The 288358-nt window shown below is 40.3% G+C and overlaps 11 protein-coding genes across 27 annotated transcripts in view; 4 read left to right on the forward strand and 7 right to left on the reverse strand.

Moving 5' to 3' along the window:
* The window catches only part of dlg5a (discs, large homolog 5a (Drosophila)), a 48541-nt gene extending 39739 nt beyond the window's left edge, over positions 1–8802 (reverse strand). For all 3 annotated transcript variants that reach the window (XM_042501798.1, XM_042501799.1, XM_042501797.1), the window contains exon 1: positions 8092–8802. In XM_042501798.1, the coding sequence (XP_042357732.1) occupies positions 8092–8395 (304 nt within the window). In that variant the 5' untranslated portion in view covers positions 8396–8802. The remainder of the gene's footprint in view (positions 1–8091) is intronic.
* A 4446-nt stretch (positions 8803–13248) lies between these two features.
* On the reverse strand, positions 13249–26541 carry anxa11a (annexin A11a). 3 transcript variants are annotated; one of them, XM_042501948.1, is made up of 15 exons: positions 26454–26541; positions 23745–23993; positions 23186–23268; positions 21336–21560; positions 21076–21163; positions 19471–19565; positions 19038–19151; positions 18635–18725; positions 17114–17193; positions 16969–17025; positions 16755–16848; positions 16499–16594; positions 15115–15173; positions 14872–14994; positions 13249–13955 (listed from the first exon to the last, which is right to left on the reverse strand). In XM_042501948.1, the coding sequence occupies exons 2-15, from the start codon at positions 23989–23991 to the stop codon at positions 13896–13898; spliced, it is 1512 nt and encodes a 503-aa protein (XP_042357882.1). In that variant the 5' UTR covers positions 23992–23993; positions 26454–26541; the 3' UTR covers positions 13249–13895. The 3 variants fall into 3 exon arrangements, with proteins under 3 accessions (XP_042357882.1, XP_042357881.1, XP_042357880.1); XM_042501947.1 differs by having other exon boundaries at positions 21336–21707; XM_042501946.1 differs by lacking the exon at positions 26454–26541 and having other exon boundaries at positions 21336–21707; positions 23745–24003.
* Positions 26542–29423: 2882 nt separating this feature from the next.
* zcchc24 (zinc finger, CCHC domain containing 24) lies at positions 29424–71241 on the forward strand. Its single transcript, XM_042501723.1, has 4 exons — positions 29424–29911; positions 34666–34866; positions 66011–66175; positions 69266–71241. Exons 1-4 carry the CDS (start codon positions 29672–29674, stop codon positions 69377–69379), a joined length of 720 nt encoding a protein of 239 aa, XP_042357657.1. The 5' UTR covers positions 29424–29671; the 3' UTR covers positions 69380–71241.
* A 370-nt stretch (positions 71242–71611) lies between these two features.
* On the reverse strand, positions 71612–78979 carry ppifa (peptidylprolyl isomerase Fa). Its single transcript, XM_042501733.1, has 6 exons — positions 78778–78979; positions 78639–78669; positions 78410–78498; positions 78237–78333; positions 76936–77011; positions 71612–76823 (listed from the first exon to the last, which is right to left on the reverse strand). The coding sequence occupies exons 1-6, from the start codon at positions 78922–78924 to the stop codon at positions 76688–76690; spliced, it is 576 nt and encodes a 191-aa protein (XP_042357667.1). The 5' UTR covers positions 78925–78979; the 3' UTR covers positions 71612–76687.
* Positions 78980–80544: 1565 nt separating this feature from the next.
* Positions 80545–207567, reverse strand: zmiz1a (zinc finger, MIZ-type containing 1a). Of its 8 annotated transcripts, XM_042501724.1 has the most exons (25): positions 207443–207567; positions 178995–179111; positions 161735–161812; positions 122708–122819; positions 119356–119469; positions 113074–113179; positions 101606–101641; positions 93449–93584; positions 90970–91084; positions 90627–90847; positions 90338–90539; positions 89921–90202; positions 88341–88520; positions 88051–88119; positions 87791–87956; positions 87564–87705; positions 87131–87341; positions 86870–86975; positions 86552–86712; positions 86375–86442; positions 85866–85934; positions 85501–85778; positions 84963–85147; positions 83564–83866; positions 80545–83333 (listed from the first exon to the last, which is right to left on the reverse strand). In XM_042501724.1, the coding sequence occupies exons 4-25, from the start codon at positions 122774–122776 to the stop codon at positions 83226–83228; spliced, it is 3327 nt and encodes a 1108-aa protein (XP_042357658.1). In that variant the 5' UTR covers positions 122777–122819; positions 161735–161812; positions 178995–179111; positions 207443–207567; the 3' UTR covers positions 80545–83225. The 8 variants fall into 8 exon arrangements, with proteins under 8 accessions (XP_042357658.1, XP_042357659.1, XP_042357661.1 ...); XM_042501725.1 differs by lacking the exon at positions 178995–179111; XM_042501727.1 differs by lacking the exon at positions 101606–101641.
* Positions 207568–251102: 43535 nt separating this feature from the next.
* On the reverse strand, positions 251103–256275 carry rps24 (ribosomal protein S24). Of its 4 annotated transcripts, XM_042502599.1 has the most exons (7): positions 256189–256275; positions 255413–255478; positions 254125–254334; positions 253386–253499; positions 253120–253122; positions 251790–251810; positions 251103–251196 (listed from the first exon to the last, which is right to left on the reverse strand). In XM_042502599.1, exons 1-6 carry the CDS (start codon positions 256189–256191, stop codon positions 251805–251807), a joined length of 402 nt encoding a protein of 133 aa, XP_042358533.1. In that variant the 5' UTR covers positions 256192–256275; the 3' UTR covers positions 251103–251196; positions 251790–251804. The 4 variants fall into 4 exon arrangements, with proteins under 4 accessions (XP_042358533.1, XP_042358535.1, XP_042358536.1 ...); XM_042502601.1 differs by lacking the exon at positions 253120–253122; XM_042502602.1 differs by lacking the exons at positions 251790–251810; positions 253120–253122.
* Positions 256276–259586: 3311 nt separating this feature from the next.
* On the reverse strand, positions 259587–265812 carry eif4ebp2 (eukaryotic translation initiation factor 4E binding protein 2). Its single transcript, XM_042502144.1, has 3 exons — positions 265511–265812; positions 262270–262449; positions 259587–261042 (listed from the first exon to the last, which is right to left on the reverse strand). Exons 1-3 carry the CDS (start codon positions 265641–265643, stop codon positions 261011–261013), a joined length of 345 nt encoding a protein of 114 aa, XP_042358078.1. The 5' UTR covers positions 265644–265812; the 3' UTR covers positions 259587–261010.
* Positions 265813–267864: 2052 nt separating this feature from the next.
* ppa1b (inorganic pyrophosphatase 1b) lies at positions 267865–273429 on the forward strand. The gene is made up of 11 exons (XM_042502064.1): positions 267865–268002; positions 269418–269482; positions 269895–269948; positions 270858–270977; positions 271105–271191; positions 271338–271464; positions 271551–271678; positions 272539–272624; positions 272731–272806; positions 272918–272957; positions 273056–273429. Exons 1-11 carry the CDS (start codon positions 267942–267944, stop codon positions 273085–273087), a joined length of 876 nt encoding a protein of 291 aa, XP_042357998.1. The 5' UTR covers positions 267865–267941; the 3' UTR covers positions 273088–273429.
* Positions 273430–274196: 767 nt separating this feature from the next.
* sar1ab (secretion associated, Ras related GTPase 1Ab) lies at positions 274197–280118 on the forward strand. The gene is made up of 7 exons (XM_042502477.1): positions 274197–274270; positions 275413–275483; positions 276770–276889; positions 276981–277046; positions 277125–277228; positions 277313–277444; positions 278861–280118. Exons 2-7 carry the CDS (start codon positions 275426–275428, stop codon positions 278975–278977), a joined length of 597 nt encoding a protein of 198 aa, XP_042358411.1. The 5' UTR covers positions 274197–274270; positions 275413–275425; the 3' UTR covers positions 278978–280118.
* A 944-nt stretch (positions 280119–281062) lies between these two features.
* Positions 281063–285022, forward strand: tysnd1 (trypsin like peroxisomal matrix peptidase 1). The gene is made up of 4 exons (XM_042502476.1): positions 281063–282315; positions 283840–283970; positions 284089–284274; positions 284457–285022. Exons 1-4 carry the CDS (start codon positions 281243–281245, stop codon positions 284657–284659), a joined length of 1593 nt encoding a protein of 530 aa, XP_042358410.1. The 5' UTR covers positions 281063–281242; the 3' UTR covers positions 284660–285022.
* Positions 285023–287087: 2065 nt separating this feature from the next.
* The window catches only part of spock2 (SPARC (osteonectin), cwcv and kazal like domains proteoglycan 2), a 37936-nt gene continuing 36665 nt past the window's right edge, over positions 287088–288358 (reverse strand). For all 3 annotated transcript variants that reach the window (XM_042502339.1, XM_042502337.1, XM_042502338.1), the window contains one exon: positions 287088–288081. In XM_042502339.1, coding sequence (XP_042358273.1) covers positions 287936–288081 — 146 coding nt within the window. In that variant the 3' untranslated portion in view covers positions 287088–287935. The remainder of the gene's footprint in view (positions 288082–288358) is intronic.

Below are 288358 nucleotides of genomic sequence, written 5' to 3' on the forward strand. Positions count from 1 at the left end.
GAGAGTCTTATCAAAGAAAGATGCAAAGTCTGGCTTCCACCGTCGGGTGAGACTAAATTATTCATCACTTCCAGAAAATTCTCTTATCTGACGATGAGCGCGTCTCCCAAAACATAAAACACGTATGATTATCATCGCAATTGGACTGTGCTGCTGCTTCAAACTCCCTTTATCAGGAACATGTTGACAAGCCTTGAAACTATGGATTCCAAGCCGCCAAAGCGTCTGTTCTGTTCCCAGGAACATGAAAGATGCAATTTTCAGGCGCACTCAGTAAAAGAACAGCACTCCAAAAATAATATGGTGTGCTGTTCTTTATTTGCCGCTGTCAGCTCTTCTCAATGAGCAGCAGTAATTAAAAAAAAAAAAAGTCACACACCAAGTGGTGAGTGGCGCCTAAATAGCCTTTGTGGTCTTTCTCCTTTTGTGTCCTCAGCCATTAAACTACGGAAGCGCAAATAATAGCAACACTAATAATACGCTTGAAAACTACCCACTCATTTTACAGTGCGCTTAAGTGAGGCCGAGGCATGTGTCAGCAACAAGCCAGAGAGCAGAAAGCATCTCAGACCTCTAAATCCTGGCCATGGTTCTGCTCACAGTACAGAGGATGTAGTCTGAGTTAGTGATGCACACATCTCACCCTCTCTGTCTAAACCTGCACTAGGTGGGTTCACAGATGCTGGAGAGGTGACAGTGAATGAGGAAGAAAGTCATGCTTATGCTGCATTACTGATGTTATTTCAAAATTACACTGATATTTCGATATGAAATATTTCATCTTAGATTTTTGATACTGTAATGTCACAAATGTTGTCTTTTCTCAGTTATGTGATTTTCTGAACCTACCGGACTGTTCTCGCAACGTTCTTCTAAAAAGCTGCAACAATTAATTGATTCGTCAATTAGCTGTCAACTATGAAACTAATCACTCATTTGATAATAGGTTTGAACCATTTTTATAGAAAAACAAGTCAAAATTCTCTGATTACGCTCTGTTTTCATCATTAGTTTATAATCACCTGAAAATAAGAATAAGCCTTTTGTTTTTTTAACCTTATAATGAGCCGTTTATACCTACAAACAAAGCATGTCCTTTCCCACCATGTTGTTCTACAGTAGCCCAGAATAGACAAACCAGGCAATGGCTTTAGATAGGGGGATTTGCATTTTTCACATCGGTCGCTGTAGTACTCCTACATGCTTTGCACATGAGAAGTTTGAGTTCTGCGATATAACCAGTATATGTTACTACATCCTACACACTGGACCTTTAAGGCATCTTATTGGTCTGTAATATACATGAATGTTCATTTAGGGCCGATAGTGATATTTCATTTTATCTGCTGATACCAATGATGTGCCAATAATATCCTAAAATCATAGAAGTGTCCTAAAATCATAGATATATGTATGGGGCTGCTGCGACGTGCCCCTGGCCTCTTATCATTTTGCAAATGCGCCCAAATAAAGAAAGTTGAGTATCCCTGCTCCATAACAACACATCATATTCTCTTAACTCATCGTATACATATATATATATAGTATAGTAAAGTGCAGTAGTTCGTGCTGCCTGACCCTCATCACAAAATCTTTGTGAAGTTTAATTTATGGTCACTGCATCTACAAATCTGCAAAGAAACACAACATAAATTCCCTTGTCCAATTCACTCCCTGTAATCTGGGACTTCCAGTGAGCCGTGCAGTGGGCCTAACTTTTGGGGAGGCAATGACACCACAGTCCAAGATTCTGGGCAGCGCGCCAGTGAAGCCTTGCTGCCGGGGTAAAGGATTGATCATCTGATTTAAGGAGTCTACACCGCGCATAAACATGAAGACATCTAACATGATGACTCCATGAGGCAGGATTACTCCACCTCACGCACACCGCCTGACTCACAGCTCCATGTTCATCTGGGCCTATGGTCAAAACCCACCTACCTTTCTCACTCATAGGTCCAAGTCTGCCCTGTGGCATGTCTCAAAATAAGATCTGTTATACTGTTGATTGAAATGAAAGATGCAGTCAGAGCCGTTTAGTCATTTTTGATTTGTGTAATACTCCGAAGTGAAAAGCATGTGTAGAAGAACTACAAAAAAAGTCCTCAGCCTTCAGCCCAGCAGACCTTTCAGAACTGCTGAGCAGCGCCAAAGTCCAAAAAAAAAAAAAAAAAAACGCTCATGAGTGCAATCCAGCCCAGCCTATTATCAGCACGCCATAATGGGTTTTCTCTCTGCAAAGAGTCCTGCCTCAGCATAAATGAGACATAATTTTGTTTTTGAACAGCTTGCCTGTGCCAAGGGTTGGGTCAAAAACAAAAAGGTGAAAGATGTCTGCAACATGTCCTCCAAATGCTCTGCTACTTAACTGTATCTAGTACAAATATGAGCTAAAACACTGCCAAAAAATGGGCTGTCTGTGTGGAATAAACCCACTGCTGGAATTTGGGCAATCTTTGTGACATTCCTTTCATGTTTAATCACAGACAAGGCTAAGTTGATTCAGACAGCATTTTCATAGTACATTGAGATAATTCAGTGATTAAACTGAACTGTAATTTTTCAAAAGGTCACAGAGAGAGGGGAATCAAGCATAGAAGAAATGAACACATACTTATTAGTCAGTGCGGACACCATAGACGGGGCTTTTCTATTATTATGGGCAACACAAAAGTGTTGCGCTGTAGTGCCATACAGCCCACTGTGTAAAGCACATGATGTTAAAGCTTGGTGTCATCTGAATGGCTCTAGCTCTTTCATGCAAGCAAATAATTGCTAAGTTTTTTTAATGAAGCATGTGCGCTGTCTGAGAGGCCCCCTTGGCATTAATGTTTTCTTCATATTCCTGACAAATGAATCACCCAGATGCTCTGCAACAACCCAGCAGACAGGAACCAATCACCACAAATTCTAGTCTGTCTCATTCAGGATTTGGCTCACACTCGTGCCAATATCAAAAATATGAGCACTAATTGTCCTTCGGGCATTTTCGTCAAAAAAAGAGCTATTGGGGCTTATTTGTCATAACTTTTAACTCTCAAAACAGTTATCCCAAATCCTCTCTGTGACCTTTGTTGTGTGAAATCTCGACAAAAGGTCTGAAGGTACCGATCAGGCATCTTGTGCCAGAGATTGGAGGACAAATGACTGCAGGTGTAGATAGAACCGATAAAGAGGTAGAGAATTAAACAGATGGAGAGACGAGGCAAGCAGAGAGTGCTAGAGAAAGCTGGGACACCATGATGGGAGGAGAAAAGAGGAGGGATAGACAGAAAAGACAGCAGAACAAAGCATAATACATCAACAAAAAAAGAGGTCTGGTAGAGGTGGGGGGGGGTAAGGCGAGGAGGAAAACTGTTTATTTCCATGACTTCATAGCACTGGTAAACATTTAGATGCTGGCATTTCCCCTACCTTGTGGGGTAATTAGAAAGTGGAGGAACATGTGTAAAATGGTAATGAAGTCCTGTTCCACAGTACAGCCTCCTGGCTGTGGTTTCGCATATTCAGAGCGTAGATGAACCTGCCATCAGATATTAATGCTAAAGTGACAAAATATACAGATTTTGCACTAAAGAGCTGCTGTGTTTAGAGAACAACAAAACTACGATGGATCAACGACACCCAGTGAAAGTACTGAGGTCAACCTCTCATTGGCTACATCTCAGGCCTCGATTCGATGGATTTATTGAGCAACATTAGTGACGAGGAACCCTATACCATTAACATGGCTATTAGCATCTCAACTACAGCCTCCCACAACTGATGATTTCATTATCTAGATTCTTTTGTCAATTGCTTCATTAAAAGCTGCGGCGGTAAATCGAACTAATTTAATAATCGATAAATCCGTTTATGTATTTTTTTAAAGGAAAAAAAGGTCTCCAAGGACTCCAACTTCTTCAATGTAGGGCTAAAATTAACATCTTTTTCTGTTGATTAATCTGTAGATTATTTTCTGGATTAATAGATTAGTTGTTTGGTTTATAAAATGTCAGAAAATGGCAAAAATGTCAATCGGCATTTCTCAATGCCCAAATGATGTCGTCAAATGTTTTGTCCACCGCGCAAAAATATTCAGTTAACTATCATAAAAAAGTAAAGAAACCAGAAAATGTTAACACCTAAATAGGACTACACTTATAAATCACAAATCACTTACTCCTTAATGACAGAAAATTGAATACTTTTGGATTGTGGACAAAACAAGACATTTGAGGATAACATCTTGGGCTTTGGAAAACACTGATCTGCATTTTTCACCATTTTTGACATTTTAAAAATCAAACAACTATTTGATTAACTGAGAAAATAACGGACAGATCAATTAACAATGAAAGCAATGGTTAATTGCAGCCCTATAGTTCAAACTGCTTGTTTTGCCTCACTAACAGTCTTAAACACAAGTATATTCAATTGACAACGACTAAAAAAACAAAGAAAATCTGAAAAATGATTTTATTGAAAACTTCCTTAAATGAATTACTGTTGATCGGCTACTTCGCTAAACTATTGGCTTACTTAAATCACAAGATAACTTGGCCCATTTCCGCTGAGGCCTGCATTGCTGATTGTAAAGAGACACTGCGACGCAATAAACCTCACACCGGCAACACATGTAAAAAGTGATCTGCTCCACAGGCATCAATCACACCTGAGCAGAGGCATCAGTTAACAGCAGATGAATTGATGGCTACACACAAGAGCACAGCGAGGAGGGAATAACGTCAGACGAGAGGTACAAAGAGTGGCGAGGGGAAAGAGAGTGGGGCGATGAGGTGAGTGACAGTGTGCGTCACTGGGTGACGGACACTGACGCTGACTGAGAGAGAGAGAGAGAGAGGAAGAAAGTGAGGCCAGGTCCAGCCCATGGGAGATATTTAAGAGCAGCGGTCGTGACAAGAGCGTCAGGGTCATAACTCACTCTGTCTGTCCACTGTGGTTTATAGACTGGGACAGAAACTGGTTGACAGAAAGGAGAGCAACCCCCCTCCAACAACACACACACACACACACACACACACACACACACACACACACACACACACACACACACACACACACACACTGGCCTATGTCCTCGGCTGCTGTACACAGAGCAAGCTGCTGACTGGGCACTTTGGGCCTGCTCAACTTCTCAACAAAAGGCCTGTTGTCTCCCTCTCTCTTGCTCCCTCTTTCTATCACCCTCCTCTGTCTCTCTGGCGTGTCCCTCTGTTTAAGTGTGTGGAGAAACGAAACCACTCAGTGGGGGGAAAGAAATATAATGAGTCAGAGAAAAGAGAGGGAAAGTTAAAACGGACGGACGGTGAGTCAGAGAAAGAGACAATAAAGCACGGCAATGAGAAAGCAAGAGCATGAGAAAATAAAGCCAAACAGACAGCAGAAGAAGAAGATTGTGGACGCTGCATCCTGTCGGGGAGAGTTGTGTTGCCCTCCTCTTGGACTGACTTTAAATCACTGTAACAGGCCCTTGAATCTCAAAAGGGGAGAGGGGGGTGCAGGTACATCTCGTCAACTGCTCTACTCCTTCAGGTAGAATATTGTCCATGCAGCGCGGAGGGGGGATGAGCGCACAATCCGAGGCATGAAATCGGCTTGATTGCAGCCGCTTGGATTTATGAAATGAATTCAGTTTGGTTTGAGAACACACAAACGTGCTCTGCAACATCACTTCAGTCATACGCATTATTCTGACTGAATGATCTGCTCTGCAGTTTAATCAGAGAATTTGTTAGGGAGAAAAAAAAAAAGCCACAGTCGCATACTGATGCACAAAACAGGCTAAATAATGAATGATTTGTTTGCATATTCTCTACTGCAAATGTGTTGCCAGCAAAACACTAATAATTTACAGAGCCTGAGCTTTCAACAATTGAGCATCTGTACACTTTTCCTTTGGGGTGAGGATGTTTCTTTGGAGTTTGGATGATTTCATAATGTTTGCGTGTTCGAAGGCTCAGCTGGCAAAGGAGGCGCATCTGAAAACAAGAGCGGGCAGGCAGCATGAGAAGAGGATGACTTGAGAGAGCAGGTTGCTATCAGCAAGACTCATCATACACGCTCATATTCCCTTCTCTTCACACACCCCATGTAGTTCGCAGACACACCAGGGCTCTGAAGAGTTCATCCCTCTGAGCTGTGTCTAACAGCCTCTTGCCTGGAGGTACTCTGTGAGTGGCTTGTCTTCGGTCCCTCATAACTGTGGTTAAAACGTGGTAATCGCATCAGCCGAATCACTACACTAAAAGATAATAGCACATTTAAAAAAAGAAAAAAGAAAAACACAACACTTCAGTCAAAACAGAAGAAGCCAAGAGCGTGGCAGCTAATACAGAGAACTGCGGAGGCATGATAAAGCGTGTCTCACAGTGAGTTTACACCATGGAGAGGAGAGCAGGGCCTAATCCTCTGTTGAATAACCACAGGCTGACTTGCCAGACTCACTACTGGTACTCACTCTCTCCTAGTACAAGGCAGGTCAACTCCAAGGCCCGCTGGTGCTACAGTCTATAAAAGGTGTGTGGAGAAAAGCCCAAATCCGCATTGTCAAGTCTGAGCAAAGTCAAGGGGCTAACAGAGGGACCAATTTTGCAGGCGCTCGCAGGTAAACAACTGTCGGTGTGTTTCAGAGCATTTCAGGTTGTTATTCTGCAGTAGCAACACTGAATACAAGGAAGTAATAAAGCTTAAGGAAGCATTAGCGATCCAGTCAGCAGAGCAGCAAGACACCAACTCAGCATTACCTGCTAAGGTCGGCTTGACAGTACACACACCAGCTGTAAACTAAAACTCGCATTGTGTTTTTAAACACACCTGTGTTTGAAATAAAGCTTCAGCCATGTCGACATGAACTGCAAGATGGCCCGCATGGTTGTTTTACATGGGGAATATGTCAAAAAGAAGCATTACTCTGCATCTCCTCCCCACTTCGGGATCTCGAGGCTCATCCTGCATTCTGGCCCTCAGGGCATGACGCTGGTTGTGAGTAAGCCACTGGCTTCAGTCATTCACACAAAGCAAAACAGGCAAAACTAGACAAGGCTTTTATACTTGGTTGCCTTTTGTCCTAGCGCAACAACAACAACTAAAACCACTGAAGTGGAGGCAGTTGCTGCGAGGACACAGTGCAAATCAAATGAATAAACTAATTAAAAATGCAGCATTAATGCACCATGGAAGAAAAAATCGGGTTATATCTACTGTGGGTTTGTAGATTTTCTATCCAAATGGACTGATCCAAACCATGCTTTCGGTTTATATGCATGCATGGGCAGGCTGCACGCACACACCCATGCACAGGTCGATATGGACCAACATGTCAGTGGTACAACCGTTGTCATGGAAACAAGTCAGGCTACCTAAGTAGCATAACCATAACATGCCACTGATAACAAATTGGAGTTAGTGTTAAGTAAAAGTGACTTTTTATTGTTTTTTTCTCTTAACAATGCACAAAATTTGCCATGTATAGTCAAATCAACTCAACACAGTGAATCTGTGTATTGCAGTGAGTGGGAAAGAGCATTTTAGGGCAGCGTGGCTCAGGATAATGACAGAATAGTCCTTGGTTGACTTAACCACAAGCTGTGCTTTAAATCTGCAGGCCATAGTGAGGGTTTTTTGTATAATTAACTTCACTTGATTTCATGCTTTTTTTTACCATGGGGTTTTACTTACAAGCTCATTCTAACAAAAACACATTCACGATACCTTGATGTATTAGATAATATACAATATACTATCTTAGGATGTCGTTAGGCTAACATGAAAACACCATCACATCCATCAGACGATGAGTATTTAGTTTACGCAGGCTTGTGCATTGTGTTTTGTACGTTTAACAGAGCATACTGTCTTTTGATTACAAATGTGTAACCGTGTTGTAAGAAAGACTGCCCTTGCAACCTTCACAAGCACCTTTATTACCATTTATACAGATTTTGGTTAATAATAAATCAAGCTCCAAGCCTTGCTGTTGTGCAGCTACCCATACACTTGCGCCAGACCACCCAGATTGCACTCACGGTAAGGACTATTGTTTGACTCGTTTTTAGCCTGTTTGTGAGGAGTTGGTGTTGCAGCTCTTACCGGTGGAGTGGTCCACAGGTCCCCCGCCGTTGTTGCTGAACAGGGCAGTGTACAGGTCAGGGTATGCCTTCTCCAGGGCCACACACAGGTCGAGGAAATGGTCGCTCTCCTTGTTCATCAGCATCTTCAAAAGGTGGTCTACTTTCTCGGCGCTGGACGAACAGTTCTGGTCCAGTTCAAACCTATCCAACTGGCTCAAGGTACCAGAGACTATCAGCAGCTCTATGACTCGGTCGGCATCTGTTATGGACTCCAATAAGTTCTGGTGGCACTGGTCGAGCAACTCTTTGTGCTTTGGCTCCATGGCTATCCGCTGTAGTTCCGTAGCTTCCCAGCTAACCCCAGACGGCGATGTTAATATCCTTCCCGATCAAAAGTACCGAGCTACTATTGAACTTAACTCACCGCGGCTTGCAGAAGTTAGCCGGAGCCAACATGGCATTAGGTTGCACGGGAGATCAATTTTTATAGCATATTGAAAAAGGCACAAGAAGCCATATTTGTTGCCCAAGGCTGTTGACTGCACTAAACAGCGATACATTTTTCCATCTTACTCGTGTGTGGCAGTTCAGGTCGTTTTTTGCTTCCTCTCAGAGTACGCTCGAGCCGAAGACATTTTCCTCTTCTTGTGTATCATTTAAGGTGCCCTTTGACGACTCAACTGCTGGGAAAACTCACGTAACTCCGCCGATGATCCTCAGTTACACTGTATCCTCCGCCATGTCTGAGCAACTCAGCAGCTGCTGCCCGCTGTCAATCAACGTGCCGTTCAATGACCGTATAAGGAGAAAGGGGGCGTGGTTTAACAAAAACACACCCATTTCTTCAATGGGCGTACACATCACCCCGTAGTACGTCGAAAATCCCAGGCGGAAAAAATGAGAATGGAGAGAATTTGCATGAAAATCTGGAGATGTATTATAAATATCGACGTAGTGGTAAAGGTGGGTAAACAGTGAGCTCACCCTTAGAGTAAAGCAGCCATTTATATTTACAAAATGCAAAACATATTTCTGTTGCCTGCCATGGTGGAGTGTAACACACACATTTAATCAAGTCCACATTTGAGAGGCTTGTAGGGTGAATTCAGGTAATGTGGGACACTTTTTTGGTATATGCATCAAAAGACTTAAAGAAAAACGGTAAAAAAAAATTTAAAAAAAGAAAGAAAAAAGTGATGCTTCAATCATTTAGGCCTCGTTGACATTTTTTTTTATCTTGGAATGAAATGTATTTTTTTAAAAGCTACACACCTTCAAACATACCATGACCCCTCTCTCACTCAGGCCGCTTGTTCAGGTTATGTGGGACAGCTTGTTTGATAAAATGGGACAGTCATTTTTATATATAAAAACACAAGAAACAATCATGTAATTCAATCTAGAATAAGAAACTATTAATTCAAAAATGTTTTGGTGAAATGTACTAGGCCTACAGGATATCTCAATTTGAACAATGTAGTACAGTTACAACACAATGACTGTTAACAACAGCATGGGAATTACTAATGATAATGATTGTTGATCATCATTTCATTTCACTCCTGGTGAAATGTTAATTATGTAATATAATAATAATAGTAATATTAGCACGATCTGACTAGATCCTGCTAATAATTTTGATGTTGGACATATCAAATTATTAAAATGGTTATCTGTTGCGTTACCTGATGTATGTATTTTAAAAAAGTTTCACAGCATTTTTAACAGAGTAACTAATAATCTGTATCTTGTTACATTTAAAAAGCAACCTTCCCAACACTGCCTGTTATCTTTTTTTGTAAATTCTATAAGGGCGGTGCAACCCACTATATCACTTCAGTGCATAAGATGAATTTATGTCATAGAAATATTAAATACACTATGAACCAAGTAACACTGATCATTTCATCATAATCTTTTGATTTAACACGGACACATCACATCGGCAAAACCCTCACTGACTACATTAAGTATTTTTTTTTAGCAAAAATGGTAATGCAGATACAAAAATATGGCAGTTTTATTCAGTCCTTGCATAATACTGTTGCTAGCCACAGGCTTAAGCTCCGTGTTTCTATATCCAAAGCTGCATTGCAACCAGTGTCAGTGTGTATTGTCTTTGTGTGTGTCGGATGAGATAGAAGAGGGCAGCGAGCCATATGTAAACATATAAGCAATACGTGATGGTGACAAATGAAATGTGTATTTGAGTGGGATTTGTGAAATACAATATGATGATGATGATGGATGCACTCCAGTCTACGGCTGAATAAAGATTGTTGGCACAGAGGCGGACGTCTGCAGGCATACCTCTCAAACCGTGACCTTATTCATGCATGCACTGAATCTCATTGTGACATCTACTACTCTCTCTTGCCCTCCCTCCCTCTCTCTCTCTCTCTCTCTCTGCCATGCTGGCTCCACAGCTCGTGCAACCATGTGCTACCCCTTCAGATGAAAAATTAATTACAATTCATTCATATCAAAGGGAAGCAGGTCCCTACTGATGACACAGATTGGACGTTTGTCTCTGTACCCTACTTCTGAGAACATTTGAATAGAGAAGACAGCCTGATGCTTTTTATCTTGGGGGTATGAATGAGTTTATTATTTAGACATCAGGGGTTGTGTCTCTAGCTGTCTGATAATTTACTCAAATATTATTAAACAGATTTGTTTATCAGACACAGTGGATCAGGGCAGATAATGGCTCTATCTTTTATTGAAGAGGCTGTCAGCAAACATATCCGTCATTTATCCTGGTGACGATGTCTGAAACTGAAAACTTTATGTCATTTTATTGCCTGTATGACAGAGATCTAGCTAATGGGGAGCTGTCTGTGCTAAGGGTGGCAAAACAATTACTATTCATTCACTTTTAACATTTTTATCTTGTTACATCTACATAAGTCATTCTCAACAATGGTGCATTTTTTTAAAATCTGCATCCTGCAATGCACAAGAATGATGTGATTGATTGATTTCTTTATTCTGTGTCATGCACACAAGCCTGACGCCCAACCCTCATTGGTTTACAAGACACCATCACAACATCATTGCAGTGATCAATCCAAAATACATGTTATTTTATACTGCTTAGTCACCAAACATAATACATGTTTGACATTCTGACAAAAAAATGGTTTCCATTCTTAAACATAACTCAAATTTTTCATAGTTATCCATCAAAAAAACGGAATGGAGGTCATTTTACTGAAAAGTACATGTGTTATATCTTCTTCACATACGGGACAGTAAAACAAAAAATGAACCACATTTTCAGTCACATGAGTCTGTCATCCTCTGGTGTGGCATAAACCTACCAGTCTCTACGAGCTAATGGTAATGTTCCTGAGCATTACTGTGCACATAGGTGTCTTTGGTTTTTGTTTAAATGAGTGTTTGAATAAACAGTAAAAACTCAAATGTTTGGTGCCCTTAATCATCATACTTGCGATTTTTAAAATGTTTTAATGTAAAGCCATTATTTCCCCACAATACCTCAGACCCCAAGGGCCCATGAGAGGTTTCCCACATGATTAGATCAGCTATAACAGACATTAAATTAAGCAATTCGTGGTTTTTAATTAACAGTGAATTACACAGCCTTCAGCCACATGCCTGCAACAGATGGGATGTTTCTGATCATAATGATATCAACACTACAATGTTGGCAGAGACGTGCGGAAACACTTTAAAATTACCTTATAAAATCCACATAATGATGGCTAAATTATCCTCTCAAAACCGACCTAATTGCATCAAATCCGCATTAAAATCTAGTTATTGTAATCCCAACAGCTATCTAAAGTCCTCAAGCCTTTTCTGTCATTTCTGGTCAATTTTAACATGATGTGATCAAAAATGATTCTTCCAGCATGGCTGTTACCCAAGGGTCCCTCTGACTGCACTGCAGACATGCTAGACTTGTTTAATGTGGCCAAAGGCAGCTTTATGGATGCCACCACCCCCCCCCCCCCCCACACTTTAGAGTTATTGATCGTGGTGCAGGTCACTCACACACACTACTGTAGTCAGCCGAGCGCAGCAGAGCCATGTCTTGACATTAAAGTGCGTTCAAAAGCATTTGAAGTGAGGCCAACAGGACGTAATAAGGCATGGAAGGCTCCATGTGCAGCAACACATGCTGGCCTCACACCTATCAAGGAAAGAGAATTTATGTGTGTATTGATTGAGTAAAATACTGTCTATTTAGGAGTCACCAGACAGCCATCATATTAGGTGTTGGAGAATGAAGACTGGTTTATTATGTATATATGACTTTAAACAGAATTATGATCATGGGTATTGATCTACTTTTATCATCATATTCTATAGCATTTTTTGTATGGAACTGTGCTTGTAAAAATTCCCACCTTTAGTGTAGCCGCTGGGCTTGGATTAAGATTTTACTGCCCCCTACTGGCAAACAGAGTGTACTACCAGGTGCTCACAGTATCAGAGCAGAGAAGACAAGGTCATGACAGTTTTGGAGGATACTATAATTGGCAACATGGCATCTGATGAAAGCCATTTGTTTCGCACTTATGGATTAATTTGCATGTGAACCTGTGAAGGGATATGATAAAACCGCTTTGAATTTTAGAGGCACATCTGTATCTAAATAAGGCCTGTTCACATCAAGGTTGTATCTATGATGTCACCAGCCAAATTCCACTCATGCAACTACTGATATTTATTAGCAAAATATTATTTATTTCCACAAATACAGATCAAGCTCAAAATCATGTTTTGACATTTACATTACCTTTTCATGCATGTACCAGCTGAACTTAAGTTATTATTGGTGAGCTGTTTCAATATTAAGTTTGCCCATCAAGTAATGGGAACATTTTAGAATGCAAAGCTTGCGAGTGGAATATGCTCAGATTGTATGGGCAGCTCACCAGTTAATGCACAATAGCTTGTTAGTGACAGGAGATTATTGTAACATTGTGAGGAGATAACCATTTATAAAAGTATCCTTTTCACAAGACCATCACAATCGACAGTGATGTGGTATTTTTTCAAATCATTGTAATGGGGAGACATTTTGAACACATTTCAATATTGTGTTAAAAATCTATATTATACTGTCTTGATTCATAGGTTTGTTGTATTTTTAAAATAATTTCAATGTATGCATTTCATGTAATAAACCTCAAACACTTCCAGCTTGTGTTCTCAATATGTATTTTCTGAGAGTCATGAAAACAAAATCAGTTCACAAAATATGAAATGTGATGTCTAAGGTTAACATGCTACAATGACAAGTATATGATGTAAAACGGAAAGCATCTGATGCACCTACAGCACAACTACGACAGAAAAGATAGTGTAGACAAAATATAGAGATAATAGAATTGCAAACATTAAAGACAACTTTGGTACGTAGCTGCTTTGTTTTCTATGTCTCACTTTCTTCAGCATTGCTGAACATTACAGACTTAGCTGATAAACGTGACAGATATAATTAAATATCTGATCATAATGGAAAACTTGATATAAAATATCTTAAAAATATATAGCTCTTAAAAGTCAAATGTAATCTCTTTCAAATCAATTTTATGGCCATGTATATTCAACTCAAATATCCAGCAAAGATATCACAAGTGAAAAAATATAAAGCCTTTCTGTGCATACGATATATGGCAAAGAAACGCAGCAATATGTGTATACAAGGTTTTTAAAAGTAGGTAAACATTGCATTGAGAGTACTGGCATGGCATGCAGGTTTGCAGTGTGTGTATAGTGCATATAGATACGGCTGGAAAACTGATATTTATAGAACATTCCAATCATGTAGTAGTCACTGTTTCCTTTTCAGTCACTACCACCACAGAGCTTCAGTAGGAGTTTCTTGTAGTCTCCTGATGTGTCTCCCTGTCAATAAAACAAATGCGTCAGTAAATTATTTAGAGCTTTATCTCACGAAATTATGTGAACTTGTTGCTTTAAAATCATCCATGAGGCTGTGGGTTTATTTTAATTAAAGGGATAGGTCACCCCCAAATCAAAATCACATATTTTCCCTAAAACCTGTAGTGTTATTTAGTAATCTTAAATGTTTTGGTATGAGCTGCTGAGAGTTGGAGATATCGGCCATAAAATTTCTCCCTTTGCTCTAATATAATGGAACTAGATGGCACTCCGCTTGTGGTGCTCAAAGCGCCAAAAAAATACATTTGAAAAACTCAACAGCAATGTTTCTTTGCAGAAATCATGACCCAGTTACTCAAGATAATCCATAGACCTTGTTGAGAGCATTTTCATGCAGGAATCATTTTCTTTCTACCAAACAAAACCCAGAAACTGTATAGCAGTGCAGCAGAAAGCCTGTTCTACTGCTAGCTCACTTAGCACCACTGAGCTAGCTAACGTTACAGCTCAGCCGAGGAAGATGCCATTAATGTTTCCATCTGTCACAAGCACAAGCCTCTCGTCCATGAGTAGATGCACACTTCTGTTGGGTGATACTGTTGGAAGGTGTAATTCAGTAGAAAGAAAACTCAAAACGATATCTCTGGATTATCTTGAGTTATTCTGCAAAGAGACATTGTTGTCTGGTTTTTCAAATGTATTTCTTTGAAACTTTAAGCACCACAAGCCGAGTGCCATCTTGTTGCATTATATTGGAGAGAAGGCAGACATCTGTACGGCTGTTATCTCCCAACACTCAGCAGCTCACACTAAAATAATCTAGGTTGATGAATAACCTAACAGGTAAGACATACAGCATGTATTTTTGACTTTAGGGTGAGCTATGCCTTTTAGCACAATACATAACAAAGGTACTTACAGAAATGTGTGTGTACAGCGACTTGCCGTAGTTTTTGACATACTCCTGGCGGATATCGAGCATGTCAACCTCCGAACGGGACACCATGATCCGGATCAGGGTTGTGTCTTTAGTCCCAGCTCCCTGAACACATGCAGGTAGATACACACATATACAATGAGGGTGACATAAATTAAATTTTATGGTGTACCTATTTACGTTATGTATAGAAAATTAAATTCCAAACAAGACAAGGTTTCTCACCTTCATGGCCTTGTAAAGTCTCTCAGCAAAGTAGGCAGGTGTGTTCTTAATACACTTCACTGAAACAGAAAGTAATTATCACCTACACAAGCAGAGCACACTAACTAATTCATACTTTTTAAATAAACAAGATGACTTAATCAAAAGTGCACGGCAAAGAACACTCACTGCAAGGTGAGAATGAAGACAATATCAATACTTTACATCTAAAAAGTGAACTATTAAAAATCAAGCTGTGTATACAAACGTAAGAGTAGAATAGGATGGCAACAAGCAGATTTAAAGCTGCATTAATCAATATTTTTAGATTTAAGTATATTTCTATGTGGACTTTGGTGAGGGTGTCACATATAGTGACAAACCTATGGAGGTTTACCTGCAGCTCTACTGAGCTTTTAAGCCTGTTTGACCCCAGCACATTTACCGTCTGGTTGAGTCTGCCCATTTGCATCAACACAACAACCCCGCTGCCAGCAGCAAGCTGTTTTATGCAAACAAGCTCTAATGCATGCTACCTGTCCATGACCAAATGGCAGAGAGAAAACATTAGCTCAACTAGCTGATGGAGAGAGTTGAATATCTAGCAGAATTTTTTCTTGGCTGAGACTAAAATAGAGCTAAAAGGAGACAAAAGTACAAAATCAAAATTCACCAGGAGGCAGGAAACAATACAGCTATATAATGACAATGTTGCTCTGCGTCTGCTATGTTAGCCATTGCAACTTGGTGACATTAAAGGTCCAGTGTGTAGGAATTAGGGGCACCTACTGGCAGAATTGGTATGTAATACTCGTAACTGTTTTCATTACTTTATAATAACCTGGAAACAAGAATCGTACACACAGGACATTTAAGCCAGAGCTGTGTTTGTCAGCTTGTTTCTGGGACCTTCTGCCACCTAGTGGCCAAATATTATTTAATGCAGCTTTTATGCAAGTCACATTTTGAAAAAATGTACATGTAAAATCTGAAACAACACCATTGTCCATAAAAGTGAAATGAAACACAGCAAAACTGATGGCAAACATCCAACACTGCAAACCACCTCACAATGAAAATGTATAGACTGGATGTGCAAAACCAATGGAAGGATTCAAAGTAAACACATCTAAAAACAGGTTACTGTACCATAACCCTGAGAAATGTTGGCAAAAAAAGAGGGGGAAAAGAGATTATGCATGTAACAGCACAACTTCCTCCAGTTCTTCTTTATACGTGTATTAAAATAGCTGTTATACAAAGAGCATGGAATGTTTAGTGGTTGAATGTAGCTTCAAACAAGAACTGCAGACAGCCTGTAACCTCGTCATTGACTGATTATGTGGAGCAGATTCTGGGTCTGACCCATCGATGACTAGAGTTGAATAGTTGTGTGTATTCTTACCCACTGCCAACATGCCACTCTCAAGGTCTCCGGACATCTCCCTGCTGATGCTCTTCTCAATATCTCTGCCACACATCTGCTGGTACTGAAGAAACACTGCACACACAAACATGCATCCACATATGAACACACACCATCGGTAATACGGCTAACAGGGTCCTAGAGTTACATTTGAGGCCTGATTATCCTTTAATGTGTTTTAAATGTTGAACCTTATGTTACATTGTGCTTGTGAACATGACTCCAAAGAGAATACCTGCTCTGAGATGTGGTTTGCTCCTGGCACACAAAATAGCATTAAACTTGGACTCATCTGTTCCCAGCTTGTTTTCTCCAGCAGCATACAGGGCCTATAAGGGGGATAACATGTCTCTGCAATCAGTAGGTCCAGTAACTAATAAAATCAAAACTACCAAGTTGCGGACAAATCTTAAGACACGAATGAGTAATAAGAACAAAGCAGATTTTACCTGAGCATCTTGTTTAGCCAGAGAGATGTCAACATTCTCTCGCTCGTCACGATTACCCTGAAAAACAGAGGACAGCATATTCCTAATTAAATCTGAGCGTAGTTGCTAAGAGACAGATGGTTATTAGTTTATAATTTATCTGTACCTGGGCCAGAGAGATCAGCAGCCTGCGGAAGTGGCCTGAAGTATCCCCACTGATGGCATCCTCCAGTGACTTCTTGTATTCTGAAATGGCAAAAAATAATGGTACAAACAAGTATGTAAGTTACAGCAATAGACTTTTTAGGGTTGATTGTAAATATTTTTGGATTGAAGATGGTAAAAATCTGAGTATTTTCTTTTAACTGCATCTTTATTTTGACATGTAACATTTCACAACTGTTTCAAATCATAAGGTACTGAAATACTTTACTAGAAACAATGTTTTGCATCGACTGCACGTGTGGCAGCATGCAACAAATGGCCGTCAAAAATTGTGCAGCAATGCTAACTGACCCTTTGCTAAGCCCTGCCCCTTTGCCATGGTCCTTCAAGTTGTCGGAGCGAGCATGGAGCCAAAACTGTAACTAACTGCACTCCCGGAGGAAATATTATCAAATTACTTAAAAACGAAAAAGCAGTTTCAGAGAAAAGCAGAAAGAAGGGCCAACAATATGCGTTTAAAACTCATTCAGCAGTAAAAAAAGATTAGAAAGATAAGGATAGTTACAAGCTAACAGATAACAGCGTAAAAGTAACCACCACATTACTGGCATTTGAGCCAGAAGACAATGAAAATGAAGGCAAACGTTGTTGATTTTCAACCGCCTGTGTGTCATTGCATTTAGTGCAGATGAATGAGAGGCCAAACTCACATGCACACACTGTAGTGACACCCAACTGGTTGAATATCAGCTAAGTTTCCCTGTTTCCCTTCATTGATTCCGTAAAGTGTGGTAAGTCTTTATTCACTGTTATAATCATTTAAACGCAAAAGAAGCACGTGTATTCATTCAGCAGGCTATACCTTCAGTAGCTAGCTCGCTAACACCTCATTATTTTCAGGATTTGATTTTGGCTGTGTAGTTGGAGTTAGCTGATGCTATGCTATTATTGACCAGTCTGCATTTGAGGGGTAGAGGGGGTCAACTGACCACTGCTGTCCACTATGGCTATTTTTACGCTTGCTTTATCTAGCTTGCAACCCTGCTCCATTACCAGTGGTACTAGTCGGGTATCACAGAGAAGAATTTTATGCTTATTGTAAAGATAGTCTGCAAATATGTGCTGACACATTGTCGGATTAGACCAGCACAGTAGAAGTATGGTTAAAAGTATATTTACAGAGGAGTTGCACTTCACAAATAGGGGGTAAGGAGATTGACAACAACGTTAGTACAATGAGCCGCAACATCTTTAACAGGCACTCGACAAATAGGCAGTATTGGAAAAACTATTCAAATATTTTATATTTATGAGTAAAAAGTACTCTCTTAGTGTAGCTACAGTAATGAAACCTTGATTTTAATTTCTTTTTGTTGAATAAAAAGCTTTATACTAAATGTCTTTATGTGAAAGAGATTCCTTGCCAAAACAAAACTGCTTTTACAAATGTTGATGTGTTACCCAAACTTGGATAGACTGAGGTCATCCACTGATGTAAAAAAAGCATCCTGACGTATCTCACCTTGTTTGTAAATGCGGTTTATCTCCTTGATTTCAGCGTTGGAGCGAGAAGACAGGATCTCTATCAGACATGCTTCGTCGGTTCCTGCTCCCTGTTAGGAAGACAGAACATGACAACCTGACGGCCTCATCCTCTGGCCTTGTAGCAGCCAAATTGATTCCTATTTATTTTTGTTGAATGAATCTTCATTCAAACTTACAACTAATGCAATCCTTCACAACATTTCATGATTATGTAACATGTGCAGGCTTCTAAATCTAGGTACATTTTCATAAGTAAGAAGTAAACAAATGCTCCTTAAATGTAAAAAAAAAAAAAAACCCACACACAATTAGCTGGATTACAAATCATCTTATGTTGACGAAAAGAAAATAATCTCTTGCTTTTGTTCCTGAGTATTTACCTTTATGGCATTGTGGAGCTCAGAGGCATCAAACTCAGGTGGGCTCTTCAACGTGGCCATGACCAGCTTCCTGAAATCTCCAGACAGTTCGGAATGCAGGTCCTTAATCAGATCCTGAAAATGAAAACATGTTTGGCATAACTCAAAACCATCATTCACTGTGAAAAACTTACTGCAATATGATCTGTGGCATAGTTAGAATGAGCTCTGAGGACATACTGTCCTCTCTCCATTTTACTAGCAGCTCTAGCACCTGTTGTCTGCGTGTCCCCATTACCAGCGCTATGTAATGCACACTGAGCCACATATGATTCTATATTGAGAAATTGTTTTGTAAACTTGTTTTAAGTAAATACTCCCCAAATAGAAAATGGCATTAGGTGTTACACAAATAACATACAAACTTAATAAAGAGCATAAGCAGCACTGTTACCTTTCCATAGGAAGTTTTGTAGGCTCGGAGCATAGGCACACGCTGCTTGTTGGAACGACTCCCCAGTAAGTCAATGATGGCTTGCTCGTCAGTTCCTGTACAGACAAGCCCACAATGTCAAATAAGAATCAGGTCACAGATTTAAAAAAAAAACATGTCTAAATTTCCAGTTCAGAACATTCTGTACATACTTACATTTATGGCATACTTGAAAATGACAATTATACAACAGTTAGTTCCGACCAAGCAATTTGATTGGTCGAGAGGCATTTCATGACTGCTGATATAGGAGTACAACATCACTAGGACTGTTAACTTTTAACTCTGCATGTATCACTCCGCTTCACGGCTGTTCAAAATTCATTAATTAGTGTAAGTGAAAGTGGGATATGTTTATAGTATGGTGTAAGCACAGATTCAAACAGCTAGTTACCCAGGAGGGGGCAGCTGTGATGGGTTTTGGTAAACCTTCGTTCACTGGAGGTAAACCAGCTATTACAAATGTTGCAAGGATGTGCAGTGAGACAGGGACACACTCGTCTGACACTGTCCACAGCCTGAGAGACACCGACACACACGCACACGCTGTCTGATAGGGGACTTGAGGTGACGGCGATCACAGCAGTGAGTGGACACACACTGCAGCGATGAACTGTCTGATCAAACTAGCTCATCTGAATCACACAGGCCGCCAAAGTGTCTGTTAACAGACTCTGATTTCACTGAAAACACAGAGATAAATGTTTATGATATGAAGCAGCTGCTCTGTGCAGAACATGAAGACCGAGCTAACACAGATTAGCAAGCAGTGCGCAGGAAAATGTTTATTTGTCGCTAGGCAACAGCTGTTGCATCCAGCGGTTGCCGAACTATTTGTGTCTGCGGAGCCAAAAAAATCATTAAATAAACAAACAAATCATAATCTGTTGTCACTATTAACAAATAAAGGACGCTTGTAGAACTGTTGTATAAAAGAATGATTATGATTATGATTAATGATTATCTTCAGCACTTGGCCTGCGGCCTCATGCCTACGACCGAATCACAGCCGTGATGATATACGAGCACAACATCACTCCATCTGGTGTGATATTGCTTAAATATCTTTCTAAAGAGGAAAATAATGGCTGTCCTCCACCAAGGAAAGTCTTTGTCAGTTAACAGTCAGGATGTCTTTGGCTAATGTGTTTGACTGCATGTGGTGACTTCATTTTAAGTTCTGCCAAACTGATTCTCTACTATCTTCGTACCTTCACAGATCCGTAAATTAAGGCACAGTGATCTATAAGTATTAAGTGTTGAGTTGTGCTCATGAAAGAAATGTGACTACAATCGTTATAGATGTGACTGAAGTTTTCAAATGATCAGAAGTTACTTTTTAGCTAATATCCTTATTAAAAAAAAGACCATAAAAGACAGCAATCCTGATCAGCTAAACATTTCCTAGCTGACTATGACTCTTACAACCAAGTAGTCAACTTTAAAATTACGAAGGGGCGACCCAAAGGAATATACATTTAAACCACAACTCTCCAAATGGATATCATTGAGTAAATCACGTGCATCCAGGTCCAGAAATTACTTGTTCTCTGTCCGTACACTTACCGAAGCCTTTCATTGCCTTCCTCAGGACCTCCACATCTCTAAGTGGGTCAGCTCCAGGAAAGTCCTTGATTGTTCCTCTGAATCCTCTCTGAGATAACAACATGGCAATTTCCTCAGTGCAGCAAGCGTTATTTTAACAGAACGTTCAATCTGTTTTATGAGTTACATTATAAATGTATAGAAATATCTGAGTATTCAACACATAAAAATTATTTCTTTTAAACCATTGGGTAAAAAAAGGTATTTTGAGTGTTTCTTACATTAATGGGTGGGGCTATCGGCATAGCTCCTCCTCCTCCATAGGCTGGCATGGATGGATTTGGTGAAGGGACCTTTGGGTAAGTTGGCATAGGGGCTTGTGCTCCTCCATAACCCGGCATGGGTGGGTTGGGTGATGGTGCACGGGGGTACCCAGGCATTGGCTGGCCAGGCTGACCAGGGTAGCCCATCCCTGGGCCTTGGGAGTGTTGCATGCTCCCTCCTGGCTGTGGGTACAGGCCATATGACTGTTGGTTAGGGACGGGGGGACCATACCCACTAGGCTGAGTGGCAGGTGGGTAGCCCCCGGGGCCTTGGGCGTACATGGGTGGGTTTTGAGTAAAACCCGCCATGCCTGCAGGGATCTGGTTGGCCTGTGATTTAGACAGATTGGCATCTCATAATATGTGTACAGAGCACTGACGATAGTTTCATGCAAAGAACAGGTAGCTGGTCACACCTTTTTTGGATTTAATATAGATTTATTTGACGAATGTTCAAGTAATTGTCACTTATCCTGGATCTAACTTCAGTGTAGGGTTGTCAAAAAATACATAATGATTCTCAGATATTAATCGATAATGAAAATTAGTATTGGATACAATACTCATTTGCAACAGTATCAATACCAACAGTTCCTTCTTTGCCTCCTCTTTGGCATACAACTTATGCCAGGTCTTTGGGAGGAATTTCAAGAGGTTAGTAAATTTCCTGTTTCAACATCATTAAAGTATCATACCTGACCGGGGGCACAAATTAACGTTAGCTGTTTTATTATAATCCATTAGCAAACAGCCACATTAGCCGTCTTATGTTATAGTTGACCTAGCAGCTAACAGCTATCAGTCCTGCCCATCTGTAACATTCATTGGCAGCATTAATTTAACAAGATAACACAATTATTTGTTTTGAAAAGTGTTATGTTTCCCAAAAGTCCCAGACTGAAGCTGAGAAAAGTTGATCTGCAACTAAACAGAAACACTCGAAGCCTACTATAATAACAACTCTATTTGATCAGCAATCAAAATATGGTGCAAAGTCACCAGAAGCTCAAAAAAATAAACAGGCACATTAAGGGATATGCATTCATTACTGTTTTTTTTTTTTGGAAATACCTCAAACAACCTAAAGATATTGTTGTCACTGATATCTTACAGTAAACTCACAGGGTTTTTTTCCCACTACCTGGGGCAACTTCAAAATATTGTTGTCATCGATGTTTTTGTTTGTATTATTGTTATCTTCATTATTATTATTATTATTATTATTATTATTATTATTTTTATATATTTTTTTATGCCTCTTAATATTTTTTTTCACTTTACCCCTTGTGGTATCGAAAATGTATCATTCTGGGTGTCTGTATCGAGTTAGAAATCCTATTATTTCAATAATCCTACTTCAAAGGAGAAACTCAAACTCTTCCTGATGTTCTGAATTTCTGTCAGTGACTATGTAGAATTATCCAAATAAAGTGTGGCCATGCTATAAAAGAAGATGGAAATTCATATATCTGATGACAGATAATGAGAATACAACATAGACAAGACAATGACTAAAGGAAAAGAGGGTAAAAGAGGTTGCATTACATTGAAAGGTCTACGAAGCGTGAATAAGAATGACTTTTTCACATGCAAGAGACATAGAAAAAGGAGCTGAAAGAGAAAATGGTGATGCTAAAGATTTTGAGATGCCAATATTTGAAAAAGTCTTACCGCAAAGTGAACGGATGTGATATTCCATGAATGGCTGTGTAATTAATTCTAACAGGCATATTTAAACGCAATAATCTCATGTTGCATTAGACATATATTAAGTATTTTCTGAAGGTCATTTTTTAGACTAAACTTACCATGCCAGCATTGTATCCAGGGTTGGATAAGTTGTCAAGACCAATGGAGGGATATCCACCAACAGGGCCACCTCCCCAGCTGCCTGGAGCAGACAACAAAGACAAAGCTGTTGAGAAAGGCTGAGAACACGCTGTGCTACTACATGCATGAAAGAATTCTGAATATTAGACTGACACAGGAAGGATCGCTCTTACTGGAACTTCCTCTTTCCCACTTTCCCACAAGTTAACGGTAAGGTGAAAGAGAGCAAGGAAGAGAATGGGAGTACTGTGTGAAAGATGGACTGTGGGGCTCGCTTCTCTTAGCAGCAGCGGAGGTTCGTTTTTTCACTCTGTTAACTAAAAGTCTCATGATTCCTATTGCCTACAAACAAGACAACTAACCCTTTCTAAGATAGGCACCAGAATACCTTAACACTTACCTCACCTTTACTTTTCTGTACATTGAAATCATCTACTGGGATTATTGTGTTGCTCTAGATGAGAATGTTTTTTGCTAATATGTTTTTTTTTCTCAAACTTCAATCGTTTCATTTAGCAGTGTGCCATGATGGCTTACCTTGTGGTGGTGCCGGTGGGTAGCCACCAGCCTGTGGTGGATAGCCCCCCGCCTGTGGAGGGTAGCCACCAGCTTGTGGGGGATAGCCACCAGGTTGAGGAGGATAGCCGCTTGGCTGTGGAGGGTAACCTCCAGCTTGGGGGGGGTAAACTCCAGGCTGAGGTGGGTAGCCTCCGGCTTGTGGAGGGTAAGCCCCAGGCTGTGGTGGGTATCCACCTGCCTGAGGGGGGTATCCAGGGTAGCTCATGGCTGTAAGCATAAAACAGAGCTGTCAATCAAAGTGGTGCAAAAAATAACATATAAATATGATTTAAAGAATCATCTAATACCCACATTGTTATGATACAAAGCTGGTTGAAAATGGATGAAGTATCCCTTTGAAAGAACACTACACTAAGAAAAACACTGAGATAGCTACAGCAGAGCTGAAAAAACATCCTGCTTTAACCCCTATCCCTCCTCATCTTTAGGCTGGACAAACATTACTCATTGAACAAGATGTGAAGTTTTCAACAACTGGTGCACTTCTAGTGTATGTCTGCTTTGAAAAATGTAGGTCTAGCGTACAATAAGCATATCATTTGTTGTTATATTGGACATAAGAAATAAGTCTCCTTTATAGGTCAAGATCCTTGTTCAGTGTCGTGCTATTTAAATGCGCCTGCCTCTTTTTATATATTCTTTGCTTTTGAATGTTGCAATGTAAATGGCACTTTCAACGCAATCTAACGACTTACAAACTCATTCCAGGGCCACTGGGTCACAGACATTTTTAGCTAAGTGGTCGGGTGGTGGTGGGGAAACTTTCTTTTTGGTTAGTATGAAAAGCTTGTGCTCCAGTATGCCTACTTGTTCCATGGTAAGACTGACTTCAGTGGACTTAATGGAACAGTCCTCTCTTTTTTGCATTTTATGGACACAGAAAAAAAAAGTTGTTCTGTTTGGGATAAGCACACAGGGCAGCATGGCTATCCTATAGCATACAGATGTCAAATCCTATGAGATAATAGCATTTTATTCAGTAAATACAGCAGTTATCCTATAACATACTTTCAGATTTCTGTAGGTGAAAGTTATATCCATGGTCACACTCACAATGACTCGGGATCTAGCCTAACTGTGAAATAAATAATATAAACTTCCTGTACACTTCCTCCTTGTACCCTGCTGCTGCTGTCCAACACAGCAGCCCTGATACTCAAAGTGCCCCTGTGAAATACTCCATCAACAGTTAAAACAAATGTCTACTTCAGGGTTATATGCTTCAGGCTTAACCTTTTAACACCTGAATCAACATTAGTTTTCTTGTGCAGCATTCAGATGCCTTTCACAAACAGTTAAACCTCTGAAAATAGAGAAAAATGGTTTGATTTAATTCAAAAAAACACGGGAAATAACATGTTGCACAAACTGTAAAAATTAAGTAAAAGGTGACGAGGAAATGATCTGAACATTAGCTGGGGAGTGATTATGAGATATTATCAAAAAGGAAAAATGTCCAGAAAACTATATTTATAATTCTTTAAATCATATTTTTAAAATGATGTCACAGGAAAAAAAAAAAAAAAGAATAAAAATAAAACTTATTTAATATTTTGCACTTTCTTAATTTCCTTTTTTGTTTATATTCAGGTTAACTTCACCTTCTTTGTTGTTGTTGTCTGTTTGTTTTTACAAATGTATGCTTATTTTTGGACCATTTCTTGTAAAGTTGCTCCTCGTCCTCTTTTCGAGTTTTTGAAAGAAATTAAGGCATATAGCTCAGGTTCCCAGAGGTTAAAAACGTCGCATTTTATTGTTGTACTGGTGCAAACATATCACATCTAGCTGCTTTCACAATTCAAAATGTGAGAAAACTGTGACATGTGAAAACCACAATCCACAACTGCAAACTCTAACACACCAATGCAAGATAAATGTCTTTATTAGCACCCCAACTCCCTGTGCAAATATGGCATTTGCTTGAGGAGTTAGGGTGCTAAAAAGACATTTATCTTTTCAGGGTCAAGACAGTATGAAGTATTACAACCTCCTCGGGTGTTACAAGACAGTGACAGTTACTATTAGCTAATCTTAACATCCATTTTTGGTTCATTTTGTTCCATTTAGTGTAACACTGGGTGTGTCTGTCCACTCACGTTACAACTTTTGAAGATTGCTAGCTCGTCGAAACACAAGACTTTTTTTATGCAATGAAATTACTTGCACTGATCGCTCAACACCATGCAAAACAGATTATGTTAGTCAACGAAAAACAGACACTTAGCCATCTCTTCACACGGAGAAAAGTTGGGGTTTTTTTAACAGTTGGCAAGCTAGCAGGACGCTGCTTCAGGCCTGTACAAATCTCCAATGAAAACTAGCTGAGTTTCCTCCCAATCCAATTTACATAATAAGGCTAAATCAGCCGTGCCAACTGAGCCCTGCTCTGCCCGGGAGCTAGCTAGCTGGCTAATCACGAATAAACGAACAAAATCCCAGCTGCAAAGTTAAACTAGCACCTAACATGATTATTTTGTAGCCTAAAATGTTTGAGCTAACTTAAAGGTAATAATGTTGGCAGGCTAACGACAGCGTCGACAACAGCCGGAACAAAACGACTCCAAAAGCGGTTGCCACTTATCTAAATATAACTTCTAACGTTTGCTAATGTATCATTAGTTATTCTAGTTGTTCATGTTCACGTATTTGTTAGATTTCAGTACTTACTTTAGTTCGCCTGCAGTCTCTTCCTGGAGGACGTTTGTGTTAGACCAGCAGGAGCAGCTTAGACTGTACTTAAACTGGAATGGGTGGGACATACTTTTCCATTTAAGGAACCCACCCCATGTTTTTTTATCTACCCGACAGCGCAGTGACACACAGCCGTCCGCTCATCACATGACAACAATAAATGCGTGTGTTTACCATTACACATGCATGAATATTAATGACAGGACGGAAAATGTGACAAACCGACCTCACCTTGTATGTCACAATAGGTCTGCAACTTCACAGGTGTGCCTCTACCTTAATATATAACTAAGTCATACATTAAGTTAATGTTGTATCGTCATTTGTTGAGCAGTCCCTGACAGTACCTGGTTTCTTTTTGGTGGTTCTTTGTTTTCGCTACATTTGATTTAACATTAATGAATGAATTTACTTAACGTTATTTCTATATAATAAATAATAATAATAATAGAATAATAATTTCTATTGTATATATTTATGTATAATATATTAATGTATATTATATAGACTACTAAATTTAGCCAACTAATTTTATAGTAATCAGTTATAGAGATAAAATTACTGAAAAAAAATGTATTTACCACAGCATGGGGTCTGTCATTTCAATAAACTAATAGCATAATAATTTTATTATTATTATTATTATTATTATTAGTATTAGTATTATTAATTATCAATTTTGTGTTTGACACACATTTAATAATTATTAAAAACCTGATTATAAAGTGTATGAATTATATATTCCAATAACTAATTTAAATTGTATTACTGTATATTATAATAATTTTATAGTAATCAAAGTTAGATGTATAATTTAAATACCATTGTATTTAGTTACAATTTACAGTATATACTAATGGCTGTTGTATATATATATATATATATATATATATATATATATATATATATATATATATATATATATATATATGTATATTATGTATATTATGTAGACTACTAAATTTTAGCCTATTAATTTTATAGTAATCTTTTACAGAGATATTATTACTGAGAAAAAATATATGTGCATATGTGTATAAATATAATTTCTATTGTTTTTATTTACCATAGCATGGGGTCTGTCATTCCAATAAACTAATTGCATAATAATAATAATAATAATTTTAAAAAATGTATGTAAAACTTTTCTCAACAAGGTTGCAAAGTGCAGAAAAAAACAACCTGAGGAATCATAGATGTTTTTGTTTGTTTGTTTGTTTTGGGGGGGGCTAAAATGACTAGTCATTGTTTGTACTTTTCAAAAAAACAGTTACAAAGTGCTTTACAGAATAAGATAAAACTAGACAAAACAGAGTGTAATTTTAAAAAATAAAAGTGATAAAAGACGGATAGAAACTAGAACAATAGATTTACAGTAAAAAGGCTCTAAATTCTACAGGCATATGTGGTTATGAAGTCTTCATAATTTCCTACAGGTGATATTTTTACCTCCCTCCGCGTCACTGATCCTATTACTGCATTTAAGAAAGCCACACTCATTTTTTTCTATTACACAACTGTACCGTTTGTGTGTGAAAAAGGCATTTGCCACTAGAGGGAGCTGTTTTTAAACTTTTCTCCATATACCATGCAGGCCTGCCTGCCACCTGCAGGTTGGCTTGGAGACTGGGACACTGGGACAGAGGTCTGAGAAAGGCCTGGCGCTGGTGTTGAAGTGCTGATTCTATTGATGTATTAACAGATTTTTTTTTATTTTACTTTGGGGTCTTTTCTAATGGTGTTTATTCACCAATGCTCCAGATTTTTTTTATTGTTGCACATAAGAGGAAACATTTTTCAGATGACTTCTCAGCAGTAGTAACACAATTTGGAATCTAATTAAACATAAATTAAACTCTGTTGACTTGTTAGACCTTTTCTTATAGGAGGATTATGACACAATGGGCCCTGGGTTTGTATGCATAAAAGGGACCCTACAAGATGCTGCTGTCTCTCCAGAGTTCAAGTGCTCATATTGCACAGAGTACAGAGTGCATCCAAAGTCTTAAAAACTGAGGGGACAGAAACACACACTTCAAATGTATGATGGTAGTTTCTTTCTTGTAACACATTTAAAGTGAATGTAACAGCCATTTCCTCAGTATTATTACTGTTTATTATTGTTGTTTTGTGTAAATATTTGCTGTTGCTTTGTTTAAACTTTTGTCTGCGTCCTTTTTCTACCGTCTACCACTGAGAGGAGATGCACTGAAATTTTGTTATATATATTTATGCAATCACAACAAAGTATTTTGTTATATTATATTATATTCCCCTTTTAGGACTTTTGGATCTCTGTTATTGACATTATGATGACGCCCTTCAACAAGAAATGCAAAGTTAAAAAGAGCGATTTCACGCACAGTATCTGGCTTAGTGGGCCCCTGGGCCTGATAGGCCTGTTGTTTAGGACCCCCAAGGCTTCAGTCAGTTAGCATAAGTCACAGGGATACTGCAAAGATCCATCAGTTAGGTGCAATTACTCACCTATGTCCCTGAATAAACAAAACACATCCCTCTCTCTCTCCCTCTCTCTCTGTACAAATGCAAACTCTCTCTCTCTCTCTCTCTCTCTCTCACACACACACACACACACACACACACCTCAGTTCAACACTTAAACATAAACAGATATTTTTCAATCATACATGCAACAAGTAGGCCTAAGTGGCCAAATCAGGGCCTAAGATGATGTAATAAATATCATATGTGTTAGAGATGGGCCAGTCTGTTAAACTGGTTTGACTACTGAGGCATAATATTTATTAAAGTTGTGGTGAAGCTAAACTGAGATGAGAAGTTAGAATAGGCAGAAGAACCATTTGTCTCCTCAATTGAGCCATTAATGAATATTCAAGCTGCCAGACGCTGATTGGCCTGCGTCCTCGATGACGCAGAGCCGTCCTCATTAAATATTCAATGAGTCTCTCTCTGCCCCGCTGCAATAAAGGCAGATAGCGGACCATGGGGAGCAGGGGAAAACTTTTTATACTGACATGTTAGCGCAATGACTTTTGAGTAACATCTAACTGGGACGAGGCTCCCGGCGTGAGGAGGACAGGGCCCTTTTTACGGGAAGAAAAAAGGAGCACTTGCCATCTGCCGGGGAACGAAAAGCAAGACGGCTAAAAGAGAGTTGAGACCAGTCCAAGAATCAGCGGTGGAAAATCCAGTTTAGCCATTTGAATTGAAAGATGAGCTTGTTGTCTGCCATAGACACGAGTGCCTCCGTGTACCAGCCTGCGCAACTTCTCAACTGGGTCTATCTTTCCTTACAAGACCCCCACCAGACCAGCGCTTTTGACGCATTCAGACCCGAACCAAACTCTTCCCACCCGGATCTCAGTTTCAGCAAGACTCCCGCAGCGGCGGACTTGAGCTCTTCCCTGAACTCCAACTATCTCAACAACTTCTTTCAGCTGCAGCGGAATGAGGTGAAAGATGGCATGCCGCATGTACATGAGCTATCTGTTGGATTTCAGATTGTCAGATGGTGGTTGAAAGTCAGAAATTGAGCTGGTTGGATTTGTTGAGTGTTGCACGTCTGTGCAGCAAATGTTTTAGCATGTACAGCATGGGCTATTCTGGTAGGATATACATAACCGCCATGATATTTCTAATATGGACAATAACTTTAAATAGTCGAATTAAATCCACACTTTGGAGCATCAGCCTTTTGTATATTGTTGAGAAACCCTTAAAAGCAATAGACATTTAATAGGCCAAGTACTGTTATACTTAAATCTAAGAAGTAGAAAGGCTGCTGTAAATATTATAGCAAAACTGTAAGAAAGAAATACAGTAAAACAACAACAACAAAAAAAAATCCAACTTAAAGACATTAGTGTCCAGGCTGCCTTAAATTTTTTAAATTTTTCTAAATTTGAGAAGACAGCTTGGAATAATTGTATAATGATTCAAAACAAATAAACTTTTATGTTCAAATACACTTGAAAGGATTTTAGCAGAACTGAATTAAAATACAGATAGTTAATACATTTATTTTACTATAAATGTTCATTTGTTTTGAATAATTGCAACATTACCTAAACTTTTAAGGCAGCCAGGAAACTAACTTTTTTTTTTTTTTTTTTAATTTAACAAATAGTGTCTTTTTGAAGGAGCTGATTGTCACACTTGGAGTATAGTGTCACATTGTTACAATAAGCTCACTTATGAGTAACTGCAGGAATATTATCTGACTCTTTGGGGGAAATCTGGGTTAGGTTATTAAAACCTAATTAAGCAACTAACAACTTCCTCGACAGTTAATCACAACTAAGTTTCTCTGTATAGGCAATATGATTCCCTCTCTCTATAATGCTATTCAATAATTAAGTATAAATAAGTGAGTTTTCATCATGGTCATGAATGATCAGACAGTTAAAAAGGCACAGATTGAAATAGATTCCCCTGCACGCCTCAGTCTGGAGAGAGCGGGCCACTGCAGCCTCCTGCTGAGGTCTGCTGTCCCTCTGACTTCTTCAAATAACCCAGGTTGTGCAAACAAAATCAGTCCTTGTTTACATATTGTCTATTTTTGTCACTCGGTGTAATTTTAGGGACAAACATGCTGATAATGTATGCATGGGGCAAAACCTGATACTGCAGAGCATGCTGTGCAAAAAGGAGCCCACCACCACACCCACATATACACACAGAAAAATAATCACACATTTGGGCAAAATGGTAGTGTAAAGACTATACTGCAAGCTTCCCAGTGGGTTGATTACACTGCAGTTGAGTGTCTTAGATCTGTTACTGTAAGACTATGTGCTGGAAACTCAAAGAAAGTAGTGGATAGATGGTGCATTTGCCATCTAGAGCCCGTGTCCATTATTATGTTGGTAACCATAGAGGCCCTTTGAAGTCATTTAACATGAAACAGTCCTCTGAAAATTGGGTGTGCACATTATACATTACATGCAATTGTGTAATGCCATTCAATCCGCATGAGTATAAAGTGTTTCAAACTGAGGGAACGCATACAGTCTGGAAACGGTTTAAGAGGTGGGGGTTTCATTTTGCAACTTACTAGAGCAGTTAAGCCAAGTAAAATAAACCGCTGCAGAGATTTGATGATGAGATGAGTAATGCATAATGTGGTTGTTTTTGCAGTGAAGGTTCACACAATTTAAAGCGAATTAGTGATTAATGAATGAATTTGTTGGAGATTGAAAACTCGGTGTGGCACAAGCCAAGTATGCTCACCACAGTCTCATCTGCTGACTGCTTAGCTTAAATGTGTCATTTTTTCCCTTGTAACCTAGTACTGTACTATGAAGAGAAATGACTTTTTAACATTTGTGATTTTTCTGGGTTAATATACATTCTTAAGTTAAGTTAAGTAATCTTTCTTTAAGTTAAAAAACCCTTTTTGAAAGAAAGAGTTCTTTAAGGATTATTGAAAGCATGGGTGTTTACCTTCAAATATTCCAAAGTTTACCTATGTTTCAAATGGTATTTATGCATCTGCAATCCCATGAATCAATTCATTTTACTTGTGTGCTGCCATAGTTGATATCTTTACCATCATTTCATGGCATAAACTAGTTAACCCATACAGACACAAAGTAAATATGTTGATTGGTGGAGTTACTGTACACCCTACCACTGAGCATCCTGGCTGTAGTAGCAGTGTTTTCACAAAATCAGTGGTTTGTAAAAGCGTGATTGTGAACAATGAGTGTTTTGGGTTGTGCTGGAACACATTAGCCTCATGAGGTCCAAGGCTGCAGAATGAAGTTCCCCTGGACCTACACTATCTTGTCAACTAAAATCATGAATAGTGGAATATGAAAAGGTTCTTGGTAAAATCTACTGGGGCGTTCTTGTTAGCACCCTTAATAAATTGGTTCAGAACCCCAAAAAATGGATTCAAAATAGTTGGTTTTCTTTAACGAGAAGTGCGAACTGCGACAACACCAGTGGGTGTGTCATATTCTACAGGCTGGAAAGGGAGGATGGAGAAGGCAACAAAGAAGAAATCAATTGAGAAACCTTAAGAAAAAAGACTGTGTAGTGGACTCATTAATAGTTGGTTAATGCTTGTTTTTTGGACAAAAATAAATATCTGTAATAACAGACCTGAACTGAATAGTTCACAGGTAATCAATGAAATCCAAGTTTTTGCTTCTAATGTTTACTAATATTGGTCATTGCGAAGCGTCCTCTGTTGATAACATATCTTTTATTACAACTAGAAAGCACAAAGGTTACAAGAATCCTGAACAGAACTGGTTTAAGAACTGGAGCTACTTTGGTGGAAAAAGGGTGTCAAAGAGTTTCTACCAGGAAACAAAAAGGTTTTCCCACAATGACAAGTCAAAAACTTTGTATGGTTCTAGTTGGCACCTTTATCTCTAAGAGTGTATCTTCTATAGCAATTTCCTTTGAAACTTATTTTACCTAATCAAATTTAAAATTTCCACCAGACGCCACAGCCCTGGCTTTAACATGTGTCTGTGTGTGTGTGTGTGTGTGTGTGTGTGTGTGTGTGTGTGTGTGTGTGTGTGTGTGTGTGTGTGTGTGTGATTGACCCCTGCAGTGTCACACCTCATCCCTGGATCTGGGTAAAAAGCCACAAATCTGTTTCAGTTGTTGACCTCACTTTTCAATAGTAAATGATACCAGATTAGTCCTTATTGTGTTGGCCAACACATACATACACACATCTATCACCACATGAACATAGAATCTCCCGCTCACTCACTCACTCACTCACTCACTCACTCACACACTCACTCACTCACACACTCACTCTCACAGACACTAAACAAACAAACTCTCCCCACCATTAGCAGATGTGTGTGAAATCAGTTTCCTTTGGGCTGACAGTAGAAGGTTTCAGGCCAACTGAAGAAATGTGAGAAACATAAACTTAGCAAAGTTTCCTGTTTTATATTTGTTAAAATAACTCTACAGCCTGCTCTAAGACTTAAGTTTAGCAAATGCTCAAACTTGCACATTTCCACGATGAGAGGTAATACCCAACACTGATACGCAGAGCTAAAACACATGGCAGACGGAAAACTTGAGAAGCTACAGAGCCGTAACACTTGATTTATGACGACTACATGTAATATAAATGAACATGAGTCTTAAAGCTGGAGCTGGTTAGCACGACTATCTCACAGCCCGCAGATAAAGATTTGGCTTTTAGCCCTGGCTAGGTTGCCAAGTCTAAGGTTTCTGCTCTGTGCAACATTGAAACATCAACAGTAACATCATTTCCTGCGCCCCGAAAAAGAGACATGACCGTCAGTGGAGAAAGAAGAGTTCTGTGGATTTCATCATGCCTATGAACTCTGATGTTTTTACTTGAGGGTGGTGTCTCAAATGTTTGTCATTAGTGCGGTTAAACTATTAAATGTCAAGGCAGATGACAAGCTGAACTGTTTGTTTAGCAACTTGTCCACCAGGGTTAATTACCTGCCCATCTGAACATAAAAATGTCTGTGCTACAATCAACATAATTTCACCCTGAGGTCAATTCCTGCACGGTTTCTGGATTTGAAAAGAGGAAGACACAAATGAGAAGGGAAATAAGGAACTGCAGGCAATGCTTTCCCTGTTATTAATATTCAGAGGGCATCTCCTATGAATTCACTGGGCCCTGTGGCATGCAATGCCGCGCTCTGTGGCTCCGAGCAGACTACAAACACTGACCATGGCTAGTTTACCACCAACAGTGCATGGTGACATTGCTGATGTTCCACAGGCTGGTGAGGGAACATGCCTCCCATCTTGTTTACAATGAGTCATCCTCTGCAAAGTCCTGTCTTTCTCTGTGGACATGCTCAGTACTTTTCCAGCTCATGAGCACAGCTGGGCCTCTCGCCAGATGTTCTGTATTTAATGAGAGAAATGATCTTGGAGGGATTTTTTTTCTTCTTTATTTTTTGGCGCAAGAGAAAATAGGACAAGCCCTCAAAGGAAATTAGTGATTAATCTTGGTATTTTAACACTCCAAGACTACATACTATCTTGTGTGTGGTAATGTTGTCCAACATACTGTATGTCAGCAAGCCACACTTAATGAAACTGAGAGCTGGGGATTGAAGTCAGTGTGAAAGCACCCCAGGATTGCTGTTAACTTATTTACAATATGACAGTCTGAGACAAAGAAGAATTATTTGAAGAATGATGCCAAAATTAAACCATTTCTCATATTATTCTTATTTTCTAGGCCCTAAACAACAACGTGTATAAGAATGTGTCGCCTTATGGCTCCCTGAACAACATCGTGGATGGACTCAACTCCCTGACGGACCATTTCTCAGACCTATCCCTTTCTTCAGAGCCAAGAAAACCAAACAAAAGACCCCCACCCAACTACTTATGCCACCTGTGCTTCAACAAGGGCCATTACATCAAAGACTGCCCTCAGGTGAGACTCACATATTTCACAAATCCAGCCTTAAGATGACACTGAAATTCCAATAACTGCGTGACTTTAGACTTCTTCCGTGTCTTTTCATTTGGTTCATACAAGCCAATGATGGCACTAAAAGCTGTGCTTGCTCCAGCCAATGCCTGTCTCTCTTTCTTTCTCTCCTGCTCTCTTTCCCTCTCTCCCTCTTTGGCTCTGGTCTGACCTACTTGTTAAACAGGCTGCCCTCTGTCTTCTGTAGTCATGTGTGTGACTGTGTGTATATTTGTGCTTGTGTGCATCTTAACCGCCACCACATTTACACTCCAAGAAACTGTCCGTTATAACCATGATGAATAAACTTCTTGGGCCAGTTCAAGGGTCAAAGGTGAAACTGTGTCTTTGCATTGGATCATCAGTATGTTTGTAGGAATAAAAAAGAACATTTACAGATGCAGAAAATGCTCTTGCTGACATGTAGCTAAAAATATTATATATAATCTGCAAAATTACAGTTGCATTGCAGCTCCCCACTGATTACATCTGTTATGAAGCAGGGTTTTTTGTGTGAGGCACCATGGTAAATCCACTGTGAGGTCTAGCATGGAAGTTACAAGCACACTGATGCATGACAAATCAGCAGCTGTCAAATCTAAACTCATCTCGGGAAGCATCAGGAAAATGTTTTGAACGATCCCTGTCAATTCACTTTAAATGAAGTATGAGCAGAAATGTCTTTTTTAAGAATAAGATCCTGGTTGAGAGGCTGACTTGTTGCTACAGGTTGATGCAGGTGTGCAATCACTAAACGTCTACATGCGAATGAGTGAAAAGCTTATGTGCACAAACACTGTGAAAATGCAAAGTGATTTGATATTTTGTGGATTTTTGCAGTAGATTTTAAGGGAAGGGATGGACTATGAAATTGCTGTGGTGGATCTGTCATTGTGGTGTTATATAGTGCCTTGTAAAAGGCAAACTCCATGGCTGAGACTGCGGCCTGGAAGTGATCTGATTTCATAGGAGAGCACAATATCACTTTCCCTTGGAATTGGGGAATTTTTAGTTGTTTTTTTCTCTGGACTCACAGTACCTGATAATATCCTTTCTCTCTCCCTCTGTCTCTTTTTTGCCTCCCCTGTTTCTTCTCTTCCTTTCCTTGGGTGAGGTGCAATAGCCGAGGCCCAGCCCTGAGTTTCTTTTTGCATGGAATGGTAATGAGGAGCAGATGTGAGATTAAAATGCTTTGACTCGCTTTATGACATATGATGACTGGTCTCGGGAGGTCTGTAAATGACCTGTGTACTGATGAAATATCTCCTGGACAGCTCCAAGCTACAACGTAAGGGAATTAGATCATCTATTGACAACTCCAAGGGGAATTTTTGGTTGAAGTATATCATACAACATGTAACTTCTCCCTACGATTTTCCTTTATGTAATGCTATAGTTGAAGTGAGCATTCTTCAGATTGAAGTGAGGCTCAACATTGGAGCAGGTGTGCATTTAGTAATACATGATTTAATGTATTTATTACCTTTTCTAAAATACCATGCACATTCACACTAAAAAGGTTAAAACTTTGCTTTATTAAACAGAATCCCCCGTTCAGTAGAGGCTGTGAAATCAATCATGCTATGGATGTTAGCATTTAGGGCTGAACCTCAGAATCACACTCAGCCGTCTTCTGGTTTATATTTCAGCTGTTCGTTAAACTGCCAACAGTAACTCAAAAAGCAGCAAAGTCTCCAAACGGCCTCCGCACCTACACAGTTCAACACCATCTCAGTTATTTAGGTCTCTCCTGGGCTTCTTTTGTCCATAAATTTACCTTCCATTTGTGCTACATCACTTACACTATTGCCCAGTCACCTGTCATTACGTGCCTATTCTTACTTAACCAGCTAAGAGCCAAATAACAGATGTGACACACGTCTTGCAATTGAAACATTGTTTTTAATGGCAAAGAGTGTTCAGCTTACCTATTAGCCAAGACCTGCGTCATTTTCCAAGCAAAAGTTTCTTGTCCTACATTATCATTACTCACAATGTTCAGTTGTGTGCCTACAGAGTTTCTGGTATCTGCCTGTGCTGGAATGTATTTGAGGATGAATGTGTCCCCGCTAATAGTTTGTACTGTTCAGAGATGTTTTGCCAATGAAAACAGAAGCTCCTGCTTCACAGAGCGCTGCTAAGTATGTCATCGTGATCCAGCATAGAGAAACACATTCTGATGACATGTACAGTCTTCCTCCTCTACTTCACCTCAGCATGTTTTATTGTGTTGTTTTTTTCTGTGATTTTTATTGCCAAGTTGAGGTAAGGGTTACTTTTATAAATTAAAGCGGATTAATATGACATTTATTTACATATGCATTTATTTTAAAGAGTAATGTCAGTGATATGTATATGTTCTTTGGTTGTTTTTTTGTTGTTTTTTTTTTACAAATCAAATGAATAGAAACAGAAATAGCAGCATTCAATTAGAAATAAAAAGCACTGTCAGTGTATCCAAACCCTGATATATCAACATGTTTGACTCCAAACCATGTATGGCCCTACGCTTCAAATTATTACGCTCCATATACCAATTTACCTACATGTCAATTTTCTGCTCATTACATGCACAGTGTCTTTTCAAAATAAATGCGCGGTTAGCTTTATTTACCAAGGCTACTTGATAAATATAATATGATGGTTGGCTTAAAAGAATATTTGTACATCATGTAAGTTGAGTACATTTTGTAGGTCAACTGACAAACCTAAGTTCAAATAAATTTACACTGACTTTTGATTTTACACTTGACACAAACAACACTCTCTCTAGTAAAGTCCTGTGTTTGTTTGACTCATCGATCCACCCCAAGCTTCTACCCACATGGACTTTGTCGCTCTTCATATCTCTCTTCATGATTTCACATGCTGTTTGGGGGATTTTTATGGCCTAAGATGTCTTATTTCACAGCAACTTTTCTAAAAAAAAAATGCAGTGCATTTTACTGTCTTTTTAGGCATTTAAATATAATGAAATTGAAATGGTAATCATTTCTTGCTGTCTATGATGCAGTGCTGAAGCAGCGTCTCATTAAGCTGCTCTTTTCCTGCTCTCTCTGCCAGGTTAACCCAAGCAACACAACAGCAAGTTTAAATCCAACACTCAGCTTTTAAACAGTCCCAACAAAGTCACGCTGACAGTGAAATGGCTCGACCATATAATTATGCGCCATAATAGCCATAACTGTTGAGTAACATTAGCCATTTGGTGCTAACAGTCAGCCCTGTCTGTGTGTCTATAACTCTGAGCAAATCAGTACACTTTGCACATCTGTACAATGAAATGAGGTTTTACCCTCTATAATGGTAAAATTTGCAGAATTCATGGGGATTGACTAAATTTGCATTGTGTTGTGATTGCTACATTGCTAAGTCCTGGAGGTGCTGCTTTATACAGCATCACCTGACTTCATGCATTGCTCTCGTCATAATTTTTAGGGCCACTGTCTTAGTTAAAGGCATAGTTCCACTGACTAAGCTGCTTTATTTGATGAGTTGGGAGTGGGAATGTCATTAATGTAAACCTCCATTATTGTCCAGAAACCTTATAAGAACACATTAATGAGCCACACTGTTGCTCTGGATGTTCTGGATGTGCATGTTCACACACATGCTTTGCTTTTTTGTCCTGCTCTTGTTCAGTCTCCATCCATCATGTGAAAGTAGTTTACACTATAGCTGTTGTCATTTGAGGCTTAAGATTTAGCTTGCAACAAAAAAAAAACAAAAAATAAAACAAACAAAAAAAAAAACCCCAAACAAATATCACTCTTAGAGTATTTGATACGATTCAAATGTGTTAACTGTATAATTACTGTTGGCTGAATCAGGTTATTTTTTACAATAGACATTTAAATTAAGATTTTATTATCAAAAGATTGTATCACGTGCATCAAAACCACCTTACCTCTGCCAAAGTTGACTTTTTTTGCAGCTGAAAGGGAGTCAAGGATTCAGACGGTGGTGGATCCTTGCACTGTGGCTGATGGTTTCCTCATTCCTTCTGTTGCTCTGTTCTGAAAGAATAAGAGTCTTGCAATTAAATAGTTGCGGTTACCAAAGTGTTTATGCATTACTTGCAATTTAAGACCTTTTTTAGTTATAACATGTTAATATTGGAAATGTGCAGAGAAGGCTTGCGGCTGTGCTGAGAGAATAATTTCTCAGGGAACTCTTGGTAGTCGAGTGAAAGCCACAGGCCTGGCAGCAGCTGCCCAGTGCTCCCTGTTATGGGGAGAGAGGTGTTATGTAAACTGGCTTTTATTCGGAAAATGAGGTCGCTCCCCCAGTTATGAGCAGAATGCCCCTTGCTGCCACGCTTTGGCCCGCTTCCAAGATGTCTTCCACTTGCACTCATGATTTGGTTCTGTTCAGTGGACTAATCCTCTCAACAGTTGGCCCCACCTCTGATTTGAGTGATCACAATGATGCCTTGAATGACATCTTCTTGCTATGACTCTCTGTAGGAAGATTAACTCATGGAAAATGTCTTTGCTGGAATGCAGGTTTGTGGGTATGTGGGGGTGGCTGCTGCTGCCACTGCTGTGTGTGCTGGTGTGTGTGTTATGTGTGTGTTACTATGCCCCATTCCTGGTCGCAATGCATTCTCCCGGTTCAGAATTATAGTTTCCTGGATTTGTTTTTTTTGACTCTTCTGGGAAATTTCACTATTTTGAAACCGGTAGAATACTTATAAGCTTAAAAGTCCAAAGTATCAGAAATAACATCCATCACTACTTCTGCTTTCACCCTTTTGCCTATTTCTGGTTTGACTATTTCTATATAATATGAAAATTTAATCTCTCAATGTGCAACAACCAAAGTTTATATTAAACAATCTTAACCCTTTGACACCTGCATAAATTGGCTTGATTTATTTCAAATTCAAGGGAAGGAGGCAATGAGCAACAAAAGCAGAAATGACAGAAATTAGTAAAAAGTACAACAAATTACCTGAAAATTAAAAAAAAGTAACTGGAAAAGAGGCTTAAAAATGACAATAATTTTGCAATTATTTTTACTTTTGCAAAGTCCAAATCTCTGATATTTTAGCCTCACTTATGCATAGTGGGGGTAAGTGGGGGCGTGTTGTCCATCCTTATATACAGTGTATGAGTGCGACAAACTCACAGCCCATATTTGTTTTTGTTTTAGCTGCCTAAACACAGGAGGTTGAGCCAGAAAACACTTTTTGTGAGCCTTTGAAACAACAGCTATTTGCTGACTTGTTTGAGTTAGAACGAAAGATTTATTCATGATTTGATTTTATTCTATGGATTAAACAAACTGTATTATGTGTTATTTAATGAGACTGAGAGGACAAAGCCATGCTAGCTGCTTTCCAGTCTTTGTGCTAAGATAAACTAATCAGCTGCTGCCTAAAGACTCATATTTAATTGACAGACATGTCAGTGCTATCAGTCTTATTAAACTCAAAAGTTACAAATATTTCCCAAATTGTTGAACTTCTGCTTTGAGGGCCACTGTAGCAATGAACTTATATAAGGCTGCTGTTTCTGCATATTTTTCATCATTTCGATTGCGTAGATATGGAGAAAAAGCTGGTGAGGAAGTACAGATTTGTCTTTTTTGGCCAGCTGTGAGACAAATTTAATATATCATACATTAAACCATGACCACACTTAAACACAGAGCGTTCTGTATGCATTTGTAAAGAGGAGCGGAGCCAAGAGCATCACATTTACTGTGTTGATCAGAAACACGTGGAGCTCATTGATCCACATACAGAGCCTTCTTTATGGCACCAGGATAATGTGCCTTTTGTTCATGATGTTTGTTCAGTGTGTGTTATACATGTAGCATCAATTTCATACTTTGGTTTTTCTTTCCTTTGACCTCTCCTCTACTTATCTCTGTAATGATATCTGACATAGCACAATGTTTACAGTGAGCCGACATGGAGCAAAATGTGTCCCATGTGAGACATATGCGGCTGATAATTTAATCATTCATGTCACCGTCCTGATTGCATAAAGATGAACTTCAAAAGGTACATTGATAAGTAGAAGTGCTGCCATTTCCTCTTCTCCTGGTTCCTATCAATCATTCATGTCTCTTTTTGTGCAGTGGTGGAAGAGGTATTCAGATCAAAAAAATTACAAAATAAATAAATGAAAAACATCCCCCAAAATTCTGAATTATTTTAAAAAGACATCCTAAAACTCAAAATTAGATTTAAAAAAAAAAAAACACCCAAAAAACTCAAATTTTAAAAAAGATATGAAAAAACACCCCCAAAATATATATATATATATTTTTTAAAAAACAACTTAAAATTATTTTTTAAAAAAGTAAATATAAAACTCCCACAAAATTCAAAATTATTAGTAAAATGTAAGACTTAAATGTTAATCAAAATAGTTGGCAATACATTTTCTGTCAGTCGTCTGATTGATCAATCAGCTAATCATTGGCTGTACTTGTAGAAACTGTTGACTAACTAAATGTATACCAGAACTTCATATTATAAATGTAATAAAGTAAAAAGCACATACTTCCCTTTTGAAATGTAGTGGAGTAAAATTATAAGCGGCAATACTCAAGTCAAATAAAATTGCCTCAGACTTGTTTTTAAGTACAGTAATTGAGTAAATGTACTTAGTTACATCCTGCCACTGCTTTTGCCTGCATCTGATCTGCATCTGTGACCATATGCCAAAAACCGTGATGGACCTCACACCTTACGTGGTGGTAATTTCAGCAACAGTATGTCCTTTGTGACAAATGGTCACTATAATCTCCCATAACAGTGTCAACACTGGGACCTGAGGCGAGCTCTGAAGCGAGGGCCCAGTCTTCACACCAGAGGCAAATCACACTTTGAGTAATGTGTGACTTGACAATGTGTGTGCTTTTCCTTTTGTTGGGGTGATAAACGTAATGACTCGTCATTACTGCAGCCCACTTTGTCCACCATAACAAACACCAGTGGTTGTTGTTTTCACAAAACCTATTTGGTTTTAAATCTTCCAGTGTTTGCTTTTGACAGAGCACTGATCCTTCTCCGAATTGGTTGGCAGTCGTGCTGGGATAATTGTGCAACCACTTTGTTTTAATGTTTCAGTTTGTTATTGTACTCGGGGATGGGGCTGGAGCAGGGGGGATAATGTATCACATACACATTGCAAGTTTAGAATTTGCCGGTGTTACATCTCTGCGCTTTGCTGTTTGTGTGCTTCAGTCATGGAAAAGCAGTATTTGGCCTTGCATGGGCACACCCAATTTCCTGCTGTTTGTAACTTCAATATTAAAGTTTTAATTGAAACAAGTTGAGGTTTGCAAATGAGTTTCCCCCTTTCCAGCACGCTCTACCTTTTCACAACAAAATGTATTCTAAGCCAGACTTAAGGGGTGGTAGAACAGAATTAACAACTACTTTTTTGAGTCTTTAGGGCACAAATCAGCCTGGATCTTATTTTCCATATTTCTTGTTTAAGTGATTAATGGGAACAGCAGTTTTTGAAATTGGTCCAGTATTGAGCACGCCTGCTGCAGCTGGCAGCAGCAAAACAGGCTGTAAAGTAACCACTTGGGGCAACTGGCAACTGACTGGCTCAGATTGTTATCGTAAGTGTCTGACAATGTCATGGAAAGGATCCCTACAGAGATACACCTTTTTGTTAAAGATGAGATCCTTTTTGTTTAACCAGAAACAGCCCTGAAAAGTCTATCACCAAAGCCACCAGACTCCATTTTAATAAACAGTAACTTTATCATGGTAAAACGCTTAATTTAAAGTTTACACAAACAAAAAATAAAACTCACAAATGTCTTGGTTCATGTCTCTACTGATCCAACAATCACCAATATTGGTTTGGTTGAAATAAACTCTGTCAGACATGGTTAGATGGGAAAATATGCTGGCTTTAAACATGCTTGAATTACTGTTTATTTAAATGGAGTTCGAAAGATTTGACCATAGTGATTTCAGGGCTGTTTCTGGTTAAACAAGAAGGATCTCACTCTTTAATAAAAAGGTCTATCTCTGTATGGTCTTTTCCATCATGTTGTCAGACACTTAATAATAATCTGAACCTGTCAGTTGCGGCGGGGGAATGTAACTAAGTATATTTACTCAAGTACTGTACCTAAGTATCAATCTGAGGTACTTGTACTTAACTTGAGTATTTTAATTACATGCAACTTTATACTTATATATATATATATATAATTAGAATTAACAACTATTTTGAAAAACATTCAAATCTTTTTATATTTTTTAAATGATTTAAAAAAAATTGGGTCAGGGTTTTTTTAAATTTTTTTGTGGGGGTTTTTCTTCTTTTTGTAAGTAATTTTTGGGTTTTTTAGGGTGTTTTTTCTACATCTTATCATTTTGAGTTTTGGGGTGTTTTTGTTTCCTTTTTTTCATATTTGGACTTTATTTATATTTCTTCTTTTTTAAACAATTTTGAATTTTTGTGGTGTTTTGTTCTCTAATTTGAGATTGTTTTTTTTAGATGTGTTTTTTAAAGATTTGTCTGCATTCATACTTTTACTTTTAATACATTGAGTACATTTTCCTTATTATACTTACCAAGTTTTAATTAAGTACCATCTTCAATGCAGGACTTTTATGTGTGACAGAGTATTTTCATAGTGTGGTATTAGTACATTTACTTAAGCTGAGGATCTAAATACTTCTTCCACAGCTGGACAGCTGCAAAAAAGGGACTTTTAGTGGATGTACATGGACATTTACAAAAGCCCTGAGTGATTACATTGCTGCTGTCATCTGCAGCTCAATACTGGACCAATGTCAACAACTGTTGTTCCCATTAGTCACCTAGACACAAAAACATGGGAAGATAGAGTCCAGGTTGAAAAATACTGAAAGTCCCCTTTAACTGAAACTACAAACTCTGGAGCAAAGGCTCTGCTTACAATTGAAGAGAAACAAATTCAGTGAAAAGCAAAAGTCTTAAAAGATACCAGCACTAGCTTAATCTATTTTCCTTAAATCTGAATGATTTGGGGATATTTTCTATTCTTATAAAAGCCCAAGTGAATATTTGCAAAAGGAAGGCTACCACATTCACATCTGGAAGGAAGAGTGTTCCCATGGTGTTATACTGTCGGCTTTCCAGCTGTAACAGTTAATCAGAAACAGTTTAAGTGCCTTGCTTGTGGGTAACTTTGTAGTCCTTTTCACTTCACCCACGTTCAGTTTTCCCCAGCTGGCCCTGGTATTTAGGCCAAAATGTCTTTCTCTCCCTTTGCTCAGAATGTGGTTCATAACCTGTAGCTTCCTGTAAAATTCATATTTTCCAGTCCAAAAAAAAAAAAAAAAAAAATTATCCACCATAATCTAAAATCCAGTTTAATATTCTTGTGTGCAGCCTCTATCTCGTATTCTAAACAGCTCCACCTCTAGCCTCTGGCAAAACATTTGTCAACGCTTGTTTTGGAAACATGCTGTTAAATTGTCTAAAATAGCTTGCTAGCGCTCTTTGATAGTTAGTACAGTGCTGATTATTCAATAGTTCAACAGATTATGCGGGTTTAACGTAGCTGGAGACGTTTGCTGTCCCCCGGAGGCTAATGTTCCTGGGAGGAGAAAAAACATAGATCCTACATCTGTCCTTTAGCTTCTTTTTATTATCTGTTATTTAACCAACCTCCTGCCTTCGCTGAAAGAAATCTTTAGGGGGATCATGTATTTACATTTTCCTCCGCCTCCAGCTGTTTTCTATCTTCTCGTCTTTATGCATCCTGCAGATTGTTAACCCTGTCGATAAACAATCTTTCAACACCGCAGTCGCGCTTCAACATTTGTCATGAGAGAATGTTTCACATTTTACCCCCATGATCTCTGTGCCCCGGGGCCAATTCTGACATGGCTGCAGCTATTTGCTGTGGCAGGCTTGATGTGTCACTGTCGTGGCATGAAGCACTGACACAGAGACGGTATAGTTTGAAATCCTGAGAGGGGCACAAGAGCAGAGAGCCAGCGAGCGAAAGGGGAGTGAGGGCACTTCCCCTGAAAGGAAATCAAAGTTAAAAGAATGATAAAAGTGCGGTTTCCTGCCAGATGGTTTGTGTTCTGTGCAGAAATCCCATTCTTCCTCTCTGTTTTTGCTGAGACAACAATCGCACCACTTCCTGTTTTGGTAACCATGACACCTATAACCCCATCTCTGGGAGGCGGTGTGATGTTACATTAGTCAGGTGAACTTGCTGTTGTTAAGGTGAAACGACAATGGAAGAGATCAGGAGAGAGCTGTTTGAAGATAATATCTTAGTGTCAGCTTGCAAGTCAAAAGAAATTTAACGTAAAGCTAAGCTGACACTAATTCCATCAGTTGTCTCATCAAAAATTGATTTTGCACCTCCTTACTTTCACGGTCAGACTATGGGTGTATTGCCTAAATCAGTGGTTTCCCACTGGTGGGTCACGGGTCCATTCTGTATGGGTTGCAAGTGACTTGCGTCCATGTTAGGTTTGTGAAAACACACTTTATTTTGAAGCTCGGCAAATTTACAGCACAGAGCTTTCATTTTTAAGTGTGGTTTTCTGCTGTAGAGTGAGAGAGTTTTTTTTCGTTAATAGTACCTATTTCATTACCCTGGTCTTGGTATTATGTGGCCTGTTCTTTTATTTTTTATTTATTTTTCAAAAATAAGAATAGGCCTAAGGGACTGTTCTTTATTTACCAGAGGAAGGGGGTGGCTGGGATTTTTTTAGCCCTCCCTAAAGATATAAATATTTTTCCTCAAGCCTCTTCAAGTGACTCAAGGGAATAGACATGTAGTGTTCACCCCACATGATGTGATTAAATTTGAAAATCCAATCATCATTTCTATTTTTACCATTTCTGACTGTGATAAATGTTGTCATTTTTGGTGATTTTTATTGTGGCAGGCCAGCAGGTTTGGAAGTCTTGTTTTCTTTAAAAAAAAAATTGCCAATTCTTTTTGTGAGAAAAATAAAAACATTTTTTTTTTACAAATTACCCAAAATATTTTAGAGGAAAAAAAATCATTACCAAAAAGTTATAAAGAAAAAAATTGACAAAAACAATTTAAGGAAAAAAAGAAAACCACTACATTTTTTCAAAGAAAACATGCATTCCAAACTCATGCTCCTAAAGGTTTAGAAGTTTAGATGGTTGAACTAATGACTAAGAAGAAATCTGGACCAAGTGGCTGGACCAGTTGGAACCAAAAACAAATATTATGCTATTGTACTATCTTAACATCTTATGTAATACTTCATCACATGAATCTTTTTCCTATCACGCTGCTGAGCCAGCACTGTCAGGCAGGCTGGAGTTAATAAAAAAAATAAACAATAATGTGTTTTGTTGCCCTTCACACTGCTTTATGTAAGCTTGTCTCTGCAGCATGGGAGAAACCAGGTCACCACTCATTTAATAATACAGTCTCCTGATGTGATACCTCTTATTTTGTTTGTAGTACCTTTGCACATACCCCTTTAAAGCTGTAACATTGCGTCTCTTTACTGGATACCATTCCACTTCTTTAGCATAACGTCAGGATATTAGAAAACTGATCACAATAAAGAATGATGGCAACAACAGCAGCAGTTACTTGTACAGTAAAAACACTTTGGCTTGTGTCGTTAACACAACTTAAAGTGTAATGGAGGTCAGCAGCAGCACTGAGGCCTCAGGAACTAGAACAGGATGGTTCAGTTTTCACTGAGGGAGAGTTCAGAGGGTCAGAGGTCAGATTTTCACTACTGCATGATGTCCTGTTAGCACACCAGGCCCAGAGAGCTTTGCTAACTCAAACTAAATGCCTCTGTTTTCTCATGTAGCCTTTTTTGGTACAAGCTGCATATTTCAATCACATATCACATCAGTATTGTCAGCCCCTTATATGTATATTTTTTTCTGCAACGTCATTTTAAATACATAATTATAATAATTATGAATACAGATTTCTAGATAATTTCCCAATTTTTTTTTACCCCCCGTTACAAAAGAAGTGATTTTCACGTCTTTTTTCTTGGCATCTTTTACTAATTTCTTGCATCAACTGGATGATCAACAGAAAATTCATTTCCAACTATTCTGATAATCAATTAACAGTTTCAGTCATTTCTCAACCAAAAAAGGTCAATTTTTTTATTATTGGAGCCTCTCCTATGTGAGAATTTCCAGCATTTACTGCTCATTGGGTATATCATTAGTTTTTGAACTGTTGGTTAGTCAAAAAAAGACATTTAAGATATCATCTTAGGCTTTTGAAAATTGTTAAAGACACTTTTAACTGTTTTTTTATGTTCTATAGACCAAACAATTATTCTATAAATCAAGAAACTAATCAGCAGATTAATCTGTGGTGATAATATTGGTAATTTTTAGCCTGTAGATGCAGCAGTTTGAGTTCATGTTGGATTTTTTCTTCTCATGGCTTTGTGTGAAATTGATATGCTTGATAGCCAAACCTCTTGTACAGCCAACAAATTCAGCTAATTGGAATTTAAACAACCCGATTACGCTCCTTACAAACTAGCAGACACTTTACATGGAGTGGTTACATCACGTGTTTACATTAACCTTGACTCTCGACTTAAACTCATTAGTGAGCAGAGAAATGTAGAGTGCGAACAGGACTTAAGAACAGACTTGGTTCCACACACCAAACCACCAGACTCATACTTCCACATCAGACCGCCAACTAAACATCGTGCTTATCTCCAATGTTCGATCGGTATGTGGTTGAACTAATTGCTCCCTGTAGCAGCACCGATTCTTGTCACATGTGAACAACAAAGATTCTTCCGTGATATGACAGACTGACAGAGAGAAGGGGACAACCGGACGGACAGACAGAGACACTGTGAAGCTGCGAGTGCTGGCACACAGGACTAGATTTTGGTGTCAAGAGATCAGGGACTGACACTGCTGGCTTTGTGTTGCGCTTGAATGGGCACCTTAGGGAGAGACTGTGGTTCTGAATGGGCACCATTGGGGAAAGCCCAAGTGGTGGGAATGGAGGCTGGTAATTAAGGCAGTCATTGTGTGTCTGTAGGATCTGCTAGACGGAGAGGTCAGGAAGGCAGGCCCGTATTGTTCCCCCAGCAGGGCCCTCGCTGCATTACAGTGGAGCGTCACACTGAAGTATGTTTGGATAGAGCCTCGAATCTTACAGAGAAAAAAAAATGGAATTACTACAACAAACCACACAGATGGCCCTATATAATCTGCTTGTCTATATGTCAACATATAGGGGCCTCTTCTGTGGTTTTGATTTTGTAACTTTTTTTCTCTCTCTTTGTGCTTAAGTATCTTGAAGTCCTTCTCTGGCAGGCTCACTGCAGCCCTCTCAGTGATAACCATAGATTAACCCTTTGAAACCTGGATGGACATGATTTTTTCTTGTGCTGCATTCAGGCACCTTTCCCAAGTATTTAATCCTTTAAAACCTGAACAAATATGTTTAATTCTCTTCAAAAACATGGTAAATGGCAATGAGCAACTTGCAAGAAGTTAGTAAAAGGTGACAAGAAAATCATCCGAAAATTAATGTTAAAAATGGAGAGAGAGCGAGAGAAAAATATTAGAAAATAATTTAGATTATATCCCTAAACTATATTTATGATTACTAGAATTATATATTCAAAATATGTTCTAAAATATGTATTTTAAAATTTTTTTTAGCACTTCTTCAGGTCAGTTTCATGTTTGTTTTTGTTTTTTAGTTTGTAATTTTCAGGAAATTTTCTTTAAACTTTTTACTCATTTATTGCTAATTTTTGGATCATTTCTTCAAGTTCCTCATTGCCTTCCTCCCATGTCTTTGAAAGAAATCAAGCTGATTTGCTCCAGTTTGCTCTGGTGAACACAGTTTTGGTCAATATGTGGAGTCACATGTGTGTGTGTACTTACTGGAAGCAGTGGCAATGTCACAAAGTACTTAATTACTGTACTTAAGTATTATTTGGGAGTATCTGTACTTTACTTGAGTTTTTATATTTCTGTCCAAAAAACAGGGAAGTAAGGGAGGGAGTGAGGAAAGGACAGACAGTCGAATGAAAGTTCTCTAAATACTTTAAGTTGCAAAAAAAAAAAAAAAACAAAAAAACCCAAACTTTTCCTTCAAGTGTATTATGGCCTCCATTTTTAGGTTAGCGTATGTTACGGAGAAACAAACTTTATGATTATCAAAATCCTGACCATTTGCTTTTTTATTAAAAGCATTTACTTGTACTTTTACTTTTAATGCTAAAGTACATTTAATTTTATAAATTACTTTTGATACTTTGGACAGTAAATATTAGATACTGTAAGACTTGTACTTAAGTAATATTCTAATATGTAACTCTAATAGGTGAGCAATAAAAGAGTAAATGTCCCAAATATGAGCAAAATTATTAAAGAGCGTAAGAAAATTACCTAAACATTAGTAATAAAAACCAAACCAAAACAAACAAACAAAGCTAAGTAAGTAAGCTAAGTCATCCTAAATGTATATTGTAGCAGTGTTGAGGCCTTTTTCTGCTGTTGGAGTGCCTGTTTAAATGGCATAAAGATGTCTGTCAAGAAAATAACATACTTTTCTATGTATGTTATTATGTTATATATGTTATTAAATCGACCTACTTTTTTTTTTACTTTATCATAATGTGTTCTCTCTAACTCAAGTTTAATTGTAGCTCTTCCGCAGTGTCTCTGTAACTTGCATGTGAAAATAGATTTTGCTGACTGCCCCTTTACTTACTGTAAAAAAATAACATTTCATTTAAAAACCTTTTTCTGTCCCTCCTCTCTGTGTGTAACTGCTCTGCAGTGTGTCGGGAAGTTTCTGGCAGAGGATGAGGGCTGGGGGGAGGTGCACCATGGGAATGTTTTTACAGGGTGACCCCTGATCTTCCTTCCAGTCGTTGCAAAGGCTCTGAAGGCCCTGCGCCTGACTCTGCTCTAACACTCACTCAGTCAGGTTACCAAAGAGAGACCAAGGGACGGCCCTGTAAACAGATAAGGCTTATCAGGGATGCTGGAGACAACTTTTCTCTTTCATAGTGTCACAGCAGACAGACCGCCGTCCTCGCAGTTAAAAAACAGATGTGGCTGCTACCTGTCAGCGCATTTTATTTTTGAGGAGTTATACAAAGAAAGAGCCTTTATAGCGAGAGCAATGAGAAACCATATAGGGCCACAGGTCTAATATAGCATTGACACCAAGTGACACTGAGATTAGCAGCACACGTGTGCGGTATATCCGTCAGAGTAACAGAAATACACACACAAACACAACTATAGGCATGACATGCAAACATAGACAGCAGCAGTATGAACTTCCTGTGACAGACGGCAAGATGTTTTGTGCACCTCTGTATGCCCCAGTCCGCCACCCAACCTGCTCTTGTCATTCACTGGCCTGGTAACCCAATGCTGCTGTGCAGCTGCACAGCTTGTCGAGCTTAGTGGGACCGTGGCTAAGTCCAAGGCTAGGAGAAGGCAGGGGGGAAATTCACACCCACGGCCCCACTTAGCATTAGCCCTTTGCGCCCTGTAAATATGGTAAGTGTAGGAGTATGGTAAACTTACCCTAAGTCTTTAAAAAGAGGCAGCTTCCATGTCGAGCTGGTGTGTTGATGGAGCTGAGCTTCTGGGTTCAACCAGGGCAGATTCCAAGACCCAGTTGGCCCGTACGTGTGTTTTCTATGAATGAAGCATGAGGAGAGAGAGGACGGATTCTGTCAAAAACATCAGCTTTAAAACAAGATATTGTTATTGGTATAAAACAAAACGCCCACATGCTCGACTCTCGGGGGTATCAATCAGTCATCCAAGAACATGACACCGAGATCCGTGAACGATTAGGGAAGCTGGGCTGTGGAAATCTAGGAATCTGGGAATAGGGTTTTGGCAAAGAGCGCGCTGGCATGGTGATATGTCTCTGCAGCTGTCTTGGACACAGATGACGTGGGACTGTTACCGAGGAGAAGATCTTTGACGTACACACACAAGCACACACGGTTTATCTATAGTGCCTGCATGCATTGTATAGAAAGCCTGTTTAAAAGATTAATACTGGTCTGTTGGGGCACCACTGAAATTTCATAGTATATTTTCAGGGGGAAATTCCTTGAAAATAAATATCCTCTCTTTATTTGGTTGGGCAAAACCAAACACAACCGCATTCATTGTCAGAACATTGACATCAGCTGATTACAAAAACACATAATCCAAGACCTCCACCTCAAGTTTATCAAAACAACCAGAAATTGCAGGTCACCAAATTTCATTTGTAAGCAATAACATCATTAAAGATGACTTACCCGAGATTTATTTTAATCTAAATCAACAGGTCAGTATATTGTGTCAACTTTGCTTTTTTTTTCAAAATACAATAATGGAAAGCTCTATTGTCTCACGCACCTAGAAAATTGTTTTTTGACCCTTCTGCTAAGCTTAGCTACTGATTGGAAATCTAATGGTCAAAAGTCAAAAATGCAATGAGGTTAGTGGGCAGTTTAAAGATAAAAAAAAAGATATTTTTATCCAAATGATAAATATTGCTCTTCTGTGTTATTTCTATGGTTTTAGGCAGTGGTGATCCCAATGAGGGCTCAGAGGGGGCCACTGCTCTGCGACCTCATTCAGTACGTTTACGTTTACAACGATGTTAGAAAAAGTCAAATTTTTGTGTTAGTCCTAGTAAAACTAGACTTTTAAAATACATGTAAACATGTTAGTCTGACTGAAATTGAATTTCTCTAAGTCATGTATACGACGCAACTGGACCTGAACTGGTCTACGTGTTCTGCACACGCTCCATAGTCCCCACGCTGAGCTTTGACACGGAAGTCAAATATCATAAATTCGTAAAAGAAAGCCAGGAAAAACAAAAGAAGAAGAAAGGAAGAAAACAAAACAAGACATGTTGTCACTGTTTGACATGCAACCGCTCGTTTACTTGTTAGGTATGTGACGTAAACATACTTCCATCAATGAATCGATTCTCCCTCAGGGCTTGTACACTGAGACGAGGACAGTAGTACAATTAAATAGCCTAATCGAGCTATAACCGCAGTTGACTGAACTGTAAACATACTGATTGTTTTCTCAATTTGCAGATATTTACAGCCACTGTTCTTCTTTGAGTTAGCCGCTAACTGCTATTAGTTGCTTTTTAAATATCCTGCCAGTCAGTCACACGCATAACATGTCGTCAAAATGTCACATCCCTCCCGCCCATAATCCTGTCCTGCTGCCTGTCCCTTTTTACAAAGATGCCCTTTTGACACTGTTACTACCTCCCCTTCTGGACAGACAACTCCTTCCCCCACTCTGTAATCGCACTTATTATATAGCATGCCAAGGTGTGATATTCCCGCCTTGAACAGGGGGTTGTGACTCCCTATTTTTTTTAAGATAGCACAAAGGGAGTGGTGTTTTGTAAAACTAGACAACTAAGGCATCCATTGGCACCAGCCAAGTTAGCTTGTTGGAAACGGGGCTAAATAACGCTCCAAAGTTAGGCTAAATTTTGGCAAGGGAGTCATGAGTCTCCCCTTAACCTGACAAGGCCTGTTCCCAGTGAATGTTTTGTTCCTTGCAATCAATGCACTCCTTCAAATTAAAGCTGCAATTTTGTCTTTTTAAAGAAAAGTACAACCAGCCAAATTGAGGAACAATAAATTAATAAACACATGGAAATACAGACACAAACATTTTTATGTGTTTTCAACTCGTTTTCAGCTTGGTTAGTTTTAAATCAGTGTATATAGAACAGAATAATAGAATTCCTGAAATTCAGTTCTGATTTCTTTTTGTTTTTTTGATGTGGCACCCCATCTGGCCACCCCTATGAAAACTTTTAGGGGGCACCACTGGCTTTAAAGTGCAGCAATCCTGCATGCATTTGTTTGCTCTTTCTTTTATTTGAAAGTGACACATAAATTGAAACCATGACCGTTTTATTATCCAGCATGCTGTTCTTGTAAATATGCTTCAGCAATTTATCGGTGGGTAATTGATGACATTTTAAAGCACAGAATACCTTTTTTGATACTTTCTGGCACGGCCTCTCCACATATCTCAATGACTGGCAGCTGTGGGATGTTTTATCTCTGGTACAGCTGTCTTGATTTACCTTTTCCCTGTGTGATAGCTCAGCATGTCAAAGAACAGACTAAACAGAAGAGATATGCCCAGTACTGTTACGGGACTTCACTGGATTTGAGAGAATGTTCAACCTGGACATTCGCTCTGTTTTGAGATCTTTACAGAAAGCTTTCTGTGTGTGTGCTGTATCAGGGCCTCGTCCAGCTGAAAAACACACATGTACAGTTCATAGATTCTCTCTCTCTCTCTCTCTCACACACACACACACACACACACACACACACACACACACACACACACACACACACACACACACACACACACACACACACACACACTGAGTACTAACTGCCAAGCAGAGGCCATTTCTTAGAATGAATTATTTTGGCGTCTCCACGGAGCTCGAAATGGACTTGTGGTTATTCTTTCAAACAGTTGGAGTGGTTGTCCTCTTGACATCCTCCCCTCTGTATCACGGTGAGATAACAAACCCATTTACAAAGACTTGTGATGTCAGTGGTCAAACCCAAAAACCCATGAGGGAAAAACATGTAACCTCAAACATGCTTGCTTAAAGATATTTTGCTTCAAGTCATTTAAATGCATTGCTGTCCATCTGAAATAGACTGCACTGGTGATATTTGTTGCACTGTTTCAGATCCATTTTGGTTTGGGATCCTTTTAGGAAATGTTGCCTGTCAAAGCAACAGTTCACCCCAAAAACAAAAATACACATCTCTCCTTTATCTCTAGTGCTATACATTACTCTCGATTATTTTGATGTGAGTTGCAGAGTGTTGGAGATATTGACCAGAGATATCTGCCTACTCTCCATTATAATGGGACTAAATGGCACTCAACTTGTGGTGCTCAAAGTGCCAAAACTATACATATTAAAAACTCAACAGCAATGTCTGACCTTGTGGTGAGCTGTTTCAGGTAGGAACTATTTCCTTTTTACCAAACTACACTTGCCAACTGTATGTATCACTGCACAGAAAGTTTTATGCATTCACTCATGGACGAGATGCTTTTAACAGTGCAAGATATAAACATTAATGGCTGTGCTAGCTAGCTCATTGGTGCTAGGTGAGCTAGCGGTAGATGCATGCTTCCTTCTACGCAGTGATTCGGCTTGTGGGTGTAGTTTGGTAGAAAGAAATAGTTCCTACATGAAACTGCTCACAACAAGCTCTGCGGCTTATCTTGAGCAGAAGGGTCATGATTTCTGGAAAGAGACATTGCTGTTGAGTTTTTTAAATACATATTTTTGGTGTTAAGCCGAGTGCTACGTAGTTCCAGTATATTTAAGAGAAGGCAGACAACTTTATAGCCAATGTCTCCAACACTAGGCAAATCACAACAAAGCAATCTAGACTGATAAACAGCTCTGCAGGTAGGAGGAAAGATATGTATTTTGGATTTTGGGGTGAACTGCCCCTTAAAATCCAAGTTTCCAAAATAGCTGCAAATTTGATTAGGCAGTATATTTAGACTGTCATGGTTCCTTAGCACATAACACCTCACTTTTCTCTGTTCACTACTACTTTAATTGCTTCCTTCATGCTTAACATTTTAGATAAATGCAGAAAAAGACTCTGCGACAGCACAAATACCTCATATATTTAGACCTGGAAACAACTGGGATGTGCTATTGTGAGTAAACTGCTGTTTATAGTGTTAATGAAATGTCAATTGCTAAAATAAAGAGCTTCTAGAATATGAAACCTTTTTAAGAATAGCACCCTGACCCACATGGGTGCAGTGCAGGTTCAGACGAGTGCCATCTGACTAGTAATGGTTTGTCATTTCTAAGGAGTGCACATAAGATCTGTTGACTAATATCAGAAAAGGGTCAACTTTATCTATGCATAAAACATTTGCACATTATAGACCGACAGTTTACATTCATGTTTACATACATGTTTTTTTAAAGTGTTAGATTCATATGTCCATATGCATATTTGGCACTCAGTCAGGGGAAAGTGTTACAAATAGCTTCTTGAAAGTAGCACTGTTATGCTAGCTCTCTGCTTGTCACCACACTTACAATGAATGAGGTGGCTGAGTACATGTCAGTAGCTTTTACATCTATTTAAATATCACATTTTTTTCTCAGTGTAGCTCAGTAATATAGAAATCAATGGACATGGATGACAGAAGATACACACAGTACAATTTATATGTATTACATGTATTATTTATTTGTATTACACAATGTTTTTTTTTAATTTAATCTGATGTTGTACTTTGTGTCTAGGTAAGAAGAAGTTTGCATTGTTTGTAGAATAAATGCATGTATGCATTTGTGTGTGCTTGGTAGTATAAATGCAAGTGTGTGCAAAAGCCCAAGTGTGTGTTATTGGGGTTCTGTGCAGTACGTGATTGTGTAATGTGGAGGTTTATATTTAGAGACAACTGTACAAGATAAGTATGCTTATCTCAGCAGTTGTAGATGTGGAGCTGCAAAGCAACAGAAGGAATATGAGACAGTTATAAGCCACAGTGGTCTTCACTGTTAAAGCTAGCACAAGTCACTGTTATTTAACACTTTGAAACTTGAGCAAAAAGGGTTGATTTCTTTCAAAAACATCGGAACAAGGCAAAAAGCAACTTTTGACAAAAAAAAACAAAACAAAAAGAAGCAAAAAATATTGCAAAAAATTATGTGAAAGACAGCAAGAAATAAAGTAAAAAACAACTATGAACAAGGAAATTACCTGAAAAAAGTTATTTTTTTAAAAATACATATAATAATATGCATATATACTATAACATAATCCTGCATTTTCTGGACATTTTTTCCTATTTTTATGTTTCCTAATAATTTTCTCCCTCCCTCATTTTAAAAATGTATTTCAAGCTTGTTTTCTTGCCATCTTTGACCAGTGTGTTGCTCATTGGCTTTTTTTTTTTCATGGCAAAGAAATCAGACCAATTTCCTAAGGTTTTAAAGGGTTAAATACATGTGAAATGCATCTAAATGCAGCACAAGAAAACTGATGTCATGCCAGGAGTCAAAGGGTTCAAATATATACACATTATGTTGATTAAACCGAGAATATTATCAGCTTCATTATCTACTTTGGAAAATGAGTAATGTTAAAATGCATGAGAAAAGTGAAAACCACATCTGTGGTGAAAACATTCATGTTCATACAGACTAATAACTTTCTTTTCTGGTGTAACAGGTTGCAGACACAACTGCAAAACCCTGCGTTCCTCTGTGGTATGTGTTTACAAGCGTCATAGAGTTTGCTTAAGTGTGAGGTTCAGTGTTTAAAAGCTCCACAAACCACATTTCAGAAGGTTTCGGCTGCACTGAAAAAGACCAAACCACATGATTAATAGATATATGGTTACTGAAACACTATTATGAAAAGTTCAGGAAATATTTCCTTGTCGTGTCTCAGAGAAGGATCAGGCAAGATTGATGCTTTGATCTTTTTTGATGTTTCACAGAAAAGAACCAGTTCTCAGGTTTAAACCACATCCAGGCTCCTGCCTCTACCCCTTGTAGCATTTATCAGACAGACCGCTAAGGCTAGCACACTAACTGAAACCACATTAAAGCAATTAGAAGTCTTATCACAAATGCTACGGTTAATGAACAAACCAAACACAAACTCCAAAAGACTTAAAGCTAACATTGTGGACTGAACCCCATCCGCTCTATCTGGAAATCTATCTCTTTCTGAACTGCGGCTAAAACAAATAAAGATCCCTAGATGAAGACACAAGAGCAGACACAGATATGTGCACGGATGCACACGCACATGCAGAAATGCAATACACACAGGGTTCGGGACTGGTTTTGGTGTTCTTGTGTTGCTCTCTGAGTGATGTCCTGGGGGATGCGGAGAGGCAGAGCGGGGCCTGAGCTCCTCCGCTGCTCCTTTGTTTACACTGATGGTTTCCAGATGCTAGCTAGTGATCGGAGTGCTTCGGAACGCTGGGGAGCAGCCCAGCAGTTTGGGGCTTGTGCCAGCAGGCCGGGATTAAGGCAGCTCTATCTGGGATACTTGAAAAACATGGCTTTGCTTTGTAATAACTCTGCAATTGTTTCCAAAGGCTGAGAGAGTTTTAGGAGAGTGATTATGGTTGGGATCTTAAAAATAAAAGTGTCATAAACATTGTCCTCATTTATAGGGGTGACACATGCAATGCACAATGATGTCTTAGGTCAATAAGTGTAATGATTAGTCACAAAACTTGGATTAATTGCATGCGACTGTGATTAACATAGTTGTTTTACTCAGTAATTTGCATGTTTCTTTTAACAGGCTCCAGCCTGTGGCAGCCTGACGTTATTGTCTGTTTCTTTGGCGCCGCCCCGTTCGGAGTAGATTGTTGTTTTAAACTGAGGTGCATTGTGCTCAAGTGAGAGCAAATTTATCACTTAAACAGCACACCTGTTCCTCCCGTCACTTTCAGCCTCAGCCGCTTTTCTTTACAGGCATTAGAAAGAGACAGCTGCACCAGTGAAGGAGCCGTCCAGAGAGAGAGAGAGAGAGAGGTGAGAAAGATGGCAGCGAAAAAAAGAGACGCACAGGAAACAGTGGCTGTATTTAGAGCTTGTAGTGCATGGTGGGATTGATAAATAGTCCCCATAATGCACCTGGCTGAGGTTCTGGCATGGGGTTGGGGCTGTTTAGTCCAGCAGCGGAAACAGCCAATAAAAAAATGCTTGTTCTGTGTGCAGTGAGACACAGCTGAGGTGGCGACAGTGTCATTCTTGTGAGAGACTTGAAGCAGTGGCCATCTGCACGCCCTCACTTGGCCCTGGTCCTCAGATCTTTAGTCGCTGTGATGTCAGATAACGCGGGTAGTGATGGGCAAGGATACGATGATCTAATGCACAAACAGTTCAGACATAAAGAGTGGGTCAAAGAGTGCTTTTTTGTTTTCTGATGTTCTTTTTCCAAGGCTGTGTTTGGACTGCAGGTGAAAGATCTGGGTTTTTTTCAACAATTTGAACAACACAAATCACTTCAAATGTGATCTTTTCCATTCTGATTTGGGCCACTTTGGTTACATTCAGACTGCAGGCTAATCAGATTTGTTTCTTGTGTGTCCAGACATCACCAACCTATCTGCATGTGTTGCTGCAGTTCTGATGGAGGCATCAGTAACTACGGGGCAACGTGGTGGTGCTGCTTTCCAACATGGAAGCATGAGAAATGGAGGTCCATCATTTCATCCTACAAACTGTTTATTTTGGCATCTGTCCATAGATTATTGTTCCTCATGTTGTCCTCTATGGCACTGTTGCACTTCCTTCACACTGGATTTGACGTTGTCATTATGTGTTGTGTTCAAAGACACTGTGAAATCCGATTTGAGCTGCCAGAGCATCCAGACTAAGGAGAATCTGTATAAATCAGATTGGGAGCGTATTTCAAACCTTCGTCAGATTTGCAAAAAATGCATTACATGTGTTTTTTGCTGTCCAGAATACCTAAAATCAATCTGGATTAAATCGGGATATGCCAAAAAAAAAAAAGAACAGTTTAGGTTGGCAGTCTGATGTGGTCATATGTGGTCAACCATGAAAGACAGTTAACACTGGACATGTGTGGTTAAAAGTAACCCTTAACATCCTGAAATTTTGATTGAAATTTATTTCAGTGAGGCCAGTCAACGATCAAGCAGCAATCTGTGGGGCTGAAAAATGAAGCCAATGCAAAAGTGCCAAAAAACTACAGTTCTTCTAATGGCCACTTGAGGCTGGCTCCAAAAGCAAGGCAGTCCCCATAGACCCCCAGGGTAAAATGTCCAACTTTACAGCATCAATAAACTTGTTTACAGTCCAATATAAAAAATGGCTATGGTCTCCACAGCTTATTTTCCCCTTCTTGATAACTGTCCGAGGGTGAATTTTTTTAATATAACTCAGCCGTTAATATTTAATTAAGGCTTAAAGTTACGCATAATTAAGGACAGACTGCTTTAAGTGACAGGCTGTATGCTGACAGTGTCCTTGGTGTCACAGTCAGATCCACCCCCTCCTTCACAGCTCCAGCTTCTTGCAGGCTTTAAAACAGGAGTCCATAAACCAATGGGTGATGTCACGGTAGCTACGTCCATTATTTTTATGTCTATGATTACGATGCTATCACTCCTGGCTCTGAGTCCGCGTCCATGAAATATAAATTAAAAAACAAAACAAATCATCATTTAAAATGTGACTCTCTCTCTGCACATCAACTTTTAAATGAAACCGTAACATTGTATTTACTTCCTTACAACAGTCAGTCATTTCAGACCTGTGACCAGTTCACACAGGAATTTGATACATGATTCAACATTTAAAGAATAATGTGAACAGCTACACAAAAAAATTGGATCTGAGCGATGAATCCAAATTGAGCGCTAAAGCTTGCAGTGTGAACATAGCCAAAGTGCCATATGGAAAGGAATACCACATCACATAATGTAAAGTGTGAAAGTATGTGACTTCTCTGCATAATTTTCATGTTTCACATCTGAATCGCCTTGATGTGGCCAACCCAAACCAAACTGTGTGCTAAGAATCATAAAAGAATTACTTGCCCTGAATGACCCGACAAACGTTTCTGTTCCTTCTGGTGTGGTCTGACAAACATCCTCAGGCTGTATTCCTTTTACAGTGTATTTCTCTTTGCTGAATGGGAGGCTTATGCTGTGACTCATTGACCTGTCTGGCTCTCAGTGATCATGCAGCTCTACAGTGCTGTGATGGGAACATCAAATCACGCATAAGAATTTCACATTATCATAAATAACGTTGAGGCTGTGTACTGGAGGGAAGAGTCTTGGTTTGAGGCAATACTTTGTGTGAAAATCTATGTAAATGATTAAAGAATGCTTTGTTTTCTTTATTTTGCACTTAGTGCTTTTGTTTCTTTTCTTTATGTAGAATCCAACAAACCATCTCTTTTCAAATGTGTATGTTCCTCTGAAGACATTTCAAAAATGCAAAGCCTTTGCATTATTCATATACAGCTGAGCTGCGTTTGCCAACAAAGACCCTGCATTCCAAATCCAGACCAGAAACGTGGTTGTGTACAATTACTACCAAACCTTTTCCAAAGCCTCAGTGTTGTTTCACCTACCAAATCCCTTGTTTTCTCACAGAGGCGGACAAACCGCTGAATGGCATATACCATTTGCATAAAAACCCAAGCTTTACTGTCAGCGCTGTTTCCTCAGATTTGTTGTCCAGGGACCGACTGTGGGCAACATGTGGAGCCCAAATCAACCATAGGTAGATGTCTCCCCTAATATTTCGAGTAATTATGAAATCCCATATCCACAACCTTGAGAGCAGTGGTCTTTTCAAATGATTCCTCTAAGGTTTGGCTTGGAAGTTGGATGTCTAATATTTAACCAAGGCTAAGCTATCCTGTTGCTGGAGATGGAGGATTAAAGGTTCAGGTTTTGGGGCGAGTGTCTGGGAGTATGCAGTCTGCTGTCTGTCCACTGGTCATTACTCTTATCCTGGAATGTAGGATCAACACAAATGCAAGATCACCTTTAGGCCTCAGACAGCGGTCTAGACCGCATTTTTTTCCCCCAGTGGTCAGTAATAGACTTTTTATGATTTGCATTGGAGCAGAATTTCAAAACGGTATTGTGGCAAAAAGAACTGCAATTTTAGAGTCGGATGCCTGGGCTGCATACCTTGTTATCAATTTCACGGTATTACCTGAATTACCCTGAAATTTAAAGACGTCGCAGTGGGTGTCGTCTAGACCGGGATCGCAGGGCTCTATTTCAGTGCCTACTTCAAATTCCTAATATCACTCTGTTTGTTCAACATATGTGTCTTTAAAGTCGACCCCCCAGAGAATCGTCTCCACATTCCTCTGCATGATAATGAGCCCAATCCACTGTAGCTCTGTCCAGAGCTACAGCGGTTAGTTAACGCTATTTTATCCTCCACCTCTCTCTCTCTTTTGCTGTCCCTGAAATGTATGGCCTAATTGAAAGCAGAGGAGTGATTTTACGACGGCTCTCAGTGTTTCTCGAGTTCAGCCCCTATGGAAGCCATCTGCTTTGGATTTAGATTTCCTCCTCCTTTTCTTTCTCTTTCTCTCAGTTTCTCCTTCCCGTTCCCCACCCTCCTGAGAGGGGCTGATTGGAGGGTCTCTCCACAGTTGGCTCGAGCGACTGTGGGGCTTGTGGTATTTGTCCGCTTTTCTCCTTGTGTGTGTATTGGAGTCTGATTCTAGAGCAGCAGGTTTTTAGACCCCCTTCGTTGCAGAAACCTGGAGCAGCAGGACGCTGTTTCACATCAGACGTTATTTCTCTCTCAATCTTAATGAGCTTTCTCCTGTTTCTGTTCATCCTGTTCTCTCATATTTGTCTCCTTTTTGTTTTATTGTCTGCTTATTCCATTTAATGCAGTTTGTGAGCTCATTAATCCTACAATATAAGCCAAACAAACGATCTGTGTCCTTGCAGCCGGGCTAAACTCTGAGTGGGAGTAGTGCAGGAAACCGAGACTTTCCAGTTGTGTCTCAAGAGTGTATGAAAGTGAGGAATTTGTTGAGTGTGTGTCTGTATTTGTGCATTTATGTCTGGGTGTTAGAGGGGACAAGGGAGATGGAGGCGTTGTGTGTGGCCATGTTTTGCGTAGAGATTGCATCAGTAAAATGTGTGTGTCTTGTGTGTACTGTATATGCTTCATTTAACAGTTCACTGACCCGTGGTGCATGCACATGTGTGTTTGATATGATGAGTCCCTGCTGTGATCTGGACCAAAGGAGGATGCGGTCAACTAGCTGTGGTTAAGGAACTATACTGTCTTCACTATGGATACTGTCCTCTACACATAGACACCCACACTGACCCTTATCTCAACACACGGGGGCTCTAGCCACGGGGACATAAACAAACATTGACTCAATGCAAGCCGGCACTGTCAAAGTGATATGACAAACACTGCTCCCCATCTCCTGGCACAAACGCCATCGACCGATTTGTTGTTTCAAAGCTTTGCTTCCTCTTCGTGGACAACTAAAACACTCTAAATGGCTCTGATACATCCATTTAGCTCTTACCCCAGCACCATCTTGAATGGCTTTATTTGTAGAGGGCAAAGGAAAACAAAACACATCCTATCATTCAGGCTTTTCTCCACAGTGTTTTGTGGTGTGATGACGCAGTTCCATTAATTTAGTCATTGTACTGTGTGTGCATCATGAATAGTTTGTACATGTTGCCTTAAAGGCAGCAACACATGGTTGTTTTCCTGGAAATCAAGTTTAACTAAAATATTTGATCAGTCCTAGTGTTTACAGCTGCAATTTTGGATATGTAATACACTGCTTCAGTATAAATGGAAAGACGCGCCCTGAAGAAACCCAAAGCTTCCTTCATCAGCTGCTGCCCTGAGTCTAGGATTTCACAGCCTGCCTCAGCTGGCAGTGGTGGCACAACAGTCCAGATGTTATTGTGACATTGGTTCCCACGTGTTTGGGCGTCCATTGGAATGTGCAATACCAACTGCGACTGTAGAGTTTATGACTTCAGAACAGAAACCTGCCCTTGATCGAAGACCTCCATGAGAGGTGGTGTGTTGCAATGGCTTGAGAACAGCTGACCTCAATTTCAGAATAATACTCAGATTATAAATCCAAATGTTCAAAAAAGGTGTGGTTGTACAAACCAGATTTGCATGGACAGTAAATGAGGCAAAAGAAACTGGTTCATTCAGCGCTTATCATGTGTGTTTCTGGTGCATTCTTACCAACTTAGTCGATAAATTAATCAGTTTACTGACTGCATTCATTTTATGTTCCTTAAAAGTACTTACAGTCAGTGGGGCTCCATTTAAGGATTCTAAGTTTTTATCCAACCATCAGTTGTAAACCCAAAGACATTCAGTTTATTAGGGTTGGATCAAACACTCAGAAAAAAAAATATCTGGAATAGATTATGTACTTGTTATAAGTACAGTATCATCTGCAGAAAATTTGCCAATATCTGAACTCTTGACAAAGAGCTCAACTTCTGTTTAACCCACATCAATTTCAGGCATAAAACAAAACCAGAGAACAACATCCAGTTAGGCCCTGCCTGTGTGCAAACTTGGTCTTCTTGGATAACAAAGCAATAGCCAAACAGACATCAGAGAACTAGCAGCAACGAAAGCCCCTTGCTGTGTTGCCCTCATGTCGCTGTGTCACAGCCAAAAAGTTGCAGAGGAGCACACCAAACCAACAGCCACCAATCACATATGTTCTGCGCCTGCGTGAGAGGAGGTTCCCCTGCATACCAGTAAACGGCGGTCGTGTATATTAGTCATTCACACAACTGGAAAATGGAAGACCCCCATGATGGTAGTTAGCCAGTTAGCATATTACAAACATAACCTAATATTAAAAGAACAAAGCATAGGCCTGTTTACTGTGTGCCAGTGAACGACAACACAACCCATCAGGAAATGTTTCTGTTAAGAGCTCAATAGTTAAAGAAAAACAATCTAACTTCATATAATAAGTTTGTTTTGACCTCACTCTCTCTTAACTTAAGCTGTTTGTTTACACTCCACCCTTTCGTTTCTCCTCTCATGCGCTGAGCTGAATGGCCAATCAGAGTGATTCAAACAGGCTCCATGGCTGCCGATACCAATTCAGCGTGCTGAATCGGCTGAAAAAAAGCTGACGTGGATCCACGCGGGCCAACAGTGCAGGACACACCGCAGTGACGAGGGCTGCAGACACTCAACCTAATGTGGTTGGACGGCCAACTGTCTGCTTGGTGCATCAGAGCCTTTACTTTGCCCCTGATTGGCTTATCCTATCAATTTTACCCTAACCTGAACCAATCCCACTCTCTTTGCCTTAATCCCACCAGTCCAATCAACAAAAACAAGTACTAGCCACTTACAGGGAGACAGATAATTTAGTTGGTCGAAATGATACAGATACAGATAATGGTGTACTCGCTCATCCCTACAGTTTACTATTGTAGATGGCAACTCAATTTAGGGAGATGAAACCAGCAAATGTGTGACATTTTTCCTGAAAAATTGCTTCTTATTCAATTATCAGTTTAGTTTCTTATTAATTTTGTGATAATCAAATGAATCAACTAATGTCTCAGCTCTACAATTATACATACACCTTTCTTTTATTTGAAAACTCTGTTTACCTCTTTGAGACACAGCTGGCCAACCTACTGGTAAACATCTACTTTTTCATCTTGACAGGATGAATAATCCATTTGCTGTGTGCACATTGGCAACATCTTTAAATTGATTGCAAACAGGGTCGTATCTAATCTGAAAGCACTCAGCTGCAGACAGAGCATGACGTGCAGCCAAAGGCCAAGGCCTGACCCTAGAAACAGCAGGGTGAGCGAGAGGAATGGTCATGAGGAGGATGAGTGCTGTTTCTACCCTGCTGAGTCCTGGCTGCAGTATCAGGGAGAGATTTTGTAAATTTGAGCAAACAGCTGTAACAGGAAATTTGACTATGTTCACATTTCCAAATGAAAAATGAGGTTTAAGGTTCAACCTCCTGGGTAGCGCACCTGGTGCTCTGATTGTGACTTATTTTTAAACGTCAAATTAGTCAGATTTATTTTATTATAATGGCTATAAATCTTACTGCAGGGGACCTAGAAAGTGCTTTATTTTGGCATTCGGGTTTTTTAAGAGTGGCTGAATGTTTGGAGTTGGATCATATTGCAACTAGATCACTCGGTAGGAGAGCATCCAAACAAAATGTTGCCATGGCATTGTCTTTGAGATTGCCCGTTGATTGCATCGAGACGATCCTGTCAGTGTGTGTGCTGCAGGCCAGCAGAAGTCAGATTTTCCAGCCAGCGTGCTGTCACAGTGGGAGATGCGGAGCTGACAGTGGGGTTGAGGTCATGCTGTTGAGGGGCCAGATTGAAGCACAGCCGCTCATACTTAGCGTTGGCTTGCTGGTGCTGATGCAAACTGCTGACGTCCATAAGGACAGTGCCAGATGCTGCTGATTAAAGTTCCTATTACTCACACATGGGCTGGGACAAAAATAAGGGAATACCAGGGGTTCAGACTGTACCCCTGCTCTCACTTTCTCTGACCCAAACACCCAACATCCCTCCAAAATGTACAGCTAACGTTAAAGTGATTATGAAAACAATCTGCAGGCTTGCAGGAGAACCAGGAGTGGAGTGGACAGGTCTGATTTCACTCTGAGACTTTCCTAACCTTTTGGAAAACTGCCAACAGTTACATGCTGTGCATTAAGATTACTTCTTTCTGTCGTATCAGGTTTTCATCTGTGCTTGAGAGAATGTTTGGGAGAAAATTTGAGATAAAAAAACACAATTTCTCACTGCTCTGTTTCCAATGTTTAGCTTACAAATAGAAGGATTTTGTTTAGAAAAATAACCACTCCCAGTCTCTTAATGACTGTTGCTAGGCAGATGCAAGTCCTGGGATGATCTCTCTTTTTTTTGATGAAGGAGCTCCAAATTGATAATGACAAGCCCATACAAACTTACTAATCAGTGTACATTTTGGTTTCTTTTGGCAGCATGGAAGTCAGTTTGTGATTTATCCTTTTGATGACATCAGTTTGTTTGTGGCATGCTTTTAGGGGAATAACGACTCTTTTCCCCAAATGCTGTTATAGTGGCCTACATAAAGTTGCCAACATGAAGTCATCGCAGCGGCTCCTCCCAACAATATTACCCTCAGGCTAGTGCTTTTTTCATGGCTGACTGACTGTTCGTAATCATCTCCCTCATGAGAATCAGAGGAGTAATTTAACACAGCTGTAATGGAAGTAAATGTCAATTACACAACCTCACAATGTGCCAAAACTGTGTGTAGGAGTGTGCAGTGTGATGAAGTTGGCTATATTAGCACGACAAGGACGGACACACCCTGCTGTCAAAGCTCAACATCCATTATTGTCCAAGAGCTTCTCTTAAAAATGTCTTTCTGAAAAAAAAATCTTTCTGCACTCATAAAGTTTTATTTATCTGGTCAAGAAAGTCAAAAATAATGATTTCCACATACGTGCACACGTTTTATTTTGCATGTTTTTTGATTTTCTTACCAGGCTAGACCCAAGGGTGAAGGACTGACACCCTATCAGGGGAAGAAGAGATGCTTCGGAGAGTACAAGTGCCCCAAGTGTAAGAGGAAGTGGATGAGTGGAAACTCCTGGGCCAACATGGGACAAGAATGTATCAAATGCCACATCAACGTCTATCCACACAAACAGGTACTTCATCCGACAGTATGACATCCGCTTTCTGAGAATGTGCAGTAATGTCGTAAAGTAAAAAAAGCATTACTCATACACATTGTTTAAGTGGTATATTGAATCAACTCAACCAAAGTTAACACAGTCCAGACTCTGGTTTGCGTGGCTGCATTTTGTCTTGAGGATATTCCAGATGGCCTCATTAAAATAAAATCAAAATCATACCACTAACAATTGCTTTTGCCTCTTTGGTAATAAAGCAGCACTGAATAAACTAACTGCATTTCCCGACTGGTAAAAGTCTGGGTTTGTATACAGATTGTCATTGAATCTTAAAACAAGTATTTCCTTATTAATGCCTCATAGACACAAAGTAACTGACACAAAAAGGTAATTGAGGCTTACAGCTGCAGAAATTACTCTCACATTTAATAACACGAAAAAGTGAAATCATGCTAGTTGAAATGCTGTGAAGTGTTTTTCCAAACAGCAAACACTCAGAGGGAATTAACGTGCTGGTGAGCTGTCTGTTGGGCTTAACCTCGAAGAGTTTTCCTCGCAGGCTATTGACTAAAGAGATGAATCGCCTGAGAAAGAATCCACTCTGTTTTCTCCAGCTAGAGATATATTTATCTGCAACACTTCATCTTTTAATATTTATGCTTTACCACATTCTTCCAATTCCACTTCCTGAAATAAAGTTAGGATTAGTGCTTGAGGCCCTGCTCGTTCTCTAAATACCACAGCTGACCATGCTCCACTCTGTTAACACTTCCATAAAATGAAGCAGACGAGGGATGTTCAATGTCAGTTTCATTATAAATTCAATATCCACAATACAAAATATTTTCAAAATCTTTTGTTTTCATTCACATTGTCATCAGTGTGAGATCTCCAAGAACTATACTGCATAGAGGACCCTCTTTTTCGACTGTTGAGAAAACCTCGCTCTCCTCTGTGTCTTGTGGCAAAGCTACACACAGGCAAGCAAATTCCCCGCATTTGCAATGTCACCCACTTAACATATTTCCCCCCGTCAGCGTTTGAAATGGACCACTAACCTCCGTGTCCTCGAGTATCAAAGAGTTCAGCCTCTCAGCACGGCTCCCTCCCACCCTGCGGATTCCCATAAATAACCTGAATATGTATTTTCCAATCTGGTCCACATGCATAAAATATTTGTCCATGTAAGGTGGGAAATAGTATATTTCTTGGACGCCCAGTGCATTTGGTTTTAACCTAGGGCATAATTTACCTATTGGGTATGATGGGGACATGTCCCCCTTACTAAATCAGGTTTATAGTTTCAGTTTGATTTACTACAGCCGGTCACACCAGCTTTAAAATTGGTATTTTTTAAGTAAATTCGGTTGTAGTTGGTATATAAAGTATATCTATACGAATCTTCTGCTGAATTTAACTTAACTGAACTTTAACATGTGAGTTTTTGCCGTTGATCACGAGCAAGCTGTTATGACAGTGCTGACCTTTTAGGGAAGGGAGCATCCAAAATGTTGGAAGCTTATGTTGCTTAGTAGCACTCCATCTCTCTTTATTAAACCCTTCCCACTCTGTCTAAGTGTAAACTCTTCCTCAAAAGAGGAATGGTCATTTTCAATCAGTTAGCTAACTAATATGCTAACAAACTGATAACACTTAGCCAGCTTGCTAACTCTGAGAATGTCTTTGCCCTCTTCAGTTACTCTTTATTCAACGAAATGATGTACAATCCTATGGACAAAATGCCACGGGTGAGGTAAATGTCACAGTACTAGTCCTGAATGCTGTTCAGCCTTGCTTCCAATATTTTTTTTCAGTGGTCACTTGCAAAATATTAGCAAAAAAAATCTCCTGCAGCCCAAAAAGCATATTCCCCATAGTCCACCATTGTAAAAGAGACGTCAAAACTGTTGTCAGCGCACCTCGAACTGCAAACAAGGTCAGTTACGACTCTTTCTATTATGATTTCTTGATCTACATTGGTTTTATATTTGTGAAACGTTCCTTGAGGTGAGAAAAGGGATTTAATTTAAAAATCTATGGTGTCATCACAATGTGAAGTCTATGAGCTGAGCGTGAACTAATTTTCAGCGTGGCACACACAGTGAAAGTAAAGAAAATGGAAAGGAGCTCTGTGAGCTATTTTGATGGATCAGTGCTAGCATGTTCCTGGCTCACTTTTACAAAAAACGTTTTCACAATTTCGTTTACACATATTATTGGTTTGTCCCAACACCACTGAAACCAAAACTATGCCCTTGATTCAAACAAACCTACAAATTCTGTCAAGTGATTCCTGCTTCTGTGCCAAACACACATACCAAATAAAGCTGTAGATTACTGATCGCTGTAGGGGAACATTCGCTTTTCACTTTCTCCAAATGGACAGAGCTCAGACTGCAGCTACAGAGCTGACTCAATTGAGCTTGAGTTTCTTGCTCAAGGACACTTCAACAGGGAAGATTCCTGCAGCACAGAGTCTTGAACCCAGTTCCTTCTAACCGCTGAGGGGACCCCATAAAATATACATCAGATTTTTCTGCTTTCCTCAAGGACCTAATGTCTTTGACGCACCGATAGTAAAGTCTCAACACTTCCTGGCAGACTCATTAGCGACGACTGAAATATCTCCTAGTAGTGACCCATGGTAACCTGCTTTCCTTTAGTTAGACCACTTGGAATAAATAGCACTTTTGTAAAAGAGCTCAAACGAGAAAAGAACAATAGACGAGAAATAAAATTTCCCAGACGGATTGTTAAAAAAAGCTTGAAACTTGCTGGCCGAGATAGATTCCCCTTCGTCCTTGATAATGATTCCAAGAAAGCCATTGCTGTAGCAGTCTGATATTTCCATACAGGCCATCATGATCAAATGCATATTGGATCTTTTTCTCTAATACCAGGTTGTTAAAGTGTGCTGCAAAGTTTCCACAGCTGATGGTGCGTTGCCATATCTCTGCAACTAATTGTGTTTAGTACACGTCTGGTCTGTGAAGAATATGGGCGTAATGTTGGAGGCCAAAGAAACTGCTTGCATAACTCAGAGGTTTATGAGTGCTGCTTGGTTTGCTTCATATGACTCATTATTGGTTCTGTTTGTCTCCTCAGCGCCCTTTAGAGAAGCCGGACGGCCTGGATGTTTCTGACCAGAGCAAGGAGCACCCACAACACCTGTGCGAGAAATGTAAAGTCTTGGGCTACTACTGCCGCCGTGTGCAATAATCATCTTAATTCAGAGTCACAGAGCAACTTTTGTGTCCCACGTCCTATTGCTCATCCTCCATCAAGGCTGTTAACTTTCCCCCTTCACATCCAGGTTTCCCTCATCCCTGTTCTGCACACATGGCGTCCTTTCCTCCTCACGTCTTCTCCCTCTTCTCTCAGAAGCCTTAACAATAGACAGTAGCTTGAGTCCTTTCTGTCCCTCTTTTAAGCCACCCGTGGAACACAGATTATTCTTTCTTTTTTCCAATGACAGTACTGAAGATTACATCCAGGAATGAGATGTTAACTTAGGATCAATCTCTCAAAAGTGCTCTTCAAAAAAACAAGAACTTTGCCAAAATCCGTGACTTTTTTGTGCCTCAGAAGCCACATAACCCCATTGATCCAACTCGATGATTAACAGCTAGTAATGTATGAATTAGCATCATTGGTGTCACTGACAGTATTGGTCTCAATAGATTACCTCACCTTGGGGTTTGTTGGCTTTGTGTTTACAGAGATCTGCCTTCCATTTCCCTGCCAAGTGAAGTGTGTGGTAATGTGACGAAAGTTTAACCCGGGCCTCTCACGATGGTATAATGTATACGAGGCCTTTGATGTCTTGCCGTATTAGGGTCAACAGCACATCTTATTAACTGTGAATTAACTGAGGGACAATGTGCCATACATCCCTAGCTTACATTTGGCCTATTTATTTTCTTGTTGTCTAGTGTGCAATTTGAATTTTAACTGGGACATAAAGAAATGTTTTTTTGTATGTTTGTATAATCACATTATTGTGTAACTGCTTCCACGTGTCTTTAGAAACTACTGTAGGTTCAGTCGCTCCTCGTTTAGATTTAGCGCGTTGCTAACAGATAAGGTTTCATTCACCCTTCCTCATGTATTTTTGCTGTCACAAATTCTCAATTATCTATAGTGTTAGACAGATGTTTGATAGGTAAGTTGTGTTCATTTTAAATTGCAAGAAGGTCAACTGAGAAGGAGCTGCGAGGAAATAACACTAGTTTTACGATCAAGTTTTTTGCCGTCCACACAGTTTCTTGTCAGAGTTGAATATTCAATTTTTCAAAGCAATTATGAAACATGATTTTAAAGGTTAAACTGTTCACATGTAAAGTCTGGTTAGATTTTATCCAAAAATTTGTAAATTACAAAGGAAATGTTGATTTGAATGAGAGTCAGAAAGACATTGAGTTTACTTTGAAATGCCAGTTGATGTCTGGCAGCTAGAGCTGCAACGATTAATTGACTACTTGTCAACTGTTAAACCGATGACAACCTTACACCAAACAACTTTTCAAGCATTTTCACTGCTGCAGGCAAATTTCCAATGTCGGAATAAAACCATGAGAGTTTTACCTCAGTCGAGGTGTGCTCCCATGATCTTGACCGTTTGGTGTAAGGTGGTCGTTAAACTCAGCCCAAGGTGTCTTCAAAGTTTTTCTTCTCATGACGTTTCAAGTTTTTAGTCTTGGCTTGTGAAATACCAAATTTCAATGACAAGAACATTGTCAACAACCAATAGCTGCGCTCTCTCCAGCACCAAACAGGAAGCAGCTACCTAGGTAGACAGTAAAAATGTGAGGGACTCCTGGAAGGTGCAAGAACATATGCTGCAAGATTTCCAGTCTTTGCAAAATGTTACATTGTGTGACTAAAAACTCAAATTGTCTTTGGATGTGAGAGGGTGTCAGATGTAAGTCTTTTAAAAGTATTTTGTGGAATATTTTCAGAGTCTTATAGTGTATGATAGGCATAATTGATAATCGATAATTGATGAGTAATTTTCTTTGTAATTCTTAAATTTTATTATTTTTTGGTTTCTTTACTCCTCTATGACAGTTAACTGAATATCTTTCGGTAATGGACAAAACAAGACATTTGAGGACGTATCTTGGGCTTTAGGAAACACTGATTGACATTTTCACCATTTTCTGACATTGTTTAGACAAAACAACTAATCGATAAAATAAGCAACAGATTAATTAATGATGAAAATAATCATTAATTGCAGCCAAGCTGTCAGTCTTAACTTTCTACAGAGCTTGCACCCTTAAAAACAAAGTCCAAAAGGTTGATTGGAGTGTAAAGAGAGTCTAGACGAAAGTGAAGTTTTGCAGAATTGCAATGATTTTCAGGTTGACTGAGAGAAAAAATAAGATTTAAATATCAGAGGGCTGACTTGTGATGTGGTGATGCTGAAGATTTAAGGATATATTGAAAGTGATGATGAATTAAGTTTACACTTATATTACTTTTTATGAAAATATAAGTGCCTACTATTATATACCAACATCTTTAAAGGAAGAGAAGTACACATCCTGTTTACATAATGTATCAATGTGCAGATCTAAAGCACTACAGAGGAAATTAATGTAGTTTTGACACCTTTAAAGGAACCTTATCATAGGAATTGTGAATGATTTTATATGTATTGTATTTCTAGCCTTATAAAAGCTGGTTGACTATATTTGATACTGTAACAAACTGTATGTGCCTTAAAAAGACTGAAATCATTCTGAAGTAACAGGACGAGGAGGCCAATTGAAATTGGGAAAAGTCACGTAGGGATAGGCTCCGAGACAGAGCAGCATACGTGCAAGTGGTAACTGTGATGCATAGTAAGTTTAATGCAGGTTCAAGATGTGACAAAGGACAAGAAAACGATACAGTTCCTCTATTAGTTTGAACTGGCACGGTGGGTGTTCGCTCCAACACAGTTTGCTGAGTTGGAGGCACGGGCTGAAACAGCATTTCCAGCTGGCAATAACAATCCTACTGCGGTCTGTTGTCATGGAATATCCACAAAGATGTTATTTCTTAGTCGATCCTCACAACAGAACGGAGTCGCGATGAAACTGTGGACCTCACTCTTTGTTTCTTTTATCTATTGTAGTTGTGTTTATCAAAGGAACTGTGGGTTTTGTCAAAAAATATACATGGTCACTCGCCCTAGTGGGAGAGTTTGCAGTGGCTCATTATGGTGCATTACAGTTTAGGGAAATTTTGCTAAATTCCAAAGTCAAAGGGACACTCCACTGATTAACCAGTGCAGATCTACAAGCTTGGGAAGCTTGCAAGTGACACTGAAGAATAGTTGAAATCAGTGCAGCAGAGGCTGAGATACATTTATTCCCTAGTATTGCTTAAGCTCCAAAACGCTGGATCCTACTTTTCTCAAGTTGTTGTAGCATCTTTCAGTCAACTTCCTCTGTTTGGTTAAAACCCTTTTTTTTCTCAGGCCTAATCCACACTAATGCATTTTCATTTCAGAAAGCATACTTTTTGCTGTGCTTATGCTGGTGATGTGCACAATTAGTCAACTAGTCGATTAAACATTGCTACCGTCGCTGGTCTGCACTATAATTATTACTCAGTCAAACGTTTTATTATTAATGGATACATCTGAATTACATATTATTGCATAATCCCATGACTGGCTTTTTTGTTTTTTTTACAGTAGGATGGGCTGCTTTCTATGTGACTGTGTCCTCCCAGTAAACATGCTCTTGGAATAAAAAGGCATGTCTCGTTAAGATTTATTTTCCCCTAAGAATATTGTTTCCAATTACTGCTATTACTCAACTTTGGTTTAGTTAGTTGGTGTCATGTTTTGTAGAATAATGTGCCACACATTTCAGCAGCAGCTAAATTACTATTTGGTCAATGGATGGCTTTTATAATATATATAATATTTTGGACAATGATTAACCTTATAGATTAATTTGTGCTCAGTCTTGACTGTTTTCTGATTTTTAGACTAATAGATTAGACAAAGTTTTGACTTAAATTTAAAGATCCGGGAAATTAGTCATTAGGGACATCCCTAGTTTACGCCTAGTGTCCACACTACTCCTATGTTTCCAAATTCCTAAAACAGAGACCTTACGAAAATTAGTTAAAACACGTTAGTATGGATGGAGATCATTTCTTAAAGAGTGCTAAAATGCTCACATGTACAGAGATGGTTTTTGACAGCTTACTGAGATGAAAACGTGTGTGTGGATGTGACCTTAGACATGACACAAACAGATGTTTTCACAGTCAGAGTAGTTCTTACTCCCTGAGATAAGTAAACTGAACTCAATGAGTAAAATTGATGGAGTGCCCCTTTAAAAGATGGAATTTGCACACCTATAATGCCACAAAAATCTGAATGAAAGATTCTCCTTTTAGTTGGGAACAACTTATTTTTCTTACTGTTAACATCGTCTTTCTTTTGCTCTGCGTGACGACACTAACCTACCAGGTCTTTACATCTGAACCTTATTGTCCACATCATGTGGCTGTAGTGAGAGGAATAGATACCAATGAGGCCTTATGAACTAACCTCATAAACAAGTAACAATGTTGTTGTGATTCACTGAGTTCTGGCAGAATAATGAGAAATCTTGTTCGGGAGATTCAGCCCAGAGACATGTTGTGAGGCGGCCATTTTAAATGGCGAATCAAGAGCCAATGGAAGCAGTTGATACAATACGTTTGAAAAAAAAAAAAAAATCTGCCTTCAGATGTAACGTCTTGAATTACATATACTTGACTTTTCTAGTACCTTTTCAGTTCAAATTTGTTATTTTCTATGAATGAGATGTGTATTTTGGAACACTTAATAGATGTTGAAAATTTTAAAGCAATCTGCAAAAACTCAAGAGTTATTTCCCTGACAAAGAGAAGACTGTTTTATGTATATATTTGATGGCCATCATTATCAAGGATAGTAGCTCTTTTAAAGTGTTATGCAATATTGAAGCTTTTTTGTGTGTGAAGAAGGGCCTGTTGCTGAGAAATAAACAAAGCTGGGAGTTTTTTTCTTTATGTTTTACAATAATCTGAGGGGTTATCCTGCAGAAATATTTATGGAGATATTTTTTACAACACTTTTTGTATAGAATATGCAACAAAGTTACACTAAGAAGGAAATATTGATGTCTACATAGAATATTATGAAAAAAGCTGGTACATAATTAATACCCTTTCTCAATTATAAGCCATTGTATTTTTTGTGTTCTGTTTTACGGTGTTATCAGTGTTGAATAACCCACAATGTTATTCAGTTGCTATATGTAACTAATTACGAGCTGCCATTTACATCCATACAGGCGCATGTATTCATTTTGTAAACAATATTATGAAGATATATATTGTGTTAACATGCAGATTTTTGTTTTCTTAATTAGTGACGGATACTCACCACTGTATAAGCACGTTAAACTGTGAGATGTAGTTTGCTTAAAGCAGCAATGACAAGAAACTATTATAAAATGTGTTATTAGTAGTTTAGGGAGTGTATACTTTTGTCAAGAAAGCGCGTGTGACAAAGAACTATTTTAGAGTTTGCATGTGCATGTGTTTGGTTTTGGATGAAATATTATTTTGTGCAATGTATACTTTATTTAAATAGTTTGCTCCAGTACATATTGTTTTTAACATTATCAGCAGTTTCTGATGATCTTGAAGTATTTCATTTACCGCTAGTGTAGCCTCTACAAATAATACATATTTACTGAATGTAATGTGTTAACACTTATGTGGTCAACTTGGAAAGTTATGTTTGTATTCTTTACTGTTGATGTTTGTATTGCAATATTGCAATAATGTAATATTTGAATTGGACAGAACACAGGCGTGAGGTAGGGAAGACAATGATTTTGGGGAAACAAGGACAGTCATGGTTTCGAGAGTAGACCACAGGTCTGTTTTTCATGTCCATGAAACGGCATTCCAAAATGTGCCTTATTTGTTAGTTGGGAAAACATTTTAGTGTTTTAGTGCTGTCAAGAGTTTGATGAATTAAAGTCATATTGAATTAGGAATGCTTGGATTATGTGGTTTCATTTGTTTGGGTCCTCTGCTGAATTGTTGTTACCAGTAACTGGGAGGTGTTCGCTCCGGAGTTTGATTTCAGCCAAAAGCAACACATTGTTTTCTGAGAGCTCCTGTCTGTATAATATTCTTTAGAGTATATATTTTCATGTCTTTGGTGCAAGCTAGAAGACTAATGCAACCCTGAGCGTATAGATCATGATAAAGAGGCTTTTTTAATGGATTATTCATGGTGGTTGTGTAACACAGAACAGGGGTCGGCCTGTAAAACTTGTTTTTCACTTTCTGTGAAAGTGCTGAAAGATAACAGACACATCCAGCTGACAGGTCTTGATTTCAACACTTTGCGGATAATCTTCGAATGGGAAAACCGAAAGGCAAAAAGGACACCAGCTGGGTGCTGTGTGATAAAATGAGACGTTTACAGCAAAAGAAACCAGCTTGTACCAGTTGTAAAGATGTCATTGTGCTGCATGTGTACTAAACGTTGGCCACAGCACCGCCGTCTCCCGAGCCAAGTTTCCATACACAATATTGGCCATGCATTCCAAATAACTAAAACTAAACCAGAGGGTGGGGACCCAAATTATATCAAGTTTGTTACAACATCGCTTGCTCAAACAGAGCGAGAGCTGAGAGGTCTCTATAGCAACAATGTAATCTGAGAATTCAAACAAACGGTGGAAGGTCAGCGCGCATATGGTTTCATTTAGGAGCAAGAGCTGCTTTTTCACGTCGCTTCATTATTTACTTTCATAAAGTATTAGCTCGATAAGCAGCACCACCCAGTCTCTGGCTCTCAGACATGTCCTGGCCTCCTTTTCTCTGTCTCTCCTACAGACATTCTGCGTTTCAAATAAAGAGGCAGCGAGGGAAGAGCAGCCCACATACAAGCTAAAGACATTTTCAGGTTCCTTTACGGCTCCAGGAGATTAAATCATCTGCATTCACTGTATCCAATGAAGCTGGAGCCAGCGGTTCTATCATCTGTCAGCTGCATTCATGCGATATTTCAGCTCCACTGTAGGTGGATGTCACATGATGTCACATCCTGCTCCGATGAACAGGAAGTCAGTCGTGCTGGAAAACCGGTGTCTAAAAAAAGATGCCGGATCAACTTCCAGGAAGCTTTAAAAACCAGCGAGTCGGTGGCACATGAGAACAAATGTCCTGTTCTAAAACTAGAGCTGGTAAAATCTGAAAACATTTTAATTGGCAGTAAATGGAGAGTAATTGCCTTATAAGATCATTTCACATAGTGGATGATTTAGTGCCTATATACAAAGGAGATGGGTCAAGTTCAAAATTTAAATAGCAAGATCTCTTCGAACATCATCAACAGTAAAAACATCCGATTATAGAAGAGAATCACCCGTGACAGTTAGTCCTTGAAAGTGCCATGAACCCAGGATGAAATATAAAGTAAATACCAAAATCGGTCCGAGTCATCCGACAGAAGTCCACGTGTGACTCTGGGTGTTATTTGATCTCCCCACAGTCACTGATGACAATTTTCTTAATCACACCACCGTCGTGCAAACCAAAGGATTCCATCTTGGTGACCACGTCCATGCCGTCCTTCACCTGACCAAACACTACGTGTTTACCATCAAGCCTGTCGATAACAGAGAAAAAGCAGGACTTCAGCAACTGGTCAGTGACTGGATTTGAATGTGGTGAGTGGCAGAGCTTAGATGACTCATTAAAAAGGTCTTTAAAGTATTTACCACTCTGTTTTAGTCGTACAGATAAAGAACTGGGAGCCGTTGGTGTTTGGCCCTGAATTTGCCATTGAAAGAGTTCCTGCAGAGATCAAAACAAGTAAATCAATTAAACGTGATGCAGTCAACAAGATCTTGACCTCCTTTTATCGCTGGCCTGATACCATTTAGCTGTTGCAAAAGAAAAGCATGCCTGGAGTCTGTGTCTAACTGTTGTGGTTTAAGGCCTGTTTTTCTTTCCTGAAATGCAAACTGTGATAATACCACGCTTTAAAAAGAAGAACAACATAATCAGCCTGTGGATTAAGTTTATTCAAGAAAGTAGTTATTTTGATTAGTGCATGCTGACACTCTAAAAAGTAGGTCATTCACCTGGGGATTATAAAATCTATATAGCCAGTGTTTTTAGTGCTGCATGAAATTAGGCACTGCCATCTAGTGGAGACAGGCAGCTATATATTTAAAGATATGAAACTGGAAAATGATACTGTAAGGAATGCTGGGAAGTAAAATATATGTCATAATTAAGAGCAACAGTTTTCAGTCTTTTTCCTTACTGATATTTTTTATGGACTAGTCATTTCATTTTCCAAATGTCAGCAAATGGTGATAAAATCCCCACATTTGAGATACTGGAATAAGAGAACGCTTCACATCTTTGCTTGATAAATTACTTAACTTAAAGGAGCAGTGTGTAGGATTTAGTGGCATCTAGCAGTGAGGACTGCAGATTGCAACCAGCTGAAACTTCTCAAAGTTTGAATCAGTGTTCATTGTTCTACTAACCCATACTGAACGGATGAGCTATATTACTCTAATTTCTGTTAATGCACTTTTATGTGAATTGTATTTCCGAATTGAATAAAAAAAAAAAAAACAATGGTCAAAAGCAATAAAAACTTGGTCTCTCTCACACACACACACACACACACACACACTTATTTAAACCGGTTAAAAAACAAACAAACAAAAAAAGAATTATGCAATTTTTCACTAAAGAAAACATTAATTGTGTTTTATTCCATTTCTGCTAATATCTACACAATGCACCTTTAATTATTATTAATCAGGATTGTTGATTAATTTTCTTTTAATCTCCTATTCAATTCATTGTCAAATTGTTTCACTGATTTTATCACACTGATACACTTCCAGCCACCACATAAATGACAGTGTTGTGTCATGTAGTGTGTAACTTACAACAGTTTAATTAGCATATAGATATGAATACAAACCTATATGGATGGATAAAGACATTTGGTTTATCCTTTAAACAGAGATAAAGAAGTGCATGCTTGTAGACGTACCTGGACCAGTGTGTTTTAATTTGAAGTTTTCATCTTTGAAAGTCTTCCCATATATAGACTTCCCTCCTGTGCCGTTGTGGTTGGTGAAATCTCCCCCCTATAAAAGGAAACGCAGAAATAGACAAAAATGGCAAACACTACTTTGCATGCACCACCTTCACTGTAAATCTCACCTGACACATGAACTCAGGTATGATCCTGTGAAACACTGATCCTTTGAATCCAAAGCCGGGCTCCCCGGTGCACAGGGCTCTGAAGTTTGCTGTGAAAATATTAGTTGTCTTAGTTGTTGCATTAATATTATACACAACTCTTTCAGAGTTTACGAGCTCTTTAAATTATGAATTCAATACACTCCGGATATTTCGCAGCTTGTGTTTAGAGAATCACGGTTAAACATACCTGCAGTCTTTGGCACCACATCTGCATTCAACTGCAAGAAAAAAATCAAACTTAAACCGATGCCTCTATCTGTGCATATTTGAGGACATGCTGCAGCTGAGACCAAAGTCTTTGAGAGAGGCTAACGCTAACCAGCTACCTCAATGATTATCCTGCCCAGAGGCTCGCCGTCCGCCTCGATGTCCAGAAACACGACGGGGTTCTTGGTGGGTCCGGACGAAAACAGCTTCGCGGCGGCGATCCCCGGCGCGCTGTACCTCATGTGGCTTTTTATTTGAAACATCATCGGTGCTCAGCTGACAGGCCGAGGAAGACCGGCAGGCCATGCTAGCCGTGTTTACAGTGACGTCACGGGCTGAGAGTCAGCGCGCGCGGTGGTAAAACAGCGACACCACGTGGGAGGTTCCGGATGTACAGTGCCTTACGAGAGTATTCACCATGGATGTATTATAGTGAAATTTTCACCCGTCTTAGCGTTTTTCATTATTATGTTGCTTTACAAACTGGATTTTTATTGGGATTTTTTTGTAATCTACCTGCACAGCTCCTGCTACTCACTGTGATGATATAATTTGAATACTTATTTTAAAAAATGTGTTGTGGTGCAATACCTTCCTGCATTCATGTCTGCTCAGGTACAGGGCTGTGGAAAGTACATTATTTTGAGTTAGTAAATCATTTTGAGAACGTTTCTCATTATAATGACTTATAAGATCCTTTGTTTCATCACTAGTGGAAATAGGCTTCCTGGTAAAGTGGTCATACTTAAAGTGAAACTATATATATATATATATATATATATATATATATATATAGACAGAAGGGGCATGCTGAAAATTATTTATAAATCTGTTCAAAATGATCACAGTTTTTAGCTTTAATGTTTCTTTCCCAAAAACACATTAAACTTTGACCCACAGCGATGCTTTTAAAACTGCAAATGCATGATTCTTTTAATTATTTGTTAACCGCACAGATTCAAAGCAAGAGGGACCTTTATCATCAGTATCATTTGTGACAGTGTTGTGATCTCAGTTACGTTGAACTAAGCGATAAAATAAGAGTATGATTGCTTGTGTTTTGTTTTACTGGAATGCTTAGCCTAAAGCTTCTTGAATCAATCACAATCAACGATGAAGCTCCAATCTGCAACAAGTGATTATTTGCTTTTTTCTCCCAAGTTCCCAAGATAACTTGTTGCTAACCTATATTTATTAATGCCCCTTTTACTAATAGCTTGTAGATTGCCTAATTATTTAAATGGTGAAACAGACAGCAGAGACTTTGTCCTGTCAGCTGTGTTTCTAATAACTAATCTACGATCCACGTGTTTTTTTCCACTGTACTACTATTAACATGTGTAAAGACATTTTACACTATTTTAATTTCAAATTATACAGTTTAGTACTGCAGGTATTCTATGGATTGTGTAGCACAAAATTACAGTCCTTTCTTTAAAATCTTTTTGTGGAATATGTAATGGGTTAGTATAATCTGGTTGTAATTTGTATGTCAAAAGACACAAAAGGCCATTAACTGTGTTTCATCTGAATACATATTTATTAGATAAATATTAGGATGTCACGTCATCTAACTACATACAGATTTGCAAGACTAAAAATCACAATGTTTTTCTGACCAGTTTAGAATATGAAATGATTGTACATAGGATGTACAAAACCAAAGAGACAACTGCCACCTGTTGTGCCAATCACTTCAGATTGTACCTTTATAGCATGTTTTTGCCAAATTGCATAAAAATTATAAATTTGACAAAATCTTTTTTACAAACTGTAAATTTGGAAACAACCCTTAAGAGCCACTAAAAGCTCAACGTCTCCAAGTCCCAATTATACCTCAAAAGGTTTTAATAATTTTGTAGCACCTTTATAAAGTACACAGGTAATAGAGAAATACACAGAAGTTTAATATTACACAAAGGAAAAATGTCTTTTTTTTTCTTGGAATCCCCCGTGGAGGGGTACATAAAGTATCTTCCATAAATGAACAGGCGTGGTTAGAGGTCTGCACAGACGCAATCGAACACAGACTCATTTTGCCAATTCAATGTCTGACAGGAGGATGCAAGCTTTACAAATTCTAAATACACTATGCACACTCCCCCTGGAGAAAATGAATACATTTCTGTTAACGTGTCTCTATTTGTCATTTACATTATATACACGTATCCCTTACATCCCAAACCCCATCCCCAACCCTCTGCCACAACCTCCCCTTGTATGCAAACAGGAGGGGGGGGATCTCCCCCAAATTCCATTTTACAATATTAATTGCATTCTCTTTTAAATCCTCAATTTCCAACGTCTGCAATCAGACAGTACAATTTGTGTCAAATTAGTAGACGTGATTTCGTGAAAGGTTGCGGTTACAGTTACACGCTGTGTAGGGAAATAAAACATCCCAATGCGGCAGTGCATTGTCTTTAACAAACATATAAACAAACACATACAACATCTGATCCTTCAACTGTCTTAAATGCAGGTGATCCATTTTTGAAGATCAGTAAAAGCCATATTTGGTTCTTCAAACAAATTACAAATCTCAAATATGGGGGAACTTTTATCCAACAACATACAGTATATTTAAATTCATTGACTGTACTGCATGAAACTGTGTAAACCAAATTATACTTAAAAAACACTGGACAAAATCAATAACTTAAAACAATATCAAATGTGATGAAAATACACACTTTTGCTAGGTATGGTTATCAAAAGCTCATGATCAGGAGTCAAAGCAATTCTGAGGACATTTTTGCACATTCTCACTTTAAATAAAAAGGACGAGGTCACTTATTCCAATGATATTGAACCACTATTTTGGAGAAATCTGGACCTCGAAGCTGCATTAACAATTATTTAGACAAAAAAACAAACAAATTGAAAGGTGACCAATTCTTATACATAAAGAAAAAATAAAAATAACTCTTAAAACGTGCCTGCTGAGCAACTTGAATATGCCTTTTCATTGATGCATTGTCACAGGGTGATGGAAAACAACACACAAGGACTCAATACAAGGCCTGTGAGAGTGCATTTGGATCAATTTGTTACAATATTGGACTGGTTATAAAGGAGTCTGTGTGTGTTTGTAAGTGTGTGTGTGAGTGTGCGTATAGTCCTTGACACACATACAGTACCATGTAGTTGCCAGTAATAGATAGGTACAGTACTGTACAGTCACAAAGTATTCACAAAGGGTATATACAACAGCTCTGGAAACACTGTTGGATCATGCAGGATGTTTTTTTTCCCAAAAAAGATGCAGTTCAACAGTAACAAAACGACAAAAGGAAATTTCGGAACAATCACACAGACGTTTCTATAAAACACAGTGATTTAAAAACTTCTGTAGGATGTTGAAATCCTGCTCAGGCCCGACCCCTTATAAAAACCATATAGGAGAACTTTGGTGATGTGTTTCTGATTACTTTGTGGGACAAAGATAAAACACATAAAAAGGATGACAATTAAAAAAACAAAAAAAAAACTGATGAATTTGAAATAATAAATATAAAGACAAGAGAGAAAATTATTTGATCAAGCACGTTTAGGCTGGACAAAGACAACAGGAGCCATTGGCACACATGCACTTGTGAACAAAATGGTGCTGAATTTGATAAGGAAGAGCGAAACATTTACAATAAATACACAAGAACGACCGCGGGAGGAGAAAAAGTACAGAGAAAGCTCTTAAAGTGTTTTATCTTTCTTCCATTCAATATTTCCCTTCCCTCCTCTGTCTCAGACTTTCCCTCCCCCGCTGTCTTTCACAAACGCTCGCAGGCAAACAAAAGAAGACGCGTAAACAGACACACGTATATACACACACGGACACACTCACACACACTAAATTGCACAATGTGCGCTCGTTTCCTCTGTTGACACTCGGGACATTTTAGCTCGTCCTTTCAGTGCTCTGATTCTGAAGAGTTCCAGTTATTCAACACACACACTGGGGGGGGGGATCAGCGGGGCACGGCATGTGCCAAAGTTTTGGAAGAACACATTTCAAATAGGATAAAAACACTCTTACAAGACAATGTTTTTTTTTCACAAAAGGAAAATGACAAAAAACAAACAAAAAAAAAACAACAAAAAAACAAAGCTACAACACTTAGAGCCCACAAAGGCTCCTGTCTCCTCCGTGTTGTTTACACATGATGATTATAGCTGCACAGTTTTCAGTTTAAAAGTCACAAATATCATATATGTATATATATAATATCACTTTAGTGCCCGCCAACATGGCTGTAAATGGTGTGTTTCGAGTCAGAGGCGGTGGAACTGGTGCGTGGAATCTTTACAGGAGGAAAAAAGGGAGTGTGGGGGGAGAAAAAAGGGACCGGCATTCCTGCTTTCTCCCTTGGAGTTCCCAAACAGGTGCCTCTGTTCAGCCGTGCTCCCATGCCACACATCTGTGAAAGACTGTGTGTGTGCGCGTGTGTGGGCATAGGAAGCCGCTTGAAGTATCGACAGGAGGTCAGTGAGGTGTCTGTGGACGGACAGTCAAACACATCACGGCTCCTGTGGGTGCAGGAGGGTTTTTTTTAGTGGAGGTGAAGGGCTAGTTGTTCTCGAAAAGGGAGAGAAGGTCGTCGTTGCTGTTGGCAGGGAGGTCGGGGGGGTCCAGATATGATAGTAACTCGTCCGGGTTGGCCAGCTCTGGAAGCAGCTGTGGATAAAAAGCAGAAAGAGACAATGAGCGGCGAGGCTAAACAACCTGAAAACATTTGAACTTTCTGATGCTGGACGACTTTGAGTCTTGCTCAAGTGTCTGTTGAAGCCACGTAAACAAGCAAATTGAGAGTCAAACACAAACATAGCAAAGAGATGAGAGCAGCAGTAGCAGACAATTTTAGCTGTTAACAGGTAGCTTTGGGTGCCCAAAGCGGGCACACTTACATCCAGGGAGGGTTCAGGCATATCCTGGGCGCCCTGACCCATCTGACCATCTGAGGAGGGGTTAAAGTTCAGATCGCTGTGGGGGTGACTGTTCTGCCCAGGCTGCTGCTGAGGCGGCTGCTGAGGCTGAGGCTGCGGTTGAGGCTGCGACTGGCGAGGCGGCTGCGATGGTTGGCCACTGTGATGCAAGGGCTGCCCTGACTGGCCACTGTGATGTAAGGGAGGCCCTGATTGGCTGCCAGGGTGGGGAGACGCATGCAAGCTCTGCTGCATGGAGTTATGGGACTGATCGGGATGGGACATCTGCAGGTGCGAGAGGGAGACAGAAAGCGAGAGAGGGTGGAGAGTGAGAAATAAGGAGGAAGACACAGAGAGTGTTAAAGAGGGGAGGAGGAGGGAGGGGATGCATGGGAGGAAAGAGAGGAAAAGCGAAATGAGTTCCAGCGTGAATAATATGGAACAGGCCTAAATGGAAGCTGTGATAAGCAGACATGTACAGCTGCAACATTATACGGCGACATGAGCATGTGAGCATGACCGAGCACACATGCTGGCTAGAGGCACCGGCTGCACCTCGTACAGATAACAAATGTGAGCCTCTTTTTATAGTACGCCGCAGATTGTTCTTCTGCATACTAAGTTACCAAATTATGCTACAGGATAAAATAACTTGGCAGAAGAGAAAAGCCTAAAAGTCACATGAGACATAATCCTAATTTGAAGGTCCAGTGTGTAAGATTTAGGGGGATTTATTGGCATCTAGTGGTGAAGACTGCAGATTGCAACCAGCTGAAACGTCTCCCAGAATTACTTCAGTGTGATTGTTTAGGAGGTTTTTACCAGGAGGTGAGTTATCCGCAGCAGTCTCCTCCTCTCAAAAACAAACTGACCAGGTGCTTTAAACACTGAATGGAGTAGTTTTATGTTACAAGCCAGTGTTTCTCCTCCGCTGATATGTCGCAGATGAGTTGCTCGCCCAGAACCTACTAATGTGTGCTCACATTTTTTCTCTGAGAACTTAAGATCTAGACATTCAGGACATTTTTATCAGGTGCTGAATTATTCGCAGAGGTTTCTAAATTCTAGAGCCGGTGTTTGATTTGTCCTTTCTGTGCTATTGTAGAAGGAAGTCAGGGAACATGGTGATCTCTGTGAATAAGAATCCCCTCCTTATGCAGATAAAAACAGCTCATTCCAAGGTAATGGAAACACGGTTCTTATTTTCAGGTGATTAAACACAAAAGAAAACATTCTTAATAACATATTGCTTTTCTGACTGTATAAAGTCCTAAATCCTACACACTGGGCCTTTGAGACAACTACATAATATACTGTTCCCAAACTTTATTGGTAAAGTGGGATGCAAAAGAAAGCAGCCCTGGGAGTCGACCCTACTTACTGCATCATTCATGCCGTGGTTCAGGGGCTTATCCTGCGGGAGGAGACCACCAGGTCCATCTGGAGGGTGTGAGAGCTGGGGGCCATGGATGAAGTCATTCATTGGGGGACCTCCTCCTCCAACTCCACCACCAGAGGGGTTCCCATGAGGGAAGTCAAAGTTCCCTTGGCCGTGGTAACTGTTGCCTTGAAGGACAAAAACAGCACTTTTGTCAAAAGGCTAACTGCAGTCTGGCCTTGCTGACTTGTCTAATGAATCTCTGCTGTTGCAAAAAGTTATCTTTTCAAAGTGGTTACATAAGGGGATACACACGTTCCACTTTTTTCACTGTTATGAAACATTTATCAGAGCAATGAGCTTACAATATTTTAAAACAGGTTCAGCACAAAACTCTCCTTGAGGCTGTTGCTTTGTTTAATGCACCAGAGACACATCAGTAGTTCCTGCTATAAAGTGCAAAACAGCTCACTTTTCCAACAAATGAGCTGACTATCTTGTTATTTATCTACGCAGTCGGAGCCTGGCTGCTTCTCTTTACCTGCTCCAGGGTAATCTCCCCCGTTGCCACTGGGATGTTGACTAGGGTGTGGTGGGTAGGGGCTGGGGCCCAGTACGGGTCCCGGTCCAGGTCCTGGGCCGGGCCCTAGCTGGGCGATCATCTCCATCACATTGGGCATGGTCATCTGACTCGGGCTCATGGTCTTAAAGCGCTTGGCCAGTGGGCCATCGGGGTCCTCTTTGATGTGTAGCTCTGACTTGATGGGGACCGGTCGCCAGCTACACGTAGGGTCTATAGTGACCTCCTCGAACTCTGAACTGTTAACAAAGAAAGTGTTGTCTTAATGTTGGAACACAGATTCAAAGTTTTAGGTGGATTTAGCAGAACAAAAAGAGGAAACATACTTTTGGATGGCATTAAGGATTCCCCACATGTACTGGTCCACCTCCAGACCTTCTAATAATGCTGTTTTACTGAAAGGAGAGAGAAATCGTTAAATGGATATGGCAACCCTTTCTTGATTATACCACACCACAGAGAGGACCCTCATGACACCTCATGACTTTTACTCTTCGTTGAACATTTGTCTTTATACACTTTTCACAATAAAATGTAAATTTATCACAGGATGACAACGGAAACACGTAGCAGAGTGCAGTGGTTTTTGTTGGGGTTTTTTGGTGATTTTTTTCTACCCTCTGTTCCCTATGTTTGTAGGGAGCGATGGGAGGAGGTGGTTAGTGCTCCTTTTGTTAACTTCCTCAGTGTTGTGTCTCTTTTCTTATTGAAATTAAAATAAAATATTTAAAAAGTAGAGATAAAACATTAAATATAATCTATTGGAGGCCCTACTTATATGGTAATCTTATCATCCTTCACCTGAAAAAAACCCCCAAAACAACGCTTTACTTACTTGCACACAGGACACCTCCATGTTCCCCTCTCACAGTTGAGCTGCAAGTAGGACTCCAGATCGAAGCACTGTGGAGAACATTACAAATGCTCATGAAAGACGTGACACAATTGTAAGTAAACATTTATTTTAACGCTTCGGGTTAGGGTTTTAACGTTTCTTTAAGTCTAAACAAACCTGGACATGTTTGCAGTCATGCCCTCGCGCGGGTAGCTGGATGCGTCGGAAGGTAATGGGACATTTCAGCGACACTTTAATGGCCGTCTGCTCCACACCGTCTTCCCCGTTCAGAGTGGTGCTGCCTGCCGAGGCCGCCACGCTGCTGAAGTTCCTCTTAACTGAAAAGAGGACAGTGTTTCAGACACTTTGTAAACACTCGCAGGTGTACTTCGATATCTATTTTAAAGTACAGCGTAAAGAGAAACAGGTGCAAGCTTGTGTAATTAAGACATCCTTATGCATATTAACAACACCAAGAGACAAATGGAGACATACCCTTGGTGATGCAGTGTTCTGCAGGAAGGAGCCTTTTCTTCAGGAGCCCCTGGAGGACGGATCGCACAGATGGCCTGTGGACCAGCTGCAGCACAAACAGGTGGGACTGCGAAGCAACACGAGGACATTAAAATAAACAGAAAATCAACTCGTACATTAAGTTCAATCATCTGTGTGAAAATCATTGCTGCTGATCTTTCTGTTGAATGAAATAATTACATTTCCGTTAGAAGTTATCCTGCACTGATAGTTTGTACTCACACAGCAGCAGGCGGTGACTGTAATCTGGATGGTGTTTCTTCCAGGTTGGCATACGTGCTTCAGGTGCAGGGGTTTGTGGGAGGTTTTGTTGTCTCCTCTCTCGATGGTGAGGGGCGTGGCGTTGACGCTGACCTGGACGGAGGCGGGCCAGTTGGTGTTCATCTGCCTGTCTTCATGGTGGTAGCACTTAAACTGGAGCTCAAGATCTGACCTATGGGAGTGAAACAACCACAGAAGAGTCAGCAGAAAGTGATAATATTCAGAAAAACAAAGCACAAAATCTGTGTGTCATTGAGCATTTATCTAAAAATAATCTCAATCTCTGACTGTATTAGAGAACGTATATTCCTAATATTCAGTCAAAGAAGTTTTCTCTTCGTATGAGACAGCTGAGCAATTATAACAGAAGCGGAGGCCTGCTTGGTGGTCGTACCTCCACATGAGTGTCTGGTGGACGGAGGGTCGGAGGTGGAAGACGTGGTTACTGACAGCCAGGTTGTGCTCCAAGCGGAACGGCTCCAGCACCACTCCATCCCTGACTGGGAACGTCAGCCGCAGCTCCTCATTAGGGTTAGCTGGAAGAGAAGATAAACAGAAAGGGTCAACTTTTAAACCCCAGTGAAGTCAAACAATGCACCAGATATCTGCTGGGGTACTCACTTGGAGGGGGTGGAAGTGCGGTCATATTTGGTTTCATGTCGGGTGGAAACGGGGGCTTCACATCCTGGTTTGGCGACAGGTACGGAGGAATACTACTTCCTGGGGTCATAGGGGGTGTGGGGTTTCCAGGGACCGGGGAGTGGGGGTAGTTACCGGGCCTCGGGGGCTGTAAAAGGCAGGAAAGTGCAATAATGAAAACATCTGTATTTCACATACATGACGAGGTCAAATGTAGCACAAAGATCTTTCTGAAAACATACCCCGTTGCCTTGGCTGTAGGAGTATCCGCCTCCAGAGAAGTTGGTGCTCTGACCATTGAAGGGCTCTTGCTGTAAAGACATAAACAAATTGATATATATATTTCATATAGATCATTAATACTCCAGGAATATAGCACGCAGTTTGTTCCAAAATGTGCGTTAAATCTCAAAGTGATCTGTCTGGCCCTGCCTTTAGGCACAGTGCATGCTGGGAAAGGCTCAAGCTGCCCTTGTGACCCCGTGTAGGAGTAGAAAGTAGATAAATGGATGAATGATGTGGGTTAACAAACCTTGTAGTACTGGCTCATGGGCATGCCAGGTGGGTACTGCCCTTGGCCCTGCTGCCCTGGCATCCTCTGGCTGGGGTAGTTAGGAGATGGCAGCGGTCTGGAGGTGTTTGATGGCGGGTACTGCCCTTGCTGTGGTGGGAACTGACTGTTCGGCCCATACTGCTGACCACCGTAACTCCCCTGGACAAAGTAAGTGAAAGGAAAAAGCATGTTTTAGGTGATACATGACAATTAGGGCTCTATTTTTTCCAAAATAAGGCACATATGCAAACACGAACCAAGATTTTTGGGCTGCAGATGTTGCAGACGACGGCTAAATACATTATTAGCAGGATAAATACAGAACAGCAGGTGGAGTTGGGGCAAAATTCAGTAATGACTGATCACATGAGGCAGCAACAGGTGAAATGGAGGTAGAATTAATTTCCATGAAACACATGCACTTCCATAATAAAAAATACATAGCACCCTAAATTTTAATAAATATTATCTCAAATGTACTGTTGATGGTAGATTAAGCAGGTTCAGTGTTTTTATCTCAGTAGCTAAGTGTGTTGGCTTCGGCATTGCTGAACATCTCCCTGGTTTCATTTTTAAAAAGGGATTTTGAATTAGTAAATTAGCTCTGTGGAAAATAAAGGTTTATGATACTTGCACGTTTGATCGAGCAAAATAGGATTTTTGAAGACCAAATGCAATCACCCAAAGAAAAAACTAACATTAAGTTATAAACAAACTTCACCATGTTCAACTGACTTAACTCTGTCTCCACATTAAGGCTGTGAAGCCATGTTTGGCATGTATATTCTATAGTCTCATTAATGCACTAGTTAGTAACCATCTTTTTTAATCACATAAAAGCTTCAAAGTTCACTTATGACGCAGAATTAACATGTGGGTCTCTTAAGCTTGTGTTAACAACACACCATATTTCAGGCAGCTAACCAAGAACACATGAATATAAAACACATTGAAATACTAACTCATTTCCAGGTTTCAGGACTCGTTCCTATTAAAAAACCTATTAACTGCTGTTCTTCTCTTCTGCATATTTGAAAACACTTTTTTATGTCTCTAATGTACAATTCACATAAACATGTCTATTTGCTAAATTCAAGTCCTTATTTATCCAGTGAAAAAAAACCTTGCAAAAAATATTTACAAAAGCACACACATCCAGACTATAAGTACAAGGTGCTAGACAGAAGAATATAAGAAAGAAGACATAAAGGTGTCCGCTAACAAGATAATGCTAATCCATGAATATGCATTTAATTACTACTATGGCTCTTTACGCTCGAAATGCCACCTTGGTAATTACTAGATATAATTAAATATAATTATTTATATCTAGGGTGCAGAGTCTATTTTTCCAATAAATAAAAATGAAATGGTCCTCATATCTGTCACAACTAAATGCAAAATAGGGTTTGTAGATGTTTTTGTGACACCCATATGGTGCCAGTAAATTACCAAACAGGCAAAGATGCAAAACAATTGACTTGCGAAAGCAGTGTTGGCTTTGAGCCTGAAGGCAAATAGCGCCAGATTGTTTTGAATCATCAGATCTTTCCACTCACCTCCCCAGGATATGGCCTCTTCATCCCCTGCATGGGCATGCCCTGTCGTGGTCCTCCGGGATACCCTTGCTGAGGCATCCTTTGGCCGTGAGCCCCGAAAGGCACCATGCCTGGGGTCCGAGCCTGGTTCATGCCCATGGGAGGCCCACTCATATTGGGGTTGTTCATGGCTGATCCCATGCTTGCTGGATTCATTCCTCCAGGGGGGCCTCGTGGGCCTGGCTGGTTCATGAACTGGCTATTGTAGGCCTGCGCGGGACCCATTTGGAACGAAGAACACATCTGGAGGCAAAACAGCAGATTTCAGTGTTTAACATGATCATTTAGGGTCTCAGGCATGTGGTTGGATGATAGATTTCTGTGTATATCTGTATAGTACAGCCTGTTTGATGGTCACAGCTGTAATGTGTACTGTACCTGTCCATACTGGTTCATATCTTTATTCTGGGTTTCCTGCAGAGCTGCCACCGTGGCCGTTGCTGTGGCCGTTGCCGTAGCAGCAGCGGCGGCGACAGCAGCAGCTGCAGCGGCCGCAGCTGGTTGAGTAAAGTCACCAGGAGGACGTGTGTGGGAGGTCAATCCCATACCTCCTGGAGGAGGGTTTGGGCCTCCGGAGTAACTGTAAAAAACATATGTTTTAATCATTATTGTAAATTTTATTGCTTGATTTTTTAAAAATGAGAGTGGTATCCATCCAGCCTCTTACCTCCCGCTGTATCCCCCAGGACCTCCGGGGTAGCCGGGCCTACCATACATGCCCTGCTGCATGTACGCTTGGTTGGAGCCTCCTTTATTTGGAAACTGTTGCTGCTGAGCATTGAACTGAGGTGAGTTGAGCCCTGCAGCGCTGGCAGACAGACCTGATCCCATTGGGTTACCTCCAGGATTCATGGGGTTATTGCTATTTGCCATTGGGTTACCTAGCACCTGGATTTAACAAATACAGGAAAATAAAATATCCATTAAACTAAGCAGACAAAACTTCTAAGCCAAGCAGCGATTGTGTGTCAGAACTTACAGACCGGGATGCTGTTCGTGCATGAACATACCTGACTCTGTGATGTATTGGTCACGCCCCACACTGTTGTGACCACAGACAATGACCCGGGGGGCTGGTTGGTGTTTTGTTGCCAGGGGACAGAGTCATAGGGAAAGGATCCATCACTGAAAAGGAGATCAAAACACAAACATGCGCCTGATGTCACTTGAAGTTTCAACCGGCCAAGAAAAGAGCCAATAGAAAGCCAACAGAGTTGCATATCCATCCAGAAATGTGAATAATTTGGGAATTCTTCTTGCCAAAATGTGAGGCAATTTGAAATGTTTGGCGTACAATTTCAAAACAGGCTTGTCAGCCAGGATATCTGCTAATGCCTGCACAGTGAGATGAGCAAAAATTTCCAAATGAGCCGTGAGGAGTTGCATGCCCACACACACCAGTAAAAACTAAATTGAATAAAAAATGATTCTGTGAGTTGTTGGAAAGTCTTTGGATGTGGAGAGGGAGAGTGCAGTTGGAATGTTTAACATTCAGATTTAAAACAAATATCAGGTCAAAATATGAGTGTCTGTTACATACAATAAACAAGCTGAATTCTCATGGGGAGAGGCAAGTGGCCAGTGGAGTGGGAAGGAACTGCTGTTTTTGGAGAGCAGCTTGTTTTTGCTCAGAGGTTAGCTCTTGGAATGGACGACTTGTTCAATATTTCCTCATAAAGGCACAACATTATCCCAAGATCCTCAGCAGAGGCACACAGGACTCTTGGCTAACTCCAGGCTTTCTTCTTCTTCGAGTGAGGCATGAGCACACAATGTTCTCCAAAAACATTACTTCACAGCTCTCCTCTCTGCCGGTTTGTCCCTCTACCCCAAAACACCTCAGCTCTCTCAAAGAAAGTTTGGCTCTCTCTGCCAAACAACAGAAATCCTGTGTGTTGGTGTGTGTATTACACAAGAACTGGATTTCAAGATAAAACCTTAATGATGACAGATCTATTACTGCACCATGTTTCTTTAAGACACCAGAGCAAACCTTTGTTAGCTTTAATGAATTAGTTGGCTGTAATTTGGAGGAATGCAAATGAATAAAACAAACTGGGGGAAAATCTTTATTCTGTCTTTTTCTGTTCTTGCTCCTCTATTTGTTGACATTTCTTTTCTCTCTTTCACTGCATCTGTGGTTCTTAAAGCTTTTCCACCTCGCACCACCGTTTACTATCTTGCCATCACAGTTGTATCTATTAATCCATAAAGACTGCTTCAAAAACCTTTTTTATCATCACTCCTATGCAGAAGACATTGTAACACACAGACTGGCTTTCAGAATTCTCTAATTCATAATTTGTCATGAAGTTGTCGACATAAATATATGTATAATATGTTTTAAAATAATATGCTTGTATTTTATTTATTTCTATTTCTATTCATACCAACATCAAGGACATTTTAGAAGGTGTATTGTATCCTTTTTTATTGCTATTTCAATGTTATATATTACTATGTCACCCCCGTTATCATTACTATATATTTTTTATTACTCACTTGCAAATAAAAACTTGATCTCAGTAGGATTTCGCCAATCATGGATGTATATGCCACTGCATTCATGAACATGACTACGTCGCAGGCTTATATCAAAACAAAAAATATTCCAGGAAAAGCAAAAACTTATTTTAAATTAGATTTCAGGGATCTAAGTGTAGCATTTTTATTTCAGTATTTTTGAAATTTCTTCATGCACCACTGGAAGGAGCTTGTGTACCACCAGTGGTAAACATACCATATTTTTTTTACTTTTTTTTCACCCAATCTCCCTCCACTCACACATGCACACTAACCCACAGCTCCCATCTACAGAGACACCATGCCATCTTTTCAGTTGTGCTTCAGAGACTGCTATGGCCAGTGTATGTGCATTGTATTAACCTCTGTTTATTCACCTGCTTTGTCACGTTATTCCTTACAATAAAGAAATAATAAGTTTGTGTTGCTGTATAAAAACGCTGTACATCAGCTGTCTGCTGCAATGTGATTTTGTATTGATGTCTGTTAAAGGGCTTAAGTCAGGCTGACTGAGAGCTTATCTCACTGTTGGCTTCTTTCAGATGACTGCCTGCAGGAACAGACAACTGACAGATGGCACAGAAAGGCATGTATCAGTCTAAGTATCAACGGGTGCAATACAAATTCAATCAAACAGAAACATTTGAGTCAAAAAACTGTAATTAAAAGTATGAGACGTGAGTGATGTGTACCACATTCAGCGGGGGGAAACTAGAAGCAGAAACGGCAGCATTAACCTAATTTATTCAAAAGCAAGTGACTCATATCTGCCAAATCACAGCTGCACTCTGATTTTATGCTGTACAGTTTCTGCCTTTGACTCTGTTTTGGGGATGCAGAAAAAAAAGCTTTATTTCACTGGTAAAATGGAGAAACAGTCACCTTGAACTGAAGTTAGAATTCAGTGTAAGAAAAACACGGTCTTTATTCATCTGACAGGAGGTTTCTCGGAGACTCCCCACTGACCTGTGTGTGAGGCCGGGCTTCATGCTGTTCATGCTGGGCTGCATGGGGACTTTTCCCTGCGGTTCGTTCTGCCGGCTCTTCTGGTGACGCAGCAGGAGGAGACGACCCAGCTCCTCGCACCACGACGACAGCAGGGCTGCAAGGGAAAAACACAGACACACACACATATGCACACGCGTTAGTCTCTTCTCAGCGGACACATACACTTGCCTGCATTAACATGGGGCTGCACAATGTGGCATTAGTTGAATGTTTGAAGTTCTGTGTGCGAATGATGACCAAGAAAACGTTATTTTCTTGTTTTCATCTTCACACTCTTTAAATGTCAACCTCAAATGAATAGATTTACCCTGTCAGCTCTCCCGACAGTGCGGCGTACTGGTTTGTTCATTTATAACCAGCCTGAGGTTATTGCTAAAGCCTCTAGGGGGCAGCCTAACTCAATAAACCTGCACTGATTATTTGCCTGTGTGGATTTCACAACAGTTACATCACATCATTTGTACCTGCAGTGTAAAATATAAACTGAAATCTCTCTACAGCACAAAGGACCTCCCAGTTTTTCTGCCACAGAGAGGGAGAGGCTGAAATGGAGCATGAGAGAGCGACAGACACGGAGTGATTGGGGTTACAGATATGATCTATGTAGGAAGTAAGAAACAATGAATCTTCACTCTCCTCCATTCATCACTTCATTCTTCTCCACCAACTTCCATGTCCTCTCATATCTCTAAAGACAAACATCAAACTGTGCAGCACTGTCATCTTCTCCTTGAAAACAAGAGATATTTTTTTCTATTTTGTTTCAATGATGTGCCAATTTTATTTCCTTTTTTCCCAATGCCAATCAACTTGTCGCTCTTGAATCGATCAGAGTCGTGCAGCTTGTTTAAACACACTGCCTCTTGATTACAGAAACTTGTCTGCACAAACAAAAACAAAAGAAAGGTTACAGTGCTCACTACTTAATTAAATAATTTAACATGCTATTTTAAGCCTTGTAGACCCAGATACACCAGCTTTTAGGAAGTGCAGTTGTCAAGTTTGGGGTTTCAAGATGTAGCATTTTTGGAAATCTTTGTCCCCCTAAGGTTTTAATAGTCTGCGTGACATTGAATTGTGAGCAATTACAAGGCCACAAACAACAAATGTGTGTCACAATGCCCTTCAAATGAAAATAAAATCAAAACATAGCTGTAAATGGAAAACTGAAACCCACTGTTGTGATTTTGAAAGCTTGTTAGTGAGTGAGTTGTGCCATCTGTAACCTGTACAGTGTGATACACCGAAGCTAAACTGTTTCAGCTAACACGGCATCATATTAGCTAAATGAATAATACATGATCTAACAAGTCACCACTTGTTAGGGCTGAAACTAAAACTCATTATCAATTAATAAGCTGAAAATTTTTTCTCAATTTATCATTTTGTAAACAGAATGTCAGAAAATAGTGAAACAGCTCAAGGTGAAATCTTTAAATTCAATGTTTTATCTGACCAACACTTATTATGTATTATATTATCATATATGACAGGGAAAAGCATGAGACCATTGAAAAAGCATGAGACCAGAAAATATTTGTGTTTTTTGCTTTAAAGGAGTAGTGTGAAGGATTTAGTGGCATCTAGCGGAAATCATTGCTGATTGCAAACAGCTGGAACTAAACCAGGGGGTTTATACAGGGAGCTGAATTATTCACAGAGGTCTTTTTCACCCAGTAAAAACACTTAATGAAGCAATTTCACAATTAGAATTTGTGTTTTTACGATGCTGTTTGGCTCGTCGCAGAGGAGCTGCTAACTAGGGTAGCCAACAAGAAAACACAGATGCATTTGGTTTTTCCTTTCTGGGCTACTGTAGAAACATGGCAGTGCAACAAGGCGGAGTCAGTGAACAAGGATCTGATCCCTATGTCTATGTCAACAGTTCATTTTTAAGGTAACAAAAACAAAAAGATTCTTATTTTAAGGTGGTTAAACGCTAAAAAATGTACAACTACATAATATTACACTTCTGCCAACATATCCCCCTAAACACTTGAGCTTAAAAAATATGAATATGTAAAATATAACTGCTGATAAATATTCTGTTGATCAACTAACTGTTGCAGCTCTGCTTCTTATAAAGACAAACGAAAAGGAGAGGAGAGAGGGGAAGAAAGAAAAGAGGAAAGAAATGAAGAACAAAGCAGAGGAGCAGTTACATTTTCTTGTGGAGGGTGGAGAGAGCCAAGCCTCCTAGTTAAAGAGGAATTATTCCACCCTGCCATTACAGAGGGCTTATCTCCCCACTAAATCACCACCTCTGCACCGAGGGACTGTCTCTTCAACTGGCAACCCACCATTTAGACCTAAAGATCAGCTCCAAGCAGAAGTGATGGAGTCCCTCTGAGAGGGAGAGAGAGCGATAGTGAGAGGCAGAGGAGAGAAGAGCGAGGCAGTGACTTATCATATCAGTGTGGCTACGAGCCACCAAATCTAACAAGCTGCCAAGGCCAGAAGTCATTCATAATAGAGTGAGGGTCCGCTCTGGGCAACGTGCACATTTAGCAAGCTTAGTACACTGTGTGTGACCTTGTTTTCACCTCATAGTCCCCTGTGTTTAAACTCCTGCCAACACCATCACACACCCGCAACTGCTCGGCATTTAATACTCTTCTCACTTGCTGGACACACCCACATTCCTCAGTCTTTTTTTGAAGTTCTATTGTGATCCATCTGTCTGCACTATTATTAATTAAGGTAACTTCACTAATGGAGAACAAGAGGAGCGGATGCCAGGAGCGCAGACAAATGAGCCAAAAAAATATAAAAGTAAGGTCTCCATCTTGTTACACCTCTCGTTTCTCCTCTTTCATCTTTCAGTTTATTTTGTTTTAATTTACACTGGGGCATTGTAGTTAAATCATACACTTTGTGCTGGAGGCTTCAACAGCTACATGTTGTAGATGAGATGAGGTCAACTACTTAAAGGCTCTTTGTTAAAACCTTATTCGCTCCATACCGTCTTTATATCAGCAGCTTCCAGTCATGTAAAAATTGCTTATGCAACGCTTATCAAAATGATGTAGAATCTAAAAAAAGAGATGAACTGAAGAGTTACATGCTGCATGAAGTCAAATCACTGTGAACCGAATCCTGAGAGTTTCAATTAAAGATCGATTTACAGCACCATAAAATAATTCCTTCATAACGAGCAAATTCTGTAACAGGCGAGATCAAAGAGATCAGCTCTGTTTTGGGGGAAAGTGCTTCTCCTCACACAGAGTGGGACGAGCTGAAGGATGTTTTTCTTATGTCTCTGCATACAGCTTGAATGTTAAAATGTTAAGTTTAGCCAAGCTTTGCCCAAACACTGGATATCCAGAGGATCAAGTAGCAAGCTCTGCAGAATGTCAGTGCTACTCGATAAAGTGTTGACATGACAGTTTACAGTTGGGTAAGAAAGCAGAGCGATTGTAACTAAAGTATGAAACATCATCGGGAGCTTGTGGCGGTGTTGCCTGAAGGCACATTCTCCAGCACCGAGGGTTTGGAGTTGTTAGTCTAATGTTATCAGTTTTTTCTTTCTGAGTGCTTACAAAATCCCAACAATAACAATATAGTTTGAAAGCAGGAGCTTGTAAAGGGGAGTTGGTTAACAACTACTGTATGTGTGGTGTGTATTTGTGTCTGTGTCAGTTTAATCATGGAAATTACATCATAGTTTACTTAGATATGCCATCCCTCTTTGCAGTAGTTTAAAAGCGTATTTCGCAGCCTTTGAGAGAAGCTGCTGCTGATCCCCTAAAAAATCCAAAAATTGAGTTTATCTAGGCTTATCTCATCATTCATATCATTTAAGTGCAAGCAGACATCAAAATGCACACAAGTCAAATTTTCTTTTCAAATACATGCAGTGTTTCCCACACAGTCATTTATTTATTTCAAAACATCTGCTGCCACATACTGATTTTATATTTTTGGAGCTGGACTGTTCATTCGGAGCACTGTTTAAACATACCATGTATCATCTGGTTATTTGTTGCACCACACTCATGAAGTGCAGAGCGTAGTCTGGGCACAGATGGAGCAGCAGAACACCAGACACAGTGAAAGTGAAATGTAACTACTCGTGGTGGCAAAGTTTGCTTTCATACTCTCTGCAGCAGCAGCTCCTTCTTTCATCCATCGATCTGATCTGATGTGCTCTGACCGTATCAACAGATCGATTTTCTAATCCACGACTCAAACTCCTCAAACTGCTGCTGAGGGGAAAAAAAAAAAACTTCAGATGAGTTTCTCCTGCGCAGCATTCACTGCCTCACAAAAAAATGGAGAGAGGACAGAGAATAAAACAAAAGGGACACACACATACACACACACACAAGAAAAAAATGTCAACTGTGATGAGACTGAAGCCTTAGGGGCCAAAATGGAAAAAAATAAGTTCTAATTCATGTGGAGGGCAGGGAGTCGACATGACAACTTTAATGACGACAATGGTGAACAACATCGATGGGATAATTTTCAGAGCAATTTGATGAACGATGGAAACACTGAAAGCCATTTAAAATCCATTCAAATTTGCAAAACGTTTGATAAAACCCAAGAAGACACTATTTTGAAGTAAAACATCTCAGATGCAATCAGGCTCACCCTTGAAATCAGTGGTTAAGTGTTCTATTATTATCATTGATAAATTTGAGGAGGTGATTATGAATAGCGAATGCTAGATAGTAGGTGATCTAGCATTATTTCAGGCAACCTAATAACTCATGTGTCCTTTGAAGAGAATGAACCACTCTAGCTGTCTCTATCAAGCACAAAATATTCAATTTCCAACAATAGCGCCTGAATTCTATGCAGGAGAAATAAGTGTAAAGAACAATATGGTTCATCAGTGTGAGTTCACATCATTATTGTTACAGTGATCGTTCTTGGTGTGGATGCCTCTTTAGTGTAAAGCTGCTGTGTTGTGTTGAAGGCTTGTCAGAAAATATCGATAAACTCGAATATCACCATATTATGTATTGTCATTCCGTATGGATTCTCAAAAACACTGTATAGACTTCTAATTAATAGTTTACATACAAGGATTACTAGAAGTTGTTCATTTTGTGTTGTGTTTAAACCACCTACCACTAGATCCTTCAGTAGTCTAACTTCAGCCATTTGACTCTACAACTTCAACACAACATAACGCCAGTGTAAATGCAACAGTTCTAATATTACAATATATCGCAAAAATAATGAATTGTAACCTTTGTACCATGATACATATCATGTTGCCAGATACACACCATATTGTGTTGAGGTAATTTTATTGGATTCTCAGGCCTCGACACAGAGACCTCTCCCTCCTCAACCAGCTGAACATACGCTTAGCTTCTTCGAGCAGCTCCACTTCTTTTAAGCTGCACCTTTTAACTGAGTAATGCCGAAGGACATATGGGCCCTCCTCACTTGGGTTATATTTAATGCTGGTATGGTTGACACAGCAGAGGCCCTGGTTTGTTCTCACCTCACCTCGGCCCCTCTGGGAGCAGCAGGAAGGGAGAGTAAGCCCTGGTAACAGGCTGCAAGGCCCATTAACTAATGACAGAGTGTTTGTACAAGTCCTCTTTTACAAGGAAACCCCGATGCTAATTACTGTGAACTCTGATAGTGCAGTGTGTGGGCAAGCGTCTGAGTGTGTGTCTCTGTGTGGTGAAAGCCTGTGTGAATATAATGACAGTTTGCTAACTGTCTGATTCTAGGACACTTTAAATGTGCACACCAACATGATTCTGTTAGCCTGATGATGGTGACTTTGCTTTGGTGAAACACCTGACATGATTCAAGTGTTAAGCCCCAGATCTGCTACATGTACGCATCATCAGGGTACATCAGGAAGGTAGCTGAGACACCTTTACCTGAACTGTGTGCCATTTAGTAAAGCAGTTAACCCCTTATGGCACTCCAATGTGGAATAAACATATTTTAAGGCTAAGTGTTACATAAAATGTGCTGAAATATGTAAAATGTGGTTACTATAGAAAGAGATAGATAGATAGATAGATAGATAGATAGATAGATATAGATAGATAGATAGATAGATAGATAGATAATAATATTACTAACTTCAAGATCAATATATTACTTGCTTTTTTCAACCAAGTCAACCAGCACAAGTTTCACCCAAAAAGCATTTTCAACAGCAGTATATGGAGTGCTTAACCACAGCAAAGGTGCCAAGTGTTTTACCAAAACCCCTAAACTGCTACTATAGATTTCATTTTTCAAAATTAATTACACACTTGTTTGTTTCCCCAAATCAAACACAAGAAAAGGCGACACTCGAGGTAATAAAATAAAAAGAATCAGCTCATGTTGTCATCTCGGTGTGTGTATTTTACAACTACTTGACAGACAAATGTGCTGATGAGTTTTCAAGTTGTCACTCATCAGAGTGCTCTTGAGTGCCATCTTTTTTTTCTGAATTTGTTCTGGGGAAACAAACAAATGACAGCTTTTGTTGTTTTTTTTAAACACACTGCACCCCACTTAATTCAGCTCAGGAGAAGTACACCTGGTTCCTCTTAAGAATGACGCTGTACTATCAAATTGTGATATTAATATGGCATCAGTGATATGTTACTGATATGGTATGAAAAGCTTGAGGGCTTATCTCTTTTGTTGCATACTTAAATGCATGTTTTAGCTGCTACACCCAAGAGATTTTTTGTAGAGGAGATGTTACATGTGACTGCTGTAGCTTTGTTTGTTTGGATGATAGCACAAAGCAAAGATCGGTGGCAATGAATGGCACCAAAGACGTTTGCAAAACTGAGTAGAAAAGATCTTTCATGTAGCAGCATGAACTGCTATATTCCCCACAATCTCAAGGTGTTAACTGTGCAGGCTCAAAGTATAGCCCTTTAGACCTTTATTTATTGTATGTGTGCCTCATATTTTATTTGTGTTTATTGTGTCCTTTATATTTGTAATACCTGCACTGTTTCAGAAGAAGCACTTTTAAATTTCATTGTACTTGTCAATTTAATCCATTTCCATTCAACTCTATTCTATTTAATTCTATTCTTTTCTATAGCTGACTAGGCTGGTTTGCACAAAAGCCTAAATAGAAGTTTGTAATGCATTCTGCAAGTGCAATGTGTAAATTATGTAAGTTTTAATCAGTCTAAATATGTTAAATAAATCTTCACATGGATTGCACATCCCTGCCTGCATCCTTACATCACCTCTTGTCCTGAAATTACCAAAAAAATCTGGCTGTCATGCCAAATTCTGATCGCCAACGCTGTACACACCAGGCTTTGATAGAGACATGTAAAACCGTGCATGCAGCTCTTCTGTAGTTTTGTTGATAACAACACAGACAAAGGAGGAAATACTACATGAAAGATTACACTTTCTGAGCATGAACACTGCAGCACTAGACAGAAGCCTTCTGAGACAATGTGTGGTGGATGATAACAAAGAAGCAATTTATAATAGATATCATAGGCAGAGGTCTGTAAAACACTGGCAGGTAGGTCTATGCTGTGTGGGTACAAAGTATTATGCAAAAGACGAATATGGAGGGGATATAAAATCCTGAAAAAAAAAAAAAGTCATGCTTTTTGCAGAAGTGTAATGGAAGCCATTTAAGCAGTCAATGATATCCCCCATCCTGCCCCCCTCTCTGTTCAGCCAACTTCTTCCAAGAGAAGAGCATATCAAATGGGCTTTAGTCTCAACAGCTTAGAGGCAGAACAACTCAAACATGCCCTGCAGAGAGGCAGCTCTGCATCAGAAATCACACTCAACCAAAACCAGGCCTTTAATGTAACTAACTGTTCACACGGATCAGAATATTTCAAATCTGAAGTGGCCTCTAACTTCAAATGTGTCACTTATTTCTTTGATTGACTTTTAAGTTTCTGGGTTTGTTTTTTTTTTGGTTTGCATTGGTAAAACAATGCAGTTTTGTTCTCTGGCTGGTTTGACAGAATTTCATCCATGACCTCTGGCAGTACACCAGACGCAAGGACAGAGGGGGGGAGAAGATGGATGGAAGGATGCTAGACAGAGGACAGGTGGAGATGGAGGGAGTGGGCAGGTCCCTCCTCCCCGGGATGTGTGTGGGTCACAAGCCAAAGAGATGCTGCAGCCCAGAAGGGAGGGTAGCTCTACCTGAGTCACTCTGACATCTCCTGCAGGTGCTGGTTTCTGTGGGGTTCAAATTACACATTTTTAAACGGGGCAGAGTTATAAGAATCAGCATGAACACCAAACATAAAGCAGTATGACGGCTGGATCAGACTACACTGGTGCAAAATGTCAGAGCTCGGGTGGGAAGTGTGGGATCTCTGAATCGCATGTGGCCAAAAAAATGCAAACACAGTCTGTTACATTTCTAATGTACTGTGGGGCGTGCCTAGTCCAACTGAGCTCACTGCAAAGACTTACATTTTTTTTAGCATAGTATTTATAGCAGCTTTAAATGGTCATTCTCATGAGTCAGATACTTTAATTTGTGTGCTGTTATACAGTGAGTCAGGGACTACAAAAGACAAGCATTTGGATGCAGGGCTCATCCTTTGTATATTTCCTAACATCCACTTCCAAAATATATTTAGGAAAGGAATTAGCAATCATTTGACTTTTTTTTTCAATTTTATTCATAATCTCAAAGCATACTCTGGCCCGAAACTACTCCCTCTGTGAAGAAAAAAGCGACTCACAGCGAAACAATTCAAACCGATAAATAGCACTACAGGTACGAGGAAATATATGTATGTTTGATACTAGTTTTAATTGTCCCTTTAAAAAAATATCAATCAATCAATTATCACAATAGTTTCTGCCTCACTTTTCGTTTCATCGACTTATCGTTGCAACTCTATTTGATGAGGTAATTTTGCACCTCCTGTGACTCCGGTCTGAATCTCAGTGACAGACCACGTCAGTTATTCAGCACTACAGGTTTGCTCTGGTACATTTGTTATGACAGGGGTTACGGCACTGACCGACAGATCTGACCTACATCCTCGCTGGGATATGAAATTTAGGTGGCCGGTGTATCTGCGTCAGCTACTCTGTGAGTCAGCACATCCTGCTTACAGTGTTAAGCCCCGGGGTCACACGGCCTTCCACATCTGTATCAGAGAACTGTCACAACACTAACAATGATCCTTCACATGATCACACACCAATTATCCACATCTGAGTCACACGCGTTGTGCAGCAAATACGCGCACTCAAAGGTATGTAAATGTAAAGAGGAAAATACATATTTGAGCACAAGTATGTGGACAAAAGCATATGTACAAAAGACAGGAAAAAGTAAAGCAAATAAGGAAACGGAGGTGTATGTTGGTGAGTAAACAAACACAGTGAGTGCCTGGGCTTTGTGGAGATGTGCTTATACAGTAAAGCACCTCACACGGCGAGGAAGAGCATCAGAGGACAGCAAGCTGTGAATGAACTGCTCTTATCAGCCACGCGCAGCTTCCTGCCACTAGAGGGGAACTAGTAAATATCACATGCTTAATTATAACCAGACACACTACTTGTCTCAACTTCCACAATATGTCTTTCACCTCACACTGTTGTTCCTTCAATGAAATCATTGAGGGTGAGTTTAAAAAAACACAATCAAAAACTGAGATTTCCCGGAGCTGCCGTTTCATGATATAAAACAGTGATTAAACAGTGATGAAATTCCAGCTGTGTCCTTTAAACAGGTGAATTAGTGTAGGAAGAATTTCTCAAGGAATGGCCACAGGAGGATGTCAACACACCTCACTGAATAGACTTGGAAGTGATTAACAAGACTGAAGAATGTTACGAGCGTTTCCTGAAACACATCCTGCAAGAATACTGCGCGGCCCGGGGGCGCTGAGAGCTCCACCCTCGCTGCTGTCAATACATGACATCAGTTTGTCCTACCAGAAATTCCTCTCTCGAACACAACTTTGCATTCAGTGGAAGGAAGTGGGGGGGGTGTCGAGCAATGATTCACAGAAAAAGCAGAAACAATTTGCAAAAAGAAAAGAAAATAAGCGCACATTTACAGTTCAAAGTCAAATGTCATGAGTGAGTCACCACACACAGCCTGATGGGAAGTACTCAGAGTCACAGGAGGTCACAGAAGTATGTAGAGTAAGCGATACAAACAAAAGCTTTGGAGCCAGAGAGAGAGGAGGAAGGCTGGAGGGGGAGAGCATGTGGTTGTGAGGTTGAGGAAGGTTTCAGTGGTTTACACTCTGCTCAGGCTGAAAGGAAGTGCTGCAGCTCCGCAACAACCAGCTGGAAGTGTGCTGCAGTGTTTCTACATAGGTCACTGGAAGATTGTTTGCAGCAGCCATTAAGCTGTCAGTTTTGAGGTTAAACACTGATTGTATAGCCTGCAGCATCATGTCGCTTTTATTGCCTGCCTGGCCTTTACTAACTCATGTGAAGGAAGTGGTGTTTCCCTTTATGAGACACACATTTCACAACTAAAGGTACATTTAAACCAGTGGTGGAAGAAGTATGGTATTGAAGTAAAAGTAAGAATGATTATGAAAATGTACTTAAAGTGTGAAAAATAAAGGTACCCAATGCAGAAAAAAACACTCAAAAAATTAAAATTATTAAAAATTTTTTTTTTTATAAAAACCACCCAAAACCCCAAATTATTTAAAAAAGAAAAAAAACACCCCAAACCTCAAAACTGTAAAAAAAAAAAAAAAAAAAAAACACACAAACAAACAAACAAACCGCAAAACACAAAATTATTTTAAAAAGAAGAAAAAAACATCAACTAACAAAGCACAGAAAAAAACAAAATTATAAAAAAACACAGAAAAAAAAAAAGAAGAAAACATCCAAAAAATCTAAATAATAAAAAATAGAAAACAAAACACATAAAACTTCAAATTAAATAAAATAAATAAACACCCAAATATTATCTAAAGAAAACAACAGCCCCAAAAAGTCAATATTATTTTTAAAAAAAGAAAAAGACCTAAATGTGTAGTAGTTGGTGATTAATTTTCTGTGATCAACTGATTTAGTACTCAACCAATTGTTTTGTACTTGTATAAACTGTTAATTCCTAATTCCTAACAAACATAATATTTTACGAACCCTTCATACTTTTTTGCAAAAAAAAAAAAAAACTTATGTAAAGTAACTTAAGCTATCAGATAAATGTAGTAAAGTAAAAAGTACCAAGTAAATGTATTAAAATTCAAATATAAAGTGACATGAAAGTAAAACTTTGAAAACTTTTGAGCACTTTGAATTCATACTACAGTACTTTAGCAAATGTACTTAGTTACATTCCACCGCTGCAGTTAATACTTATAAAACACCACTGAAAGAGTAATGCAGGCCTTGCTGTGCGCTGCTGATCTAACTGCATTGTCCTTCCCTGACTGCACCCCCCCTCCTTCTCTCCTAATGAGTGGACAGGCAGACAGGCTCTGGCTCCAAGCACAGGTCAACAACTTGAAAAAGAATCCACTGTGGAAAAGTGGGTCATCTTCTCCTGACACAGAAACACTAACACACATACCTTTGTACTCTTAACATGGATATATGCTCCTTTAGCTGCCATAAATTGGAAGAAGTTGTTGAATGTCACAATGCTGCCTAGTCACTGTGACTCACACAATCTTCTTTCTCATAAAAACACAGCAGATCCTTTGCACCCTCTATGATCTGAATATGCGCTTTTACCTTCAGGGTGCAGGCAGGTACGGCATGCCCAGGATGCGGACTATAAGAGCATTCAGCTACTCTAACAAAAATTGGCCAACAAATTAGTAAGAAATTAACTTTTAAAAATTGCAAGAAAATTACCTGATAGTAAGTAAAAACAAAAAGAAAGACAAGTTTAAAAAAACAAACATCAAGAAAATGACCTCAAGAAAGTGATAAAAATGTATTTTTTTTCTCATAACATCATTTTAAATATATAGTTGAATACATATATTAAGGGGTTAACTAGCTCTGATCTGATCTGAAACTAGCACTTTTTAAACTTCATGTCACTTATCAAATTCCTTGTGATGATGCTTTTAATGATGTTTTTTTTTAAACATGTTTTTATGTTATGTGGTGTTGTTATTAATGTGTTTCTTGATACTCTTATACTCATTTGTACAAAGCAAATACCCGTTGGGGCAATAAAGGTTTCATTCATTCATTACGTCATTGCCAACAATGGAAATGCATGTGTCTTTATGGCATTTGCATGGGTATAATGTAAAAAAAACCAAACCAAAACACTTCATCCAAACTAAAAAAAACACGTTTGCTCCTCTGTCTTTGTGAGAATTTAATAATGAATTTATAATCCAATCCTTTACCCCTAACTCTGAGCATGACCCTCAATCCCCTAAAATAAACCCACCTTAAACCCCCGACTTAACTCGTTTAATGCCCAGCGTTGATACAAGACATAAAGACCAAAAGTGAACCACAACCTCAACTGTAACTCTCACCCACAAAGGCCAGAAAAGAGCCCCAAATTAGCCAATTCATATAACAATGTATGCTTGTGCACACAGAAAAAAAAACCCACTGAAAAAAACCCTATGAGAGAACAGCATGTAGGTCAACCTGTGGTCAGCTGATCTGCCCTGATCCTGTCTTGTGCGAGCAGCCAGTGCTTTAAACTACAGTCACATTACAGCACACTAGACAAGACAGAGGCTCATGATATTCAAGGCCTAAATTACAGTTGCAACTATGTGGAAGCACAGCTGAAATTAAAAGTTTTGCATAGAGACTGTGTAACAGTTTATACTTAAAAGACAAAACTAATGCTGCTTCAATAACTGCAACTCTACCTGCATCATCTTAGACCTACATCAACTGCTCAATTGGCCTCTGTTAACCCCTGATCCCCCCCATGCATGCAAACACACTCAAATAATATACCAAATAGTTTTGTGCAGGGATACACATGTGGACAGCAGTAACACACACGCACACGCACACGCACACACACACACACACACACACACGCACACTTACCCAGAGCCAAGCAAAGTCCCTGCACATCTCATCTTATTCCCTTCATAGCGCAGAGAAAAGACCCAAGTGTCACAAATGCTCCTGTTCCCGCAGAGGCCAGTGGCAACTCTCAAAGCTTTTGCTGCTTCGAAACCTCCTGCCTGCGCCTTATCACTCTCACTCTCTGCACATATCCCTTACTCTGCTCACTCTTTCTTTCTTACTTCCTCTCCCCTCCTCCTGTCTTCCTCTTTTTCTCTTTCTTTTGCTCACTCTCTTTCTCCTCCCTTGCTCTCTGATCTGTCTTTTTCTCTTGTCCAGCGTCTGCACAATGCACATCAATTATTCAGAGGCAGTCTCCCGGTTTCTCGGGCTTATCCAATCAGAGCGGGGCTCTGCACTAATGGGCTCCTGCTGTACCTGCTACCGGCTCCAACACACTCTCGAGACAGCGGGGGGGTGGAGGGAGGGAGAGAAATAGACGGAGGGAGCAGAGGAGACAGCCGAGGAGGAGGGAGGATGAGAGGAAGAGATAAAGACAGCGAGCCGACGCAGACAAACAGGAGTAGAGATAGAGAAGGCAAGATATTCCAGTGCTTCTCACCTCTGTCGTGAGGTGCTGTTATTGATGTGCTCTGCCTAGTCTGTCTAGCGCTCCGTTTCTCTAAGCTGCCATCACACACTTAAGACAGTGCACACAGAGACACACATGCATAATCCGACTATGTGACTGCCATTTGTCAGGGAAGGGCAAAAAAGAGGAAACAACTACAAAAAAAAATCTGCATGCTCAGAGTGCAAACTTACATAAGTGGGTGGAGCTAAATGTGCTATGCAAGGCTGGCTGGAAGCCAATGCATGAGAGAGGAAGTGGGAGAAGAAAACGTGTAAAGATCAATCTATTCAAAGGCAAACAAATACAAAGTTATCATAAGGGGGATTCCTCTCTGCAGGACGATTTAACCCGACGACATCCCCTCATCTTCATCAAAGTCCAAAATCCAACTAACAAGACACATCAGAGACTTGCAGAGTGCAACTAAATTAAAGAAGAGGGAGGATGAGGGTGAATCTGGGTTCATCTCCTCTTTTCGCCCGCCCCCAACATAATCCAACATGGTGAAAGAAGCAATCTGGATGAATGAACAGGAAAGGCCAAAGCTGTCATTGTTCTCGCTATTTCCTTACCTAAATGTTGACATGTGCTTTGCAGCCAGAGAGCGGGAAAGCCGACTGGCCTTGTGACAGCAGAGGGAAGTTGTCTTTTGTGTGACAGAGACAGTCATCAACCGTTTCAAAAAAGTGTCTCACGCAGAATTGAAACACACACAACGGAGGCATTGTTGGACAAAAATATAACTTGAAAAAGGGAGTATCTAAACCCCCTGAGGGGATGATGGGTGGAGGGTGGGGGGTGGGGTCCTGAGGTGTGGGTGCCAGATCAGTCAACCCTGAACAAAAGGAGGATTTAAATCATTTGCTCATCCGGTTTTGACAAGAACAAAGTCTTCTGTGTTTGGAGCGCACTGCCTGCTCAGCTGGGATATTACCAAAATGGATTTACTTGCAAGTGTGTAAACCACACCAATTAAGTAGCAAGTGATCGAGGACCCAATCAGCCAGAGGCAGCAAATACAGCTCCCCCCCTAATAAGTGTTTCCCCATGAGCTTTATCTTTTATAAACTTAATAGTGAAGTTCTGAAGGTAGTTTTGGGTTGCAAAGGGGTTTCATCATCTGAGGCAAACCGCTGGAGAGTGTCAGAGGAGAGGCCCGCCTGCTAAAAATAAACCCCGTTTCCTGTTAATAATTCAGTGCACTGCTCTTACTCAGCAGTAATTAAATATAAAAGTCTGTAAGGTTGATTGGGTCAGTAACAAAGGATGCCTACACCTTCCTCTAGTTCTACACACACAGCTCAAAGATGGAAAGGGGTGAGAAAATCAATCAAGTGGAAGTAAATTGAGACAGATAAGTGGAAGACATGTGAGGGAGGATGTGTAATGTGTAGGCACTCGCACACTGTGCAGTGAGTCTGCACAAAGTCTGATGGGAACACTGATTTTCACTTGCACTCACTTGCTGAATTATGGGAGGTTTTTTTTGTACGCCGTGTGTGTGTTTTTCACAGGACACGGGGTGAGTTACAGCCACACCCTGGAAGTTTTCTGTCACTGTTGACACAGCAGAGCGGCTGTTTTTTCCTGAGATCGCCCTGCGAGCACGCTCTCTGTTGACTGACCGAGCGCTGGCAATTCTGCAGCTCTGCTGGGACAATTTTCGTTTTAATGTCAGATGTGAGTGGGTGGGGGGAATTTACAAACCACCCAGAACAAAGCTGAGCTCTTTTCATCATATTTTCCAACACTCGCTCTTAATCAGCTGAAGAAGAGAAACTAAAAACATCAAACGCCATTATTGCTTGTGTAGATAAAAGGGATTTAAAAAGAAAAAAAACACCCTCTCTTTGAGCACAATGATAAGCATTCACTACTGGAGCTTCACCTTCTGATAACATGAGATGCTAACATAAATGATTTAATCATTATTTCTCTGAGCAAGACAGAGGAACAACAAGCAGAAACCTGGCTTAAACATTAAAGTAGGTGTCTGTGAACATAGCGATCATTCCAGGGAGCAGCTAGCTTTAATCCGGAGCATGTCGAGTCATGTCAAAAACATAATAAACATCACGCTTAAGGTCTACTTTCATCTATTTAAATCTTAGGAGGAGACGTCGTCAAGAAGAAGAGGCAAGAAAGTTGAGATAAAACTTGTCATAATGATGATTTTATACATATATTATCTGAGCTCATGCTTCATAAAGAAAGAAAACAAACTATTATGAGCTTGGCGACAAGAGTGGCAGAGTCACTGAGGAAGGAAACGATAAAACCCTTGATAGATTATGTGCCTAATCTGATTTGGTGTCTGCTGAACTTCACAGTAGCCCAACAGCTCAGAGTCTGTTAGGGTTGTGTGTGTTTGTAGGGCAGCAGCACACCTATTATCTAATGAGGCTCTCAGCTGGAAGTCAGCTTGTAGCAGACAACAGATTATGACAAGAAAACATAAACAACTCAGAGAAGATTTAAACCACGGGTTTTAGAACGCTGCATTTAAAAAAAGAAGCAGCGCTTGTCAAAAATCAAAACCTCAAAGTCGCTCTTTTCAGGAGAGTCAGTGAATTAAACGTTACAATGCTAGCTGCTAGTATGCTAACTGCATTAAAGTCGTGTATCCTCGCTGGCAGCGTGAGTTAACAGTGCTAATGCTAGCTAGCTAACAGCATATAAATCTCTTCACTGGCTGATTCCAGATTAGAGCAACACGCTAATCCCCGAGGCCTCACTGCAGGGTCACAATCTCCAGACAGCTCATCGGCAGCAGTCTGCCGTTGCTGAAAATCTCTTCAATGCGCTCGACAGGTTTCACAGGGCAGCAGTTTTGTACTGGGAGAAGTGCAACTGTAGGCATTTGGAGTTTGCTCAGGGTTTCTCTTACTTGGGGAGAAGACACTGATAAACAAACACATGCAAAAGGAAAATGACAAATGCAAGATTTATCTACAAACAGTGTTCTCACTCATTTTCATAGACAAAATTTCAAAACTTTTATGTAACTTTTCAAGGACCCCTGACATCATTTATATTTTTCAAAACATTTTTTTTCCTTGCCCTACTTGCCTAGTATTTTTCAAACATATAAGATTCAAACTCTATTCAAACATAATTTCAGCGTTTCCAATGATGTGTTCAAGGACCGTCAGAAATTTTAAATGATAAATGGTAAATGATTTAAATGATTTTAAAGAAAACATGATTTACAAACTGTGGTTCTTTAAAAAAATACATTTTGAGAGAAAAAAAGGAAAGAAAATCACCAAAATTATTAACGTTTTCCCTAAATATCGCTAAAAAAATTAAGAACAAAAAGCATCACCAAATTTTTTGTACAAGAAAAAAATGCCAGTGTTTTTAAAAAAACATTTTTAAAAAGAGATCATGCCTTCCAAACCTGCATGTCTCCTTAAAAATTGGCAATATAATAAATTACAAATACTTAAAGATTTACGTTCCCTCAAAGCCAAAAATGTTTAAAAAACAATTTGACATGCCTAGTGGGCAGACAGAAAGGGTGAGATGGAACACGAAAAGAATGAAAAAACGTCCACGATGAACCAATAAACAAAAACACAGTCAAAACATTGTCACATGTCGACACATATTAAAGCTATGTTACGTCATTAGCTACAGAAAATAAATTCAACGTTATGTTAAATTAAGATAGTTTACGTTATTACACGCAACACATTTCCGTGATTTTTCCAAAACTTTGAATGATTTTTACTAGTTCCATGACTTTTCCAGGCCAAGAACTGAGATTCTGAAGTTCCATGACTGTTCCAGGTTTTCCATGACGCTGGGAATCCTGTATAAATGCAAGACGGAAAGCGTTCTTTTGACTGTCGATTTGTTTATGCTCTTGTAGACTCTCTAATTACCTACTGGAAGTCAGATATTAATTTGTGTAGTGATTAATTCCTAGTAAAGTGTCTCCCTCATTTCATAGATCAGCTGGAATCTGCACACACTCTGCAGAAATGACAGTATTTTGTACTGTGGTGAGAAATACACACGTCAACTAAATTTTGCAGCGACTCAAGGTGTCAAACTGTTAAAATAAAAGTAGGGTAGCAATAATTGCCTTATCAATGTCCTCTTTAACTGATGCTCTGAAAGAAAGCGTCAGCGTGATTGATCTGCAGTCTTAAGAGTCGGCTTCTTCCTCCCTAAGGAGCCCGCAGAGAGCATCCCAGACTCCTCGGCCCTCGTCTGAGGCTCTCAGGTGTCAGATTCGCTGCCCCTCTGTCGCCATGCGGGCTGTCAGAAGATTTTGCTGGGGCTGCACAAATAACACGCATTCATGCATGTGCAGACAGAGTAAGAAATACATAAATATGACCTACAGACAGAGCTGACGGAAATGTAAACAAAATGTTTGGCTGGTGCATTTGTAAGAGGGCATGCATGCCTCTCTGAGTTCAAGTGTGCATCACGTCTCTCCTGTCGCCCTCCCGTCTGCTTTCTCAGACAGACGTCCTTGTAAGGGAGGTAAGACGGATGCTCAGTGAGTAAGATCTGCCCTGAGTCACATCTGCCTCCCACCCCGACAGCCAGCCTGCCTGCCTGCCTGCCTTGTTTGATGACTAGTCGCATCATATCTCCCACCCCCCCTCACCCCCCGCCACCCCGCATAATTACACTACAGTTCCCATTTGTCCGCTGTGCATAAACAGCTCTTCCTGAAACCCAGTGCTGTCTTCTATTAGATCCCAGAACCATCAGCAGGCCTGAGGATGATTCTGACTGTCAGTCGGGGCCCAGACAGGCAGCCAGTCCGAGCCATGCCTGGACAACAATCACATTATCCCAACACAGGAACACAGACAGAGAGAGAAATACAGCAATCAATATTGTACACTGACGTCTGTCTGACCACTTAAGTTCCTCCCAACAAGACGCTTCCCACAACAACTGAAAGAGGATATTGAGCTGTTCATATCAAAGAACAGTGAGAGCAAAAACTAATACATTTCTGCACATTCAACACATTGTAGCTCGTACGAGGAATTATGGGATAAAGTTTCACAGCGTTACTGTTAGTGTTACTGCTGTTCCTGTTATGAAACTGTGACATATTCACAGTGTCGGAAAAACAAAGGAATCAAGACGGTTTCATCAAAACCGACTCTCACTCCTGCCACTTATGTAACTGCCGAACAAAGGTTTATCTGTGTTCTGAATGGCTGGCTGCGGATTTGTCAGGTCTCTGTCAGGCGGAGTGAGTGGTCCAGCACACATCAGCGACACGTCCCCTGCCATCCATCTCTTTCGCTCTCTCCCCTCTCCCGCCTCTGCACATTTCACTTTGACAAATGTACACGACCAGGCTGCTCCTGCAGGACTGTGGGAGGCGGGTAGGGGAGGTATGGATCGGAGGGGGAAATTGGATTTGATAGATAAATGTCTGAGGATAGCATTACTGCTTTCTCTCTCTGCTGCCTCATGTGTGCGTGCATGCAGATTATGCACATGCGAGTGTGTGGAAAGACTGTTGAGTAGACTGTTTTTGTGAGGCTACCACCCGGACAGCTCATCTCAATAGCACATTAATGTTTAATGGGGGCTAAAAATATCTGACATTATAATGCTCTGTGGGCTTTTTGTTTGATGTCTGTGGTCGCAGTCGCAAATCTGCAAACCACAGAATGAAGGTAACTGTATTTGTTTTAAAGCACTGACAAGAGCAAAATAAAGCAAAAATAATACACAAATTAAACTGTCTCATAGTTTAATTATGAAATGCTTTGCCAACAAAACATCCTATTACCTTCATATAGTGCTCAAAGATAATAAGCAGCTATGTTGTGCATTCATGACCTGAGCAGGATAAAAAAACACGTCTGACTGGATTATGACTTTAAAACATACAGTGAGTTGTTTTCTGCTTCATTTCATGAAAAAGTGAATAATTGCAGCATGAGGAACAATGAGCGCCATGTTTTCCACTGTCTCGTGAGTCAACAGCAGTAAATGGGATGATGTATGAGCATGCACCTGCTGGCGTTTTAGTAGAGGAGTTGGGTCTTACCTGCAGACTTGGGTGTGAATTTGTCCCTGTTGGCAGCACACACAGCCAGCAACCTGTAGCCCAGATCCAAGTCGAACCCCTGCTGAGCAGCAACACGACTCACCACCTTTGGAGAGAGTGATGGATTGTGAGTAAAGCTGCTGCCCTTTAGGTTCTGATAGGATTAGCATTATATCAATCGCTTTTTAGTCATTACTTAATTTTAATCACATTATTTGATGTGATTTCAGTGTTGTCAAGACACTGGAATTCATATATTAGGAATTAATATCCAATCTAAATCAATATCTTGAAAAATAGCGATATTCTCTACCTATGTTGATACTTATAGGAAAAATGACAACATTGAGGGCATACAATTTTTGGATCTCTATTAAAGAAAGAAACAACAAGGCTACAACATGACAACGATAACTTTTCTTTTCTTGGCTAGCAGCGGAGAACAGCAGAATTACTGCAGTAAACATAAAAGATAGATGTGGGAATCAGGCCCAACGATACGATATTCCTGCGATACTCAAGGCAGGACACAATATTATTGCAATGTTGCAATATGCTGAGAATTGTAACAGCATAAATTGCGATTCATTACTTTTTCAATTGCAATATATGTCACCAAATGAAACTTTGTCAACATCTGTTTAGTCTTAAAGATAAAGTTGTCAGTCTGTTAATGTCACAACAAATCCTTTTCATTGGAGCAAATTGTTCCTAGTGGACTGAAAAAGCTATCTATTTTATTATTCTAATAGGTTTCTGTAAGAATAATTTGTAATTGTAATATTAATCATTTATATTTTTAAAAAATCAATACTTGCCGCAGTGTATCAATACAATATTGCCATGCTAAAATACTCTGCTGCATCAATTTTTCCCCACTCCTAACTAATGCTAATTATTGAATTGAATATTAATGAAAACTATATTCTTCTTACGGTTGGGCACATGCTCAAAAGCTGCTCAGGTTGTCACACATTCAAAAGGCAATTAAGCGCAAGTAAAAGAACAAAACAAAACCTTGCAATCTTAATTTCATTCTTATTATGGAACAAATGACAGGGAGTGTGCAACTGAAAATGGACATTTAACACAAAGGTGGACTCAAGTTACATAATATCTGGGAGTTTAATCACGTAGAACAGGTTGTTATAAAATATTGTATAATATCACTCAAAATGTCATTTTTGCATTCCTCCTTGCATGCCTCCCTTACCCGTAAGTCTCTGTTTCATATTTATTTAATTTAACCTTTTGAAATGTACACACAATTCTACTTTTTACGTTTATTTATTTTTGTTTTTTTTTCTTTTCTTTTTTAACCATCATTTTTAAGAGGTCCTATATCAAAAAAAGAAAAAAAAAAAAAAAAAAAAAGACAAACAAGCGAACACTACATTATTGCAAATTATTTTATATGATCAAATTCTATCCATCTTTAACTCTGTCTTATGCAAAACCATAGAATATTGATCTCTTACATGAATAATGAATGCTAAATAAACAGCCATAGTTAATGCATGCTAATATTTTCGCCTGCTTCATTTTGTTAATATTTTGCACCACTGTTATCACTGAACTTCCTTTTTCCTCAGACAGACACACAGTCAATAAACACACACACACACACAGTGAGATTAATGTGGAGTCTGCAGTCTGGATTGCTCCAGTGATCCAGTCAGGACGAGTCTGATGACTGCATCAACCTCCAAAAAAGTGAGAGAGCCAAACCACAGTCGCTCTGCACAGCGAGCCGAGTCTCTGAAAGGTTATCATCAAACAAGCCTGCTCTGGCCTTAAAATGAACACAGTTTGTCTCTGGACTAAAGGTTGCCGCTTTAATTACCCAAACAGACTGGGAAAAAAAGGGTATTAAGGTGTCCAGCTAAACTGACCACTGACTATGTGTCAGCAGCATCCCCTGAGTGAACAAAGGTTGAAAATCCTCTCATTTTGAGAGGAACTGGTCCCCAGCTAGAAGGTTTTAATAATCCTTCAGTGCTAATGACTTCAAAAAGACGTCAAACATTTATGGGACATATAGCAGGGGGGCTCTCGGACTTTAATATATAACGTTAAAGGGGATGCTGAGTGACGTTAAACAGGACTCAGGAGACAGAGGTGAATCATTATTAGCAGGGAACCCCCTGTGCTTTTATCTGCTAACACATGACAACTCCTCTGCTCCCTCTGACCTCAAAACACACATTAACGTTAACACGGTCAGCCGGGGCGCCACGGAGAGAGTCAACGCAACAGCTAGCAGGGATCATAAAGTGCCTTTGTCGCAGGTTATATGGCTGCTAGAGCGCTAAATGAAACACTATAGATGGGGCTCCCACACTGTTTTGTCATGTCATTGTCATGGACACAATTTCAAAACTTTTCCATGACCTTTTACGGACTAATGATTCATTTTTTTCTTGGCCCACTCGCAGAGCGTTTTTCCAAACATATCAGATTTAAACATAATTTCAGTTAGCCGGCAGACTTTAAGAAATAAACGGGACGCAGGGAGAAAATATAGAAATGGACATGATGGTAAAAAAACTGTCATAGATGGACACAAGTTTAAAAATTTCTGTTCTATTACCTTATGTGAAGAGTTATCCACTGAAGATTACTGTAACAATTTCATTTCATACAACAAAATTCCATGACTTTTCCAAAAACTTTCAATGATTTTTAATCCTTTGAAACCTGGTTTGACATCAGTTTTCTTGAGTGGCATACAGATGCCTTTTTAGGGGTGTTTTGAGCACTGAGCAAATTGGTTTGATTTCTCAAAAACATGGAAAAAAGGCAATTAATTGACCTGCAAATTGCAAGATTTCAGGAGTTGAGGGAATAATGTTGAGAAAACTATGTTTATAATCATTATAATTATACATTTTAAATTATGTTACACAATTGTTACTTTCATTTTTCAGGTAATTTCCTTGTTTGTTATTGTTATTTTACTTTCTTTTTTTGCTTATGTTCAGGTAATTTTGTTTTATTTTCTACCAATTTGTTATACATTTTTGGGTAATTTCTTCTTCACATTGCCTTTTTTCCATTCTTGAAAGAAATCAAACTAGTTAGTCCGATTTAAATGGGTTAAAAAATGACTTTTCCAAAACTCTCAAATATTTTTACTTATCCCATTACTTTTCCAGGCCTGGAAAACCTTTTATCAGGTTATTCATGACTGTGGAAAACGTGTATAGAAATGATGTCAGTAAGCAGGGTTTATTTGATTGTTCTGAAATGATGATATACAAATCTACAGTTTTAGTAGATCACGGTGAATTTATTGGAAGCTGTTGAGGAGACATTCCAGGGATAAATACACCACAACGTAATCTGTTCAACCCGACTGTGTTATGCAAACAACGACGGTTCTGACAAACAGTCCAATCATGTCGCTGTCAATCGTTTAATTTCCTGCGTGAGTGAGTGTGCCCTGCAGTTTGCACGAGGCAGGCAGCCAGCTACAGAGGCTAGCATAGATTCAACACGGATTTTACAGTGTTTCACCTCGTAAGCCTTTTCAGCTTAATCTGCCTCTGAGGACGAACATCCAGGCCCATACTCCTGTCAATATGAGAACAGGGCTCCGAGAGGTGCTGGAGGGTTACTGGGCCATTGATATTTTTGTTTATTTATTTGCTGGAGGGGAAAAAAGCACTGTGGCTGATTTCTGCTTGTTTTTAAATGGTTGTGTGTGAACGACAGCTAGTGGCAGAAATAATACAGATGTCTGCCTGAACTGACATTCAGGGTTTCCACACATAGTCACGGTCGAATCGAATCAAACTGTATTCAAACATAATTTCAGGTAGCGAGGCAAGAAATGTCAAGAAACCTTGTCATATTATATATAATTAAAATTATGTTGCATAATTATTATATTTAAGCACTTTTTTTAGGTTATTCCCTGAATTGTTTCTGTTTTTTATGTTACTGGAATTTTTGAGAAATTTTTCAGGTAATTTCCTTTTACTTTTTACTATTTTTGTGGGATTTTCTTATGATTTACTACGTTCTTTTTACCATTTTTGAAAGAAATCAATCCAATTTGCTTTTTACTTTTCCAGGTTTTCCATGACTGTGGGAACCTTGGACATTAAAAAACTCAATATATATATCGATAAAGAAACCCAAAAATTGTAAAGCAGAGAGGGCTAATAGTGCAGCAGTTATGTCATCTTTTATTGGCTCTGGAGTCGATACTCCACCGGGGACCAGGGATGACCTCCACATGTGCAACATGCCAGAGGGAACAAGTGTCTCCACATTCAGTTTCATTCAGCTACGGCAAATCTCATGGGCTTTGAGTGATGCTCAGTCATCTTTACATTTCAGTGCAGCGCTCTGACACACAGCCAACGAGGTAACATTAGAATAAAATCCTTGAACGAAAGCAAAGGCTTGTTGCACGCTGTAATTCTCCAGATAAGAAGCCGTTTGCTCTCCCAGTCTGATGAAACAATTTAGCTGATGGAAACGGCCCCATGCTGAGAAGGATCTCAGTGGTGGGCTCCATTGTATGGCTCTTTATCAGCCTTTAAGAGGCTTTTATTGTGATTTACACATTAATGAGCATTTATCTGTTTGCTCACGCTACCACTTCAGCCGGGGACAACGTTCCTCCAGTGTTTCAGAGGCTGATCTCAGAGACAGATGTGTGAAACTTTAGACTGTCTGCTCTAAAGCCTCTTTCACACGTGTGGCTGTGTGTGGAAGTGTGTGAGGTGTGTCACACACCTGGTGCAGGCCAGCCCTCTGGCCCCGAGCCCAAATCGATGAATGGTAGCTGGTGAACTGAGAAGGGATGGCCAGGGGTGACTGGCTACCCACAGCCCCATTCAAGCCTCTTTTTCAGTGTGTGTGTGTGTGTGTGTGTGTGTGTGTGTGTGTGTGTGTGTGTGTGTGTGTGTGTGTGTGTGTGTGTGTGTGTAAAGCACAAAGTGGAGAGGAGCAGTGGGTGACAAGGACTTTAACCTCTGTCACTGGCCCCTGACGGCCTGAGCAACTGCCTGGATAACTGCTGGATACAATCTGGTGTGAATACAGCCTGCTACTAACTGTTGTTACGCAAATTTGGAGGGAAAAAAACAGTGTCCCCAAGGTCATGGAAAACCTGGAGAAGTCATGGAATTTCACAATCACATTTTCCAGGCCTGTAAAAGTAATGGAGCTGGTAAAAATGATTTAAAGTTTTGGAAAAATCACAGAAATCTGTTGTGTATAATAAATTAAATAACATTAATGTAAGATAATGGTAAATTTATTTTCTGTAGCTGTTGATGTAGCGTAACCTTTAACATTTGTCAATGTGAGTCAATGTTTTTGTTGATGTTTTTTCATTATGCAAGTTTCTTCACTTTCTCCCTCTGTTCTGTCTCTCCATTCATGTCTGCCCACTTTTAGCTTAGGAGAGGGGCATCCAGCTTGAAATGGCTGTGTTTTGTATTTCTTTTTCAACTGATTTTTAAAGAAAATATGCCTTTCAAAGTGGTGGGCTGGCAGGTTTTGGAGTTTTCTTTTCATTAAAAAAAAAAAAGGTTTATAAAATTATAAAATGTTTTTTTCATCATATATATATTTTGAAGATTTTTTTGTGGTAATTTTTTTTGACATTTTTATAGTAAACTTTTAAGCGTTTTTTTTTTTTGCTTAAATATTTTATATATTAAGCAAATCACGCATTTTGAAAGCGTGTTTTCTTTAAAACAATCAGATATTTTTCATATTTTTGGCAAGTTTCATAGAGAACTGAAAAAAAGATTTTTTCTTTTTTTTTTTGGAATGGATCTTTATATTTAAGAAAAAAAAGATACAATTACAAAATTACACCAAGTAGCAAAGACAGAAACTTAAACAGAAATTATTGTTGGACTGTCAAATTTTTTACGATCCTTGAACATATCATTGGGGACGCTGACATTATGTTTGAATAGAGTTTGAATCTTATTTGTTTGAAAACTGCTGGTTGAGTGGGAAAAAGAAAATATTTGGGGTCCTTGAAAAATCATGGAAAAGTTCTTAGATTTTGTCCATAAAAATGTGTGGGAACCCTGTAAAAGCATAACCCAAATACTAAATGCTAAATATGACTATGACATGAATTTTGTTTTAACTACAGTCTAGGATAAATTGAATGTAGGTAAAAAGTGTCAGAAGTGGACACATGAGCCCATCTTTTCTTCCCAAGTATCCCAAATCTAATTATTGTTTTGCTCCTGTCTCCTAAAAAGTACCTGAAAAACCCAACGAAAACCATAATTACTGTTTGCGTACCGTCAGACATCCCATGAGACTTTGCTCGAAAGGTCGCTGGAAGGCCCGGGGATCTCCACACCAGTCGAGCAGCTCTGTGGCCGCTGAGTGGAAGTTGGCCGGGTTCTGTAAGTGCTGTGCAAACACAAGAGAAAGCAGACTGCCATTAGAAACAATGGGAAATAATGACCGTTATTTTTTTTCTGATTAAGAACAAATTGGAAAAACACTGAAACCAAATAGTTTCGCAGCCTCATGCTCTCCCTCCAAACTGCCTTGATTTAATGTCTTGTGTTTCTGCACAACCCTGTGAGGACCTTGACTCTTTCCAATGTACGCCCACTCAGGGCTCTGCTGCATTGTGGGAAGAAGATCACACCCATATCAACAATGATGCCAGTGTTTCCTGTTAATCTCTCTTGGCAACACCCAGCCCTCACCCCCATGACCCGCGCAGCAACCAAATCTTTCCCTCCAACCCTCCTCTTCTCTCTTCCCCTCATTCATTGCTTGTTTTCAGAATGTAACAGAGCCTCGGTCGGCACCAGAAGTCCACTGGCTGGCTCGGCGGCTCACAAAGAAAACAACCTTGGTCCTGGCAGCTATGTGTGCAGACTCAATACGCGCCGTTGGTGTGTTGTCTAATCTCTTTCACTCTCTGTCTGTCTCTCTCGCTTGTTCACTGAGGCCTGAAACAGTTGAGTCTTTTCTTCCCAGTGTCTGAAGGCTACTCAGGCTGGCAGGACACAATAAGCGGTTTTTAAAATTGGGCTCCCTTTCTTCACGGCTCAGGAGGTTAATAGCTCTGAAATGGCGCAGAGCTGCAGCCTGTTTAGTCGGCGAGATTGAGCCCACTTGAAAGCATTTATTATTCTCATCTGGAGCTGAAGCGTCTTGTTTTGTGTGTTCTCGCGGAGAAGGTAGGACTATTGTCTTTAGGGGGCAGCAGAGGTGAGCGTTTTTGAAAGGGCAGCTTTTCGGCACTGTGCGACAAAAGAGCTCTTGGGTGCGAACGCGGTCCAACATGTCAGGCCCGGTACCCGCCCGCCGAGAAAATCTCTGAGAGCCCCCAATGATATCATGAGCTTCAAGAGAGGCTTTGAGTGACTCATCTTTTTTGATGTGAAGATTAGCCGTTACAGAGCTCGCTGGCGACTCGAACAGAGGTTTGACTGATGAAGAGAAGCAGGGAGAGCGAGAGAAAGTGATGCTCTCGTTGAGTTAGAGGGAGGAGAAGAGCCTGCTCTAGATGAGTGATATAATCTGGCATTATTGCTGCTTGATGGGAGGCGTATCAGCCTCCAGCGCGAGAGGAATCAGAACTGGCGCAGCAGGGGCTGTCTGTCTAGATCTGAACTCACAGCTCCTCTTGCTGCGGCGCTCGCCACCGACTCTGCCTGACAACCCTGACTCTGGTGCGAGGGGGAGGACAGCGGAGTGAAATAGCTCCGCTGAGTTTTTTTGGGAGGAGGATGGGCTCCTGAGCTGTTGTTGTTGCTGTTCAGGGTTGGATGAGGACAAGAACGGGGAGGTGGGGGGAGCAGCAGCAACAGTGATGGGGGTTTCAGCAGACAAAGAGCCAGACGTTTGACAGACTGTCCTCTGTGAGATGATGGACTGACTTACCTCTTTTCAGGCCAGCCGAGGATCAGGCTGTTCAGTGCCTACCTGGCTGCATGAAAAACAGCACAACACCTGGCGCTCTGCCAGCGGCTTTCCCCGAACCAAAACAACACCCTGCTGGCAGAGCCGCCACGAGCTCAGAGCTCACTGACTAACTCGCTGCCTTTGAAGTCTGCTTTACTACGAATTCTATTACAGCCAGAGCCGAGGAGTATATAAACCCAACTACAATTAGTGCATTTATTAAGCTAGACGTGTTAACTCGGCCTATTTAGGGCTTATCAGTGACGCCTGAGAAAATAATTGAGGAGGCTTTGTGAAGTGAGTGGTGTCAATTCACGCAAATTCTGCTCATTTGAGGAAAGCTGACATTTTGGAAATAAGGCTTTTGACGTCAAGCGCATCGTTACATGCAATCAAAGTAAAAGAGCCTGTTTAGATAAAGATTATGACAGTGGGTGCTCAGGAGTTTAGGTGGAGGGTGGGGGAGAAAAGGGATATGTCACCTCATAATCGCAAGCTCAAAGCATTACCATTCACCAATTCACTGTAAGGCACGGTGTCATATGGATGTTGGGAGATATAAAGGATCACACCCACATAGCATAAACAAATAAGCCCACAGCCTGCCAGCCAGCGAGTTCTTGTAGACTATTAATCACAGGCAGAGGCGGTAGCCCAGGGTTATGTCTGACTGTGTCTTTCTGTCTGTATCAGTCTGAGAGGAGTCTCCTGAAAGCTGGCAGTCAAGGAAGCGTTTAGGCAAAACCACAACAAGGACCGGCATACGTCAAGAGTCAGGAACGTGATGTAAGGGAGCACAGGACCAGGGAGGGGGAAAGTCTGTTATGTTGCTCTTTGAAGTCTCTTCTTGTGTTCGCTGCCAGATATGCCTTCCCCTCTCTCTCTTTTTCTCTCTCTATGACCCTGTGCAACATGATCTGTGTGACTGGAGCTAATGGCCAGAAAAACTGATGTCCATATAAGGTGCTGAGAGGAGACAGGACTGTAGGAAAGGAGAGGAACAGGGCTATCAAATGATTCACTTTTCAAATGCGATTAATTGAAGAATTTCAATAGGTAAACCTGATTTTTTAATTACGTTTTCAATTACATTTTTTTGCATTTCAAAGCCCCGTACAGCCTCTTAAAGACAGAGTTGTCAGCTGGCAGTTAGCGTGGTTTTAAAAAATGTATGCATTATGTACGGACCTTACTCGCATCGCAATTAATACATTAACGCTGACAGCCTTAGAGAGTAAATGCTCTTGTGTCTTTAGAATCCAATTTGCATTTTACTGGATAAATGACTCTTAAAGGGAACCTATTATGCTTTTGGGGTTTTCCCTTTTCTTAATGGTTTTGTATAGCATTTTGTGCATGTGGAAATTCTCCTAAGTAATAAAGCCCAAAGTCCAAGCCAAAGGGAGCTCTCTCTCCCTCAGAAGACACTGCTGGGAGGATGCCTGAAACAGCTCATTTGAGTTTCAGTGTTTACTTGTGTGACTTGATGACATCACAATGTAACAAATAGATTAGAATATGCAGCTGACCAATCACAGCAGGCTGGGCTTCTTGGGAGGCGGGACATAAGCTCAGACAGACTGTTTCAGACATTGATGCTGTAGCAAAGGGCAGTATGAGACACATGGTGTGATTTTTTTTAAAGCATGTAAACCTATTCTAGTAGACCCCCAAAATACAAATATGATCCCAAAAATGAGCATAATAGGGCCGCTGCAATACACACCTGTTTGATGCACTGCAGCCTGTCATTGGTCTGCTGAATGTGCCGGTCCATTGATGGTAGTGTGTTCATCTTGATGCCTCTACCGGGACGCCATTAAAAAAAGTTCTGTACTCTGTAAAGGAAGCAGAGGAGGAGAGGTACATCTGTTAGAGTAGGTTTCTGCCAGGTCACCCATGTGAAGAGTTTGTAGCCCGTGAAGTTCAAATAGCAATTTAGCAGCTTGACAAATTTTCAAACAGGGGAAGCCAGCTTGTTTGACTCATCGAAGGGCTCGATGCGCCTAAGCACGTGTTTTTTTTGGCAATGGTGTGAAACCAGGATGTTCCACAGCAGCGGCATTACTGACAAACAGAAACATGATGAAACTGAAAGAAAGCTTTATGTTACCTGTGGGAGAAAAATCGAACACTTGCTGCAACTGAGGAGGGACAATAACTGTTATCTCTCTTTTAAAGACGCGCACCTCACAGTCAAGGTTATCAGTGTAGCAAAGACAACAAATTTATACCCACATCTAACAGCAGATAAGGTTCAGCATCTCTTTATTTTTGTGTTTATGATGATCCAACACTGAGCTGCAACAACGTCATCATTACATCTCAGAGAAATGGAGGCTGGATTAATAAATATCTTGCTGGTTTGCCCGTGAGGCCTCCGTCCCTCTCTGTTTATCTCCATCAGTGTTGGTCCGCCTCACATTCCTCCACACAAAAGGCAAACTGAGAGACCACAGGTGGGTTGGGAGGGGGGGAGCCGGGGCTCTAGAAAGCTGCTCACTACTGATAAAGGGTCCCCCAAGATCCCCTGCTGTGAGAAACAGAGCGAGAGAGCGAATACGATGAAAGCGTAGTGCTCAGCCAGGGAGTTTTCATGTGTAATGCTCAGTCTGGTGGGCTTATCTTCGAAAGACTATTGCAAGTATGCACACTCTTTCAGTCTCCTTCTCTCCTACACACACACACACACTTAAGAGCATGTAAACACAAAAGCTCGAATTCTTCACTTTGATTAAGCGTAAAGGTAAAACTTCAAAGGAACACTTTGAGAATAAGAGTGTATTACTAATCCTCTGAGCTTAAGCATTAGCAGACTAGAATTACCTGGAGTGCACTCGCACACAGAGTCTGACACATTAGCTGCTCGCATGAGTAAGGGGGAATTCTGGAGCAAACGTGGTCAAACGGTGGGCAGGCATGTCAGGTTACACGGGTATGATGCTGCAGTGGTTGCTGTGAAAAGTCCCTACAAAACAGTGACATTCTGCACTCAAAGCCACTCTGACTGTGTGTAATATGACCATAACTTTGGGTGGCCTATTTCTGCTGTGCTGTGCTGTTTCTCGGCATCCAGCAGATGTCTCCCTCTCCTGCTGCTAACCAGCATGTCTCTTTCACACACTACACCCAGAGCAAGTGGTCCAGAGAGGGCTCCTTTAAGCCCTGACAAGTGCTACAAATCCCCTTCAGCGGCCAGGCAGCTCCACGGACCGCTAACAGGGCACGCTTCAGCCCAGCGCTGGCCGTCTGACCTTGTGGCTATTGATTAACTGTTTCTCCTCCAGCTCCCCTTCCTGCTGTCCCAACATGCCAAGACTGAAGAGGGAGGAGGGACATAGGACGGGGGTGGAGAAATCTGCCTCTTTTTTTTCCCAATAATCTTTCCCTCCTTTCCACTGTTGTGCTTTCACAAGGTCCAACACACACACACCTCCTCCCGCTAACAGGCTTTTGTTGTCGATGAAAAGACGGGCCCTCAGGTTCTGAAAGGAAAATGAGTGAGGGGGAAATTTGACTGGCTGGTGGCGTTGTAACTAAGATAAGAAGTCAATCCACCTGACTGACTGACTGACTGTCCAGGCTGGCAGACTCTTCAGCACCACACCCCCCCTGCTGAGGGGAAAAATGTGTTGCATAACAGATGATGCTTCAGTGGAAACATGGCAGAAGCCTTCCTCCTGCCCTACATCCTCAACCCTCCCTTTTTACTACCACAATAAATCTGCCAAATCATTGTAGGTAGGAGAACAAGTTGAATGTTTGAACAACAAAATCAGGATCCTACAGCTAAAGGCGGACTTAAGACTTTTAAAGACTTTTTAAGACTTTTTAAGTGCCATTTGGATTAAAAATTAAGACCAATTTACAGTAGCCAATATTGAAGGGGAAAAAAACGAATGTGATCATAATTTAAGTTGGGGGTGGGTGGGGGGGGGGGGGGTTATATTTTATTTCTGAAATATTCATTGAAACATAAAACAGAACTGTTTGGTGATGTGATGCAAGAGGCATTCAGTAAATAATTTTTGTTTTTATTCATTGCTTTGAGCTTTTGCAATGCAAAACAGAAGAAAAGCCCACCTCTGATGACTAAGCATTTAAAGACTTTGAAAGATTGATTTTAGACATTTTAATGCTTCTTAAGGCCTTATGTTTAGATTCATGGACTCAGTGCCTTTTAAGATTATTTAAGGATCAGTGGGAACCCTAAAAAATGTTGACATCAGTGCCTCCACTTGTCCACAGATTGACTAATTACAGCTGAAATAAAAAAAAAAAAATTCGAAGAATGATAACAATGTGTGATTTTCCAACTCCTTTCCAGACTTCTACTTTCTGCTTTAGGCTTTTTTTGGGCTAACTGTTGTTGTTTGAGCATGCACACGCTGAAGACAGGCCTGCTTAATCTTTATTGTCTTCCAAACATCTTAATCAGCTCCACTCAGCACTGCTTACCAGAGGTGCAAAGCAAAGGATTACACATCCAATTATGCTGTGCATATTACAACCTCCCTTTAAACAGCAGTGGGAGGATGCTGCTATGAATCAGAGCAGAGTAACAAACCACAAATAATACTAACATCCGAGGCAGCCTCTGTTTCTTTCTCTCTATGTCTTCAAAAACACACACACACACACACACACACATTTTTTTGTTTCCCTCCTTCTCTCTTTCCCGAGCAAAACAAGCTGGGGGAAGTGGGGCAAGAAATAAGTGCTCAGAAACAAAAGCAAAGTAATATGAAAAGCACTGGAGGATGGCAGGAGGGGGTCAAGTAGGACCAGACTCAGTGGGGAAAAGAGACAGGGAGGAAGAAAAAGAAAGGGTGTTGAAATTATCTTGTCGTTATCAGCAGCGGCACACACCCACTTATTCATACACACACACACACACACGTAGTGTGTGATCACTCATAGCATGAGTGATTTCTCATTTCAGACAAATGACTACCACCTTTGTCAAGTGCAGCTTGCTTTGTGAATGTCTGGTGGGGGTTGCACGGAAGCGGTTACACAGGAGTTCATAAAGCGCTCCAATATGTGTATAACATTGGAGCACATGAGGAGCAGTTCTGGGCAATATGGTGGGAATCAGTCTCAGAATATTAACATGTGTGTTTTCAAACATCTGTATCAGTGTTTCCAAATCTTTTTCCTTCAGGGACTCCTTTTCTATCACTGAGCAAACTGTCAACCCCCTCACTAAGTGACATATTTTAAGAATATATCACGCTTATATTCAATGCAACAGTGACAGGACAGAACAACTGATAAACTGTACAACTAACTGAAATAGTGAACTTTGTGAACAAGAAAATTACCTGAAAATTAGCTTAAATACAGATCAGGAGAATCATTAGAAAATGATCAAATAACTAGGGAAAAACATCGAGAAAAATATATTTATATATATTATTGTAATTATATATGTAAAATTAAGTTACAGTAAAATATCTATTATTATTTATATTTTTTATTTTTATTTTAGCATTTTTCAGGTTATTTACAGATTTAAAAAAAAAAAATCTTATTTTTCATAATTCAGGTAATTTTCTTGTAACTTTTGTACTTCTAGTTATTTTTTGAATCATTTCTTGTAAAATTGCTTGTTGCCTTCTTGCCATATTTTTTAAACAAATCAAGCCAATTTACTCAGGTTTACGGGTTTGCAAGCAAACTAGGTAAAATAACATCTTTGGTGGTGTTTTAATGTTCCAATGCTCAGTCTAACCTGTATATAAAGTGCAGAGGGCAGTGCTGAACAATATGAAGGAGCAAATCCGGCAAGAGATCGTCTTCATTATTCAGCAACAGTCTGAAAAAGGAGAACATAACTATCACTCCTGCTCTCTGGACACAGTGGGGGATCTCCTCCTCCTCCTCCTCCTCTTCAGTTATATGGCCGCAGCCTTCTTTTCTCTCACTGCTGTGTGCTTTTTTGCTCCCCTTTCTTATAGCCCTCAGACATCATTAGAGCCACCCAGCATGCGACTCCTTTCCACCACCTTCCATTTTCCTATCATTTTCTTCCTCCCCGTCCCTCATATCTCAACCCTCCTGCCACTCTTCCTCCCTCCCCCCTCCCTCCGCTCTCCTTCCTGGGGCCCCGTGCGGGAGCTGCCATAACAGGAGGCGGAATGGATTCATTTGCTCTAATGTGGTTTGGGCTGCAGCGTGGCACGGCACAGAGCGACACTTTCTCCCAGTGCACGGAGCTTCTCTCCTTCTCTTTCTCTCTCTGTCTGCAGTTCATGTGTTTTCAAACAGGCCAATCAACACCACTCAGCTGTGCTGGCCTCTCTCTCTCCCTCTTCCTCCCACAATCTCTGCTCTCAGTGTGTCTGTAAAAAGCCACCAGCTCTCTCTCTCTCTCTCTCTCTCACACACACACACACACACACTATTATCTCTAGTGGCAAACTCCCATAGCCAGACAGTCCCTTTTTGCTCTTATTGCCTTTATTTTCTCCTGTCCACTCCATTCTGTCCTTAGCTGCCGTTTCTTCACTTTTTTCACCATACCATCCCTGCGTTTCTGCCTTGTTTCACTCTTTGCATTATTTTGCTAATCCTCTCCACCGCTAATCTCTCCTTTTTCCCTCCCAGCAAAGCCAACTATTGGTCACATCGCTCCCTCCGGCCTTTCTAAAACTCAACTGCATCATAACTACCAGCCTAAATAAAAATTTGAAATGACTCGTCCCAGGGGTGGAAAAAAACAAACTCTAAATGTCGCTGTTTGTTTATCTTCTGTTTTAATGTGACAACCACAGGAGCAGCGGGCAGCTATGTGACACCCAACACTGCAATGCAAACAGCTGTGATGTGGGGATATGTGAGCTGTTCTGTTGCTGTCTATAAATATGGAGCTTCAGTTGTGGAGTATTGCAGGTATGCGCCACCAGATACCCCCGGGAGCAGCCGATTATTTCACCACTCAGTGTGTGGGATCAGAAAAAGAGCAGCGTGTGCTAAGTGAGCACAGAGGTGCCCTCTCTTTTTTAGCCAACTGGGATTGGCAACGTAACACTTCAGTTTTACAATATTTGGAATTGAGTGGGTTGATATTGGTAGCATGACATTTTAGGGATACTTGCTGCTTTTACGAGGTACTGACACGCTTATAAAGACTTACACGCAAAAAAAGAAATTACACATAACACTGAATCTGACAATCATTTTTAACCATTAATAAATCTATCGATCATTTTTGATGATTGTTGATTCATCCTTCATCTAGGAGAATCGGATCTTACATAGCGTCTGCAAGGTTCTTGTTTTGTTTAACAGTCAAAAGTTCCACAGTATTAAATTAACATTGACACAAAACAGAAAAAAAGCAACAAATCCTAATATTTTGGGAGGATATTATGTTTACCCTTTGAAACCTGGAAAGACATCAGTTTTCTTGAGCTGTGTTCAGACTCAATTCACATGCATTTTTGCATTTGAAACCTGGGCAAATTGGTTACTATTTCTTTTGAAAACACAGCTAAAAAGTCAAGAAGAAAGGCAGGAAATGTCACAAAAATTGCAAAAAAATAGAAAGTCCTAAAAACAAATGACCTAAAAAAACCTTTTAAAACAGACAGAGAGAAAGATAGATAGATATCATAATATTATTTTACATCATTATAAAAAATGTCTCTCTTTTTTCTTTTCTTTCAATTTTAGGTAATTTTCTAGTTACTGGTAACTTGAAACTTCTTCCTATGTTTTTAAAAGAAACCAAGCCAATTTGCTCAGGTTTCAAAAGGATAAATAGTAAGCTATAGTAGAAAAAAGTAAATTAATTGTTTGAATTATGGAGAAGGGCTATGACTCAAAGTGGTTTCTTTCTTCACATTTTTGGAAGAAAATCAAATTAAATACTTTTTTTACTCTATTTTTGACTTTCAACTTAGATTTTGCTCAGGAATTGGCGAAGACCAAAAACAGAGCAAAAAAGTCGAGCAGAATATTTGACATGACCAGTAAGGAGCTGTTTGCAAGCAATTTTCCCATAAGCTGATAACACTTTTGTGTTGACAGCTTGTTGCGATTTCCCCAAAAGGCCAAGAATTGCAGATTTGAGCAGCCAGAATACTTCCCCAGCACTGCTTAACAGATGTTTGAAAAAAAATCAGTAACCAATTCCCTGAATCTTTTTGACATCTGATTGGGGAGACTGTGTTCAACCATTTCTGTAATTTTCCGGAACCAATAATGACTTTCACTCCAGCTTCATGCCATGATCAGCCAGCTGTGCAGAGCGGAGAAACTCAAGTGCAGCACTCTGAGTGTTCCCGAAGAGACTGCATGAAAATTTGCACCATTATCACCATATTTAAACCACATCGTATCTCCCCTCTCTCTATGATGGACATTTTTTCACTCTGTCCTTCAGCGTGGATGTCTTATTATTACTCAATAAATCAAACAATACTGACAATAGTAATTAAAAAAGTAATTTTCACCACGTTTTAGGACTAAAATGTTACACAAATTAGGCTATGAGTTAAGCCTGAGCATAAAAACATTTAGAATATAGATAGTAATCAACCTGGGGACTTTGATGTATGTAAGAGATACTGAAGCGGAGATTTTGGTATAAAAAATTCTACTTTTGAGAAAATTGCCTTTAAAGATATGTATTGTAAATTTTCATATATTTTCAGACAAAAAATATGACACTTCAGATGAATACAGTAAAACTCTGAATTAACAGATATGACCGTGAAACTTCCCAGGCTTAATACTTAAATTAAGACATTTTTTATTACAAATGCTCAAAAATGTTATGTTTAAATATGCATATAAAACATTATCTAAACAAAGAACTGAAATCTAAACTGAAAGAAACACTTAAATGTGTATTTTGGATGTTTTCTCTGCAAGAGTCTGATAGAAGACATGTTATGGAATTGGAGGAATCACAGATTTTCACCTGTAATGTCTCCCTTTAAGATCTTGTTATAACAAACCAAGAAAAATGCATTATAACATCATCAATCATCATGGTGCAACATTTTATCTTTTCTATCTTTGCTTTCTTGTTTTTTATATCTGCGTGTGTGTGTGGCCCCCTGTCAGTGCATGCGCCCATGTTTTTGTTTCTATTGTCTCACGTGCATTAATAGGGAAAGGCCATCTATCTAAGCATGAGATACGAAATCAGGTCATCCACGAGCTGAACGGAGCTTGAGTCTCACATGATGAATGAATGAACTCCTTATTCCATAGAATGTTCCAGTTGCTGAGGACTATAAATACCAGCTGGAGAAGATTGTATGTCCTGGCTGCCACATACGATTTTCCACTGTCACGAAAGGCAAGATTCTATCACTCTTGATGCACAAGGGATGGAGCAAGTGTGTGAGTGTGTGTGTAAGGCCAGTATGTAGCCTTTATCGCCGCACCAGGCCATCACAGGACCGTCTGAAATACTACTGAACCCTCTCAGTAAAAGAGTGCATAAATCTTAGAGGCTTTATTAAGTGGAATAACAGCAGTCTACATTTTCGTGAGGAATATATGAGGAGATGACAGTGTGTCTGAGGAGAGAGGAGAGGAGAGTGATTGACAGTGCAGTCTGACAGGCTTGTGTAAAGCTAACCTTATGGGCCTGAGTCCAGCAGAGCTGTTAGCTCACACACCGCCCCCTGTGACTGCTGAATGGGTAAACTGACAAATTCCATGTCCTTCGGTTTCAGCACCGGCAAACTGCTGACCCAAATGCAATTAAACAACATCCACTGGGGTAAGTGTAACACATCGATGTACGGTAGCATATGAATGTGCATGTGATAGTCTACGCGAGGAGAGGGTGATGAAGTGTGTGTGCGGGAAAGAGAAACAGAGAGACAGGGGCAGAGAGTGAGACTTACAAAGAGTGAGTGTGATTCAATCTGCTCAGTAAGCCATGAAATGGTATTGGTGTCATTAGGGAGAGCAAAAAATATATCTGTGCCAGTCTGCCCTCCACTCCCCTTGTCTTTGACACTCCAAAAGCACAATCCTTACTAAAAAAGCAACCAGCCCAGCCTCTCTGCACTTGGTGGAACAAAATGACCTACGGCGCCGCAGCTCCTGCACAGCAACCTTTATTTGTGCTTCTGATCGTTTCGACAACAATCCAATTAAACAATACAAAAAACCAAAAAAAACGTTTCCAATTTAAAACCATGAGAACTCATACATGTAGTGCAACCAGTATAGTACATAAGGTGTATTTGTTGAAAGACTCTTAATGAAAAGGTTATTAGAAAGCTGTGCAAGGACTGCTTTATGAAATAAAATCTTTCAGTTCAAAAATGAGAAAAAAATCAATTATTCACAGCAATTAGAAAATTGAATTGACTAAGGACAAAGCTAGTGGATTACCTGTTATCTAACAGGTCGCTGAAGGAAATAGGATGTTTCAAAAATACACAAAAAAACAGACAACTGAACAAAAATTCTGGCAATAACTTTCAATAAAGCAACTTAAAATGGTCATCAGATCACTGGCGGATTTGTCCTCTTTTATTCTGAGAAAAGAAAAAAACAAAAGCAGCTTGTTTGTGTGATTCTCGATATTCATTTTGATACCACCGTACAAAACAAAGATGAAACAATGAATCCCATGTACTTAAAAAAGATCGCCTTTATTATAAACATTTAAATTGATTAAATTTAAATGATATTATTATTTCTTGATGATCCGCCTCAAATGCAAAGCTCTGGTCTGTGTGGGTTCATGCGCTTTTGCAGTTGAGTAAGTATTAACCCTTTAAAACCTGGGTAAACTGGCTTTATGTCTTTCAAAAAGACAGGAAGAGGACATTGAGCAACTTAAAAAGAAATGACACAGAAATTAGTAAAAACTAAAAAGTAGAAGAAAAAAATAAAATAAAAACAAGGAAATAAAAATATAAATATATAAACAAAGAATGCAGAAGTAAAAAAGGAAAATACCTAAAATAACTGCTTAAAATGTGTTAAAAAAAAAAACTTCTATAAAATTATACTAAATATGTTATTTTGGAATTTTAAATTCCTTTTTCTCTAGAAAATTTTCTAGCTTTTTAAAAAATAATTTACTAAATCTACTTATTTCTTGCAATTTGCGGAACATTTCTGTCCAAGTTGCTCATCGCCTTTTTTCTCCATGTTTTTGAAAGAAATCAAATCAATTTGCTCAGGGTTCAAAGGTTTAAATATTTGCAAAAGGCATCTGAACACAGCAAAAAAAGGTGATGTTGATCTATGTTTTAAAGGTTTAATAAAAACTATAGTATATTAATATATTTCTCCACCATTTATTATGTTGTTCAGCATTTAATTGCGATTGGACGGCTGTATGACAGTAAAGAGCACAAAGCTGAATGTCTTTTAACTCAACATACAGCCTTCAGAGCAAAATAGACGCTCAGCGCTTTGTCACACTGCTGGCATTTGTAGCAAAATTTGTGGCGCTCCATTTTGCGAACAATTAACAAAATGTGCTGGCCTCCGGAAAAAAAAACGCTTTTCTTTTCTACGAGTTGTCGCTGCAAGTGTACTTGTCACCGTTCTCCATGTGTAGTTATTCTTCTGTGCTGGCAGCGGCAGACAAGAACCCTTCGAGGCGTTTACGCTGCCCCGTCACGTCTGAAAGAATTGCATCCCCTCTTCATACAGTACTGGAGAAAAACACATACTCCTTTCAGAAGTTTGGCATCAATTTGGTAGTGAGGTATCTGTTCTCCTGACATCGCTACTCTTTACACACCCCCAAACCTGTGTTTCAGACATCAAATAAGGAGAGTACACCACTAACATATTCACGTTTCTCTATTTATAAAAAAAACAATCAAACAAACAGAAAAACAACGTTAAACCAATTATATAAAATCTTCTGACAAGACTTAAGATTTAATCTATGCTATGCACTATTAATGTTATTACACTTTGTACGTGTATATGTGTATAGGTTTGTTTAATTGTGCAATATTACTGAAAAACAATAAATACAGTTTTGAAAAAAGGTTCAGAACACAGAAAAGTAGAGCGCCCCCCTGATACTTAATAAGGATGTTGTTCAAGGGCACCGAAACATAAACTGATGTTTGCTACACCAGGTCCTGGGCCAGGAGAACAGTCTGTGTAACCAACAACGATACAACAAATACAAACAAATCACGTTTTAAAGCTTTGCACACTCTGACTGAAATCCTTTGGCAGTGGATTTTTTTTTTTTACTGAAACAGCTAAATAACCTTTGAGACAGCGAGACCTTCCTACACGCGTAGAGGGGAGAACGACGCGCTCATTCATCTTGCTCTGTGTGTGTGTGTGTTTGTTCACCGCTGTGTGTCAGAGTCAGGGTATGAGTGGCGAAGAACACAAAACATCTGCTTGCTGTGAAAATGAAGCAGCCTAATGGGGTACACAGAGCACCAGTTTCATTCGCTGAAGGGACAATCCACACAGGTACTGTTTGGCACAGTGAGCGCAAAAACCAGCACTGAAAGGCTAATGTGCCTCACTGCAGCTTCACAAAACACTCTTTTAGTGCTACAAAGCACTCCACGCACGTGTGCATTTGTGTTTATTTGTGATCTCAAGCATCGTTATTCAAAGTCCATCCTATCAGCTCATCTTCACGCATGCATGTGCGTAAAATCATGCTAAAATTATGTTTGACAGCAGGCAGAAAGACACACACATCTTCAAGCCTCAGAAGTCTTTCATGTGTGTATTTCTCTCCAAAATGTTGTTCTACCGTGGCTCTGCTTGTGAAATTCAAGGTATGTAGGAGAGAGCGCAGGAAGACGAGACAGACAAGTAGATGGGAAGAGAGAGGGAGAGGGAAAAACACTCATACAACATATTACATGTAGTGGGAGGCAGGGAGAGACGTGCGCGGAGAGATAGGGGGAAATGGTTGCAGAGCAGGAGAGAGATGGCGAGAGGTCATCCCTGGGTAATTTGTTTTGGTCCTCTCGGAGCGCAGACACACAGGGAGCAGGTAAACCAATTACAGTGTGACATGAATCACTAAGACCTACAGGCAGCCGCGAAGCTGGCCGGCCAGCCAGCAAGCCAGGGCAGCCAAACAGCCGAGCGAGCGCACGCCGTGTCTTTCCCTAAGTGCAGGTCAATCGAGAGCCACAGCCATCGCTCCTCCCTTGACCATGATTGCACATCTGGAAGGAACTGATGAGAGACAAAAACAAACATAATTTCCCCACAGCGTCAGCGCTGAGGGATCCTGTGAAGCTCTGACGGCTTTTTAGCGCCTTCAATGGATCCACTTCACAGCAGGCTGCTGGGAAACATTGTAATTGACCCCAGCACAAAAACTGAATATGCAATGCAAATTTACACAAGCTGGGACTCCTGTGATCGCTTCATCAATCTAATCTGACAGTGTTTGTCTTGGTTCTTCAACTCCATCCCATTTTCAAAACACAAACAATAACGATGCGGCTCCTTTGAAGAAGGTTGGATGTCAGATCTCGATGGATGTCTGAGCCAAGCCAAATACTCCAGGGGTAGGTTGTTAGTATTTACAAGACACAGACTTAAGCAATTACTTTAAAGTCCTTAATCGCCCGACGGCTGTCAAAACGTTGTCATGTCAGGCCTCAGTCACATCAACGCCACTGGCTATATGACTGAGAAGCAGGCAACAACTTGTAAATAAACAATCATGGAGGTCCCTTCCTCCGTGGCCCTAATCCTCGACTTGATGCTAAACTGACAGCAACGTCACGGAAATCCGCGAGAGAGAATGAAGTCGACAAGGAGAAGGGATTGGACTGGATTAGATATCGCCTTGGCACTTGGTTTTATTTGATGTGGCCTTGGTGCACGTTGTAGATTCAGGAGGGGTAAATATTTGATGAAGGGCGTTATGGTGTTGGGCTCGCTGCTGCCAGAGGCTGTTCTGAGGGAGCAACTAATAAAGACAGCAGCAGGCAGGTTGTCGATCACCGCCGGGGCGCTGGCTGAGCACAAGTGGCTGGAGAGCGGTGTGTCGCCCCCTGTTTACCAAAGCAACCGGACTTCTAACGTTAGCTCGGCGGGCAAAGATAGCTCTTCCCCTGACTGTAAATCAGTACGCGCTCTCATGCATATATACACACACATGGAGAGCACCAGTGGGGCTGCAGTGAGACACAGTTGGAAGAGGTTTCCTAAGATGTTAAATCTACCATGTTGCTGCCCCTTGAAATTAATAAGGGCCTCTGAACTGCTCTCTGAGAGCCACTAACTGGCCATTTGCACTGCCTGGCTCCACTGGAAAAGGCACTCCTTGCTTCCTCTCATGAACCCTTTTTCCCGTTTTTTTCTTCTCCATCACACCCGCTGCTCTCTTTCCTCTCTCTGTCTCTTTTACCCCACAATTCCCTATATCTTCCTACCCTCCATCTCTATTGTCTTCCTTCCATCTCCACCCTCTTCATCTCAGTCCCCTCTCCTCTCTTTCAACCCCCCCTCCCTCCCTCCTCTCTCTCTCTCTCCTGACTCCTTGTTCCCTCCCTCCCACCTCCTCCTCCTCTTTTCTCTCTCTCCATTCCTCTGGCCCTAAAACCAGCCCCTCGGCTGCCCGCTTGCGCTCACTCAGATGGCTGTTACCATGACAACCCTGTTCTTTCAGCTCTTGCAAAATAATGAAGACAATGTGTTTTCCATTTAGATGAGTTTTCTGGCGCAGCGGGGAGATATGGAGTGTCCATCTTGCCTCCTCTTTCACTGCGGAGGAAATGTAATAAAAAAAGGGGTTTCTAACCTCTCTCTCTGACACTCCTTCACTCTGCCTCTCTACACACACACACGCGCGCGCATGCACGCGCACACAGACAGACACACACACACACACACACACACACAAGTTAGGGTGCTGTGTAAGCCAGCTGGGTGGTAAAGTGAGCTCAGTGTTTTTACCACAGCGGAGAGAAGAGCAGCAAAGGGTAATGTCTGGCTGGTGTTGCAACAAAGCACATCAGTTGCAGCATTTATTTTGTCTGCAGTGTCATCATCAGTGTAAAAAAAAAATAAAAAAAAAATTGATTGACATGTCGAGACGGGACTTTGCTGATTAAAAGAAACTGCAATGAATCCACGGTGGCCAACTTGTCTGTGATAGATTACAGAGTCCTGCACCCTGCTGTCAAATCCGAGTACTGACAATGACAAACTGTGAACATTTCAAGTCTTATTTGGGGTTTTCGGGACTTATCAATGATATTTTCACAGCATAATGCTCGGGTGCGGTAATAAATGCCTTGACAACTAAAATTGATGGAAAGGGCTTGCTCGCTTTCACTCGCTGGTGTGGATTTATTAACTTGCACAGCACACGAGAGGAACTGCAAATCCAACCACTTGTTAAGGACTGGGAAGTAACATTTACACTGCTCTGAGAGGTAATTCAGTCGCAGCATTCAGGCATTTTTACTCAGGGGCTCAACGTGAACAAGAAACCCTGACTTTTTTATTGCTTTACTTCTAATGACAGCAGCACTGCATTAAAATGCTTTGGCTGTTGAAGAAAAAGTAGCCTGGTCCCTACGTCTTAAGTTAAACGGTAACTTTGGTTCTGGATACTATTTTCCCATGTTTCTGTGTCTAAGTGACTTATGGGAGCATTTTTGTAATACACGGGTCCGGTGTTGGGTGAGACTACTTTAGCCAGCAGCTATATAACAGGCAATATAACAACTTGGGCATTTGCGCACCATCAATTTATGTTTACCAAAAGTGCCATTGACAAGGTCAAATTGTTTTTTTAAGTGTCTGACAACATTATGGAAAAGATCTGTAGAGAAATAGACCTTTATGATAAAGAGTAAAGTCTTTTTTGTTTTAAACAGCCATAGCCACCAGACTCCATTTAAATTAACAGTAACTCTATCATTGTAGAAACTCATAATTCAAATCAACTGGACACCAAAGAAAACAAACAAATGTCATCTTGGCTCATCTACACATTTCTGACACACCAACTCTCATTTGGTTAAAACAAACCATTAATTTACACACTTAGATGGGAAAATATGCTGGCTCTTTACATGCTAAAAATACTGTTTGGTTTTTTTAAATGGAGTCATGAAAGTTTGGCCATGGCGATTTCGGGGCCATTTCTAGTTAAACAAAAAGGCTCTTACTCTTTCACAAAAAAAGGTCTATCACTGTAGGAATGCTAGACCAAATTCAGCAACTAAAATAACAATCTGATCCTGTCAGTGGCAAAAAAAGCACTTTCAGCAGACATAAAGTGACCGTGCACAAAAGTGGTGGTTACATTACAGTCCGTTTCACAGCTACCAGCTGCAGCTGCCTCACTCAGTACTGGACGAATTTCAGAAAATGTTGTTCACATTAGTCACTTAGACACACAGAGAAAAGGGAAAATAGGGTAAAGGCTGAAAAAAAACAGAAGTTAGGTGAAATACTAATGAAAGAGAGTTTTGGTGTTTAGTTCTTTGTTGTTTGTGCTCATATACACAGTTAAGACTTTGCAAATCCTTAAAAACAACACCCACAGTTAAACGTTGAGGCAGCTGATCTGCATAGATGAGGATTTTTCTGGTTTGCACACTCAGACACACTCTACACCTCTTTGAGAAAATATATAGCCCTCTGCCCCGAGAAAGAGAAGAGACACATATGAGAGAAATAGAGAGAGGGAGCAGTATAATATGTGTATGTCTGCGTGTTTACAGTGGAAATAGTGAGTCTGGGACATTTTCTTTGGGTCTCTTTTCCAGTGTTTATGGAGAGCGGTGAGGAACAACACTTCCTGAGAGGAAAGCCAGCTTTCCGAGCCCAAACCCTCTTCCAAGCCCCGCAGACGGGGAACGCTCTGTCTCCAATTTATGTTTTCCACCCAGTGCCGCGTAAACACGAGTGTAGAAAAACTGCTGTGCGTGTGCATGGGTGTGTTTCAGATAATGTGCACACACAAAACAAAGGCAGGCAGGCGGACTAATCTCGGACAAATGAGCCAAAACATCTCTGAACACGGTGATAGCCGCGTGTTTACCAGCTGTGATAGACCTTTCTCGTGAAGAAGCCGCTTCAGGAAGATGATATAACGAGGGTCAAGCTTCATCTACAGCCCACTCCGCTGACCTCCTCCTTCTCCTCTCTCAAGTTTTTGCTCCCCGGCCTGTCAACATGGGTGACAGAGGGATTTGAAAAGAAAGCTGGGAGGAGAATCTCTCCTACTCTCCTTCCTGCTGTCTCTCTCTCTCTGCCTGCCGCCCTCTGCTCATTCTTAATTACATCCAGATCAGACTATTAATGAAGTCAGTCTGCTTTAACAACACCTACAGGGAGTGAAGGAGGGTTTTCCTCAGCCAGTGAACATATCAAATCAAATCTGGCTCTTGGCCTTGACAGGTTTTGTGGTGGAGTAAAATGACATGCCGATCATTATTTCCACTGTTGATTTAAAATTAAAATAAAAACAGTACTCCACCTATTAAGCATTGTGGAATGGCAGTTTTTGAAGGAAGAAAAAGGATAAAAATGTACGCAGCAGAACAGAGATATCTTTTTTTATGCGCTCTTCATTACACACAATCAGTGTCCAAAATCAACTTTTTGACTCACTGGCCAAGAGGACTGCAGATAAAAAAGTGCATATTTTTTACTGACAAAAATGGCAGTATCTAGCAGCAGACTGGCAACAGGTGATAGTTTAGCAGAGTGGCTGATGTCCCGTATAATAAACCGTTTTGTGAAAATAATGGTGCTCGAGACGGTCACTTTTGCAGCACTGTTGGATGTGTGTAAAAACACATCTGGTGGTGCAGAGGACAGAAACAGTGTGCCTGTAAATGACCCCAAAATCGTGCTAGAGTCTTTGAGAATTATTCTTTTTTATATGATAATTTTGGAACAAACATTTACCCGTCAGTGTGTCAGATAACTTTTAGGATTTACTAGTCAAGCGGAAAATGTTCTTGCATTTGGTGCTTAGGAGGTTTTCTGACCGTGCCAACGTTGCGACTCGAACGCCAACAGTTCAGTCAGAGAATCTCGAGACTTATGCTCTTAGTGGCTAATAAAGCCACCGTTAGCTCCAAGCAGGATTGAGGAGCGGGCCGCAGCAGTCTGGTGAGCTCATTTCTTTCAGCCTCCACAACGCCATATTTTTTTGTGTTTTTTAATTTTTTGTAGTCCGTGGCCCCATCAATTGCTGACTTGTGTGACATCACTTGAGGCAGCGTATTTGACTTATGCAGAGCTGTAAACAGACTTTGATATGTGCAATCGTTAGAGTTCCCCCCCAAATAAATAAATTGTAGATTTTTGGAAACTTCATAAAATGCTGAAATATGGTGATTACTCAATTCAAAATGACAGAAAACTGAAAAAAAGCAAATCCTCGCTGAAGCTGGAACCAGTGAACAGTTTCATTTTCATTCGAAAAGTCCACCTACAGATAAAATAAAATAAAATATTTAAAACATTCCTTAATAATTAAGATTTAACAATTCAGCTATTTTGCTTTATTCAGTTGTTCAGTCAGTCAGTCAGATGTTCATCATATCTATCATCTTAGCATCTTATCTATAGAGTATATGTGACAATTACTGAACATATCTACGTATTCTCTCAATAATTTAAACGATTCGTAAGTTGAGTAAATAGTTCACTGAATCATTCTGTGAATGTGTGTTAAACTGTCACATATACTCATGAAACATCTACAGAATAAAGGAAAACAGCTGACTCTCAACCGACAAGCTGTTGAAATGTTACAAATACTCTCTAAACTATCTGTAGGTGGGCTCCTCAAATAAAGAGTTACCAATCACTTTGACTTTAATTCGATAGTCAAACTCGCTGTGGATTGCGTCCCCTGGCTGATTGATTAATAGACTAATCATCTCGGCACTAAAGCTCCAGCACTCTGCAGAACCAGCGGAACAGATTCCTCGGCTGTTTGTGTGAAGGTGTCGGGGCCGGATGTATCATCCATCAGCGCTCAGCTGTTTGAAGTGCAGGGAGGTGGTGACAACACGCCATGTGCGCCGGCGTATACGTTTAAACAAACCTAATCATTAGCTACAGAAACGCCATCATATCGCCTTCTCTTCTTACGTTGTTTACTCGCCTGCTGCGAAGTAAAACTACCCACGTTTGATCCTCAAAGGGTACACCGCCAGCGATGCACGTACAAACACGTGTACAAATATAAGGTGGGGGTTGTACATTATATAGCTCCATATGTGTACAGTGATGGCAGCCTTTTGATGAGCAAGTTGGTCGTATGGGGGCTTTAAAGTGCTCCAGTGATGCTTCCCACACGCATTCATTTTTGATGTACAGCATGTGGCGGGAAACAGCCTCTGTGCTCCAGGCGCTCTGATCTTCTCAAGACACTCCTGTCAAAAAGCATGATGGCTCGATGTGGACTGTAACAGTCTCATCTATGCGTTTACACATGTGAGCCCATGTGTGTGTGTGTGTGTGTGTGTGACACGAGGTGTGTTCTTTTGTCTGTGTATGTACTCAAATGTCTGCCTCCCTTTTTGTAAAACCATTGTCCACTGCCACCTGCAGAGCACAGCAGCATTAGGGACCCCCCTGCACACACACACAAAGACACACACACACGCTCTCACACACACACACACACACACACACACACACACACACACACACACACACACACACACACACAAATCCCAACAGATCAAAACACTGCACTCCATCAAATCCAGTGAAAAGCCTGTTTACTGATGATCTGGTGTGAAGACAACAGGCGGTGGGAGGAAGAGATGAAGAGAAGGGGAGAGAGGGAAAGAGGGAGGTGAGGGGTGAGAGTGGATGAGGGAGTGAGGCAATCTGGGAGTGGCCAACTGCAGGGGCTTTTATTATCAACCATTGTAAAGGAGCTAGGTGGGATAATTGGTCTCCTAAGCTCAATGCGCAGCATGCATTTTTAATGAGCTCACACTGTTGCTCATTTAATATATAGGCAAGAGATTGCAGATGAGGAAGAAACGCTGTGAAATGCTGATGTTTATAGAGAACTGTGGGCTGAGGGAGAGATAGAGATGGTTAATTTGGCTTCTGATGCTAATGTTGTTAGTAGTTTGCTGCATAATTACTGTATAAATGTCTTTTCATGCCAGAAAGACTTTGTTTGACTCAAACTGAGAACGGTACAATGCACTCTATGTGCTCATTTGTGTGCATGAGTGTGCAAAAAGTATATGGTAATGTAAAGCTCTTTCTCAATATATTTATCCATACAGATGTAGACTGTAGTTAAATTATGCTTCTGTGTTGTTTGTGTTGTTACAAGATTCACTGTGTCTTCTGTGGGGCGATCATTCAAATGTCACTTTCTGTTGTTCAAATAAAGGATTCTGAGAGAGCTGCAAGTAAAAACTACCGAAATCTAATTATTGTTGTAGGTTTTACATTTTTGCTTTGCACATATGAGTGTGGACTCACACACACACACAGCTAATTGCTTTGAACATCAGAGGGATTATTTCATATGTGATGCTTATGATACAATTACTCTGATGCAGTGTGTAAAAACATATATGAAAAATATAGTTATTACACTGTGCAGGGTTCCTACTGGTTAAGACTAGCTGATTTAAGATGTTTTAAGACTTATAAAATGCCATTTGGAATATAATTTCAGACCAATTTTGCAATAACCGAAATTAAAGGGGAAAACAACATAAACTGACGTCTATTACTTAGGATTAAAGACTGTTTTGCCCATATGTTTATTGTAACATAAAACATTATTTTGGGGGGAAATACCTGCCGTTTGTTGGTGGGTTTTTATGTGGGATTCCACTGCCTTGATTTCCATCATGCCAAGTTTGAAAGAACTTTTTGCATAAAATACACCTAAGCCTAATACTCATTGCTTTGTATCTGTTTCAGCCATGCCACAAAATTTCAGTTAAATGGCCAATTTTTGTTGAATTTTTGCACTTCCCTATGTGACAGCAAGCTAGCACACATTGCATCCTCTGTTCTGAGCACATGACTGGTTCCGCTTTCCTGACCTGCTAGACGTATTTTAGAAAACAGATGTTACATTACATCAGAAAAAAACAATTCATAAACTCCTACTGTTTCTGTATTTCTTTTTAAACTTTTGAAAGATTGATTTAAAGCACTGTAGTACCAATTAAATAAATGAATTCAATGCCTTTTAAGACTTAGAAAGAAAGTTCATTATCAATTAGTCTGCCAAATATTATCTTTTAATAAAATATTTAATATTTTATTAAAAGGTCATAAAACATTATATAAACTTCCATTACAAGTTTTCCAAGCCCAAGGCAATGTCCTCAAATAGCTTGTTTATAACCATATGACCCAGCCCTGTCTTATTATTAAAAAATGTTAATAAAAACATATTTCATTATACTATTTTAAGGGGGCAGAGAGGGAGGATTAACTACTACGGACTTGAGAGTGTGATTGAATCTCAATAGCGACAAGTTAACTCTCTCGATGACACATCGAGAAAAAGGATCCACACACTCCGATCCAAATTCGCTGCCTGTAAGCCGACAACTCAGAAAGGCCAACCCTCCTCAGCCAGACGCTGTGGGGAAGTTCAGTTAGCGAATAAAACACACACCAGCTCCGGCCAAGACTTCTGACCTGTCAAAGCACCTCGTAATGTTCTTACTGACCTCAAAGCAACAAAAAGAGCAACCCTGTGCATTACAGCGGTCTCAGGCGGGCATTAGAGGGCTGCTCCGACCAGGAAGTTAAGAGGCTAGTGGCAGGGAGCAGGAGCACCCGAGTTTAAGTGAATTAAGAAAACTAAGTCGTGTTTAGCCCCGGCATGAGTCCATCTCTCCTTGTTGGAGGGCATAGTGCCTGGGCTGCCACCTCGTAATAGCATTAAACACCTCCCAAAGTGATGTTTGGGAGCGAGTACACCACAAGCAAAAAGGCTGTGAAAGAGCTGCTTACAATAGAGGACTGCACTTGGACTTAGAACAAAAAAGTGGGGGGGGGGGGGGGATTAAAGAGAGGTGGCAGGAGGGATAAAGAGAGGACAGGAGGCAGAGAGGAGAGGTGGCAGGTGGAGGGAGGTTGATTAATGGCAGGTCTTTTTTGCCTCTCTGTCCCTCTCTCCCCCCTCCTCTCCTTCAGTACTTCCTTTAGGGACCCCACAGACCTCCTCCAGCATCCTGCTCCGAAGCCCTCCGTGAGATCTGCAGTCGGGGTCCATCCATCAACCCCGCTCCCATCCTGAAAGCATGAAGGAGCCAGCCACAACAGAGAACCCCTCTCCCCTCTGTAGTAACCCTAACCCAGCCTGTTAACACAGACGCCGTCTGCTCTCTCTGTCCTCTCTCCACCACAGCGGCTGCTAACAGTCATTTTTTCAATGTTGACTTAAAGTTAAGTTTCTCCGACAAATGCCTACGAGCATATCGAGAAACCCTGAACGACCCCGTCTCCTAGAAATGATTAAACTGCTTTCTTCATTATGTTGTTGTGGCAACATAATAACTGTCTGTTCAGAGACAAGGTTTCTTTCAGGGAACAAAATACTGCGTTCATGTACTGTGTATGCGTTGCAAGGAGGTAGTATGAGAGGGATGAAGCAGGACCTTGAGACCAGAACTTCAGGTTCGCCTTCAGACTCGGATCTTTGGTTAAGGTACCAAAAGCCTTTTGGTCAAGGTTAGAGTCATGATTTCATTATAAATAAAGTAAGTTGTTTTAGGATTAGGCAACAAATGCAGAGATCATGATTTTGGTAAAATGTAAAAAAAAAAAAAAAAAAAAAGGTAAGAAATGTATGCGGTGGTCACTATGAGTGGGTATTGTATTGCAAGATTTTGGCAAAATACGATCTTAATGAGCAATTTGCCGAAAAATTCAGAGTCACCATTTTTGCTACATCACAGATACGTAACTAGCAGCATTTCCTCATTATGTTGATAAAAATTGCAATTTTCCTGGCTTAACGTTTCCCACAAAATATATTTGCTCTATCAAATAAGTTGGATTTAAATGTAATTTCTAGGAGACAAAACTGCGTTGAAAAGTTGTTGTTTTTTTTTTACAATGATACAAAGCACTGAAAATATTTTTTTGAAAAATTGATGCTAGTGCTGATGCAAGCTTTGAGACTTTTTTCCAACCTTTCTTTGAGGAATATAAACATGTTCTTACACAAAACCCTTTGTGACCCTCTGTTTAAAAAAAAGAAGCTAAACATCTCATTTGCTGTCTCACAATCAACCATACAAAAACTCTGAAACTAAATTAAATAAGGTATAAAACTGCCTTCACAATATGCAAAACAACAACAACAAAAAATTATACTGTGATTGCAAATGCAATTTTGGTGGAAATTTTGATTTTTGCATTTCATATTCTCTTAAAAATATATGAAAATGATGACAATGGGATTTTTGCTGGGGTCTGTACCAAACAAGCACATTAACTTGAGTCTGGAACATGATTTGTAGCTCAGTGCACATCAGCACCACAATGCTTCATATGTAATAGCATGTTGTGAAACATTTTACCTTTATCAAAAAAAAAATGCAGCTCCTGCAATTTGCATATTGCACTTGGCCATATTGCAATTTCACAAATATTTTGCTAATTTGTGCAGCCTTTATTTAAATCACAAACTCAATTCAGAAAAGAAAAAGTAAAAATAAATGATGATGACAAATAATTCAATGAAACTCCTGAAGAATGATTTCCTGTCTATCAAATGAATCAAATAATCGACTTATCCTTTCATTACTAAACTCCACCATTCCGACTTTAATTATATACTTTGGAAAGTCAACCTGTGGAGTTTCCAAATCAACCTGATGGCATCATCTTTAAAGCGACAAATAGCTAAAGCACTCCACTGCAGGACTGGACAGGACCTATGGGCTCTGTACATGTTTCAGTACACTTTTCTGTTTACACTGTACTCTGTCAGGGTGGTTAAACAGGGTATGTAGTCATCAGGCCATCTCTTTGATGCAAGTACAAAAGCTGCCAAGCGGATGTGAGCTAGCCCCCGCCACCACCACCACACACCCCCGCCCCCAGCCCAGCGGCCAATCCTCTCCTCTGACTGAGCAACACACACAAACAGAGACGCAGAGAGCTGAGCGTAAGCATCTGGATAACACAAATGAATTCTATTTTCTGACGGCAGACAGACGGACCTGCCGGACGGCCGCCGCTAATCTGCCACCTCCTCCTCCTCCTCCTCCCAGCACCACCTATAATCCCTGACAGAGAGACAAACAGCGAGAAAGAAAGAGTTTAGGACAGTGAGAGAGAGAGGGACGCTTGCGTAATGGTAAAAATAGGCTTGATCGTATCCCCGTGCCTGAAATGAAATGGACTGCCCACTGGCTAAATAAACACTTGTTGGCCACTTTGCTAATGCTGCTCAACACAATGGAAGACGGATGATGTTACATTCATGCTCTCAGCTGCCTTGTTTGATTTGCTGGCACAGCAGATTGTATATAGCAGAAGAAATAATAAACTTTGCAGTGCGATGAAAGCTGCAGCAGCGTAGGTCTCACTCAAGTCTCTTTCGGTGACAGAAGACTCGGCCGCGAATGAGAAAACACACAGCGAGAGCCATATTTCATCCAATTAAGTGTAACTGACTTGTAATTTAGCCCAATCTCCTATGAGTTTGTGTGTGACCCTGCCACAGTAGTGCAAGGGGAGTGGATGTAAAGATGAGGTGTATGAGTGTGTGTCTTGTGTGCTACAATATGTGCTTTGTATTCATTGCAGATAACAGGAGGCCGTTGGAGGAGAGAAAACAGCAGCCATTGATTTTGTGTGCTGGGCAGGCGTTTCTCCATTCCAGAGTCTGGTCGATACACACACCGAGAGCAGGGAGCACTGGTGGGGTGAGGGGGCTATACACCATTCTGGACACTGCGCGCACACACACACACACACACACACACACACACACACACACACACACACAAAAGCAGTCAGCAGCAAGTGGACACAAGGTCTGTCAGGTAATCACGGCTATCTTATTACGTGCCTGCTCATTCACAAACACACACACGATCAGAAGCGAATACCACCACTTTGCAAAAACAAGCCTGAATGAAGGCGAAATGAACAAATGGACTCAATAAGGCAATTTCTTTACTGTGAGTGGGGCAGCAGAGGGGTGGGGGGGCATGTTTCAGCATTAAATCCTTTATCAAGTAGCCGGCAAATCAAACATTGATTTCCATGAGCCACTGTGCTGAGGGCAATAAGGATCTCCCTCATCAACAGAGGCAGCGCGGCCACACACACACACAACAATAAGTACACAAACACGCCGACAGCAGGCACTAAATGAACTTTATGCTGAATAGTAATTGCAGCAAATCTTAATGGGAAAAACATTTGAGAGGTTATTGTGTTTGGTGTTGGCCTGGTTTAGAGCCAGAGGGGAACGCCGGTCAGCTCTGATCAAAGACGCATCGCCTCGGCTGGACGTGCGGCCATTAGAGGGAAACACTGACAAATACGACAGGTCAGCTCGTGTTAAGGTTTAATGAGACGCAGGAAAAAATAGCAGTTTTTACTAGAATAGCTTCAGTTCAGCATTTCTTTACTGGCAACTGTGTTGTCAAAAACACAGATTATCGATTCTGAATATTTGTAACTGTTTCAGTACTCATTTTTCACAGTATTTATACACCAGTATCAGCTGTGCTTTCTTACTGTCTGACATTATTAATGTTTATAATAATTCTGCTTTTCTCTGCTACTAATCAAGAAAAAAGTCACTGCTATCTTGTTATAGACTTGCTACATTTCTAAAAAAATAAATAAATAAATTATGGCCCTAATCTCAATTTTCCCAATGGTATCAAAAATGGTATCGAATCATGATAATTTTCAACGTACTGCACTGAAGTTAGAAACTATACACGACTGGTGATTACTAATTGTTGGCACGTTTTGCCACATGAGTGTTTTCATCTGTTTCCTAACAAAATATTGCAGTCTATAAAATAAAATGTTAAGTCATCCAGAGAGTAAAAAACTCTTTTAACAGCACTAATTTGTTGTTGATGCTTGTTATTTGTTGAACACCAGCTGTTCATGAGTAGGTGCATGATCATTAGCATAACTGACACCCTTACATTTTTATAAAGCTACCTTTTCTGCTCCATTCGTGGGAAAATTTTAATTAAAAAAAAGTCACCTAAAAGGTAACAAAAAAATTTACACTGTTGTGAGAAATCAGATAAAAAATACTGTTACTTGTAGCAACAGAGGACACCAAACAACTTCAAAATGTCACTACATCTGATCACGTCACTGCAGAATCATGGCTAAAGGAGTGGCTTGGCATGAAGTTACATGTTAAAAAAAGTCCATGACCTCAACATAAGCTGGTCAGGGGGAAGTGACATAGAAAATACATCCAGTAAAGGTGATGTTTTATTATCGGGTGCAAAGAGGAAACTCCCCTGGACAGTTTTGCATAAAGACAATAATGCAGCGTTTCCAGCTGCGTTAGTGCCACAGAAAGTTGGTGTTTTAAGCCAAATTATCTTTTCTTGACCATAACCAAGTGATCATTGTGCCTAGACATGAAAACAACTTAATCACAGCGCTGCTGAAGTGTAAAGTTTCACCTTTTCTGCGCAATAATGTAAAAATGTAGCCTTTTTATGGTTTGCAAATTCATACAATACCAAGGTTTATTCTGGCAAATGGGTTGGAATTTTCCTACCAACGACTTAATTGTACAAAAAATGTTGCAAATATACCCCAAGAAAAAAAGAAAGTGGTTGAAACACTCAATAAATTGGCCATGATGCACCGTGGTATTTATTTGTTTTTAGTTTATTCAGGTTTCATTCCAATTAAGGCCTTCCTTCTCTTCCCTGCCTTTGTTAGTGCATTGCTACAATTCTTTGTCTAAAACCATGTAGATGAATAGAATAGTTCTCAGAAATGTAAAGTGCACATGTGCAACAAACAAAGCAGGGGCCCATGCGTAAAAACATTGCTACATAGCGCAACTAGTGGTCAAAAACTCCAAATGGTGCCTTTAAAAACAAATCTGTTTGTGTGAGTGGTTCCTGCATAAGACTCATGTCTCATGTGCTACAAAAAAAAAAAAAACATTACTAATCCATCTGTCAAACCCAGAGATACAAAAGCATCAATAAAGTGTTTACACAACGTCCAAAACACGATTGGATGTAAGAGCATCAAGCTGAAAAAGTCACATCCTGATTTAAACTCCACTGAGCACACTAGGTCATTCTCAAACCAGCCTGCTCCCATGAAATTAAACTGTTGTGACATTTTAAGCTGTTAGCTGAGAGCCAGTCAGAGACAGAGGATGACGAACAGGCACACACGGAGGAACACAGAAACATACGCATGTAAAAGATACACGCACAGGGAAGCAAAATGGAAAAACAGGCTCAGGAAATTGGCCAGTTCCTGTATAAGAGAGGTAGAGAAGGAAAGAGATGGTAGGAGGGGAGGGGGGGTCAGATGGAAGAAAACAAGAGACAGAGAGAGAGTGACAGAGAGAGACAGACGACGTGGCTTATGTAACTTTAGTGTCACTGTTATTTAGTTTTTCAGACACACCGACATGTCAGATTATCAAGAGTTTCCACTAATTATTAAAACCTCAAAGTCGTCTGGGGAAACAGTCCCATGTTACGATGAGTTTTAGACTTGTCAGGATGTGGTGGCATGAACATTATGTGACAGTTTTTATATTTTCACATACACGAGCCACATTTATCACAAGTGTGTTAATTTGCGAGACATTTATTGACATAAAACAGAAGATGTATCCGTGTGAACACTAGAAAAAAATGCTCAAAATAGTTGTGTATTTGCATCTCTGATTCCTTCTCATACGAGTGGCAGCCAGCAACAGTTGCTCTCTGTCTTTTCTCAGCAATGTCCCTAAAGATAAATAAAGTTCTACCTTATCTTAATGGCCTTCCCTCAAGATATGATATGGTATTTAAGGCAAAGGAGACCAGCTCCATTCATAACCTCTTGGATCAAAGATTCGACGCAGACAATAAAAGAGAACCTCTGAGCAGAAATCAATTATAAATTGCCAACGTGAATCACAAAATGGACACAAGGACAAAGCAACTAAAAGTTTGATGAATACTAAAATCTTCTCCTCTTTTAACAACATTTTGAGTTTATACAAATTAATGCTTGGGTTACTTGCCAAAATTTTACTGTGATAGTGACCCTGAATAGGAATATTCAAGGAAACTTTAAAAATGAATGAATGATGTAGGGCACTTGTAGAATGCAGACCAAACCCCTAAGCCAAATGTAGTAATGGGGATCTGCGCCAAAATTTCATGGGTTCTTCCTTGGCCCATGCTACATCCTTCCACCAAATTTCATAAAATCGGACCCGTATGTGTTTCCATAATATCTGCTGACAAATGAAGAGACTGAACCAAAAACTTAACCTCCTTGCCAGAGGTAATTAACCAATATGAGGGCTGCACAATTAATCGAATATTAATCGAGATCATGATTTTGGCTTGGACATGATCGGCTGCAATATTGACATTTAAAATACATGTTGCGTTCACAGAAAACTCTGCTGCATGTCAAATCAAGTGCTTTCTAATCTAACAGACAGCCTCCACTTTTAAAGCACTGTCATGCCACTGTGTGTGCACCCTGAAGCAACAACCTGAAAAAAACTTCCCTGAATGTCGCAACTGCTCACGGGCAAAACAAAAATCAGCCGTCATCAACCATCATCATCCTTTGTTTGCAAGTGTTTTGGATTAAGGAAAGAACAAATCACACGCAAAGTGCATGAGACTGCAAAGCAACACGACTAACTTGTTAAACCACCTGAAAACATGACAATTTAGTACGATGAGTGCATGAAGGCCAAAATGAATAACATCACTAACGTTATCTCACTGAATCAACGTCCTTGTCCAGCGTGTGATGGTACTGTGATGTAAAAAAACAAAAAAACAAAACAAAACTGCAGCGGATATCGGTCCATATGAGATACACTGAATTCAGCTGAAGAAGAACCTTAGTTTTAGTCCTACTTTAGCACAAATATTGGTAAATTAGCAGCATAACATGGAAATGTAAGCAGCGCTCTATTTATTTATATGTGACAGTACAATAAAAACATTTGTCCCTGAAAACAATGAAAAACCTTGATTGATAACTGTGATCTCAATATTGATTCGAAAAAAAAATTGTGATTATCATTTTGACCATAATCATGCAACTCTCGTGTGCCTGCAGATTGTTTATTCAGAGCTGAAACGATCGCTAGATATAATATGACGATAAACATCTTGGGGTTTTGAATTCTGGTTGGACAAAATGAGGATTCTGAAGACATCCCTGAGACGTTTTTCCGGACATTTTATAGGCAAAAGGATTACTCGATCAATTGAGAAAATAACCAGCAGATCAATCCCATAATGGAAGTAATTGGCAGTTGCAGGTCTGGGATGATTTGTCAAAATGTGAGCATGAGGATGTTAGAATGAGGATAATTTCACCAATAACCCCTGGCTGTTTCACAATGTTTACAGCATTTGTGAGGGCGGAAGGGAGCATGCGGCATTTTCATTGTAATGTTGTTTTTCAGAAAAGGTTTTGTTTGTGTAAGGTAGCCTCGCCAGACCAGTCCTTCCCCTCACCATACCTCAACTGAATAAACTTTAACCTCTGTGGCCCGCGGAGCATGACAGATGACCCTGGCTGAAATCTGAGCCTTTGGCTTTCCACTCTAACGTGAAACCAGACAGACACCTGACCCTCCGGATTCTCGCTGATGCATGTAGACACACAAAACACACTGATATTGGCACATACACAAAACACACAGACTTGCATGTAGACACACACACAAAACACACAGTCAGAAACACCTGTTCAGTCCACATAGACATGCACTAAAGCACACACGGGACACAAACAATTCAACAGTCGCATAAAGGCGCTTTCAGACTCACACAAAACCTGCACTCAAGTGAGTCTTGTGTATCATTATCCTCATACACAGAAGCAGTTCTCACTTTAAACAAGCATTTCTCAACATGAGCAGCAGATATTACTATGGCTCTGTCTATTGTATCTGCTGCAGTGGGCGAGTGTGAGTGTGCCTGGAGAAAGTAACAAAAGACACACAGTAAGTATACACTGCTCATATTTCTCCAGCAGACGTGTCGACTCTTTGTTAAACGACGGACAGAGTCGAAAAAGAAAGTATATTGCAAGCAGAGAGGGGGAGGCGGAGGAGGCGCGTGAAGTGAGACTACTGTGTTTGCAACTCTCGATACATTTAAAAAAGTAGACTCCTTGAGTGGCTGTGTTTGCATATGTTCATCTGTATGTGGCTTTGTGTGGGTGATAACCTCAACATAAATTGTGAGATTGAGAATTCTGAAAAACAAACACGTAAAGACAAAGTCTGGTGATTATTTTACAGTCAGACACCCCAAATCTGCCAAATCAATATTTGAGCACTAACTGGTATACATCCAGAGAATCCGGTATTAAAAGCTCTTGGTCAGGTTCTTCGGGTTTTTATGTGTTCAACATTTAAAGTTTGGACAGTGATGGAGCTCTATAGCACAGAGAAATAAGCTTCATCAGGCTTTGGCTAAACAGGAAATATGCAACATATATCCTCATACAACGCTTAATATGATATCCCAAGAATCTCCACCCAATAAATAAAGACCCTTCCAATTAGGTTAGGTGTAAAAAAAAGATGGTTGGGCGTTGTCATTTTATGTATCTGACGTGTAGTTATGAACTTGTAAAATAACTCAAAGTTCCCTTGATTTTGAACAAGACACAAACACTGGTCTCCTGGGGTAGAGTCCTGTGTTTGTTTGATCAATCCAACACCCCAACCTGTGTTCTAAAGAGGACTTTTGCCATTTATACTACTTCCTTCTTCACTCCCGTCAGTGCATTGGTCACGTGATCACAGCTTTCACAATTATGAGAGTTACCTACAAATTACTGACTCATGCTTATGTGGGCACACAAATTGTGGTGCATTTCTTTCATAGGTAAACATACCACCATTAGAACGGCTCGCAATGTGTTAGAAAGTATATATCTATTTATTGTTAGTTTTTGTCTTTTTATGGGAAATGATACAGTAACTGACAGTTAGTTTGTGAATATAACATTTAATCGTGGCCCCTCCCCCTACACTGCTTGTGAGAACACTGCAAGCTACTATTGTAAGAACGTTACATTTTTTGGGATGGAAAAGCAGATATTTAAACAAGCTTACTTAACTAACTGCTGTCACCTAGGCAAACTCAGCACTGCTCTTCATTTTCTCCTTCACTCTTCACTACCGAAAGTAAAAGCCAACCCCAGATTTCCTTTCATTTCCTAAACAAGCTTTATCTACTTGGTGTTTCACCTCATTATATTTGCATATTTTTTTGTTTGCCTGTTTTTTGACATTTTGTCAGCGATTTTCAATTTTACACACCACTGCCAAAATGTTGCAGGCCTACAAACATCCCGACAACAGCAAAATAAGAAGAAAATACGAAGAAGGTTGAAAAATATATCATTCACGCATGATTCCAAAATTAAATATTGCGTTAAATTATAAGTACAACTTGTCAAAACTCAATGCAACTGTAATGCTGTGTTAGTGTTATTGCATGATGACAAAAATATTTGTTTGCCATGATTATTGTGATGGATTCTAAACATTTCACATGTAAGTGTTATTCAGTTGCAATGTTGTTGTTAGTAAATCAGATTCTGAGGGCTCAGCGCTGTATTGTACTTCTTACAATTTTCTTTCTATGAAAATTTTTTGCACTGGGCAGGGGGTAATTAGGTGGAATAAATATGTCAAGGGAGTACATTATTGAAAACTATTTGAGAACCACTGCATTATGTGAATGGACTGCAGAATGTCCCTATCTACAGTCTAAATGCATGTCTATACATATGTAAGCATGTCCTTTTCCTTTTCACAGTTCATTATGAGCAGCCACTTCACCGCTGGCTGCTGTGTAACGAGGAGCAGCAGCAGCTCCCACCTCATTGTGGATCCACTCATTCTTCTCTTCTCTGAACTACGTCAATAACGGCTGCTGGACCTCACCTTCCACTCCATTCTCTGCTTTCTCTGTTTTTCTCCCCCAGCCTCTCCTCACACTCACCCCTCTCGCCCCGCAGCTCTCATTCCAGCCTTGTTCTCCCTGCAGCCCCCTGAGGTGCTTCTTGAAATCCATCCTATCTCTTTTCCTTCCTCTGGACACAACAGAAAGGGTACATGGAGTAATAACATGGAGCAGCAGGGGTGGGATGGTCCTGCAAGGTTATTAAGCCCCACACACAAACGCACGGCTCGCCACAGGGCCACTGAGATGCAGCCCCAGGAGGCTGGGGGCCATTTCTGTCTGTGTGTGTGTGTGTGTTAAGACGGCGTTTTATGTGTTCATGCTGGTAAAGGTGAATGATGAGGCCACCCACCTTTTACTGGCACAAACTAGTGTCCACTTGATATTGTTTTCTGAAGGCCAATATCCACTACTACATCTTTTCAGAGCGAGCTGCAAGCATCTGGTGCTTTGTGTTGTTAGTTAATATCTTTAAATTGGATCATATTCATGCTGGAAAGGATCCAAACTCTGCAGATCTTCTAAAACAGTGTTCTTACAGCCTCTTCAAACAGCATTTGGGCCACCATGAAATAGCAAAACTCTCCGCTGAAACCTAAACAAATTCAATTCATTTAAGTGGGTTAACAGCTCCTCGAGGCTGAGTGAGACATGTTTCATTGCAGGTTTTACAGACTGTCAGCCCCTGTAGCTGGCTGAGTAAAAAACAAAACTCCCACATCAAGCTGTAAAGAGTTCTTTGGTTTCATTTCTCAAATAAAATAACACTGTACATGGGAGTACTGGTGGAGTCAGATGTAAATGCAGCATTAGATTGACCTGGAGTGTAGGAAGAGGAGAGGTCCAGTTGTAACTAGCTCTGTCTTTACAGCAATGAGGATAAAGGCTCTTTAAACAGGATTTGGCCTGACCCACCACTCTGTAGCTGGGAGCTGATACAGCAGCGCTCGGCCAGTGGTGGATCATTTTTCATCTCCAAATCTGCTTTGGCATGGTCAGTGCCAGTGTGTGTGTGAGTGTGTGTATTTCTAGGAGGGAAGGCATGGCACATACACAAAACATGCCGGGACTCTGAGAGAGAGGAGGGGGAGGGAGGGGGGGGGGGCTGCCAGCCAGGGTGCATTGTGGTTCGTCTCTTGTGTTTTTTTATTGGTGCTACTCTGACAACACGAGGCTGGGTCTTCCCTCACTGCTCAGCTGAGCAATCAGGTCACCTCATCTTGACAGACACAAACACACGCGTACACAGACGTAAACACGCAGAGACATGCACACACGCGCGGACACACAGTACATGCCGCCCGCAGCTGTTGCCAATGATGTCAGTCCTGATTTGGCCAAACTAGCCTTTTGTTTCACAGCATGAACACAGAACAGAGAAGGAGGCTTCATTTGGCAGTACAGCAAAAGTGTTTCTGTCTCCTCGAAAATTGTTTGGATTAAGGATTAGCTACCGGTTGCTAGCATCAAAGTCTGGAAGTAGAACAAAGACAGTTTTTGTGCTGGGATGCTTAATAGTTTAGAAAATTGACAATAACTTTTATAATCAATTAATTGTTTAGTTAATCATTATCCAAAATCACACTTTTTCAGACTTTTTATAGATGAAATTATTATTATGAAAATAATATCTTTGCAGCCATATATTGTTTCACAGATCCACGGCAAAAGAAAATTATGATTCAATGAACCATTTACAGACACCTCATTTTAAAGAAAAATTGATGCAAAAGCACTTCACAAGCCATTTTCTTATATGAACTAAGGAGATTTTTTCCCCACATGTTGCACATAACAGGAGATTTTCTCTAGCCCTTTTTACACAGAGATCATGCTACAGAGTCTCTACAAAGTCTCCTCCTAACACCACCTTTGCATTTTTAAAAAGAATCAAAAAATGGCAGTCCACTCCAGCGTGATTTTAGAAAGCATGCCGGCATGGCAGAAGCAAGAGAGGCGAGATATTAAACACAACAGCATCAGCCTCTATTCTGACATATAACATATGTGCCACAGCGCTTTATAAACAATAGCAATGGCAATAACAATCATGTAGCATCTCTGTTATACAGCAGTTGTCTCCTCCTAGGAGCTTCTTCACCTTATTGGTTTCCCAATTCATGGGGATTTTCTGCCGCTGTTCTTTTTTTAAATTTGCTGCTAATTGCTGCTCTACTGCAGTTGGTCACACAAATAACGCGTTGTCAAAATCTTACACCCCTCCTGCCAGCTGTCCCTTTTATACAGACACGGCTTCTGCGCTGTTACAACCTCTCGTGCTGGCTTATGGTGAAACAACTCCTCCCATTCTGACATCATACCTTTTACACAAAACGGCAAGGCAGCATAATGCTGCAATATTTTCGCCTTCAGCAGGCAGTATAAAAGGGGCTTGTGTCAGAGTTGTTCTCACTGACTATAAATACTCAGTTTGGTTACCGTGAGGTTGGCGCCTGCGTAGAGCGTTAAGGAGACAGGACATGATGCAGATTACGCAATTACTGGTCCTGTAGCCAGTTTGTAATTTGGTTATAAAGAACAGAGTCTCTTATTATTCCTTTAATTTGTTTAAGGACCTCAACTTCGGCCTTTACCAACATAAGTTCCTATATTGTCATTTTCTAGTATACATTTTTGATACCATCTTTTTTTTTAAAATTACCCATCTTTTCCACCCTTGGATGTTTTTTTTTTCAATATTTCGCAAATTGTATGATAGAAACGTCATCAACACACGCACTTGCACACTTTGAATATTCTAGACCTCATCTATCTACCTCATCATCTAAGAAGGTTTGCAGTGCATGTGTAAAATAAATTATGTTTCAGGTATTTTCAGATTCAAAGTGGTGAGCATCAAGTTATATAAATGGTAAAAAGTGAACAGAAGGAACAAACAAACAACATAATTTCACACCAACTTCTGTAAATTGTCAAAAACAAACAAAACATGAAAAAAAACAAGCTCTTGATAATTGCCGGACTCCACAGCAGGTTACTGACACCTCACTGTAATGAGTTTTTCAAAAACTTGAGAAGTACAACACTGATTTAGTATAACACAAAGTTGGAGACCGCTGCTCTAGTCAAACACTCTCCCCTACCCCCTTTCTCCAACACAAACACACACACACACACACACACACACAAAAACACTCTCCGCCTCGAACCCCCTGATGTCTGTTGGCAGAACTGTCTGAGGAGCTTAATTGGTACTTTCTCATTTTTTCCTCTTTCTCTCTCTAACTTTGTCACTCTCTCCCTCAGCTGTGTGTGTGTGTGTGTGTGTGTGTGCGCACATGTGTATATGTCTGTTACAGTGTAGAAAAAGCACGAGTGTCTGTGTGTTTTCATGGCACGAAGACAAGAGCGTGGGTGCCACTAAATGAGACAGAGGCCGAAGCAACTGCACACTCTGTGGCAATGTGATTGGGCGAGCCAACTCGGTTAACCAAATCTTGGAATGAGCTTTGACTGACGAAGGCGCGCACACACATGCAAGTACGCACACACACATGCACAAACAAGTTGTCCCGGTGCCCAGGCAGCTTTCCTGCTGCCGATAATGAGGAGGTTTGGAGATGTGCATTTGTTTGTGCGGATCTAAAACACACACTTTAATGGCTAACTCGGTGGCTTTAACATGCTGCCAATCACACATCAGTCTCAGTCAACAAAAATTTTGCTTACTTTCAAATTTGTGTACTTTTGTTACTGCACACTCAGAAACGCAAGCGGTGTCACATATCATACCTGCTGACATGAGATACAAACATAGCATGAGACACTCTTCTACTGAGCTATTATGCTGTCAGTGACATTTTCGGAAATAATCCTACTTCTCCTGACATTTCATGCAGCGGCTGGTTATATAGTGCACACTGCTGTACGAGCAGCCTGCCTCTTGATCTGAGATGTGTTTCGTGGAAGCCCGGCAGCCAGGGCTGCTTGTTGGAGCAATGATTTGATTAGGTTTGCGCTGATTACGGTCTTGTTGGTTACAATATACGGCTCTATCAGAGGGAGCAGGAGGGGAGAGGAGGGGAGGGGAGGGAGTGATTGAGAGCGGGATTGTCAGTTTGTCAAGCTGTCAAGAGCAATGCTGCATTGTGTTTAGCCGGGGTGTGCGTGAGTAGCCGAGCGGAGATTCAAAATGAATCAGCTGATATCAAAGAGTACCAGCGAGGATATTAATACAAATCTGTTAGCAGTTATCAGCACTCAGGAGAGCGATACGATGCTGTGCGAGGAGAACTGGCCCCTTTGAATCGCATCACGGCAAAAAGGAAAAAAAGGAGCAGTACATCTGGACGGCTCCCATTTCACAAACAACGCTATCGCAGACAAACACTTTTAACAGCAAGTGCCTTGTCTTGGCATTGTCCTCGAGAGCTGTAGACTTTGCAGCGCAGCGGCGCAGCAGCTCAACCGTGGTGTGTAATATTGGCTGAGAACAAATAATCTGAAAAGCCTCAAATGCCCTCTGCCTTTGTAAGCTTTATGAAATATTAACCAAATTAATCTACAGTCTTTTTTTTTTCCTCCAGAGTACATACTGTGCTGCGACTGATTCACTGTACACCAACAATCATCCCTGAGATTAATTCTAAGAAATGCAGCTAACATTTTTGATCTCTAAAAGCTGGGGACAAGGTGTAATTATTCCCTTCCATATATTGTGTTTTCTAATAATTAGGTCTGTGCAAGTGAGCACTGACAGCCACAGAGCCACAGGAGTCTCTCCACACGGTTTTATTCCTGACAGCAAGCGTGCTGGGTGGAACACGTTATTATAACATTATGGGGCTTAAACAGAGAGAGCAGCACAGCATCTGATCCGAGGTCAGATTCGTGTCGTACCTCGTGAAAGATATTTTTAAAGACCGATATGATACCCTGTTTAGTAAAGCAATTTCTAGAGGCCTCAAGGCAGAACAAAAGGGCAGAGTTCACGGAGAGCAGAAAGAGCTTCACTCCAAAACATGTGACCAGAAAATGAGGGGCCGCGAAGTAAAATAGAAAATCATTTGAAGGGATTTTATAGATTGCAGATTTAATGTCCGTCTGATGGAAAAGGAGAGAGAGAGAGAAAGAGAGAGGAAGAGAGAGAGAGAGAGATCAAAATTAATCCTCTTAGCTGTTTGTTTGGTAATCTGATTTAGTCTGATTTTTAGGCTGCTATCTCTGGTTGTGGTTACTGATGCTGTCTCTGGATTGACCACAGCCATTTTCACCTTCAACGCCCCCCCTCCAGTATATCAGAGTTTGGCATATAAACAAAATATCGGTATATAAACCCCTGGCACAGTTGACCAAATCCAGCAATATGTCTGCTTATGAAATGATTCCCCCATTCTGACATTGCTCCAGAGAGGCACACTACGGCTGTCCCTGCTCCAAATAAATGACCTACTTTGCACATTAACACACATTTACATGGAGGCAAAATCCAGGGCAGCTTCATAGTTTCTGTTGCCGGCACAGACACTTTTTGCTTTACGTGGCACCGCTCCAATTCTTAGAAATTTTGTTTTCTAATTCTCCTGCCATCTTTTGAGAGGATCACTCAAACAGCACACTTGAATGCAGACAGGTTAAGCCATACTTCCTTTCAACCTAACTGGAAAATAGGTGCGTAATATGTGCCAGATTCTCCAGCAGAATTGTGCTTTTGTCGTGCGAGCGTGTTAAAGGAAGGTGGCACAGAGGCCCACCTAAGGTGCTCCCGGCTCAGGCAGAGCTATTTCCAGACCACCAGCCCCTCCTGTCTCCTCCACCTCCACCTCTGGTGGGGAAACCACACCACTGCACAGGCCCCAGTCACAGACATGACTCAAGAATGGATCCATTATTCACAGAGGCTGTTAGGGGACTAGCACATGAGGGTGGGATGTGGATAGTGGATCACGAACACTCACTTTTACTTAACTTAGAACTGCTCGAGCAAGCAAAACACATTATGAGAGTTAAGCATCTTTAACAAAACAAAACAGGTAGCTCAGCAGTCCGTGTTTCATTAGACAAGTACAGTTAAACAATGTCATATAAATATCCACAGCGTGCTTTGACTAACGTCAAGTGATTCAAACAGCTCCTAACAGAGCGGATTTGCCACTGTGTCCATGTGCATGCTCCATGCTGAAATGATATGCGTGAACTATCAGGGGCCATGTGACTGCGCGCACACAAACACACACACACAGTGAGACACACAAGACGAAGCAACACAATAGCGCAATGAAAGTCAACACAGCTTTAGACACACACGTCATATCAAGTTCAGAGAACGCTTGACAGCACAACACAGGTCCACACAACCCGACATGGATGAATGTGTAAGTGCTCACTCTCTTTCTCAAACAAACACACACACACACACACACACACACACACACACACACACACACACACACACACACACACACACGCACACAGACGCACACAGACGCACACAGACGCACACAGAGGCCAGATTGTATATGAGTTTGCTCACGGACCATGATAAGAAAATGTGGTAAATGCGTAATCTGATATGCATGACTTGAGGTTTCTCTCTGCCTTTCTTTTCCTCTTGGAAATCGCAGGTTGCATCCATAATTTACACCAGCCTCCGTCTGTTTCTCTCCTTTCCACTCTGCTCCCTCCCTCTTCTCTCTCTCTCTCTCTCTCTCCCTCCCTCCATCTCCTCTTCTCTCTCCTGGCAATCTGGCTTTTGCAGCTTGGCTCATTAGCATATTGCAGAATGTGCAGATGCCACCAAAAATTATTCACCTTCCAGCGCTTTGATGCCGTTTCACATGTATACAAACTACACTGTCGACATTTTGCGCAGCCTCCCAAACAAAAGCAGAGGGACATGGTCTCCTTTTATTTGGATGTGTCAGGGGCCACAACGGGACATCCTTTTTTCCGATGTCTCCTCACATCCTCGTTCACCCCAATTACATCATCAATCACGTCATTCAAAGGTTTTCCGACAATGTGATGACGACTGATGGAGTGTTTCTTCACAGGCAAGGTTTAAACGAACACTTAATATTCATGCAGTCTGAGGGGTAACTGAATACATAATATTCATGCTGTTCAAAGGCTAATTGAACGCAGACTTCATGCATGTTTTTGCATCAAATGGAGTCAGTTTATGCAGAGGCCAGCAAATGACTGGAAGGTGGGGATCAACAGTTGTCGTCCTCCTGGAGATTGATACTGATAGAGGCAGATCAATAGCCATACATCAGTGATACGCAACTTAAGGCCCACAGGCCAAATCTGGCCCCTTATAGGGTGCGGGTTGCTCCCCCAAGCATTTTCTAATTCACAATAAAATATAGAGATTCAAATACTTTTAGTACATCAGGTGCCAGAGTGCATAAAACAGCATTAAAATTTAGCTTGATTATCAAAAAAAGGGCCAGTGGAGGATCCCCCCCACAATCCCTGACAGAGGTCTCAGCTAAGCCCCTGATGTCCTCAACTCCTAGAAATGTCCTAAAATCCTTGAAACTTCCTAAAATCCCAGATACGTCCAAGAATCCTTGAAACGTCCTAAAATTCTAGAAATGGGATTCTAGAATTTTAGGAAAATCCTAAAAACATCCTAAAATCCTAAAAATGTCCCAAAATCCTAGAAACGTCCTAAAATCATATAAAGATCCTAAAATCCTGGAAACATCCTAAAATTTGAAAAATGTCTGGATATCCTAGAAATGTCCAAAAAAACTAGAAACACTCTAAAATCTTAGAATTGTCCTCAGATCCTACAAACACATATGGGGCTTCTGCAACTGGCCCCTGGCCTCCTGTCATTTCGCCAAAGTGGCCCCCAAGCAAAGCAAGTTGAGCATCCCTGCCACACGGTAACTCACCATTGGTTAAACACTGCTAACACCGCTGTTCAGGTTTCACATCCTGGGGACGGCCTGAAGCAGAGCCAGAAAGGTATCACCACTGTGGTATTTATGTGCAAATGTGGCTGTGTAAAAATCCTTCAATGGGCTATTTTCTAAATCGACCACATCGGGAAAAAATGGTGATATATATCGAAGCTGAGAACGACTTGGCATCACAATTTGTCTCTTGTGACTGACTGCCCTGTTACCTGACGAACACCAGCTGTCTACCAGGCAAAGAGGAAACCCGCAAAATCTCTATCCCTATCACATAAATCATCATGTAAACATGTGCTTCTATTCAAAACAAATGGTGGTCAAACTCTCAGGGCGATCAATTCAGTGTGTGCTGACATTCATGTGGTTCAGTATTGTTCTCTGGAAGTGTTTAGTGAACAAGACAAAGCGTAGTATCTATTCCACAGGAAAATCAAAGTGCTTTTCTTTACAGATGATTTCAGTTTAAGTGTTTGGTTCCCTAAAACTAAAAAATCTGAATGTCCTTTAGGTCCGCTGAATTGAAATATACTGAAAGCACACTGTACAGCTTGATCATTCTGTCCTAGGACAAAACACCAGCCACTAAACTGTGCGTTTAGTGGCTGGTGTGACACAACAAAAGACCAAATCCAAACTGCAGCCGTCTTATCTTGTTTGCAAACCCACGCTGAAGCATATCTGTATCGTCCTATGAGCTGATGCTGAACTGCTTGGGTGAAGACATAGGTGATAAATCAGGCTCCTTACCAGTTGTGGATGAGGACGTTCCTGTTTTTCCTATTAGGCAAAATCCGTTCCTTAATCCTCATCAATCACAGAGCGAGTCTAAAATGAAACAAAACAGAATGCAACGCACATCAGGGAGTGTGACAAAACACAATCTGCTTTTTAGTGATAGGAAAACAAGACTTAGGTGGCATCATTTATCGAGATGTAATAAAGCACCCTGTCGTGCTTCTGACAGATTGGAAGCACATAACAAGGAGTGACAGAGCTGGAGAGAATGTGCATCTCTAATCCCCGCCAAATATGAAACATGAAATGCTTAAATGACAAATACAAGTTGATTTCTCGTCTTCCTTGTGAGTGTTTTGCGCCTGTCTTAGTTGCAGAAGCAGCTGTCTTTGAACTCTCCAGGCTCTAATTATGGAGGAATATTTCTCCTCTGCTTCTGGCTCTTCTCGAGCTACGATGAGCAGATCTCCTAATGGGACGACCACTCGCTGACTATTAATGCACCAGCTTCCTTTACAGGACTGCATCTTTAACTCACTTTAGCTCTGTGTTTGAAACTCCCACATCATTTCATTAATATTCTGCTAGTCCGCTTCCCAAAACCGTCTGGCTTACATTTTTTTTCCACATGTGTACTTGTACAGTAGGCGGACTTGAGCTATCTTCACAGGCTACAGATTGCCCCACATTTAATTACTGTTAACACCAGCGCTAGCAAGCTAAATACGCCTCCATGATTTATTCATTTTCCCCCATATTTGAGTCAAATTAAATTAGTCATATGAGTTTAATTAACTAAATATGATCTGATATTGTAATTTCACACTTGGATATGGGATACAGAGAAGGGTACTTGAGCACAAAGAAACCATGGTAAACCAGCGTTCATTAGTGGCTCTTGTGTGTAGTCATGTTGGCATTACCAACAGCAGCATTAGCTGAGTGATTGCTTCCTAATCAAGGTTTACACGCTGGGAGGTTACCTTTATTCCTAAAGAACTGGGATCACTCCACTCACACCATTATTCACTGCTCCTATTAGTCATTGAACCGAAGCTAATACAAGTAACTCCCCTCATATTTTATGGGACCTGTGCTCTGCTTGTTATTGTTACTGGAGACCACAGGACTGCAATTAAGCAAAACAACAGTTTATTCCTTCAGTTTAAAGGGCCGATTCACTTCCACCAAAAAAAAAAAAAAAAATCAGGAGAAAACAAAACAACCTTCTCATTTACAGCTGGTGGTAACTGAGTCTCTATGGTTTCTGCCTCCACACCAATAAAATGTCGGTGAAAGAAATGTTGTTTGTTCAAGCATGTTCAAAGTATTATGAAGCGTAATATAAAGGACTAGTCCTGGAGTGTGAGGCTGCGTTAAATATTTCCAGTCTTCATCAATCATGAAGACATTCAAATTGTAAATCAACATTCGAATGCTGTGCAGCTTCTTTTTTCTTGTTTTGCATGTCTATTCATTCTGTTTAAACTATATATTCATGCACAGTTGTAGAAAAATCTGAGGTTATACTAATGTTTTTTAGTATTATACTATATGTAGAATTAGATTCCAGTGGTTGCTGTGTAGCGTTGTTTCTGACTCGTCTGAGCCGAAACTTCCCAATAACTCCAGAGTGTTGTGAAATCCAGAAGTCAGTTTTTTTGAAACAAAATAAATGTAATCAGTTCCAAAATTCACGTATATTTATCAGAAAAATATGCTGCTTCAGTCCATATTTATGAGCCTTGAGCCTTTCAAAAACAGAATTTTAAGCCCGGTCGCCATTAGAAAATGTTGCTACATTTCTGAAAACCAGTCTAACAGCACCATAAATTACATTTCCTCATTAAACAAAGTTGATTTAATTTGTTTTCATGTTGTGTTTTGTCTCGTAAATGCTCTGTTTAGTTTTATACCTGTCGTACAGTGTGTGAACTTGTTAAATTTAAAAAATTAATAAAGATACTCCTGATAAATTGAATTTTGTTCAAGGATTCTTTTCAGGGTGATGTCATAAAATAAGAAAACAGACATTCGAGGCTTCATTCAAAAACCTTATTATAAGCTTTCAATGTGTTTTTAAAAAAAAAGACACTTGGTACAGCCACAATAAGATGGTATGATTAACGTTTTAAATGTCACTTTTGCAACAAAAATTCATTTCACCTCCAGAGACAGATATGATGAAACCCAGCCAAATAAAACCAAACAATGAATTGTGAATTGAGCCTTTAACAGCTTTGAAGAATTTATCTTCCCAAATGAGTTGAAAAGAGTTTTTAAAAAAAAACACACCTTTAAATATGTCTATTGGAAAACACAAAAATACTGCAAACTATGTTTTTACAAGCATTTCATATTCAACTGTTTGTAAGCACTTGCGTCAGGGGAAGGTCATCTTTTCGCAGCGAATCAATGATGCTCACACATCTGAATCGCATTCAGCACAGAACCTGCTGTGAGTTTTCCTTTTTAATTGCACCTGGTAATTTCTATGCCTATGTGTCTTTTGTTGACTGAGTAGCTCTAAAGCACAATATCTAATGCTGGTATTATTTCCCACTCATACAAACGCTATATCACGGTGTTAAATGAGCTGCAGTGAGCGAAATAAAAAAGCACACAGTAATTTACTGATCCCTGGTAATGAAACATGAGGCCAGTGTGGCATGTTTTCTCACTCTCACAGAGAGGAAATATGGCTGCTGAGAGCTCCGCCGGCTTGCAAAACACTGTCACACTGCCTCACGACACACGCAGAATTATCAGAGAAAAACAAATGGAGGCATTGATTCACTAGTTGTTTATTTACAGCCCTCTCCGGAGAAGACATAAATTCCCCTGTTGAGGCTTTGTTTCCCCATCATACGACACAACGGGATGCATGAGAAGAGGGGTGAGCAGGCCACACACACACACACACACACACACACACAGCGACGGAAACACACATGTACACGCACAAACGTCTTACATCTGGATTAATCTCCAATGGGCATCGTCACAGATGCCATTAAACGTAGCAGAAGGCGAGAATCATGCAGGAAAGAGGCTGCCATCTGAATAATTTATTCAGAGGCTCATCTTGTCTCACACCAGGGGGATTTCTGCTTTCAATTTACACTGTTCCTCCTCCCCGTATTCAAATCAGAGAGCAGATTTGTTGTGATTGGCACACGGAAGGTCAACGTTAGCAAGCTAGCATCAATGCTGTCCTCAGTGGGCTGGTATGCTGGTCTATTAGCACACTAGGATGGTGCGTGTGTACGTGTGTGTGGCGCTCTTTGTTTACCTCAGTGTGCGCTGGGTGACACTGGAGAATAGGCCTGTGGAGCGCAGAGACAGCAATGTGTGTCTGAGCTTATTAGGCTGCTTTCCAAGGACACAGGAGGCTGTAGACATTACACTGGCTGGGGAAAAAACACTATAGCTAATCATAGCAGGAAGATGTTAGGACTGCAGACACGGAGCGAGGAGGGGAGGAAGACAAAAAGTACAAGAGAGAGTGAAGGATGTGGAGGGGGGGAGGAGGCGAAAAGGAGTCGCAGAAAGCAGGGATGAAGTCATGGCTCTCATGCATGTCCTCGCTCTGTGTGTCACACTGGGACTGGGAAGTGAAAGGAGAACAGTTAAGGCGCAGGTCATCTGTGACAGGATGAGCTGCCATTAGCCGAAGGCACAAGGAGAAACTGACAAGGAGGAGAAGCGGAAAAAAAAAACTCTCTCAGAGTGACAAACTGCATTTTCAAGTCCTCTGTTTGAAATTTCCAGCATCCGAGGCAGCACAAAGGATGTGTTTTGTTGTTTTGTGCTGTTGTTGTGTGATTCCTTTGGGAACGGATCAGTCTATTTCACTTTACACTGCATGTAGGCGGCGGTGTACATGCAACAGAGACAGAACATATTTAGAGAAGCAAACACTGTGTTTGTTAGAGAGGAGCTTCTCTTTCTCTGAAATGTAATCCAAACTTTAAAAAAAAAAAACAAAAAAAAAAAAAACGGGTTACGAGGTTTGCTCAGGGGAAGCTGTGCTTACCAAGCAAAATGCCCTTGTCATTTCCAGTAGTAAATTGGTATGTGCTAGCTAGCACTGATGACAGGACTTGGCTGTTTCTGCCGTTACAGGCATGAATGGCCCCGTAGTAGCCGGGCACAGTGCAGCGGTTCAACAAGGCCTCTTTAACCAGCTGAATGACAGGCGAGCCGACGGGCGACGAGCCAACCACAGACATTCAGCTCTGGCTGCTGTAATGATGCCAATTCAGCCAGACCAGAGAAACCATGTGATGCGGAGAGAAAGAGAGTGGGAGAGGCGAAATCTATGAGCGCATCAACAGTTAGGTCACCAGGCTGTGTCTGTATTCCACCTCCATATGTCTCCAATTTTTGGCCATTGTGCAGCAGCGCTCTCATGTTTACTCTTTAAACACTTTTGTTGTCTTTTTGTTACCGTGGGGAGTCTATGAGTGTGCGGCGTGTTGCCTTGTTAAACTTTAAAATGTCAGCGTCACAGCCCCGAGCGTTGCGTCAGTAGCCCTTTGCGCCCTCCGCCTGGTGGAAATCTCCGTGCAAACGGAGGGGAAACTCGGCACCAGTATGACACAGCATGGAGGAATGCACCAGCGGATGTGGCTCTCTCTCCCTCTCTTTCTCCTTCTCAGTCAATCCCCGTCTCCTCCTCCTCCACCTCCTCCTCCTCCTACTGTGGGCAGGTCTATATGCACCCAGTAATTATCAAGGTTATTTTCTCCAGAGGGCCAAATCCCTGTTTATGGGCATGAGCGTGTGTCACAGGGCTCTGGCTAACAACCCACAGGACGCTGACTCTAGACAACCCGAAAAGAAAAATCTCAGCTTCAGCGACACTGCGGTTGCAAGAACCTGCTTTGCTTTTGCTCCCATTTAGGAGAAAGAAAAAACATTTGTGATTTTCAGTAGCTGTGTCATGACCTCAAGTGAGACAGCAAAAATGTTTCGTGTGAGCTTCGACCTCAGCTCCTGCCAAAACCTGGGAGTTATTTCTGGAAACTTTACAAATTGTATCTGGCAGGAAAGCAAAACAATAGACACTGTAACCCAAAAAATAGTACGCATTTAAATGAGTGTTATTTATTTATTGCAGACATTAACTTTTTATGTTAGTTCTAAAAGTTTTGAAATTATTATTGGTTTGGTTCAGTCCCTTCCATGAGCCAGACACCCTGGAGAATTGTGACCTGGGCCACAGCACACATTTCCTTTTGGCAAAAGCTCGAGAGGAAGTGGGGACTGTGAAAGGCCAGTGGTTAACAAGCCCTGTGAAAAAGCACTAACCAATCCAACAAGCTAGGTATTATGCCAGTTAATTAGAGGCAAACAAGAGGCAACTTTGTCTGCTGAATGGGATACAAAGTAGGCTTGTTCTCGTGCTACAGTAGGCTCGTCTGCAAACAAGAGCCCGGAGCAACCTGAATTGCAAGCTCAAAAGTAAATTTGCATGTAACTAACTGTTAGCCAGGGTCAGCAGTGTACACACACGCACACACACACCGAAATCGGCTGCTCCCTTCACAAAAGCTGCTTCCTCTCTGTTTCATCACGCAGGCCGGGCTTTGTTAGCGTGCGGAAATGCCTCCAGAGGGAATGAAAATACTGGCAAGTCCCTGCAGCTCTTTCTGGAGAGAGTCACGGGGGAAAAGAGACAGTCCTGCAGCTGCAAGATCACACACACACACGCAACCACACACATGTATGCCAAGTTGCCCATGTAGGTTGAGGGCTCAGGTTACGTACAGAGATAACCGTGTTAACCTAAAGAACATAAACACGGGTGTGTGGTTACAGGGCTGTCAGGGCACCGGAGGAGCCAGAGGAAGCGAGCACTGACAGTACAGAATCTAAAGCTGGGCTAATGTTGTCACGCCTGCCGCAAAATTATAGGCAACGTCACTGTGAAAGCTCATACCAATGCTAAAATCAGGGGTTTTCCAGCCTGGGAATTACATTTGAAGAATGAAATGACCCTGCTTCCTTGATTCATTAAGTCATGCAAGTATCTTATTGAGAGATCCCACAGAACAGGCCAAGAAAGGTCAGGAAAAGTTGAGATATCGGAAGAAATTTAAATCAGAAGTGACATCTTAACTCACTACCCATCTCTCTATTCCATATCCACTAATCCACACATTCGCACCTTCAAGCATTTCCCTAAACTGCATGAAAAGCAGAGCATCCAGAGAAAACCAACACTGACACCCAGAGAGTGTGAATATTTCACAGTTTTGGGTGCAAACCGCCTCACGGGTGCAATCTTTATGATAACCACCGAGCCACTGTGCAGCCCAGTACCTTTCTAATGCTCTTAAAATTTTCTTAATATTCCATTACCTCACTCCACGGCCATCTCGGTTGGCGAAAAACACATGTTTGTAATCAGACAACAGCACTCCAACAACAGATGATTGCAATCAAACAGTCAATGGGCAGCACTTAAGGCAAAAATACAGCATATTAGTAGAAAAACAGAAACCCATGATTTTAAAGGAGTACATGATGTTTTCAACAGATTGGTCCATTGTTGGAGTAACGAAAGTGCAGGCACAGGAATCATGCATGTGCTTCATGATAGTTCTTCCTCTTCAGTATGTTAAAAGCTTACAGCCATTAAGACTGGTATTAACAGAAATAAGAGGTCAAACCATCCAGTAAACAGTTGTCAGCTGGTATTTGTTATTCTGTCCTGCAAATTCACAAACTGCAAGTCGTTGCATATATTCAAAATCCACTGAAGAGACAAGCAGGGGTAATTTGTGGAAGTATTTCAGGAAAGCGTCGGCTGCACACAGTGAATTTCAGCTCTGCACTGACTAACTGTGCCACCCACACTCACATTCAGTTGACCCAGGGAATTTAAAACAGTATGCTATTTTTATTTAATATTTCATGTAAATTGTACCTCCTACACAAAACTGACAGACTCAGCCGCCTTGCACCATGTCTTTCCATTACAGTTGCTATAAGTTTTCAGAGATAATACGAGTAGTCGCTTACTATGAGTCAACACACTGTGTGTGTGTGTGTGTGTGTGCGCGCGCTGGGGGTACATACTAGTTTTAACTAGTGACCGGTATCTACTGCAAACCATTGTGCTCACCATCTCCACTGGAAGGAGCTTTACAACAGATTCCAACAGGGCCAAGGAAGTACGAGCCTTAAACTGGTTCAACAACAAAAACTTCTTAGCGCTTCGTTTCGGACCAATTATATGATTTCTCATTTTGTTTTGGATGTAAGCTGCATTTATAAAGCACTTTCAACCTCAGTCATACAAAGTGACTCACAAAGGGTCTCATTCACCCAAATCCACAGTCACCACTGGTGGTGGAGCTGCCATTTAAGACATTGGTCTGCTCATCCGGAACAATCTGGGGTTGTTCTGACTTTGACTTTCGGACATGACGCACAGGGATGCATGGATTGGTATCGGTGCAGATTCTGACCTTGTTATGCACATAAGGCACAATTCAAACTCTACCCCTTTTGCACAGACATCACACTATAGGGCCGCTTCCACGTCCCTTCTACGCTGCCTTGGATTTTTTACACAGACCCAAATAACAGCGGCATCATTCAGCTCCAATGTGTGATTTCACACAGCATCGCAGAATCAAAAGAGGCGCGATGGGCATGACGTTTAACACAACGGCGCTAACCTCTAGTGTGATATGTAACATCGCGGCCACTTTCTAAATAATAACTATGCAATAAAATGGCAGTAACAATCATTTACCATCTCTGTTACATGATCTCATCCTCTGCTAAGCAGCTTCCGAATCTCATTGTTTTCCCAATTTGCATTTAGGGACATTAGGGACCACTTTTCTCCTTCTTTAAACTAGCTGTTAATGACTTTAACTGCTTTTAAAATATCCCGGTGGGTTTCACACATATCACATTGTCAAATTGTCACACCTGTTCTGCAGGCGTGTCTATTTCAGCACTGTTACGACCCACCTCACAATTAAATAATTTCATCCTTATTTAAGTTAGCGTAGAGCTAAACCAGAAACAACCAGCTTGGTCAGCGGAAGTTAGCCCAGTCACCAAAGTCTCTAATGTGCTTCCTCTATGGGCCCAATGATGAAGGTAGTTTTAAACCTTGGAAATCAAACTTTTTTGGCTTCATGTACCACTGAGCAACTTTTACAGGCATAAACAAGGCCCCACCTCTAACACAATAATCTTTCCATGGTGGCACCTGACTGGAGCATTAGCACCATATACTGCTTATCATGATGAACCAACTCCCAATATTCACATAAGAGCACAGGATTTCTGAAGATTTGGTTGAAATGTGTGCTACATTTGGATGGAAGCAGCCATTTACCTGTGCACTTACACAAATCAGGTCCCGCATATCACAAACAAAAACATGCAGGTTAGGCCAAAACATCCTCCGCATTGAGAAAGAGCTGTAACACATAACTCATGTGATGATTTGTTATGTTCACCCTCATTTAAACCGTAAAAAACCCTGCTTTTCAAAGTTAGGCTGAGCAAGACGGCAAATATATAGATGCATGTGCTATGAACTCATCGCTTGACAGATAAGCTGTGCAACACGCTGAATTCCCCGAAAGTGTGTTCTTATAACAGCAGAAAGATGGACTTCTGACCAAACAACTGACTGAAACCGTGTCTTATCACGGAGATATCAGGGGAAAGCAGATTCAAGATGTACTGACAGAGTAGAGGAGCTTTCAAGACAGCTGCTCGAGTTTCTCTCTGTCACTCTCTCTCACACACACACCCATGCAAACACACACTCCACTCCCTCTCTCCTTTTTAGCCAGTGACAGCAGGCACCCAGCGATGACATGAGGAGTGTCTCTGGCAGCCAGTAAGGCAGCACTAAACAGACAGAAATATCTGCTCTGACAGACGGACAGACCGTCACCCACTACGACATGCATGCAGCTGTCACTGAGCTTACCACTCCTCTTCCCAACCCCTCTGGTTTGATTTCCTTTATGCTTTCTCTACTGTTGGAACACTGTTTCCCTCATTTTTTCTTTCTTACAGCTACTGTATTAAAAAGCTATACCAACATTTAGGACATTGTGCTTGGCTCTGCTTGGCTCACGGCCACAGAGGAGGAGGTTCGGCTTTCATAAGGCCAACTGTTGAGCACACAGCCGTCCTCCACTTGATCAGCGCTGGCCTGCGCAGGTCTAGCTCTTTGGCCCTTTTCACTTACTTGTTCTTTTGGTCTTTCTTTCTTTCTTTCTTTCTTTCACACAAGAATCCATTCTCCTCCTCTCTCTGTCTGTTTAGCTCTCTCTTTCGCAGCCACAGCCGTTCTCAATTAGGAGGGTCAGGGAGCGGAGCGGAGAATAACTCAGACTCTGGTATCTGGAGCTGGAAGGACCCAAAGATCAGCAGCAACTAGAAACCACCGCTATAACGCTCTGCGCCAAACACTGGGCTGTGGCTGCCTGTGTGTTTGCATGGGTGTGTGTGTGCGTGTTGCATAAATCTGCTCCGTGTCAACAGGTTGTCAGTGACCTCTGACCTCCACATTTAAACAGATTATGAAAATGACAGGGCAGCTAATGTTGTGATTGGCGCAGAGCTGTCCTCTCTCCTGCTGGAGTGTAGATCTGTCTGCTGTTTGATTTAAAGATTCTGGTGTTAAAACAATCACACACACACACACACACTCACGCACAGGCAGGCACACCCACGCACTAGACGCTACTTTAATTGCTTTGTTTCAATGGTCCCCTCTGAATGGGAAAGAAGCTGGGGGCTTCAGTTTACAAGACACATCTGCAGGTGTTGCATTTCAAACCGAGAAACTCAAGCTGTGAGGGAGAACACATACACTAACACAGGAGAGCAGATAGAGGAATATAGAGACAGACTGTCTCTTCCTCTCTCGTATACACACACACTGCAGGTGCAGCACTGTTCAGCATTTTCCTCCACGGCATTCAGCCTGAAAATGCTGGCACATCTGAGCGAGGTGAAATTGAAAATCTCTTAACATCTGTGTCTCTTTATATCAAAACACTGACTTTAATGCAAGACAACGCACAATATACGACAAGACAGAGCTGAGGCGCAGTTTATTGAGCACAGACGTGTCAAATGGAGAGAAAGAATGTGCTTATCAATGCTTGGATGTGGCGGATGCTTCCCAGAAGGCATTGCGCACTAAAAGTCTGACAGAGCCATAAATACCACCAGCTAATGTGGCTTAGGGTCATGTAGGTTTTAGATAACCTCTACATGGCCGGTACATTTTGTAGAAAACTACTCTGTTGCCACAAAGCCACTTGTGCACAGCATCTCCCACCATAGAGTTCTTAGAAAATAGCTCATTCAAAACTATTTTCAGCCATTTAATTCAAAGAGAGCAGTGTCACTATGAGAATCAAATCTGTTTGTTATAGCCAAGAGTCGAGTAGTTTGGAGGATCTTGGGTAGCGTGCCTCCTAATTCACTGAGAGAAAGAGCAATCAGCTAAGCTTCAGATGGCATCCGACACACGACCGATTCAATCTCCTTTCTTCAAGCATCCCTATTGTAATGTTCCCACACACTGGCGTGCATGCCGCATTGCACACATTTCTGATAATCTATGCAAATAGGCCACAGATGGACGACTACGTATCTAATTGAGAAGCATATGTGTCGCACTTTTAAAAATAATAATTCTTACATCTCCCTTTGATTTGTTTTCTCATCCTGTTCCTGTCATCCTTCGTTCATTCACTCAGAGTTACGTGTGAGTGCGATGCTGGCGTCTTGCCACACCATTTGTGAAATTATTCAAATGAGGACAGCATGTTTCTTTTGTTTACCGCCTTGAATGGCGACACGGAAACAAGGTTGGAGTATTCATGAACGCCATTTCTCACTCTCACTCTACGGCTACCACCTCCTCTCTCACCCCTCTCCCTCTCTCTGGGAATCCTGCCGCGGCATTGGAGGAACGTCCCCGGCATTATGAGAAGCCATTAATGAGTGTGTGGCGTGGCGTGTTGTGATGCGTGGCATATTACAGCCATTCATCAGGACCGGGAGACACTTGACAGGCGGACAGCCAACAGGTTGTGTAATCATATAACACAGCCATGTCAGGCCTGCCACGGCTCCATGTCCCATTCAGGCCTCTAATGTTGTTTTCCTCTGGGTAATTGACGACGGCAGACAGAGAGAGTCCCGATGATGGATAACATCATGGACCGACTGGTGCAAAAAGATGGCGGCCTACCGGAGTGATGTCATTTCAGTTTGCATCAACTTTCGAGATATTTGCAGGAAAATTCTGGTTTATCAAAACGTTATTTGTGTAGTTTTGGCAAAATTTTTTATTTGTTATGCACCGATCAATCGGCTGGTGATAGGTATCGGCCGATTTTTAGCTTTATCAGCCAAGACTGTTGACAACCGGTCAGTCTGACATGGAACGGATATGATCGAATGCATGAATCGCACAATGATTCACATCGTGTGCACAGTCAGTATCCAACTACGCCCACAGCTGTCACAGCTGCTGCGAGCCCTTCTCAGGTTGTCAAATACTGACATTCTTAGGAACTTTATTTCTAAAACGAAACAAATTTGGTGACTTATTCAGACCATCAGGGAAAAAAAGCTGTAATTCATTCCTATGCAAGCTGCTCAGAGTAATGGCAGTGACGGCTCTGCTGCCAGCACTGCGGGGTCGCTCTTCTCCTCTTGCACCGTGCACACAGTATGGGCACGCAGGAGGTGAGAAGACGCTGCTCGCTGCATGAGTGAGAGTTTATACATACTGCACACATACACCTTTACATTCTTGTAAATAAATATTGATTCATAAATATTTTGTATAAATAATTAGATAAATAGATAAGTATAGCTAGATAATAAATAGCTGACTCTCTATAATAGGCCTACATACACTATATGAAATACTGTTTTCTCTGATTCTTCCTCTCTGATATGTAAATAATACATTTGAGCATATGTAGCTCTGTCGCACCTGCTGCCTTGTGGGAAAGTAAAACACATTAGATAAAGTGGGATATACTGAAATTAGTTTTACAGTTGGAGTTTATTTGTAAAAAAAAAAAACACAAAGAAAAACTCTGTCCAGGAATGGGGGAACTCTTTTTGATTTTGACATTTGTTTGATCCTGTAACCTGGGGCAGTTTTGGAAAACAAGGTAAACCTAATCTAATAGTTAATGTTTTATTATGAACATAACATAACTCTAATTTTCATAAGTGAAAAGTTACAAAAATGTTTGTGTGTGCTGTCTATTATAGCTCTTAGCGAGAAAGAAAATAAGTACCGGCCAAAATTGGAATCAGCAGGCCAGACTTGCCAAAACAGCAATTCGGAATCAGTCAAGAATATTACAATTGGTGCGTCTTTAGTTATTATAACTTTCTCCCCGTCTGCTGAGATCTGGGATCATCAACAACACTAAGTCAGACGGGGCAGTGCAACTGAAATATTGACAGTAATCTGTCATTGCACAGGAAGCGAAGTCAAAGTTGAACCAGAATCCAGACACTTCGAATAATTTGACCTTTTCACCTTTGCTTTGTCTTCCAAATACGTTTGGTTAGCCTGAGGGTTTATTTACAACCTGTATGATCATCCAGTCGCTCCTGTTTCTTGCCCCATGTGACTTCAGTTTTGCAATGTCGCCCAGATCTCAGCTGTACAATGTAAATATTAACTATTTTTATCGCTACAATCAGAGGAGAGGTGGCCAAGAATAACTCCCAAGTTGCATAAAACCTGAATTTACCTTGACACAAAGTGAAAAAGCAAGAAAACAAAGCTAGAAAACACTTGTTGTTGATGCGTCCTGATCTATTTTAACTCCATATTGAAACCATGTAGGTATTATTAGGTTTAATGAGTCACAGTTGTGTCAAAAGGTTATCGAAATCTATTAAAGAAACCCATTTAAGACATTAGCAAAAGTTATTGTATTAATTGTGTTTAAACATGTCCAAGTGAAAGTGTTACTCTGGTAATTATAGTGTACCAGGAATGCCATCTGACGCCGAGGAATGTGTTGCAAATATTCCGACCCCTCTTTAACAACAAAACTCTCTGCTGCATCACAGAAGTATTGGTGGCCCTGAGGCGGTGTTAGACGTTGTTAAGGATAGCAAGTATCCTCACACAACCTGTTCTGCTCTGTCCCTGAGCTGGAAAAGAGAAGACAATGTTCTCTCTCATCCTCCCACTCTCACCACTTTATACCTCTGCTTGTTTGTGAGATGCCTCTTGCAGCACACAATCCAAAAAAGGCCAGCTTGTGTATGTGAAAAATGGGCCGTTAAGACAATAACCACAATAAATATCTCCGGCGAGGATAAAAATACTCGTTCCTGTCTTTTGAATATCATCACACGCTCCTAAGCTGCAGCACCCTGAGGTGAAACTCCTTAGAGAATCAGAGTCTTGATTAGTCTCTTATTGTCTCTCATATAGTATAATATCTGCATCCACATAGAGGAGTTCTGCCCCTCTGTCAATCACATGAACACATTAACCCAAGAAAACCTTAAACATGGAGAAGGAAAAAGATGGAAAGTGGGGAGGAACGACAAAATAGAGGGCGCAGGAAACAAAATGGAGTGAAAGAAACACTCAAGAATGAAAAAGAAGGCTGGGAATGGGATGTTAATTCCCTAGGAGTGAACTAATCCCTAAGAGCTCTGACATCCTTTGCTTTATCTAGGAATGCCATGTGGCACAAGGCACAGTCAGCACACCAAAAAGAGCCTAACACTCAGACTGCGTCCACTGCGTCACAATTTGTAAAACACTCTACATAAGCAAAGGATATGCGAGGAAACAACGCCTGTATCAAATGATCGGCAAAATCTAAAATGAGAGAAAACGCAGTAGGGCTGCAACCAAGGTTGGAAATGAACTTTCTGGTCCACCTGCCACCGTGGCTGGTAAATTTACGAAATCTACCTACCTACCTACATTTGCACATTTATTATTTAGTGTCATATTGTGATTTTTGATCTTATCCAAATCTTCTATTGACAGCAAAGCATCTGAGCACTTTTGTTATGGTTTATTGTGTTTTGTCTTTCATCAGTGTGTGTTGGAATTTTTAATTTTTAAATCCTGGAGCACGGAGCGTACCTAGGGCACAAACGGAGCAGCAGAACGGGATTATCCACGCTGCAAATCAAACTGCATCAATGTGTAAACTGTTGCTGTGGAAAACAAGAGCATTTCTTGTACTGGATTCAGGTATCCACAAAAACTACCCAATTTAGAGAGGGAACACAGAATGATAAAAAAGCGACATGCACAAGTTAAAGAAAAAGAAACCAAATTAACATCTTCGATTTGCTTTTTTTGTCCAACCAACTGTCCAAAACACCAAAAAAAATCTTTTAGTATCATAAATGACAAAGAAAAGCAGGAAATTCTCCCATTTAAGAAGCTTGAACCAGCAAATGTTTGATGTTTTTGCTTGACAAATGACTGAAACAATAAATCCTTCATAAAAATAGTTGGCGGGGTTAGAGGCAACATGTTTTTCTCTTAACCTCAGTGCTCCTCAGCACCTGATCATGTCTGGGCAATATTTACGCCATTGTTTACCAAAAACTCATTTTTTTTCCTCTCATGGCTGGTGATTTATGATTTATCTACTCTGGACATCATCTTTCAAAAAGCAAAAAGACAGATAAGTGTGGACACAAGACGAAAGTCGGGGGGAAAAAATATGTTTTGCTTTTTTAGGATGAACTACCGCAGACAGGCGTCCGGCTGTACACAGGTAAACAGCTCCAGCATAGCTACAAAGGTTACGTGCGTCAGCTTCATAACTAAGCCGTGACCCTTTAACACAGAGCTATAAATTTCACCTTTAGTGCGGACACAACACACTGAGGGAATCCACCCAACTATTACACACTCAGACAAACACACACACTCTTCCTCTCTCCTCAATCTCAACTGCATGGCCTCACAACAGCCACAGTGTTCAGTGTCAACAGTGGTCACACTATGTGGCGCTAACATTAAAAATGCATCCAATTAAAGCTGCAGGGGAAAAAACTCCTCTGTAAACGGCAACAGTCTGTAACATGTTTGCAGCGATGATAGGCTTTCTAAACAAATTAAGCCAGAGGAGCTCTGCATTACTCATCCTGGCTGGCTGTCTGGCCAAATTCTGCCTCAATTGCACAGTTGTTTGATCAACTGTTGGTGCGCTGTGTATGTGTTAATGTGAGAGGAGGAGGAGAAAAAAGAACAGATACGAGTCCAACGGATACCAGGCGGGCTGAATACAGCACGACAGCAACAGAGAAACGCTGCAAAATTTGTCTTCCTATACTTTCATGTGTCTGCAGTCGTGTGCTGTCACATTTTTGCGGCTCTGTTCTGTCGGTTGGCAGCTTCTCTCTTTCTTTCACTGTGCATTACTTGTCACTCTGCCGATGGTCGGCGCGTGTGTATTTGGGTAGTGTATGTGTGTTAAACCTGTCGCTTTCCGTGCTCTGACGTCCGTGTGCTTATCGCTTTGGCTGATCCATGCTAGTCGGGCATGTGTGTACAGTATCTATGTCTGTCTGACTGTCATATACGTGTGTGTGTGTGTGTGTGTGTCTGTTTGTGTAAGAGGCAGATGTTCCCCGGCAGTGCCATTGCTCAGTGTTCACACACACGGCACTAAGGAAGATTAACCAGCATTTTATTTATTTATTTACTTCCTGGATCTGCCCCCAACCGCACCACAACCCTCCCCACCCCACCCCAATCCTCCTTAATCCCTGGTAGCAAAGTATACTGGAGGAACAGCAAAAGAGAGTGCAGAACTGGGGCTAGGTGGCAGATTTTTGCACCACTTTGGGGCTATGCAAAGATGACTAACTTTTCTTGTTCAGCGCCATGAGAAAAAGTGTTCCTGCTCTAGACACTTCAATTTGAACCACAATAATCTCCTCAAGTATCACCTTTCATTGGTATAGTGCTGATATTCAATATTATAAAACTATTGTGACACATTAAACTCTACAAAAAACAAACAAAAACAGAAAAAAGCTCCTGCTGCTGTCACATCTCACACAGCTAACAAGCAGCCTAGAAAGTCACACAGGCTGGCTCCTCCCCTTTGACAGCTTTCATTCCCGCCAGAACCCCCGACATATGTCGAGGTGTGAGGGCCCGTTCATCGCTGCTTGCAGCTTTAATTCAATCTTTAAAACCTGACAAAAGGCCAGGATCAACCTGGCAAGAAAAATCCCACAAATTGCAAAAAAAATAGTAAAAGAAGATTAAGAAAAATAGTTCTAAACAGGGGGAGCATCATTAGAAAATTATCAAAAACTGGGAAAAAAAAGTATTATCTCCTTTGAGTCGCCACAGGAGGTACTGTAGAACCAGTGCCAAAGTGGGGTCTGTATTAACAGGACAGCTGGCATAATGCGATGGGCTGGACGATGGGCAGGACAGGTGGGACGTTTGAGACTGAAGAGCTCCTTACCATCCGCGCAGAGGACGAGATGAGCTGCCATATAACAAAGCAGGTAAATGATTTTCATCGCTACAGATTTGCTATTGTTTAGGAAGCGCTACCAATGTCTTATATCACAGTGAGACCTACGCTCTTGTGTTAAACATCACGCCTCTTTTGGTTCCACGATGCCGGCAGGCTTTCTTTGATCACACACTTGATTGGTATGATGCCGCTGTCGTCTGTTTCTATGAAAAAATGCAAATAGGGCATAAAGAAGTGACTTCGTAGTAGCCATATAGTGTGATGTCTGTGTAAAAATGACTATAGTCTAAAAAATCCACTAAATCTACACTTGCATTCACTTTATGTCACCAGATATCTGCATAAACACATGAATCTTTCTCCCTACTCCCAGTCCTGCCTCTACCCTCTGTATAAAACTGAAAAATTAAGTTCTTTGGAAACAAATGGTTCTTGAATCATCATGATTTTTGTTCAATTCTCCAAGTATTGACACTGGCCACAGGCTTCTCGGCGGGGACTGGCTGGGTTTTTTAGAATGGAGCCAAATAAGATCCTGCACACTCCTCATAAACAGCAGCTGCAGGCTGCTCAGTTCCCAGTTCCTCCCCGGCCACCAGCCCAGGAGGGTCCAATCAAAACCAGCTACACTACTCCCTCACTTTGCCTTTGCGTGCCAAGTCTGCTCCGTGTCGGAAAAAAAAGCCCCGGACTAAACCAAGAAGCGTGCAAAAACATTGAGCTGTGGATTAAAAGAAAAATCTGTTTACCTGCATGAACTCTGACCTCAATGGTACTGCCGCTGTGGTGGCCGCCCCCTCCCCCACCCCACCCTTCATATATTCCTCACGCACGGTCCTTCGCTGACCCCCTCCTTAAGCGGTGATCTGAGGGGAAGGAAGACAGAAGAAAAGGCTGTTAAATTTCTTTTAATGGAATGCCAGGGAGAGCCTGGTTCAGACAGAGGACAAATGTCTCACAGAGAAATACACCCCAGTGTTGAAAAATGTATGCAGGAAGCCATGAGGGAGTTTGCTATACTGCCCCATTTACTCTACCTCCTAACCCTGCCGGAGAGCCAATGAACCAATGAACAACTGCACCACCTATCACAGTGCCGTGCCTGTATACTGCAGCAGTCCTGTATACCCCCCCCCCCCCCGACCCCCCCCCCAACTGCATAGGAACAATGTCCTTCCTAAAGGTTATCAGCAGCCTGGCGCTTGGTCAGCCCTCATCCTGAGTCCATTACACACACAGCGGCGAGATTCACTGCCTTAATACACCTCTCTTAGTCTCTCCTCACTGCTTCGCTGCACCCTTTACAGGCTGATACAAATCCAGCATAGGCCCAGAACACACATACACAGGTTTCAGGATTAGCCTACCAGTACACTGCCATTCTGTCTCCAGACATCTGCCACGCACTTCAGCTCAATTGGTGTAGGTTTCATCATGAATACTGTGATGAAATACCACATTAGCCTGCATATTACACAACCCTTATTCTTACTCTCTGTTCCCTTTATAAGACTTTTCTGCCAATTCTAGCAGCATCATCAGGTGAAAAATTCTATTTGTCCAATACCTTATTTCATGAACGACTAACAAGAGATGGTGAACCAGGTCAATATCAGTGTGTTAGCGTTGTCACTGTGAGCATGTCAGCATGCTGATGTTAGCATTAACCTCTAAGCCCCTGCTTTCTGCCTCTGGCACTGCTGTAGACTCTTTACTTTAAATCCCATGACTTAAATTGTATTGTCACATACAGGATATATGAAAATACATTCTAAATATGTTTGACACTAACAGCTGATAAGACTGCTAAAGTGAATGCAAACCTGTGTCAAATAAGTCATTCTAGACCAAAGTGGCACTGGGGGAGGAAACTGCAGCTACATATCATATCTAAAATTGCAAATGTTATGTCTTTGTTGTTATGTTTATATATTTTACACCCCTTTTTTCATACTGAATCGAACTGGTAAATGGACCTGCACTTGGATGGCACTTCTAGATCTTTCTAGATGTTCAACCACTCAAAGTGCTTTCCCGCTACGAGTCACATTCTCCTATTCACACACACACATTCATACACTGGTGGCCAAGGCTACCGTACAAGGTGCCACCTGCTACTTAGTTTTTGAAACACTCATGCATTCACACACCGATGGAACAGCCATCAAGAGCGGTTTGGGTTTCAGTATCTTGCCCAAATATACTATAACGTGTCGACTGAAGGAGGCTACGAACCGCCAGCCCGGTGGTCGGTGGACAACCTAACAAATTAACATGGTTAGAAGCCAACTTAGTTCCAACACAAGAGCAAGAAATAAGCTCATTTTTTAATATCGGGGTCTCCTCATGGACAACCAGCCACTGCAAAGACAATTTATGAAACAAAAGTTAAGGGGGCTTTGTGGGAAATGTTGATGGTTCACATTTTATGGAGGGAGTCTGAACCACGGGTCTGGAGCTGTTAGGGGGACTAGCGGATTCATATTGTTTGTTTCCATATATTGTAGAGCTGCAACTAAAAATTATTTTCATTGTTTGATTAATCTGTCATTGATTTTCTCAAATATTTGATTAGTTGTTTGGTCTAGAAAATGACATTAAATGGTGAAAAATGCCAATCAGAGTTTCCCAGACTTACAAAGCCTTAGATGATGTTGTCATATGTTGTTTGTTTTGTCCAAAACCCAAATGTCATAGTTTACTGTCATCGAGGAGAAAAGAAACAATAAAACATTTACATAAGAGGCTGAAATAAAAGTATCTTGACTTTTGTTTCTTATAAAAATACTGATCAATATTCAAATTACTTGGCAAATAATTTAATAGTTGACAACTTATTGATTATTCCATTAATCTTTGCTGTTGTTGTTTCCATCAAGGACCACATTGGAAATTTTGTTTTACGTGTTTTTTTTTAAGTTTTATCTTCTGGGATTTTTGTCTCATGATATCCCTTTGAGTTGTTGTGTTTTTAAATTCCAAATCAAACTTAAATCAAATGACTAAATGTAACAAAAAAAGAGGTCACTTGTAATGAAAGAGCCACAGAGAAGTGTCACCTGACTCCGCAGCTACGCTGCACACGACAACAGTAACCGCAACTAACAATTTTATTGATTTCGGTCTTTATCTTTAAGTCTAATGGCAAAGATAGTCCCCCAGGAAGACGCACTACTCTCTTTTCTCTCCCATTGTTTCATCACTTCCAATCTCTACCACTGGTACAAACAAGCTTCCTCTGCTTCAGGCTGCCCTCGTGGCCATTTTCCAAGAGGTACAGTATATCTTGGCACTTCTAATCAGAGTCGAGGAAATTTTGGCCAGTGGGATGCAACCATTTACATAAAAATATGGGAAAGTAAAAGAGATTTCATATCAGTAATACTCGAGGGAACGACTACAAAAAGGGACTCAAGAAATAGTGTCAAACCAAGTGCATTTCCACATGACAGGTGTTCAAACTCAAACGGATTATTAATTTGTCGTTTGGTTTATAAAATATCAGAAAATGGTGATAAATGTTGATAAACGAAAGATGATGTCAACAAATACCCAAACATACTCATAGAGGAGAAAATAAACTAGAAAATATTCACATTTAAGAATCTGGAATCTGAGAAACTTTAATCTTTTTTTTTTTATCTTTAAAAAAGTCCCACAGTGGTTAATTGATTACCAAATTAGCTGGCAATTATTTTAAGAGTTGTCTTCTAATAAATTATTCAATAAACAATCGCAGCTCAAGTTCACACTAAATTTTTAAAATGAAAAAAAAATAAAATAAATAAATCATGTCTTAAATATGAAAGTTAAGAAAAAAAATGTTTTTCTTCTCAAGGCTAACTCTGAAATATCTGTTCGAGAACAATATGCGGATGGTTTAAACAGGAGTGGCGTATGGGTGGAATGGGGCCCCCCATACATCTTAACACCTGCTCGTTCATTTAATCCACGAGAAGAGGGGAGCATACTGACGAACATACTGTGGGAAGAGGGGGTTGATTTTGGACTGAGGCCAAAAAGAAGAGGACAGGGCGGAGAAGAAACCCATAAATACGCAGGGAGGCGAGCAGGTGTCGCAGACAAATGTGATTTACAGGCTCTACATCCCGTACAGTGCTGACAGGTAAGCCTATTAGGTTGATATTACCCAGCTATAACACGCAATGGACCCTCTTAAAAACGTCTGTGTGGTGAGTGTGTAAAGGTTATGGTTTTAAGTGAAAGATTACAATATCACGTTGTTAAGATGGCCATACATAAAGTTCCAAAATTCAATTTTTATATTAAAACTCATTATCAGTTGGTTTAATTCATTTCAGAACATACTTCGTCATCATTTAGCAAAAATACTAGAGAGTTTATGTTTATCTGTCTAATAACAACAACATGGTTTTATCAAAGCTGAGGACTGGATTCAAGTTTAAGAGCACAACTGGGCAAATATTTTTTCTCATACTGAAATGACATCAGGCTACAAAGCCAAAGAGTGCGAGTGAGAGCTAAATACTGAGATGGCAGTGCGTTTCGGAAACTGCCGGGGAGCAATCACCCAAGAATGCAAACGTTTATGAGAAACTAAATGCACTAGAACATCGAGCGGAGATCTGCAATCGAGTTTCACTTGTAATACTGCATGAGAGACACGAGACTACAAGAAAATTGCTACCACTTGAGCGGCACACTACAGATGGTGTTGAGAGCAACACAGCACAAAGCAATGTGTTCCTTAATAATGTGGTGAATATTGCAGTGAAAAGCAGAGTGCTTCGTACGAGCTTCTGCAGACTCCAGCTCTTTTTTTTCCCTTCCCTGTCAGAAGTGTGAACTCTTTCATCCCGGATATAAGAGGCTGCGGTAAAATCCTCAAAGAAACTAATCGTGTTAAATGAGGTTTGTGTCTGTATCCATGACTTCTGAGTGTGTGTGGGGTTATAGGTGCTTCTGGAAGACTAAAAAACTCCTGTCACCTTTGGATCTAAACTCTGTGTCAACTCTACACTCGAGCCACTCGTCTCCTGTTTCATAATCGAGCTTACTCTCTTAACACTTCAATCCTGGTAATCGTATCTGATGATGTGGCTGTTCATTGACTGCGATAAACCAATTTTCTGTGCAAAGCCTTTAAAGTGATTCAAATGCTGGAGATGACAAAGCCCAAGTTTTCCTGTTAAAAGCCCTTAACACCACAACGTTTACTTTAGCTTCCGGGGGGGAATCCGACTCTCAAGCGGCTGCACACACTCACACGTGCACACATTATATATCCACACACACACACACACCTTATCATCCGAGGTTGAGGAAGCAGAGGAGCTATAAAAGCCAACCTCATCTCCTTAAAACAGGCAGGGCTGTCCCAGGGCATCTTAACACAACTCATCAACTGTTAAACCAGAGAGAGAGGCAGAGCAGTAAAAATCAATGCCCCCCAACACGGCAAACAGCAGTCAATGATGTTAGGTGGAGGAGGAAAGAGCAAAAATTTGCAGCAGCGTCTGGAGAGGTAAGGAGAAGCAAGCGGGAGGGAGAGAGGGGAGAAGAAAGTCCATGTTAAGCTAAAAGCGGTAAGCTAATATATGTAATTGATTACCTCTATGCAAATAGAAGAACTCTAAAGACCAGAGAATGCAATTTAAAGCAGCAGAGTCTCTGAAATCGATTGGCGCTGTGAGTGAGAGAAGCCATTTCCCTCCAGCCAAGATAAAACACTTTACTATGAGCTGTCAGATACTTATCAGGAGGAAATTAGCAGAGGAATACCATTTTCCCAAAACAAACAGGTCAAGTGTTTCTCCTCCTTGAGTGGTCTCTCCCTCTCCTTCACTCTCTGACGCTCTGATATCATCATCCGTTATTTCCTCCTGTTTAAACGCCAGCAGTGAGGATGCTGAGGGCCGCATTTCATTCAAACTCATCACTTGTAATAAAAAAGCTCAAGCAGGCAGGTGTGCTTGTTGTTTGAAAACGGAGGAGATGAGGTCTCTGGCTCGCCTCAGCTCCCGGGAGCAACCCCAGAGCACGCCAGCGCCCGCCACAGCGCACGTACACTCTGACGCAAGTCCGTCCTGAATCTGAGAGCCACATCTCACCAAAACAATATTTACGTTTTTTTGGCCTGCAGTGTGTGTTCCTGGCTGAGAACAAAAAAAAGAAAGAAAACACTCATAGGAACAGAGCACAAAGAGATGTCGAAGCAGGCAGCAGCCCACACAAGACAGCCTTGTCGGAGAGAGAAGAGGGCGGCTCGGCGTCAACATCAACACCGGTTCTGCAGTCATCGCTCAGCAGGTAATTATGATAACAACGTGTTCCCTAGGCAGCTTCTCTCTGATTTAGTTTCCAAGCACTTACCCTTCCTAAAATCTCCTCCCGATAACATCTGATATGATTACAAAGTCAAGATCCTTTTCAAGGAGCGCCCACTTATGTGCCTCTAATTTGCTGTATAGTAACTCTCCCTCTTGTGACTGCTCAACGATGCTTCTCATCTTATTGTGTATGCTTAGTTAAGGTGTTGCACCGTTCAGATTTTCATAACATTTTGGAAAATGCCATGACATAAATGAACCTCACCTACCAGCGCCATCTGTTATTGAGCACTCCACCGCCTGCCGTTGCCTCCAGTTGTAAACACAGCCTCGCCACATGGGGAAATACATCATTCATTGTGTCTGTTATCATCCAGTTTTAACAGTGGGAGTTTGGCCCTGAATGGAGTCGGCGGAGTTGACCCTGTGATTACCTCTGCGATGAGGCATTTTCCTTGGCTGTCATCACAGCCGACCCCTTAAACAGCCAGCGCTGCTCGACAACCTCAACAGCAACGGGGCTAGGCTGTTGACATACTGAAGACATTTGAGATAATCCCGGAGATGTCTCTGTGTTTTCCAAGATTACATCTTCAAAGGGGAAACGCGGCCGGCAGCCTCTACTTGAAAGGGAGAGAGATGCGGAGGGCTCTTGTTCTGAAGGAGGGGGTGGAATAGCTCAAGAATGCAATCATGGTTTTGGAGTGGAGGAAGGCCTGTCCTGGCTAGCTAAGCTGGCGGGTGGTGGAGAGGAATCAGACCCGAGAGAGAAAACACACCTGTTAGATGGGACAAAACAGAGGGAGGTAAAGAAAGGACTCTCACCTGTGTGACCTGACAAAGGCTGTAAATCACACAGTGCATCTCAAGCCCTGCCCTGCCTTTTGTGAGTCTGGGTATGTCGTCATGTTGAGGTGAAATGGTCCGGTTCAAAGAGTAAAACACACACAACAATAATAAGCAGAGTGATATTAGGCAACAATATCATCACTTTGTTGGTATGTCATTTTCCTCAGAAAACTTTTCTTTTCTTTGTTTTTCAGCACATGCATGTTGTGCCATGTTGGCTACAAAGAGGAAGAGGAGGGACCACCAAGCTTGTGAAAACAGCAGCTGACACAAGGGAAAAATCTGCAGAAATTGGAACATAATTTAGTCTAATCAGTGTTTCTCAGACCCTGATAAAGACCCAGAGTCAATATGTGCCAGTCCATTAGATTGCCTATTTTTAAAGAATAAATAAATGAGATTATTTACCCAAAAATGAAGTGCCTTTTTTATATATATATATATATATATATATATATATAGCTGTTTTCGAGATTCTATTTTAGTACTTTTACATTGTAACACCAAAGAGCAGCTGGGGGGCCGGCCATCAGAGCCAGGCATCACCTCCTTCTTCTACTGTAACCAAGTCAGCGGTCAAATGTTGGCGGTAATGCTCCATCCGGATTATAACTTGCCATTAAGAAGACAAATTCGAGATGAAATGGTGTGTTTGTCATATCCATAAGAGGACAATGTGTTCAATTTAAGACAATACTACACCATTGAAAATCATGTACGAAAGTAAGTAGTGTACAAAGGATACTACATGGAGGTGTACTGACCAAGTATCTGAGACATCTAAGAATTAAGACAATTTAGACAATTATTTAACGTTAAATCTAGCCATGACACAATACAGGTAGCCTGTATTTAATTGACATTGCAGACCTTGTAACTTTAGTGAAAGGGCAATACTGAATCACCTGATGCCTCATTTGACTATGTTTCTATTGTTTGTGATACCAGAGCAGACGCCTCACTTTTAGAAAACAATGTGAATTGTATGTTAGCATGCGTTGGTGTTGACAGAAAACTTTTGAAACTAACTTTCAGGACTACATACATCTGCGGACTGTTGTCTTGAAGTGATCTTTAGATTAAAATGTGACAAAGTGAAAGTAAAGTTGTTATAATCCCTGAGGGAAGATCTTTACTCTGCCTGTGACCCATCCTGACTAGTAGCTTCCTGTACTGTGGGTACTGTAACTCCAGCGATCATGACTTAACTCCTGCGTAGCCTCCAGGCACTTCTCTCCCACAGTGATGTGCTATACATACATCATCACAAAGCATTTTTAGATACTTTGCATGACATCTGCGCGGAGCTGTGAGCTGCTGCGCGGCTACTTTACATCTTCCAGCATAATCCGAGCATTAGAGATGCTAAATGAAATGTGTCACAGACAAATTGCTTAGGAAGTATTAAATAAAAGCAAGACATTATGACTCATATCTGCAACAAATGTCAGCAGTGACGTCCTCTGTGGCTGCAAGCACCTCTTAATAATGACTCACGGAAGTGTTTGCTATCGTGGTTCTGACGGACATGGAAATCACTCAGCAGTATCCTTTCTGACTGCTGACCGTCATTGTGAAAACATTGGTACTAATTATAGGACAGGAGTATTTTGACACAGAACATGGAGGAGAACTGTGAAGAACACAGAAGTAATAATAGCATTTTCTACTACAGCGGCCAAAACGCAAGCGAAAAAATGAGTGTTTCTGCTCGGCCCCCCGTCTCAGCTGACATCATCAGTGAGTCAGCGACCAGAGCCCAGAGCTGGGATCAAAAAGCACAGAGTGAGGTCTGTCTATTATCAGCCGCACATACTGTACGCCATGAGAGGGCATTAACACCCAGACAAAGAGGCACAAGTCACACAACAACCAGAAGGCTATTTTTGAGCGGCGAAAGAAAGAGATGGAGAAAAACAAAATATGTCATCAGCGGGAGGCTGAGTCGACGAATCAGTTGAATCATAACTGAGTCTCACAGAAGGGGACTTATTTTAGAGTGAGCACCACTAAACAGCAGACAAAGCAGCATTAGGTACAGCACGGTTCCTCTGAGCGAGCTCTGCGGTGGGCCCCTCCTCCGTCCCTCCAGCCTCACTGGCCACGGTTGAAAAATTAATGCAGCAAACTGACAACACTTAGGGCCTCCCCCTCTCTCTCTCTCCCCCTCTCTCCTCCCCGTGTACCAAACAGGATCAATTACCAAAGCAGGGCTCCACTCAGTAGCGCTAAAGAAACAAGAGGCACTCTCCATCACAGCTGTGTGTGAGTGTGCACGTGTGTGTGTGTGTGTTTGGGGGGGGGGGGGTGTTCGGGCAGGCTTATGATGAGCAGAAAGAGGAGGAGGAGGTGGTAATAGTCTGTTTGCTTCTCTCTAATGACAGCAGCAGAGTGGATTAGTGAGCCTCCTAACCCATCAGCATCACTCCTCCCAGTAAGTGACAGAGCATGTAAATAACCAGTTGTGGCCACTAGCAGGAGAAAAGAAAAGAGCGAGACAGGGAGGCTAATAAAGCGGGATGGTCTAAATGTGAGTGTTTGGTCCTGCACGCCTTCGTTTGTATGCAGGTGGAGATTTCGAGGAGTTCCATTTCTACAACATCAGCCAAGTTATTCAAATGCAGCACATCTGACTGGAGAGGATAACATAAAGAAAGGCATCAGCAGAAATGGCAGCAGGCAGTAATCCCCGGCCAGGCCACTTGTGTTTGCCGCGCAGGCAGGAAGGCAGCGCTGTCAGTGGCAGCAGCAGCAGCAGCACCCATACAGGCCTTATCAGTGGCAGCCATGGGACTCTTCTAATAACCCTGCTGATGCTCTGCGGTGCGAGGACAGACAGGGAGACCGACAAACAGACAGGTTTCACTTCCCACTTAAAGAAAAAGCCAGAGCGCCAGGTATCAGCCTGTCACTGTGTGTGTGTGTGTGTGTGTGTGTGTGTGTGTGTGTGTGGTGTGTGCGTGTGCAGACTCTGAGTGCATTTTGTCACATGTAATGTTCTGACAGCTTCATACATGCTGTCACTTTCATCTAAATGCACTCCAGTACTGACCGCCCTGTCTATTAACCCCCTCCACGCACACACACACACACGCACACACATTCATTCTGCATTTATGACAGTGTTTTTTAAACTTAGGCGAGCTGGTGCTACAGCCCCAGTTGGAGCGTATCTGACTCCAGTATCATTATCACCATTCAAAAGGTCAAGCGCAGTTCTTCCAGCCTCTTCTTTGTGATTTATGCCTTTGTGCTATTACCTCTGTTCACATTAATCTCCATCTGTAAATCTAATCACGCCGCCTCACCACTGCGGCTCCTGGTGCTCTCAGGACAGAAGCCGTGGCCGACGGGAAGCAGCTTATGTAAATACACAGGCTGTTGACACAAGACGGGCAGCACACGCTGCTGTGACGCGGCATGCCGATCAGGGTGCAGATAAGAGCAGCCATCACTTTACTGTTGTTTCTTCTCATTTACTGTCATCTGTCTTTACATCCTTTTATCTTTATGTACATTTCATATCTTCAGGAGCATTTTTCTGAGCTCAGTTTAAGTGACTGAGGTTGCTGTTGCTGAAAGGGATGAAAAAAATGCAGATACAGTGCTGCAGGACTCCATTTGTAGTCAATGAATAACTTGAATATTGACATCGGTAAATGAGGGTGTCACTCAGATGACACAAAAAAGAGCAGCATAGTCAAATGGAAGTGCTTCCAGGCCTTTTTTTTTTTGCGCTTATGTGAGCCAATAATCATTACCCTCAGAAAGGCTCCACAACCAATTGAAGCATCATAAAAACATCTACTCTCACGTGCCTTGAAGCAGCCTTGGAGCACTTTGAGCAGACTGGCTGGACGCCACATGCAGTATAAAGACTTAATCAGGTCTTCTGTGTGGAAGTACAGCGGTGCTTTCTGAGAGAATTCCCTCTGCAAGGGTTGATGGGAACCTTGGCGATGACACAGAGAAGCCCGCTGGCCTGTCAGCTCGTCTCGATGCGGCTCAAATCAGCACTCGGCTCCGGAGAACTTCCACCGCTGCGCTTGACACGCACTCATATACTGGCTGACACGAATCTCCAGCATCACTTCAAACATCCACTCAACATCATACTCGACATGTGACGTGTGTGAGAGAGAGATTCTCAGCATTAAGATGGGCTGAATCATTCAATTAGATATTGTGTGGCACACAACCATTGCATGATTAATGTAGGAGAGCAGCAATGTTTTAGCATGCACCTGAGGCTGCAGGAAAGATTAACTGTTAAAGGTTATATTAAAAGGATTCATCTGTTTTTAAGTGAGGTTGTATGGACCACTTATCCATAGACAGCATATTACATACAGTAGATGTCAGTCTGCACGCCCCCTGTTTGGAGAAGCAGGCTGGAGTCTGACAGGGAAGCTAAGCAATCTTCTGCTGCGGAGCGGTCAGCAAGAAAACTTATTTTAGCCACCTATAAAAAGTCCCATCTAACAAAATCAAGTCTGTTTAAGTGTACACTACATTGTGATTTTTTGTTACTGCTTTGCCTTAAAGTCAGACAGTGATTTCCAACAGAAAAAAAGAAACCATTATGTATCACTGCGGTAGCTGCTGGTCTACCGCTGCCTCAAACAGTTTATAATTAATATTTTTTTTGTGTTATTGTGTGACTTTAGCATTTAAAGGGATTTTTTTAATCACCAAAGTCATACATAACAGAAACTAAATAACTGACCAAAGTAGCAGTAGACTAGCAGCTCGTGTGTCCAGTGAGACAAAATTATTGTTTTTCTCAATGGCGTGTGGTGGCTTTGACAAGCGCACAGATGGGGAAATGAAGCCGCGAACAGCTTTCCCATCAGAACGGGCTGTTTGACTGAGAGGTAAAACAGTGAAAATACTTTCAATATAGCATACACTTCAACTGATACTGATTTATTTGTAGGGTGGGACTTTTTTTTAGGCAGCTAAAATATGTTTTGTCCCCATCCACAGCAGTACATTGCTTAGCTCATGTGTCAGACTTCAGTCTGCTTCTCCACTTCAAAAAGTCTAAACTATCCCTTTAAGTTTATTTGCCACAGTTTGTTGTTTCTCTGCTCTCTCAAAACGTCTATCTAACCTATTATCTAAACTCAGCAGAGCTATTTCTGTCCTAGACATATTTTCATTCAATTAATAAAACATAAACCTATGATAATATCAATGGGAATTTTATAAATCATGTCTTAGAAGTCTTGAAACACTTTCCTTTGATGAGAGAAGATAACAAACAACAAACTGATGCTAATTGTTGCAATCAGTTGTAAGCGCCACCTTCAAAATGCACAACATGCAAGCCGAGAGCTTTAAGGAATCAATACAAAGCCCTAATTCCTTTGACAGATATTATCAACTCAAGATTTCAAGATGGTGACTGATATTTTATGTGCCACCAAAATGCAAGGAGAGAGCTTTTAATAATTGATGGTGCTGGAGCAGGGAGATTTTTAACCGCTCTCCTCCTGTTATCAATCATTAATGGAGTTTCCATCAAAAACACTTCAACCCCTCAAGTATCAAATCTCTCTTGAAGGTGGAGGGCCCACATTCAAACATCCCACTTAATCAAAGGGCACACAATGTGCTCTCCCTTTCTCTCATTTTCACTCACGCAAATTAGGATAATAACAGCACAAATTGCAAAATTGTTCACGGCATAAGTGTAAAAGTAGGCATTTTAGCTGAGGTCTTCTTGTGAGTGATGAGGGTTAATGGGAAAATTCTAAATGTTTAAAATCACAGGGGGAGAAACAGCCCGCCAACCAGCGTCTTTACTTTCTTTCTTTTTTTTTGCTGTATATATGCAGAGCTGTTTAAAGCTCAATCTATCTATCTGGCTCGCTGTGCTCTGTAAAGCTCCAAGGCCTGCGCGGTCAAAGTCATACAGGACGCGATGTGCATCAGCGACACTCACAAAAAGCCTTTACACTGATGTTACCCTTTAAAACAAGCACAAGGTTACACACACAGTGCTGCATGTGCGCAGAAAGATGCATGCGCGCACACGCGCACACGCGCACACGCGCACACACACACACACACACACACACACACACACACACACACACACCAGAGTCAGTGAGAGTTTATTGCTTTGGACTGACTTTAAGGGATCAGCCAAGATCCTTCTATCTCCAAGTTCACCACCCAGCTGGGGATACATTGTATAAAATGTACTTATATCACTGCAGCATCTTCTCCATCAGTCCTCAGATACCACACACACACACACACACACACACACACACACACACACACACACACACACACACACACAAAAGACGACATGAGCGCAGCAGCTAAGTGATAGCAGAAATGATAGAGTATTCCTAATTACCCATCAAGATGGTTTTGACAGTGTTCTGTGTGCCAGTGATCAGTGTCATGGCGCCGCGCCAGCAGCAACTCGGTTCTGTTTGATTTGTAGCTACAGCTGAGGAGCGGGTGGTACACAGGGAGAGCTGCAGTGGCACTTTCTTTCACTTTCTCTCCATCCCTTCCTCCGTCTGCCACACCCCCCTCCCCCCCACCACACTCTCGCACTGTCCTGTTTCACTGGCCCGACCTTGCCTGTCATCAGTATAAAACACCTTTTCCAGGCTGCTGCATAACAGGCGCAGAGAGGACACTGGGAGGATTCTTCTAGTTTGAAGGTGCACGAGTGAGAGGGATGCATCTGGGTTTAAGACGATAGTCTCCGCTTTTATCTAAGCATGGGCAGGGACACTGTTTGCATATTATGCTGGAATGATCAGTTACATAAAGGATTAATCGACTGACAGAAAAGTTTTTGACTGAGACTTTTATAATCTAGTCATTATCAAGCAACACAACTGAGAATCTACAGCTACGCTGCAGATCAGGAAAGGTGTACTTAGGCACAGCAGTGCACAGTATTTCTTTTTATTTATTCTTATCTACTTTACCTTTTTAATGTATCCATTTTACTTCTTTTTATTTGTGGTTTTATTGCTTGTATTGTTTTTGTTGGTCTATTTCTTATGTGTCCTACATCTTGCATTATTTGTCCTCTGGTTTTAATTTTATCCTTACTCTACCCTAGTTTCTTCATGCTTTTGTTCAGTAGGACTTTTTGGCTTTCCTTTATTGTATCGCCGTCTAGGTGGTAGAGCGACAGACCATCAGTCATTGGTCCTCAGATTTTTGGCAGTTCTCTATGACTCGGAAGCAGGAACATGGCTGTAGATGCTTTGAATGTTATGTTTTGTATGTACAATTATGTAATTTGTCCTTTTTTTAATTTTTAAACTGTTATATGTTCGTTCTATGTCTGCAACCATGGAATTCCTGCCGCTGCCTCTCTAAGCCAGGACAATTTTGATGAATCTTTTACTCCTGGTTAAATATAGGTTAAATTAAAAAAAAAAAAAAAAAAAAAGATCCCCAGAGCCTTATAGAGCCATATGGCTAGAAATGGAAAACATTTGCTTGTTTTAACTTTTCAAATATGAGAATCTGCTGCTTTTCTCTGTTTACATCAAAACAGCCAATTTACAGCCAATAAGAATCCATAGAAGTTATTAAAGGTATGTGTGTAAGGTGTGCAGTCAGTCACCGATGTAATGAAATACATTATGGCAGTGCAAAATAAGATACATCAAGGTGAATGGGTGTTATTGAGCACAAACAAATTAAAGAGTGATTTATACAGTGTAAGCATACTGTGAGCCCTGGCTATGGAACTGAAAGTGAACAGAATTAATGCACAGAGCCAGCCAGCTAATATTTGCTTAGTGAATGTTATCTGAAATTTGCAGTGCAGCTGTTTTTTTAATGTACATTGGCCGCAGGTTTGTCTGGTCATACGAGCCGCTCTTATCTTAAACCGGCGCAGCAGTGCTACTGAAGGGCTGATCTATACAGTGAATATGTGCAGTATGTTAACTCATACAGAGTAACCTCTTCGCAATGACCAAATGTAAACATCTAATTTTCTGCACTTGACAAAGCATTTACATTCAGATCATGGAGCCATCACGGGCCTGGGCTCCTGCCAACTAGGAGTCACAGGTCAATTATCTTTCAAAAGATAACAGCCGTGTCTGCCATTTATCTAATCTGGGCCTGATTTCCATCTCAGGGATTTATACTAAGTAAACAAGATGTTAAGATATGCGTTTTGAAAGGGGACGGGCGTCATAAAGGGGACTAATCTGTTCGTCACACATGCTAGCCTTTTACTCTGCAATTCTGCTGACTCACATAAGATGAGCTGAATCAAAGCAGCTTCATTCAGTGACTCAGGGAGCTTTGTGAAGCTGAGTGTTCCTGTGGCTTCGAGTTGATCAAATGGGTTAACTGATATATCTTAGTAGGGCCATACTGGTGGTTTGTAGCATGATTTAAGACCTCTGAATCCTGAGCCAAATCTGGGATTCTTTTTTTGTGATTTAAACATGCTCTGCCCATTGGCGGATGTAAACAACACACTAGTAGGGATGTCATTTACCTGTGCTGCACAGCCAGAAAAACAGTGGCAATATCAGGCAAGTGGTTTTGCATGCTGAGCCCCTTAACCGCAAGACATACTTCAAGTTATTACCCGTCATTTTTTAGCACACCATAAGTTCACAGACATTTTCTTTCCCTAACTTTCAGACAGCCCATCAATTCAACTCGTGAGAGTGAAATCTTACTTAGGATAGTCCTTGTAACCTTTTATCCTTTTTTGTCAATGTTGCTCTACAACTCAACTGTGGTATCTCAAGTTGCAAACAGGAACCTTTTTCAAAACTCTCCCAACATCTGAGAGCTGACAGTCGAACGCTGAGAAGCTTTGCACTGACAAGCTGTGTTGTCAGAAAATCAAATCAGAACGGCAAGTGAGTAAACATGGATGTGAAAAGGGAGCATGTGAGTTTAGTTGTTTCTTGCTTTTACAAAAGGTTGCTCTCAAATCTCAGATGTTGTAGCATCTTCAAATGCACCAGCAGGAGGAGTTTTTTTACTTTCTGCTGTCATCCGCAACACAAAGTTCAGATGACATAACTTAAGGGCAACATAACATGTAGTGTGGTGGTTTAGCTATCTCAATCAACTTACAAGCCTCTGCAGGTTAAAGTTTGACATTTCTGGAGAGGAAGACGAGCAGAAGGCAGCCTAAAAGAAAGGAAACCCATATGAAAATGTATGTAAAATATAGTGTTGATGTTTTATAGTTAATGGGATGCAACATGCAAAAAAATAACAAAAAAATCTCTTTTTCCCCATAACATCTGAACTGAGCATTTACCGGTGTTGTCACTTGGCATGAACTCACCTGTTTTGAGGAAAAAGCTGCCAATGCAGCACCAATAAATGTCAAAACACTGAGCAGGATCAATACACAGCCATTAATCTCTCAAGAAGGTATGTGAAGTATCAAACTTGGCAGACACTGTGTACGTCAATCCACAGTTACACTCGCTCTAACACAACCCAACAGCCGCAATTAACACCCTTTTATTCATTCTGTCATTGGTTTTGTCATTAACAGCGCTGCCCCAGGCACAAAGATCCAGTTTAACTGTCAGAATCCTCCTTTCAGATCAGCTGCACATCATCGCAGCTGACGAACAGCCTGATAAAACCGACGTCTCGCTCTGCTCTCTGCACCTGTGCGTCTAAGAAAGAGCTTTATCAGGAAGTCATGGGACGCTGCCAGCCCCCGTTTGACTTACACAGTCCAAACAACAGACGTCTCCACACAGAGACAACAGCTTAATACCCCGGCGTGTGTGTGGCTGTGCGCTATGTGAATTTTAATGAGAGAGACAGAGAAACACAGAGACCAAAAGGCAGAGATGGCGCTCTCAGATTGTCTCTTACAGTGTCTGGACGGGCGGCTGCTACTCTTCGTGACCCCGATGCTTCGAGCCACAGATCAGATCAGGGACACAGTGCGACAGATGTCTGCCCTGGCGCTCTGTTCCAGGCATGAGTGCTGCTGGCACACACACCAAAGACGAAGGAGGGAAAAAGCAAAACAGGGTGAGCACAGAGGAGAAGATGGATGGCGTGAAAAAAGAGAGAGGAGACACAAAAGAGGAAGGGGGTGAGGAGAGTTTGCCATCGGAAATCAGACGTCACACACCACGCAGGACGAGATCCACTGTGTCATGTTTCTGTCAGACAGCAACCAGTTTGGTCAGAAAGTGACACTACAAGTTTAGACATACCTCAAAGTGCGACTCTCTCCCTGACTGACCTGGGGGAGGAACAGGAGACCTCGCATGCACCATTAGTGCTCTTTTTAAAAAATCTATTCAGCACAGGCGGGGGTGGCTGTCACACACTGAATAATGAACTTAGAAAAAAAAAACACACAAGCCCTGTGTCTGAATCTACAGTAGAAAGGCTGATAAAACTAAAAAAGACAGTGTTCAGAAGCCACTGATGCTTCTACACAAAACTCAACATATGACCTCTGCACAGTGACTCTACTCGTCTACTTTCCCTTTGAGGAGCAACACGCAAAAAGGAAGATGAGAAGAGAGAAGAAGGGAGCTAATTATAGCCTCACAGCAGGATGGCCAGAAACAAACTTGATTATCATCATCGTCAAGAAGGCACAAAGGAAACCTGCAGCCTCCCCCCTTCCACCACAATCCAATAGAGAGGCTTTTAGCCTTCGTAATGATTTACAAAGTGACAAGTCAAACAGATTTACTGTGACAGCCTGAAAGGGACCAGCACGAACGCTATCATTGCTCACGTGACCAGACCTCCGAGCCCTTCTCCTATTCCCCTTTTCCTCTGCCACCTCCCCTCTCTCGTGCCCCCTCTCCCGCCTGTTCCAGGGGACAGCGAAGAATGAGGCTGGCTCAATAGAGGCAGGCAACAAGCCTATTCAATCTCCCCCCTCCCTCGCTCAACACGAGCCCCCTTCAAACGAGAGGGAAAAGCTCCGCTTTGTGGAAGTTAGTTACTTAAAGCGACAGCCCCCCAGATAACGATCTGGTCACGGAAAACTTGTGGCACGGAGTAAACGGAGATACCTTTGTACAATCTTAACACCATTACCCAAGGTTTATCAGACTTAATGAGGCATGAATGCGAAGTGAAAATTTCAGCTTGCAGGAGCAGCTGACAACATTTCCACAGCAGCCTTGGCCCTTCCAGTGGCCATGAAACACTATTAAAAACACTTATTAATCTGCAGAGGAGGATCATTAAAAATGGAAAACATTAGGAAATCGTTGCAGCACACTTTTCATTATCATTACTTTTTGAATAAAGAAATTACTCTCTGCGCCTGTGTTTTCCATCCATATTCATAAGAAGGTGTCTTTTGTGCCCTGAGTGACAGGATCTACATTTGACTTTCATTTCCGCAGCTCCTGAAATATGGAGCAAATTTACGTTTGAGTAGCATCAGTCCCTCCAGGCCTGAGACACCGTGCCCGGTGCAGTCATCAATTTTTTTTTTCCACCCTCTCCTTTTTCTGGAAGGTAAAAAACACCTTGGCTGTTCCGAGCTTTGAAAACAGAGCCACCCCTAAAACCATCAGAGCTGGCGGCAGAGAGATGTGTGCGGAGAATTCTCAAGGAGCACAGACCCTCGGGCTACGCAGATTCAGTTTCCCCCTTTCTGGCTTCCAAAAACAAAGGAATTCCTGAGAAAATCAGGGCAGGACCTCACCCCAAGCCACCGCCACTGCTGCTACCCCCACCTCCCTCTCTCTATTGCTCTCTCTCTCTCTCTCTCTCACACACACACATACGCGCACACACACACATGCACACATGCACATTTCATGGCAACATGCACACAGCAAAGCAAAGGTGATTTCATGCAACCATCAATGAGACACACCTCCTCTCTTGTTGTACAATCACGTTGATTTGATATCCAGGGAGACGTGGCTACACAGACATGACAAGGAGGAAGAGGATGTGGGGGTGTAAATGTGCGGGGGTAGGTAACATACTGTTTGGCCCTAATTCATGTCTCACAGCCACGTCTGTCTGCTGTTGTTATCGCTGCCGTTACTGCTGTTGTTGACCATCGCTAACCAGCACAGACATTTCTCCATTCAGACTGTAGCCACACACATTGAGCAACGGCCTCAAGATGTTGCAGGTTGGGCTGTGGTATGGTAACCCCCCCCCCCCCCTCCAGATATATGAGTCAGACATGAACCGTGTGATGTCCTCACGTGTATCTTTAACAATGTCAACACATGCCGTTCAGCGTCCACTCAGCTCCCACCGGGGAGCCGAGTAAAGGTTACAGAATGGCTGTGAAAGCAATATGGCTGAGCTGCGTAATATCTGTATTAGACGCTGCTTATGTATGCCACCTGAAGTAATGGGGGGCCGCGGGGACAGGATCAGACAAAGAGGAGCTTGGTTATCTCCTTTTACTGAATGTATCACTTGAAAATTGACAGATTTTAATAATTTCAGATGTTCTCAAAAGAAACGTTACAGAAGAAAAATGTTGTTTTTCATTGGTTCAAAATTAACTTTCCCGTGGAGCGTTAAAAGTATGTGAGGCATGGGTGGCCAAACTATGGCCCCTGGGCCCACCGCGGCCTGCTACACACTTTTAAATGGACCAAGCAAAATTACATAAACAAACTAGAATATGGCTAGAGCATATTTCTAATAAATTGCATTGTGTTGCACAGCTTAGTTGACAGACAATATCATTGTCATCTTGAACAACTACAACAACGCTGCCACTGCACTTCTTTATTTGAACACTACAAGTTTCTGCTTTACCAACAATAAATGCTAACATGCTCAGATGACAAGGCTGGTGTTAAGCAGGTATAATGTTAAGGCTATACCACGTTTGGTAGACTGTATAAAAGAAGTGGACATAAAAAAAATGCCTCACTTTAAGGTACTTTCCAATGGCCTAACATTTTTTAGACCCTCGGGCAATGTTCACTTCTTCTTCTTCTTCTTCTTCTGTTTATCATCATAGTTTAGCGTGTTAACATGCTAACATTTGCTAATTAGCAATAAACACAAGGAAGGATACAGCTGAAGCTGTTGGGAATGTCAGGAGTTTTCATTTGGTCATAAACAAAGTGTTAAACCGATTAATGATGTGAGTGGATGGTGGCTCTTCATGAAAAGTCAGTAGATCACCATAAGGATTACAATTTGTCCTGAAGGTGGCTTGAATGAGTGCAGCAAATTTTATGGAAATCCGTCACACAGCTTTTGGGCCATTTTAGTCAAAACCAAAAAGTTCAACCCCCAGTGGTCTTACAAGAAAAATTTAAGTATCGCCAAAGTTATTAGGATTCATCATCACCATGAATGTCTGTCTGCAATTTCATGGCAATCCATCTCATAGTTGATAGGATATTTTCAGTCTGGATTAAAGCGATTCAGCATGATTCAACAAAAAAAGTAGGAGCAAAGAGGACATATTTTCTGTGCAGCATACTTCTTGTTGTCACTAAGATATTTTCAGTGTTTTTAGGGAGTGCTAGAGTGAATGAAGCTTCAGATCTAAATCTCTGTGTGTTCCTCACTCAAAATTTGGTTATTTCTACAAAGTGTAAAAGGATGTTAGTGAAATTATTTGTTTACATGAATACTAAATAAATGTATATCATGATTAGTCTCTATGTGTCAAATGTAAAATCAAAAATCCCTTTGCTTTTTTTCCCCTCTAGTGCTCATATTTGTGAATAGCAACTCAGCCTCCTTTAAAAATCATAAAACACAGGGACCCTTGCTGTTTTGTCAATAATGTTTGCCAGATAATTAAAGAGCCCTGGGAGACAATGATAAACATTGTTTAGAGGCTGATCCCTGGCAGGCTCTGAGCAGTGTATCATCGCTGTCTCCGGAATACACACGATTAGCCCGGTCTCATTACTGATATGATAAACGACGGCTTCCACCGTGGCTTTGGTTTGCTGGGAGGACGTACTTGTAAGACGGGGAGATTAGAAAAAAAAGTGGTGAAGCACATTGCCCCTGTAATAGAGCAGGGGTAAACAAAGGAGATGGGTTATCTGCAGTGCGATGGCAGATAATGTTTGTGATATTTGCAGCCAGTTATTGTACTTTCAACCATATATTATCTGAAATCACTGTTTAATAAAGTGGACTTCTTTATTTGTTTCACTTCTCATCACAACCCTACCTCCTCCATCCCCTCTCTCTGTGAACTTAATGCTGTTGCTCAGCCCCGGCCCACCAGCCCGTCTCTCTTTACTGTCGGTGTATCCACACAGAGGTTTAAAATATGCCCCTTTATCTGAGCCGCCCAGGCGGGAAAATGAAAGGGATGTCAGTCCTTAGAACCCTGGGAAAGCGCCTGGCTGAACCGCCAGTGTCAAAACCGAGGGGAGGGCAGCAAGCGGGCAAACACACTGCACAAAGTAATAGACTTTTTCTGTCACTAAGCAATGTTGAAAAGCAGTAAGAAAACAGTCTTAGTAGGGCAGTGGAGCTCAAGATTGTATGCCAATATGATTTGAGGGGCTCTCAATAACAGCCACAGCTGGCTTCATTGACAGACCAACTGAAAAATCAACATCTAGTGTACAGTTTTCTTCCTGCCTCACAACCTCATCTGTGAAAAAAGACATTTTTATTATACTCTTCGAAGACAAGTGAAAGCCGCCGCTCAATATCCACCACATTTCAGCCTTTGCACTCCGTGCATGTGTAAGAATTAGTGTTATATGAGAGCCGATATTGCACGACTCCCTCTCCGACTCATAACTGACATCGCAGGCGAAGAGTAAGTGCTGTCCCTTTGCATTAGTAAAATCCTAGTTAATTTACTTTGTCAGAAAACAAGGAAGTATGTATCCCTGGAGGCCATGTTGGAGACAATTCGACCGCCTTCAGAGAATCTCTGCCATCACTCTCCATCTCCCACGCAAACCTCCACCAGAAAATCAACATCACCGCGCACTCTGAGAGACAACAGTGCCGACTAGACAAGAGACTGTTTATAGCACAAATGATATTATAAATGTAGCATGTGGAGTATTATCTTTAGAGAAAGATCCATTGGAGGCGATAAGCTACATGCTGTGTAGAGGCTATGTAATAAATAAAATGTGGAATTCTCATCATGCATTGCTGTTGTTTAATAGCCGCTTTAAAACCTTAACCACCATAACTCCTTGTGCTACATTCAGACGCCTTTCATACGTGTTTAATGGTTTGATTTCTTTAAAAACATGGGGAAAAAAGCAAAAAGGAACTTTGCAAGAAATGTCCCACAAATTGCAACAAATTAGTAGATTTGGAAAATTAGTTTCTTTGAAAAACAGAAACATGTCCAGAGAGCTATGTTTATAATGATTGTAATAATTTATTTTTAATTATTTTGCAGAATTATTATAATTTTTCAGCATTTTTTTAGATAATTTCCTTGTTTGTTTTTCTACTTATCTGTGTTTTGTTTTGTTTTTTGCAAGTTTTCAGGTAACTTGGCGAGAAATGTTCTGCAAATTGCAAGACATTAGTAGATTGGAACATTATTTTTTAAAAGGCTAGTAAAAAATGTCCAGAGAGCTATGTTTATCATTATCATAATAATTTAAAGCTATTTTACAGAATTATTATAATTTAAAGCAGTTTTTGGAGTAATTTCCTTTTTTTTTAATTTTCTGTTTTGTTTTAAATTTTTTATTTATTGCTAATTTTCAGGTAATCCACTTGTACTTTTTAATAATTTATTGCTAATGTTTGGGTCATTTCTTCTTACGGTGCTCATTACCTTCTTCCCATGTTTTTGAAAGAAATCAAGCCAATTTGCACATTTTTCAAAGGGTAAAAAAACATACGTTTTAACTCATTGACTCGACCCGGCAGGTGCAGCTCTTTACCGAGCTGGTTCGTCTAATACCTGGCTGTAACTCAAGCAAGCTGCATGAGAGCGAGCCTGAGCTCGAGCACAGTCCTGAGTGGCTGTCTGGCAAATGAACCCATGTGGGACACTGTGTAAGGTGTGAAGACCTCTTGGAGGAGGCTGCAGTCTGCTGCGGCTCGCAGGCATGCTCCGGTATCAGGAGAGACAAGGCAAACACAGCAGATCAGTGGTGAAACCGTAAACCCACTGACCCAGCATGAAGAGGGAGAGGGGACTAATTAGTGACTGTACTTACAACTCAAAAGGAGAGGCAGAGAGACGAAGAGAAAGGAGGGAGGGGGGAAAGCATACACACACACACACACACACACACACACAACACACACAAGAGCCTGCAGTTGGAGGATGAGGACAATGAGTTTGTTTAGCTTAAACAGGATTTACAAGCCAAACAGACACACGCCAACGCCACTCACTCAGACACATACTATCTCTTTTCTTCTCTATCGCTACCCCTTTCTCTCTCTCCGCCTCGACAACACAGAGCTGAGACAGACTCTGTGAGGATTTCATCAGCAGTAAAAAAAAAAGTGAGGGTAATTGCTTGCGATGGTGAGAAGTCTTGAGTGCAGGCGGCAGCGGTGGGCGAATGGATGGATGGATAGAGGGAACATTTTGTTCCTCCTGTGCGGGCTCCGACTCTCATATTGTTCCTGGTGAGGCCTGGTGTCATTTATGATTCAAGGGCCCCAGCCTCTCGACGGACGGGAACGAGACGTGGCCATTGTGACGTCCCCTGCACTCGTTTCTCAAAGAACATCAAATCAAACATGCATGAGGCAGTGACAGGGGTGGGCCAGCAACTTCTCTCTTCACTTTCTCCCTCTCTGCACTCTGTTTCACTCTCTTGTCTCAGGAAAAAAAAGAGCACTTAGAGGACTACGTCGCCCTGATGTTGGGGGAGCTCAAGGTTGAAGTGACGGCTCTTCAGAAACAGGAGTTAAGTTGATGTTTTGCCTTTATTATACCACATAAACACATAACTTCCAAAAACACAGTGCACAAAAATGTCAATGCAAAATCGCATTAAAACTGCTTTTATATGTTTAACTTGACTGTGAGAAGTGGAATATACCTTTTCTAAAATATTTATTTATTCAAGGAAGGGTTTTGCTGAGTGCAAACGTTCCTTTACAGCAACGCCCTGTTTCACACACCTGAAAGCAGCTCAGCACAGCTAAAGTTTGCTACAGTTGGTCATATGGGTGCGGGAACGAACATTTTTCAACTTTATGTGAGTGGCGTGTTGTTGGACGTCATAGTGACCAAGTGGGGACCAGGATTTTTTTTTTTTTTTTAATGGTGCAATTGGGTGCATTTGAGCCAAGAATTTTAACCATGACAAAGGCACCAATTTATAAAATGAAACATTTTCCCTTTGAGAACAATGCTAGTAATGAAGCCTGGTCTTGAATAATTTAGCTCCGGGGCTGTTAAATACAGGGTTGCTTATCCCTACAAAGAAGTAAGTGCACATTAGGGTTGTACCCGACTCCAAATTATGTCAGTCGTTAAATATGAATATTCAAGCACTCTTTTTTTTCCATATAAAGTTTTAGAGTCTGAATGGATATCAGCAGGATGTTCAGAGTGACAGCAGCATTTATGTCATATGGTAAACAAGATAAGGGTGCCAACAACAGATCGCAAATGCGCATCAACATTTTTTGCCAACACTAGATATCAAACAAAAGCCAGAGACTGTGTCGTTTCACGTTGCCGTGAGCTGCAAATTCACCGATTCGAAGCAGAACCGAGGAGATGATGTTATCTCAGAGCCTTACAGTGCAGAGTGCCTCTGTGCTGCTGCATCATGACCGCTGCAGCCTCTACCAAAGAGTATTGTGAAAGTCAAGAGCATTTACTTTGCAGCAAAGTTTACACCAAAACATCCCCAGACATACACTGCACAGCAGAATGTATAGCAAAAATAACCCAATAACACCACTGCTCCACTTGAAGCTATCTCAGTCGACTGAGGGGTCTCTGACTGATGATTTGAATCTCTCGGCTTTCAAGGGGCAGCCCTGGTGCACGTTAAATAAAACTGCTATACTTTCAAATTCAAACAAGTGTCTCTTTCCTTTGCTGTAATATATTATTTAAATTGCAAAGCACTTAATCCATCACATGCAAAATGTAATGTGGAAATGCCATGCATTAACTCTACACTTCAGGTCAACAGAAACATGCATTATGGCGGCCCCTATGAGGATGCAATTCTTTACCGATTTTTTATTTTAGGTTTTTTTTAGAGTGGCAAGGGCAAATTTGAAGCAAATTTTAAATTTAAAATCTTTTTTTGCATTAGCAGTAAAACTAAACCAGGGTTTCCATGCATGCTTTTATTTGTGGCACCCCGCCACACTTAAAACATCTGCAGCCACAAATAAATTTTTTAATTTTCATTAAGAGCACTGGTAGAATATATACACAGTTTGGTTATTGATTACACCATGCTCTTGGAGTGCAGGGTGTACTCTGGGCACAGACGGAGCAGCAGAACATCAGGTTCAATAAAAGTGAAACTTAACCATTAATTGTGCTGGGTCTAAACATTAGCTTCTCCCTTCATTCATCTATATGACAGGATCGACTGACCAATAATCCACCCCGAAACTCAAACTCCTGAAACTGCTGCTCACCACATACATTCTTATTCTGTGGGAAACCCTGCTAACGTACTATGACAGAACATATAATTAACTTTTGATGGAAATCCGTCTGTATGAGGAGTTCTTGCACCCATGTGGCCACCGAACAATGCTCTTCGCTGCTACTTTTAAAGTTGAATGCCTTGCTCAAGGACTGAATATTATTCACAATGCCTCTCCTGACTTTCTCAGCCACTTCAGGACTTTAAACCAACCAGCCACAAACACGAACCACAGTGCAAGGTTTGCAGATTGAAGGACAGTGGTGACAGGAATGTGGCATTGAGGTTTTTTGTTATCCCTGCACCTCTTGTTGGCCCACTTTTGGCTCAAACTGATGTCATCACAGTCAGTCAGCAGGATAAGTTACAACTGATGGAAGCTTCATTTTCTCTTTATTAGTTACACTGCAATTACCAGATTTCAACTTAAAGAGAGCTTAACTACAGGCTTATGGGTAGAATTACAACAAGGTTTAGAAAGTAGTTAAGTGTCTGACACAAGGGCACAACCTCAGCTCAAACTTTACATTGCAGATAGTAACTCCCTCTAAGCCCTTATTCTGAAAATTAGTCTTTAAAATGCTCCGAGGCAACACAAGTTTTTCCCTATTAAAAGACCAAAATAGGCACGTTGAAAACAAAGGCTCAGTCTAGATGAAAAGTACTGCCAAGTCGAACCACAAGTGAGACAGAAAGAGAGAGAGAGAGACGGAAACAAAGGCTGACTTCTGCTTGGGACATGAGTGGGTGGGTTTGGGCTGATGGCGAGACACCAGACTACTAAGAATCCATGTCAAGCTAACAGGCAGCAAGTATTTCTCAGCGCTCCCCGAACCAACATGAACAGTTAGATGAAATGTCAGTCTGTCAAAACATTGATTAGTGTTCGCCAGGTTTTAAGCACTTAGCGGGCTGCAGCTGTGCCGGCACACAGTAAACAGCAGCAAAGACGGTGCAACTTGGTAAATTGCTGAGTAACAAAAAGCTAATTACTCAGACACGAGTAATTAGTTGTTTTTCCTGTAGATACTTCTAATCAGTATTAGCTCGGTGCTTCACAGAGGTGCAAAGATAGGGAGTAAGGTGCACTCAGCACTGTACTGCTCTCTGTGAAAAAACAGGGAGAGTTTGGAGAACAGCTGCAGGTGTTTGTAACTGATCCTTAAATATGTGACATAACTTGTCGTAGCCTGATTGATTAAATTAAACGGATACAAAACGCCATTATTTTACAGCCTAATAGTGCGGGTAATCTCTCAATTCTGTCTCCATGTTTGGTTTAGAGAACAAACATACGGTTGCACATAAACATATCTCCTTCCACTTGTAGCGCTGCCAGTGCATGTGTTATCTCCCTGTGTCTGTTTACGATTTTCGCTATTTTCCCGACACATTTCCGGCATCATCTTCTTCGCATTATGGCACAGAGGAGTACACACTCTGGTCTCAGTGTGCATCCTTGCATTTTGCACTTTCTTAAACAGCCCAAATTTGATTTCAGTGTGAGTCTACTGGAGCCTTTAGTCTGTTTAGTGAATCAGACACTCTTCTGTCTTGTCTCACAGCCTGGCTGGCTGGTTGCAGAGAGGCCCCAGGAGGGACAACAGAAGGAAAGAAAACTCACACACATACACACACACACACACACACACACACTCTTCCAAGTTTCAAACAGTTGCAGATGGCTTTAATTCCTTGCCCTCTTTCTTTCACAATTTATCAGGTAACCCACTCTGAACGAGCGTGCCTCCTTTTCATGCTTTGCTCAGATAACTTAACGCTGCTTCGGGTTTGTCAGAAGGAAGAAGGGAAAAAAAAAGTCGAACAGCACTAATTAATGTGGTGTGGCTGACAAGTGTTGCTGCTGAAACAATTTCATTACATCACCAATTTAAATTACCAAGGAGGGAGACACTGGAGGGTGCACCCATCCAAAAACCTATTTACACGCTTTCTTTAGACTGACATACAGGGAGTGGACACAATAACATGAACACCTGCAATCCAATGCAATACTCCTGCAATAAAAACTAACTGTGTGAACCTTTTCTGTGTCACTTTTAGTTGAGGATGTGGCTGATTTCTGAGGAAACAGGGCTTTTAGGTGATAAGTGATTTACTGCAGGTGGTATCTTGTTATCTTACCTGCATTATGATAACAGGATAGCAGCACAGTCAGTGAGATATGGTTTCTTGCTTAAAGCTCCACAACTCTTTCACAACAAACCACGCTCCCTTTAACTTCAGTACTTTACCAACGAGGATAAAGCCTCGTTTTTCACCCCTGTCCCAAAGTTTAGCTGTCCTGTGGCAGGGTGCATGGTAATGAAAGAGCGGCAGTCTCCTCCTCCTCCTCCTCTTTCTCCCACCTCCTCCCGTCGGGAGCCCCCTCTCTGCTGCGCTCTGCCCCGGCTGGCCTCACATCCAGATGGGAGGAATTTTTACGGGGAGGGTCCGCCAAACTTAAGGCTGCGCTGAGTCAAGCAGCTCATCCACACTCCCCCTGCAGAAGGGCTTAAAAATGTGGTGCCGCTGGTCTCTATCAGGGATTCAGATAGCAACAAAATTCCTTGTTTGTGGACACATACTTGGCCATTAAAGCTGGTTCTGATTGTTGCATATCAGTGCATAAACTGAAAAATTTAGGGATGTGTGTGCAGTGAAGATTGCAGTGCATGTAAATAACTGGAAAGAGTGGACGCTGACATTGAAGTCACACCTGAGCATTTATTATCTTTGCAAATAATCTATTTTCCAGCTCACTACAGAGTCCACTTGAGTTCAATTAAGGGCCCCCGAGGATCCCAGTGACCCCACATTGGGGGCCACTGATGTCTGAATGATCCCTGAGAGGGTCCAATCAGTGTTATCAGTGCAGGTCAACATGGCAAATGTTACATTACCTGGTATTGTTTAACACAACACAACACAACAGAGTAACATATGGACATGCCTGCTAATTGCATTACAACAGGTAGCCCATAATAGCCTTGAAGGGAGTCAACAAGCCCAGTCACTCCACTGACTGCTAGCTAAATGACATACATTCTCAGTTTAGCTTCAACCGAGTCATCAGCTGATCCACCGAGACGAGACATTCACCCCCACACACGCTCACAAACACACATGCAGTCACTGAGCACATTCCTATCTTCTCAAAATGCATGCACCTAACATGAAATAATCCTGCAGACACACTGACTGCTTCGCTCCAGCGCAACTCGTCCACACAAGGCAGGAACATGCGATACACAGCGCGCATAAGCTTGGCTATTACGCCGCGTAAAATGCGCTCCGTTACCGCTCACGCAGCCACAATCTGCCCCCTTTGACACGAGTTCATCAGCGGCTGTTAAAGGTTTCTAAGAGGTCACTCTATTGTTAGCAGGTAGTGTCTGTCCAGCGGGAGGCAAACCCCATCTTGAGCAACCCGCACTCACATTCAAAAACCTCGCTCTGCAACAATAAATAACCAGGCGCGAAACTTACTTTCAGCTCGGACCTCTGTGGCAAATCCGCGTATTGTTTCTCCAAACCTCGTGTTTACGGTGCAGCTCGCTCTCGCTCCCTCCACTTCACAAAGACGACGTGAGAGCCCCGGAGACGGTGTGAGTGACTGACTGAATCAACTACCGTAGAGCACGGCAAGTTGAAGTGTCAGATTACACTGGCTATTCAGTTACCAGAGAGAGCCGTGCTCGGCGGTCGGCGAGAAAACACGACCTAGATCTCCGCGGAAGGACACCGCGTGTCGAGGTGTAAGTGCACGCTAATGGGCTGCCAACAGCACAGTTCACACTGGAGCGGACTGCAGCTACAGCTCCGGCTATTGTCTGCCTCTGTGTCAGTACAGCGGTGTGGCTCTAGTAATGCCTTGTGTAAACGAAGCAGAAATTATTAGTTCATTAATTGTTAGTGAGGCTTTTAGCCATTAGTTATAATTGCCTGTTCATAACATCATTAACAAAAACAACAGTATACAGAAACGGCATTAGCCTATTAATAACAAAATTATTTTGACTATTATTAATTTTTAAAAAAAAATTATTAAAATTATACTAATAATAATATTATTATTGATAATAATTATAATTATAATAATGATATTAACACCAACAACAACAATAAGAATAATAATAATAATAAGAAGAAGAATTTTACATTCTTTTTATTTACACACACGCGAGCACCATTGACCTTTGTGGTCAGCACAGACTATTTTATCGTTTACCTTATTTTTCTTAAAAAATAACCCAAATAATAATAATGCTTCTAGTTTTGCAATAATAGCATATATTATTATAGTATATTGTTATATTATTATTATTATTTATTATTATTATTATTATTATTGTTATTACAGTAGCATAAGCAGTACAAAACAGGGTAGTTACAATAAAAGTATCGATCGTATAAGTAGTACGTTAATATTAATCTATAAAAGTTCCCTTTCTTGCCCTGACGTGTGTGTGTGTGTGTGTGTGTGTGTGTGTGTGTGTGTGTGTGTGTGTCTGCGCGCGCATGTGAACCCTTGCAACCCGCGCCCCGCTCCATCAGGTCTGCAGGCGGGGCTCCGTGTTTTGCGGATGGCCGGTCTCCAGTGGAAGAATAACAAAGACGTGTTTGAGAGCAGCGGCAGGCTGGGCTGAGCGGTGACGTCAAGGAACAATGTCTCCCCTCCCGACACGCACACACACGCACGCACAGCACACACACACACACACACACACACACACACACACACACACACACACACACACGCACGCCAGCACACAAGCTCTTCCCTCTCTTCCTAGTCAGGCAAGGCTGAACTGCCCAGAGGGAGGGCCGCTCAGCTCGCAGTGCATCAGATAGAATCACTCACTACTCATGCTGTGCCTGCACACAGGATTTCTTCAGTGTTTTTTTTTTTTTTGTTTAGTTTTTTTTGTTTTTTTGCAGGAAAAAAACAGAACAATGGGGTGGCAGATCAGTTACTGCAAATAAACCATCATAAAAATAAAAAAAACATAACAAAAGTAGGCCTGTGTGTGCACTTTACAAACACCTTGTTTCCTGCAGCTGATAAATTTAGATCGTCAATAAAGGTGACAAGATTAGGTCTGCTGAGAGGCAACTCACAATTTCCCTTCACATAATGTCATCAGTCCAAGGGGTCAAATTCCTGTCAGCAGCTCCCATGGCCCGCTCCTCTTTAAAAGGAAGGAAGGGGCTGCCATCCTTTTTAGCTTCCTGCCTGCAGGGCTCCTGACACTGATGCAGCGAGGGCCTGAGCAGGGTATCAGCAGTGAGGGGTGGGTGGGGGGGTTGGGTGTCTCTATCACAGTGTCTCAAGGACGCTCTAGCCCCCTGGTCGAAGCAGCTATCCGCACCGATGGGGGACAAATGCGGCCAGTGACATCACCAGCTCTGGCAGTCACTCATTTTTATTTCGGGTGGGGGGGCTGTTTCTTCGATGGAGATTGGGTGAGCAGTCAATGTCACAATGCTTTGGCTGTGATCAGATTTTTTTCCCCTGGAAATGCTTGTCAAGATGAACCGTCTCTGTGCTGACCCTGCTTTTGATATTGACATGTATCGATCTGTTGGTATGAGACACTTGAAATATCTCCCAAAATCCTGAGGGCTTCTTGTTGTCAGACAATTTGAGCCTTTTTTCAGTTTAACAGGCATTGTGACCACATGGTTGACATTTTTTGTGTGGACAAATTGCTGTACTAAAAACTCAGCAAAACCCATTTTTGGCTGTTTGTCCTTATTCCCCTCACTGATAAAAGTCTGTAGTGGCAATTATATCCACTGGGAGACAATGTTGTATAAAGATATCAAAAGTCTGAAAGCTGAGAAAAATATTGAAGTTGATCGCCAGAAAGTTACTTTTCTGCTGTGGACTTTAAGTGACACTGAAAGTTACAGTCAGAAAAAAAATATCATGTTATACTATGATGTATCCTTATTTTACCGGAAAAAAAGTGTGTGAGTGCCTGGTTGAGTTGCCCAATTGCTGTAAAAAAAAAGCTGATGCTGTCTTTACTTCAGCATAAACACTACATTAGATCACTACTACATTAGATTACTTTTGAGACTGAATTATATGTGTTTTATCTTTATCTTATTTTAAGCATATAAATAAAGCCAATCGCTCTTTACTGAAAGGGATGGATTGATTTTATTTTGCACACTGAACTTGATTTACACTTTACCACACATTTTATATAGTATATTTTGTCACTAGATTTAATATTATTTTTAAATATTAACTTTTGTTTATTTATTTCATGAAGTTACTTTTTTGTAAGATTACTGTTATATTACATGAACTATTGAAACTTTAAAAAGGCATTATATTAAGAAAAAAAAATCTTATAAAAATTGCTAGGTTTTTTTGCATAACGTATTCTGCAGTCTGTAATGTTTTTATATGAAACAAATTAAACTTTGGTTACCCAAATGAAAAATAATCCATCAATGCCGAATATGTTAGTTGATACAAGGATTACTCTAACAGGGCAAATCAACCAGCTGATTGAGATGCCTGAACGGGTCATCTCGGGAAAAAAAGAAGTTGCTAAATATGGAGTCAGGAACACAATTTTACCAAAAAGTAATTTTTTTGCAAATGTATTTCTTAATGTTCCTGATATGGGGTTAACAGGAGACAAGTTTCTATATTACTGCTCACCCAGAGCTCGGGATCAACAACTGACAGATCTATTGTTGCCTTTTCCCATTTGGGTTTCAGTCTTATCATAATATCATGTGTTCTGGATCATCCATCAAGTTTTTGTTTGATACCAACTTAAGGCGACAAGGCCTGTTACGGGTGTCGGGGGCCCACAGGCGGTCGGGTCACTCTCCAGTTCAAAGACCCGTTGTCAAAAGTCCTCGCTTTCGTAGCAAGGCGTACGCCTCAGCCTCTCCAAAATAATATGGCCAGATGGCTGCCAACAAGATGGATGGATTATAGGTGGGGTGACTTCAGCTTGACTTGGCTCTGTGTATAATTTCATACGTGCAGTATTTCAAAGGGCTGAATGAATGCATCAAAGGAGAACAAAGAGAAGTCTCATTGAAGCACGCTCCGACAAGGTTAATACATATTGCATTGTGTTGGAGTGCATTAAATCAACATATGAAAAACTGTTCAGACCTCAGAACATTAGTGACGATCGAGGCCAGCGTTCAAACACGAAATGATGTACGTTTCTCTTGGCCACCTTGCTGTGGGCTTTCTCCCGGTGACAAGGCTTCTCTCTGTCGAGGCGGCAGGGGGAGTGATGGATGCTGCTGGGGCCTCATGTAGCTACATGATGGAGGGAGACTTTCAGTTGTGCTGACATCAGCTCTCCCGTTCACACAGAGGTGTGATGGTTGTTTACAGTGCCACCCCGCTGTCGCCGCCATGAGGCTCCTGCTGCTGAAAACACTACACTGAAATACTAATAAACTATCATCGGGAGCACGGAGTGACTGAGTGACTGACTGAGTGACTGATACCTCTTTCACAGAAAAAACATAAAAGAGAAAAAACAACATTTTCTGTTGGCGTAAATAGGTTTTCTGACCTTGCTCAGTGTTTAACAAAGGTCGCACGCTGTTGCTACAGCAAACAAGGATTACTATGGTAACCAGATGATTGCTATATGGTAACTCTTGTAAAATAATGATAATAACTCTCGCCGCCATCTCAAGCTATTTCTGCCACAAGTTTTGCAAAGGCCCATAATGGCACTGTGTAAGTACTTGCATTGCCCTTTAATGAAGTGACTGAAGAAAGAAAAGAAACTTCCAGTGAAGTTTCGCCACATCATCCATATCAGAGTTGGGGACATGAGTCACATGACCTTACTTTAATCAGATCATAGACTGCATAAGATTCAAACTCAAGTTGCAGATTTGAAGACTTGAGACCAGCTTGACTAACAATGATAAAAGACTTGACTCTGAATCGTATTCAAGACTTGAGATTTGACTTGAATTTGAGACAAGAGATTCTAAAACATTGATTTTTTTCTAGATTTTTTTTTCTAGATTTTGAGAAATTCTGATTATTTTTTTAAATATGATTTGATGATTACTAGTACAGGTCAGTCGCCGTCCAAAAGTGGGTCATGGGTCCATTTGGAATAGACCGAAAGTGAGTCATGAACATATCAAGTTTGTAAAAAAAAAAAAAAAACACACACTTGTTGTTTACATTTTGTGAAATAAAATTAAATACATGGTAATTTATAATGTGTGGACCTTGAAATAATGACTAAGGAGAAATCTGGACCCCATGACTGGATGATTTGGGAACCATGGTTCTAGTGTAATGTGTGCAAACCTGGCAACCTACCAGGATGCAGCTGACCACCAACAGAGGCAGCTATCATTGAGGAGGATTGTGCACAAATAACAAAATTTGTTTTCAAGAATTATTTTGTCGATCAAGGTAGCAAGAGGAGAACAGCAAGGTCTGCATCCCAAAATTCAGTGACGCATCCACCAAAACATCCAAACTTTTTTCATGTTGTAATTCTGTTTTCACAGGCCATTGGAGCTACAGGGTTATATTATAATTACAGAGCCACAATCTTCATTGTTGTTCATTTACAAAGCTTGTTATTGATTGCCACTAAATGTCAACTAAGGTGTTAGCAGGCTGTAACAGTTTTCATTAATGTGAAAATAACTCCATTTTTCATGACCATGGTTTTCAAACTGATTTGAAGATGGACATATTTGTAGATCATCAGCATTTCATACAGCTTGACTTGTGACTTGCTTGACTTCTAGGAGAGACTGAACTTGACTTACTTGATTCTCACCACAGCAACTTGGGGCTTGAGGGTTGAGACTGGAGACACATGTATGACTTACTCCCACCTCTGGTCCATGCCGTCCACCTGTAAAAACAATACAGCAGTGAGCCCCAACCACATTCCTGTACACAAGGTCTTCAATAGACATAATTGTGTCTTTCAGTTGTGATAAGAAACCAAATTGGAAATCTTTGGGTTTGAGTGACGCTGGTGTTTTTATGGTCATTTTGAGTCTCCTCCTGGTCATTAAGTTTTAACTTGATTAACATTAACATTTTGCAGGTGAAAGCCAGAGGGCCTGTGACACTTTGGGCCCTTGCACCTTTGCTCAGGAGGCCCATACAGTAATTAATCCATCCACAGTTATATTAAATGTCAGAAATCAGGTACAATTACCTTCTCAAAGGTATGATTTTAAAGTTGCTTGTTTTGTCTGATCACCAGTGGCTTTTGGCTTGATAAATTAGAAACAATTATCCAATTTGTTTCTCATTAATTTTCTTTTGATTTACTAACCGCATAATCAACAAATCATTCCAACACTAACCTCAACTTAATGGCAACAACACGATATGAACACATGAGCAATAATCTGTTGTGAATGGTTGATTGCAAGTAGAATCTGCACTGAATACACTATAAAAAGAGACTACTGTGTGTAAAAGTGATATAACTGATTGACTGAAAACTGGGAAACAAGGGTTAATATTTGGGACAAGTAGAGCAGATGCGGGGCACTAAATGGATCATCTCCTGCAGAGAAAAGGCCAAAGAGCACTATTTTAAAACAAGACAAGAGAAGTCTGGTTGAGCACACCATTGATTGTCTCTGGCTGCGAGAAGAACAGAGAGCTGAGAGAAAGAGACGGAGAGGGACAGAAAACAGATGATACAACTGCTGGCTTCTGGAAGCTTGAACAGCTTTTTATAAATGCTCTCTCTTTCTCTCTCTCTGTTCCCCTCTCTCTCTCTCTCTCTCTCTCTCTCTCTCTCCCTCTCTCCCTCAATCGTTCTCTCCATTTCTCTTCTGTTTTTTCGTAGTGTATGTCGACTAAGCAGTGGCAGATAAGGCAGACAGCCGGGGCCCCATGCTGACTGGCCCGACTGGCTGTGGGGAGCACAGAGGCAATCAATGAGTGCTCACAATAGAGCGCCAGCATCCAGATAGCTAACAGCTCCCTGAGGCCATGGGAAGGAGGTGGCGAAGAGGGGGGTGATACAAGGGGGGGAAACAGGAGAGAAAAGGCAGAGGAAGGTGGGTGAAGAGATTTTGCGCTTTAACACATGGGTATCATAGGTTGTTTCCGCACCATATAGAAATAAGGAGCATGCATGAAGCACTAAAGCACATTTTCCTTCATGGCTGTTTATGTTCACTAAAGCATGTGTAACTCGAGGTCAACACTCAGCTCAGGAACTCTTGGCTGCCTCTGAAGCAGGACTCTTCAGTTATGAGATGTGAAGTGAAGAGTGGTGGTCCGATGCTTGGGGTGATGGCTGCAGTGATAGCGCTATTTTTAGTTGGCTTCTTCTTCCCCTCATTGTTGCGTGTTTGCATGCATGCTTATGTGTGAGCCTTTTTTTAATATATATATAAACATTATTATGCAATGGAGTATCTGACCTTGGTAAGAACATGTGCCAGAGGGATAGAGAGAGAGCTGAGTAAATGTGTGACTACTTCAACCTCTGTGTCATCCTTGACTGCACAACTAGCTACCTCACTCTTTGCAGAGCACCTCACACGAGGACTCGGAACATTATTAATTTAGCTTATTCAGATCCATAGGTTACGTGCAAGGCTAGAAGGAAGGAACAGATGACTTTTGTTAATATCTTATGGTCAATATTCATCATTTAACGTTCCAGTGTGTAGGATTCGGGGGATAATATTGGCAGAAATTTAATTTAATGAGTATGTCTTCTAGAGCGTATCACCACCTGAAAATAAGAAACCTTGTGATTTCATTACCTTCGAATGAATTGTTTATATCTACACAAGGAGTGGGTCCTCGTCTATGGAGATTACTGTTACATGTTTTTAGCCCAAAAAAAATAAACCAATCACTGGTTCTAGACAGGGCAACTCATGTTTTTTTGGAGGCCACAGTAATTTGCAGCCCCTCTGTGAAGAGTGTCAGGAAAAAAAGATTTTTTTAAGGTGAAACTGCTTTAATCAGTATTTTTATCGGTTTATTTAACCATGCACCTTTGTTTTGAGGAGGGAAAGACCTCTGCGGATAATTCAGCCACTGGGAAAAACGTTCTGAACATCTGGATCTTTAGTTATCAGAGAAAAAAAGGTGAGCACACATTAGCAGGTGCTTTATTTAGTGTTTCTAGAGGTTTAAATTCAGACATCAGTTCGTTTTGAAGAGGAAAAAACCTCTGCGGACAATTTGGCTTCATGGAAAAAAAAACCCTTATTGTTTGGATACGAAATACGGTGAGCACGTATCCGCAAGAGTTGGGCTAGTGGCCCAGGGACATGCCAAACAAAGACGGAGAAATGCTGATTTGTCTTGTGAAACTGTTTTTTTAAGTGTTTTTGCCAGTTGTCTTCACTTTGTCTGTTTGTTTTGGAGAGGAAGAGACCTCTAGAGATAATCCTGCTCCTGGTAAAAACTTCCTGGACAATTACCACTGAAGGAATACTAACTGGGAGAAGTTTCTGCTGGTTGCAATCTGCAATCCTCCCCACTAGATGCCCCTAAATCCCCCTAAATCTTACATAATGATCCTTTTACCCATCATGTTCAAAATAATTCCTTAATAGTTACAAAATGTGAAATTCTCATTCAAACCCATCCTCTTAACCTGCCATTTAAAACAACTTTAAGGCAATCTCTGCATTGTAACAAGGATCTTGTGACTGGGGTTAAAAAGGAAAACAGGCTGGCAGACAAGCCACCTAAGCTCGAGCCTATTTCTCAGGATGACATTAATATAATAGCACTGGTGCCCAAAACAACTTTGTATTGATTCACATAACCTTTTAAGCCAATCGATTGCTGCACTCCAACTCAGAATGCTTAGGCATGGGCATGTTTTCAAGCAAGGATTTGTTGCAGTGTTGCATGTTAAATATTGTGTCTTGTAGTGTGTTTTCTGCTGATGTGTGAGTAATTAATCTCCATTCAGTTTTCTTATTCATTTAAAGATGCAGTGAAATGCTAAAAGTAAGTAATTAATCTCTTCTCTTCTCTTCTTTTTATCTTACAAGAATTTTTCTGTTATGAGTCTCATGGTATCACAACTTAAATAGTTTTTTTTAAAAGATATAAATACCTTGTTATGATGTATGTCGCAACATTGCTGTCATCCTTACCATGCTGACTCATGCTCCCCTGGTTTCCAATGGTCCCATAATTCCCCAGCATAGTGGTCATGGTGACTCATCCGTAAACGCAGATTCTTGAGATCCATTTAGTATCTGCTGATCCTGGAGGGAGTTAATGAAAAAGCTGAGACACTATAAGGTTGTTTGTAATGCAGGTGTCAAGGCAACTGGAGGTTTTTTGGGGCTTTTTTTGCATTAAAAGGGTCTGGCTCGTCATGTGTATCTGCACTAAAAACATTTGCAGTGAGCATGGAGACAATGTCTGCTCCAAACATAAGACTGTAACAGTCAACACTCATGTTCATGTTCTTCTGTTAACTCAGTTCTTCTGTTGAACTACAGATATTAAAAGAATATTTGTGGGTTTTAAAGTGCCTTCCTGTTAAAAAAAAAAAAGAAAAAAAGAGAAAAGACTGTGAGTCTTTTAGTCCATCAAAGAAACACCTTCTGCAGTGTGGCTGGTGAGATTTTGAAAGCAGGTGTTGGCTGAAAGCCCCCTCCCTACTTTTCACATTTAAGACCCTCTGATGCAGTTGAATTTACTTGTAAGAAAAACATAAATGACAATCATAAATGTAAACAATTTACATGCTATATTTTGGCTGACATGATTGTGGTACCTTTCATTCATATTTCATTCGAGATATACTCACAGTTTATGCTTTGTATATGGTTGTTTAAACTCCGCTGTATGACAAATGAACCTATGAAATACACAGGGGCACAATACTTACATATACAAACCATAAGGTATACAGATCCAGATAATGGTGTTGGGAAAAACAATGCATGTATATACATGTGAGACAAAGCTGTACCCATGTCAACCAAATGTGCTGGGGGGGGGGGTCTCACTCATGAAAGACTTGTTTTTGTCCACTTTTGTCCAAATGTGAAAAGTAGGAACTATGAACAATGCTGCCTGATTCGTTTCTGGGTAACACACTTTTGACCCCTTTACTAACTACAAGCAAAATTTCAGACAGCTAAGACTAGCACTAAGTGATAGGCCAGAAAATCTGTTTTTCAGCATTATGTTTTTTGTATGTGGCATTACTAAAAACAGTATGGTCATACTGAAGTCATACATGTAGTTTGTTTTCTTAGTTACCATAAAGGCGCTGTCCCCCTTTCCCAACTGACGCTGCTCTACTGTGCAAACTATTGTCTAAATATATTACACATGCAGCACGCAAAAACTGACTCAGACTTATGTGGTCTATGGTGATAATTTCAAACATTATTACTTAAATACATTTCTGTTTAGTCACTATCTGTCCACAAGTTTGTTAATACAAGGGTGATTGAGCTGATGGCACACTGATGAAAGTATTGCATTATTTTTATATTTGCAGTTTTATGAACTGGGTGTTAGCAGCAACAATTGTGGGCAAAATGCAATATTATGTTACTGCTGCTGCAAACCGAACATACTGCGGCAGCTTCACATGACAAGAATTTAACTTGTAAAACATGACTTTTGTTTCCATCATGAAGTACGTAGACACAGGAAAGGCAATGTGTTTGCTGGTGTGATTAGCGCAACCACTACTACAGACATTTTTGACAATGGATCAGTTTGAAATATTGCAGTGAGTAATGGGACAGTCAGCAGCAGCCACAATGAGCTGTTAGATGAACATCTGTTTGCAACAGGCTGCACATCTCCAACTTAGGAAACCACCACAACCACCCTTTCACTGTGCCCTGCCATCTGCAGAATCATGCCATGTGCAGCACAACATCAGATCATAGTTGCTCACAGAATGATGGAAAAATACCAATTATTGCCCGACTTCCATATTAAAACAACAATAGTGAATTTTGCTTTTCCAGAACTCTGTGACCTGAGGAGTTAACCCCTTTGAAACTTGAGCAAACTGGTTTGATTTTGTTCAGACATGGGGAGAAGGCAGTCAGCAACTTAACAACACATGGCTCAAAAAGTACCATGAAATCAGTAAAAAGCCACAAGGAAATAACCTGAAAATAACCACACAAAAAAGTAAAAAGCAAGCAAAAAGTAGTAAAAAAAGCAAACAAGAAAAATGTATTTTTTTCAGTAACATAATTTTAAACATATAATTAGACATAATTATAATATACATATATTATTTTTATTTTTTAATTTTATTTTTTCTCCTATATTTGTTTTTTTTAATTTTATTTTAAAGAAGAAAAGCTTTTTAAACTAATTTTAAGGTCATTTTCTTGTCATCTTTTACTTATTTCTTGCAGTGTAGCCAAATCAACTTGAACTAAAATCTTGAAGATTGCCACTTTAACATTTGTTGAATACACTTGTGAGTCATGTTCTGTTGCAGTACACTGTATTACTAGAACCAATAGTAATAATAATGACAATTTGCTAAGTTTATTCATGATTACGATTACATGTATTTGTGATTATTTTAGACATTGGTGCATAGTTGCCTATTCAATATACTGGGCATTTTTTGCATGGTACCCCCCAATAAACACTATAATTACTGACTTGACTTTGGAGCATATGTGATTTTAAGACTTCTTTCATATGGATATTGTGGGATTGAAGGGTACTAGAGTGGAAGAGGGCATTCATAGCACTGCAAAGGAACACTAACAATGTCTGCTTAGCATCTTAACAACAGAATCACAGCCTGTAGCCTGGTAAAGAGCCTTAGCCACCTCAAATCTCAGTGATTATATACATTAACAATGACTAATCATGTTATACAACTTTCCACTCTCCAGTCCTCCAAAGCACTGTGACTGAGCTCACAACCTCTCGTGTGTCTCTGGAGGGCAAGTGTTTTGTGCCTTCAGAGTTCACGGAGGAGCCCAGAGCTGCGAAGCAGCAGGAGGAGGTATTGAATCTCCTCCAGAAAAAATAAATAACGCCCTTGTCTGCAAGTGACCGGTGCTCACTCCCAGACTTTCAAGGCAGCTCGAGTTACTGTGGCCCCTGACGGGAGCAGACAGGTTGTGTCTGAGAGAAATACCTTCCCACAGATGACATCATTGTGCAGGGAGGGCGAGCCAGGGAACAGCTCCGCCACAAGGGCTCAATACTCAATCATAACCTAAGATCACGTCCTGATCTTTCACTCCTAACAAGGTTTGCTGCGTGATTTTATCTGTGAGAACATTCTGTCTTCTCTCAGACGCTTTGGCTGCATCCTCAACTGATCAGGACCCTGATTAGACCTGTTATGTGTCCATGAAGAGGAAAAGCTTCAATCTTCCTTTATTAGTATTCGAGATGCATGAAAACATGACCTTAATTCCCCAGAGTGGCAATGCTCAGACAGCACAGTTCTCCATTTAATACAACCCACATACAGAGAGAGAGAGAGAGTTTTAGACTGAGAAATAGTGTGATCTAACAAGGCAGTAGAGATGAGTCTATTGTGTGGGTTGAAATTAGCTCCCACCACCCTGCTCCCAATGAGGGTGGTCTCCCCTGGGCGCTGTGGATGACATTACAGGGATTTGTCCGTGAAGATCTGACTCTATTACTGAAGATAATGCTCTCTGGTAGACAAGCACAGAGATCAGAGAGAAAAGCGCGTTGCTCACAACTTGTAATCATGTGTATCTCAATTATCTAAAATGGCTTCATCTATTCATCTACTTCGCTGATTGTAGAGCGAATCACAGAGAGTAGCAATCAGCATTTACCTTTAAACCTCCTCATGAGGTGTCCACTATTCTGGATGGATCTAATGGAGAATAAAAGTCAAAATATTTAAACCATTAAAAACAAGGTGATACCACAGAAGACAGCACCACCTGCTGGTTGTGTTGGGTCAGTGGTGTGGGGTAGGAGGGTTGGGGGTTCAGAAAACAGGATTAGTTATGGAATGAGACCAAACACATTCATGACAATCTCATCCAGATGCTGCTTGACGCCATCTCACTCACAGATGCTGGAAGTGTGATACTAGAGTCACTGAGTTTAAAGGGATAGTTCAGGTTTTTGAAGTGGGGTAGTTTGGACTTATTATCCTTGGGCAGTATTCTACACACCGTAGATATCAGTGAGCACGCTCCCAGTTTGGAGACACAGGTAGGAGTCCAACATGGAAGCTAGGTAAGCTACTGCTGTGGAGCCGTCAGCAACAAAACTCCCACCCCAAAGCGTATGCTATATTTTGAATAATTTCACTATTTAACTTTGCTGTCGGACAGTTATTTCCAACTGGAAAATGAAGCTCTTATATCGTTTTCTTCAAAACCAGAATCCACTGCGAAAAAGTGATTTAACATCACTGAACACAGGAGCTGCTGGTCTACCACTGCGTTGATCACTTTGTTTTTTCTGTGTTATTGTGTGCATAAGCTTTTAAAAAGGGTTAGCTCAGATTAACCAAAGTCGCACAATAACACAAACTAACTAACTGATCTGAGCAGCGGTAAAACCAGCAGCTTCAGCAAACTAAAATGACTGTTTTTGTTAATGGAGTCTAGTGGCATAGATTGGGATCTGAAGCTGTTGACAGCTTTCCCATTGAAACAGGCCATCTGATGGAAAGGTTAAGCAGTGAAAATACTCTCAGTATAGCATACACTTAAACTTCCCAGTTCCCACTTACACTTACAGGTGGCTAAAAAACAGGAGCGGCACAAGAGATCATTCCTGCCAAGTGCAACAAGACTCTATAATTCATCTGCCTTTGCAAGAACCAGCTAAATCACACTGACTTGACATGCACGTTAAGGAACAACCGATATTGGTTGCTCAGGGCCGATACCAATTATTAGTTGTTAAAGAGGTCGATAACCAATATTTGGGACCGATATGCATTTACATTAAATATGAAAATCTTTCTGTCAATTATTATAATATAACATAACAAACTCCAACACAAGAGTTCCTCCAATGCTGACACTTTCTTCGCACTTTTTAATGAATTCATTTTATTGGTGATCATTAAAATAAACGCTGATGCAGATAATTGGCAAAATGCCAAATATCGGCCAATAATACAAGCTGATAATCAGTCGGCCCCCCCTTTTTTTTTTTTTTTTTTAAGTCACATGCTTTTAGTCACCGTGTTTGCATCTGTAGTTTTATGTGTTTATGTCATATTTAATTTCTGCGATAATCCAATTTCCCTTCAGGGATTAATAAAATTTTCTGTCTGTGTGTCTGCCCATCCGTCCTTTTATCTTCTGTCTAAGTACGTTTTGTTGCTGACCCCCATCCTCAGCAGTACACTGCATGTCGTTCTGTAGTCTGCTTTTCCAAACTAGAGGCATGCAGACTAACATAATATACAAACTATGGATAAGTATTCAAACAACCCCACTTCAAAAAATCCTAAGTATCCCTTTAAAGAGTTGCCGAGTCAAATCTCCAGTCCATCAGTGTCACCAAGATCCTGAATGCTCCAGTGGAGATACTCAGTGGCTAGCAGCAAAAGGGTGCTCATGTTCCTTGACACAACACATTTGCAGTTTTCCAGCAGTCATTCATGCTCTCACTCTGTTGCTGACACCCCTCTGTGATATGACGCAATAAGTGGTGTTTTAGCTGTGCAAACATCTCAGCGAGAACGGACTCTGGACCTCAATGACCAGCGAGCTGTAAACCTCCCAACCACCACCCACCCACATGTTGCCACATTCGGGACCTACTGTACACAAACACAAAATGACTCATCCTTGTGTAAGAAAGGCACCACCCAGATCACTGTGGTCTGTGTGCGGTATCAGTGTGCCTGTATCTACACAGCCTGTGCAGCACCTGACCCCACACTCACCTCACCGCTGCTTCCTCGTCCTCATATCCTAATACTGTTTGGAATGCGTTGCCCGGCAACGGTCTCCGTAAACACAGCACCTGGCAACTCTGACAGGAAACCTCCATAGCTCTGTGGAAAATTAGATGCCATTACTGTGTGCACACCCATTTGTCCAGATAACTGGATATCTGTGCTTTCTCTGTCCACCTCTACTCTTTGGTTTCTACTGCAAAACACTGACGGTCTTGTGATTGCGTATATTTTTTTTAACAACTGTGGTGATTTTCCAAACAATCAGCGACCTAATCTGTGTTGGTTCATGAACTATCTCCTCATTACTATAAGCAGCCATTCACCAATTAACTCCCCCTCTGATTTGCATTACAGGGGTGGCCAAGAAAGTGCCATTACTGGACCTCCATGCTGCTTACTCTGTCCCATCAATTTCCTGTTATTGTTGGCAGTTGAGCTGAAGCCCCAGTATTGATCCCTCACCTCGGGAGAAGATAAGGTGGGGAATCGAGATGGATTCCATATCTATTATCTAATGGAATTCCTCCTCCCAGAAAGGGCTATGGATTTTCTGCCATTGAAGCTGTGAAAATGTGTGTCTATGTGGGGCCTCTGCTGTGTCTGCATGTGTGTGTGAGTGTGCTCTCTCCAGACGCAGAATGACGCTTTTGTAGGATGGATTAATGCGGTAAGCAGAAAACGATGGAAAGTGGCACTGAGGCTTTACGGACTGTTGAAGCATTCAGGGAAATGCACTCTCTATGAATGTGTATTGACCTGCTGCTCTCCAAATGGCCCTCTCAGAGAAGTGCACATACATAGGCTCTCATGTGTGGAGTATTGCATCAAATAGTGACACACAAAGTGGTGCTGTGATGGGGGTTTTCTTTGGACTGTGGCTTGTACATCAGACGGGTACTACTTTCTCATACAGCACTGTTATAAAGGGTTAGAAGCTGAACTAGTGGTCTTATTAATGATTAACAAATCATTTACTAAGGCTCAATAGATAAGCCTCTAATCCTTTATAAGTAAATTGGCTTGATTTCTTTCAAAATCATGGGAAGAAGATGACAAGCAACCAAATACAAAATGGCCAGAAATTTGTAAGAAATTAAAATAAAGTTGCAAGAAAATTGCATGGAAAAAGGTAAACAGAAAAAAGGAATAAAAATTCAATTAATTAAATTATAATTAAGAGAAATATAAATATTTTCTTGACATTTTTCCCCTGTTTTTGATAATATCTAATAATTCCCCCCAGCTAATTTTCAGATCATTTTCTTGTCACCTTTTCTGTTACTTTTTGTAGTTTGCAGGACAATTCTTGCCAAGTTGCTCATTATATTTTTTCCCATGTTTCTGAAAGAAATCAAAACAGCTTTCTTGGATTTCAGAGGTTTAAATGCTAGTGAAATGCGTCTGAATGCGACACAAGAAAACTGATGTAGATCCAGGTGTTAAAGGGTTAATAGGAGCAATGTCTGGGCAGTCAAATTGAAAAAAAGGGGGCTGGTTATAAGAGTAACATTCCTTTGGAGGGATGTTTGTGTCCACCTGATGAATGTATGTCCAATATTCACTCTACTTTTATCGCTGTTTTGTTCTCCGCCAACCCCCAAGGGAAATATCTGCCTCTTCAGCTGCTAAATGATCCACTATGTTCACCAGCAAACATTGAAGTTGCAGACAATAAAACAAAAAGCTGAAAGATGCTAAAACGCTTCATAGAGCTGCAGAGTCCAGTGAGAATTATCTGTTTTTTCAGCCTAATTTCTAATTCTAATTTCTAATTTTTTCAGCCATAAAAATATGGATTATAGCAACTATGGATTGCAGTCCTTTTCCAGGAGGTCAAAGGTCAAATGGTCAATTAGAGGGGTCTATCATATTAAAGACCAAACAAACAAAAAACCCTACATAAAAACGCAGTACCTATTTATAGTAGCCCATTTCTGCCGGTGTGAAGAAAAGAAAGTGATATTGTAAATAATTATAATGAGAGGCTTTCTCAAAATAATGACGTAGTATCTCAAATATAATGTAGTGAGTCAAAATAATGATTTAGTACCTAAAAATAATGAGAAAAGTAATCATATTAAGAACTTTCCTGGTTATTTTGAGATACTAAGTAATGCTTTTCACATGGTAAGTCATTATTTTAAAATACCTAGTCATTATTTTGAGATGTTTACTCATTATTTTTAATACCAAGTCATTATTTTGACATACAAATTATTTTAAGATAGTATGTTATTATTTTGAGTTACTGTTATCACTTTAATGAACTAACTAATTTGTTGAGAAAGTTCCTCATCATGTTCAGAAAATGTCTCATTGTTTTGAGATACTAAGTTATGATTTTTGATAAATGAAGTCATTATTTTGAGATACTGGGTCATTATTTTGAGAAAGTTCCTCATTATTTCAATTTTAAAGTATTTATATATGCTAAGTCATTATTTTGATATACTATGTCATAATTTCAAGAGTTTCTCATTAAAATGACTTATAAGATCTTTTTTTCATCACACTGGCAGAGATAGGCTTCCATACCTATCAGAAGTAAAACCATTTCTCAGAGAAAAAATAACTTCAGCTGCGACAGAGCTGTATCTATGACATGATCAACATGATCACTCTTCACTTACACCTTTTCATTCTTTGTTTCCTTCTTTTGTTCCTACATGCTGCATGCTACCTTATCAGAGCATCAGATAAACTGCAAAGATCACCCTCTTCCTTAATCACACAAAGGCACAAGCTGACCCCGCGCAGATAGCAGCTCTGATTTTCAATATCCCGCAGACATTAAAAAGAATTTCATCTCCCACTCAGCGAGTACACAGGCGAAATGGGAGATGCTGAAACCATAATGTTTCTGCATCCAATTATGATTTGATTATCTTCCCCCCCAAAAAATGGACTCTAAGTGGCAAAAAGGTGTTAGAAATAATGAAGAATCAACATACCATCACTGTGATAGCTGTGTTTCTAGTAGCTCTGCGGCCCCAGAATACACACGATAATATTTCACAGAAGCTTAAATTGGTGTGCAACAGAATGCAGGTGCGTCTATAGTGTGGTCTGGGACGATAAGTCCCTGTGTAATCAAGCTGAGGCACAGTAACACATATGGTGAATACAGTCATTCTGAGCGACTGCTGATAAGACGCTGCCTGCTTTACACCACACAAGGGATGACGCTGGAGTGTTTTGTGCATGCAGTCAGGGGAAGGGAATTGAAAACCTGCTTTGATTACTATATATGAACAGTTGTGCAGCAATGGTCTTGTTACAGCTGAAGGATGGTTAGCCTAGACTGTATTGAACACACATTGCACAAACACACACCCCTCTGCGGTTCAGGCTAAAACCCAGAGACAGAAGTCAGTCCTGTAATGGGGAAGGTGATAGCCTTAGTGGGTAAATGAATGTCAGCAGCAATTAGAGGCCCTCGTAATAGCATCTAACAGAGAGGCCACAGCGCAGACAGGTCAGGAGTTTACCATGTATCACCAGGATTACATCCTCACAGAGCAGACACTTTCAGCCAAGGACGTCTCGAGGGCAAAGAGACAACAGGAGAGCACACAGGCAGGGGCTACGCAATATGAGACCAGCAGACTCACAAAGAACAGACGATTAATGTGCATATGGCTGGGACTAATAATGTGATAGTAAAGCCACTACACATGGATAATTCCCCGAAGCACTAGCTCGATGTCCTTCATCCTCAGCTATAGGGTACTTGTATTTGTGATTGTACTGTTTTGTACTTTTTTTTATATATTTCTACAAATATAAAGAAAGTAAAATAACTCATCTACACTGTGGCTCAAATGTGTGTGTAATGTATCCATCAAGTTGTGGAAAAAATTATTTGTTTACACCAAATACTGCATCTAAAGATAGACGACATAACAGCTCACCAAAAGTGAAGCCAAAACATCTTGATCACTTGATCCCTTAACGTGGAGGTCATAAAACTGCGGCCCCTCTATGTTAGTGGATGGGACATAGTCAAAAAAAAAAACAACTCATCAACTCAAATTAATTTTTCCCAAAATGGTTTATATTTTTGTTTTCAGGTAGTTGTTATCACCCTGATGCTTGCTCAACTATTTTTTTGTTTGTTTTTGGTTGTTTTTTAATAAGTTTGATGCTCAAAACAGAGTTGGATTTGATGACATGACTGACAGCTGTGAGTGCCGATCGGTGTGCTTGTGTTGCTTGGTTGGATGGGTTTGTAAGTGGGAACTTGATATCATGGAGATAGCTGTTACCTAGACTGAGTCCAAGTGACACTGCCAGCCTAAGAGTGCAGCAGCTTAATCTGGGATATTTCAGCTTCATTTTTGTACAGAGGAAGTAAGTGGAGACGCATCATCCATCTTCATATACAGTCTGGTATACACTATTACATTCACCTCTGGGGAGCAAGAATTTGGTCCACACAAGGTTAATCATTGATTTCAGGGTTAAAATTTGGTTTAAAAGGCAGTGCCCCCGTGGTTCAGGGGTTAAGAAGCTAACCATGAACTGCAATGTTCCTCTGGTTCGTGTCTGGTCAGGAGCATTTTTTTTATTCATCATTTAAAGCAGTGATATTCAGTTTACAGCCCATGGGCCATAATCTAGTCTACAATAGGGTACTAGGTGGCTTGCCGATGATTTTCTAAGTCACAATAAAATATTGATACACACTTGAATTTTATTTGTTTATTTTTTCGTACTTTGAATGTAAATAACGTTCCAGAGTGAATTTAAAAAAGGCATCAAAAGAGAGCTTGTTTATCAAAAAATGTACAAGAAGAGGATCCCTCAGACCCCCCGACAGAGGTCTGGGATAAGCTGCAAATGTACTCAAATCATAGAAACGCCCCTATGCACACCGGACCTGTGTGGGGCTACTGTCAACTGATTTGCAATGACAGCACCTATTGTTAAAAGGCTGAATACAGGTATTTCATATATACAGAGAAATAGTATCAATATTTGTTAATTAACTGGTCCTGTTCCTCCTGTCATTTAGCCAAAGTGGGCAAAGAAAGTTTCCCTGTTTTAAAGGCTCAAACTGTAAACATTTTTTAAAGGTACCTTTTGTGTTGCTAAGGTTAAAACAAACCTCAAATTATTGTTCTATAAGTCAATAAACTTAAAAATTCACAGTTTTATTAGGCTATTTTTTTATCTTATTGATTAGTGAAAGTTTCCCTTCATTATAAGCAAATACAATAAAATTTGCCATAGTGAAAAGACAATGTCACCCCTGACAAAAATCTATATTTTTTCTTTATTGTTGCACAACGTTGTAATTAAAGAAGAATACTGGCTCTTAGCCACAAAAAATGAACAGATTTAAAACTGGTTAAAATTATTACAATACAAGTACTTTTTGTGACTATCTAGAACCTATTAACATGGTGGTTTTCTGTAAAACTGTTTGTGAAAGTGTGAATACATGGTAAAAACACACAAAATACAAGGAAGAAAAAGGGAAAATACAGGAAAGGAAGAAAGAAAGAAACAGAGTGGAGTAAAAGGTCTTTTGCTGCATATTCAGAGGTTTTCCCATGAGTCCGACACACTGGGCTAATCTCATCCCATGCTGACACTGTGTCTACCAGCAGAGAGGAGGTTCAGGGAGAGAAAGGGGAAAGCAGAGAGGTAGGGGGAGGATGATGGGAGGTGTGTAAAAAGGGAGGAGGTGGAGGGGTGAAGGGAAAGAGGTAGGAGATGGATGAAGGGTCTGAGAAAATCAGGAAGGTGGTTAGAGACCAGTAGCCGATGATTGAGTGGGATGACTGCACGGAGGTAAAACCTCAGAGAGGATAAAGGAGGTGGCTGAGACGACACGTTAATGCTCTCCATCCTAACAAGTTCCTCCCTAATTCAAACCAGGGAACAGCACCAAAAACAATAGCGCACAATGCATATGAATTCCAGATGATCAGACAACCTTGAAGGAATGTAAACCTGTGGTGCTTCAACTCTGCATTTTCTATTCTTCCTCCTCAACCAGATGATTTGTGTGGCTGTCATCACTGAAGTGTGTAGGAGGCATTGGTTGAAGATGGCATCAAGCTTAATTAGATATAATTATCCCTCTCTCTGTATCTTCAACCTCAGAGCCAGACACGACACGCTCCAAACACATCACACAGCGCCCTCTGTTGGCTGGAAGAGTCCCTTTTTTTCAGAGTGTTTACTTGCAGTCAGTGGGGCATATGGAAAGTGGAGAGGTTCCAGTTTTGACACCATTAACTTTAATATATTTGTCCCTTGGTGCAAAGTGTCTGAACACACTCTGTACTCTGGCGCCAGGCAGGATAGTTTGTCACCTCTCTGAACATTTAAAGCTGACTGTGGCTGCGGAGGAGGAGAGGGTTGTGTGCTCCAAGTGTAACAAAATGCTATCAAGCTACAAAAACCAGCAGTGCAGGAAGACTAACATACTGCATCCTCAGAGAGCCACCAACCATATGCTAGAAAGTGTGGCTGTATTAGTGCAAACATGTGCTTTGACTGTGAAAATGAAAATGATTAATCTTCACTCTGTTTCCTCTATGTGAACAGGTTCCCATTCTAATTTATAACTACATGTTTTTACTTTTAAAAACTATTTATTTCACATTAAAGTTCCAGTGTGCAGGATTTAGCGGCATTTGCAGGAATGAAACTTCTCCTGTGTGCCACATGTGTGGGAGAACCACAGTGGCTGATGTGAAACCGTGAAATGCTAACGGCAGGTATCCCACACAATTTCATGGAAAAAATTTCCAAACTTTTTCATGATCTTTCAAGCAACCCATATGCACATTAAAATTTCATGACTTTTCGAAACCTTTCAAGGCTTTTTACGAATTCTACTATTTTTCCAGGCCTGGAAAATGAGATCAGGAGATTCCACGACTTTTCTATAACTGGAAACCCTATAATGGCCTGATTTAGAGCCGGTGTTTGATTTGCCCATTCTGGGCTAATCAAAAACAATGTGGTGGACTCCCTGAGGAGCTGCTCTGTATGCGGATATAAAAAGCTTATTCTAAGAAAACAAAAAAACAGTCAGATCGCCTTCTAAACTTGCCAGATAACGCTGCTTGGTCACTGATTTCAGCATCAGACACTGACATCAAAAGTCACTTTCTGCAGCAGTATGATATGTCACTGGATGGCATTAGTTTGAAATGCTGCCAGCGACGTGAAATAAGGAGCTGAAAAGTTTCTATAGTTGGGCGGGGCAGGACAGGGTGGGGCGGGACTCTGGATGGGTCCTACAGTTCCTGGACTTTCAACCATGAGCCTGCTGTTTGCCTCTAATATGAGCCAAACCATTATGTTTTATTCTTTTTCAAAACATTAAGATATGCATTTGTTGAACAAGGACATAAAAGAAAATAGTTTATTTTGATAATGACTGCATGCATCTACACGTACATTTTCTGCAAAAACGGATGTTAATTTTAAAAAACACACATATATTGACATGCCGTCCTGGAAGGTCAACAACAAATTCGGGAAGATATGCAGTGTGTCATATGTAGAAGTGAACAGCACTGACCAGGCGGCAATATTTAACAAGTTGGGATGAAAATGTGTTGCAAAAACACACAGACCCTCAGTTTCAGGTGAGTATAGTATGCCCCTAAATCCTAAACCCTGGACCTTTAAAAACACAAACAACAAGGATCTAATACATTTCTTATCGTCTATGAACTCTAAAAGTCTCACTCTCCTCACATTACTGAGCTTGTATGGGAAGATTCAAATATATTTGAGGAAATACAGCTGAGGAAATTGCTTTGCACATTTGCAACGTGCAAGTACATATTGACTGATTAAGCAGCACATGTCTATAAGGGTACTTTAATGCCTCAAATTGAACTTTCCAATATGCTCGCAGATGAAACTGTTTGCATCCTATAATAATCTCCTGTGTCCATAGCAACCATGTTTTCTCTGGCACCAAGGAGCTCAGGTGTGGCACACTGTTCCTCCACACACACACACACACACACACACACCACGCTAATGTCTCCCCTGACAACAGAGCACAGCTTGCATGGAGTGAATGAAATGAACACCAGAAACATCCAGCAAACTGTTACATCAACCCTTTCTGGCAAAGTCCTCCCACCACATCTGCTTTTGTTATCGGCTCAGAGGAGCTCCCTTCTGTTGGGTTCGGGTTCGAGGGAAATCTGCTTCCCACTATACTTTTTGCTTTTTCTCACCGTCAGGGGAACAATAAAACACACGAGGCAGGGGATGGTTAAGACACGCATGGTGCTGCTGACACACACCACAGTTAAAAGAGAAGTAGAACAGATTTAACCATCTGTTGTTACCTGTCTGCAGGTCAGATTACAGAGGATTTCAGGTCAGTGTGGACACAGGACAGTGAGCAGTGGTGGAATGTAACCAAGTGAATTTACTCAAGTACTGCATATATCCCATTTATGCTACTTTAAAGATTTACCCCGCTACATGTTTGTACTTTTACTTCACTACATATATATGGCAGTTTAACTTAATATACAAATTAAGATTTTTATAAGGTTATAAAATATGATGTTTGTTATGAATTAAATTATCAAACAGTTTATGCAAATACAGTAATAATCAATTAGCTGATTCATAGAAAATTACTTGCCAATGATTTTGATTAACATTTAAGAGTTTTTCTTTTATCTGAGTAATTCTGAGTTTTGGGATGTTGTATTTTTTTCTTTTTTAAATACTTTAAATTTGGGGGTGTTTTTTTATTTTTCTAAATAATTTTTAGGTTTGGAGGTGTTTTATTCTTTTTTTATCGTTTTGAGGTTTGGGGGTGTTTTTTTTCAAAGATTTTTTCTGAATTGGGTTTTTTTTTTTACTTTTAATACTTAAAGTACATTTTCGTGATAATACTAAAATAAAGGATCTGAATACTTCTTCCACCACTGACAGTGAGTGACACTCAGAAGATTGATACTGTCTTGGCTAAAAGGGTCTGTGTCACACAGAATACAGAACATTATATTATAATGCTCCTCGTGTCTGTTTGCCGATACGACCTTGCCTGTCAAAGACTCCTAAGTGGAATAATTGCTTGTACAACCTTCAGGAGGTTGTGCATGCTTGTCCCCCATTAGATTCAAGCATTTCTGGACAGCACATGGACAGTGCACATTACAGGCGGTGTCTTTTCCCTCCCTTCTTCTCCTTCTCTCCACCTTTAATCTCTCTTTCCAATCTCTCCATCCCTCGCTCTTTTTATGAGAACTGTCACATTCATTCCCCTTGCTCTCCTGCCGCCAGTGAAGTCCCAGCCAACCGCCAGTCTTTGCCTTGGGGTGTGTGGTGGAAGAGCTTTCATTTATTAACGATTATATCACTAACACAAACCAGACCAAAGAGCTCCTTTTTCTGCTGATTGAAACACAGGAGCAGCACTGGTCATCAGAGGCAACAATGGAAGTCCCCACATGGTTGAGATCTGATGGCTTCAAAATGAATTCTCTGATCAATGAGTCAGAATAGAAGAAAGAGACTTTATATTCGGCCGGCATGCTTGTATCCAAAGTCAAAAAGCCACAGGTTAACTGGCACACTGTGATCAAAATGTGTGTGTCAGATGTTTTTTTCTTGTGTTTGTGCATGAGACCAGTCTGACATGAAATCTCACACAGCACATGAAAGAATGCGTTTCCCTGCTGTTACCTGCATCCACTGGTGTGCAGCAGAGGCTTTTTAAACTGGGGACCAAACATATGAGGGACCTGTGGCAGGTGAAAGGGACAGGTGCACGCCACTGAAAACAGGTACTTAGTTGTTGTAGTTTGGCCAACACTGCCTGCAGTTGCAGCTGCGTCAGTGGCTGTGACACATAGCTCATGCAGGCCATAAAGAGACTTATAAAGGTGTGCTGAATTTAGGGCGATATTGTATATTAAGTATGTTCTCTTTAGATGATCTCTTCACAAGATGCCACTAAATCCACCACACACTGATCCTTTAAAACAGTTGGTGCTCCATTGCTGCAATTTGTGTCACAAACTACTCTCTTTCTCCTGGTAACTCAGTCAAAACTGAACACACATTTATGACACATATAACTGTAGATTCAGTCTGACTTACCCTTTCTGATGATATCCTTAAGTTGACGTCCAAAAATCTGCTTAGAAATCACCAAAACAAAAAACTCCTTATAACTTCATGAACTTGCTTGAGAATCTTTAGGATTTTAAGTTTGAACTCTGAATTTTTAGAGAAATCCAGTCATTGTTGTTTGTACATCCACGGTGTCTTTGTAAACACAAGCTACTAATATTCGGCATATGTTTAACAGCGCCACTTTGCCAAAATTTAAACAAATATAGGCTACAAGAAACAGGGCTAATGTTGTAGCCCACCGTGTAACTCGCTGAATCCATTGCAAGGGTATATTTCCTGTTTACATCCCAAAAAGCATTATGGGAACTGTAGTCCCCAAAATTAGATTACCCCCAAACAGAAGTAACACAATAATAGGCCGTCTATACAAGACAAAAAAATAAATAAATATATTTATTTTTGTCTTGTATGGATGGCAATGGCCCCCCATAAGGCTGCTGTCAGTGTTTATTAACCCTTTGAAACCTGGAGCAACATTGCTTTTTCTTGTGCTGTGTTAAAATGCCTTTCACACGCTATTTAAGCATTGAAACCTGAGCAAATTGGTTTGATTTCTTTCAAAAACATGAGAAAAAAGGCTATGAGCAACTGTCCCACAAACTGCAAGAAATTAATCAAGAAAATGACCTGATTTTTTTTTTTTAAAAAAAGGGGGACTTCTAGGAAAAAATGTTCATAAACTACATATATGATTATTATGACCATATATCTAAAATAATGTTAATAGATTTATTTTGCTCATTGCTTTCTTCCCAGATTTTTTGAAAGAAGTCAAACTAAATTGCTTATGTTTTATGTCCCAGTCATGTCCTGTTTTATAAAAAAATTCTCTGAACTGCACAGAAACATAGCAACCTCAAAACATCTCAAGGTACAAGGTACAGCTGTGCATGCATATGTAGCAGCCAGTTGCTCCTCAAAACATCTCATGGGACTTTTAGAATTTAAACATTTTGTTTGAGCCTTCGAATCATTTTGAAAGGACCAGTGATTTGGATAAAACTGTTGATGAAAAACAGAGTGACTGAAACTGAGCACAAATTGCCCAACATGTAACTAATTCCAAACATAACCACTGATGCAAAATGGTGATGGAGTAAACATGTACTTAGTGTTTTGGCGGCCTGTCTGGTCACACTATTACATTACTTACCAGGCAAAGGTGGAGCCAACACAAAGACATGTTGGCTTGCTGGCAGACTGTCTGGTCTAATGGCTGCTCTGTTAGCCTGCAGTAATTCAGCCCAGCTCCCCTGTCTCAGCAGCCCTCCATCTGTCATTGGAAAGCCTCGGCGGTCCCCCAGGTGGGAGCGTTGTGTCAGCCTGGCAGGGTCATTACCGCAGGGCCTGGGAGTGCCGCTGGTGCAGCCTGCTCCTCTGCAGTCCCTGCCCAGCTCTAACCCCTGCCAGGTAGCAAGATCTCACACAGATCTAATGTATTCACACTAATTAAACTGTGCCAGGCACCACAAGCACCCAGCTGTTAAAAGATAAAGACCAAGTGTTTGTATAAGAGGATGGCAATGTCATATTCTTGTCCCCAATATCACCTGGATCACCTGGTTGTGAGAGAAACTACTGAAATGTGTTGTCCCTTTAAATATCTACAAACATTTTCTTTTGAAATATGTTTTCAGAGATCTTTATCTTAATTAGACAGTAAGGACAGTCAGGAGCTGACAGGAAATGAGGACAGAGAGATGAGGTCATAATTTAACCAGGGGCGTAGTGGCATGAGTGCAGCAAGAAAACATATGCGCAACGGCGTGCAAACTCCTGCCACTGGGTATTGCTATAAGAAGTGTACCGATGTGCCCACAAAGGAGCACAAAGAAGACTGCAAGCAAGCAAACATGGACATAAACTAAGAGCGATGTATAACATTAAAAATCATTTTCTTTGCAAATGTTCTTCAATAATGGAAAACAAACCATCAGAGCCATGTAGGCATAAAGTAGTAAACTTATATGTTACCTCACAAAAACCCTCCACAAGCTGCCTTTAATCCGACATATAGCAGAGAAAAGTAAATCAGATAGTGACCGAAAAGGTTTAGGCTGACACCACAACTTATTATGCCGACCCCTCGAAAAGGGGCAGCTCACCCCAAAATCAAAAATTTATATTTCTCCTCTTACCTGTAGTGCTATTTATCAGTCTAGATTATTTTGATGTGAGTTGCCACGTGTTGGAGATATCGGCCTTGTCTGCCTTATCTCCAACATAATGGCACTAGATGGCGCTCAGTTTGAGGTGCTAGAGGAAGTAGAGGTGCCAAAAAGATACATTAGAAAATCCCAACAACCATGTCTCTTTGCTGAAAGTTATTAGTCAAGATAAAATGGTCAAGATAATCCATGCCTCCATTGCTAGCTGTCCTAGAACCACTGAGTTAGGTAATGTTACGCTCAGCCATGAGGGACGACATTAATGTTTACATCTCACACTGATGCAGGCTTCCTTCTGCATGGTGATACGGTTGGCGAGTGCATAGTTCAGTTGAAAGAAAATAGCTCATTAAACTGCTCACAAGAAGGTCTGTGGATTATCTTGAGTAAATGGGTCATGATTTCTGGAAAGAGACATTGCTGTTGAGATTTTAAAATGTTTATATTTTGAGCACCACAAGGCGAGTGCCATTTAGTTCTATTACATCGGAGAGAAGGCAGACATCTCCATGGCTGTTATCTCCAACACTTGCCAAAACACCCAAACAATCAAGACTGATAAAGATCACTATAGGTAAGAGGACAAATATATATTTTTGATTTGTGGGTGAACTGTCTCTTTAAAGCCTTTTTGAGCTTTTTCAATATATGGTGATAATCTAAAGAGATGTTACAATTTCAAAACCATTCATATAACAGAAAACATGTACATAGAGAATAATTACAATTAACAAGAATTGATTAGTTTAAGCTCCAGTTGAGTTGAGGTTAGGCATCACAATAGTTGAAAGGCTGGAGTAAAGGCTTGTTTCAGAGGGTGCAAATTGATGGGGAAACATACCCTGACACAGCAGGGGAATGGTTTGAGGTCTGAGGAAGATGTGAAAGGAGTGATGGTGGTGAGAGTGGTTGGTGAAGAGCAAGGGGGCAGATGAAAAGGAGGACACAGAGCAGTAGCAAACCTGAGCAGTGGCAATGAGAGCTCAGTCCTTTGATCCAAGCTATGGCTGTGAGGAGGCACATCATTTGTAGCTGTACATGGAGTGGTAGAAGGCTGGTGATGGTCAATTTGCCCTATATAATTTGTAAAAAAAATGCTCTCTCTTGTTATATTTCCAGACTCTCCAACCAGCAGCCCCATACCCAGGAAGGTCCTTCTTCCATATTTATACATAATGACAAGTAACCATCAACAAGTCAAAGAGGAATATATGTGATGTTTTGGACCAGTGGCATCTATAAATGTTGTGTTTCTTGGTTCATTTAGCCAAGTTATGTCATAAAACCAGTCTACTGTGTGATGTCAGTCATAGCAATTGATGTGTGTACAGAAAGGTGACTGAGAGTCGTTGCAGTGCGGTTGCCTGGTTAACACAGTGGAATGCAGTCGTCCAATATGTTGGACTGCTTATTAGTGATCTCCTTCCAGAAGTGTTGTACGGGTGGATAGTGTGCCAGATTGCACACAAGTAATCATCTAAAGTGTTAAGGGAACAAAGTGAGCAGGTGTTTGATTGTGAGGGATCCATTTGGGACAGATTTGAGTCCAGAAGTTGGCAGCAGCCATGATTGAGAGATATTTTTTCCCTATTTTGTTTGTCTCTGTTGTTGAGTGGTTTTAGCTCATAATTTGGGTTTACTCTGCAGTTATGGGCACTTGGAGATTGTGCTGTTTTATATTGAGTTTTGATGGTACAACAATTTTGACTAGTAGATAGTGAAGTTACAACTTAGTACCTTTACCATATTTCTGGACTATTTTATATATTATGACATCATAAATATATTATTTTGCAGTAAAATTTGATATTTTTGCAGCTAATTTAAGAACTAATATGTCTCCAAATCATTTATTTTCATATGCTATTTCAATTTCTACTTTTTTGTTTCAGCTGGTAGTGTTCCTGGCTGGATATGCAGCGTGACTGCTTCTGTTGACTTGCCTTTGTACACTGTCCCAATGATGGTCTTACCACATATCGCGGCTGACCCACAAGCCCTTGCCTGCCAATTTGCATAAATCACAGTCTAGATCTGACAGTTACTAGGCAGCACAGGCGGGGAGATGCCCAGCCCCCGTGCAGAAACCAGGCCACCAACCCAGAGAATGGGAGGCCTGCCTGCCAGAGTGACAAATGTGTCCACAGTCTACTCCAACTGCCTCCTCTTGTGTGAAACTCGTGTATGTATGTGTGCATGTCGGCATCTGTTGGCACATGCGTGGGTACGCCCCTGCATGACATGACAAATAAAGGGTAAAAGATGCTCCAGGGCTCAAAATAAAGCTGTGATATACTGAAATTAATCTGATTTTTTTAAGTACATAAAATGATGATGTTTACTGTTTTCGTATCATAACGTAATGTAATGTAACATATCGTATTGAAAATACATGAATGAAAATAAATGCAAAGTGATTTTGCTTGATTTACCAGTATTGTGAGAATAATATAGTATGTTTTGAAAGTCAAGTCGAGGGCTGTTTAAAACTGGCCCCCGGGCCTTTGGACAGGACTGATCTGCGTCATTTATTTGCAAAGTCTGTTCCACTACATCTGGTTGCATTTTGTTTTTAGCAATACCAACTTTCCATTTAAGCCAAGTTTCTTTGCCATATTTGTTTTTGTTTTTCTCCAATTTCAGGTGTTTCCACTCATGTTTTTATATGCAAATTGATAATGTGCATAAAAACAAGTGAATGGAAAAGTGCTTTACAAGGCCTGGCTTTCAGCCAGCATTCAACTTCATTGAGGTCATTGTGGGCTCCATGCACACCCTACTCCCACACCAACTTGGAAAACCATTTTTATATGGACCTGGCTTTGTACACTGCATCACTGTGATATTGAAACAAGGAAGGGGCATTTCCCAAATGGTAGCCAAAAAATTGGAAACACACAGGTGTCTAAAATATCATTGCATACAGTACCATTAAGATTTCCCTTAGTTAGAACTAACAAACTGAGCCTAAATGATTAAATAGAGCTCCAAAACAAAAGCACAGAAAGGTGCATTAACAGGGTTTTCCAGACCCTTTTAGTCAGAAAGCAGTGCCATGCAAACATGCTGACAAAACTAAACTGCACTACAGTTATTATGACTAATTGTGATTACAAACAATGTTTATAGCTGACAATTCGGTTATGACACCTACGATTGAATTTTAATAGGCGCAGATGACCCTCATCAGGTCAGTTTAGCTATATTTGATGATACTCATCTCTGATACTTGATATGAAAATGTCAGGTGGAGCTAGAGGACCATGTCGGCAAGTTTAATGAGTTTCTAAGTGCTTAAGTAGCAGCATTCGAGGACACCACAAGGCAGGAGATGGGTCTCTCTCGTCTCTCCAATTAGATATGAGCAGAGGCTTACTGTACTGTGAGGCCAATCTAGAGTGACAGTCAGAAGACAACATGGCGCGGATTGAGGGGATGAAAGATGGAAGTCAACCGGAGCGTGACAGACCAGTCATTTCCCAGAGTGCAGTGCTGACACTCATGTCTGTCTCTCGCAGTGAGTGTATGGCTGAAGAAATACAACAACAGTGATTTGCTGCAGCCTAATAAAAAGATGTTTAAAAATTACATTTCCATAAAATATTTTTCATATTTAATTATGATAATTATAAATATAGTTCTATAGGGATTTTTCTCTAGTTTTAGCTCTAGTTCTAGCTTTTTTTCCAGAACAATTTTCCAAATCTACTGATTTCTTGGAATTTGTTGGACATTTGTTGCTCATTGCCTTTTCTTCATGTTTTTGACAAATCTACTCACAGTTCAGGGGTTCAAATATCTGTGAGGTGTCTGAATAAAGCACAAGAAAAGTGATGTCAATCCAGGTTTCAAAGGGTTAAGCCCTTCAAGAGCAATGCCCTGAAATACCATCAGTGGGCTTAAATATATAAGATATAGTAGCAATCAAAATAATACATAAATACAAATAACCAGCAGCAATGGTTGTCAAAAATTATAAATAGTAATAAAAATAGTAAAAAAAGGATAAAAAAAAAAGCTAAATAACAAACAAATCTGCCATTAGTGAAAAAAATGCATAAGAATAACAACGGAAAAAAACAACAAATGTAAAATGTTGAAAATAAAAACAATAAATACCGATCATGTCTGTAAATTAACCAAAGCAGGAGCACTGTACAGTAACCTTATTTTCTAGCATACACAAATGATTTACTGATAGACACATCTCTAATTTCAATGTATTTTTTCAAGTTGTTCCATTTATTTTGTGCAAAAAACACTGAACACTAATTTACCAAGCTCAGTAGTGATCTGAGGAGTTTCATATAATTTTCATGCCAGTCCAGCACACACTCACACGGTCTCTGCTACATTAGATGCCTGGGGTCTTGTGTTATGCTGTGATTATAAAGTGTGCCCAGCACTGACATTGCAGCTGTTTACACATCCCCTACTGAGGACCACTCTATGCAACACCCAGCCCCTGGGTTACATAATGCTGCATGTGTACATATGAGTACTATGTGAGAAAAAGAGGGAGGTGGGTTGGGGGTAAATCTAAACACTGCTCAAGCTGTATGCTTGAACTAGTGATGATACAATTAGAAATATCCTCCACTTTGATACTGTTGTTTTGCTTGCGGATTAACATGCCAGACATGAACCAAGCATAGGCAAACACAGCTGCTCATCCCGGCGATAAAGGAGGTGCTCTGCCCCCTCTTACACATTGTACAGCTCTCTCAGCAGAGAAAAGTGCTCCCTGAGAGACACATCCTCTACATGTAACTGCCCGTTCAATCGATATAAATGTTATCTGGATAGAAACATGATCCAAAAAGGATTCCGTCAGATGATGGCCGTATACCAATCAGGATTCAGGTGGAAACGTTTAGTTGTGGTCCGACAAAACCCCCCGCTCTTCAAAAGCACTTTTGATGTTTCCCCTCTGTTTTTCCAGGCCACTCATGCATCAGTAGTTTTGTGAAAAACACAGACTCTGAGACAATATTAGAAACGATGCCTGCAGGCGGTTCTTTGAAGCTGAACGCCAGAGCCAGTCGGCCAGTCAGCCCATTGATAGCGTGCTACTCTCCCCACTAGTTTGTATGATGCTGGTCTTCAGCTGGGCTAGAGGGAATACAAAACAGCTTTTTCCTCCAACCTTTGTCAGCAGTGATGTTAAATCTTAATATTGCAGTCCGGGCTTTAACTGAGGCCAGCGAAAATCTCACAGTCATTTGCTCAACAGAGCATGTAACATTTGGCATAAAGCAACTCCAGCAGCTCATAATGCACTCATTTCAAGTTAATATATCCAAAGTCGAGGAGTATCCTGGCGCTTTCGTCTTCTGAAGTATTAAGTAAATATTCATGATGGCACGGGTTCACATTCAAGATCAGGCTTGCTCTTTTTCTTGCTGCTTTTCTTTTTCAGTGCACTAAAATACTTAAGAAAGCCCAAAGCAATGATACCGTTCAGTGAATAATGTTGCCCTGGTAGTAAACATAAACTCCACAGTGGCAATACTGCACTTGCAACACAATCTCTTTTCATTTTATTTGATCAAGTTTTATGTGAAGTCTTTGCATCAGATGTCTGAGATTCTGGGTTGAACCTCACTGGGAATAAACATCACCGCTGGGACGCTAATCATAGCTGTTGCTCTTGGAATAGCTGCGCCAGCAGGCATGAAATCATGCATACGTTACAGCAGCCATTAGGGATTGCCTAGGTGTTCTATTTTATGCCACTTCTCCAACAAACACGCAGAGGGAAGTACTTAAAGTAATCGTTCCTCCTGTAATGGATGATAATGAGCCTTGCATTTATATATAAGACATATGATGCTCTATGGAGACATTTACTGCTGTCTTATATGAATATGAAGCCACAGAGTGATGGCATATCAGTGTGTGGTGGTCATATATTACATCCTTAATTGCCCACAGCACTGGTATTAACACAAGTCCTTTTGTTGATATGATAATGGGCTTTCAGGCACCTAAAATGATCTTTATCCAAAAAATCTACATTTTTAGATTTGTGCAGCTTCTGAGGAAGAGCTGGGTGATTCTTGAAGTTATTTTTTTAGTCCAACATTGCATCATTAAACCAACGAATGAGCATTTCCCTGTTAACGTCCCTGAACTGCTCTCTTCCTGATATCCATATTTCATAAGCACTTCTTACCATTCATCCCCGTCTCCTCTATCCCAGCTCTATTTTGTGCCAGTGCAGTTGACTGCACAACAGGGAGCAGCTTATATTCTGGGTTCCTCTTAATTATTAATGGGCTTCTCAACATGTAGCCTAATCCATCCACACAACTTGAAATACTGACACAGGGAAAAAAAATCGCTCTTTCTGAGGTGTAACTTTCCTTATGAGATTAGAGGCTGACCCACTTTCACCTGGTTTTACAGTTGATACAGGACCTGAGATAAGACCTGGTTACTCAAAATAATCCACAGACGTTGTGAGAAGTTTCATGTCGGAGCTATTTTCTCTCTATCATAATACACCTTTCAATTTTATCACTATGCAGAAGGAAGTGTAAATATTCAGCCAGCTTACCTAGCACCACCGAGCTAGCTAACATTACAGTACAGCACAAAAGGACACCATTAATGTCTAAATTTTGTACTGTCATGAGCATTAGCCCGTTGTCCAGGAGTAGATGCACGCTTTCTCCTGCGTGGTGATACGGTTGACCAGTGTAGTTCAGCAGAAAGACAATAATTCCTACAAAAAACTGCTCAAATTAAGGTCTGTGGATTATCTTGAGTTCTGGAAAGAGACATTGTTGTTGATTTTTTTCAAATACATATTTTAGGGCACTTTGAGCACCACAAGCTGAGAGCAATTAAGTTCCATCATATTCAAGAGGAAGACATCTCTGTGGACGATATCTCACACGCCCTGCGACTCACACCAAAACAATCTAGACTGATAAATAGCACTACAAATAAAAAAATATGTATTTTTTAGATTTTTGGGGCTGACCTGTCCCTTGAGTAATTATACTGTAAAATGTTTGTATTGTATTCATAACAACCAAGGGGAAATTTTTGTTGTTTTCCTTAAAGGTTCTGATAGATTTGGGCATATGAACTTGTGTGTCTCGATTTAAAGTACGTCCTGAACGCAGAGGTTCATTAAAGCTGGGTTGGGCTCATACTTACTTGTCATGTTTTGCCAAAAAATGACATGTGCAGGTTTTGATATTCAAGTTCTTACAACGGTGTCTGTATATTTTGAATGGTGTTGAAACAGCCACTAAGCTAAAGTGTTAATGTAACCATTTAAGTTTAGTGTGTTAGCATGCTAGCATTTGCCAACTAGCACTAAACACAAAGAATAGCTGAGGCTAATGAGAATACAAGCATTTGTCCTTAAACTAAATTGGACAAATTAAAATTTTGGAGCGAGTGATGGCTGATGGATGAAAAGTCAATAGACCATCACAGTAATTACAATTAATCTTGAGGGGAATATGAACGTATGGGGTAAAGTACAAGGCAAACCATCAAGACATATTGGGATTTTACCCAAAACCCAAATCGTCAACCTCACGATGGCACTCATGATGGAAAAGAATAAATCATCAGGACACAAATAATATCTGCACACAATTTCATGGTAACATATCCAATCTTTGTAATATTTCAGTCCCGACCAAAGAGGTGGACTGAGACGATATTGCCATGCAAGTATTGTGGCTAAATACACTAAAACTGAGCTGTTCTGCACAACAGTTATAAGCTTCACACTTCAAATTGCAACAGAGCTGAAGAAAATAATGTGTGTAAATGTGCTAACACCAATATTTTATACATTTACTGCTGTGATACCAGCTAAAATCATATTGTCCACAAGAACTTTACAACCGCCTGCAGCGTTAACTGGTGGCTTTAGTAGTAGACATGGCGCTTGTACCGAGACAGAGGGGGGCATACTGAGTCCTGATGGGGCCTCCAACACAGCCTCTGACAGAGGTAAGGTCAGAGCCTATTGATTTTTTTTACACTGCTCAATGAGACAGCAGGCTGCTTGGTGCAAAAGATACTATAGAAGCAGTGTAAAGAAACATGGCCTCGGCTCAGTTACACTGGCTGCTACAACCATTTCATGTAGGTGTAGTGTAATGAAAAAGCAATACAGGGGATCTCTATATGATTGGCTTTCCACCTGGATGCTTTCATCCATTTTATCTCTCAGATCAGCAATCACCTTGAGGAAGAAAGGCAGCAGAAATAGGGGAGGTTTCCATTGCAGCAGCATAATGCACTACAGTACGGAGCAGCCAGGGCGACGGCCTTTGTGTGCCCTACAGTGAAGATGGGAGGGAAAGTGGGGCATGGGGTCTTTAATGCGCAGGGTGGAATTATATATCCTTTTAATCATGCTCCCCCACCCAGCAGCAGTTTAGGATGAGAGTGACAGAGAGCCAACACAAAGCTAATTCCGCCCCTGTCACATCCGATCGTCTCTTACCTCGCAAATGAGCTGCAGTAATGACACTCGCCTGATGGCCCATGCTCATGCACATTTGCAGGGGTAATGTTTGATAGAAATCAATCCGTGATAATATGGTAGATGGGAGCACTGAGGTGATTTTCTGGAGATGAGTTTTGTGTGCTGCAATGGTTCAGGTGCTGGAGATGTCTCTTTTTGGTCCAAATCAGCTTGCAAGCAATGTTTTCATGATTTTTTTTACCTATGACCCTTAAATGCACATTAGAAAGAGTATGGTGCTTCTGTTTTCTGGTGTTGAGCTGTGATTTTCCATTTATTTCATTAATAATACGTATAAAATCACAAGGTGATAAAAAGCTTGTACTGCAAGTGAAATAAAGATGCTCACTGAACCATTCCAGTAAAACTATGACTACAACACAGCAGTGAAAAAATGCTGAAACTTAGCACTGAGAAGTCTCAAAGCTGTTTAAATATCACAGCAAACAAATAATCATTTTTAGAAATTGCAACATATATCCCAATACTTTGAGTCAACATATGAGTTATTTTACAACTATATGGTCCATTCTGGTCTGGAAAAATCAAATACACATATTTTGAGAAATGCATTGATACAAAGCTATTAATAAAATAACACTGACATTGTTATTTCCATAACCATGAACAAAGTGATGGAAATGACTGCTGTGCAAATTACCTATTTTCAATTTTTTTTTAAATCTCATGATATGTGAGCTTGCAAATGTCTGTTTTTCTTATTGTTTGTACATTCAAAGGAATTATGAGCTATTTGGAAATGACAGCAAATATTCTTGATTCAACAAAAGTTTTCTTTGATTTCTTATTGTCAGTTCCCTACATGGAGCTAACTGTCCACCAGTTGTGTGCTTCCCTGTCACATGACTATTGCTGTAGTCACCAAGTACACAAACTCTTTTAAAAGAATATGAAAAAAATTCAGGAAATTTAGGCTAAATTTTGTACAGTGTAACCGCAAAGGACAGGTTACAACACATGAGAAATTTCAACAAAATTAGCATTTATGTGTCGGCACTTAAAAATCCATAACTCCCTCTTCTTTAATTTGTATTTGAAAATAATGTTAGATCACGATTATATTTTAAATTAAGCATAGCTGAATGTCCAAAATCTGGCTCAGGGACAAAGGAAACATAGCAAAAGCCACACACAAAAGATCACTTTTTATATAATGAAAATAATGACTTTTTTTTGTATGTTCCTTTTGATGCTGGGTGAGCATGAGAAAAATAAAAGGGACAAGAAAATTCAAGTGGTTAAAGAATCAGCCATAAACAGAAATATAATAGTGCTGTAGTGCGAAACTATCCATATTAGTGGTTTGTATAATGGGTCATTTTTTTCTCATGATTAGGTGCCACAGAAAATCAGCAAGACCCTGTAGGAAAAGTATATTATCGTGATTTTGTCTGAACTGGCAGCTGAGGTTAAAGAAGAGGGAGTTATGGATTTTTAAGTGCCATAAAAAAAATTAGGTTAAAATACAGCATCATTTTGTTTTTTTGGTTTTTTTAAGTTTCTCTGTAAGAGGTAAGGCTGATATTTACTGCCTCTTTCTCTACAAATAAATATTCAGTCTTCTGTCCTGAATGAGTCTCTTGTTGTTTCTAAAAAAAGATCCAGACCTGTCAGAGCTATGCGTTACCACAAAATGTACCAGTTATGAGATAATCAGTCAGACAGGGAGAACAAGATTTATTACATTTTAATTACTTGGGCGAGTGTTAAAAGACTGGTGAGTAAATTGAGAGTCCCAAACTTAAACAGGGCTCATTAATTATTCCAACTATGACCTGACATAATGATGATGAGAAATTTGACTTTTCCATTCATTTCCTATAGCTCCATGTACTGTATGTGTGGACATGTTGAGAGCCACTAACAACACCATGAATTATGCATTTCTCCAGCGACAGAACATATTATGGGATCTGAGAGGCAATATGAGCAAATCTCCCTTTTTATTCATGCCAGTCCTGTTTAATGAATCACTGGGAGATTGCTCGCACTGTTGCCATTAATCAGAGCTTCTCTGCTGCTGATTGAAGAGGGTAATATGAACAGGAATACCAATGAGTGGAGGAATGTGCACGGGCTGAAAAATGGCAGAATAACTCAGCCATAGAGACAGCCAAGTGCTGTGTGCAGTCCAAACACAACCTTGTCCCATCCTTACGAGGAATTAAGTCCATTACAATTTGACCGCGTTCTCCGATGATATAGGGAGACTATATCAAACCGCTGTGCACCCACAAGAGACTGAGACAATTTGGTCTCAGACTGCTATCGGAAAACCATGTACCACAGTCATATTGGTGCTTTGGAAGCTGCATGATGCAACGTTAAGTCCCAAACACAAATTTGTTTCATTGATTGAACAAAAACTGGACCGAGCTTGAGCTCGAGGGAGCTTTTTGTTCATAAATTGAATCTATAAATTTGTCCATATGCAGTTAATGTCCCACAATAAGGATAAGTTAGGAACCATTTGGGTTTATGGGAAGTAATTTCTCTCTGCTTTTTATAACTTGTTTTTTTCCTCATCCCCACTGGATTCACATAGATGTCCCTCTAAAGCCTACAAGATGCTATGAATGGCATTTGAAGAGTGGGACCAAGATATTTAAAGGAATACTTTGATATTTTTAGAAAATGCCCTTATTTGTTTTTCTGCTGAGGGTGAGATGGCAAGATCGGTATGCCACTCACACATCACTCTATTAAATATGAAGTTAAAGGTGCCGCACAAGTATACTACCATAGCTTAGCATAAAGGCTGAAAACTAAGGGAGACAGTGCAGAATATAAACTCATAAAAACACAACCTTTTCCTATTTACACTCCAGTTTTTGAGATTACATGTTCACTGTTTTGAGATGCAACTAAGTACCTTTACTCAAGTACAATTCTTATGTACAATTATGTTACACTGTTTATGCTTCTACTCTGTTACATTTTGGAGGCATATATTGTAGCCTACTTTTTATTACAGTTCAAGATTTAATTTGCAGATCAATATTAATCTGCAAACAAACACAAAATACACATCAGCTAAGAAATGATGATGTATTGCTACAGATTAGGCTACCCCGCAGTAATGAAAACAACCCCCACCTTTAACAGCTGCAACATTAAATGATGTAGGCTTACACATTAATGCATCATTAGTTATAATTCAGTAATATAATATGAAATGGGTGATTACGGGTTAGTACTTTTACTTTGTACTTTAGGTGGGCCTATATTTGCATGCTAATATTTTTGTACTTTTACTTGACTACAGTTTTGAATGCATTTTTAACTTGCAATACAGTGTTTTTACTGTGTAATTTTTGTGCTAAGTTAAGTTGGCCCTCTATTGTGAGAGTGGTATCAGCCCCCTCACCTGACTCTATCTTGGCATGAAAGATAAGAATAAGAAGCCACTGAATAACACTAATATTAATATCATTTAATCCTTTGAAACCTGGATCGTCATCAGTTTTATTGTGCCTTTCAAAAGCATTTCAACCTTTGAAACATTTAGCAAATGTGTGCGATTTCTTTCATAAACATGGGAAGGAAAAAAGGCAATAAACAACATTGCATGAAAGGTCTTACAAATTGCAAAAAAAATGTAAAAGGTGACAAGAGAGAATCATTTGGAAATTAATACAAATTGATACATTTATAATTATAAATATCAGAAATTGTTAATGAAATATATCCTTTTTATTTTATTTTAGCACTTTCTCAGGTTTATAGGAGATAACTTTTTTAAAACTAATTTCTTGCTAATATTTTGGTCTTTTTGTGAGTTGCTAATTATCTACTCTCCGTCTATCTGTTTGCCATTTAACCTGTATTGAACCACAATGCTATATAATTTAGGACAACCACAGCAGCAACAAATATCTTTGTGAGTTATTACAAAAGGAAGGTGGTTGTTCTAAATTATATAGCATTGTGGTTCAATTCAGTTTAATTGGCAAATTGATGGACGACGATGAATAGCTTGAAAAACGATGTGCATGTAACAATTTTTTGCACAATCCTGATATCCTTTCTCTAAAACCCAAGGACACACATGCACACATGATTCCTCAATAACTGCTCACCCACACACACACACACACACACACACACACACACACACACACACACACCTTACAGTCTGGAGAGTACAGCATGGCTATCACACAGAGCATTCCATCATACTGTCACTCACATCTGCTGCCCTTTCTCATTACCGCACCCTCCCGGTTCCCCCTCTCTCCTTTACCTCCCCTTCAGCCCCCCCACAACCATCCACATTATTCTCCCCTTTCTCCCTGCTCCAAAGACTACCCTTCCACACCAACAAAAATGAACAGAATTTCCGTGGACGTACATAGGTGGTTGGAGGCAGGTGGGCTGTCACGCTTTTACACCGCTCTGATGTCCTCAGAGCCTGAGACAGCATGTTTGCAGGCTGGAAAAAAGCCAGCAAGTGCTTTCACTTCACCTCACATGATTGAAACCAAGAAGGGATTTTTCACATGTGCACATCGGTTAGAGTGCCAGAATTAGACAGCAGGTTTCACATTTTTCACCTCTGCCTGAACCAGTGAAAATGTGTAAACACCATTGTTGCATTTCAGCGACTATACAGTATATCCACAGGAGCTCTGTCTGTTTGGGCAGATGTAGTTTGCTGCAGTCTCTGCCGTTTTTTCTTCCCCTCCCTCAGTTTGCCATTTTCAGAGAGGGATAAATGACAAAACCATGTCAGGCTGGTGATGCAAAGAGGATAATTAGGATTCACGAAACACAGTTTGTCCTCAAAAGCAAATCACTTCCCTGGTGCTCAGGGGCTACCAAGGCACAGATCATTTTATATATCAGCACCTAGCAACTGGCAGATGGAGTGAACTTAGTGCAGGCTGCCAAAGCTGATAGGACACTGCAGGACTGCAAAATGAGCTGTGATGATTCCCCTGCTGAGGCCAACAAGAGAGACATACCTCATTAAGATGCATAGCATCCTCGACTGCCCGGCCACACTTTACAGCACCGAGTTGCCCCTTTGCAAAAATGTTCAGAGACACTGAAAACATACAGTTTGTACCTGATGGTCGCAAAACAAACAGCGGCCAGCTTGACAATTATAAACCTACATGTGGTAGAACATCAAAATATAAACTACATCGCCATATAATACCCAGTTTAGACCATCACTGTTACACATTAATGAACTGGTACACACAATATTACGACGTGGAAAACAGCAAGACCATTGTCTTTGACATCTACTGCAGCCATTGATATCTGCATGGACATGCTGGCAAAAACACACAGCGAGTCATCAGGAATTCTGTCCATTTTCTCCTTATAGTACCACAACTCAACTCTCTGCATGGAGAGAGACAGGCCATTAAAACCGCACCTGTTGTGAGGGCGTAAACATGGGTTCCTCAAAGCCATCTATCATAAGCTGGACTGCAAAAACACTTTTGTTGTACAAGCAGGCAGAGGAATATTCTCATTACAAAACTCCTTTCTGCCCTAAAGGAAATCAGAGGTGAATATAGGGCTTCATGGTTTTATTTGGTATGCACGGGGGTCCCTGGAGGCCCTCGACAAAGCTTTCTGTTGCTGAAACCGCAGCTGACGTACAGTGTGCCTGCAAACGTACAAGCTTGCATTGCATTTGCTCAGCATCTCAACACTGTATAAATCCAGCCACGGGGTCCAGATTTTGTCCTTAGTCATTAGTTCAAGGTCCACATATAAGATAATTTACCACAGTCAATTTAATTTTACAATTTATTTCTTTTTTTTGCACAAAACCTTGGCTTAGAAAACAATAAAATAAAACAAATTGCAAGAATTAAGTGGAATTACTTAAAACAAAAACAGTATATATTATTTTTTCAAAATCAGTGATGTAAAAACACTGAAAAGAAACTGCATGTTTATAGGCCAAATAATACCAAGAACAGGGCAACAGAGGAAGCTGTCCTTCAAAATTCAAAATAAAGATTTGACATGTTTTGGGGTCACTTGCAGTCCATTCAGAGTGGACCCGGGACCCACTTTTGGACCACAACCCAACAGTTGGGAACCACTGATCTAAATGATCTCCATCCTCAACCATTTCCTCAGTGTATTTCTTCCTGTTACTCTCAATAATGCTCCATACATTTCATTAGCCTGCTACCTATCACTCACCCAACGCCTGAGACGAAGGAGGGGGCCAGAAGATAAGAAACAGGAGCAAGAAGAGTGAGTGAGACACTGAGAAAAGATGCTGCAGGGACAGAAGAGCGCAAAAGAGAGACAAAGACAGAGTGGCAGAGACTCCTGGGACGGAGCGACAGGGCTGTGGAGAGAGGAGCTTAATTTCCCAACACCATCTGTTACCAGTCCCTGGGTTGAAAGCTCCACTTATGTCAAACCTCCCACAACCACACACCAGTAGAGCACCACAGAGCTGTGAGAGACCCCACTGTCTTTTCCTTGTGTCCCCTGCACCCCCTTTTTTCTCCCCTACACCTATGCACCCACTCTCATCTTCAACACACACTTCAGCTGATAAATGAACATGCCTGCTTTTTTCTGGGTCATTGTGGGTTTAAGATTGTGTTGAGGAAAAAATAATTATTTGGGCACCAACATGTTAGATGTCCCTGTGCTCTAAAGGAAAATTTCCTTTTAACATATTAACATTTACATCCTTCACCGTCCACTTTATCAATGGGGGTCTTGATACAGTAACTGTTGTGTTCAGAGTCCAAATTACCTCGATAAACTGTCAGTGTTTAATCTTAGCCGGCTGGCATCGATTGAAGGAAAGCCCACAGGGGATGCTGGGTATATATAGGCCCTTCTACTGGGAAAGAAGGGCCCACAACTCAAAATGTGTCAATGGAAGTGCCTCCAAGCTACTGTTTTCCCTTTTTCGTGGTGGTGAAGGCACTGAGGACTCTGGTGAAGAAGTGTCTGGCCTACATTCAAGTAGCAGCATGAAAATATGTCAAATTGCAGGGATGAAGACAATTATATGTAATATATATTACGTGGAGCTCAAGTGTGGCCCCTAATAATGATGCTCTGGAGGAGGGTGTTATCTGCAACTAAGTGAAGGTCACAAGTTATCATTTTTAGCATTTTAGTGCTTTGCAGATTCTTCTTGATGTATGCTTTCATTATGAATAAAATGAGCTGTATATCTTCCCTAATGTTTTAACCTTTCTCTTCAGTTTCTTATTGGAAATATACATTTCTCCCGGTCTGAAACCAAAAAGAAAAATTCCCTAGGGCAGACCTGATTGCCGCTCCGACATGAGGAAATGCTGATATCCATAAAAGAAGGGGAGACATCAGGAGGCAGGGGGGTTACCCCGAGGACAGACCATTCCCTGGCATTTTAATCACTTCATTTACACACTCTCTCAGGGTATTTCTATGCAAATTATCTCAAAAGGTCACAGCGCAAATAGGGATATCTATTCTGTTCCAAATGGTGTTTATAAACAGAAAAAGGCAAAAGTCCACACACAGACTGGCTTATCTGTGCATTAATACAATTTAGCCATCAGGGCTTTGCCTCTAGGATGAACTACTGATGAATACTTTATCCAACAGGTAAATACTTCAAATTACAGCTTGAGTGTATGTCACCGCTTACATTTCCTGCAGCGAAGAGAGTCCTCATGTGGCCATTTGGGTTACTACAGTTAAGTCTTTAAACTTATTTTGAACATCAATGGCCACACCAATACGATGAGAATAATATTAAGTCCACCATTATGGGATTTTATGCCACCTGCAATTTATTTTGCAATTTCTCATAACATTTTCTTAATTAGCATAATGAAGAAAATGTTATGAGAAATTGCAAAATACAGAAAATGTGCCTCAAAGTGGTCTGCACATTTTAAGGAAGCCTTAAAAGAAATTTTATGAAAATAAAGCTCTTTATAATCCAGTTATTAACATTTTACCATTTTCAAAGCCAATAAGTAGCACATCAATGACTGATCGATAAAAGGATCAGTTATTTGGCTGCTCAAGTAGTTTCATTGCAAGACCACCAGATGTCCCCATCGACAACATTCAGGTTTGTGCAACTTCAAGTACAATATGAAACAAAAGCAAATGTGTTTTTATGTATTTTGTACTGAAAACTACCCTGGATTCCTTAGAAACACAACATAGTGATATCAAAGCCACGTCAGCAGCTTGTGCATTGCTGTCATTCAGCAGCCGACAAATACAACTTAAGTCACCTTGAGTAGTGATTCTTGGCTGCCAACTGTCTTGAGTCAACACAAACAGGAACTCAATCTTTTACAGAGACACCCTCACACCCACTGACTTGTTTTACAGCAACGAGTCTGCAGAGATATGAGCTGAGCATAAAATAACGGCATCAAATAAATAAATGGTTGTTTGAATGAATATACCCAAGGACAAGATTTTTTTTTTTTCAAATTTTTTCCAAAGTTTATTTGATGACAATTTACAAGAACATCTTGAGCACGGAGATCCTCCCCTGGCTGTCCGGGCTCACTGTAGACAAATAACAGCAAATTAATACAAGAGCAAATTTATTTTTGACAACAAACTTCCTAGACATTGCAATAACAAAGTTTAATGCAAACTGAGACAATGGATGTTTAACAGTATTTTTAGGTGAGACAAACAGTTTTAACCAAAACATCAGTTTGCAGAAACTATAAAAAACATTGTTATGACTTGACATTTTTAAGAAAACACATTCCAGTGAGAAATTCACACACTGGCAGGCTTTTAGTTCAACTGCCCCAAACTCAACACACTAGAAAAACCTACAACCCACATGCTACACTCATTTTCTGCCTCTATAATTACAGATCTGAAGCATCATCCAAGCCTTTATGTATGTTTAAATGTACAGCAGAGAGGGTGCAGCCTAATTGATATACCCATTATAGCAGAGACAGAGGTACGGAGGACTGAGGTTGAGGGAAAACCTATTAGTAGGGGGTTTGAAACAACATGGGAAAGTGGGGAAACACTGAAGGAAAACTGCGGGGGGAAAGTAAGGCGTGACATGCATGGCACAACTCAGCTCTATCAGCTTTTGATGTGCTACACGATGGCACACCATGCTGCTGCTATACCTGCACACTGACACTTCATTTCTGCAAAAGAAATCCATGGGAAGCAAAATCAAGAACAAAAGATGGAACAGAAACGTTAACATGTTGAAAAACTGAAACATGGAATAGAAAAGATCTCTGAATGGATCTGCAGAGGCTGCACAACACAGGTTGTTTACCACATTTAGAGCCAAGCCAATGAAAACCAGGGTACATACGCTGGACAATGTCAATATTTTACAAGTCAGCTGAGCTGAAGATATTACTGGTGCAGCAGTATGGTATTTAACAGTCAGGGTGGGTTTTGCAATTCAGAGATCTATTCTAGGTGACTTTAGGCCAGTGATTGGTGCCATAGAGGGTACAGGTGTATGCAGGGATTCATTAAAACACAAATTAAACCATAAATTTTTACAGATTAGTACTGGATTTAAAAAAAAAAGAAGAAAAAAAATCCTTTTTTGGCTGTAGGATCTCCTCACACTGCCATTTTGCCTGGGTCCAGACTTTGAAATTTGCTCACTCTACAAGCTTAAGTTGACTTGAGGGATGTGTCTGGCATAGGGGTTGACCGACACCGGTTTTTCAGGGCTGATACAGATACTGATTATCAGTAGTTGAAGAGACCAATAGGTGGTATTTGGAACTGATATACATTAACAATACAAATCAACCAGGCCGATAATCTGATGACCTATAGAGTCTGGCATTGTGACATTAAACCGTGGTTTCGCAGTTTAAATACCAATAAACCTGTATGGCAGACTCAATTAGACAATCAGCGCCATGGACGGGACTTGCGTCATTGTCGAGATGCTTTCGAGCAGCAGACCAGAACCAATGAGGAGTAATAACAATGGCCAACACAACAGAGCAGACAGACACTGCTATCAAGGCTGTTCTAATCTACATCTGCTCAATATCACGCGACAGCGTCGTTTGTTTGACTTTGCTCAGTTTCTCTTTTAAAATCTCGTCAAAACCGGTATGCTGGCAGTGTGGACTCCAGTTTGAGTGGACGAAATGTCGGACTGAAGATGGAAACTGAGTGTACCGAGTTTATAATCCTGTCTGACATCAGGCAAACTGTCATTAGATAGATCTACAACACTATTAGTTTTCAGGTCAAATCGGTAATCATTAGTATTATCAGAGGGAATTACCAGGTAAGTATTCACCAGTGGGTAAAATCCTTTCATATTGGATGCATCAGGTGCATCCAGAGGGAAAAGGATGAAGGTTTTTTACTTTAAAGTGGGTAGGTGAGGGTGTAAAGGGAGGAGTTAGCTAGTATCTAAAACTCCTTGATTATCTGCACACTGCAGTTAGTCTATTTAAGCACAACATTTACCTTCTACAGTTCCAGAAGAACATTTGATACGATTGGAAAGATGACAAAGGAAATTAAAACAGTAAGAGTCGTGGGAAAAAAAGATTAGCAGGGTAGGAAAAGAAGAAATGCAATGAAGAAAGAATCAAGTGCACTGAAAGAAATGATGCCCTCCTTTGCTCCTCAGATTAGGAAAGGCAATAAATAACTTTCATTCCCCTGTGGCATAATATCACAAGAAATATGATTTGAAGTTGGTACAAAGCATATAAAAACGTTCACAATACCTTTTTGCCAGCAGCGCCCACACTGGCTTTCTTGATGCCTCGTACTTTCTTCATTCTGTTCTTGCGTTCCTTGCGCTGTTTCCTTGAGGTCTTCTTTTTCTCATAGAGACCATGCTGAGGAACACAAAAGCAATCATGACTTAGTGATACGATAATGTTTTCACAATAATCGTTCCATTCTGCAAACTCATTAGATTGCATTAAAGGCTTGTAAGACATTTATAGCAACAATACACCAACTTTACTGCATCACAAAATGGATTAATGACAGCTACAATGACAGAAAAAGGTCTATGACAAGCACCGAATGATGTGCTTTAACACCGTGTTAGGTTCTATGGTGGGCCTTGGCTGACTAGGTAGCAACAGGTCAACTGCTTTGTCAGTTCACAAGATATAATTTGCTGCTACAAAAATGATTCAAGTAAGATAAACAGAACGAAAAACTTCACCTTATTAGATAAAATAGATTTTCAAAGTTTTCCTTGAGGGACATTATTTACAGTTGAAAAAAGGTAGTAAATCGCACTATATATCACAATATGTGTTATTACAACACTCCATAGATAACAACATGTGTAAAAACACTATAATTTTGTACTGTGGCATTAGTATCATGATAGTATCACATTGTGGGGCCAATGGTGATTCCCACCCCAGGTGAAATTGGGATGCCTACTGCGAATAAACAAAACTGTCGGTGAATCAAATCAATCATTCACAGTGGTTCAAAACTCACTCTGGCCAGTCTGTGTTTGGGCTCATTCTTCTTGGCATAGTCTAGGGACTCGTACACCATGGCAAAGCCTGTTGTCTTGCCGCCACCAAACTGAGTCCTGAAGCCAAATACGAACACAACGTCAGGGGTGGTCTTGTACATCTTGGCAAGTTTCTCCCTGATTTCAGTCTTGGGGACTGTGGCCTTGCCGGGATGCAGGACATCGACGACCTACAGAGAGGACAGAGTGAATACATGAATGCATCAAAATCAGAGAAGGATTTATTGACAAATAGGCTGTCACTTACAAGGAATTTGCCTTTTTTTTTTTTGCTTTTTTGGTGCATACATTAAACATAAAAGATACACATAAAGAGGTACAAAAACAAGGCAAAGTACTGTTATGAATATCAATACAAAAAAGAAAAATTACAATACAAATATGGCAAAGACGCTTTTAAGAATTACAATAAAGTTCCTGCACATTTTCACAGACAAAATTATAAAAAATGTAATAATAAGGATAAGCATTGGCTTCAATGTGTCCACAGAACTTAAGGGTGTGATTACAGTGCGTCTCTACACACACACACACACACACACACACACACACACACACACACACACGAGTCTCCCTTTCCATATCAAACGCTGCTGCACTGCATCGCATCACATCACTTGTCTTTAAGGGGAAGGCTTGGCTGGTATAAGTGACGGGAAATGAAAACCTTGTGAGTTTTTCTTTTGTATCAAACAACAAATTAGTAGTATTTCAAAATTAATTAGAGTCAATTTGCCTTACTTGACATTGCAGGTCCTTTGATTTAACTACTGTGTGTCGCAATGTCGGTGCTGAAACAATATATCATGCAGTCCTAATCAATGCACATTAGAGCTTCTTTAGGTCAACAGCTAACTTACAGAAAATGAATTTTCTGTTATCTTAAATTAATCATAGGGTTTGATTTTGATATGATTCAATTTGTTTTGAACATGTCGAAAAAGGAAATTGAGATATTATTACACAAAGGCAGCCAGACAAAAAAGTAATATTTACAGACAATGAAAAACAAAGATTATCTCAATGACTTTTCCAAAACTTTCTGGATTTTTTACTGATTAGGCAACTTTTCTAAGCCTGGAAAGTGAGATAGGGAAATGTCATGATTTTTCCCAGTTTCTAATGACCATGGCACACTATGTACAGGTTTGTGTAGACTACCTAAGCATTAATCAGGTATATAAGAGAATAAAGCTCAACTCAGGATGGCATCAACACAATAAACACTTCAAAGATTTACAAACTCACCATTTGCTTCCTCTGAAGCAGCCGGTTCGTCATGAACTTGCGGGTCCTGACTGTCACTGTGTCATTCTGGAGATGGGAGAGAGATGATGATGCTTATTGCCAGAAAATGTTGCCAAAATTCAAATCGCAACCTCACACTTCAAAGCTCAACACTAAAAGCAGCAGCTCACCTCACCAGGTATCACAATAACACATGCTGTCACGTTACCTCTTAGCTGCCCTGGATATCTCGTGGGCTAAAGAAGCTCGCTTACCACAGAAAATAAATACCTCCAAGGCCTAAATGCAGACAGTTTCTTCTAAAAAAAAACAGCTGATAAGCCTGAGTATTTCTCTTATAGCAGTAACATTATTCCTGTTCGCATGAGGGCCTGCCATGACTACCACTGTACTGTATGCTAACGTTAGCCGCTAGGAGCTCGGACTCATTTACAGACTAATTATTTACGTGTAAATACACCTATGTGTGTTTGAGCCACTGCATATGTTAAAGACAATCTGTAGTGAGTAAAACGTAATGAAAACACAAAGTGGAAACTTTACAAATGTCCCAAATCAGGTAAATAGAGAGTGTGTAACGTCCGGGTAGACACCAGTTACGATAGCATCTGGATAGTGTCGCTGAATTTACTCTGACAGAATCGTCTCACGTCCATATTGACATTTTATTGCACATTATACTTGTACGATCACTTCGTGACCATGTAATGTGTGCAGATGGACGGATGGCCTCGATGATGAACGGATTTTACTTGATATTTTACTACAACACTCACCATCTTGACGCCGGCCTCGCTCAGGGACGTAGAAAAGGAGGAAGGACCGGCAGGCGGCCGGATTAATGCCTGCAGAAAAATCAGCAGGCACGCTCTTGTCTTGCCTGACGTAAAAACGCAAACAGTTCAAACAAACAGAAGTTTTTCGATTTTTTTTTGTTTCAAGTAACGTGGTATTTAGTTGGTACATAATCAAGTATTTCAAATGAAAGAAATTGAATACATAAGGTTCATGCTTACATCCATAAAATATAAAAACTTTGAAACAGAAACCGTCTGGCTATGGAATGCTATTTTAGTCAATGTTCAATCAATCAATCACTAAATAAATACGCAAACATGGGTAGGAAATAAATAAATATAACTGTGACTCTATTTATTTATTTAATGGTTATTTATTGATGTATTTATTATTTATTTATTGATTTTTTTATATTGAGTAAAATTCCATTTTATACTGGCTGTTTTGGGTGTGTAAATTGTATTTTTTTTTAAAAAAATGATTTTTTTAATACTTTATTTCAAGCTATTAAACAGTACAATATCTTATTGAAATCAAATTCTAGCATTCTTCCAAACAATATAAACAGCAAATCTATATTTTCAGTTAATATAAACAATAAATTATACATATGTTTAAATAAAAGTAAAAATAAAACAATATTAGATGTACATGGTGGCAATAAATATCATGAAGGCAATGTGTTTTGAGACCCCTTTGGAAATGAATACAGTAAGCCCATATGGTGGTAGAGCCAACTCATTAAGTAATACAAAACAAACCTTTGACCTTGGTCAATATAACAGAAATTGTGACATATTTAGACAGATTTTTTTCTATCAGTTGATATTTGTTCATAAGAAAATACTTCTTTAATTAATTACTAAACCAAGTAAATGAGGGTTTCTGATTTTTCCTTTAAATAAATGAATAATTATATTGCCCAAATTAGGTATTTCTTTGGAGAGATTAAATTGTAAAGTACTGTTGGTAAACTGGTAAACTTAAGAAAATGCTAGCTGAAGTTCCTCTTTAGTCCACAAGACGTCAGTCAGTCAATGACTGTGAGGGCCATTTAAAGATTTCATAAACCAAAGTATTCATTGTTTAAGTAACTAAAGAGAGTAATAAACACATGGTAGTCATGGAAATGTACAAAATAATTAACTTTAGATGTGCAGAGTTTAAAAGAACTTAAAACTAAGCCTAAATATTGGCACATGGCATGTCTGCACAGCATTTTTTTTGTTTGTTTTACTTCAGTAGTGTATATTTCCTTAAAATGTAGTTAACCAGCTGACATGAAGTGATCCTAGGACGTTTTGAGACCCCTTGGACTCTGAGGCCTCAAGGCAGTTTCCTACTTTGCCCAGCTGGGGATTCAGACTTGGATGTACACATGAAGAAGAGGTTGTTTAGAAAAATATGAAGTGTTATATTACTGTAGGAGCAATGTCAGGTCATGTGTGTATGAGGTCATGTTGACAAAACTAAATGTCTAACATGTTTAGTGTAGTTGATAAAGGCATCGCAATAGCATTAGAACTGTACATTTATGCACAAGAACCAGATGCGCTGTGTTCAGTGTTTGTAGTGAAACACTTATGTGCAAAACATGTCTACAGGATGCTATTTAAAAATTAGAGTATTAAATTAAGAAAATGCATCTAAAAATACATACTCAACAAAACCACCAGTAAACCTATACACAAAATACATCTACAAATACATTACTGTTACATAAAAAGCACAATTCACATGTTCTGTAAGAGATGTATTAATGGTTAGTTGCCTATAAACAGAATCCCGTGAATTGAAAAAATGAGTGGGTGCAACGACAGAAAATGTTTGCAAAGAGATTTTATGTTTGTTTTTTTATTGAGTGTTTGTGATGTGACATTTCAGATGTGGAAAGAGGGCTTTGCTCTGTGGCACAGCGTGAATCAGAGTCACAGAGACGACACACGGAGAAACATTGTGGTGAAAACATACAGACGATATTCCAGCTCCTGACTGAAACACAGTGAGAATAGTGGCTCATAGAAAGTCATGTTAAATGACTCCGTTCCTGTTTTTGTCACATTCAAAACAGCCAACCACACAAAACAGAGACAATAAAAACAAGACATCTTATTTCCTTTGTTACGGAACTTTATTGATCTTGCAGCAACAGTGTCCACTGGCATTGGAGTTTCATTTAAAATAAAGTTACTTAAAATCATAACAGAAAGTTACAGTAAGTTTGTTTCAAATCTCTTTCAGCACACAATGTTAAGCCCTCATTGTCAAACCAAACTGATTTGAAAAATTTCTGCAATCTGAATTATGATGCTGTAATATAAAGAGTTGTATCGCTAAAAATGTGCAATGCAAATCGGGGTCAAGCAACCCCTCTATGTATTTGTCACCAAACATGGCCAGAATTAATTACAAAGCCAAAAAGAGAAAAAAGAAAATCTTTGATAGACATCATCTCAACCATTCAGTGGTTCCAGGATTACAGAGAAACAAACTTGTGGTGTGAATGAAATTTAAATGAAAAAATTGGAACTTTATGGGGATTTTTATTTGCCAGGTTAAAAGCTGCTATTTGGACAATTAGTACAATTAGCAGACAGGACTATGATTTTGGTTAAAAAAAAACAAAATAAAAAAATTCTTGGGACTAAATGAGCACGTGGTATTCTTTTAACCACATCGCCATCTGAACTTCAGAATCCCAAAACGACATGCGCGTCACCACACTCTCAAACTTCACAGCTGCTTTGAAATAATTTTAAAACCATAAAAAGTATTTGTTTTTCTCAATTGCCAAGTACAATGTTACCTGTTCAATGTTACAGTGAAAAAATAAACATCTGTTGGAAAGTACAAAATGATGACTAGGAGCCTACTTGTAGTTACTGCATCTGATGTAAAGTAAGGCATGGACAGACATGACACATGAAAAGAATAAGGTAATGGATTAAGGACACTGGGGACAGATTTGTAGATTAAGGGACAGAAGCTATCAAGCCTGATGCAAACAAGTCTTCTGGTTCCTTGACACTTGTAACAAATCCAAAGGCTTGACAGTGCTGATACCCAAACAAATAACCTCAATACTGAGAAAATGCACTATAAAATAAAATGCATATAAAACATCTGGATAATTTTCATTTTCTTTTTAAAAAAATCTTGTATTTCAACCAAAACGACCACTGGAATATTTCCACATTATTGTAAATGTTTCCTTCTTTCTTAGATTTATCAAATTATGAACACAATGTTTTTGCCAACAAAACAAACCAGTTAGGGACTGTTCTTTATTTATGAGAGTGGAGGGGGGAGTGCAGTTCAAATAATTTTTTCAATTTCCACTCAAATTTTCAATTTTTTATGTTTTTTTTTTTTTTTAATTTAGCTTGGGGAAGGAGCATTTAAGTTTATATGGTTGTATTTTGTATTTATTTTAAATGCCCTCAGAACCCCAGTGGGTTTAAAAGGCATGCTTTTTTTAATTTCCAAAATCACAAATTTATCATATCCAGAAACTGTGAAATGTGGTTATTTTTTGTGAAGGGAGGGTCATGTGTTGTCCTATAGTCACTAAGAGAGGCTCAAGGAAAGATATTTGTAGCTACCAGTAGGGTCATGACATAAAATAAAACTTAATTGTCACACTCCGGCTAACCCCCCTACTCTGATAAATAAAGTACAGGCTCTTAGGTTAAAGTGACATTAAATCTAAAGAAAAAGTATGTTGACTTTTCTCGGCAGGAGAGAAATATAATAATAACCTCTGACAAGGAGGTTATGTTGATGGTTCTGTTTGTTTGTCAGCAGGATTACAGACAAACTACGGGGCCTGATTTTCGTGAAACTTGGCTGTATCATAAGCCAAGGAAGCACCCCTTAAAATTCTGAGCGGATCCGAATCACAGTGTGGATACACAAATCATTTTTCTTGAAAGGTCTGCGCCTTCTGAGTCCTCTTCTAGTTCTACATGAAATGCTTCTTTTCAATTATCAGGGTTTATAATTAGCCTTATGTGATAGTGGGAAATACCCCTGATTATTACAAAATGATTAAATCATGGTCTAAAATTCATCAAAGAAAAAACGTTTTGCCCTGAAAACTGGAAACTCAGACTCATGTTGGTAATGGAAACATAAGTCTTGGAATGAAATCTTCACCCAATTGCAAAATAAAAACACAGCGTCCCTTTGCATACCATCACTGGAAACTAAACCAACCGAACAACTGATAGTAGATAGTTGAGCTTTTCAAGTACATCCAAAAACCAAAAAAAAAAAAAAAACAACAACACTTAAATAACATGCTTAAATGGGTCTTCAAAACCAAAGACTGTGATGAATATCAAAGCGTTTGACTGATTCTAAGGCCAGCACTAAAATGCTCACTTCCTCCCCTGATGAAACTTGGAATATTGTCAGTTTTTGTTTTTTTTTTTTTTGTCCGTGTGCTCTGTTAAAAAACACTCACAGAAAGCTGTAAGATGAGCACTGCAATCTGCTAATTGGACAATGTGTCTGGGTAAATAATATTCAGGCGCACTCCCTAACTGTGTGGTTTTAACAGCGGCTGGTAACCATGGAAATCTTTACAAATAAACCTAGTTTCCACAGTTGGTCACACTGTTCTGTACCTGTATGTATGATACACTGAATCCCCATGTTTACACACATTACATCCAGCAGCGAGACAAAGAGCTAAAGAAGATGGCTGCCATGAGGGCTCACAACATTGGTTTCTACAAGCCAAGCCACTGGCACGGGTGATGCCAGGTCATTTGCTTTTGCTGGTGTCGTTCCAGTCTGTTAGATGTCCATTTCAAACTGAGCATCATCACCTTGAAGGCAAAGAGAAAAAGGTGTTGTGACATGTTTGGCACAATCTTTTTTTTTTTTTTGCTTTTTATAATCATGGTGGTTATTAAGTGGAATAATTACAGAACAACAACAGAGGGTGTGTTTGTTTGAGAAGAGAGGGACGGGTGACTGTACCAAAAAAACACTTTCGTTTACACTCTTATCACTGCGTTCACGAGTAGACTTAAGACTTTCCTCTTTGATAAGGCTTATAGTTAGGGCTGGCTCAGGCTTGCCTTGGACCAGCCCCTAGTGTAGTGCTGTAGCCAAGACAATACCATCATGACTAAGACTATATATACATATATAAACAAAAAACAACAATAAACAATTTTTCTCTGATTTCTATGACGGGTGGCAGCGATTATTGGTGACACAAAAAGTAAAGTACAAATGACTTGCGTGAATGAGCTGAATTTGAAGAAGGAAGTTTTACATCCAATCACAGTAATTATATTAATAAATAAATGCGTTCTGGTCTAAACCAGCTTTGATTATAAATCCGGAGTCAACTACGTCCGAGACCAATAAAAGACCAAGAGAAAATGTGTTCGATTCCAAGACCAAGGCCCTCTAAAAGTGGTCTAGAGACCAGTCTCAAGACCAAGACTGATCTTGAGTACCACAACACTACCCTAGTGAGGCTGATATAGGTGTAGTCTGCCTGGGGACTTACTATGGTACACTGAAATCACCTCCTCTTCTCTCTCTCTCTTTGTTAATTTGCAAACATTCATGGCTTCTTCTCTGGAGCCTTTGTGCTCCCTTGTCTCGAAGATTTCTCGGATCACGGCTACGCCTGGATTGTGGGTCGTGGTTGCGCTGATGCCGTGGTCCTGCCCAACACCTACTACTACGGCTATTATTATTAGTCATACTTCCACTGTTATTATTCACATATGATTATTACTGTCACAAACAAAAATGCAGGCATGTACCATACATACCGTCATAAACTATATTTATCAATATTCATATTTTTCTGACAATTTAAAAAAAAATATTATTACTGTGCATCTCTCTCTTTCCTGTGTATCATTTTGTCATAAACTTCTGTAATTTTATTGTTCTTTATGACATCTATCGCACATCTGTCCATCTTGGAAGAGGTATCCCTCCTCAGGTGGGGTGTTGTGTCCTGTAAAGCCCTCTGCAGAAAATTGTGATTTGTGATAATGGGCTTTATAAATAAAATGGATTTGACTTACCAGTTTTGGGCTTGCCATCATGGTTGTTGATGTGGTTGTTGGCTTCGTTCTTCTTGTTCTCTCTCAGGACATTTTGGTTGGTCACTCCCGGGATGACAGGCAGATGAGCTGGGGGAGTCTGGGCAATGGGAGAGTTGCGCTTCTCCAACAGGAAGTTACGGTCATAGATGATCCGGGTTCCTGCAACAGAACACATATTATGTTTCAGTTACTCGTGCTCTAGCGAAGGAGGAAGTGTAATGCAGGTGCTATCAGATGTGTTTTGAGTCAAAAGGCTGGCTTTCATCCAGGGGGCCCAGATTAAAGCTAACCTGTCTGAAAGCATCTACTTTTCTTACAACAAAGAGTCAAATAGATAAAGACAAAAAAAACAGATAGACAAAAAAAACAAGTCTCAATTAACCCAAAACAGGCAAAAAACAAAGAGACAGATTGGTTGTTGCAAGTCAGTGGTTCCCAAACTTTTGGTCATGTCCCTTAAAGGCATACTTTGCTGATTTTCATCCAGCTTTGTATCATAACAACGTGGGTAGTTTGTGTAAATGAACTGTGGTAAACTTCCCTCCATTTTGCCAGCGCCCAGATATCCCTGCTCATCTGCCTGCATTAATCTATGTCTCATGACATCTTGCAGATTTTTTACTGACTCCAGGACTTTTTTTTCAATTACAGATTGTATTTGACCATTTCCGTAGGGCCTGACGAACACAAAGCATGCATTTTTAAATCTAATCTGACGTACTGCACCAAAATGAGAGTATTCTATTACCACATGAATTAACGAACGGTTAAGTTCATCACACGTTAACTCTGCTGCACTGTCTCCCCAAACTGAGTGCCCAGAATGCACTCTGTCACTCCGAGAGTGCGGTGCTCTGGTTAACCGAATAGTACATTCCAACATTGCTCTGAATTTGCGAACGGTCCACTTTGTGCCACAGTGTGCTCTGGTACTCAGACTAAGCATTTCCGAATACACAAAAAGAGTATAGAAGCAGATTGAGAGCGAATTGCCACTCTCTCTCTGTCAAACTCAGAAAAAACTCGAGCGACCGGTAAAACTAGGCAGTGCTGATCAAAAATAAACCAAGCTGCCTTTACTGCGTTGAATATTTGTCACCTTAAATGTTTGCAGAGACAAATTATTTTCGTGAATCGTTTCACTATAATAGGAGATCATTTGCTACCAGCTGGTTGTCATATTGTTTTTTGCAAAAAGACGAAAATAATACTACATTCAAGTGGGGTCACGTTTACAGTGTTTATGAGAAGTGCCTATTTACCCTTGATGTATTATCTGAATGAGTGGAAATTTTTCAAGAGCTCCAAGTTCACAGCGTTGTTTACATGACTTCCCATGTCGTAAACACAAGTTCATGACTTCAGTTTAAACACAGTATAACTCACATTACATAAGCCACTCGCATGAGTGTTTTTTGGTACGCTGTTGCGCAGTGCATTCTGGTAGTTGGTTTGCCACAGCCCTTTCCCCCTGTTTTCTGGTCACGCAGCACTGATTTCAAAAGTATGTGTGTCTTTCTACTGTATAGACAGCACAGTTTTATGAAAAGACCATATTTCCAGTTGTTAAATACTTTTTTAAGAAGCCAAGAAAACGTGGTAAACAGAAAGTGGTAAACAGACATTTGTTTAACTGTCTTTCTGTTACACAAAAGGTAAACACTGCTCAAACTGCCACAGTTTATACACACAAAATACACAAGGTTCTCTGACTGCACTGACAGGGAGAGCAAGCTACACCTCTACACGGTTTGAATTTAATTGACCAGCTTTTGTTTTCTGTAAAAAAAAAAACCTGTCTCTCTTGTACTGTACATCTTGTTTGTTTCTGAATAAATCGAGTTAACCTTGAACTTAACAGCGCTGCTGGCATCAAAACACATTTATAGTTTTCACACAAATCAGAATCACTGCATCTTTTCCACAGCAGATGCTTTGACTTGTCGTGACAGAAAAGCTCAGTTGGAACGAATGACGATAACAATGACTCAGTTCCAGCAATTATGCGATGAAATGAATTTATCAGTACCACTGTTTTTGACAGGTCAAAATATCAACTGCGACCAAAGACTTTTTAAACTCTACTTTCACTTAAATATTTATTTCACTGATTATGTGTGGCGTACTTCAATGGCTCTATGCCCCTAGTTAGAAAACCATGTACCCTAAGAGTCTCAAACAAAACGTGTGAGTATGAATTAGGTGTGAAATAATAGTCAATTAACTGATAGGTTGATTGATAAAACAAATATTGGCAAATATATCTAAATAATCACTTGGACTCTGCCTTTCTCTGTTCATTGTTGTACGCTGAATATATTTTGGGGTTTTACAAGGCTGCTTGACAAAATCAGACATTTGTCTTGACTGGTGCATTTCAATTAAGGACATGTCTGACTATATATAAAGACAAAAATCCATCACTTTAATTGCATGAATTTAGAAAAAGCCCAAAATAAAAGTCCCATATCTCTCTCTTGAAATTACTTCAAATCGGAAAATCAAGGTGCTATAAAAAAACACTGCTTCACAATTCAATAATTTCAAAAACCGAAATATCTGAGTTCACGACATCTCAAACTACACCTTTACAAACTGTAAATCAAGTATTTTTACTGTTTGTTTGTTTGTTAAAGTTTGCTGAACTGTAAAACATTTAATGGTTTTACTGGTGTGGGCCACTTGACATCAAATTGAGCTGCATGTGACCCCCAAATAAAATTAGAATGAGACCCCTGCTCGATAGTACAGATATAAAGCATGTCAGCAACACAGTGCTGGGATAACAGTCATAGAGTGATATTATGTACATATTATGTATGCGAGATGTACTGCTCTTTCTCATCTGCAAGGGCCTTAAGTTACACATTGCAACCTGGCTATACATAGCTGATGTACAGTATTCGCTACAAGGTGGTCACACTCCTGCTTGCGACGGATAACAAATAAAGCATTTCTTTAAATACAATATAATGACTGCAATAGGTAACAATGCATGCATCAGAATCTCTGCGCTGCAAACCAGCCAACCAGAGAGCCGCAAGAGAGCAGGGGGGCGGGGCTAATCTTTGTTTTTGTTTTGATCAGAACGACACGGCTGCCGATAGGCCAAAGTGACAGCAGCAGTTAAAGGTTTTGTGAGAGTGCAAACAGCATTCAAAGACAATTGCTCCCCATTTTCTTACTAAAAAAAGATAAAGCAGACGGAATATCCATTTACCTCCGGGGGTGGTAGAGAAAAAAGTGCCTCCAGGGGTGGTACAATAGTCATGAGGTAGCTGCGTTGTGTCGTTGATCAACACCGTCCTGGTCGGGATGGCCCAGCTCTCGCTGTGCTGACGACTGGCCGACATTTTTAGCGCCGATTGGGTAACAAATCAAGCAGCTACAGAAAACTGGGGTGTTAATTTCCCGACGGACGGTGGAAACCCGGGCCGTTCCCCACTCTCTTGTGTCTTCCCAAAGCTTTCTTGTCTCTCCTTTCGTCCTCCCAGCCGTCAGCACCGTCCCCTCCCTCAGCAAAGGCAGGAAGCACGACGAGCTGCGGCCGGATGTGACGTCAACGGGGCGAGCAGCCGTATGTTTTTTTTCGTCTCTTTTTTTGTTAAAAAATTAACAAATCAAAACCTTTTTAATTAACAGTTTTTAAAAAAGTACAGTCAGTGGTGGTCAATTCAAAAAAAAAAAAAAATGAATATAATGACATAAGTGAGTACAAACCAGACAGACCAAAATAAAATAAAAATAAAATAATTTACATTCCTTTCATTTGTTCACATCATTGAAAACAGTGTGCCAGAGAGGTTAGAAACCCATGGGCTTACAGAAATAACTCATCTATGGTAATACACTAAATTACGGTTAATTCAATAATTTACAATACTTTGATGCAAGTAATATACAATGGTGTCAACAAAAAAGACAAAAACATGAAGAAAAATAAGATAAATAAAAAATGAATAACATAATGACAAGTGTGAACACACATAGGTGATTGCCAAATTAGGTATTTCAGAAAGCTTTGCATTCAAATTTAGTTTTTGTTGCCTTTTTTAAATAACGTATTTAAGTTTGATATTGTTTTAATATCTAGATCTGATTTTTTAAAGTGGTAGAATTGGGCAGCTTCTTTAAAAATATTATATGGATGTAAAATTTTGTGAAAATCATTATCAAATTAATTACATACTGTACATTCTTGGAGAAATTTAGATTTTTGAATATTAGTAACAAATAAGTTGTTATTCTTGCCAAATTGTTTTGGTGATATACCTGACAATCATAAAAATCCTCAAAATAAAAATCAGCATTTGGTGTCAGCCCACTTTTTACATGCAGAGAAACAAAGCCTGTCTATCTCTTTGCGTGTGTGTGTGTGTGTGTGTGTGTGTGTGTGTGTGTGTGTCTGTTTTGAGCTACATTTAAAGAATAAGTAGGTCATTCTGATGACATTTCCTACCTGAAAGAATGAGCGACTCTACTTTTTTACTGCATTTAGGAGGAGGTAGTAGGTCATTGTAATGGATATTTCATATTTGACAAAATATTTTTTTCTACACGTATTCACATGTAAAGAGTTAGCAGGTCAGTCTGATGACATTTCCTTCCTGACAGAATGAGCTACTCTATCTTTAACTCCATTTATAGAAGGTGTAGGTCATTCTGGTATGCGCTACAATAGGCAATAGGCCTAAGAATTGTTTTCTATCTCTGCCTCAAAGCAACAAGAGATCGCTGCTGGCTCCCATATGCTGCAGTGTTAATTTCTGTCATCAAGTTTGAGCAAAACCCAAATATGGAGACTTTTTTTAAGTGAGTTTTCACATTCATTTTTCATTTTATCCATACAAATGACACATTGATGTCTTCAGCAAAGTCTTGTGGTGCTCAGAACAAAGACATTTCAACAGCACTTCTGAGAGTTTTTGCTATAGGGTGTCTTTTTCAAGCAGCAATTCTCTATGTTTCAGCTTTTTCTGGCAATTTGTAATATATTTCTGCATTTTCAGCAACAGTTTTGAATTCATTTCAGCTTTAAGCATTCACATTCATGTCACGCAGGAAATGCTTTTTCTAGTTTTTATTCTTATTCTTGTTTTATTTATTTTCTGTTTATTCTATAGACTTTAAACTTATATCATTTTTTTGGTTGCTTTGCTTTTTAAAATCCATTTTTGTTGTTGTTATTGTTATGATCCTATTTCCGTAATTTTCTAGTCTTACTAAAACTTTATGTATAGCTGTTTACGTGATCCTTTAATTTGTGCCTGAGTTATTTCAACTTTGGTATGTGAAGCACTTTTTGCTGCACGTTAATATAAAAGGTGCAATATCAAAAAGTTAATACTTTGATAAATACAATACCAGATGACTTCGTGAGTCAGACTATAACACTGGTATAGCTGTTCATTCATATGCTTTATGTTCAGTTCTGTTTTTAAACACAATGCAAACTTTCACTCATACTTATACACTTTTGGTATTTTCATCTGATAATTTCGGTATTTCCGATTTCTCTGAAGGCATCATATGCCAAGTGCGCATGCGTTGTGCCTTGTCTCTTCTACGCCACCTATTACCTTGCTCAGACGTCTCTTTCCGCCGCCATCCGTCATCCTAGAGACACACAACACCACAAACCTGTACTAAACATGAGCTACAAAGTGGAAGAGAGGGGAAACCCAAACTCCCTGAGCTACCGCTTGTTCTTCAGTAAGTAGAATCCGAGTAGAAATAATAGAGTCATTGTTTGCTACTTTGACGTCCTTTCACAAACCCCACCGGCTAGCTGCAACCTCCCACGTGTCACTTATTCATTTATGTTAGTGGTTTTGTGTCAGCCTATCATTGCATTGTTGACATTGTATAATCTCAAAACGGAAATTACAATCAAATCTGCATTTGTTTGAATAGTCCGAGTTCATTGGTTTGGGCAGCGTAAAGTTGCGCCGACCAGTTGGGCCAGTTTCGCGTGTAAGTGGGATGATCTGGTTTCTGACACGTCACAGAGGGTCTCGTCGTCGATTTTACATCATTGTTATTGCTTAAACTGTGCAAAAGTAAGCGGGTTATTTCGGTAAATCTCGCACGTCATTTATTGCATTGAATCATGAACGCTTTGAGTTGAGACAACGCCCTCCCTGGTGCAAAACGCTGATAACCCCGTTATTACTGATAAAACAAGGCTGTGATTACCTAACGTTATCGACCAAATGCTCCCTGCAGGGGCATAAATTAGATTATTGCTTTTTTTTTAACAATGTTCCCGCAGGTCCTTCAAGTCTTAAAAGGCACTGAAGTAATTGATCAAATAGTAAGGTCTTAATTGGTATTAAATTGACTTAAACTAAGCTTTCTAAAGTCTTAAAAATGCTCAGACATGGAAAATTGGATTTTATTAATCATGGTGATTGTACATAGCAATCCAAGTGTGTGTGTGTGTGTGTGTGTGTGCCAAATTGTTTTGAAAAACTTCACTGGCGCCATGCTTTTGCTTGCCTGCATGTGTGCAGCTGCAAAAATTAGCATGAAAGTCAAAATCTGGGGACCGAACCGTCCCCAAAAGTACAGAACAGCAGTTCATTGTTTAGCTTCCATGTTGGACTCCATCCTTTATATAATATGCTCTCTATGGATAAGTACAACCACATTTAAAAAAAAAATGTTTACTATCTCTTTAAAGTCTCTGAATGCAGACAGACAGCGGTCACTGGGGTATGATGTGAAATAAGCCCGAGTGCTCAGCTAGCGTTGGTTAAGTATTAGAAACTGAAAGCATTGGCCTCTTTGCTAAACAGGATGCAATTTAATGGGTGTTTCAGGAAGCTAAACTGGCACTGCCTGTTCTTTATGTGCACTGTCCTAGATTTGTCATTCATTAATGGTAGAGGCTACATTATAGAGCCCAAAATGCATAGTCTGTAGTCTGTGTTTTATTTTTTATTTTTTATTTTATCAAGCTAATCATTGGCAAACCCTCTGCCAAAAATGAAAGTAAGCAGTAGTGATAACCTATGTATCCTCTTGGCAATCCACTAGACTTGACAATGTGATTTTTGATATGAGACACATGAGAGCAGCTCGTGTCTGTCTGCCATGTTCATAACAGTGTTTGATCTGTGTTGCAGAAAATGCGGAGGGAAAGTATGTCTCACCATTCCATGACATACCGATGTATGCTGATGAGAGTCAGGTAAGATAACATCTGTCGACTTCACCCCAGTACATATTTATGTATTTTGTGCAACCTTTAAATCTACCAAAATTTCACCTGCAGTTTTTCCATGAATGTGAATACTTTTTTAGTCAACTGCAGTGTACGGGTTTAAATACTGCTTCCCAGAATAGCAAGGTCATAGTCTATCTGCGAAGGCAATGGCCTTTACTTTTTTTTTCTCAGTGCAGTGTCAATATCTCATGATTACAATAGAATATTTATTATCTAATCTTTTTGAAACAATGCTAGTAACGGAAAAGTTTTGACCAAAGTAAAAGACAGAACTATATGTTCATTGTGTGTTTAAAAATTGTGTCATCTTCACTTGTGTTGTATACTATTTCTGAATGATTAAAAGATTATAATGACAGATTATTGTCTCCTACAGAACATCTTTCACATGGTTGTTGAAGTACCAAAGTGGACAAATGCAAAGATGGAGGTACGATTCTGAAATATTTTCCACCATCAACTTTCAGATCAGATGATCTGCATTTGCATCTTTGGAAGCTCACACAAACTACTGCACACGCGACACTGCACTTCCTTGGGTCATGAGCAACACCTGACAGCTGTAGATTTATGATGATATTTCAATTTGAACATATTGAATTACGATGTTGCTATTTAACTTATTTTACTCTGAAATAATGTACAAAAGACCCCCAAAGCATGTTAAAATATTCTTTGACATAAGCACCCCATTTCTGAAAAGATTTAATTAATGAAGGTAATATGCCGGTGGTAAACTTCGTATTACAAGTTATTATGGCAACAAACACCACACTTAAGCTGCTGCTTCTGGCAGTCAGAAACATCTGTGAAATACACTCAGTGAGTCATGCTTGACTCTCTGCAGCTGCCCCGACTGCTGCAGAGGGAACTGTTAGCTTTTGTATTCAAAGTTTATTCATATTGAATGTGATACATGCCCAAAGTGCACCAGGTAGACTGGATGAATGGTTCACACGGCCGACACACACACACACACACACACACACACACACACACACACACACAGACACACAGACAGAGTCAGAGATTCCTTGCGGTATTATTAGAATATCCAACGGGTTTTAAAATGTTTTCGTGAACACACAGCTCATATAATGTCTTCCACCCATAAACGTCACAAGTTAAATGAGATTAAATATTGACATTTGTAATTATTAAAATAATGTAAATATTTAATGTGAGTTTTTGCATGCAAATTATTGTATTGCCACTTGTTTTCTAATGTGAAGCTCCTCAGTTTCAAAAAGACATCGGAAATGCACTTAAGCAGGGATGAAACATAGTTTTTAACCCTAATCATTTCTTTAAAAGTAACAGCAATGCAATTTATTTTCAGATCGCAACAAAAGACCTGTTGAACCCAATAAAGCAAGATGTGAAGAAGGGCAAGCTGCGATATGTTGCCAATGTTTTCCCACATAAAGGCTACATATGGAACTATGGAGCCATTCCTCAGGTTAGTTTTCTCAAACTTGTTTGCTCCCTAAAAACTGTGGTGGTTTAAGATCAGTCCTGCAGAGTTTAAAACTTACAACAGCAAATTCTGAGCACTTACGTCAGCTGGATGTATTTTTTCGTTTCAGACTTGGGAAGATCCGGCACACAAAGATGGAGACACTGGCTGCTGCGGTGACAACGACCCCATCGATGTCTGTGAAATTGGCAGTAAGGTACGACATCACATGATGATTTAACAGCCGTATGTAAATGTTTGACATCTTTCATTATGTCATTAAGTCACTGTGATGATTGATTTCATTGTTGTGTACATTGAAAAAGCATAATACTGCTGATGACAACAGAAAGTGTCTCCTAGGTGTGCTCTCGTGGGGAGGTAATCAAAGTGAAGGTGCTCGGGATCCTGGCCATGATCGATGAGGGCGAGACTGATTGGAAAGTGATTGCAATCAATGTAGAGGACCCTGAAGCCAAAGACTTGAACAGTACGTGCCTTTTTCCTCTGTTTGATTTTTGAGTAGTCTTGCATCAGTCATGCTGAACTTGTTTTGTTGTCCCCGTCTCTGCTCAGACATCAGTGATGTCAAGCGCCTGAAACCTAGTTACCTCGAGGCCACAGTCGACTGGTTCAGGAGGTACAAAGTGCCAGATGGGAAACCGGAGAACAAGTTTGCTTTCAACGACGAGTTCAAAGACAAGGTCTCCACCCTCACACACCCTATTTAGCCGTATATTTACAGGGAGAAATTGTTTGAGATTAATGTTTAATTTGATTATCTTTCATCTTTAACTAATCAGTTAACTTTTTGTGCTGTGAGAGTGATCGTTTCCAAGGAGCTGTAGTTTAGGCTACAGTTGCCAGATGGTAAACCTCTAGTACTATGGTACTAGAGGCTTAAAATGATTGCATTTTGAGGAAATTCATTGCACGTGAGTCACAATGACAAGAATAAATAAAGTAAAATGTGTAATGTAACAAGACATGCATTTAATCAACTATTTGACATGCCTACATCTTATTACTTACTTTACGTACACAAAATTGAATCATAAAAGAGTGCAACTGGAAGCGGCTTCATATATCTGCAGGCCATATGGAAAGCTAATAAAGTAAATATGTGGGCTTACTGGTGCACTGAAATAAACTCAGTTTTTGTATAGGGTTTACGTTCATAACCTGCACCAAGCTTGTTTGGGTGGGAAGAGGTCACAGGAGAAGAGATGCTTAAGCACAGACCATAGATCCATATTTTACCATCCCCTTCATGTTAGAAAATACATTTAAATGAGGCAGCACAGGCTTAAACTAACAACGAATTTAAAGTGTCACAAATGGTAAAATTATTTTACATCACAGCACTTTTTGGCATTACTGATTATACGTCCTGTGGAGGGTAAAATTGTCTGGTTTATGCCCTTGTCAAATTTATGCAAATTTGAACAAGATTTAAAACATAATTATATAACAGATTGTTCTTGCATGGATGTTATAGTTAACTGCAAAAGATCTTACTTTTATCAGAGCACTGACTGTTTTTGTTTTGTTTTTGGTGTTTCAGGACTTTGCCATTGAAGTTATCAAGAGCACTCACAACTTCTGGAAAGCCCTTATTGCCCAAACGGCCAATGCTGGGGAACTGATATGGTAAATACTGTTCTTACTGCTTCTACCACAGCTAACAAATACAGCCACTTTTTAGTCAGCTTTAAACTAAAATGTATTAATTTATGGCTTCTATGATGCTATACAGCAAAAACACGTGCGTCTCGGCCAGCGACAGCCCTCTCTGCTGCTCAGTGGACGAAGCTAAAGCTGTTGTTGGTGAAGTAAGTACGATTTTGTTAATCCGTTTTCGCAACATAACATCTGAAGTTTCAACACTAGGCCTCATTCCTCCTTGGTGTTTATTTCATAAATGATGTTTCACTCTATTTTAGACCTGTCCATGTGGAAAAGAAGAACCTATCCCCTCATCAGGTAGCATTTCACAGATTAATTTTGTAAATAATGTCCAGATTGTTAGATTTCTGCTGATAGATCTAATGTGAGACTGACTGTGATGTTTTCATTCGCAGTGGATACATGGTTCTACTACGATAGGAAGTAAACCAAGAGCTGTTCGGATCGGAGCAGACTGAAAGGCTCGTCTCTTATAGGAATACTTGAAGGTGGTCTTACCAATGGGAACCAATGGGATGACGGGATGGGACGTGGATGCTTGGGTCTGGGCAGGCTGTTTCCCTGTAGATGGAGAGATAGTGGTTAGATACTGTAGAGAAAAAGCAAAGTAAAAAATGCACTTATGTCTTGACCAATGAATTTTCACTTATTTAACAAAGATCTCTCTGGAGATGTGCTGTCAGAAACAAAGTACAAGTGCCTGTAGAAACTTGTGCCATGTATGTGAGTCTGGACTGCTTTAATAAAGCTTCTCTGGTTAAATTATCAACAAAGTGTGAATTTTTGTTATTATTAACATAATACTTTTATGATCTGGAATTAAATTAAATTTGCTTTATCTTTATCAAAAATATTTGGACTGGGGTTTTGTCACTGTCATAATTCTGCATCCTGGTGTTCAGTACCCTATATTACCTTTCTTGAGTGTGTTCTGATTACATCTATGCTTACTTTATAACAACTATATTTGTGATGTGTCGCTCCTTTGGCTTAAATGTTTATGAGTAGTGTATACTATCCAGCTTGTGCACCTCCTTTAATTTATTCAATTTGATTAATAAAAAAAATATTAGATTTAAAATAATTAAATGTATTTAATCTCCTTTAATTGCAAGGAAAAATCCCATTTTAGTAGTAGCACACAGAGAATTCCTTAAGAAAATGAATTAATAAATACACATTAACATATCAAAATGTTTACAAATAATACCTCTTTGGGTCTTCATTCAAAATACACTGACATACTGGATAAAACTTTAAATGGTGTTTGACACATTTTTTTTTACGTTTTACTTTACATCCTGTGTAGAAAACTACATTAAAAATATTGCCAAAAAATAAGCAGTAGAATTCATATTGTAAAAGCAGGCGTAACTAATTAGTATTAGTATATTATATTATTTGTATATAGGAACGTCAACAGATAGGGGAAGCCGTAAGAGTTAATGGTAAATTTTTTGGGGAAAATATTTTTGGCACGTGGGCCCCTCCCGCTTTTTAGCCGTCCTAGTGACGTATTTCCGGTTAAATGTCAAACTCGCAGTCAGTCGACGGGACAAACTCGGACCAAAAAGCAGCGCTCGGGCAGTTCATAAATTCAGCTAACCAAGGTAATACCACAAATTAAGTATTAACTTGACGTTGTTGTAGTAAGTACATTTCGTTTTAAGACTAAATTTCTGCTTGTTGAACCATTTTACTGATATGAAAAAGGTTTAATTTAGTGATTCAGGACCTGTGTCCGCGCTCATGTTGTTTACTAAATGTATGATTGTTTACTGTAGGACAGCTGATGTTGTTGACTGCTAGCTACATGTGATAAGCCGAACTGTGGAGGTTATCGTGAAGTTACTGGAACAATCATTTCTAACGAGCTCAGTCACGAATTTAGTGGCCTGACGTGTTTTATTGTATTATTTATCTATATTTGTTATAGAATTTCGATTTGAGACTTACTCGAAAACCTGCTGCGATGTCTGACAGGATCACAGACATTTAACTCAGTACAAAGTGGCTGTTGAAGTATTTAATCCATAAACGTTTTAATTAAATGCCACATTTTTATAAATGGAGTTTGGTGTTTACAAATAACTCAGCTGCAACACTGTATGATAAAGTTATCAACAGTTGTGTGATTTCTTAAAGCCTTAGTCACTGAAGGCTTCACTATCCACTGCAACAAGCACATCAAGTCTCATATGGAGTGACAGGTGTGTGTGTGTGTGTGTGTGTGTGTGTGTGAGAGAGAGAGAGAGAGAGTGAGTGAGGGAAGATGGGGCGACTGCTCGAGATCAAGTGTCCTTGCCACAACCTGTCATAAAAATAGTCAGAGGAAGATCAGTGCGACTTAGTGAGACAACTTTCAGAGCAAACTATCATCTAAAAAATCATCTAATGCCTGTTTGTTGCTGCGTTCGCCCTCTTTTCCTTTTCATGCTTTAGAGCTTGTGTGATTACACAGAGCTTACACATACCAGCAGAATAATCCAGGGTCAGGAATAATCATTAACAATAAGCTTCAGTGCTAGATTCTGTACCTTTGCAACAGGACATTAAATTCTATACTTTTTTGCTATTTTATTCTGTCTTTATGTGCTGTGTTATTTGGGAAATGTGTCCATGTACTCTTGTGTGCTTATGATGGCGGAGGGAGCTGGGTTAAACAGCATCTTGAATATGAACTAATCTGTGTGCTGTGTTCTTCTCTAATTTGACATAATATATAATTCAATTTATGTGATTTGTATTGCAGGCAGTCCAGAGAAATGTCGTTTATATTTGACTGGATCTACAAGAGCTTCAGCAGTGTCTTGCAGCTGTTAGGTAACATATTGTACATACATGTTAATATTAACAATATAATCCAAATCGAGGGACTAACAAAGGAATGCTTTCTTTCTTCTTTCTAAATGCCAGAACTTTTTTGTCATACAAACTAAATTGCTATTTGACAGACAGAACACCAATTCTCAACAACAACATTGTGCTATTTGACATAACCCTCCTCCACTCCACTCCGAGTTTGAAAACAAAAAATGCCTGAAATGACACACCTGAACTAAAATGGCCTCACAAACCAGTTTTCTTATGAAAACGTGTCCCTTTGTCAGCAGAGGTCAAGGAAACTATGGGGCTATAGGCGAAATATCTGCACAAATAGCACAAAGTATGACAATCAATAAATATGTCAAGGCTCATCTCCATCTCTGGTTTTTAGGCTATTACTACAAATGTAAAATTGGTAACTACTACATGTTGATTTGAATTGTTAGAAGCTTATTTATTTTTTACATTTTTCATATATTTCACCCATTCCAGCCCACATACCCACAACTGTGCACATTTTACATTTCTTTTTTTTTTTTGTCATCTAAAAATGCATAAATGTGTAAGAATCATAGACTTAGTAAATAATAGACTGAACTACTTTGTCCACGTATGAGTGAAAAAAAGATGGCTAATGTGGTAGGAAATAAACCTGCTAATGGTTTGAACATCCATCGCTGTGCTTGATGGAAGGTTATCGCTGAGCAGAAGTCGCATAACATCACTCAGCGGAAACGCAGTCGTCTCGCAATTGGGTTTTATCGACATTTTGCAAATATCGTTAAAGTTTTGTGCAAATCTGTAATGGAAACCTGCCTACAGACTGTAGCAACACCTCACAGACAGCCGCCACCCTTAAAAATGGGCAACTTTGAGCCTTAATAAAAAGGTGAGTTATAAAAAAAAAAAAATCAGAAGTGACACAGTTGTCATGAAATTAGCTGAAGAGATTAAAATGTTTTTTTTTTTTAACGAGGCTGTAAATATGCCTATTTCTGCTGTAAAGTTGGGCAACTTTGGGAGCCAGCCTCAAGTGGACATTCAATTATATGCAGTTTTTGGCACTTCTGTATTGGCTTTATTTTTCAGTTTCATAGGTTGCAGTTTGGTAATAACACAGATTTGTTTTATCTTAAATGATCTTGAATATGACAAAAAGTCCAGTCCTCATTGTCATCATCATCCTCATCAAGACTGAGATAAAAAGCAATACAAATTTAAAGTGAATTCATATTAAATATTTCATATTAAATTCATTATCTTTGTTTTGTCTTTATCCTCAGGGTTGTACAAGAAGAGTGGCAAGCTAGTATTCCTCGGATTAGACAATGCTGGAAAAACAACACTCCTGCACATGCTCAGAGACGACAGGCTAGGACAGCACGTGCCAACGCTACATCCAAGTACCTCCAGCGATTCAATATGTTGCCAGTCCTGTAGTGAATCTCTTGCTTCATCACTTATCTAAAGTCAGTGTTTCCTGTCTGTCCTCAGCATCCGAGGAGCTGACCATAGCCGGGATGACTTTTACGACGTTTGACCTCGGAGGTCATACACAAGGTAGAAATAAGATAAATCCTGTGATTTGCACTGACAGCTGTGTGTTACATAAATGCTGACTTTGCACTGCTCTCACAGCACGAAGGATTTGGAAGAACTACCTCCCAGCTATAAACGGTATCGTCTACTTGGTGGATTGTGCGGATCATGAGCGACTTGGAGAGGCCAAAGTTGAACTTGATGTAAGTGAATTTTAGTGATTTCACCTGTTTATCGACACACAGCACAGTTCTCTTTGGTGAATTTTTGATATTTTCCGTCTGCAGGCCCTGTTGACGGATGAAACCATCTCAAACGTCCCAGTGCTCATCCTGGGGAATAAGATTGACCGTCCAGAGGCCATCAGTGAGGATGCACTTAGAGGAATGTTTGGTCTTCATGGACACACAACAGGAAAGGTAAAAAAAAAATGTGTGGAAGATTAAATGATGTAAATGAAAGCTGAGTATATTTTTTCCTACACTGTTATTGCACCCATCTTTATGGCAACACTTTAATAGTATATTTCCTGTAGTTACTCCTTCGCTTTATGACTTCAGTAAATAGCACATTTGTGTTCATGCTGCCTGGTCGTTCAAGGTCATTTTCCCTGCAGAATAACAACAGTAAGCTTCACAAATCTCACAAGGCCAGACCTACGATTCATTCAGCACAGAAGAAAACTATTATTGCATCCACTGCCGCTCTGACAGAGCTGAAAACTCTAAGTTTCTAAAACGAATCTGATTTGCCAAGGGCAGGCGTAACTGTGTTTAGATTGCCACTGCTGTGGCTTTGGGGGGGCAACATGCTGTTGAGAAGCTTTTTTGTACAGTACCTGTCTTATGCAAAGTTTTTGTAGTAGTGTTTTCATTTTAACCGCCTGCTGTCCGTCAGCTAAAAGACAAGAAAAGAGAGCAAGAAAGGAAGCACAGTCAGACCACAGCTCAACAAATAAAGGTTGCACAATACTGGATATTTCACCTGGATATGTTTTTTCACCTGATTGCAGAGAACATCAAGTCTCTCCTACTGCCGCTTTAACCTAGGTTACATGTAAAACATGCCATATTTATAGTTATGTAACAAGTTTTCAACAAAACTTAAAAATTCATCCCATTATAACAGACTTAGATGATGCTCTCCCTGAGACAATCCTGACTATGGCCAAAATTAGGGAAAATAAGACCTCTTTCAGCTAATTAAAGTCAGATTATTAAGTGTCATATTACCACCTGTCATATCAGAAAAGTTCATTTTGGGCTGATGCTGATGTTTCATTTTAATACCGATGATGTGCCGATATCATTGTCAAGCCCCACTACAAATACCTCTACAAATATCACAAATACAGGTCCTTTTTGCTCCCAGATATTGGAAGAAAAGACCATTTTTGTGGTTTTGCTCACAGACAATTAGTGCAGGCATTTTTTTTGTTTAATGCAATGTGTGTTTGGCCCACTACAACAGCAGCTATAAATCATACAGCCTGTTAGGTGTGCCAAGATGTGACCAAAACAGTCCGACCAAGTATGGCTGTACTACACAACTGTTGTGTCTGGTGATATTTTATGCAACTTAATGCTTCCATTCACATGATGGGTATCAAATGAAGTTGAAAAAAAATTACACAATGTACTCTGTTGTTATCTGTATCACTTCAAGGGTACTTTAATTGGTACTGGTATCGTCATTTTTATAACAAATACTCAGCCGTAGTTGTACGACATGCAGAAAGTTACAGATTTAAGTTATTGATTGCACAATGTCCACAGTAAAGGATGTTGAAATGTTTTGATTTTTCACTTAAAGGTTGTGCGTTTTTGTTTTTTCAGGGCAAAGTGTCACTAAAGGAGCTGAATTTGAGGCCAATGGAGGTTTTCATGTGTAGCGTGCTGAAGAGACAAGGATATGGAGACGGTTTCCGCTGGCTTTCTCAGTATATTGACTAATTTATGTTCTTTAAAAACTGTGTTTACCATGCTACCTGCGCACACAAAGACATGTTCCACACAAAACTACCTGCCGTAGAGAGTTATATCATATTAAAAAATAATATAACGAAAAATGTAGAACTTTGACTGTGCCAGTAGGGAATGTGTAGTGTTTTGTGTTAACACACCCCTGTTCTTCATGTTCTTCACTTCAAAGATATGTTTGTTATACCGGTCAAAAACCACAAGATTTAGTTATGAATCATCCGTGTGTATTGTTCAGATTGATTGTGGAAAATAATCTTCATGGTGTGGTTTCCACCCTTTCGTAAAGCCTGTACAGAGCTCTGTCTGCCATATAGAACATGTCATCGCTGTGAACCGGTGTCTGACCCGAGTTTATTTTTAGCTGCTGGTGTAGACTTACAGTGAAGGTCAATTTGGTTTAACATTTTGTGCTTGGAGTCACTGTTCCTTCATTGAGGATGAATATTGTAATTATATCTTTATATTTATCCTAGTTTATCTGAAAAGTGCTGCAGAGATTTGGTGCCATATTTTTAATAAGACAGTGTTAATACATTAGTGTGTGTGCTACCTCTAAGGATACTGACAGTTCTGCTGATTGCATGATTTTTTTTAATCACTGAAGGATCTACCACTACAAGCCGATTTTATGAATGTGACCACAAGTGCATTAACTGACATTTAGTGGTGAGAATCTTTAATAAATAGCACAGAATGGTATTAAATAAATTGCAGGATATGTTAACTGCATTAGCACAGCCAGGTGATAAAAAAAACAACTCGTACTTTGATGCCAAACTATCTTTTTTCATGATGGTTTAATTGCTGTGAATCAACTAGAGTACTTTGTGATTAGTGCCTGCTCACAACATGCAGTGATATTATGAGAGTACTCAGGTGGTGCTTACAAATAGGGCACGCAAAACATGTGCATGAAATTACCTCTTAGTGCAATATTATACATTACTTTGTAAATAAGCTCTTATTTATATTTGCAATAAAAATTGGCTTACCTTGTGTTTCATCAAGCATTGAGGCCTGAAGTAATTTATATGTTACAAAAGGTTGGTCACATTGTTATTAAACATGTGTGAAGTTTGAGCATAATAAATATTTTTGACAATCCTTTAAATATTTCTCATCTGGCTCATTGTGATTGTTTTTTTAATATGAAAAGGCTTGACACAACCAATTACAAACATTATTAAACAATGCTATTGTTATTACAATACCTTATAAATACTAACGATGGATAAGGTCAAACTAGTTTTCGGATCTTGTTGCTTTTATAATAAATTCCTTAATTGTACTGCTGAGAAAAAGTTAAAGTTAAACCCACGTCAGCTGTAATATGGGACAGTTAATTTTATTTCTTATAATTTAACATTCTTCAGCAACTGAAGGAACTTTTGCTAAATATAATCAGTGATACTTTTGAAATTGAAAAAAAAAAATAAGCTAAATAAAAACATTTCCACTTTTTGCATATAGAACTCCCTCTTCTATTACAGTTATTATTGAATTAATTAATAATTAATTTAACTGATATAAACTACAACATGGGAGGGTAAAAAAAAACGATTTACTTATTTATTTATTAGCATTCATTAGCTATAAAACTCTAAAAGTCATTTTTGCTAAACGTACTGGGCTGTTCAATTTGATTTTATGCACTTCATTGCTTTCCTAAAATTAAAAAAAAAACTACATTGTATAAAAACATTGCACTTTTGCCATTTAAACTTCTAGTTTTACTCATTACAGTTATTATTGATTTAATTAATAAATTTAACTGATATAAACTATAACATGGGACACTTCTAGTTTTACACATTACAGTTACTTAGAGGTGATTTGGGATCCCTTTCAGATATTTTGTTTTTCACCAATAAAAACTCCTTATAACATACGTAGCAGCTGAGTTCCCGCCTCCTTGTTTATCATTGGCTCGGAAGTGCTCGTAGTTTCATTCGGACGAATCAAATCAATCGGTTGTTGTCGTTTTTTTCCGTCAACCAATGAGACTAAACCAGGAAGCTAGACGATAGAACTCATGTTTGTACAGCTAAAAACAACTGTAAATACTATCAGCGATACAAAGCAGGTCTTAACAGTCAGTCTGCTGCTCCGCTACAGAATGGAGATTTGTTTTATTGTCTCAAAATAGGTGTCGATGCTGCTTTTCAACGTTTTTTTCGGTGTCTTTGTTGTTAAAGCCGTTTGTGGATTGAATGGTTAAAGTTCACTGCTAACAGCATGGAGGTTAAGGAGGTAGAGAAATGTTGCTGTGTCGTCAAGGTGTTTGAGGCTTTTTCTTCAAAGAAACCAGTGAGCTGCAGCGGAGTTATCGTCCATCCTCAAACAGGAACAGTGATTTGCACCGGCCTCCCGTTTTCCCGTTTTACCGCCGACAGGGAGTCCCTCTCTGCAGACTGCAGGCTGCTGTCACCGCACAGCTTTAGCCAAAAACTTAAAATACGAGTCAGCTTTTCTTCTGAGCGAGATCTGGACTCAAACCAGCGTGCACAGGGAGAGGCATCCTCCTCCAGAGGCAAAGCAACACTTCAGCGGGAAGTTGCAGCCGAGTTGCTGATGCTGGTGAATTGCCTGGAGTTCAAACAAGCTTTCCAGGCAGTTTTCCAGGAGGCTGATCAGTGGCGATTTCATGGTGATGAAGAGGATGAGGAGCTGATAAGAGATGCTCAGTTCCTCAGCTGGTTTGCAGTGCTCAAGGTGGCAGACAGCAGGCAGAGCACAGGGACTATTATCCCCTGGCAGAGCAGCTCACCTCTGCAGAAGGGCTGCCCAGTTGTTGCATGTGGCTCACCTTTTGGCTCCCTCTGCTTGGATCTCTTCATCAGCACCCTAAGCAGAGGCATCATCAGCAACCTCACAGGGGAGGACAACGCTGTCATCCTCACAGACGCACGCTGCTTGCCAGGGACAGAAGGTGGAGGGCTTTTTGTAGTGAAAAGCCAAAACACTGTGCAGCTCATCGGGCTGATTGTGTCTCCGTTTGGTTGGAAGGCAAACGAGTGGATAGGCCTCACCCTGGTCTGCTCCATCCAGATGATCTTCAGGAACATCATCCGCTGCATGAGCGCTCAAGATCCACTCAGAGATGTTTGGCTCCATCCAGGAGAGGCAGGCCTCCTCATGTCCACCACAGCTCATGAGTCAAAAGCTGTTAAATGCCCCACTGTGTGCTTTGTGGACAGTGGACAGTTCTGGGGCTCAGGGGTCATTGTCGCCTCTCAGCTGGTGGTGACCTGCCGCCATGTTGTCAACGGGAAGTCGACTGTCACCCTGAAGTTCCATCACAGGGACAGGTGACAGCACGTCTTAACCCCTTTAAGTGTAAAGCTACGACAACAACAACACCCTTCTCTTTACAGGAAAGGATGTGAGGGGCAAATTCATCCAACACACATTAAAAATGTTTAATAGACCTGTTGAAATCTGAGCAAATTATCTTGACTTGTTTCAAAAACATAAGATATTACCCAGATATTAGCAAAAAAAAAAAGTTAAAAGATCAGAAAAAATGACCTTAAAAATGTATAATGATTTTTAATAATGTAATTATGATAATTATAAATATAGTTTTCCTTAGACATTTTTCTATAGTGTTTTGAAATATTTTTTCGAAAATTTACTTTTTTTTTGCAATTTGTGGATTTTTAATTTTTTTTGCTTTTATTTCCTTTTTCTCCCATGTTTTTTTTTATAGAAATTGCACCAATTTTCTCAGGGCTCAAAGGTTTAAATATTTGTGACAGGCGTTCTGAAAGCAGCACAAGAAAAGTGATGCTGCTCAAGGTTTCAAAGGGTTAAAAGCCCTTTAAGTGTGAGGGTACTCCCCAACAACACCCTTCTATCTACAGGAAAGGATGTGATGGTCATATTCATCCAAAAAACACATTAAACCATGTTTAACTGACCCTTCACAGCAAGCCTTTTCACTAATTATAGCAGAAAAAGCGCCGGAGGATTTCATGACATTAACGGTGGCTCAGTTCAATTTAAGTGTCCGAGGTCTGACACTCCTGCAAAGACCTTTGACAAAATGTCATTTGTGAAAAAGGCCTATGAAATTAAAGCTATCATTAATGTTATTAGTCACACAGAGTTGCATTTAGTTTATGGTTTTTCAAGCCCAAGAAAAACTCAAGCTTAGTTCTTTCCAAAGTCACAAACATCCAGGCAGTAGTTCTCAACGAAACATTTTATCAGGTTTGTAGGTCATTGTGAGGAAGATCTTAAATGTAATTGTATATTTACAAAGACATATTGCTGTGTTGTTGTAATTTTTTATCTCTTAACATCATTTAAATATAGCAAAACTGGTAGTCCATGTCGTGTGATAAGCTGTTTTGTTATGTTTCTAGGTTAACCATTTCTTTAACTCCTTTCCCTTAAAGTCCCCTTACACATTTGATGCTCCCAAAATGTGTTTTCACTTACTTTTCATGATGCAACCTCTTCTTCTGTGCATGAGTGCACTGCGTTTGATTGACGTCTCCCTTAATCTCCTCTAAGTTTTCTTGCACCTCTAGGAAATAAGTTCTGGCCACATCAGAAAGTGCCACGGGAAAATCCATCCGTGCGTTTTCCTTGAATTTAAAAACATGTGGTTAAATAAGTGCAGATATGCCTCACATCAAGTGCAGTTGAAGCAACTACTTCCAACTTCAACTCAAGTGGAGGTTTAATCAGTAACTGAAAACACCCGTGTGAGTTCAGGGCCTTTAGCAAGCTGTAGTGTGTATAATCACAGTGTGCATGGATATGGTTCAAATTATACAAAATATGTAACGTTTAATCTTTGTTCTGGTGATTTCTGTTTTTCACAGAGTCCATGATGTTGTAGGTGAAGTGCTGTTTTCCACTAAAGCCTCCTCACCCTATGATTTGGCTCTGGTGCAGCTGAGAGATTCCACCACAAAGGCTGTGGTCCCTCGAATGGCTCAGAGTTACAATCCAGGTTGGATTTCAGTCTTGTTTGGAGGAAACAGATTTTAGAGAAACATTTTCCTTCTCATTTGTTGCCAGAGGAGATATTTGTTTCCCTCACACCAGTTAAACAGCCTCTCTGCCAACAGGTGAATCTGTCGTCGTGGTGGGATATGGTGGGTTGGGTCGCAGATGTGGTCCATCCTTCACGTGTGGCGTCCTCTCCAAAGCCATCAGCTTGAGTGAGGGGCCCATCATGCTTCAGACCACTTGTGCAGTACAAGCAGGGACCAGCGGGGGGGCTGTGGTGCGGACACAAACAGGAGAGCTGCTGGGTAAGAAAACCAAAATCATGTACTCCTTTTGATCACTGGGGGGCATAAGATGCCCACAGAAAATTTCACTTTAACAATGCACCACATGTGTAGAGAGGAGGCAGCTACAGACACCAGACTGCTCCTTCTACACTGCTTTATTTGCAATTTTCAGAGAATAAGGATTATTTGCTGTTTTGCAGGTATCGTATCCAGCAACACAAGAGACTTGGCTGCCAAAGTTACCTACCCGCACCTAAACTTTAGCATCCCAGTGACTATTTTCCAGAAATTGTTGCAGCAATTTCACCAAAGCAGGGATGTTAATGTGTTCAGGGAGCTGGACAACACAGACAAAGAAGTCAGCACAGTGTGGAGGCTGCAGGGTGCACAGAGCAAATTATAACTGCACTCTGAGATATGCTGCAGAAAAAAAGACTGGGTGATTTAGTAAATATTATATGATATATAGGATTATATGCAAAATTATTTTAGATAATCACATCGATAATATATGTAATAAATAACAGTGTTTTTTTTAAAATATATAACTAAATATGTTTTATACTTAAATTAATTGCAAAGACAGGCACAAAGTCGGAGATCTGAAGGAGTAAATGAAACAAGAATCATTAATTCCTAATGTTACACTTAACCCAGAATCATGCACTAAACTTGAAATATTTATAAGACCACTTAATGTTAACAGCCAAGTTAACTTTAGTTTAATACCTCATGAGATTGCTTTACAATAATGTAATTTTATAAATAAAATGGTTTATTCTGGTGACATTTGAGTGTATGCTGTGTACATTTTCTGTTCTCACATTACCAACATTATTAGTTAAATTACCAACCAGTAATTTTCCCTACGTACATTCATAAAGCATCATAAAGTGATAAAAGTAAAAAAAAAAGCCATCAAGTTTCACCTCTAAGCCTTAATTATTTTGCAGCTACAGCATCAAGAAGAAATATTGCACTTTTTCTAGAAGTGTGTGTTCAGATTTACACCTGGTCCTGTTACATATGGCTTGTTTTCAGCAGGCAGGAGGAATATTCAGCATAATGGGCTGACAGGTTGCTGAAAATGATTGGTCCCTTTGGGCAGCCAGAAGACTTGCTGTCGGTATCAGGTACTCAGACATCTGTTGGCAGGCGTACCCACTCACAGCTAACACATTTAAGGTTTCACCCACTGGGATATTACCTGTACTGATTTCCATTATCACCGAAACGTGAAACTGAGAAATGACATTTCAGAGGATTGGTTACTGTCAGTTTTTACAATGCTAAGACAAGCTTTCTTGGCCTGAGCTTCCAAGAATGTGCATACACTGAAACATGCTGTTAGGTTTCTATTTCACTGTTCCCAGGTGGAGCAGTTCACAGCGGAGAGGCTTGAGCAATGTCCTGAGGAGGCTGAGGAGAGAGTTTTCTATAGGCATTGTGCTGTTAGAAGTGCTGATATGCAGACCTGGGTCTGTATCTCATTTCTGCTGGTTTCCCAGAGCTATAAGCTACACTCCACCGCAGAGTGAGGTAAGGCAAGAGTGGAAATGAGTTGACAGTAAAATGTGCCGCTCAGAGGATAGGTCACCCAGAGGAGTTTTATGTCTTTGAAGTAGTTTTTAAGATTGGCTGCAAAAAAATGTGCACTGTTACATTAGATTTATTATAATGTTTGTACTTAATATTCAGGTTTAAGGATGGAGTTTAATTTGTTTGAATTTTAAGCTGAAGGCTGCAAACGATCCAAAAATCCATAACATCACCCAACTGTGAGATTTTACTTGTAATAATGGCAATATTTTAATTATCAGTGTTTTAAAGTTATACTCCATCCCCTAAATGACAGTTTTTATATCAATTACTTACCCCTTGTTACACTGAATTTGTGAGGAAAACATTATTTCTCGCAACCTTGAACGAAGAATGCAAAAACCTAAATTAAACAATGGCCAAACTACATAAAAGCATAAGTCTACAAACTCTTATCCAACTAATGCAGTATAATTGCAGTTTCATTTATCCAGTCATGTGCTCAGTATATCTCAAACAGACAGCCTTTTCCAACAAGGAAGTGAACTGAAGGTGAAACTTATGGATGCTCTCTGCAAAGCCAGACTATATTGACAAAAACAGTAATTTTACCTCACTGAACACAGCAGCTGCTTGTCTACCCCTGCTTCCATCAGGAGTTTGTTTGTGTTATTGTGTGACTTTGGTGAATACAAAATAAGCCTACGTGATAAACTAATTGATCAGGGCAGCAGCAGAACAGCAGCTCCTGTTTTCAGCAAGGTAAAATGACTGTTTTTATCAACTGATTCTGGCTTTAAAAAGAGAAAAGATAGTTTCACTTTTCATTCAGTTCCCTGTCAGAGAGGGCTGTCTGTTTTTCTTACTGTTTTCTGGATTTTTTCTTTCAGTTTTCTTTCATATTCAACAAAAATGGGGCGCCCGGTGGCTCTGTGGATAGAGCAGGCGCCCCATGTATGCAGGCAATGTCATTACCGCAGCGGTCGCGGGTTCGACTTCAGCTCACGGCCCTTTGCTGCATGTCATCCCCTCTCTCTCCCCCTTTCAGCTGTCACTGTCATATCCAATAAAGGCAAATATGCAAAGAAAAATATTCCTTTCAGACCTGTTAAAATGAAGAAACCACAGAAACACAGATTTGGTGAACTTAGATCAACGTTTGCTGAAAAAAATAGCAATATGTAAACTTGCCTATACACTGTACTGCACAACACCACCTCAAGGATCATGATGATGCTAAAATTTGACATTGAATGAAAACAAAACAAAAGCGCAGAGTCCAATTTACGGCGACCGGCTAGGCCACATAGACCAGTTTATTTTATTTTCATTTTTTTTAATAAACACAATAATTGATCCACATTATGATACGATGTACACTTGCCAACTGAGCAGTATATTCTGCTAGTCTTTCAAGGCATTGATAACGGGACTAATAGGTGACAATCTGTCTTCTGATACACACATTATATACAAGCTAAAGAGTGATGCGTGAGAAACTTTCTTTTTTTAAATAGTCATGATGAATGATTACTGTCACATATGAGCCGAAGCGAATGACATGAAAATGGAAAAGTCAAAGGCTGCTTTTCAATATCCCAACGCGGCTTCCTCTCTTTAACGGCCGTTTCCTGCCTGAAATCAAAACTGGTTATCTAAATCTTGTCAATTTGCAGAAAGGAAAGATGAAAGAGGCCAATTTGGACTATTGAAATGCACCCAATCTTTCTCCATTTTTTAAAAAAAATGCAAGCACATGACAAGCACCTGCAGCTGCTTAAGGTCTCCATTACGCATCAGCTAGAAACTGCTCAAAGATAGTTCAAAGGACTTACAACAAAAGAGAACAAAGATTCACAAGTATGAGGGACAAAATTATTCAGACCCATAATTTCTTAATAGTGATATGTCCCCTTCCCCTTCCTGTAAATTACATCCTGTAACATTAAATACACCCATAACATATGCAGCTTCCCTCTGCCCACCCCTGCAACCCTCTCCTTTTCCAGTGTTGTTCTGAATGTGAGAGCTCAACCACGTCCATCTCCTTGCAGGATCTGTGTGTGTGTGTGTGTGTGTGTGTGTGTGTGTGTGTGTGTGTGTGTTCGAGATGCTCCTGTAGAGAGGTTGGACTACACATTTACCAGATATAGCCCCCATCATCCACCTCTCCCACCTCTCCCTCCTCCTCTTCAGCCTCTTCTGCAGTCTCCTCGGCCTCTTTCTCTTCCTCGTCTTCCCATCCAACCCCACTGCCAATATCACCTGAATATGCCATTTCATCATCTGCAGAGAGAAAACATGCAGGGCAGAGAGGGGTGGGGGTGCAGGCGGATGAATTATCCACTGTAGCAATCTTGTATATTGCAATAAATTCTGCTCAGCATGTCTGCCTCTCAACTTTGACAGAGTCTTTTCTATCAATGAGAAATGCTGGAATCAATTTAAAAACACTGACTGCAACAGTAAAAAAGGGGGCATGTGTTTGACTTTGTCTGGATTTTAATAGCTATTTCTAAACCTTGCCAGGGGAGCCATTCTTATCAGGCGCAGGTTCAGTCCA

This window comes from Plectropomus leopardus, chromosome 15 (assembly GCF_008729295.1).
Source record: "Plectropomus leopardus isolate mb chromosome 15, YSFRI_Pleo_2.0, whole genome shotgun sequence".
NCBI classification, from domain to species: domain Eukaryota; kingdom Metazoa; phylum Chordata; class Actinopteri; order Perciformes; family Serranidae; genus Plectropomus; species Plectropomus leopardus.

Coding starts and splice junctions, on each gene's coding strand:
- anxa11a (XM_042501946.1), bottom strand. CDS start 24,003: ATGCTTACAGCCATGAGCTACCCTGGATACCCCCCTCAGGCAGGTGGA. Junction 18,726..19,037: donor AGCTCCACAATGCCATAAAG/GTAAATACTCAG, acceptor TCTTCCTAACAG/GGAGCAGGAACCGACGAAGC. Junction 15,174..16,498: donor GAGTGGCATGTTGGCAGTGG/GTAAGAATACAC, acceptor TTTCTGTTTCAG/TGAAGTGTATTAAGAACACA.
- zmiz1a (XM_042501725.1), bottom strand. CDS start 122,776: ATGAACACACTACCATCAATGGACCGGCACATTCAGCAGACCAATGAC. Junction 86,976..87,130: donor CAGTCACCGCCTGCTGCTGT/GTGAGTACAAAC, acceptor GTTGCTTCGCAG/TCCCACCTGTTTGTGCTGCA. Junction 85,935..86,374: donor TGGAGGTGTCCTGTGTGCAA/GTAAGTAAAGCG, acceptor CTCTCCTTTCAG/TAAAACAGCATTATTAGAAG.
- ppa1b (XM_042502064.1), top strand. CDS start 267,942: ATGAGCTACAAAGTGGAAGAGAGGGGAAACCCAAACTCCCTGAGCTAC. Junction 269,949..270,857: donor GGACAAATGCAAAGATGGAG/GTACGATTCTGA, acceptor ATTTATTTTCAG/ATCGCAACAAAAGACCTGTT. Junction 271,679..272,538: donor ACGACGAGTTCAAAGACAAG/GTCTCCACCCTC, acceptor TTGGTGTTTCAG/GACTTTGCCATTGAAGTTAT.
- zcchc24 (XM_042501723.1), top strand. CDS start 29,672: ATGAGCTTGTTGTCTGCCATAGACACGAGTGCCTCCGTGTACCAGCCT. Junction 29,912..34,665: donor TTCAGCTGCAGCGGAATGAG/GTGAAAGATGGC, acceptor CTTATTTTCTAG/GCCCTAAACAACAACGTGTA. Junction 66,176..69,265: donor ACGTCTATCCACACAAACAG/GTACTTCATCCG, acceptor TTGTCTCCTCAG/CGCCCTTTAGAGAAGCCGGA.
- rps24 (XM_042502598.1), bottom strand. Junction 254,335..255,412: donor TGCTTCAGAGGAAGCAAATG/GTGAGTTTGTAA, acceptor TCCTCTCTGTAG/GTCGTCGATGTCCTGCATCC. Junction 253,500..254,124: donor CCAAACACAGACTGGCCAGA/GTGAGTTTTGAA, acceptor TGTGTTCCTCAG/CATGGTCTCTATGAGAAAAA.
- tysnd1 (XM_042502476.1), top strand. CDS start 281,243: ATGGAGGTTAAGGAGGTAGAGAAATGTTGCTGTGTCGTCAAGGTGTTT. Junction 283,971..284,088: donor GGCTCAGAGTTACAATCCAG/GTTGGATTTCAG, acceptor CTCTGCCAACAG/GTGAATCTGTCGTCGTGGTG. Junction 284,275..284,456: donor ACAAACAGGAGAGCTGCTGG/GTAAGAAAACCA, acceptor GCTGTTTTGCAG/GTATCGTATCCAGCAACACA.
- eif4ebp2 (XM_042502144.1), bottom strand. CDS start 265,643: ATGTCGGCCAGTCGTCAGCACAGCGAGAGCTGGGCCATCCCGACCAGG. Junction 262,450..265,510: donor TTTCTCTACCACCCCCGGAG/GTAAATGGATAT, acceptor GTTCTGTTGCAG/GAACCCGGATCATCTATGAC. Junction 261,043..262,269: donor TGATGGCAAGCCCAAAACTG/GTAAGTCAAATC, acceptor TTTGCCTTCAAG/GTGATGATGCTCAGTTTGAA.
- ppifa (XM_042501733.1), bottom strand. CDS start 78,924: ATGATGTTTCAAATAAAAAGCCACATGAGGTACAGCGCGCCGGGGATC. Junction 78,670..78,777: donor TGGGCAGGATAATCATTGAG/GTAGCTGGTTAG, acceptor TTTTTCTTGCAG/TTGAATGCAGATGTGGTGCC. Junction 78,334..78,409: donor TACCTGAGTTCATGTGTCAG/GTGAGATTTACA, acceptor TTCCTTTTATAG/GGGGGAGATTTCACCAACCA.
- sar1ab (XM_042502477.1), top strand. CDS start 275,426: ATGTCGTTTATATTTGACTGGATCTACAAGAGCTTCAGCAGTGTCTTG. Junction 275,484..276,769: donor CAGTGTCTTGCAGCTGTTAG/GTAACATATTGT, acceptor CTTTATCCTCAG/GGTTGTACAAGAAGAGTGGC. Junction 277,229..277,312: donor AGGCCAAAGTTGAACTTGAT/GTAAGTGAATTT, acceptor TTCCGTCTGCAG/GCCCTGTTGACGGATGAAAC.